This window comes from Myotis daubentonii, chromosome X, assembly GCF_963259705.1.
Source record: "Myotis daubentonii chromosome X, mMyoDau2.1, whole genome shotgun sequence".
NCBI classification, from domain to species: domain Eukaryota; kingdom Metazoa; phylum Chordata; class Mammalia; order Chiroptera; family Vespertilionidae; genus Myotis; species Myotis daubentonii.
This window is the reverse complement of record NC_081861.1, coordinates 26,563,340-26,851,697: the sequence shown is the minus strand read 5'-3', so window position 1 is coordinate 26,851,697 and position 288,358 is coordinate 26,563,340. Positions and strand designations below refer to the sequence as shown.

General features: G+C 40.5%; 3 protein-coding genes and 3 pseudogenes across 17 annotated transcripts; 3 read left to right on the top strand and 3 right to left on the bottom strand.

Annotated features, from left to right (window-relative positions):
• Positions 1-70,323: 70,323 nt before the first annotated feature.
• PABIR2 (PABIR family member 2) lies at positions 70,324-98,579 on the bottom strand. 9 transcript variants are annotated; one of them, XM_059680318.1, is made up of 11 exons: positions 97,519-98,577; positions 95,244-95,334; positions 90,719-90,775; positions 90,382-90,425; positions 90,243-90,297; positions 89,894-89,995; positions 88,330-88,412; positions 86,659-86,723; positions 85,214-85,258; positions 83,257-83,353; positions 70,324-72,042 (listed from the first exon to the last, which is right to left on the bottom strand). In XM_059680318.1, exons 1-11 carry the CDS (start codon positions 97,614-97,616, stop codon positions 71,973-71,975), a joined length of 807 nt encoding a protein of 268 aa, XP_059536301.1. In that variant the 5' UTR covers positions 97,617-98,577; the 3' UTR covers positions 70,324-71,972. The 9 variants fall into 9 exon arrangements, with proteins under 9 accessions (XP_059536301.1, XP_059536302.1, XP_059536303.1 ...); XM_059680319.1 differs by having other exon boundaries at positions 86,659-86,720; XM_059680320.1 differs by having other exon boundaries at positions 95,256-95,334.
• A 4,037-nt stretch (positions 98,580-102,616) lies between these two features.
• On the top strand, positions 102,617-170,708 carry LOC132225175 (P2R1A-PPP2R2A-interacting phosphatase regulator 1-like). Of its 7 annotated transcripts, none has more exons than XR_009450806.1 (7): positions 102,617-103,137; positions 109,129-109,207; positions 136,269-136,312; positions 136,442-136,496; positions 143,515-143,611; positions 158,175-158,293; positions 170,320-170,708. XR_009450806.1 is itself a non-coding variant. In XM_059680461.1 (5 exons), the coding sequence occupies exons 2-5, from the start codon at positions 109,190-109,192 to the stop codon at positions 170,476-170,478; spliced, it is 276 nt and encodes a 91-aa protein (XP_059536444.1). In that variant the 5' UTR covers positions 102,617-103,137; positions 109,129-109,189; the 3' UTR covers positions 170,479-170,708. The 7 variants fall into 7 exon arrangements, 2 of the variants coding, with proteins under 2 accessions (XP_059536444.1, XP_059536445.1); XR_009450808.1 differs by lacking the exons at positions 158,175-158,293; positions 170,320-170,708 and adding exons at positions 156,697-156,805; positions 157,138-158,048; XR_009450811.1 differs by lacking the exon at positions 143,515-143,611.
• Positions 112,263-113,204, bottom strand: LOC132224541 (annexin A2-like; annotated as a pseudogene).
• A 16,046-nt stretch (positions 170,709-186,754) lies between the features above and the next one.
• Positions 186,755-229,418, bottom strand: MOSPD1 (motile sperm domain containing 1). Its single transcript, XM_059680460.1, has 6 exons — positions 229,260-229,418; positions 202,870-203,121; positions 202,685-202,760; positions 200,704-200,921; positions 191,636-191,797; positions 186,755-188,598 (listed from the first exon to the last, which is right to left on the bottom strand). Exons 2-6 carry the CDS (start codon positions 203,021-203,023, stop codon positions 188,567-188,569), a joined length of 642 nt encoding a protein of 213 aa, XP_059536443.1. The 5' UTR covers positions 203,024-203,121; positions 229,260-229,418; the 3' UTR covers positions 186,755-188,566.
• A 1,404-nt stretch (positions 229,419-230,822) lies between these two features.
• On the top strand, positions 230,823-230,923 carry LOC132225366 (U6 spliceosomal RNA; annotated as a pseudogene).
• Positions 230,924-262,310: 31,387 nt separating this feature from the next.
• Positions 262,311-262,392, top strand: LOC132225307 (U4 spliceosomal RNA; annotated as a pseudogene).
• The last annotated feature ends 25,966 nt before the right edge of the window (positions 262,393-288,358 follow it).

Here is a 288,358-nt window from a genome sequence, read left to right as displayed (position 1 = left end):
CAAAACACCAATCAGAAAGAATATATGCACCCCTATGTTCATAGCAGCATTATTTACAAGAGCTAAGATTTGGAAATAGCCAAGTGCCCATCAGTAGATGAGTGAATAAAAAACCTGAGGCACATATGCACAATGGAATACAGTGCAGCTGTAAAAAAGAAGGATCTCTTAGTCTTTGAGACAGCATGGATGGACCTAGAGACTATTATGCTAAGTGAAATAAGCCAATCAGAGAAAGGAAAATATCACATGATCTCACTTATTTGTGGAATCTAATGAACAAAATGAATTAACCAACAAAATAAGGCCTGAAGCATGGAGTCATGGAACAGACTGACATACCTCAGTGTGGGAGTGGGTAGGATGAGAAGAGATAAGCCAAAGAACATATATACTTACATGCATAGCCCATGGACATATCAATAGGGTAGTGAAGGCCTGAGTCAGTAGGGGGGTAAAGAGGGGAGAATGGGGAATATTTGTAATACAATCAACAACAACAAAAGAAATCTACACTAATAAAAGAGAAACATGCAAATTGGTGTCACTCTGCTACACCCACCAGCCAATCAGGATGAATATGCAAACTAACCCAACAAAGATGGGGCTAATTTGCATATGCAGGAGAGGAATGAAGACTGAAGACTGAAGATGACTGAAGACTGAAGAGGCTTGGCTTCTCCTCTGCGGCTGGACCAAAGGCCTGGGTCCCGGGTGCCAGAGGAAAACCGGTGCCAGCAGCCAGGGGAAGGAAGGCCTATTGCGCAAATCTTCATGCAATGGGCCTCTAATATATATATATATTATCATATGATCCAATAATATATATGTATTATATATTATATATTATCATATGATCCAATAATATATATATGTATATATATGTATATATATATACATATATATATATATTAGAGACCTGGTGCACAAAATTCATGCACGGGTAGAGTCCCTAGGCCTGGCCAGTGATCAGGGCCGATTGGGGTCTTCTGGCTGCTGGCTGGGGCCTTCCTTCATTCTGTGCCACCCCCTAGTGGTCAATGCACATCATAGCAAGCGATCAAACTCCCAGTCTCCCAGTTGAACTCCCAAGGGGACACTTTGCATATTAGCCTTTTATATATTTAGATTTTTAAAGTGGATAAAAAATCTGAATAGACATTTTTGTAAAGAAGACATACAATCGCCAATCTATGATAATAAAAAGGTAATGTGCTAATTAGACCAGACGTCCTTCTGGACATCCTTCCTTCCAGACAAAGCCACATCAGGCGGGGACTGAGGCAGAGATGGCAGAGACCCTCAGCTGTGGCGGCAGCAGGCGGGGGCTGGTGCCAAGGCCATTGCACAAATTTCGTGCATCAGGCCTCTAGTAAGTACATAAAAAGAAGCTCAACATCACTCACCATCAAGGAAATGCAAAGAAAAATCAGAAAGATATACCACTTCACACCAACTAGGATGGGTATAATAAAAAAGGCAGATAATAACAAGTGTTGACAAGGATGTGGAGAAATTGGAATTCTCATACACTGCTGTTGGGAATGTCAAATGGTGCAGCCACCTTAGAAAATGGTCTGGTACTTGCTTAAATGGTTAAACACAGAGTTATCATATGATCCAATAATTCCATTCTGATATATATATATATATATATATATATATATATATATATATATATATATATCCAAGAGAAATAAAGACATATGTCCACTCCAAAACTTGAATACAAATGTTCATAACAGCATTACTCACAATAGGCAAAATGTAGAAACATTTTAAGTGTCCGTCACCTGAAGAATGGATAAAGAAAATGTGGTATATCCATACAATGGAATATTATTTAGCCATAAAAAGAATGAACCTTGAAAACATTAAGCAAAGTGAAATAAACTAAACAAGAAAAGGCAATATGTTATGTAATTCCATTTATATGAAATCCCAGAAAAGGGAAAGCCATAGAAAGACGGGAAAGAGATTAGTGGTTGCCAGGGGTTGGGGGGGAAAGGAAAATGGGAAGTGACTGCTAATGTGTAAGAAATTTCTTTTTGTTATGATGAAAATATTCTGGAATTGGATAAGTGGTGATGATTGTACCACTTTTTGAATATACTAAAACCACTGAATTTTATACTTTAAAGGTGCATTTTATGGTATGTGAATTATATTGCAGTAAAAATTGGAAAAGTTGGGTTTTTTTGGAGAATCACTCAGGTTTTTGGTTTATAACTCCAAAGGAACTCATAGAATTATGTCACTGTTATAATAAAATATTTCAACCCTCATTTTCTTATATATATTAACATGATTTTTCAGTCCTTATGCAAATAAAGATAGAAAATTAGAAAGAGAATTGATGCTGAATATTGTCTCTTTCTATCAATCTATAATTAATAAAAGTATGATATGCAAATTAACTGAACAGCCGAACAGTGGAACTACCATTTGGACAACCATCTGGATGACCACGCTATGACACCCGCTGGTGCCAGGCCAGCCAAGGCAGGTGCAATGTGATTGGTCAGGGGCCCGACCATTGCCCCATGATCGCTCTGCAGATAGAGGCCCAGGCCACCAACTGGTGGACTGCGGTGGGTGAGTGGGGCCTCCCTCTGCAGGGGTGACCCATCATGGAGCTCTGGCCGGGTGGGCAGGGCCTACCTTTTTTCTTTTTAAATATATTTTATTGATTTTTTTACAGAGAGGAAGGGAGAGGGATAGAGAGTTAGAAACATTGATCAGCTGCCTCCTGCACACCTCCTGCTGGGGATGTGCCCACAACCAAGGTACATGCCCTTGATTGGAATCAAACCTGGGACCTCCCAGTCTGCAGGCCGATGCTCTATCCACTGAGCCAAACCGGTTAGGGCAGGGCCTACCTCTTTAGAGCGGTTGATCACAGAGCTCCCGGACTGTGAGAGGGCACAGGCAGGCCAGGGTGAGGGACTCCCACCCCAGAGTGCATGAATTTTGTGCACCAGGCCGCTGGTAAGTAATATTTACCCATGGATACCTGAAAAAAAAGTCCCATCCATTTTATTAAGACATGCATTAAAACAAAAATTTAGTTTTTGTAAATAATAATTAGTTTAAAAAAACTTAATATACTTGTTTTGATCATTTGTGTATAATAATTGTAATAAATTCTAATAATTTGTTTTATGGACACAGGAAGTTAACATTAATTTTAATTTATAAGTGTATTTTTTCTACAGAGAAGTCTGATATGGGAGGCATTATAAGACTTTCATGTTTAAAAATGTATTACCACCCTGGATGGTATGGATCAGTTGGTTGGGCATCGTCCCATGTGCTGAAGGGTTGCTGGTTTGATTCCTAGTCAGGGCACATGCCCAGGTTGTGGGCTCCATCCCTAGTGGGGAGCATACAAGAGGCAGCCGATAGATGTTACCCTCTTACATTGATGTTTCTCTCTTCTCCCTTCCTCTCGCTCTACAAATCAATAAAATATTCTTTAAAAAATGTATTACCTTAAGATAAAAGTCTCTGGGGAAAGTGAACTTGATATACAGATTTAAGGAGTAAAATGTTAAATGTTTAAAAAGACCTTGTTTATGTTTTAAAATAAAACAATGGCGGGTAAAAATCACTTTGGTATTTAGATTCCATTTAACATACTTAAAGGAGTGAAGTAACAGTTTTGTTGTAAATGCTGATGTTTACAGTAGAATGGAAATAACATCTTTGCAACTATTTAAACTTATGACTTTAAAACTATGATAAAAATGTGCAAGGGGCACTTAGTTATTAGAAGGTCAGGAAATACTGAGCAAGGCACAATATCATTTATGTGGTATTCTTATAAAAATGTGTTTAAGCTCAATCTAATCATGGAAAAACATTAGACAGCACTATTGAAGGGTCTTCTATAAAATAGCCAGTATCTTAAAAAGCATCAAGGACATGAAAAACAGAAAGATTGAAGAACTGTTATAGATTGGAGGAGATTAAGGAAACATGACAATTCAATGGCGTGAAAGATCCTAAATTGGATCCTGGAACAGAAATAAAACATCAGTGGAAAGTTTGGGGAAATATGAACAAACTCTGTTATTTAGTGCAATGGACTGAAGGTTTATGTACCCCCAAAATTCATATGTTTAAATCCTAATCCTCAATGTGATATTATTAGGAGGTGGGGCCTTAAATAGGTAATTAGGTCAGAGGGTGGATCCAGAGAGCTCTCTCTCCCTCTTTCCATCATGTGAGGATCCAACAAGAAAACAGCATTCTGGCCCTACCAGTGTGACTCAGTGCTTGAGTGTCATTCTATGAACCAGAATGTCACAGTTCAATTCCTGGTCAGAGCACATGCCCAAGTTCTGGGCTTGATCCCCAGTGAGGGGTGTGCAGGAGGCAGCAGATCAATGATTCTCTCTCATCATTGATGTTTCTCTCTCTCCCTCTTCCGTCCTCTCTGAAATCAATAAAAATACTAGTATATTTTTTAAAAAGAAACCAGCATTCTGCAACCCAGAAGAGGGCTCTTATCAGAGCCCAACCATGCTGGCACCCATTTCTCAGACTTCCAGACACCAGAACTGTGAGAAGTAAATGTCTGAATTGACTAAGACATATAGTTAGTATTATTGTACTGGTGTTAATTTTTTGGTTTTGATCACTTTATGTTTAAGTCCATTAATATTAGGGAAAAATGGGTGAAAGGTATATGCGCCCTCTGTATTAATTTTTTCAACTTTTGTGTAAATGTAAAATTACTTCAAAATAAAAAGTTTTTAAAATCTCAGGGGATTCTCAAGGCAAAAATGTTTGAAGATTATTGAGTTATGTGAGTCACGGTGTCCATAAGATAAAAGCACACCAGAGCAGCTCTTCCTGGTTCTGAGACCTGGAAAAAATTCTCCCTGGGGGCCCTCACCACTCACTGATATGATAAGGTCCCCAGTATCTTCCTGCAGGAAGCAGCAACAAGTAGGGCTCATTTTTTCTTTCTGTGGGCATGCAATGTGCACTATAAGTGTGCTTACATCTTCCTCAAGTGCATGTGCTTGATTTATTTTCTTTTAAAATAGCTTTTCCTGATTACAAGAGCAATATAAACTTCTTATAGAAATTTTAGAAAACAACAACTACAAAGAAGAAAACAAAAATGCCTGCAATTGCACACTGCAATGAGTATGTTGGGCAATTTCCTCTTAGTCTTTTCCCACACATATATACACGATTTGTGGGGTTTTTCTTTTAATAAAAATACCAATCATCCCGTTGTAATTGTAAACTACTTTTCTTTATAGTTACAAGACTATCTCTCCACATCATAACATTTTTCTCCAACATCATTTTAAAACAAGAGTTAAAGTTCCTTTGTTTGAATGGACCAAAACTGATATTACTGACGCGCCCCCCCCGCCCCCCCATTACTGGAACATGTGCTTCAAATAGCTCCTGACAGAGTCCTCCAGCTCGAACCCTCTTGGACTCCTCCAAGCATTTCAAATTGGCTTCTGCAGAGGACTGCTGACCTCTGTGCCACATGGCTGATTGTTACATGGCTGGAGTGTTCTCTATTGACTTTAGATTGTTGGAGCCTGTAGGCAAGAGGCAGGCCATTAATCTGTCCAGCACTTAGCATGCTGTTAGCCTTCATTGTTAGAGGCCAATGTGATTTGTAGACCAAACACTGGCCCTGGAGTCAGAAAACCTGGGTTTTAGTCCCTCCTCTGCCCTTTGCTTAGTTGTGTGACCTTGGGCAAACCAATTTATCTCTCTAAAGGAAGCCAGTGTGCCACAGGAGGCAGTGTGACCTGGCAGAAGAGACGCAGGCCCTAGAATCAGCTGGAACTGACTCAAAGTTCAGTGTTGCCACTTGGGTGCTGTGCAATTTGGGGCAAGCTTATCTTCTCTCAGCTTTCATGTTCTTATTTTTAATTGGGAGATAATATTAATGCCCATCTAACAGGCTTGTGAAATTCTCTGAAAGTTACTAGAATATTACTAAAAAATATTTGCTGAATCTGACTCATTTAAAGATAAGCAGAATTACCCAACATCAGAGTCTTCCAAAATCATCTATTCCAACTCCTTCACTTCACAGACAGCATAGTAAGGACAAGACAAGAAGAGGGCTTGTTTAAGTCCACACCCTGAGTTCTGTCTCTTGTATAAAGTCAGCAGATCTGTACCCTCATTAGGGTGCTACTCCTATCTCCAGATGAATTCCCCTTAAGCATCCCTTGGCTTGTAATAGACATTTAATAGATATTTTTCTTCATGTGAAGGAAGGGAAGGGAAGGACATGGAAGGAAAGGGAAGATAAAAAAAAAAGAGTCGTGACACTAAACTAAGGCTCACAGGTCAGATAAAAATGTTTGGCCATCCAGAAAGAATTTGGATGACAATATAATGGATCACACACTATGGTTCAGGAATTATTCTAAGTACTTTTCATAAATTAATGTACTTAATCCTCACAACAACTTTATAATGCTTATTTTACACCTGAGGAAACTGAGGCTTACAAAGGTTTCAAACTTGCCTAAGGTTATACAATGGGAGAGTTAGAATTCCAACTAGGTAGTCTGTCTAGGGTAGTGGTTAGCCAATTTGAGCATGCATTTGAATAATCTGGAGAGCTTGTTAAAACACAGATGACTGCGTCCCACAGTCAGAGTTTCTGATTCAGTAGGTCTGGATGGGGCCCAAGAATTTACATTTTAGTAAGTTCCCAGGTGATGTTGATGCTGCTGGTAGAGGGCTACACTTTGAACATCAATTGTATGTAGCCTGCACTCTTAACCACCTTATTACACTATCCAGGTCAGTCTCTTACAAAATCTTTCATTGACTCCCTCTTGACCTTCAAGAGAAAGCACAGATGCCTCTTTAAAACATGAAGTGCATTTCATGATTGGGCCTTATTTAACACTAGAGGCCTGGTGCATGAAATTCGTGCACTGGGGAGGGGGGCTGTCCCTCAGCCTGGCCTGAACCCTCTCCAATCTGGGAACCTTTGGGGGATGTCTGACTGCCAGTTTAGGCCTGATCCCAACAGTCGGACATCCCTCTCACAATCTGGGACTGCTGACTTCTAACCACTTGCCTGCTTGCCAGCCTGATCACCCCCTAACCACTCCCCTGCTGGCCTGATTGATGCCTAACTGCTCCCCTGCCAGCCCGATGGCCCCCAACTGCCCTCCCCTGCCGGCCCAATGGCCCCCAACTGCCATCCCCTGATGGCCCGATGGCCCCCAACTGCCCTTCCTTGCCAGCCTGGTTGCCTCCAACTGCCCTCCCTTGAAGGCCTGGTCACCCCCAACTGCCCTCCTCTGCCAGCCATCTTGTGGCAGCTATCTTGTGGTGGCCATCTTGTGATGATGTGGGGAAGCCATCTTGTGACGATGTGGGTCAGCCATCTTGTGATGATGTGATGGCATGCGGGTGTGAGGGCCACCCAGGCTTTTATTAGTATAGATTCTCATTTCATCTTCTTCTGGTACCCTCCATACCAGCATTCTCCAAAGTGATTTTTCCATATTCTAGAATGAACCAGAACCTCTCTCTTGCTTCTCTCTGCAATTGCTGTTCCAACACTTGATAAACTTCTTGTGCTTTAATATTAGAAATTTGGCTCAAGCTTTTTCTCCTTCCAGAGGTCTTACAGAATTCTACTTCCTAACTCCACCCCAAGCTGGACCGAGGGGCTTTATTGGGGCTCCCAGTTGTCTAGACTTTCCTCAGTCATAGCACTGCTCTCATATTATTATAATTTTCTTTACATTGGTTTCCCCTATAACCATGAGGAACCTTTTTTATTCATATCATTATTCCCAGTGCCTAATAAACATTTGTTGAATGAATGTATACGGTAATGGTTGAGAAACATCTCACAAACCAAAATAATAATGTTAAAAACTGGTTGTTGAAAATATGGAATCAGAAAAAGCAAACTGCCTCTTGCTCTGAGCCTACCTCAATGATATAGAATTTCTAGACCATTCTCTGTTCCATTGCTTGTCTCCATCCCCTATCTCCATTCAGTGCTAAAGACACTCTGCCCATACCAGTAGTCCTCAGGTTACCTTTCCTGTCCTTCTGCCTCAGTCTCTGATTGCCTCCAGATTGCCATTAAAGATTCTCCCTTGCCCTTAACCGGTTTGGCTCAGTGGATGGAGCATTGGCCTGCGGACTGAAGGGTCCCGGGTTCGATTCCAGTCAGGGGCATGTACCTTGGTTGCGGGCATATCCCCAGTGTGTGTGTGTGGGGGGGGGGGGTGCCAGAGGCAGCTGGTCGGTGTTTCTCTCTCATCAATGTTTCTGGCTCTCTATCCTTCTCCCTTCCTCTCTGTAAAAAAATCAATAAAATATTTTTAAAAAGATTCCCCCTTTGCTGTGGGGAGAGAACCTCACATAGGCATCCTTGTCTGTGGCAATACTGCAAGACTTAGTCAACTCCAGTTTTAAGGGGTGTGCTACCCTCCCCTCAAATGTAAGAATTATTGAAATAAAAAAAAGGACTCAGGGCATCTATCCTTGATGACATGAATTTCAACTCGCTCTCTATATTGTAGCATATTCTTTTTAGGGGAGTCTTTTCAGGCCTCTTAAAAGAGTGGAATAGGATCTTTTCTTTTTCCATATAAATCTTCCTGTTTTTCCTCTTTCTTACATGAAGGCAGATAATAAATGCTTGTTGGCCTTACTTATGATTTATAAATTCCTTGAATAGAGGTTGCTCAGCTCAGATCTAAGAAGCATAGGACAAGTTTAATATTAATAATTTGCTTCTCCCAATGACTGACTTCAAGTTTCATAAAAAAAAGTTTTGGGTCAGCCAAAGCAAACAGCAAGGGGAGTTATACTTTGCAAACTGTAACTAGCAGATAGGCCCAACCAGCTTTAGGAGAAGGTTCAAATAGAGTCACTTAACAAATAACAAAAATTACAAGTAGCACCAACAACAAACCCTGGGGAGGAGGAAGAGCCTGATTTTCAGACTTACCAAATCATAATATTCAAAATGTCCAGTTTTGAACAAGAAATTATGAGACCTGCAAAAAAATAACCCATAGCCAGGAAAAAAAAACAAAAAAAACCAAACAACCAATTGAAACTGTCCCTGCAGAAGCTCAGATGTTGGACTTTTTTAAACAAATATTTAAATCAGCTATTTCCAATATATTCAAAGAGAGCTAAAGAAAAACATGTATAAAGAACTAAAGAAAAGTATGAGAATGATATCTTGATAAATAGAGAACATCAACAAAGAGGTAAAAATTATTTTTTAAAAGAACCAAATAGAAATTCTGGAGTTGAAACGTACAAGTGATATGAAAATTTACTAGAGAAGTTCAGTAGCAGATTTAAACAGGCAGAAGAAAAAAATCAGCAAAGTTGAAAATATTGATATCCAATATGACAAACAGAAAGAAAAAAAAGTGAAGAAAAATGTGCATAGCCTCAGAGACCTATGGACCACTCTTAAGTATACCAACATACACCAAATGGGAGTCTCAGAGGGGAGAGAGAGAGAGAGAGAGAGAGAGAGAGAGAGAGAGAGAGAGAGAGATAATAGCCAAATCTTCCCAAACTTGGCGAAAAACATTAATTTACACATCCTTAAAGCTCAACTGGATTCAAGCAGAACAAACTAAAAGAGATCCACACCTAGATATATCATAAGTAAACTATTGAACGCCAAAGGCAAGGAGAGAATATTGAAAGCTGCAAGAGAGAAATGACTCATCATATGCAAACAGTCCTCAATAAAATTAACAGCTGATTTCTCATCAAACCAGGGAGGCAAGAAAGCAGTTGGATGAGATTAAAAGTTCGGAAAGGCAAAAACTGTCAGCTAAGAATTCTATATCTAGCAAAACTATCCTTAAAAATAAAAAAATATTATTCAGCCACAAAAAATAATGAAGTCTTGCCATTTGTCACAATATGGATGGTCCTTGGCAGCACAAAGCTAAGTGAAATATGTTAGAGAGAGAGAGACAAATACCATATGATCTCACTTAAATGTGGAATCTGAAAAAATAAAAACCAAGCTCATAGATAACAGAGAACAACAGATTGGTGGTTGCCATATTTGGGTCGGGGGTTGGAGGGGAAATGGGTGAAAGTAGTCAAAAGGTATAAATTTCCAGTTAAAAAATAAATAAGTCCTAGGGATGTAATGTACAGCATGGTGACTATAGTTAATACTACTGTATTGCATTTTTGAAAGTTGCTAAGAGCATAAATCTTATAAAGCCTTACCATAAGAAAAAAGTTTTTGTAATTATGTAGAGTGACATGTTAACTAGACTTATTGTGGTGATCATTTCATAATACATGCAAACCTCAGGGCGATATTGAAGATTTGGTTCCAGAACACTGCAATAAAGTAAATATCACAATAAAATGAGTCACACAAATTTTTTTTGTTTCCTAGTACATATAAAAGTCATGTTTACACAATATTATAGTCTAGTAAGTATGCAATAGCATTATGTCTAAAAACACAAATTATATACTTTAAATAGAAATACTTTTTTTATTTCTTTATTGATTAAGGTATTAATTAGAAATACTTTATTGATAAAAAATGCTGACCACCCGAGCCTGTTGGAAAAATGGCACCAATAGACTTGCTTGATGTAGGATAGCCACAAACCTTTGATTTATAAAAAATGCAATATCTATGAAGCACAATAAAATGAGATATGCCTACATATGCAAATATCAAATCATTATGTTGTACACCTGAAATTAATACCATGTTCTATGTCAATTATGCCTTAATTTAAAAAAAAAGAGGAAAAAATAAATAAATGGCAAAGGGAGTCCTTCAGGATTACATGAAAGGACACTAGACCAGCAGTCGCCAACCTTTCGGACCTCACGGACCACCAGTTGGTGACTGCTGCACTAGACAGTAATTCAAATCCACACAAAGAAATAGGGGCTTCCAGTAAATTTAATATTTTTAGGTAAATATTAAAGACTAGAAGCCCAGTGCACAAAATTCGTGCATAGGTAGGGTCCCTAGGCCTGGCCAGTGATCAGGGCGATCTCTGGGGTGACTGGCGGGGCAATTGGGGGTGCCCTGCTGGTACCCGCCTTGGCTGGCCTGGGGCCTGTGGGCTGGGAGTAGCTCCTGCCAATGCGTCTTCACCCTGGTGGTCAGTGCATGCCATAGCAACCGGTCATTCCACCAGTCGTTCCACCGTTCAGTTGATTTGCATATTAGGCTTTTATTATATAGGATATTAATTATTGTTGCTGAGCTGATGTGGCTCAGTGGTTGAGCATTGACCCATGAACCAGAAGTTTACTGGTTCAATTCCTAGTCAGTCACATGCCCGGGTTGTGGGCTCAATCCTCAGTAGGGGGTGTGCAGGAGGCAACCAATCAATGAGTCTCTCTCATCATTAATGTTTCTACCTCTCTCTCCCTCTCTCTTTCTCTGAAATCAATGAAAATATATTTTTAAAAAATATAGTAGCCCTAACCGGTTTGGCTCAGTGGATAGAGCGTCAGCCTGAGGACTCAAGGGTCCCAGGTTCGATTCCAGTCAAGGGCATGTACCTGGGTTGCGGGCACATCCCCAGTAGGGGACGTGCAGGAGGCAGCTGATCGATGTTTCTCTCTCATCGATGTTTCTAACTGTCTATGCCTATCCCTTCCTCTCTGTAAAAAAAAAAACAACAACAATAAAATATATTTAAATATATATATAGTAATTAATTTTAACTCTTTTTTTCCATTTGACTGAAAGACAGTTGTGTAAAGCAATAATTATGAGTCTATGTTGGGCACACATCTATATAAGTATATAATTATGATGTGCATTTTACAGATGAGGAACAGAGGCATGCTCAAACTGAGGAATGAGGAGGTAGTACACTTTGCCACAGTTAAGAGGCAGAGGCAAGAATTGAACATATGCCTGCCTGATTGCAGAGCCCATGAGTTTAATCCCCTTGTTATGGTGTGTAAAGAACCATGGGTCTCTCCATCTTGCTGCCAGATGGGACTCTTTGGAGGAAGCTCAAAACATCCCCCCAAAGAAGGTCCTTGAGAATAGCTCCTCCTTTATAGATTTATATTGTATTCCTCACATTGTCCCCAACTCGGGGCTAGGCATACAGCATCCTATATAATAAAGAGGGAATATGCAAATTGACCGTTAGTCCACCACAAAGATGGCGGCACCCACATCAGAGGCAGGGGGTTTCCATAACACAAGATGGCTGCATCCACAGTGGAGGCCGAGTTCCTGTAACAAGCCTAATGAACAATCAGCAGGGACCTGAGGCTGCGTGCCCCCACACCCCCCTGTGGGGCTTGACAGGGGACCTCAGGCTACTCTCCCTGCCCTGGTGCCAGGCTGGGGGACCTCAGGCTGTACCCCCCACCCAGTAGGGTTTGACGGGAGACCTCAGGCCATGCTCCCTCACCCAGGGCCAGGCCAGGGGACCTCAGACTGCTCCCCCCCACCTGGTGGGGCTTGACGGGGACCTCAGGATGCACCTCCTGCCCTGGCAAGGGCCAGGGGACCTGAGGTCATGCCTCCCACCCAGCAGGGCTTGACAGGGTACTTGAAGGTGTGACCCCCACCAGATAAGGCTTGATGGGGGACCTCAGGATGCACCCCCTGCCCCTGCACTGGACCAGGGGACCTGAGGCTGAACCCCCTGTCCAGTGGGGCTTGACAGGGGATCTCAGACCGTGCCCGTGGCCTGGCGGGACTTGATGGGGGATCTCAGGCCATGTCTCCCACCTGGCAGGGTGTGATGGGGGACCTCAAGGCATGCCCCCTGCCTGGCCCAGGCTGGGGGACCTCAGGCTGTGCCCCCTGCCCCCATGCTGGGACAGGGGGCTTGAGGCTGTGACCCTGCCTGGTGGGGCTTGACAAGGGTGGAACCAGCCAGGTCTGGGTCTATCCCAATGGGGGTGGGACCGGCCAGGTCTGGGTCTCACACAATTTCAAGGCACACATGAGTGGGCGGGGACTTGACTCTGGATCCCATGGTGTGCCTCAGACTCTGGCAGGAGGGATATTTTCATATACATTTCACTAATTTCCTTTTATCTCTGACACTTCTATTATAGTGAAAGGGCAAATAGCAATATTAAAATGTTTCCTCAGGGCCTTCGGGGTCAGGCTAAATGGGCTCACCTAACTAGGCAGCCTCTGCTACCGTTTAAGCAGTTCCAGGAGACTGGCTCATCCTCAGAAGCCTAGCATTTTTAAGGGGAGAGCTGCTGTAACTGGGAGCCAGGCCTCACCCCACCCAGGTTGCCCTCAGATAACACCTGGGACCCTACAGACACCCCTGCTAGGGACCTGCTACCTCGGCTGTGGTCCCATGGTCAACGAGTCTCCAGCCACCCTGGGCATCGGCTCCTGTGAGTTCTGAAGCGTTCTCCCCTCTGACTGGCCCAACGCTTTAGCCCAGGGCACTACAACCACGCAAGCAGCAGATACGTGAGCAGCCCACTCCTGTCCAAGAAGCAGCAGCCCCACAAGCAGCCTGCCCCAGGCCTAAGAGCAGAAGCCTCACGTGGACTGCCCCTGTCCAAGGAGCAGCAGCTGTCAGCTGTGTGAGCAGCCTGCTCCCTTGTCGGAGGAGCAGCAGCCACACGAGCAGCCTGCCCACAGTTGAGGAGTGGCAGCCCCAAGCAGCCCACCCCCATCTGAGGAGCAGCAGCTGTGCAGCCCACACTCTCCTCCTGTCTGAGGAGCAGTAAGTGTGCAAGAAACCTGCCCCCATCCAAGGAGCAGCAGCTGCACGAGCAGCCTTCCCCCATATGAGGAGCAGCAGCAGTGTGAACAGCCCATACCCATACAAGGAACAGCATTGCCATGAGCAGCCCGCTCCCATTCAAGGAGCAGTAGCTGCCTGAGCAGCCTCTCCCAGTCTGAGTAGCAGCAGTCACATGAGCAGACCACCCACATCTGAGGAGCAGCAGCCCTGCACAGTCCACACCGGTCCAATGAGCAGCAGACACACGCAGTCTGCACCTGTCCAACAAGCAGAAGCTAGGTGAGTGGCCTGTCCCCATCCAAGGAGCAGCAGACACACGTGCAGCTCGCTCCTGCCCAAAGAGAAGCAGCCATGCAAGCAGCCCATCCCCCATCCGAGGAGCAGCAGCCACACGAGCAGACAGCCCCCGTACAAGGAGCAGCAGCTGCATGTGCAGCTCACTCTGGCCCAAGGAGCAGTAGCCGCCCGAGCAGCTCTCCCCTATCCAAGGAGTAGCAGCCACACGAACAGACAGACTGACAACATCTGAGGAGCGGCAGCCCTGCGCAGCCCACACTGGTCCAAGGAGCAGCAGCCACACACAGTCTGCACCTGTGCAATGAGCAGCAGCTGGGTGAGCATCCCACCCCCATGTGAGGAGCAGCAGCCACACGTGCAGCTCACTTCCACCCAAGGAGCAGCAGCCATGCAAGCAGCCCGTCCCCCATCTGAGGAGCAGCAGCTGTGTGAGCAGCCCACACCCGTACGAGGAGTAGTAGCCCTGTAAGCAACCTGCCACTGTCCAAAGAATGGCAGCCTCACGAGCAGCCCGCCCCATCTGAGGAGCAGCAGCAGTGTGCAGCCAGCCCCGATACAAGGAGCAGCAGCCACGTGAGCAGTCTGCGCCCATCCAAGGAGCAGAAGTCACGTGAACAGCCCGCTCCTGTCCAAGGAGTAGCAGCCATGCTCAGCCCACCCACACCTGAAGAGCAGCAGCCTCATGATCAGCCCACCCCTGTTCAAGGAACAGTAGTGGTGCAAGCAGCCTCACCTACCAGCCAGAGGAGACACCACTGCTGCGAACAGCACCCACCAGAGGAGTCGCTGCCAACTGAGGAGCAGCCACTACTGTGGCCACTTGAGGAGCAACTACAGCCTGAGGAACCACTACCATCCAAGGAGCAGCCGCTGCACGACTCGACATCTAGATCAGTTGGTGAGACCAAAAATGGGTAGACAAAGAAACCCCCAAAGGAAAGAAAAGAGGAAATCACCAGAAAGATGGCTAACTGAAACAGAGGCATGCAATATGTCAGAAAAAGAATTCAGAATAAGGGTCCTAGAGTGCATAAATCGGTTGGAGGAAAAAATCAACAACCTATGTAAGAATCAAGAAAAAATAAAGAGTGATATAGCTGCAATAAAAAACACCATGGAAAGTTTCAACAGTAGACTAGGAGAAGCGGAGGACCGAATTAGCGAATTAGAAGACAGGGAAGCAAAACACACCAAAACTGAACTTCAATTGGAAAAAAAATTAAAAGAAAGGAGGAGTGCCTAAGGGAGCTATGGGACAACATACAAATAATAGGGGAGCCAGAACAACAGGAAGAGGAACAAGGATTAGAAAACCTATTTGAAGAAATAATGTCAGAAAACTTCCCTGAGGTGGGGAAGAAAAAAGTCACACAAGCACAGAGAGTCCCAAGCAAGATGAACATGAAAAGGAGTTACTTCACTGATACTGCTCCTAAGTCATTGGAAACTAAAGAGAAAATAAATAAATGGGACTACATCTAAATAAAAAGCTTCTGCACAGCAAAAGAAACCATCAACAAAACAACAAGAAATCCCACTGCATGGGAGAACATATTTGCCAATGTTATCACCGATAAGGGTTTAATCTCCAACATTTTTTTAAAATATATTTTATTGATTTTTTACAGAGAGGAAGGGAGAGAGATAGAGAGTTAGAAACATCGATGAGAGAGAAACATCGATCAGCTGCCTCCTGCACATCCCTACTGGGGATGTGCCTGCAACCCAGGTACATGACATTGACCGGAATCGAACCTGGGACCCTTCAGTCCGCAAGCCGACGCTCTATCCACTGAGCCAAACCGGTTTCAGCAATCTCCAACATTTATAGGGAACTCATACAACTTAACAAAAGGAAGAGTAAACAATCCAATAAAAAAAATGGGCAAAGGACCTAAATAGACACTTTTCAAAAGAGGACATTCACAAAGCCAAGAGACATATGAAAACATGCTCAAAGTCACTAATCATCTGAGAGATGCAAATCAAAACAACAATGAGGTATCATCTCACACCTGTCAGAATGGTTATCATCAACAAATCAACAAACGACAAATGCTGGAGAGGATGTGGAGAAAAAGGAACACTCGTGCACTGCTGGTGGGAATGCAGACTGGTGCAGCCACTATGGAAGACAGTATGGAGTTTCCTCAAAAAGATAAAAATGGAACTACCATTTGACCCAGTGATCCCACTTCTAGGAATATATCCCAAGAAAACACAAACACCAATCAGAAAGGATATATGCATCCCTATGTTCATAGCAGCACAATTTACCATAGCAAAGATCTGGAAACAGCCTAAGTGCCCATCAGCAGATGAATGTATTAGAAAACTGTGGTACATCTACACACTGGAATACTATGCTGCTGTAAAAAGAAGGCATTCTTACCATTTGCAACAGCATGGATGGAACTGGAGAGCATTATGCTAAGTGAAATAAGCCAGTCAATGAAAGAAAAATACCACATGATCTCACTCATTTATGGATAATAAAGAACATTATAAACTAATGAACAAAAATAAATACAGAGGAGAGAAGCTAAGATGGCGGCATAGGTAAACACCGGGAAATTGCTGCCTCCCACAACAACTTCAAAAATACAACGAAAAGACAAAATGGACATCATCCAGAACTACAGGAAGGCTGGCTGAGTGTAAATTCTACAACAAGAAGAAAAGAGAAAAGCACACCGAGACTCAGAGGAGCTGAGGAAGTAAAGTGCAAAGGTACGGAGGCTCGAGCGCGTGCGCGGAAAGGGGCTGGTACCTGAGGATGCAGCTGTCTTTTTGAATCAGGAGGGAGTCACAAGCTCCCGACTGCTCTGAACTCCGGTTCCGGGAAGTCTCTGGGGACCCAGGACTCATACGGGGAGAAACTGGACTGTCTGGCAGCAGGCAGAACTCTGAACTTGAGGGCGGCTTTCCCTCAGAGGAGCTTGCAGCAATTATCGGGACACTGAGACGCGCGGCCCCTTAGGGCAGGGCTGAGGACCAGCCATAGCTGCTTGCTCCGCCCTTTGATTCTCTGAGACCCCGCCCCACCCAGGCTGCGGCAGAGGCTTTTGCATATGAATGCCCTGGCCCTTTGCAACCTGAAAATTACCTAACAAATTGCAGCTGGGCCAGACAGACCCAGAACTTCCAAGAGAAGGCGCAAGGCCCCACAGCAGCTTGCATTGCTTCACAGCTGGGCCTCATCAGCGCACCTCCAAACTCCAAAAAAGGAAGGGGAATCTGCAGTTCTCTTAGTAGCTCCTGCTGGGTAACCTCAGGCAGAGGCTAAATTAGCACCTCCTTAGATCCAAGAGCCAGTGTACCCAGTGGTCAGAGGGGGACCATCCAGATTACAACTCCTCAGATCCATAAGGGACACACTCAGGGTGCAGACTCAGTGAGCACCAAAGCCCCACTGAAGCAAGTCTTGCGCCAGAAGGGTGTCTTCAGCACAGAAGTTCTCCCACTGCAGACACAGCTGATTCTCACTGCCAATTGGCCTGGAGGTCAATTCCTCCCTGTGATCCTACAACAATCAAGGCATAACTACAACAAGACTGTGCACAAAGCCCACAAGGGGGTGCACCAAGAGTGTCCACCTCAGGTAACTGGGGAGGCTGAGCCACTGGGCCCTACAGGACACCTAGCACACAAAACCACTCTACCAACACAAGGAAGCATAAAAAATGCGGAGACAAAGAAACAGGTCACAAATGACAGAAATGGAGGAAAGCAAACGACTGGATATAGAGTTCAAAACCACGTTTATAAGGTTTTTCAAGAATTTTATGGAAACCGCCAATAAATTTATTGAGACCCTGGAGGATATGAAAAAGACCAACTAGAAATTAAGCATACACTGACTGAAATAAAGAATAATATACAGACTCCCAACAGCAGACAAGAGGATCCCAAGAATCAAGTCAAAGATTTGAAATACGAAGAAACAAAAAATACCCAACCGAAAAAGAAAAAAGCAAAAAGATTCCAAAAATATGAAGATAGTGTAAGGAGCCTCTGGGACAACTTCAAGCATACCAACATCCGAATTATAGGGGTACCAGAAGAAGAGAGAGGGCAAGATATTGAAAACCTATTTGAAGAAATCATGACAGAAAACTTCCCCTACCTGGTGAAAGAAATAGACTTACAAGTCTAGGAAGTGCAGAGAACCGCAAACAAAAGGAACCCAAAGAGGACCACACCAAGACACATCATAATTAAAATGCCAAGACCAAAAGACAAAGAGAGAATCTTAAAAGCAGCAAGAGAAAGACAGTCAGTTACCTACAAGGGAGTACCCATACGACTGTCAGCTGATTTCTCAACAGAACCATGCAGGCCAGAAGAGAGTGACAAGAAATATTCAAAGTGATGAATAGCAAGAACCTACAACCAAGATTACTTTATCCAGCAAAGCTATCATTCAGAATAGAAGGTCAGATAAACAGCTTCACAGATAAGAAAAAGCTAAAGGAGTTCATCAGCACCAAACCAGCACTATATGAAATGCTGAAAGGTATTCTTTAAGAAGAGGAAGAAGAAAAGGATATATGCACCCCTATGTTCATAGCAGCACAATTCACCATAGCTAAGATTTGGAAACAGCCTAAGTGCCCATCAGCAGATGAGTGGATTAGAAAACTGTGGTACATATACACAATTGAATACTATGCTGTGGTAAAAAAAAAAAAAAGGAACTCTTGCCTTTTGCAACAGCATGGATGGAACTGGAGAGCATTATGCTAAGTGAAATAAGCCAGTCAGAGAAAGATAAATACCACATGATCTCACTCATTTGTGGATTATAGAGAACAACATAGACTGATGAAAAGGTACAGACCCAAAACTGAGAAACAGCAATCAGGCTATCAATCCCCAGAAGGAAAGTAGGGGAGGGCGGGGGGTAAGGGGAAGAGATCAACAGAAGGACTTGTATACATGTATATAAGCCAAACCAATGGACATGGACAACGGGGGAATGGGAGCATGAGTTTGTGTGTGGGGGGGAGGTTGGGGGTTAATGGGGGGGATGAGGACACATTTGTAATGCCTTAACTAATAAAAAAAAATTAAAAAAAAAGAAGAAGAAGAGGAAGAAGAAAAAGGAACTCTTACCATTTGCCACAGCATGGATGGAACTGGAGAGCGGATAAATACCACATGATCTCACTCATTTGTGGAATATAATGAACAACATAAACTGATGAACAAGGACTGATCCAGAGATGGAGAGGCACTGATTGGACTGTCAGGCCTTGGAGGGAAGGTAGGGGAGGGTGGGGGTAAGGGGGAAAGATCAACCAAAGAACTTATATACAAGCATATAGGCCTAACCAATGGACACGGACAATGGTGGGGGGGAGGGCATGAGCGCGGGGGGGGTAGGGGGCAACGTGGGGATAAGGACACATATGTAATATCTTAATCAATAAAAAATATATTTTAAAAAATCAATAAAATATATTTTAAAAAAATAGATACAGAGGAAGAGTAGCATCGAACAGACTGTCAAACTATAGCGGGAAGGCCAGAGAAGATTGGGGAGCCAGAGTGGGGGGTAAGAGATCAACCGAAGGACTTGTACACATGCATATAAGCATAACCAATGGACATGGGACACTGGGGGGTGGGGGAGGTGGGGGAATGTCAAGGGGGAAAAAAGGAGACATATGTAATACTCTTTGTAATACTTTAAGCAATAAAAATAAATAAAAATAAAACAAAATATTAAATAAATAAATAAATAAATAAATAAATAAATAAATAAAATGTTTTCTCTAATTAATCCCCTTTTAATGTGCATGGATGTCGTGCACCGTACCACTAGTATACTTAATAATTTCAGGTGAATTGAGTTCCTCCTGAGTGAGCTTTATAGTTCAGGGACCTAAGGAAAAGGACGCGTTAGGAAAGAAATGGCAAGACATCATTCATTAAGTGCTTCCCATTGTGCCAGGTACCATGCTAAAAGTTTATATATATTCAAGTTAATATATATTCAAATTACCTAGTTTCACCCACATAAGAACCCTATGAAATAGGTTTTATAACTATCTTGTTTTATTTATAGAATGAGAAAATCAAGGCATTAAGCATTTAAGTAACTTATGCCAAGGTCTCACAGCTGGTAAGTGGCAGAGCCAGAATGTGACCTCAGGCAGTCTGGCTCCAAAACCCAATGTCCTTTCCACTCTACCATGTGAGGAGTGTCTGAGATTTTTCCAGCTCTAGATCGTAGTTCCCAAATGAGGAGCTGACATTCAGAGAACGTAGTATGATTTCAGAAGTGCCTGAAAAGTGTCCTCTCTCAATTTTCCTTTATTAACCTTTCAAGTTGCTGGCCTATGCTTGAAATTTCAGTTACAGATTTATTCCTTTGGCTTAAGTGTCCTATGTCCTGAAACCAAGGTCTAGGAAAGAGCATATAAGCTGTTATAATATTTTTTCCAGAGAGATGATCTTATTGTACATATAGACAGCCAACATAAGATGCAATCATATCCAGAAAAGGAAGAGAACATGAGTGCACAAGGGCTTGAGGGCTCCATGGAAGAGAAAGGAACAAGGTAGAGGCCTGCAACAGACAGATGTCACTGTTTTGGAGAAGACTAGCCCTTATCAAATGACAGTCATTACTCTGGAAACATACTCATAGACAGCACTGCGTTTCTGAAAAGGAAAGTCTTTCATGTTAGAGCCTTTGGAGCAAGGTTCTTCAGGAGAAGTGCTACTGAAAACCCCAGAGTTGTTTATCTTGGAATTCCTTTACTTAGCTCTGAAATATTACTCACCACAAATTTCTCTGATTGTCCATACTGTTACTGTGAAACAATTCTTATCTGTAAATCAAGAGGAAGGGAACTGAGGAGCAGGAAGTGGGGAAAAGGGTTGAGTAGCCTGTGCTTTTCCAGCCAGCTGAAGGGACTGCCATAGGGGAAATGTTCTTGTCTTGGCTTAGCTCTGCCCTTGATTTCTGTATGACCTTGAGCAAGTCATTCTGGCTAGTTGCTCCCATCTCCACCAGACTTTATTTGTCTTCTATACGCTGATGGCTTTAGTATACTTTTATACTAAACCTCCCTGTTGAGATAGAGCTATTGTCCTCAGTGGGCTCAGGTCCCTTCCAGAGGAAACAAACAAAAAGAAATATCAAGTAACTTTGCACATCTGTCTATGATACAATGAAAATCCCCTGTCTCCAAAACCTGTGCTTTATGAACACCATGTTTTCAATCAAGTGCCAGCATTTCAGAGCTATGCAACCTGATTAATGTGCCTGAGCCTCAGTTTCCTAGTCTAAAAATTGGGGATATAATCGTACCTGACTTACACATATTAAACACAGTGCCTGGCACATATTAAGTGCTTCATATGTGCTATTAAATGTGATTAAATGCCTGGGCAGTGTGGTTCAGGGGTTGAGTATTGACCCATGTACTGGAGGTCATTCTGGTTAGGGCACACGCCCAGGTTGCAGTCCTGAATCCCAGCAGAAGGCATGAAAGAGGCAGCCAATCAATGTTGAAGAATTGATGTTTCTGTCTCTCCCTCTCTCTTCCTCTCTCTTTAACATCTAAAGGGAAAAAAAAGTGATTAAATGAGAAACGGTTGGATTTAATACCCCAATTTATGTTTTGATGTCAATAAGAAATTGGGTCATTTCTCTATTTTTGAGATATCTAAATAAAATGAAAGCCGATTCAAGCTTTAGAAACCCGGGTAAAGCCTTCAGTCTTCTCATTTAGACTATAAGCTACCCTAGAAGACTGTGCTTAAACTTGCAAAGGCATGTGTGATCTTTCTTCTTTTTATTGTTTAAAGTATTACATATGTCTCCTTTTTCCCTGATTGACCCCTCCCCAGCCACTCCCAGCCCCCAGGACAAGCCCTCACCGCCCCAGTGTCAATGTCCATTGGTTATGCTAATATGCATTCAAACAAATCCTTTGATTGATCTCTCCCCCCTGCCACTCCCCTGCCTTACCTCTGAGGTTGGAAGGTCTGTTGGATGCTTCTCTGTCTCTGTTTCTATTTTTGTTCATCAGTTTATGTTGTTCATTATACTCCACAAATGAGTGAGATCATGTGATATTTATCTTCGACTGGCTTATTTCGCTTAGCATAATGCTCTCCAGGTCCATCCATGCTGTTGCAAATGGTGTTCCTCCTTTTTTACAGCAACATAGTATTCCATCATGTAGATATACCACAGTTTTTAATCCACTCATCTGCTGATGGGCACTAAGGCTGTTTCCAGATCTTCACTATGGTAAATAGTGCTGCTATGAACATAGGGGTGCATATATCCTTTCTGATTGGTGTTTCTGTTTTCTTGGGATATATTCCTAGAAGTGGGATCACTGGGTCAAATGGGAGATTCATTTTTAACTTTTTGAGGAAATTCCATACTGTTTTCCACAGTGGCTCCACCAGTCTGCATTCCCACCAGCAGTGCATGAGGGTTCCTTTTTCTCCACATCCTCACCAGCATTTGTCCTTTGTTAATTTATTGATGACAGCCATTCTGACAGGTGTGAGATGGTACCTAATTGTTGTTTTAATTTGCATCTTTTAGATGATTAGTGATTTTGAACATGTCTTCATATATGTCTCTTGGCCTTCTGTATGTCCTCTTTTAAAAAGTGTCTATTTAAGTCCTTTGCCCATTTTTTTATTAGATTGTTTATTCTTCCTTTTGTTAAGTTGTATGAGTTCCCTGTAAATGTTGGAGATTAAACCCTTATCAGAGATAGCATTGGCAAATATGTTCTCATTGATCCCACTTCTAGGAATATGTTCATGGAGTGGGCTTTCTTGTTGTTTGATTGGTGGTTTCTTTTGCTGTGCAGAAGCTTTTTATTTAGATGCAGACCCTCTTGTTTATTTTCTCCTTTGTTTCCATTGTCCTAGGAGCTATATCAGTAAAGATATTGCTACGACATATGTCTGATATTTTGCTGCCTATGGAGTCTTCTAAGATTTTTTTGGTTTCCCGTCTTACATTTATGTCCTTTGTCCATTTTGAGTTTATTTTGTGTATGGTATAAGTTGGTGATCTAGTTTCATTTTTTTGCATGTATCTGTCCAATTTTCCCAACTCCATTTATTGAAGAAACTGTCTTGACTCCATTGTATGCTCTTGCCTCCTTTATCAAATATTAATTGAGCATAATGGCTTGGGTCAGTTTCTGGGTTCTCTGTTCTGTTTCATTAGTCTATATGTCTGTTTTGTGCCAGTACCAAGAAGTTTTGAGAAAAGTGGCTTTGTAATATATCTTGATATCTGGTATTGTGATCCCTCCAACTTTGTTCTTCTTTCTCAGGATTGCTGCAGCTATTCGGGGTCTTTTTTATTCCATAAGAATTTTTGGAGAGTTTGTTCTAGGTCTGTGAAATATGCCAATGGTATTTTAATGGGAATTGCATTGAATCTATAGATTGCTTTGGGTAGTATGGATATTTTAATGATGTTGATTCTACCAATCCATGAACATAGCATATTCTTCCATTTGTTTATGTCTTCCTCTATATCTTTTTTTCAATATCCTGTAGTTTTCCTGTCCTGTAGAGTACAGATCTTTTACCTCCTTAGTTAAGTTTATTCCTAGGTATCTTAATTTTTTTTGTTGTTATTGCAATGGTAAATGGGATTCTTTTATTAAGTTTCTTTTTCTGTGAGTTCATTATTGGTGTATAAAAAGGGCACAGATTTCTGGGTGTTAATTTTGTATCCTGCTACATTGCTGAATTCATTTACTAAGTCTAGAGAGACAAAATGGCAGCAGAATAGGCAGACATGTCCTAAGCCTTGTCCCAGAGCAGATAGAAGTAGAAACTAAACCAAATAACATCCACCCCAAATTGGCGAAGTAGACACATCTGGTGAGATAATAATTTATTAAGTCTAGTAGTTTTTTGATGGAGTCTTTAGGATTTTCTATGTACAGTATCATGTCATCTGTGAATAATGACAGTTTTACTTCTTCTTTTCCAATTTGGATACCTTTTAATTCTTCTTCTTGTCTGATCACTATGGCTAGCACTTCCAGTACTATGTCCAACATGAGTGGTGAAAGTGAGACTCCCTGTCTTGTTCCTGTTCTTAGGGGAAATGGTTTTAGTTTTTGCCCAATGAGTATGATGTTGGCTGTAGGTTTGTCATATAAGGCTTTTATTATGTTGAGGTATGATCCTTCTATTCCCACTCTGTTGAGAGTTTTACCAAGAAAGGGTGTTGGATTTCGTCAAATGCTTTTTTCTGCATCTATTGATATGATTATGTGATTTTTGTCTCTCAATTTACTTATGTGATATGTCAAATTTATTGATTTGTGAATATTGTACCATCCTGGCATCCCTGGAATAAATCCCACTTGGTCATGGTGTATAATCTTTCTAATGTAATGGTGGATCTGATTTGCTAGAATTTTGTTGAGGATTTTAGCATCTATATTCATCTATATTCATATTGGCCTGTAGTTCTCTTTCTTTGTGGTGTCTTTATCGGGTTTTGGAATTAGTGTAATGCTGGCTTCATAGAAAGAGCTTGGAAGTGTGCCTTCCTCTTGAATTTTTTGGAATAGTCTGAGGAGGGTTGGTTTTAGTTCTTCTTTGAATGTTTGGTAGAACTCCCTTGTAAAGCCATCCGGACCAGGGCTTTTGTTTAATAGAAGATTTTTTATTACTTTTTCAATTTCATCAGTAGTTATTGGCTTATTCAGGTTTTTTTTATTCTTCCTGATTGAGTTTTGGAAGCTTGTCTTTTTTCTAAAAATATGTCCATTTCGTCTAGTTTGTCCAGTTTGTTGGAGTAGAGTTGCTTGCAGTATTTTTTTTTTTACAATCCTTTGTATATCTGTGGGGTTTGTTGTTACTTCACCTCTTTCATTTCTGATTTTGTTTATTTGGTTCCTCTCTCTTTGTTTCTTGTTGAGCCCGACTAGAGGTTCATCAATCTTGCTTATGCTTTCGAAGAACTAGGTCTTGGTTTTATTGATCTTTTGTATTGTGTTTTTTGTTTTTATTTTTTTGTCTCTATGTTGTTTATTTCCACTCTGGTCTTTATTATTTTGTTCCTTCTACTTACTCTGGGATTCTCTCTCTCTCTCTCTCTCTCTCTCTCTCTCTCTCTCTCTCTCTTTTTTAACCATTTTTAACATTTTAATGTACCCTTCCCACATTTTTTAAATTTTCCCTTAAAAATTAATTAAAAAGGAATTTTACTGTTTTATTTCTAGTCTCTATTTTTCTGATTACAAAAGTAATTATATTTATTTTACAATATTCAAACATTATCACAACCTATAATGTAGAAAAACAGTCTCTCTAGGAAAAAAAAAACAAAAACAAAACAAAAAAAGCAGTCTCCTATAATCCCATGCTTCAGAAATAACTATTATGGTAACAGTTTCCTATCCATGTTTCTCGTAGACTTGGATTATTTATATTTTTAGGTATGTTTCATAGTTCCTTCTAACCAGACTTCCTAGCTACTTCTTCTAAATGGTAATGATTTAAAGTTGAGTTTAAGTTCTGTCCTACTCTCATTCCTACCTGCCCTCACTCCTGCTTGTGCCCTAATAGCCAGCAGTCTTGACTAAAAGTTCTTTGAACAGTTTTTATATTCTTGGTCCCAATGACTTTTATAGTTACTTAATTTTATTTTTTTTAATCCTCACCTGAGGATATCTTTTTAAATCTTTATTGTTCAGATGATTAGAGTTGTTCCTCTTTTTTTCCTCCATAGCTCCCCTCCACCCAGTTCCCACTCCACCCGCTGCCCTTACCTGCCCCCCCAATGTCCTCATCCATAGGTGTACGATTTTTGTCCAGTCTCTTCCCACACCCCCACACCACTTTCCCCCTGAGAATTGTCAGTCCACTCCCTTTCTATGCCCCTGATTCTATTATACTCACCAATTTATTCTGTTCATCAGATTTTTTATTTACTTGATTTTTAGATTCACTTGTTGATAGATATGTATTTGTTGTTCATAATTCTTATCTTTACCTTTTTCTTCTTCTTCCTCTTAAAGAATACCTTTCAGCATTTCATATAATACTGGTTTGGTAGTGATGAACTCCTTTAGCTTTTTCTTATCTGTGAAGCTCTTTATCTGACCTTCTATTCTGAATGATAGCTTTGCTGGATAAAGTAATCTTGGTTGTAGGTTCTTGCTATTCATCACTTTGAATATTTCTTGTCACTCTCTTCTGGCCTGCACGGTTTCTGTTGAGAAATCAGCTGACAGTTGTATGGGTACTCCCTTGTAGGTAACTGACTTTCTTTCTCTTGCTGCTTTTAAGATTCTCTCTTTGTCTTTTGCTCTTGGCATTTTAATTATGATGTGTCTTGGTGTGGTCCTCTTTGGATTCCTTTTGTTTGGGGTTCTCCGCACTTCCTGGACTTGTACATATATTTCTTTCACCAGGTAGGGGAAGTTTTCTGTCATTATTTCTTCAAATAGGTTTTTAATATCTTGCTCTCTCTCTTCTGGCACCCCCATAATTCGGATGTTGGTACGCTTGAAGTTGTCCCAGAGGCTCCTTACACTATCTTCATATTTTTGGATTATTTTTGCTTTTCTGGTTGGGTGTTTTTTTACTTCTTCGTACTTCAAATCCTTGACTTGATTCTTGCAATCCTCTTGTCTGCTGTTGGATCTCTGTATAATATTCTTTATTTCAGTCAGTGTATGCTTAATTTCTAGTTGGTCCTTTTTCATATCCTTGAGGGTCTCACTAGACTTATTGAGGATCTTACTAAATTTATCGGCCGTTTCTAGAAAATTCTTGAAAAACCTTATAACCATGGTTTTGCACTCTATATCCAATAGTTTGCTTTCCTCCATTTCTGTCATTTGTGACCTGTTTCTTTGTCTCTGCATTTTGGCTGCCTCCCTGTGTTGATAGGGTGGCTTTGTGTGCTAGGTGTCCTGTAGGGCCCAATGGCTCAGCCTCCCCAATTACCTGAGGTGGACACTCTTGGTGCACCCCTTTGTGGGCTTTGTGCACAGTCTTGCTGTAGTTAAGCCTTAATTGTAGTTGGTATCACTGGGAGGAATTGACCTCCAAGCCAATTGGTTGTGAGAATCAGCTATGTCTATGGTGGGATAACTTCTGTGCTGGAGACACTCTTATGGGGCAAGACTTGCTTCAGTGGGGCTTTGGTGCTCACTGAGTCTGCCCCCTGAGTGTGTCCCTTATGGATCTGAGGAGTTTTAATCTGGATGGTCCCATTCTGACCACTGGGTACAATGGCACTTGGATCTCTAAGGAGGTGCTAATTTAGCCTCTGCCTGTGGCTAACCAGCAGGAGCTTCAGAGAGATCTGTAGATTCCTCTTCTTTGTTTGGAGTTTGGAGGTTCCTAGATGAGGCCCAGCTGTGAAGCAATGCAAGCTGCTATGGGGCCTTGGGCCTTCCTTTTGATGTTCTGGGTCTCTCTGACCCAGCTGCAGTTTGTTAGGTAATTTTAGATCTCAAAGGGCCAGGTCATTCTTATGCAAAAGCCTCTGCACACAGCTTGGGTGGGGCGGGGTCTCAGGGAATCAACAGGGTGGAGCAAACAACTATGGCTGATCCTCAATCCTGCCCTAAGAGGTCCTGGGTCTCAGTGTCCTACAGTAATCGCTGCAAGCACCTCTGAAAGAAAGCCGCCCTTGAGTTCTGCCTGATGCCAGACAGTCCAGTTTGTCCCTGTATGAGTCTGTTTCCCCAGAGACTCACCCAGAACTAGAGTCAGGGCCATTGGGAGCTTGTGTCTCCCTCCAGATTGAAAAAGACAACCGCATTCTCAGTTGCTAGCCCTTTCCACATGCGTCTCCGTACCTTTGCACTTTACTTCCGCACCTCCTCTGAGTCTCAGCGTGCTTTTCTCTTTCCTTCTAGTTATAGAATTTCCACTCAGCCAGTCTTCCTGTGGTTCTGGATGATGTCCGTTTTGTCTTTTATTTGTATTTTTGAAGTGGTTGTGTGAGGCAACAATTTCACGTGTTTACCTATGCCGCCATCTTGGTTTCTCCTACTCTGGGATTTTCTTGTTGCTCTCTTTCTAATTCTTTAGAAAGAGTTAGATAATTTTTTTAGCATTTTTTCTTGTGTGTGTGTGTGTGTGTTTTTTTATGTAGGTCTGTAGAGCTATGAACTTCCCTCTCAGTACTGCTTTCTCTGTGTCCCATAGATTTTGGATTGTTGTGTTTTCATTGTCATTTATTACCAGGATGCTTTTTATTTCTTCTTTGACCTCTTTGGTAACCCAATCATTGTTTAATAACATGCTATTTAGCCTCCAAGTGTTTGATGTTTTTCATTGTTTTTATTGTAGCTGATTTCTACTTTTATGCCATTGTGATCTGAGAAGATGCTTGATATGAATTCTATCTTCTTGAATTTGAAGAGACTTTGCCTGTGTCCCAATATGTGGTCTATCTTTGAAAATGTCCCATGTGCACTTGAGAAGAATGTATATTCTGTAGCTTTGGGGTGAAATGTTCTGAGGATGTCAATTTATTCCATCTGACCTAGTGAGACATTTAGGATTGATGTTTCTTTGCTGATTTTTTTGTTTAGAGGATTTATCCAGTGGTGTCAAATGTGTGATATTTTATAAATGCTCTCTACCATGCTGCCAGGGTGGAGAAGACAGATTGGCGTCATCTGACCAGAGTCCCACTGTGATATATTTGGTGAGATCTGGGGCTTTGGGAAGCAGCCCCCCCCCTCCAACACACACACACACACACACACACACACACACACACACACACACACACATTTTCCTCATTACTTCTTCCTAGTGCCTGAAATGCCCACAGTGTCTTCTGAGAAGACACAGTCCAGAAATATCTACCTTATCAGTTCTCATTCCAGAACTATGGCCTCCAACCATGGAGGCTTTTGGTTTTCTGCATACTCCTGTTAATATGCAAGTATGCCTGTTATGCCCCAGGCTCTTACCAACTAACTCCCAACTCCAGTTAATTCTTTAGCAAGTCCTAAAAGAGTGGGGCACAGAATGATGATATGAGCTAGGGAGCTGACTGTACTGGCAGCTAGAAGGCAAGTGGTGCAGAAGAAAGTGGGGGCCTGGGGGCTTGGGGCCAAAGCTTCTGACCCAACCTCACTGCACTCAGCCTTTGTATCCCTCCCTCGGTCTTTCTAAAACTCCAGATAGAAACTAAATCCAATGTTTGAGGAGCCCAATATTGGACCATCAAGTCATACCAATTTGGGCTAATGGATGCAGAGGAGGATAGTCTACGGACCATTTTTCAAAGGGATACAGTTTTATGACTGCCCAACCAGCACAGTAGCATGGAACTAATAGCTAACCAAGGGCTGCCAAGTTCCAGGCCTGCCAGATCTCTTTAAATGACAAGATAAGAATCATTTATAATTAGCACATTTGGTCTGTAAATGGGATTTACTAAACTCCCAGCCAACAGTTTGTTCCCATGATTGTGATGAGCATGTACCCACAATGCTTATTCCATTTTAACAGGATCTCAAATAAAACCAAAGATTTATGAAGCCCAGCCCCAAGCAGATGCTCTCAATGCTGAGAAAGGGCAATCCAAAGCAGTGACCAAAGTTTGACTGTTGCCAGATTATCAATAAGCAATACCGTGGGGGAGGAGAAACCCTGACTTTGTTAGAATGAAACACCAGCACCCTGAAACAGGAATGGTTCGGACTCCCTTATCTGCTAAGACTATGCAGTCTTCTCGAACATCAACTGAACATGCTGTGTGTGTGTGTGTGTGTGTGTGCGCGCGCGCGCATGCGTGCGTGTAAGCGCATGCATGTGCATGTGTGTGTGCCACACATGCAACAAGTGGGGAGTGGTGTGTAGTAAGAAGCCAGAGATGCAACTTTTAGATTGGTTCAAACCAAGCTGTTAGTAATGACACAGTGATTCACTCTGGGAATTTATCTGAAGAAACCCGAAACACAAATTCAAAAGAATATATGAGCACCTATATTTATTCTGTGTTATTTACAACTAATGATCCGGTGCATGGATTCATGCACATTGAAAGGAAACTAATTAGAAGGTGGCCGGTGGGGCAGGACTGGGTGAGATGGGCCGGACATGCCCTGAAGCCAACCTCCCGCAGTCCCTCCCAGACAGCCGCACCTGGGGTGGTGCTGTGGCTCGAAGGGCATCTGTGGAGTGAGTGGTGTCCCTCTGGCAGACTCTCCAACTCTCCAACATCCCCCGAGGGGTCCTGGAGTGCAAGAGGGCACTCTGCAAAGTTGCTGTGGTACAGGGTGTTGAACGCAAACGCAAGTGTGCAGTAAACCAGATTCGGTGCCGACAGTGCCCCAGCAAATAACCCAAGGCCGAAGGTCGAATTGCGTGGTCCCACAAGGAGTCAGGCTCCCTCCTCTCTGGTTTTGGGTTGCATCACCCAAGAACTGCCACTGTCAATTCACTGCAGCTTGGCAGCTCCTGCGTTGAGTGTCTGCCCCCTGGTGGTCAGTGTGCATCATAGCGACTGGCCAGGTGATTGGACACTTAGCATAGTAGCAATATATATATGTATATATAGATATAGATATAGATAGATAAATAGATATAGATATATATTAGAGGCCCGGTGCACAAAAATTTGTGCACTTGGGAAGGGGTCCCTCAGCCCGGCCTGTGCCCTCTCACAGTCTGGGACCCCTCTGAGTATGACCACCTGCTGGCTTAGGCCTGCTCCCCGGGGGATTGGGCCTAAGCTGGCAATCAGACATCCCTCTGGCAGCCCGGCAGCCCTCAGGGGATTTCCACTTGCCAGCGGGGAGCAGACCTAAGCTGCAGTCGGACATCCTTAGCGCTGCTGAGGAAGCAGGAGAGGCTCCCACAACCACCGCTATACTGGCAGCCATCAGCCTGGCTTGTGGCTGAGCAGAGCTCCCCCATGTGGGAGCACACTGACCACCAGAGGGCAGCTCCTGCATTGAGCGTCTGCCCCCTAGTGGTCAGTGTGTGTCATAGTGACCAGTCATTCCCAGTCCTTCTGCTGTTAGGGTCAGTTTGCATATTACCCTTTTACTATATAGGATAGAGGCCTGGTGCACAGGTGGGGGCTGGCTGGTTTGCCCTGAAGGGTGTGTCAGATCAGGGTGGGGTTCCTGCTTGGGTGCCTGGCCAGCCTGGGTGAGGGGCTGATGGCTGTTTGCAGCTGGCCACACACCCTTCAGGGTGGGGGTCCCCACTGGAGTGCCTGACCAGTCTGGGTGAGGGGCTGAGGGCCGTTTTCAGGCTGGCTGGCAACTGAAGCTCCCAGCCTCTCCTTTTTTTCTTTTTCTTTTTTTATTCTGGGATTTATTTACCTTCTATAATTGAAACTTTGTTGCCATCCTGCTCGCTCCAGCTCTGAGGCTGCGGCTGGCTGAAAGCAGGTATCTTGGGTTTGTTTAGCTTCTACAATTGAAACTTTGTTGCTTTTGGAGCTGTTGCTTTCAGAGCTTAGAGCAGACTGCGGCAGACGGGGAACCTTGGCTTCCTCCATCAGTGGAGCAAGCAAGCCTCCTGCTTGCTTCAGCTGCGTGGCTGCCGGCTGCTATCTTGGTTGGCAGTTAATTTGCACATCTCGCTGATTAGCCAATGGGAAGCATAGCGGAGGTACGGTTAATTACGCTTTTTGTCTTTTATTAGATAGGATATATATATATATTTTTTTTATTTTTTTTTTCAAGATTTGGAAGCAGCCCAAGTGTCCATCAGTAGATGAGTGGATAAAACACTATGGTACATTTACACAATGGAATACTACTTGGCTATAAAAAGGAAGGAAACCTTACCCCTTGTAACAGTATGGATGGACCTAGAGAGCATTATGCTAAAGGAAATAAGCCAGTTGGAGAAAGGCAAATACCATATGATTTCACTCATACATGAAATCTAATGAACAAACGGAACTGGTATGCAAAATAGAAACAGACTCATAGATATAGAGCAGGCTGACAGTTGTCAGGCTGGGGGATTGGGTGGCAGGGTAGAGGGATTGAGCAAAAAGGGGAAAAGTAGAGAAAAAAACTCATGTACATGGTCAACAGTGGGGTGAGTGCTGGGAAGGGGAGTGGAAAGTATAGAGGAGATAAATGGTGATAGAAGGAGACTTGACTTTGGGTGGTGAGTACACAATACCCGTACAGATGATGTGTTGTGGAATTGTAGACCTGAAACCTGTATAATTTTGCTAATCAGTGTCATCCCAATAAATTCAACAAAAAGCGGGGGGGGGGGGGGGCGGGGGGAAGATGTCTCAAGCAAACTGGGAGAAGAGATGGTGAGAGGCTCTTACTGCTGCTCCCTACTGCTGCTGGGAATAGACAAACACTTCTGTTTCCTTCCAAGAAAAGTGAATGAACAACAATAATCTTGTGTGCATTCTCCTGCCATGACACATACTCACATACACACTCCATACACAAGTCCTTTGTTGAACCACAGGGCAGGAAATGGGAAATTCAAAATGAAGAGCCTGAGAAGCCATTTTATTTCCTTTTCAGGGGTCTTCTCACTGTCCTGCAGAGGAGCGAGCCCTGAGTGATACAGACCAGAACACTTCTCATGGAGTCTTATTTCTCACCTTAGATATAAAACAGAGACTTTCCAGGCCTCAGGGCAGGAGAAGCTTCATCTGATGGAGAAAATCACAATAGGCTCTGAATGTAACCCAGGGTTGGCTTTGTGAGTGTTGTGGATTTGTGTTTTGGTGACATGAACACATAAAAAAAGGTGAGCATGTGCAAAAAAAAAAAAAATCACAGGAAAAGCTCCAAAAACCACTTGAGCTGGATCTGAAGGGGAAGCCAAACAGAGAAAGACTTCCCTCTCTCCTTTTAGACTTGCTGGTTGAGTTTTCTTTGTTCTCTGGACTGAAATTTGGAGTCTGTGAGGATATTTGCACAGGCAGTATGTGCCCCAAATCCCTAGTCCAGGCTATACTGGGGGGACTCAGGGTACCTGGGGCTGTTTCCTCAGAGATCTGGCCATGTAAAAAAAAGGAGACTTTGTATCATCAAAGGTGAGAGGATTCCAGATGGAGCAAAATCTTAAAGGCAAACATGAGCATGGTGGAGTGGCAGGGGTGCCAGTGACCTTAATGAGGCCTGGCTTGAACACAGGGCCTAGGTCAGAAGTGTTGAGAGGCGAGGAAGTGAGGGGAAAAAAACCCACACAAAAGAAAACAGATTGTACTTGTCAGATACTACAGGTTTTTGGCATGAGAGTGTTCATGGCCATTCCCTCGGGAAAAAATGTTTGCAGACCGATGTGAGTTTAAGTGAGCTCTCCAGCACAATGTCTGCCTAATGGCCTGGACTTTGGAGAATAAATCTCTTGCCTTCAGAGATCTGTATGGATCCTAGGAAACCTAGGTTCTTTCTTGGGTGAAATACATTAAGCCAGGACAGCTGTGCCTGACATTTTATGAGTAAAGCAAGGAGGGCTGTGCCTGGCTCTGCCTTGCTTGGGAGGGAGAAACATTCCTGAGGGAGCCCCCACTCCAGCCCATGTTTCCACTCTGCTCCCTCAGCCCGAGTTGGGAGCCCTCACAAATGTGTTGGGTTGAAGGTTGAGAATAAATCCTGAATGTGTGTGTGTTTTTTTCCCCCAAAGTCCATCCAGGGCTGCCTTCCCACGCTTAGCCTATTGTCCCCAGCCCATTGGCAATGATCTAGGCCTGACCCCAAGGGCAAAGCCTGGCCGGTTTCTGGAAAAGTGTTGACATTATAGAAGCATGGGAGAAAGGGGTCCCCCCAGATCTCAGGAAGACCAGTACTCTCTCTCCCTACTCATGGGGCCTGCAGGCCTTAAAATGAAGGCTCAGTCCCCTACTCTACACCTGCGGAGGGACAGCAGGCTTGATCTGCCCCCAATGGTTGGCATAGAGGGGCCTTATTCACAATTCACTGTGTTTTGAGGGGAACTGCCTAGCACTGGCTGCTCTGCCATAGGGCCTCCTTCTAACCAGTTGCTGCTGCTCACAGTCACGCCACTCTAATCTTGCAGATAGGCCTAAACCTCCCTTCCTCAGCACATTTTTAGGAAGGGTGTTCTCTCTCTCTCTCTCTCTCTCTCTCTCTCTCTCTCTCTCTCTCTCTCATCATCATCAAAACACCCACATCTCTGTCCACACTATAAATCAGGGTGGGGAGCCTCTGGCCCACAGCCCATATCTGGCCCTCAGCTTGATTCATCTGGCATGTGGGGGATACTGTACTGGCTGCCACAGCTGCAACCCAGAGAATAATGCCTCCCTCCCGGCCTCCCACCCCCTGGACTGCTGGAGCCAGCCCATTCCAAAGGGAGCCTCACAAAATAGCCTGACTCAGATAGGGGGTGGCTCCTACAAACTCCTTCAGTTGTTTTTAAACAGGAAATGGAACTACAGAGCCAAGGAGGTGATTTTCATAATGAGAAAAGTCAATATTTAACGGCCACTTTGCTCATTTCCAGGAATGAACTAACAAAGCACATCTCCTGCATTTTATCATTTAACCTTCTCAACCCTTTAGTGTTGAAAACTCTTGTTTTCATCTGGAGTCTAGGAAGGAGGAGCTCAGACACTTGCCTAGCCCCAGAGCTAGAAAGCAGCCCAGCTGGGAATAAAACCCAACTGGCTTATATCAGTGCCTTTGTAACCATTCTGTACTACTGTCTGCTGTACTGTACTGCGCTTGCTCTCATGATTCTAGAGTCATATCTTTTCTTTGTCTCTGCATTACATGCAATAGAGATGTGGTAGTTCTGGGATGACTACAAATTTGACTCTAGTTCAGGGGTGGGCAAACTTTTTGACTCGAGGGCCACAATGGGTTCGTAAACTGGACCGGAGGGCCAGAACAAAAGCATGGATGGGGTGTTTGTGTGAACTAATATAAATTCAAAGTAAACATCATTACATAAAAGGGTATGGTCTCTTTTTTTTTAGTTTTATTCATTTCAAACAGGCCGGATTTCGGCCCGAGGGCCGTAGTTTGCCAACAGCTGCTCTAGTTGCTTAAGTGTAGACAACCTCTGCTCTAAAGATTTATAAAACAAACAAAACTGAAGGGTAGAGATTGTCTTCAACAGGATACTTAGAATTTTTTAAAGGCAGTAAAACTTTTTTCAAGTCCAGAGTCCAAATAAATAAAATAATGCTTGAGGAGTTCATCACAAAGATTTCCCTTTCCTCTTTCCTATTTGCCTAGACAGATAATGACCAATAGGGAAGAGAGAGGGAGGGAGGGAGGGAGAGAGAGAGAGAGAGAGAGAGAGAGAGAGAGAGCGCCCTCTGTTCTTACTCTCCAAGAGACCTCTCCAAATCCTCCCACGCTTTCTCAATGTCCCAATGCAACACTAGCACAACTCTTCCTCTCCTAAAAGAATCCATTGAAATTGTATCTCTGGGCAGGTAAGCTGGAGCCCAGAATTTATACCCCAATAAAATATAGTATGTCTCTGGGCACCGAAAAAATGTGGTAAATCTAGGAATACCCAGCAGTTGAATGGTTAAAAACTAAAAGGGAATGGGGCTATGTTCAGAGCCCCCAGTGTCAGACCACCTGTCTACCTTTAAAAAAGAAATATAAGCTTTTGCCTGATGTGAAATCTGAAAATACCATTGGACCCACAAATATCCTTTGTGACACTACAAGGCAACAGACAACTGCTTGGGTTTAGGAAAAATCGGGGGAATTCTAGACTGATCCAGGAAAGAGGAGGCAGCTGTTTGGTGTCAGACCCCCAGAGCCCCTGACTCCTGCTTCTTAAGGTCCAAGTGTCAAGAGGTATAAAATAAAATAAAGGTTTGGATGGCCCCCTAACCCCACCAACAGGGTGGTCCCAGAATCCGACAGCTGGTAGAAACGGCCCTGGCAGTGTGATACTCCAAATGAGTACATCTTATCCTCCCAAGATCCTTGGACATGGAAGCTTTGCTATGCTTATTACTGAGAAGGCTCTGGCTCCCTCCAACCCATTTGTATCTCTTTATCCTCTCTCCAAACATTTGTTGTTTGGCAGGCACAGCTGCAGTCTCCTAAGAGCCATGGCCTCAGACCTCTGCGAGACCACACCGAAACAGGTCCAGGTGAGGGATATTAACCTGAAGGGCATCTTGTCTGAGTCCTAGAAGCAAGTGCATCCTGCAGACCTGACCACAGAAAACACATGCCTCTGTTTTCAGAACCTGCTTGCATATTTCCCTGTGTGGCATTCCAGAAGCCAATAACTCGAAGGAGTTTCATTCTACACAGAGAGAAGTGTATAAAACTGCAAGAATCTAAGTAAGTAAATCAAAGTCACAGTGCATCTAGCAGCCTGGTGACCTATTTCCTGAATTGGATGTTGGAATCGCCTTCCCACAGAACAGCCAATTGTGATGTGTTAGTATTTTCATGCCGAGCAGCCCTCTGGCATGGAGGCGCTGCCCCATTCCTTCCCAAGGAAATTCCACTGCAGACAATGTTATGATTAGTGGACTAATAGCACTTGTTGTTGGAACACTCCAGACAAAGCTGCAGTGTAGACTGGCCTCCAAGTCCCTTAATCACCTATTTCATCATCTCGACACTGGAGCCTGGGCAATGGGGTTGGGCTTGTGGATCCCAACAATTAACCAAAGGGACAGCTGCTTGTTTGCACGGGGATCTCCCTTCTCTCCATTCATAATCCTAAACCAATCTGGGGTGTTAACTGGTGTGGTTAGCATGTCCACTACTGGATGGCAACTAGAAAAAGAGATGCTGCAGGCTAATTCTGGAGCAAGCTACCTGCCCGCACACTCCTGACATTCATACACACACATTTTCCTTGAAATTAACTTGCAGGTGTTCTGGGCAGGGGCAGGGGAGAGTCCAGGAAATGGGTGCATGCTAGTATGCATGCCACATGATTGGGAGCATTGCCGATACCCAACACTGTAATGGGGAGCTCCTTTACCATTCGCTCTGACATTGCATGGAACTGTTGGGGGAGGAGATATGGAAGCTCTAATCACACCATGGCTTCTGAAAAAGACAGTTGAGTCTGAGGGAAATGATGGAGGCTGAAGAACAGTCTATTCCTTCATTCTGGTCCCTTTTGATAGGGCTTCTAACCAAATCAGCTAATTAGCTGAAGGCAGAGGCTTACAGTATGTGAATGAACTGATTTAGAATTGAGTATATATAAAAAGATAACATAGACATGAAGGAGACAGTAAGGCTGATAAAATCATAGAGCAAAGAAAAGAATGTCCCAGGACTTACTTAATGATTTCTCAGAACTGCTGGCAATTCTAAGGCCAGGAGACTCAACCTCCTTTCTAACCCTGAGAGGCAGTGGGGCTTCTTGGCTACATCTTTGAGTGAAGAAACAAACTTATAAAGAGAGAATTAAGTTGGGGGAGGTGAGTAGTGAGAGCAAGACAGGGTGAGAAAAAAGAAAAGAAAAAAGGAGGCCAATGATTTTTGGAATGTAGACTACTAACAGCAATGTCTGCAGGTCCTTAGCAGAAGCACCAGAGATCCAGAGTGCCTAGAACTGGCTTCAGGGAGAAGTGCTTTCCCAGTGAACAGTATTTGATTATTTGAAATGCATCAGCAATTCTCTAAATAACAAGACACAAGGTAGACAATCCTTGGCAATTTTCTTCCCACAGATGCTGTGGCTCATTCTCCAAGGTTCTTGATATAACTACACTAATCATGGATGCCCAGGATGAGATGGATGCCTCCAAGCAAACTGGGCATATCCCAGGTGTCCAGCTTCTGTTCTCTCCTTCACCCTCCCTGAGAAGTGCAAACTGTCCGGGTGAACAGACAGCTCTCAAAGCAAAGGCTCAAACATTTTCTGGGAAAGTCCCACCCCAATCCCTTTCCCACTGCTCTTTCCAAAATTAATTTGGCTTTGTTTTGGGCTCCACAAATTATGAGTTAGTTTCCAGGGGAGCTAGAGATGAGGCATTCCCAATGTGGGATTCAGAATTCTGTTAGTTTCCACCAAAGTGCCAGAATATCATTTGGGGGTGGTTTTTCCCTCATATTTGAACAATGACCCAAAACCTGTTGATTTATTTAGACACAATTCTTCCAGGACAGATGGTATTCAACAGAATGAAATAATTAGGATATTTAAAAGAAATAATTATGTGGGAAAATACAGTGTAGTCAAACATGCCTGGTAATCTATATGAAGAATTCATGTTTAAAATGTGCATTTAAGCTGTCATTATAGATTCTGTTGCCTTGTTATTCTGAAGTAAAACAACTATTGACAAGAGATGCTTCCTAGCATGTTGTTAAAGAAAAACATGATTTTTAAAACCTTGTGGGAACAGTGACATGAAATGTTCAGTTATTTTCATCTCTTCCTGGAGAAACTAAAGTTCCTGATGAACAACTTTATGAGGCAATGGCTTAATTACACTACTAGTAAATGGTGTTTTAAAAAATAACACAGCAAGGTGGGAGTTGGGGTTGGGGTAGATATCTTGCTAAATTGCTTTTTGTTTGACTTTTAGTTGCCTTTGGCTTTCCATAGCTCAGGGTCCAAAAGATGGGACTCTTTTCTGAAACATATACTCCTTTCAATGAAAGCTTCATATGTAAAGCTCTTTACTCCTCTGCTTACACCAGTGAGGATGAAATAGCCTGCATGAGATACTTAATTCTGAGCTAGTAGACTCCTGGAGCAAACAGGATACCTAAATGCAGAGAGGAAATCAATTAACTCCAGTTAACACTATTGGCCACATGGTTTGCTTCTTGCCTCCCCCATAACCAGTGCCACCAAATTATCTTTTACTTGTCTGATCTGACAAATGCAACACTGTGTGATTTCAGCCCAGAGCCTTGATGGGATACTAAGTCAGAATGACAGTGTGTAGTAACATCTTCCCAATTTGAAAAGCCTGGGGCCAGGGGAAAGACTGGGCTTTGAAATAAGTGGATTTGGAATTAGTATTTGAGTTTAATTTAAGTGAAGAATCTTCTTTATGTCAAAAATTAATTCTAACTTTAAAATTTTATAATCCTTTGACATTATCTACCAAAGCTGAACATATACACAACATAGATAGAAGTCAGCAATTCTACTCCTATGTATACTCAAGAGAAATATATGTGCATGTGCTCCAAGACACATATACAGAAATATTTATACCAGAATTATTCATAATAGCCAACACAGATAACAACTCAAAGGTCCATCAAGTATAGGATAAATGAATTGTGATAAAGTCATTCAATGGAATACTACAGGGCAATGAGAATGAATGATCTACAGCTGTAAGGAAACATATACATAAATCTCACAAGCGTGATGTTGAACAAAAGAAGCCAGACACAGAAGAGCACATCCTGTGTCATTCCATCTATCCTATATAATAAAAGGCAAATATGCAAATCGACCAAATGGCAGAACAACCAGTCGCTATGACATGCACTGACCACCAGGGGGCAGATGCTCAATGCAGGAGCTGCCCCCTGGTGGTCAGTACACTCCCACAGGGGGAGCGCCACTCAGCCAGAAGCTGGACTCATGGCTGGTGAGCGCAGCGGCGGTGGTGGGAGCCTCTCCCCCCTCCTCAGCAGCGTTAAGGATGTTTAAGCTGTCAATTGGACATCCCCTGAGGGCTCCTGGACTGCAAGACAACACAGGCCAGGCTAAGAGACACCCCCCCAAGTGCACAAATTTTGTGCACCAGTCCTCTAGTGTATATATATAAAGCCTAAGTGACCAAACAACCGAACAACTGGTCAACAGGTTGCTATGAGTGCACTGACCACCAGGGGGCAGATGCTCAATGCAGGAGCTGCCCCCTGGTGGTCAGTGCACTCGCACAGTGGGAGTGCCACTCAGCTGACCAACAGGCACCAGACGCAAGGCTCATGGCTGGCCACTGCAGCCCAGAGACCACAGTGGAGCTGCAGCAAGCCTACTGAGTGGTAGTGGTGGCAGGCTCAGCTGGGCTGGGATGAGCAGGAGTGGCAGGTAGGAGCAGTAGGTGGTGTTGGACTGCCAGTTTTGGCCCCATCCCCACAGTCTACGTCGAGGGACCCCACTGGTGCACAAATTCGTGCACTGGGCCTCTAGTCCTATCGAATAAAGAGTGAATATGCAAATTGACCGTCACACTGTCACAAATATGGCGGCGCCCACAGCCGAGTGGGGTTTCCATAACACAAGATGGCTGTGCCCACAGCAGAGGCCAAGTTCCCATAATGAGCCTTAACGAGCAATCAGCAGGGACCGGAGGCTCTAAAAATTGCTCTAAAAGTTGACCCCATATGAATATCTTTTGGGGGAGGGTGGCTGCCCTCCCTACACGGGGTGTAATGTCCTGGGCTGGATGAGGCATTTAATGCATTGACTTTAGTTACTTATAGGTGGTTCCCAAGACCAGGAGGGAGTCACTGGTTCAAAAGCCATGAGTAGGTGCAGGCACTTCCCTAATTCTGGGCCTGGGCAGGGTACCTGCGGCTGTGCCCACCACCTGGTAGGGCTTGACAGGGGACCTCAGGCCACACACTCCCCACCCTGGCGCCAGGCCAGGGGGCCTCAGGCTGTGAACTCTGCCCGGCAGGGCTTGACGGGGGACCTCAGGCCGCACTTTGACAGGGGACCTCAGGCCATGCCCCCCGTCCAGCAGGGCTTGACAGGGGACCTCACACTGCTCCTCCCGCCCTGGGCTGGGGGACCTGAGGCTGTGCCCCCCCACCCAGTGGGGCTTGATGGGGGATCCCAGGCCATGTCCCCGACCCGGTGGTGCTTGACAGGGGACCTCAAGGTGCTTCCCCCACCCTGATGCCGGGACAGGGGACCTCAGGTTGTGCTGCCTGCCCTGGTGCCGGGCCAAAGGACCTCAGGCTGAACCCCCCACCCTGGTGCTGGGTCGGGGGACCTGAAGGTGCCTGGGGGACCTGAGGCTGCGCCCCCCCACCCTGTGGGGCTTGATGGGGAACCTGATGCTGTGCCACCAGCCTGGCATTGGACCAGGGGACCTGAGGCTGCACCTCCTGGCCAGCCGGGCTTGACAAGGGTGGGGCCGGCTGGGTCTGGGTCTCTCGTGATTTTGAGGCACATGCAGGTGGGCAGGGACTTGACTCTGGATCCCGCAGTGCGCCCCATACTCTGACAGGAGGAAGATTTTCATATACATTTTACTAATTTTCTCTCATCTCTGACACTTCTATTTCAGAGAAAGGTCAAATAGCAATATTAAAAAGATATTTCCTCTAATTCAGTGGTTCTCAACCTGTGGGTCGTGACCCCTTGGGGGGTTGAACGACCCTTTCACAGGGGTCGCCTAAGACCATCAGAAAACACATATATAATTACGTATTGTTTTTGTGATTAATCACTGTGCTTTAATTATGTTCAATTTCTAACAATGAAAATATATCCTGCATATCAGATATTTACATTACGATTCATAACAGTAGCAAAATTGCAGTTATGAAGTAGCAAGGAAAATAATTTTATGGTTGGGGGTCACCACAACATGAGGAACTGTATTAAAGGGTCGCGGCATTAGGAAGGTTGAGAACCACTGCCTAATTAATTAGAATCTAATTAATCCCCTTTTAATGTACATGAATTTCGTGCACTGGGCCACTAGTTGATATATAAAAAAGTTCAAATGCAGGAAAAGCTCATCTATGCTGTTAGAGGTCAGGACAGTGGTTACCTTTGACAAGGAATGGCTGGGAGAAGAGATAAGAGGAGTCCTTATAAAAGACTAAATAGAGGAAGACACAGAAGAGGGAGGAGAAGGGCCCTGTGAAGAAGAAGACAGAGATTTAGCATGATGTGGCCACAAGCTAAGAAAGGCCAGGAGCCACAAGAGCTGGAAGAGGCAAGGAAGGATTCTGCCCTAGAGCACCCAGAAGGAGCATGGCCCAGCTAATGTCTTGATTTCAGACTTCTTACCTCCAGAACTGTGAGAGAATAAATTTATGTTGTTGTAAGCACTAAATTTGTGGTAATGTGTTACAGAAGTCCTAGGAAACTATTACAGGGAAGGTGTTCTGTTTCTTGATCTGGGTACTGATTACATGAGTATGTTCATTTTGTAAAAATTCATCAGGTTATACACTGATAATTTGTATACTTTTTACAAGTATATTGTATTTCATTAATTTTTTATTTTTTTAAAAAATCTTTGCTTCTGCCCTAGCTGGCTTGGCTTAGTGGTTGCCGGGACTGAGGGGTCCCAGATTCGATTCTGGTCAAGAACATGTACCTCAGTTGCAGGCTCGATCTCTGGCCCCAGTCAGGGTACCTGTGAGAGGCAACCAATCGATATGTCTCTCTCGCATTGATGTTTCTCTCTCTCTGTCTCTCCCCCTCCCTTCCACTTTGTCTAAAAATCAATGGAAAAAATATATCCTCAGGTGAAGATTAACCAAAAAAATGTATATTTCTATAATCTAGTTTCAAATTGCCCACCATTTTGAGTAAACAGAGGCTGGTTTTATGAAGTTTTATTGCTTATGTTTAAGCCATGCTTTATAATAGGAAGAAAGGCCTTCCATAAAATAAAATAAAAAATTTCCCTAACAAATGTATAATCACAGTCTTTCCCTCCACTGTAGTATGATGAGGGAACATTGGAAGACAGGAAGTTAGAGGGAACAGACATCCGTTTTTCATATTTTGCTTTTTGTTGAAGTAGGTAGCAGGTTAAGGGATGGCAAATCTTCAAGACAGAAATTGTCTGTTTTGAGTAATGACAAACACCTTGATTTTGCTCAAAGTAGATCAGTTATTAACCTTTTGTGATCAACAGCAACACAAAGAAGCCCAACCCAAACCCCACCTTATCTGAAAATTTTGTAATGAGTGAGAGAAGTACTGCAAATAGTTCCTATGTTATTAAGAATGAAATTCAAAGATGGTTTCCTGTGTCTTAGAAAAAAAGAACACACTTGGCAGTCTGCAAACAATAAACCAGTGGTTTCAGATTTTTTCCAAAAGAAAGAGATGACTCCAAAATGAGCATGTTTTCCATTTTCTATTCCCTCCAACCACAGGCAGATGACTTTGAACGTGCACTCTCCTCACACTGGCTTAGAAGAAGTCAGCATTTGCCAGAACTGTGGACTCAAGATGAAAGCCAAGTGCAGATGGAAGTGGCTGTGGGGAGCAGGCCCAAATTCCCTCAGTAGAGATTACTGAGGAACAAAGCTGGCAGGGTGGAGATTTCATATAGTCACAGGTGCAGGGAGGCGCAGGGCAGGAGATGGAATCCCCTGAGAGGGGCCTTTTCCCACCCTCATATAAATCAGTTTTCAGGCATGATTTGATGGGAGGCCACTGCTGCCTAAGTCCAATGATTGAACTTGGGAGTTTAAGGAGGCTTCTTCAATGAAATTAGGCTGATAGGTCTACTTTTTCTCCTCATGATGGAGCAGAATATCTACCATTAGCCATGCCTCAGCACCAAAAACATGTGAATGTGACCATCTTGTCTGGGGCACTGAGTACACAGTAAAAAAGACAACAGTAGTATTCTTTCAACTGTGAGAGGGGTTTTGAAGTCCACAATAGGAATAAGCAAAATTTTGGCAATGGTTTGGGTGCTGACTTCCTTAAGGGGCCAAATTAGATTAAAATTAATGACTCCTCTAGTTCCTTCCCCCATTGGAATCCACAAATGTGTATGCTGTGCAGCAGTTCACATGCCATGGTCAGGCTTGAGCCTCACAGTCAGCCAGCCTGAGGGTCGATCCTATGCACAAATGGACCAACAGTAATCAAGCCTCAATTACAACAGGAGGCCCACATAACCTGCACAAGAGACATTCCTGAAACACCCAGCTCAGGTGATCAAAGAGACTCTACCACTAGACCCCAAAGGACACCTACTACATAAGGTCACCCATGAAGGCTGGGAGTCATAGAAGAATTATCTAATACATAAAAATGAACACAAAGAGATAGCCAAGATGGAGAGACAAAGAAACAAATCCCAAATGAAAGAATAGGAGAACTCTTCAGAAAAAGAGCTAAATGAAACAGGGGCAAGCAATTTATCAGATACAGAGTCAAGGTAATGGTTGTAAGAATGCTCAACAGAGAAATAAAGAGCTACTCAGACAAGAAAAAGCTAAAGGAGTTTGTTATCACCAAACCAGTATTATAAGAAATGTTAAAGGGCCTGATAGAAGGAAAAGAATAGAAAGGAGAATGCGAATGCGAATGCGAATGAGAATAAGGAGGAGGAGGAGGAGGAGGAGGAGGAGGAGGAGGAGGAGGAGGAGAAGGAGGAGGAAAACAGAGGAACATAGTTAAAAGAATGAAGTAGCAATAACTACATCACTATCAATTATCACTTTAAATGTAAATGCTTACCAGTAAATGCTCTAATCAAAAGACATAGGGTAGCTGAATGGATAAGAAAACAAGACACATATATATGCTTTCTACAAGAGACCTACCTCAGAATGAAAGATATACACAATCTAAAAGTAAAGGGATGGCCCTAGCCAGTTTGACTCAGTGGATAAATGCATCAGCCCACGGATTGAAGGGCCCCAGGTTCTATTCCAGTTAAGGGCATGTACCTCGATGGCAGACTCAATTCCCAGCCCTTGTCAGGACATGTGCAAGAGGCAACCAATCCATGTGTCTCTTTCACATAGATCTTTCTCTCTCTCTGTCTCTCCCCCTCCCTTCCACTCTCTCTAAAAATCAATGCAAAAGTATTCTTAAAAGGGGACATATGTAATACTTTCAACAATAAAAATTAAGAAAAGAAAAATATCCTTGAGTGAGGATTAACAACAACAACAATCCTATGTAATAAATGTCTAATATGCTGTGTCCATTTGACCAATCGCTATGACACACACTGACCACCAGGGATCAGACACTCTGACCGGTAGATTAGTTTGCTACTGGGGTTTGGCCGATCAGGACTCGGTGAGATGGGCCAGACACACCCTGGAGCCCTCTCGCAGTCCCTCCCCTGCCCCATGCACCAGTGGGGCCCCTCAGCCTGGCCTGCACCCTCTTGCAATCTGGGACCCCTTTGGGGATGTCATAGAGCCAGTTTCGGCCTGATCCCCACAGGCCAGGCTGAGGGACCCCACCAGTGCACTTGCACTGGGCCTCTAGTAATAGCCTGGCCAGCATGGCTCAGTTGGTTGGGCATCATCTCATGCAAGGAAACAAAGAAAAAATAAACAAATGGTACTACATCAAACTAAAAAGGTTTTGCACAGCAAAGGAAACCATCAACAAAATTAAAAAACAAGCCACTGAATGAAAGAACATATTCGCCAATGATACATCTGATAAGGGGTTAATGTCCAATATTTATAAAAAGTGTATAAAACTCAACACAAAAAAACCCCAATTCAATTAAAAAATGGGCAAAGGACCCAAATATACACTTCTTCAAAGAGGACATACAGATGGCCAATAGACATATGAAGAGATGCTCAACATCACTAAATATCACAGAAATGCAAATTAAAACCAAAATGAGATATCACCTCACACCTGTCACAATGGCTATCATCAATAAGTCAACAAACAATTGTTGGTGAGGATGTGGAAAAAAAGGGGGCCCTCGTGTACTGTTGGTGGGAATGCAGATTGGTGCAGCCAGTGCGGAAAGCAGAATGGAGTTATCTCAAAAAATTAAAAATAAAACGACCTTATGACTTAGTGATTACACTTCTGGAATTTTATCCAAAAAATCCAGAAACACTAATTCAAAAGAATATATGCACCCTTATGTTCACTGCTGCATTATTTACAATAACCAAGATTTTAAAGCAGCTCATGTGTCCATCATTAGACGAGTAGATAAAAAAGCTTTGGTACATTTATATAATGGAATACTACTTGACTGTAAAAAAGAAAGAAATCTTACCCTTTGTGACAGCGTGGATGGACCTGGAGAGCATTATGGTAAGTGAGATAAGTCGGAAAAACACAAGTACCATATGATTTCACTCATATGTGGAATCTAATGAACAAACTGAACTGATAAGCAAAATAGAGACAGACTCATAGATATAGAGCAGGCTGACAGCTGTTGGGTGGATTTGGGGGCAGAGGGTGTGGAGGGATTGTGCAAAAAAGAAAAAAAGAGAGAGAAAAAACCTCATGGACACTGACAACAGTGTGGTGATTGCTAGGGGAGTGTGGAGTAGGGAGGTGGAGGAGGGTATGGGGAGTCAATGGTGATAGAAGGAGACTTGACTTGGGGTGTTGAACACATAATATGGTGTGCAGATGATGCATTATAGAATTGTGCACCTGAAACCTGTATAATTTTGTTAACCAGTGTCACCCCAATAAATTCAATAAAAAGGAAAAAGCAGTGTGTGCTGTGGTCTCTGTGAATGTTCTGTTTTTCTTCTTTTAGAGTGTTAGCCATAAGGACAGCAAGGGCTGGGCCCTCCATTTGTGTTGTAACCTTTGAGCTGTTGTTATCTACATGCAGCTATGAATGTAAAAAAGAAAAAAAGAAAAGTGAAGACAGATATGAAATGGCACATGTTCCAAATTAGGCCACTATGGATGGCCAAAGCAGTGACTTCTTCAACACAAATAAAGAATTTCACTCAAGGATTTGTTTGAGAAAGAAAACTGTGAAATTAAGGGCAAAGAAAAGAAAATTCCCACCTAGGAAATATGAAAAGTAAGGCAATGTTTGTGAGACCAGATAATAACTGATTTGGAAAAAAGTCAAAATATTAGGTAATGTGAAATTCTGAGCCTTGACTGTAACATACATTGCATGTTTTTTTCCTAATTCAGTTTTGTCTGTACAGAATTCCAGCCAAATGTTCTAACTGAAAGCCCTTGAGGAAAGGCTGAACATGAGACAATAGTTCATAATTCAATTCCATCAGCATTCACTGAATGCTTACTATGTGCTCAACATTGTTTCGTGCTGTGGGGAATGTTCAGGAAGCAGAAAACACAGTCAATGCCTACAAGAAGTTTGCTATTTTGTTGGAAGAGAGAAGACTTCCAAACATAGAACAATTAAAACAATTAAATCAGAAAATAAAGACATAGTAAAGAATAAAAAGAAACATACTTTGGCAAAAAAGATATATGGTTCAGGGAAAAATGGGCAAATTGACACCCTAAAAATGTTGAAGATAGTAAAGAGACTCCTACAGAATGTAAATAAGGTAGACTTGGGCTGTAGGAACAAGGCTAAACAATGTCATGCTCTGACACTGTCATTAACAACTGATGTTAACAAAGACAACTGTAACCATTTGTTCTATTAAGTTTAGGGTACTGTCTCAAAATCAATAGGAGACCAAGAATGGCTTCTAAAATCTCAACTGTATTGTGGTGATCACTTTTTAAGGTATGTAAATGTTGAATTACTCTGTTGTTACACCTGAAACTATTATAATATTATGTCAACTATAATTAAAAACAAATTTTTTAAAAGAAATTAATTTTTAATTAAAATAAAATCTCAATAAATCAATAAAATTTAAAAGGCTAACATACAAAATCAGTTATCTTGATGTGTTTGTCACAAAAAGGGTAACTGAGTGTGAATAATGAATGAGGAGACATGAATCATAAGAAATTGTTAATAAGTATGCAGCACTGTTTACAGAAGTGGACCTAAGTTTTTTTGCCATCAAAAAGGTATACTTTGGATCAGAATACAGGAGACAACCAGATGTTACCCTTCTACCCCTCCCTTGGTTATAATGTCCTAAAAATAGTGGTTCCTTTCCCTATCTGGTTTAACTCAGTGGACAGAGCGTGGGCCTGCGGACTAAAGGGTCCCCTGGTTCAATTCTGGTCAGGGGCGCATGCCCTGTTTCAGGCTCGATCCCAGTAGCGGCGTGCCGGAGGCAGTCAATCAATGATTCTCTCTCATCATTGATGTTTCTATCTCTCTCTCCCTCTCCCTTCCTCTCTAAAATCAATAAAATATTTTTTAAAATAGTGGTTCCTTTAGATTCAAACCAGGTGACCCTGCCATTTATTACTCATGTAGCCTTGAGGACTGACTTCACATTCCAAGGCCTGAGTTTTCTTAAGTACTACTACTTCTACTACTAATAATAATACCCATCCCCACTGTATATGATAAGGATTTGATTAGGTAATACATGTGGAGTACTTAGCACAAGGCCTACAGTACATAAGGAGCTAATTTTATTTTTGAAGTTTGCTATTGTTTTTGTTAATCATGATAACTTCCTGATTGCCACTAAAGGCTATATAAATTGGTAGTTAAGAGTCTGGGCTTTGCAATCCATAGATTCAATGCACTCCATATTAAAATACCAACAGCATATTTCAAAGACCTAGAAAAAACTCTCCAAAAATTCATCTGGAATAAAAAATGACCCCAAATAGCTGCAACAATCCTGAGAAAGAAGAACAAAGTAGGAGGGACCTCAATACCAGATATCAAGCTGTATTACAAAGCCACTGTTCTCAAAACTGCCTGGTACTGGCACAAGAACAGACATATAGATCAATGGAATAGAATAGAGAACCCAGAAATCAAACCAAACCACTATGCTCAGTTAATATTTGACAAAGGAGGCAAGAGCATACAATGGAGTCAAGACAGTCTCTTCCATAAATGGGGTTGAGAAAATTGGACAGATACATGCAAAATAATGAAACTAGACCACCAACTTACATCATACACAAAAATAAGCTCAAAATTGATGAAGGACTTAAATGTAAGATGGGAAATCATAAAAATCTTAGAGGAATCCACAGGCAGCAAAATCTCAGATATATGCCGAAGCAGTATCTTCACTGATACAGCTCCGAGGGCAATGGAAACTAAAGAGAAAATAAACAAATGGGCCTACATCAAAATGAAAAGCTTCTGCACAACAAAAGAAACCATCAACAAAACAACAAGAAAGCCCACTGCATGGAAGAACATAGTTGCCAATGTTATCTCTGATAAGGGTATAATCTCCAAAATTTGCAAGGAACTCATACAATTTAACAAAAGGAAGAGAAACAACCCAATCAAAAAAATGGTCAATGGACCTAAATAGATATTTTTCAAAAGAGGACATACAGAAGGCCAAGAGACATATGAAGACATGCTCAAAGTCACTAATCATCCAAGAGATGCAAATCAAAATGACAATGAGGTATGATCTCACACCTATCAGAATGGCTATCATCAACAAATCAACAAATGACAAGGGCTGGAGAGGATGTGGAGAAAAAGGAACCCTCGTGCACTGCTGGTGGGAATGCAGACTGGTGCAGCCACTGTGGAGAACAGTATGGAATTTCCTCAAAAAACTAAAAATGGAACTCCCATTTGACTCAGTAATCCCACTTGTAGGAATATATCCCAAGAAATCAGAAACACCAATCAGAAAGGACATATGCACCCCTATGTTCACAGCAGCACAATTTACAATAAGATTTGGAAAAAGCCTAAGTGTCCATCAGCATATGAGTGGATTAAAAAACAGTGATACATCTACACAATGGAATACTACGCTGCTGTAAAAGGAAGCAACTCCTACCATTTGCAACAGCATGGAAGGACTTGGAGAGCATTATGTTAAGCGAAATAAGTCAGTTGGAGAAAGATAAATATCACTTGATCTCATATTTGGAATATAATGAACAACATAAACTGATGAACAAAAACAGATCCAGAGACAGAGCAGCATTGATCAGACGATCAAACCTCAGAGGGAAGGTAGGGGAGGGTGGGGTAAGGGGGAGAGATCAACCAAAGGACTTATATGCATGCATATAAGCCTAACCAATGGACACAAACACCAAGGTGGTGAGGGCATGAGCAGGGAGTGGGGGGGGGGCAATGGGGAGATAGGACACATATGTAATACCTTAATCAATAAAGAAAATATTAAAAATGATTTAAAAATAAAAATAAATAAATGTCCTTATTGTGTGTTTGTTTTTTTTTTAAAAGAGTGTGGGCTTTGGACTTGGGTAGATTAAAACCTAAATCCTGTACTCTGCTATTCACTAGCTATGTAACTTTGGGCAAACCAGGCTATTTGTTATTATTATCATTTGCTGTTGTAGCTATTATTACTATCAACTTGGCTTCCCAGGTACCTTGATACTGAGAAAGGAAGTTGGAGGACACAAATAATCCAGGCACTGGAAAGGCATACCTTCCATTGTCAATTAATAAACTGGTCTCCTGAATTATAGTCTCCTCTGAGTCTAGTTCGTGTTTATCAGTCCCCCAGAATCCTTGCAGGGTGATGGGAGTTCCTGTTTCAGTGACCACCCAGCCTCTCTTGAAACCATCTACCTCTCAAAATAAGAAAAGTTTTTGGCTCACAAATCTGTGAGTTGACTTTATCCTCAAGTTTCAGTGAGATGTCTACAGCAATTTCAGACCTTGCATCCATATATAACACCATATTAGAGGGAAAGAGACCTCTTTCTTAAAAATGAGGAAACATTCTCAGAAGCCCACAGCACCCTGGCCAGTTTTCTCAGTGATTAAAGAGTTGGCCTGGGGACGAAGGGTCCCAAGTTCCATTCCAGGTCAAGGGCACATACCTGGGTTGCAAGTTCCCCAGCCCCAGTAGGGGCAAGTGCAGGAGGCAACCAATCTAGGTGTCTCTCTCTCTCATCCCTGCCCCTTCTCTCTCCCTTTCATTCTCTCTGGAAATCAATGGAAAAAAATATCCCAAGTGAGGATTAAAGTATAATTTAAAAAATTTTTTAAACCCACAGTAGGCCTTCCCTCACCTCTCATTAGTAGGTACTGGGTCGCCCAGCCAGTGTCGCTCGGTGGTTGAGCATCAGACCCATGAACCAAGAGGTCACTGATTCAATTCCCGGTCAGGACACATGCCCAGGCTGTAGGCTCAATCCCCAGCAGGAGGAGTGCAGAAGTCAGCTGATCAATGATGTTTCTTTCTCATCAATATTTCTATCTCTCTATCTCTTTCCCCTTCCTCTCTAAAAATCAATAAAAAATATTTTTAAAATATGTATTGGGTCACATGCCCACTTCCAAACTAATCCTTGTATCCAGGTATATCTGAAATATTCAGGAGCATGGCATTACCAAGAATGGGTTACTAGTGGTCAGCAAACTCATTAGTCAGCAGAGCCAAATATCAACAGTACAACGACTGAAATTTCTTTTGAGAGCCAAATTTTTTAAACTTAAATTATATAGGTAGGTACATTGTTATTAACTTAATTAGGGTACTCCTAAGGCTTAGGAAGAGCCACACTCAAGGGGCCAAAGGCCGCGAGCTGCAGTTTGCCGACCACGGGGTTAGACTAATTAGAAACTGGAAGCAATCCCCAAAATTAAACTTGTGCTAAACAATGTGAGAGAGGTAGAACAAATGGTAGGATATCAACCCACAATGGCCACCACCTTAAGCATAGGATATCCGTGCTCCTTAATGCTGGCGATCATAAAAAAATAACCCTACCACGAATAATTGGCCACTCCCTAAAAGCAAGTTAAAGTTAAGGTGTGCCCTAGTGACCTCTTTGGAACTATAGTCATATCCGGAGTAACAGGAATGTCACTGCCTGGAAAAACAGGGCCCTTTGCTAAAATGGGCTTTCCCTTCTGGCCAGACTCCTTGGTCCATAACTACAGTTGATAGGATCTTTGGGAGAGGTTTCCTTGGCCTTTTGTTTAAATGTCGTGCCCCCTTTATGATTCTATACATGAAGAGGAAACCAGCCCTTTCCAGCTATGTCAGGACCTTGATTAATGCCTTAGTAGCAAGCATGACCCAAACCACAGTGAGCCTAGTTCCTTCCTTTCCCAGAAGGAAGCTAACATGGTTCTCCCTTTGTTTGAAGGTGCTGGGTTAAAAAACACTAGCTGCAGCTTGAGAGAGAGTTAAGGAGGTCCTAAAATCCATTCCTCTCCTCATCTCTCTACTGTTTGTGTTGAATATATAATGAATCAGCCTGAGAAACTAAGATTCATCCCAGCTCAGGCTGAGGACTGACACAGGCAAGGCTGGACTACTTGCAAAGCTCAGTGTGGCACCCTGTCCTAGAATGTATACAACCACAGTGTTCAGTTCCCACCATTGGCTTCCTCCTTGACCTGTTTTTAATTTTTCAAACCTCCCACCCCTCTCACAGACGGTTTCAGTTTCTTGCCTGACTTCTCCGTGGTTTCCCTGGGCAGGCTGCCTTGTTCTCCCTCAGCTGGCAAGGCTGGCTGGCTGCCTAATTGTCCCAAGAGACAGGAAGGCACCCTTTGCATCTCTCCGATTTTGGTCCATTTTTACTGCCTCTCTGGAATTAACATCAACGACTTTGAAACGTCTTGGTAAATGCAGATGTAGAAGCTAGATAGGATTGTGGTCACCTTGGCCCTCATTTTTCTTGCTTCTCACAGAGTAGGAAAATTCAGTGCTGTTTTTGGATTTTACCCAATACCTTTTCTGCTCAGAAAGCCAATAACTCACTCTCAAAGTGACTTGTTTGGCTCTGCTGGCTATATCACGTATCATATATTATAGATGATATATCACAGTCATTGGCAAAGCTCAACTAATGCCCAAACTCCACTCCCAGATCCCAGCACCGACTGCCAGAGGTAACCATACATTAACATTAGTAAGATGCAGTGGGCTGTTAAACCAATCTGCATTATTTGAAGTGAAAGGGTAGAAGCAAATAGGCTTCCAAGTTTCTTGGAGTAGTATCAGTATAATTTCTCTTGGACTGTAAATAACTTCGAAAGATCATACAGGTATTTTCTACATTACTTGGAATTTGTTTCTTAAATCAAGTGAATATTGTGTACAGAACATTGTGTTCAATGTTCAAGGGACTACAGGGGTTTTAGTAAGGAATACATGCCATATGCTTTGGAAAAATTAAAAACAATCCAAGGTAGTATATGCTAAGTCAAAAGGAATGGTATAGAGCAGGCTACAAATGCAGCAGAAGCACAGATGACTTTATCCTTAGTTGATGTATAACAGCTTAAACTCATTTCTAAACATTGCCCTTAGGCCTTTCATTCAGGACAATAAGATACTCTGGGAGAGGTCGGGTGGAACACCATTTAAAGTTAAATGAAACCTCTTATTAACCCATGGCCAACCTGCAGCAAGAGCGCCCCATTCAGTTGCTTGCTTCCTTTGGCTAAAGTTGGCCTATCCAGGAGGCCAAAAGAGTGTCTGTCCAGTGGTTTTGTATGGCAGCTTACATTCTGGTAGTAAAGGAAAGATAAATGTGGAAGGACCTCCCTAAAAAAAATACCCTGCTATATTGTAGGTTGCCTGGTCACTCCACTTAATGATTTTATTATTTTTTCAATATTTTTATTGACTTTTTAGAGAGAGAGAGAGAGAGAGAGAGAAGGAGAGAGAGAGAGAGAGAAGGAGAGAGAGGGGAACATTGATGTAAGAATGACACATCGATTGGCTGCCTCCCGCATGCTCCCTACTGGGGATTGAGCCCCCAATCCGGGCATATGCCCAGACATGTGACAACACCCAACCAACTGAGCAACACCAGCCAGGGCTCCACTTAATGATTTTAAAAGACATCATTTTGTTCGGTGGTCTGTAGTGAGTGAAGTTTTCACTCTGCCAGGGGAGAGAAATTTAATGTCTGTGGGGTCTGTGGGGTCTGTGGGAGTGGGGAAAGAATACAGACCTCCTTGGGAAATTCTCTGATGGTCACTGAGTTTATTAATTTTGTTTTTATTAATTTTTTATTGTTTGAGAGAGAGAGAGAGAGAGAGAGAGAGAGAGAGAGAGATTCCCTCCTGCACATGGCTCGATCAGGGATCGAACCCACAACCTGGGTATGTGCCCCGACTGGGAATCGCACCCACCACTTTTTGGTGTACAGGACAACACTCCAATCTACCAAGCCACACAGGACATGGCTGAGATTATTGATATTTAAGAGACATTATGAGATCTGGCAGAGAACCCTGGCGTGGAAGTCAAGAAATGTGCTGTGTGGTGGGCCCATTAGCAGATATAGGGAGAACATCAGCTGCTGGGAATCCACAAGGAACATTTATAATGATGATAGTGACACAGATGTTACATTTCTACCTCTTTACACTTCTCAAAGCATTTTCACATTTACTACCACAAAATCATAGAATCTTAAGAGTAGAAAAGAATTTTAAGAATTATCCAGTATAACCTCCCACTCTAGGCAAGACTCTCACCTACAACATCCCTCTCATTTAACTTTCAAAGAAGTCCTCTGGGGAAGCAAGCTTAGCAGCTCACACCATTTCCATCTTAGAGAAAAAGAACAACTAATGACTTAGGGAGTTTCAGGCCAAGATGATACAGCCAATTAGTGATAAAACTGGCCTTGGACACCCTAGTCCTGGATTCTTTCTATGCTATTGCATGTCTCTTTTATCTTTAAGGAGATAAGTCCTAGTCACCCTGTGGTCCTTACTATGTAATTTAGTGCCTAATTATTCTTGAAGTGCTTTAGAAGCTTCAGCTCTGTTACCCAGAGTAGAGTATAAGATTTTGAGGGCCAGATTCATATCTCATAGTGTATACTACTTTGAATATCTGTCTTCTCCCTAGCTCACCACCAATGTTAGGGGTTCTTGGAAGATATTGAACAGATGTCTTTATAAACAAATTGAAATTTTAAAATTTCTAAGTTATTCCTTATATTTTAGAGACATTCTAGATTTGACTTTCTCCAATTTTATTCTCATCTTTGGAGATTTCATTTGGTTGTAGCTACTGGGTTGAAATACTTTTGTATCAGGGCTTAAATGAAGGGAATATCTTGATATCATAGCAGATTGCTTTTCTTGATGGATAAAACAACTAGCAAGGCTATTACCTAGGCCTGATACTGGCAAGTTGAGGATCCAACATGTATTTTATTTTTCAGTAAAGCCCTGGCTGGAACTTTAGAATGGCAAAGTCATGTTGCCCCTTTCTGGTCATTGGAATATATTAAATGAAATATATTGTGCTCATTTTATATCTTAATGTTATAAGAAGAGTTCTAATCAGGATTATTCATCATGGACTTTTAACACAAACTGGCCTCTTCCAAGGGCATTAGGCTGCAATGAAAACAAGAATCAAAGACTTACATGGGAATACCCATAGGATTCACTGGATAACCAAAGTGTGCACTTAGAAATTTCTGAAGCTAAAATTTTGAACTTGGTGGATAGTTCTAATAAAAACATCAAGATTTTAAACTGTTGTCTATACCTGGACTAAAAAAACTCTCTTTAGTTCATAATTCTTTTGTGTTGTTGACATATAGAAAAACCCTAACTCATCAGTTTCCATTCCTATCTCCTCATTCCCTTAATTTTTCTCCTTTCCCATAAATAGTATCTATATTGCAATAACCATCTCCTGCTACTACCCTCCAAGGATATCTGGGGAGGGTGTTAAATAGCAATGGTTTTGTACAGTACTATAATTTTTATAGCTTTAAGGAAGCCACCTGCCACCGCCATCCCTATACCAGAGATGGGTGAGCTGCCCCAAAACTCTTTCATGAGAATAAGCAATGGAATCCAACAGATTATTCTAACGAAATAGCACCCAGGCAGAAATGCCTAACTTGTCTGGTAAGATTCTTTCAAATACATTTTGTAACAAGGCTTAAATTCATCAGAAAAAGACAATGAAATGAACCAGGAAATGTTTAAGGTAGAGTAATAGAGCTGCTGAGATACACTTAAACATAACTTTCTAAGCTTAAACTGCATAATAATCTTTTCCAGATCCTTTTAGTTCATTTTTCACTCCAAAAAGAACCTTATATGGGATTGTTCACATTTGGCCCAGTACAACTTTGGCCCATATCAAGCCCCTTAGACTTGGCCCAACACAAATTCATGCTGTCAACTACAGCTTGGCTCCCACCATGGCCCAATTGTTCCTTATTCATCTTATACTGTGAATATTCCAATCTTCCTCCCAAATCCCCATTCTTATTAGATGAACTTGCTTACAAAGCTCTTACAAATGTTGCTTGAAGCTATGGGTATAAACTCACTTAGCTATTGGGAATGTTAGAATATCTCTCACATCAGATGTTTTTTTCCCCCCTGAATATTCTCAAAGTTATCTCCTCTTCTGTTGTAGAATTCATCCCTTCCCACTTTTATACTCCCACATTTATCCTCTCCATCTAGACCTGCACTATTCTATATGGTAGCTACTAGCCACATGAAGCTATTTAAATGTAAATTAATTAAAATTAAATTAAAAGTTCAGTTTTTCAATTGCCCTAGTCACATTTCAAGTTCTCAAAAGCCACATGTGGCTACTGTATGGCACAGCAAAGACATAGAAAATTTCCATCATCACAGAAAGTTCTACTGGATAGCAATTTTCAATAGGGTCCTCTGATTTCTTACCTACCCCATGGGCTCTTCAGTCTCACCATCATCAACAATAGCAACAACTACCCTACAAGTGACCCTTCTACCCTTGTAGCTAGCTATAAGTCTCTAAATGCTGCCAAACTTTTAGAATGAGAATTTGCTTTTACCCCTACATTCCTTCCTTAGTCCTTTGCAATCTGACTTCTGTATCTTCTTTGCAGAAATAAAGACACCAAAGACTTTTGGTGCATCCTCCACCATTTTTTCCAGTTATCATCTTCCTAAAATTACTTCTCTCTAACCTGTTTCTCCCACCTTCTGTCCCTGGCACATAATCATTGCTGAATAAGTGTTGGTTCACTGAGACAATTAACTTTCCTCCTTGATTACTTAGTCCTCCAGGACCCATCATGTGACACACTCCTGTCTCAAAATCCCAGTCTTCTGCTTTTTTTTTCTTTTGTCAGCCCTTCTCTGACTAGCTAATCTTCCCTCCTTCACCTTTAACTATCTTCTTTTTGGAAATGGGTCTTGATCTCCTGCTTCAAGATGCTAATTTCTCAGAAACAGACTTGTAGATACAGAGAACAGACTGATGGCTGCCAGAGGGGAGGGTTGGAGAAACTGGGTGAAAAATGTGAAGGGATTGAGAAGTACAGTTGCAAAATAGTCATGGGGATGTAAAGTACAGCATAGGAAATATGGTCAGTAATCCTATATAATAAAGAGGCAATATGCAAATTGACCTTTACTCCATAACACCATCACAAGATGGTGGCATGCACAGTGGGAGCTGGGAAGTGGGGGTGGGGCTGGCGGCCACTCTGCATGGCTTCCGCCGGAGTTCCTGCGGCCCCACAGGGGCATGGGGGTCCCGGCAGCCACTTCACGCGGCTTTTGCCAGGGTTTCCGCGGTCCCGCGCATGCACGCTGTGGGGGCGGGGCCCGGCAGCTGTTGGTGGGGCATCGGGGCGGCACTCCAGGACTCAGGGCCATTCTGCGGCATGCCAGCCACGTAGGGTGGGACTCTGGGACTCAGGGCAGTCCCATGGCATTGGAGGGAGGGGTCCTGGGTCTTGCACAATTTCGTGTGATGGGTCACTAGTCTTATATAATAAAAGGCTAATGTGCAAATCTACCGAATGGTGGAATTACCGGTCACTATGACATGCACTGATCACCAGGGGGCAGACGCTCAACACAGGAGCTGCCCCCTGGTAGTCAGTGTGCTCCCACAGGGGGACTACTGCTCAGCCAGAAGCCAGGATCTCCTGCGGGCTCACAGCTGGCGAGCACAGCAGTGGTGGCAGGAGCCTCTCCCACCTCCGCAGCAGTGCTAAGGACCCCTCAGGGAGCAGGGAGCAGGCCTAAGCCTGCAGGCAGACATTCCCCGAGGAGTCCTGGACTACAGGAGAGTGCAGGCCAGGCTGAGGGGCCTCCTCCACCCTCAGTGCATGAATGTCATGCACCAGGCCTCTAGTATTTTAATAACTATGTATGGTGCTAAATGGGTACTGGAAATATCAGGGGGAACACTTTGTAAAGTATATGGTTGTCTAACCACTATGCTGTACACCTGAAACATGCCAGTTAATTCCCATGTGAACAGTCAAAGATTTAAGGGGGCAGGAACAAAAACTGTAAAATGAAAGTTATGGGAAGGCTCTGGCCAAAGGAACTTTTTTCTGTATAATAATTCTGCTACAGTCTCTCTTATGACTAGTTTCAACGTTGCAGAATAGAATAGTAGTTCTTTTTCCTAATCATTTCTTCTTTCTTTATTTTATTCTTTTTTGTTTGGAGGGAGGAGTGTGTTAGTAACCTCCATACTGCCTCTTCATAGCAAACTACACAACAGTTGTAGATCAAAACAGAAAGCCAGCCACTTGCACAAAGGCAATAGTAATGCAATCAGCCCACAGAAAATTACACCCTGGTGTTTTGTGAAGAAAGTTGACAGGACAACACCTCCTTCCCTTCTTAAAATGAAGGCATAAAGTACACTCTAACCTTTAACAGCATATGATGTCTATAACTAATGTGAAGGAAAGTCAGAACTTTTTTCTCCCTTTGTTTACTTTTCTTCTAGCAGAAATATCGTTCTGCTGATTAGAAAGCTGAAAAAGCGAGTAGGGAGAAATATGCAACTCATTCAACTAAAGGAAAATTAAAGTAATGCAGACAACACTGTGCAAGATGCTTGATTCTGTTACACTTAACTTAAAAACTACCAGGTCTTCCCTGACTGGCATGGCTCAGTGGTTGATCATTGACCTGTGAATTAGGAGTTCACAGTTTAATCCCAAATAAGGGCACATTCCCAGGTTGTGGGCTTGATCCCCCAGTGGGGGACGTGCAGGAGACAGCCAATCAATGATTCTCTCTCATCATTGATGTTTCTATCTCTCCCTCCTTCTCCCTTCCTCTCAGAAAACAATAAAAATATATTTAAAACAAACAAACAAACAAAAACTACCAGATCCTGACCAGTGTCCCTCTGCCCTGCACCACCTTAGGTCTATTGAAATACAGTTGAAAAATAAAATTGCAATATATTTAAAATGCACAACATGATACTTTGATTATATATACACTACAGGCCCGATGCCCGAATTCATGCACGGGTGGGGTCCCTTGGCCTGTGATCGGGGCAAGATCAGGACCTTCTTGCCCAGTCCCGATTGGGGCCAGCCAGCCGGAGACGGACCTTGGGAGGGCTCCAAGGTGTGTCTGGTCCTCTCACCAGTCCTGTTGGCCGGACCCAGCAGCAGCAAGCTAACCTACCTGTTGGAGCATCTGCCCCCTGGTAGTCAGTACGTGTCATAGTGACTGGTCGAGCAGTCAACTGAAAGGTCAGACACTTAGCATATAACGTTTTTATTATATAGGATAAGTGAAATGATTACCACAATCAAGTTAATGAACACATCCATTACTTCACATAGCTACCTTTTTTTTTTTACACAACACTGTTATTAACTGTAGTCACCAAGTTGTATATTAGATTCTCACAATTTATTCATATTCTAACTGGAAGTTTGAACCCTCAAACCAATCTCCCATTTCCTCTACCTACCAGCCCCCTGGCCACCACAAGTTACTCTCTTTATACGAGTCTTACTTTTATTTTTTTAGATTCCACATATAAGTATTTGTCCACAATACAATATTGTCTTTCTGTTTCCCAACCAATATTCTTGAAATGTAAATTCAACACCCAAAACCTGTACGTGACACTAAGAACACTGGAGAAATTTAACTGGACAGATGTGGGCAGTTCCAAAACTCAGTGGTCTTTGAGAGCAAAAAGATCAAGACAGTTTTTCACAATGATTTATAAGAAATTTGCTTATAAAAGAAATACCAGAGAGGGCATTCAGTTATACACAAGGTAATCAAAGTAGCACAAATATCCTCCAAAGTGGGCATTTACTAGGCAATTTGGGTTAAAATAATATAAAAGGCAGATTGTTTCCCCCAGTACATTTGCCTTTCTTGCACTTGAGGAAAATTTGTAGATGAAACTTCTAGAAAGGAAGAAAGAAAGAAGAAAGAAAGAAAGAAAGAAAGAAAGAAAGAAAGAAAGAAAGAAAGAAAGAAAGAAAGAAAAGAAACAAAGAAGGAAGGAAAGAAAAGAATGAAAAGAAAGGAAGGAAGAGAGCCTCCTTTCCCACAGCCTTCTGCCAAACAGATTCTGTTGCTAGGTAAACATAAGCCACCAACAATTTATGTACCAATATATACAGAAAATTATAGCTGAGAGGAAGCTTGCTAGTTTATGAAACAGATGGTAGATTTATGTCATAGCCCAAGAAAAACAGGATTTTGCCACAATGAGCCACTGCAAGTCTCTCTGACAATTTCCTAGCCTAATAAACACTATGGCTTTTTATGTTGTGAAGTAGAAGAAGAGTGGAATCACAGAAAAGAAGAGTCAAAAGGAATGACAAAAATGATGCTCTTTGAGAAGTGGAATTATTGGTTTTAAACTTTGTTTTTAAATATGCAATAGCATATTTAAAATAAATAAATAAATAAGCAAGCGATAGCAGCAGAAAGTAAACCAACACAGCTAGTAATATACCCTCAGACTTGCCATCTGGGTTGAAGTCATATTTAATAAGCCCAGCTATATCAACTCCACCCCTCTAGCACGGTAACATTTAATAAAGGCTGGGAAGAAGAGGGTATACTCTTATGCAAACCTCTGTAACTAGAAAATATATCCATGTTTATTAAAAATTTTTAAAAAGAAGTATCAGCAACGTAAGGCCCTTGCAGCTCATATTTCTCATGCAAACTAAACTGGCATTTGTTTAATAAGCAACTGGTTCACAACTGGACTTCAACTGGCCCATCACATCAAGGAACAAACTGTTGAACCACACTCAGATCCACACTGACATCTGCAGGTAATTGAAACAGGACTTATAGGAATTGATTTCTAGACACAGGACTTTCAAACCAGTCATCACAGTAGTATGAGAACATATAACACAACATATAATACCCTGAATGACAATTTATTTCTTTTTAAAAACACTATCAAAGTGTAAGTACTTTCATAGATTAAAATAGTGCACATAGTATATGAGCTCAATTATGTAGGAAAAAATATAACTATTTCTGCCTGGTGTAATTGTGGTGATTTTATTTTCACTTTAAATTTTTCCTTCTATTTTCTGTTACTTTTTATATATTCTCAAACGAGCATATAGTACTTTTACAATAAGTAATTTAAAGCATGCTACCTAAATTTTAACTTCAAACCCTTAGTTGTCCCAATTCAATTTGTATTAACATTCATCAAAGCCTTTTAACAGCACCCTGAAAAATGCTGTTTTACTGCAATAAACTGATGCTATGCAGCATGTTTATTTACATAGATTATCAAAACTTCTAAATACACACAAAAATAAGGATAAACCGATTTGTAGCAGACTTAAGCTGCTTTAGTCTAAGACGTGTGATTTTTCTCTAGTGCCTTTCAATTGAGAAAAAATGTTAAGTAACATTTATTGGGTCAATCTATAATTACAGTATTAGATAAAATAGGATCTACTACCATGAGGCTCCTTTTACAATGACTATGGGGGAAAATTTGTCTTTCCGGGCTTGCAAAATCAAGAGACTCATTCAAGTTCTGAGGTAAAAAATCAATATTTGAAGAAAGCTTTATTCTACATGATGAAAATTAGGTATAATAGAAAAATCCGCCAGGCTTTCTACTGGTAGAAAAAAAAGTACAATTACTTAAGGGTGCCTTAAGAAATTCAATCAATGGTCACTCATAAACATGCAGTCTCCCCAACTTACAAGTGTGTTACATTTCAAACGCTTATTGATTTGGGGGTGGGGGTGCCCGGAAACAAAGAAACAAAGTATGGTAGTAGGGTCCCAAATTAATTCACAAAAGTAAAGCTAAAATCTAAAATACTCTACGTTTGCAATGAAACTGTAGAATGAAGTTTTAGCAATAAAGTCAAACAAATGTTGGAATGCTTTTAACAACAAATTATTTTTTAGTTTTCATGTTTTGGTGCATGAGAAAATAACTATAGAAAGATAAGAAAGTGGAACATTTTCAAGCACTTTAGATAGTAACAACTAATTGCTCTTTAAATCTTGCAGCTTATCTTATTTTTGTTTTATGCTCATGGGTCATGCTTAAGGTTTTACTTTACTTAATAAATGGACATGAAATGGCAATTAGGAAGAAAAATTAGGAGAAAAATTTTATTATGGAAACTGGCTAAGAATTGATACAGAAAGGGGGAGAGAGAACTAAAGAAAACATGGATGTAGATGATACTTCTTGTTTCCACTTCATTCATTCATTCAATTATGAAATAGCAGGCCCCATTGGTGAGTATAAGAACCCAATAGTTCATTCATTTGTTCATTCTTTCAAGCATTCACTCTCCTCCCCAAGCAATTCGAATAGTCAAGTTGTCTGCATATTTTAAAAAATATATTTGCATCTTTCTATGTGTGAAGTTGAGTATCTTTTTATACGTTTAAGCCATTTCTATATTTTCTTCTGTGAACTGTCTATTCAATGTTTTTGCCCATTTCCTCTTTGGATTTTTAGCCCCCCCCCCTCTGGAATTTAAGGGTTCTTTATATATTGGGGATATTAACTGTTTTTGTTGTTGTTGCTAATCCTCACTTGAGGATATTTTTTCCATTTTTTTTTAAGAGAGAGTGGAGGGAGGGAGGGGGTAGAGAGAGAGATGGAGGGAAAGAGAAACATCAGTGTGAGAAAAACACATTAATCGGTTGCCTCCTGCATGCACCCCATCCCAGAAATCAAACCTGTAAGACGGGTACATGCCCACTGACTGGGGCGGCTGGGGGTGCCCCGACTTAGCACTAACTGCCTAGGGGGCTGCAGATCAGGCCTGGAGAGAGGCCTGCAGAAAGAGAAGCAGGGTCTGATCCATAGCCTCTGTGGCAGCCGTTGATCAGAACTTGCCTCTCTTTCTCTCCCTGCCTGGCTAACAGCCAAGCCTCCATTTCTCTCCAGGCCTCCACTGGGGCTGCTGATCAGCCCTGCCTTTCTGATCAGGCCCCGTTGATAGGCCCAGAGACGCTGACTGGCATAGAAACTGACCAATCAGAACCAAAACTGGGTTAATTGTGAGGAGCCAATGGCTGCCTAGGAGGCAGAGCTTTTGATGCTGACTGGCATAGAAACTGACCAATCGAACCAAATTGGCTGGCAGAGGAGGGCAGTTAGGGGTGAGATCAGGCCTGCCGGGGAGGGCAGTTGGGGGTGATCAGGTAGGCAGAGGCAGTTAGGGGCGATCAGGCCAGCAGGGAAGGGCAGTTGAGGATGAGATCAGACCGGCAGGGAAGGGCAGTTAGGGGCAATCAGGCAGGCAGAGGCAGTTAGGGGCAATCATGCAGGCATGCAGAGAGGTTAGGGGTGATCAGGCAGGCAGGCAGAGGGGTTAGGGGCAATCAGACAGGCAGGCAGTTGAGTGGTTAGGAGCCAGCAGTCCTAGATTGTGAGAGGGGTGTCTGACTGCCAGTTTAGGCCTGATCCCTGTGGATCCAGAGACAGAGAAGCATCCATCAGACCATCAAACCTCAGAGGGAAGGTAGGGGAGGGTGGGGGTAAGGGGGAGAGATCAACCAAAGGACTTATATGCATGCATATAGGCCTAACCAATGGACACAGACACCAGGGGGGTGAGGGCATGAGTGGGGGGTTGGGGGGCAATGGGGAGATAAAGACACATATGTAATACCTTAATCAACAAAATAAAATGAGGGAGAAAAATATGCATATATATCTATTATAAATATGAAGGCCGTACAGGTAATATTTTATTTGCATAGAAATATTTGCATATTTCTATAAGGTTTGAACTTTTATGAGTTTTCCTTTATAATTTACTAGAGGCCTGGTGCATGAAATTCATACACTGGGGGCGGGGGGGTCCCTCAGCCCAGCCTGTGCCCTCTAGCAGTCCAGGACCCCTTGTGGTATGTCCGACTGCCAGACCAGGGGGATAGGGCCTAAGTTGGAAGTCAGACATCCCTCTTACAATCTGGGATCCCTCGCTCCTTACTGCCTGCCTGCTCGCTCCTTACCGCTTGGCTTGCTGCTCCTTAGTGCTGCTGCGGAGGTGGGAGAGGCTGCTCCCACCGCTGCTGCACTTGCCAACTGTGAGCCTGGCTTTTGGCTGAGTGGCTGCTCCCCCCATGGGAGCGCAATGACCACCAGGAGGCAGCTCCTGCATTCATTGAGTGTCTGCCCCTGGTGGTCAGTGTGCATCATAGTGACCAGTCGTTCAGGTCATTCTCCATAACGGTCGCTTAGGCTTTTATTATATAGATAATTATAAAATGAATAACAAATAATGAAGAAAACAATAAAAGAGAAAATAATTTTAAGCACTGCTATGAGATGTTAGTTTTGTCTTTGAGGAGGAAATATGCATGGTCAGGATTACAAATCCTAGATTTCTTGACCCACCACCTACAGCAGCCACAGTTCCCCTCCCCTAACCCCATCCTGAAGGGAGCTAAATGCTTGAAGGACAGATTCAGACAAAGAACTACTGTACTAGCTTGGGCTTTCACCTCAGACTTCAGTGCAGTCACCAGATGGGTTAGACTAAAAATTTATTTTGCCCAAAGTAGGCAGGCCTTGCTCTGGCTGATGTGACTCAATTGGTGGGGCATCATCTTGTGGCATCTAAAGGTTGCTGGCTCCTTTCCTGGTCAGGGCACATGCTTGGGTTTTGGACTCAGTCTCCAGTGGGGGGTGTGCAGGAGGCAGCCAATCAACGTTCAGCTCTCACATCTCACATCAATGTTTCTCTCTCTCTCTCTCTCTCTCTCTCTCTCTCTCTCTCTAAAAATCAGTAAAAATATTAAAATAAAAGAATTTCTTTTAAAAAAGACAACAATAAAGTAGGCAGGTCTCAGTAACTTCTTTCTCTGAGGGCTACATTCTGATCTTAGCTTTGGAGCTCTATCCACTCCTTTAGTCAGAAAAGATAGGTAATAAAACACAAACTAAAGGAAAACCATACCTAAGGAGGCAAGAAACCTTTTAGGGTGACTGATTGGTCCAAGTTTGTCTGGGGCTTTCCTTGTTTTAGCATTAAAAGTCCCCATGAGAACCCTCAGTTCTAAACCAACCAGGACCTCACAAACCAAGGCTCAAGTGCTCCTTAAAACCTGTTTTCCCTAACCCCCAGACAGGTTCTCCCCTTGATCGTCAAAGTAGAGTGTCTTCTCAGAAGCTAAAGAGAGGTACCAGACTTCTCTTATCACACTTCACAGAAGAAAGAGAGAATACAAAGAGACACACACCCCCACCCCGCAAAAAAAAAACCATTCCACACAGATTCAACAGACAGTTCTACACACCACTGTGACCCAATACTTTCCTGGATCTGAGTTCTGATTTATAGTTTACTTTGATGATTTTGGCCATAGCTAGATATCTATCATTCATACTATTGTTTACTTAAGGTTTTTCTTTAACTGAACTCACTTTTCAAAGAAAAGAAGAAAGACTCGTGGACATGGACAACAGTATGATGATTGCCTGAGGGAAGGGGAGAGTGGAGGGAGGTAGAATAAGGTAAAGGTGGGATAAATGGTGATGCAAGGAGACTTGACTTGAGGTGGTAAACACACAATACAATACACAGATGATGTGTTGCAGAATTGTGTACCTGAAACCTATATAATTTTATTAACAATGCCATCCAAATAAGTTCAATAAAATATAAAAATTCAATAAAAATAAATGAACTCACTTTTTCTTATGTTTAAGATATATGTATTTTTAAAATATTATTTGCTAAATTTGTTATAACAGAATACTTCATATAACTCTCATAAATGGAAAATCTGCATCATGTGCCACAAACAGAAGATACATATTAGGTATATATTAAAAATATTAGCTAAAAGTGGAGAGACTCCTCATGTAAGTTTCCTCAGTAATGTGTGGAAGACAAGAAGCTTGATGCTCCTCCTAGAGGGCAGAATGTGTGTGGCTTTCTTCCAGTTCCTTCTATAGGTTAACACTCCCTAGTGATATTCCTTCAGCTCCCTCTGTTGGTTAGAGTGAATAACTCCACAATTATTCAACAAAACTTTATTGAGCGACTATTATGTTTCAGATACAGTGCTGGCTGTTGAGGATACAGAGGAGAAATGAGAAACTTTTTGTATGTAATGAACAAGAATTGGGAAAGAAGGAAAAGAGGAAGCTAGAAAATGTGGGCATAGATTCTTTTTGTCCAAAGTAGGCAGGTCTCAGTGACCCAAACTAAAAACTTGTCTATGAGGTCTATATTCTGACCTTACTTAGCTTTGGAGCTCTAATCACTCCTTTAGTCAGAAGAGATAGTAACCCCTCATTTACTTAAGCCTCTGCAATCTCACTTTTACCCTTTTCACTTCACCAAAAGTACACATACGAAAGGCTCTAGGGACCGTCTAATTATCAGAACCAATAGGAGTTTTCAGTCCTCACCTTAAGTGACCCTGGCAATGACTCCCTCCTTAGCTTCACTGATATAGATAGCTGCTTTCCCCAGTTTTCTCCTGCTACCCAATCTCTATTTCAGCTTCCTTTTAAATGTTGGTGTTTGTCAGGATTTTGTCCTTAACCCACTTCTTTATACAATCTTCCTGCTTATGTCTATACACATAGGCATAAAGATTTCTACCTACATAAGCTAAAATGATCAAATTCTAAAAGACCACAGCCTGTTTCTCTCTCCAGCTTCATTTTTTTAATTCATTGAGGTAACATTGGTTAATCCAGCCTCATTTTCCATAATTGTCAAATTACTGTATTTCTGTGATAGTGATTTAATCTCTTCTTACCTGTATCCGATTTCCCTCTACCTGACTCCCACCTCCACCCAAGATTGCTCTTCAAGATTCAGCTTCAGTGCTACTTCTGGGAAACATTCCAGAAGCACAGCACACCCTATGTTGGGTGCTCTTCCTTTGTATTCACCCAGCACACTCAAATTGCTTCTAATAGTCTGTGTATTTCTGTTTCTTTTACTAGACTTGTCTTCTTGAAGGCACGAACTTAATCTGCACTTATAGTTCCCAGCACAGGGCTCAATAAATATCTGTTAAATTGATAAACAGTCTAAGAAATCCCTTGTAAAGTATGGCATAGGGAATATAGTCAATAATATTGTAATAACTCTGTATGGTGCCAGGTGAATACTGACAATATTGGAAGAAACGCTTTGTGAAGTTTATGATTGTCTAACCACTGTATACCTGAAACTAATATAAAATAATATTGAATGTAAACTGTAATGAAAAATGTCTTTAAAAAGAGAAAAATATCCCTGAACTGTGAATAGTTGAACACAAACGAAAAGGAGGTTGTTGGTGGTGTAAGCCAGGGATATTTAAAACTTGAGTATTTAGATCTTTTTCCCTTTCCCTTCATAGAGGCAGCCAGAGCTGGTAGGGCTAGAGGGGCATGAGGGTCAGAGCCAAAGAAATGGTTGGGCTAGCAAGGCAGCCAGGATGTCAGAGCTGGAAATTGGTTACATACAGGAGAAATTACCAATTGTTTTGAGGATAAAGGGAACCAGGTCTGTCACTACCTGAGAATGGAATTATAGGGTAGATGCCAGGATGTACCCTGTGTTGTTGAACTGAAACAGGAGGTATGAATTTGAATTCATGATTTTTAATAGATGAACAGATATAAATATGTGTGGATCTATGCTGAGAAGGCCTTTAAACCATGCTGACCCCCCCCCCCCCCAGTGGCAATGATTATACCAGTGTCTAGCCTACACCTTGACTTTGAAATACCATTCTCCATTAAAAGAAATCAGGGCTCCTTAGAGAAATGGCTGATCCTAGGGCTGGGGCAAGAAAAGTATGAATCTGGGACATCTTATGCCAGAAAGTAAAGCACTGCTCAAAAAATCATAGGGATTTGTCAACAGTACTCAGGAGCTGGCATGGAGGGGCACTCACCATCCAAATCTGAGAGATGAATATCAATATAATCATGGTAATGGGTTAAATCCCATTGACTAAAATAGGAGTCCATGAATCTACATTGATGTAAATAAATAGTAGAGAAGGGAATTTTCTTTACAGTAGAATGACAATTAATAAATGTAGTAGAAATTATAGAATTAGAGAGTCACCATCAGATAGCCATCATAATACCATCAGAGAAGAAAGATTAGTGGATACTAATAGTAGTAAGTGAAAGTTTCATGAGGAAACAAGATATGTAATACTCTCAAAGGATCTCTATACAAATATTTTATTATTTTCAAAGGGAAAACACTAACTGTTCAATGGAATAACATGGTAGACACCAATTTAACCAAAGGATCAAGGTTACCATCACCAGTATGACAGTGACAGCATGTGCCTCCTGCTATGATATATTGAGAACACAGCATTGCTTATGTAGAAAATTTTCACTGACGCATTTAAGGATAATAGGGCATATCATGCCTGTAACTGTTGGTTCAGAAAAAAAATGTGTGTTCATACACACATAAGATAGATAGATACATACATACATACATACATACATACATACATACATACAAGAATTGAGAGATAGAGAGAATGATAAAGCAAATGTGGTTAAATATCAACAACTGAGAAACCAGGGTGAAGGATATACTGGAGTTCTTTGTGCTATTTATACAACTTTTCTGTAAATGTGAAATAAAACAGTTCATATATTTTTAAAATACTGAAAAGAAAACTGAGTGCTTGTAACCTGAGTCATATAAAAAGGCTTTTATTTTTTGCCTGTCTACCTCTCCATCTAGTTCTAAAAACAATTTAGCCTTATGAATATGTAAAAAACAAACAAAATAAAATAAATTGAAAACAAGTATGAAATCCATGTGATCTTGGCAAGAACCTTCTAAACTGTCAAATTCTACAAAATGTTCTTGAAAATTTGACAGGTTATGGGGGGAGATTTCTCTTTGTTTTGGGAAACAGTCCAAACTTCAATATAGTTATTAGTTCCTTTGTGTTCCTGATACCCTTTTATTCAAAACTTGATTGCAATTAGCCCAAAAGAATGTAATACTGCACTATGGAGGCAGAAAATCATCCTATCTAATAAAGCCGTGATATGCAAATTGACCCTCACTCCAACACACAAGATGGCCGCCCCCATGTGGTCACAAGATGGTCGCCACAAGATGGCCGGCAGGGGAGAGCAGTTGGGGGGACCAGGCCTGCAGGGGAGGGCAGTTGGGGGGACCAGGCCTGCAGGGGAGGGCAGTTGGGAGAGACCAGGCCTGCAGGGGAGGGCAGTTGGGGGGACCAGGCCTGCAGGGGAGGGCAGTTGGGGGGACCAGGCCTGCAGGGGAGGGCAGTTGGGGGGACCAGGCCTGCAGGGGAGGGCAGTTGGGGGGACCAGCCCTGCAGAGGAGGGCAGTTGGGGGAAACCAGGCCTACAGGGGAGGGCAGTTGGGAGGGACCAGGCCTGTAGGGGAGGGCAGTTGGGGGAAACCAGGCCTACAGGGGAGGAAGGGCAGTTGGGGGGGACCAGGCCTGCAGAGGAGGGCAGTTGGGGGGACCAGGCCTGCAGGGGAGGGCAGTTGGGGGGACCAGGCCTGCAGGGGAGGGCAGTTGGGGGGGACCAGGCCTGCAGGGGAGGGCAGTTGGGGGGACCAGGCCTGCAGAGGAGGGCAGTTGGGGGGGACCAGGCCTGCAGGAGAGGGCAGTTGGGGGGGACCAGGCCAGCAGGGGAGGGCAGTTGGGGGGACCAGGCCTGCAGGGGAGGGCAGTTGGGGGGACCAGGCCTGCAGGGGAGGGCAGTTGGGAGAGACCAGGCCTGCAGGGGAGGGCAGTTGCGGGGACCAGGTCTGCAGAGGAGGGCAGTTGGGGGAGACCAGGCCTGCAGGGGAGGGCAGTTGGGGGGACCAGGCCTGCAGGGGAGGGCAGTCGGGAGGGACCAGGCCTGCAGGGGAGGACAGTTGGGGGGACCAGGCCTGCAGAGGAGGGCAGTTGGGGGGACCAGGCCTGCAGGGGAGGGCAGTTGGTGGGATCAGGCTGGCAGGGGAGGGCAGTGGTGGGGACCAGGCCTGCAGAGGAGGACAGTTGGGGGAGACCAGGCCTGCAGGGGAGGGCAGTTAGAGGGGGACCAGGCCTGCAGGAGAGGGCAGCTGGGGGGGGACCAAACCAGCACAGGAGGGCAGTTAGGGGTGACCAGGCTGGCAGGGGAGGGCAGTTAGGAGCAATTGGACCAGCAGGGGAGCAGTCAGGCATCAATCAGGCTGGCAGGGGAGTGGTTAGGGAGTGATCAGGCTGGCAGGCAGAAGTGGTTAGGGGCAATCAGGCAGGCAAGCAGTTGGGAGCCAGCAGTCCTGGATTGTGAGAGGGATCCCAGATTGGAGAGGGTGTAGGCTGGGCTGAGGGACCCCCCCCCCCCCGCATGAATTTCATGCACCGGGCCTCTAGTTATTAATAAGAATAAAATAAATACACTTTAAAAATTTTACAGAATTTTATGCATGTGTACACACTTTATTAAATTTGCATTTTAAGATATACACAAGGTCAGCATTTCACAAAATTTCCCATTATTCCAAAAGCAGTTATCATGAAATACAATGATTACATAAGTCAGTCAAGGAAAAAGAGCATCATCTATAGGATTTTCTTACCATATCATCTCTTGTATTTATCTTCAAATAGAAGCCTGAAATATGATATAATATAGAATAGGAAGAGATAATTTTAATTTATAACAATGATCACTTTTCAAATATTAAATTTTATATAAAAATAAAGGGGTTCTCTTAACCAAGCTAATCTGAAGATTAGCATCTCTACCTTTTATTTATCTCAAAACAATCCCTGCAGAAATTTAACTTCCTAGTCCTTTTAAACAATAAAGTTAACCATCTTGCTTCCTAGTTCTCATACCATTGGAACAATTTCATTTTCCTGCCCTAATTCTACCCCACCACTGAATTTGAAAAATAAATATCACATTCCAAAGGTTATTTCTTAAGAGTTCTAAATTAGAGCCACTAAATAGCCAAAAGTGTCCCTTTAAGGCAAAAAGACAGTAGAGTGAATGTGGATAAGTATCCTGTAAGATAAAACCATCGCTCAATATTATATAGGAAGAAACATCTTAACATGGTTCTTTTACAAACAGAATAAATACACTGAATACCACAGAAATAATGTTTCTTTAAAATGGCATACTAGAGAACAATCTTCATAATATACACATTTATGTTAGGTTTGAAGGATTATGGCCTTTGCACAGGTGAAAGCAATATGAGAAATAAAGCCATTAATGGTGGTTATTACTATTTAAAATAAACAACGCATCTGATGCTGTAACAGAACTACTTATTGCTAGCTAAGTGATGCTCTCTTATAATTCAAAGAGAATATGTTTCCCTTCAAGCTATTCAGTATTACTAGTCAGCGAGTACCTGCAAAGTGCAACATCTTCCTTCAAGATTCAAGGATCTTTGCCTTCAAAACACACAAGTGCAGTAGTTTTCGTTTCTTACATACATTCAAAAATGGAATACTATGATCCTAGCAGGCAAATTTGCATATTAAATACAGACTATCCACCCACAATATATGAACATTAAAAGAAATCTATCATGACAGACATTTTTACACAATTTTAAATAATAAATAACACAACAATAGACTACATTCAGGTTTTTAAAATAGCTCCATTCAGGATTTACCTTTTAAAAATTAACTTCTGGTATCTCAGACTATCATGTACAATGTTCACAGCTCAAACAGCTTCTTAAAAGCAGAGTTCACAATAACATTGATTTTTTTTTCAGTTCCTACTCCACATAGATATTAAATTGCCTTGCTATAAGGCAGCATGAAAAAGAACTGGATTCTGATTCTGGTGGCAACACAATGACCAAAACACAGTCAGCAGCACCACTCATCACACGACAAAACAAAAGAATTTAATGTCACAAAAGTAATCAGAAAAAAGCAGCAATCAAAACAGTATGTGGCAGTCACATAAAGCCCCCTTTTCTAGGTACCTTATGATATACATCTTTACCCCAAGGCATCTCAGGCCTCATAATACCACCCAGGGCAAGCTGTCAAGCTTCATGTATGCTTTCTAGACAGTAGTTAGTGGGTAAATAACATTATTCATTCATTTGTAGGTGCTCCACACATCTGGTCAAGGCAGGAATTTCTTCTCCTTGATAACACCACCTAGAAATATTAATAATATTGTATATATTCCTTAGGGTAACAGATTTGGGGAGAAAAATATCAACTGTGGTAGCTAAGTCACAGGAACTTGTGTGGTGACTACTCCAGGCATCATGTAAGTTCATTTACACTCTCAGCACTAAAATCAATCCTCACGTCATACACTCCAACAACAAAGAAGCAATATGGGTAGTAATGAAAGCAACTATGTGTTTTTTCCGCTCTGTGAGAAATGGCAAGTGAGCAGCTCAAACAGGAAAAGGAAACCAAACAATGTGCTTTAAACTGATGCAGAAAAATAAAAAAATATATATAAAATGAAAAGCAACTCATCTATTGTGAAGTAGATTTGAAACTATGTAGCCAACAGAGGACAAATAATTTGTCAAGCAAGAGAATTTCTGATCTACTCTAGGTGTCATATAACTGCTGGGGAAAGGAACCATTATCAAAAATACATATCAGTAAAAAAATACATATCAGTAAAAAAAAATACATATCAGTGCTTTCCTTAAATGTATTTGAGATTTAGTCCCTAGATCCAAAATGTGATCAGCAAAAAGAGAGAGAGACACACACACACACACACACAAGTAAGGTCACTATCCTCATAAAATTGAACTGTAGAGGAGAGATGCCAAAAAAAGAATGGTGTCAAAATGGTTTAAATATGTAATACTTTAATCCTCATTGTGGATCAAAGTTCTCTGTGTTCCTCTCACAGAATGATTTATGTAGGAAACAGCAGCTAAAACACTGAATCAGAAATGGGTAAATCACTTGGGTGAGAGATCATCCATCAAGATGAATGGAGGGCATGAATTGGAGCATGCTACTGGAGACTCTGCAATCGTGCTGCCTTTAGCCAGTGAGTCTGAGCATAAGACACTGCTGCTACTGCTACTACTACTGCCATCCAAAATATCTGAACTGAAGACAAAGCAAAAAGAATTATAAGCAGATGTATCTATCAGGGTAAAAGTAAACATAACATGCAAAAACATAGTTTTAAGAACTCACAAATCAGAACTGCATTTGTAAATAATGAAAAGCAAAAAAGCAATAGCAATGAACTATGTTAACATGTACTATATTCAAATACCTGTGAAAGTAAGACACTCGAGGTTCCCTATCATTTTAGTGCTCTCCAGGAGGCACCAGAATGTCAATAAGCCTTCCTCTTGACAAGTCACAGTTTTAGTGAGGTTGTTCCCTTATCTTCAGCTAAAGAGATTTCTACCTTATATTTATCTTCTTACCTTCCCATCAGTCTCACAGTAGAAGGAAATGGTTACTAATTGAAGTACCTACCCTGAACTGTGTGAAGTATTCTATTAAACAGTGCTTCATGGTCCTTCTACTACAGAACCAAATCTTTCAACTGCACTAGATTTTACCACTTCTCCACTCCCAAAAGGACTTTGATTCAAACACATTTTTTTTCTAATTTCCTCCATTATTTGCATTTCATATTCTTCTCATTTTATGAATTTCTTACACTGTTTCCTTTCTTCTTGCTTTCAAAACCCAAAGGTCTCCCTACCACCTCTAAAAGATTCCTTTCTTTGATCCCTTCTATTACTATCCAGTTAAGCTTCTAAAAGGAATGCTCTCTATAGCCCAGCTGGCATGGCTCAGTGATTGAGCACTGACCTTTGAACCAGGAGGTCACGGTTCAATTCCAGCTGGGGCATATACCCCGGTTGTGGGCTCGATCCCCAGTGTGGGGCGTGCACGAGGCAGCCGATCCAATGATTCTCTCGTTGTTGATGCTTCTCTCTCTCTCTCCCTTTCCCTTCCTCTCTGAGATCAATAAAAATATATTTTTTAAAAAATAAAAGGAATGCTCTATATCAGTGATGGCGAGCCTATGACATGCGTGTCAGAGGTGACACGCGAACTCATTTTTTTAGTTGATTTTTCTTTGTTAAATGGCATTTAAATATATAAAATAAATATCAAAATATAAATCTTTGTTTTACTATGGTTGCAAAGGTAAAAAAAATTTCTATATGTGACACGGCACCAGAGTTAAGTTAGGGTTTTTCAAAATGCTGACACGCCAAGCTCAAAAGGTTTGCCATCACTGCTCTATATCCACAGACCTAATACTCTCAAAGTCCTTTCACCTCTTTAATCCTGACAACTGGCTTCTGCTCCTACCCTTCCACTAAAAGGGCATCAAGAGCCTCTACAACCCAGCACAGGGATACCTTATCCATCCAGCCCAAGCCCTCGTGGCTCCCAACAATCAGTCTGCCCTTCCTCATAAATCTGCCTTCATATTGCAACATTCACAATTAAAAGCCTTCACCATTTGCCACCAGGCTGCCTTTCCAGCTTTGATTCCCATCAACCCAACATATAAGCTCTATGCTCTATTTGGCCCAAATTCACTCATTCATTTATTCTATTACTGAGTACCTGCCAAGTGCAAGAATTATGCTAGATATTAGAAAACAATGGTGTATAAGACAGACATGGCTCCTGCCCTCATCAAAATTACAGAACAGTTCAGAATACAGACACTGAAATAATTATACTAATAACCATATTATAATCTATGATCAAAGCAATAAAGGAAAGATACAAGAGGCTCTGAGAGTATATAACATGGGAAACCTGATCTAATTTGAAGGAACAGGGAGGAAGGAGGAACAAGTCTCCCTAAAAGTGAAATTTGAGCTGTCATCTGAAAGATGAGTAGGCATGAATGAGGTAAGGTTTGGGGGGAAGCAAGGATAGTTCTAGAAGCCAAAAACAGGCTAGTGTGGCTGTAGTATAGACAGTAAGAAGAACATGATGAGAAACAAAGCTGGAGAGGTAGTCATGAAGTTTTAGGATTTACACAGAAATATTTTTTATTTTTGAAAAAGAAACAAAGCAAAGAATTGGAGAAGGAATTGTGAATCAGAATATATGGGTTCTAATTTAAATCTGGTCACTAGCTCCTTTGCAAAAGCCCATCCTGATCTAATGTGTTCTAAGGTTAAATATTATGAGCCTTTAATATTATCATTTGTATGAATTTCTAAGTTAACATATTTCCAGTATAAAGTAATCTGTGACATTTGGAAGTTTCTGGGCCCTATACCACCCTCAATGAAATATAACTTCCCACCCACCCTGCTTCTCTATTCTACTATTTTTTCTTCAAAATGTCATTTCTTTCTATTAGCACTGGATTTTTTTAGGTGGAGACAGAATATAAACAGGCTTCAGAATAGTAAAAATTAAAATGAAAACGGTATATTCCACAGTACTCCTACTCTATGCTCACTGCCGTCAAATGCATCATTAATAATACCACTTTTAAGAAAGACGTTTGGATAATTTAACTGGCTCAGATATTTTTTCAACCAAAAGGCAAACAGGTCTAAAATATGAATTATTCAAACTACTGAAAGAAAGTTGCACAGATAATCTAAGACATTGGAAAATCAAAACACCTTTATATTTGCTTTGGAATATATGTGATATTTTCCTCCTGCAAGATTTGGCCTAGACTAATATTAAAATAAATTTATTTTCCTAAAGCACATATTGGCTGGGCAGCCGAAGGACATGCTCTGTGCTACCTGGAAGGAATAAATGGGCTTGGATTAAAATTTGGACACCAAGCAGATAATCTGAATGTAAATAAAGACTTTCTTATTCTAACCACCAGACTCATGGTGAGCGCTGGGTTAAAAGATTCCATTTCTAACAAGACCTGCTTGCGGAAAACCAAGATGGCAGCATAGGTAAACACCGGAAATTGCTGCCTTGCACAACCACTTCAAAAATACAACTAGGACAAAACGGACATCATCCAGAACCACAGGAAGGCTGGCCAAGTGGAAATTCTACAACTAGAAGGAAAGAGAAAAGCACACTGAGACTCAGAGGAGGTGCGGTGTGGAAGTAAAGTGCAGAGGTACGGAGGCGCACACGGAAAGGGCTGGCAACTGAGGATGCGGCTGTCTTTTTCAATTGGGAAGGAATCTCAAGCTCCCGACTGCTCTGAACTCCAGTTCTGGGCGAGTCTCTGGGGACCCAGACTCATACAGGGAGAAACTGGACTGTCTGACATCAGGCAGAACTTGAGGGCAGCTTTCTCTCAGAGGCACCTGCAGTGATTACCGCGGAACAGTGAGACCCAGGTCCTCTTAGGGCAGGGCTGAGGATCAGCCATAGTTGTTTGCTCCACGCTGTTGATTCCCTGAGACCCCGCTCCACCCAAGCTGTGAGCAGAAGCTTTTGCATATGAATACCCTGGCCCTCTGCAATCTAAAATTCCCTAACAAACTGCAGCTGGGTCAGAGAGACCCAGAACATCCAAAAGAAGGCCCAAGGCCCCACAGCAGCTTGCATTGCTTCACAGCTGGGCCTCATCTGGGCACCTCCAAACCCCAAACAAAGAAGAGGAATCTGAAGATCTCTCCATAGCTCCTGCTGGATGGCCTCAGGCAGAGGCTAAATTAGCACCTCCTTAGAGATCCAAGAGCCAGTGTACCCAGTGGTCAGAGTGGGACCATCCAGATTACAACTCCTCAGATCCATAAGGGACACACTCAGGGGGCAGACTCAGTGAGCACCGAAGCCCCACTGAAGCAAGTCTTGCCCCATAAGAGTGTCTCCAGCACAGAAGTTATCCCACCATAGACACAACTGATTCTCACAGCCCATTGGCCTGGAGGTCAATTCCTCCCAGTGATACCTACAACAATTAAGGCTTAACTACAACAAGACTGTGCACACAGCCCACAAAGGCGTGTACCAAGAGTGTCCACCTCAGGTAATTGGAGAGGCCGAGCCACTGGGCCCTATAGGACACCTAGCACACAAAGCCACTCTACCAACAAAGGGAAGCAGCCAAAATGTGGAGACAAAGAAACAGGTCACAAGTGACAGAAATGGAGGAAAGCAAACTACTGGATATAGAGTTCAAAACCACGGTTATAAGGTTTTTCAAGAATTTTCTAGAAACCGCTGATAAATTTAGTGAGACCCTTGAGAATATGAAAAAGGACCAACTAGAAATTAAGTATACACTGACTGAAATAAAGAATAATATACAGAGACCCAACAGCAGACAAGAGGATCCCAAGAATCAAGTCAAAGATTTGAAATACAAAGAAGCAAAAAATGCCCAGCCGGAAAAAAAAAGAAAAAAGAATCCAAAAATATGAAGATAGTGTAAGGAGCCTCTGGGACAACTTCAAGCATAACAACATCCAAATTATAGTGGTGCCAGAAGAAGAGAGAGAGCAAGATATTGAAAACCTATTTGAAGAAATAATGACAGAAAACTTCCCCTACCTGGTCAAAGAAATAGACTTACAAGTCCAGGAAGCACAGAGAACCCCAAACAAAAGGAATCCAAAGAGGACCACACCAAGACACATCATAATTAAAATGCCAAGAGCAAAAGACAAAGAGAGAATCTTAAAAGCGGCAAGAGAAAAACAGTCAGTTACCTACAAGGGAGTACCCATACGACTGTCAGCTGATTTCTCAATAGAAAGTATGCAGGCCAGAAGGGAGTGGCAAGAAATATTCAAAATGATGAATACCAAGAACCTACAACCAAGATTACTTTATCCAGCAAAGCTATCATTCAGAAGTGAAGGCCAGATAAAGAGCTTCACAGATAAGAAAAAGCTAAAGGAGTTCATCACCACCAAACCAGTATTATATGAAATGCTGAAAGGTACCCTTTAAGAAGATAAATAATTTATGAACAGAATAAACTGGTGAATATAATAGAATCAGGGACATAGAAAGGGAGTGGACTGACAATTCTCAGGGGGCAAGGGGTGTGGGGGGTGCGGGAATAGACTGGACAAAAATCATACACCTCTGGATGAGGACAATGGCAGGGGTAAGGGCAGAAGGTGGGGTGGGAACTAGGTGGAGGGGAACTATGGGTGGGGAAAGAGGAACAACTGTAATAATCTGAACAATAAATATTTAATTTAATAAAATCCTATCTAATAAAAGACAAAAAGGGTAATTGACTGTACCTTCAAAAAAAATAAATAAAAATAAATAAATAAATAAAAAGACCTGCTTGCTTAGGTGAATCTTGTATTCATTCAAAAACATGGAAGATGTGGGTGATAAACACACAGTACAATATACAAATGATGAGTTACAGAACTGTACACTTGAAACCTATAAAATTATATTCACCAATGTCACTCCAACAAATTTAATTTAAAAAACACAAAACATGCAGAGAAATCTGTCACCTAACACTACTGATTACCTTAAGAGAAATAAACTAATGGGAAATTTACCAAGAAAAAGGGGAAATCTGAACATTTCATATCTTTTCAAGAATTTCTTCTCTATTATTAAATATAAACATATGTAAAATTTTTATTATTAACAGAAAAACAGCATACTTTAATAGTTGCCAAAGCAATTCAGATTCAGAATTTAATAAACCATTATCCATATATTTTCACCAAGCTAAAATCTACTTTCTGTTCTAATTAATCTGGCACTACTACACATGGCCAGGAAGCACAGACTACAAGTCACAAATTACTCATTGTCAGTATATCTGCATAAAGCAAGATTTATATTATATTTTAAACCATATATTAGTAAATAAAAGTGATTTTCACAGTATCTGCTATTAAACTTCTACCAGGGCTTCTAAAAGCAACAAAGTATGGTCCAATTTGAGTTTCTCTCTTCTTTCTTTCCTATCTTAAAGTCTGATGGAGCCAGACAATAGCAGGAAAGCAAAGGACCTACATAATTCAAACTGAACATAGGAGTACATGAATCAAAAGAGAACTAATTCATCCCTAGCCGGTTTGGCTCAGTGGACAGAGCGTGGGCCTGCAGACTGAACGGTCCTGGGTTCAACTCCAGTCAAGGGCATACACCTCGGTTGCAGGCTCCCCCCTGGCTTGGGCCCTTGTCGGTGCTCATGAAGGAGGCAACCAATCGATGTGTTTCTCTCATACTGATATTTCTCTCTGTCTTTCCCTCTCTCTTCCACTCTCTCTAAAAATCAATGAAAAAAATATCCTTGAATGAGGATGAGAGAGAGAGAGAGAGAGAACTAATTCATTCGAACCACTGAACATAATGCTGAGGCACTATCTGAACCACACAACCAAATATACTTATGACTGTTAAAGTAATTCCTTCCGTCTAAAAAAACTAAGGGTGAAATTGTAAGAGAGTCATTAAAACATTCAAACAACAAAACTAGGATGTCTGTTGTGACACATACTCTCACCCCATCTGGTTGAGTCACTTTGCCTTATCCGGTCAATAAACTGGGTTCAATCAGACTGATGAATAGACAGGTAAGTGCACTAAAAATTAGCCACAGCCCTATGAAGCTCAGCAGATGTTGAAATAAGGTAAGATAATAGGGCATCCTTACTCCTTGATGTGGGTTAAACTGGTCCATAGGGCATTTTCTCTAGTCTCTACTATTTTACCTTAGTAAGGCCCAAGATTATCTTCCCACATAAGCTCTAAATTCTTAAGATCATACATTTAAATATGATAATTTTCACAGTCACTTTGGGAACAAGAGTTTAAAAGTATTGGCACAGTATCTATACAGTATCTCACATAAACATGTTCAAAGTATATGTACATATTTCTATTAATAAATAAATCATAATTAAACTTTATTCTTGGGTCCTAACTGATTTGGCTCAGTGGATAAAGCGTCAGCCCATGGACTGAAGGGTCCTGGGTTTGATTCTAGTCAAGGGCACGTATCTTGGTTGCAGGCTCCATCCTGACCCTTGTGGGGGCATGTGCAGCAGGCAACCAATCAATGCTTCTCTCACATCGATGTTTCTCTCTCTCTCTCTCTCTCTCTCTCTCTCTCTCTCTCTCTCTCTCTCTCTCCCTCTCTCCCCCTCCCTTCCACCCTCTTTAAAAAATCAATGGAGCCCTAGCTGGTTTGGCTTAGTGGATAGAGCATCGGCCTGTAGACTGAATGGTTTCAGGTTTGATTCCAGTCAAGGGCACATGCTCAGATTTTGGGTTTGATCCCCAGTAAGGGGCATGCAAGAAGCAGCCAATCAATGATTCTCTCTCATCAGTGATGTATCTATCTCGCTCCCTCTCCATTCCTCTCTGAAATCAATAAAAATATATTTTACAAAAATCAATGGAAAAAATGCCCTCAGGTGAGGATTAACAAAAAATAAAAATAAAGTATATAAAATAAATAAATAAACCTTACTCTTGGTATGTCACACATTCACTATAAAATTTTCTTGTCATGATACATGTAACATTAAAATAATGCTAAAATAATTAAGATTAATCTAAAGAAATTAAAATCATAAGGGTTAAATTAGCAGTCACATTAAAATTGAAACTTCATTGAAGACTTTTTCCTTTTCTGTAGGAGAAATAGACTACCACTTAATCTTGACTAGAAGCCTTGAAAATTCCTTTATTTTCTTTTTTTAATATATATTTGTATTGATTTCAGAGAGGAAGGAAGAGAGAGACAGAAATATCAATGATGAGAGAGAATCATTGATCAGCTGCCACCTGCATGCCCCACACTGGGGAATCAAGCCTGCAACGTGGGCATGTGCCCTGATCTGAAATCAAACTGACCTCCTGGTTCATTGGTCGACACTCAACCACTGAGCCATGCCAGCCAGGCAAATTCCTTAATTTTCATGCTACGGACTTATTCTCCCAAAAATGAGGAGCAGAACATGAGTTCCCACCATGCAAAAAAAAAAAAAAAAAAATCAAAGCACCATGCAAAGAAAGGTGTACTTAAAACTCTTGATGTTCATAAAGACTAAATGCAGAATGGCATAATTCCTGTCTTGCGGTGACAATGTTCCCCAGATTTTATTATCAGAAATTTCAAAATTTTCAGTTAGTAAAAAATGGGCACATACTCAAACTTTACATTTAATTTCTATTTCAAAGATGTCATATTTTAAAGGTTATTATCTAGTATATAAACTTTAATTTAAAGTGTTAAAGCCCACCTTTTATTTGTAGGGTAGGTCAAGGAATTAACTATAACAATTTAAATGATCATTTACTGATGATCTGATAATTTTTTATTCCCTAAATGGTATAAAAATTGTTTCATTGGTTTCATTATCAAGTAGATTGCTATCTATGGCAATAAAAACCAGAACACAACTACTTCCGGTCTTTCTCCCCATTTCTAGAAGTATGTATATCTGATCAATGAAAATACATTAAAGAGAGAAAAAAGTTTCTGCAAAGGCAGGATCCAATTTTTACATATCAGGAATAACTCATATTCAAAATATCTTAGCTATAGACATAAATGTCAACAATATTATTATATAAGGTGTCCCAAAAAACTTAGTGAAATATTAAGTTTTAATATCCTTGGAAGTCCAAATGCTATAAACTTACTAAAAATGTCATTTAAATTTATAATTTGCTTAAACATATTTGAAACTTAGTTTTGTGAATTTTGAGTAATAAATTTCTTTTTAACATATCATTTGAGCCATATGTTGGCTTCAGAGAATTCTATGAGTGGCCGTGAATAAAGCAAATCTCTCCAGTGTGAAGGAACACTTTTTGTGTTTATGGATCAAAAGTGCCCTTTATCATCAATGTTCCCAGGACTTTCATTGCCAGTCACAGGTCCTCAGAGAATGGAAGTAGGGGCAACAGAAATAGAAACCTCACAACAGCCACCATCATCTAAAGCTTAGGTTGCTGCTTGGAGGTATAAATGGCTGAACAAGGGAAGAGAACTTTTGGTATATACCACACCTTCTCTTTCCTTTCTTATTTATTTGTATGAACCTGTTTTATAGCATCTTGCACAATCAGTCTATGACAATATTTTTTATAAATCACCTCACCCTGTCTGTATGTTTTTAGCTTGGCAAAAACCTTTCCTATCTTTTACCAAACTTGGTTACTTGGTTAGTAACTGAGTAAGCAAATCTATTTATAATGCCATGTGCCTATATTAAAACATACTTTACCATAAGTGATATGTAGTTTCTACTAATTATAGAGTTTCATCGACTAGTTATCTTGACAAGCTTTAGAGGTTTTCTCTTTTTGATCGTCTACATACCTGGAAAGGCACTCTGTACCAAAATTAGCACACTGAACTACCAAGGACAGACAGAGATGAGAGAGAAGAAAAGCTGTGGGGCTGAAAATAGCTGGAACAATCTAAAAGGCATTTGTTCCAAGGTTAGAACAGTGCTGATCAACGAGTCTAATAAACTAGAAAAATCTAACTTCCTGGTCAACTAGAAATACAAGTTATCTTCCACAAAACATGGAATAAGTGATCTGGAAAGAAGGAATCATTAATACTTATACCTTATAAGTGGCTTACACAATTCTTCCATTTAGAGGATACAAGCCTTTTAAAGTGAATGCCCTTGTGGACTCTTAAAAAAAGATCCTGCCCTAGCCAGTTTTGCTCAGTGGATAGAGCGTCGGCCTGCGGACTGAGGGGTCCCAGGTTCGATTCCAGCCAAGGGCATATGCCCAGGTTGCGGGCTCGATTCCCAGTAGGGGATGTCCAGGAGGCAGCCAATAAATGATTCTCTCTCATCATTGATGTTTCTATCTCTCTCCCTTCCTCTCTGAAATCAATAAAGATATATTTTTTAAAAAGGATATAATACAAAATGCAGGCAGACCAGCTACAATCAGTTTACTGTTATCAAGCAATCCAGAAACTCTCACACCAACCAGCTATTGACACTCTCCCACACCATTAGCATCTACTGAGAGGCTAACTTAACAGGAGCTAGGAATGAAGGGGGAGGTGCCAAAAGATACACACTTCCAAAAAGGTACTCATGACTTTCAAATGATCTGTTTTTCCACATTATCTACACCTCTGAGAGATTTCCCCTCTATGGAGCATGGATAAAAAGCTGAATTATGCCCTAGATGGTTTGGCTCAGTGGACAGAGTGTCGGCCTGAGGACTGAAGGGTCCCAAGTTCTATTCCAGTCAAGGGCACATGCCTGGGTTGCAGGCTCGATCTCTGGTAGGTAGGGGATGTGCAGGAGGCAGCCGATCAATGATTCTTATCATTGATGTTTCTATCTCTCTCTCCCTCTCCCTTCTTCTCGAAAATCAATACAAATATATTTTTTTAAAAGCTGAATATATTTTAAATGATCCCAATATATTTTTGATGTGGCTCTTTAAATATACCATACCCTAATATCCTTTTGATTTTATTTCATTTTTTACCATGAACTGAGATCAGACAAGTGTGCATTTTCCGGAGGCAGCATATTGGTAGTGCCTTGGAAGAGCCTCTTAGGCTGGCTTTCGGACTCCATTTCACCTAAAACAACAAAAGAGAATAGTACTGTAAAGCAATTTTACAGGCTTAGTGCTAAAATAGGATGATCTCTGAGTAACCAAAGCTGAGCATACTTCTTGAAGATGTTACTTGAAAGATATTTTCCATGTGTTTAACTTAGATGAAATATACTTCCACATAACCTCAACCAAAAAGGCCACAGCCCTAAAGAAAACCTTCCCATTTATTATATGTATCATGCTACTAATATAGTCATGTTCTTTAATAGAAGAGTGGAACACTGATTGCATCAGGCAAAATGAATCAAGGCTAACCACAGCAGAAATAAAGTATCTCCAAATAGCTGAAACTCACAGCAAATAATATTTATGCTAGATGATTAGTAAGGATTTGATATGTTTTAATATCAGAACATTTCCTGATTTGAATTCAAATGGGTTAAAAAGTATTCAGTCTGCCCCTGGCCAGTGTGGCTCACTTGGTTGGAGCATTATCCAGTGCACCAAAAGGTGGCAGGTTTGATTCCTGGTCAGAGCACATGCCTGGATTGTGGGTTTAGTCCCTGGTCAGGATTCCTGAGAGGTGGCCAATTGATGTTTCTCTCTCACATCGATATTTGTCTCTCTCCCTTCATCTCTCTGAAATATCAATTTTAAAAAGTATTAATCTGATAAAGAGTGTATAAATCAAAGGTTGCTTTAGCCTACTTAGTGAAAATGAAGGTAAAAATACAGTCACAGGCTGCATAATGTTTTGGTCAATGATGGCCTGCATATAAGATGGTGGTCCCATAAGATTGTAATGGAGCTGAAATATTTCTATCACCTTGTGATAGCCATCATAAGGTCATAGCACAAAACATTCCTCACGTGCTTGTGGTGATGTTGGTATAAACAAACCTACTGCACTGCCAGTCATAAAAGTACAGCACATAAAATTGTGTACCGTACATAATACTTGATAATGATAATTAAATAACTATGTTACTGGTTTATGTGTTTACTATACAATACTTGTTATTATTTTAGAGTGTATTCTTTGTATTTATTAAAAAAAAGTTTGCTGGCACACTCTCCCTCCCAAAACCACGCCCATGCCTTTCCCTTTCCTCTCTTTTTCCCCTTTGGCATGCATCTCCTAGACTCTAAGGAACCCCACAAGACTTGCAACCAGGCGAGCAATGGACAGCAGCAGCTTGTCCCAGGCTAACCCCCAGAACCTATCTCCAAGGCCCCCTTTTCTGACTTTCTAGAGAGCCAAATCAGCCCTGCCTAGGCTCTCCTGTTACTTCTTCAATCCTAAGCCCTTCCTTGTATCAGTGTTCCAGCTTTAATAAACATACTCTCAATAATTTTTTTAAAGTTTGCTATAAAACAGTATGTCATGTCACGCTGGTAAACATCTCACGTTTGCCCTGTGTCTTGATTGCATAATTTTCTCTTGTGCTTGATTTGATCTCATGCTGTTTTGTAGAGTAGCATGCAGTATAGACTTGTACAGTGGGAGAGATAGGCTGTACCATATGGCCTAGATGTGTAGTAGGTTATACCATATAGGTTTATGTAAGTGCACTCTATGATGTTCATACAATGATTAAATCAACTGACAAATTCTCAAAATATATCTCCACTGTTAAAGGATGCAGGACTGTATAAGTTTGAAAGCACATCTGTAAATGAAAGCAATTATTAACCAATTCTCAAAATTGGTATTATACTGGCTATCTCAATCCTACAGATTTTCTCAGAACTGGTAGTAAAAAAACTTTGCATCAAAGGAACAGTGCTTAACATTTTGCCACCAGGAGTACAAACACTAAACCCTAAATTAGACAGAAAAAGCCCTTTTCCAAGTAAGTTATGAAATAAAACATGCAAATACCTTGGTTTTGAAGTTCTTTATCTGGAAATGGAAGCTCCATTTGAGCTTTAAATGGAATATTAAAGAAACTTTAAGTCATGGGCCTATCTATACTCCAGTAGGAAAATTAATAACTGAACTTAAACCTTTACAAGATTCTTATGAGGAAAAAAAGATCAAGCAAAAACAAATACAACATTCAATTTTTTCCCATTTATCACTTAATTTATATTATTTTTCCTCTGGAGCTATTCTGACTATTACTAAAATTGAAGAAAGGTTGTATTTTTATTTATTTTTCCACCCTTTAATATGCAGTTTTTAAAAGCTGCCTTCTGGCTTTCAACACCTCATTAGCAAAACACTTTTTAGCAAAGAATTCCTCCATCTGCTGGTATATGTTGGAATAGCTTTGAAATTAACCAATTCCACCAATTTCCTGCAACAAATTTAAAATTAATGACAACAACAACAACAATAATAGCTTTACTTTCTGTGTGTTAATTTCATAAAATAGCTCTTGAGAAGTTTCTTAGGATTATAAATAATTCCTTAAAGAATTAAGAAAAAAACTATTGGTTTACAAAACAAAATTTATTCACTAATACAAATATTGTCAGTGTATCAGGATCTATTTTCCAGCACATACCATCTTTAATTTTAAGTTGTCTGAGATACAGAACTTTTTGAATCTGTGTATGATGCTATCACTGGAAATTTTTCACCAAAACCGGCAAGTATCCGTTTACCTACCATGAAGAGAGTTGATTTGTTTACTGGCCCTGAAGCTGATCTGCACAAAGAAACCACTTACTGAATTGCTTTTTAAAATTATTGCTAAAACTCTTGTTTAAAATGACATCCAACACTTGCAATCATGTGGTCATATCCCCAGGAATAATGACTAAAACTGTGTTAAATTTCTTAGCCTTTTTTTTTAATAGACTCCATCAGGTGCCCATAAGCATCTAAAACTAGCATTGAGTAAGATCATTTTAGTTTAGTGCTTTGTGATTCAAAATAAGGTAATTAAGAGAGCACCCCAATTATAGCAAAAATCCTATAGACTTGAATATGAGGCAATTCTCTCTGCCAAGGTGTAATTTAGTGGTGGCTTATATTTGAGAATACAGCTTGTTTATAGACCTATTTACTATGACATAAGCATATATTTCTGCAACATATCAATTTGCATCTCTTTTCTATTCAGATCACCAAGAGGCAAAATTTTGGAATATATATTGATAATATGAATATATTAATAAGACTCAGTTATGAAGTATAAAAAAGATGGGCAGTATCAAATAACTAATTTACAAAATTTAGAATTAGTAAAGCATACATGTGGAAGAATAATGCATATTTCTTTAGGAAAAAGGAGTCCTGTCTTGAAACTAATTTTAGGCAGAAATTCTAATCTGTAGTTCAAGTTCAACTAGGTTTAATATCAGAAATGTGATGCTTACCTTTTCTTTTAAGAGGACCAAGAGCACTGGGTCGAATGCATTTGACTGGGCTCTGACTCCTTCTGCTTAAAAGAACAAACACGATGATGTGAAGTACTTCTAAGATGCAAGAACAATTACAACCCACTAAATAAGTCAATAAAACTAGCATTCATATAGGAAGAAGTATAAAATGCCTGTGTTCTAGGTTGAGTAAATGAAATGCTAATATATGATCTGACCTGGCATATGACAATCTGGAATAACATGGTGTTTTAAGCTATATTTTAATCGTTCTATAACACCAAATACCCACAGCAGTTTCTTTAAAAATATAATAAACCTTATTTAAAAAGTTATTTGTGTCCAGCCAGCATGGCTCAGGAGGTCAGTTTGATTCCCGGTCAGGGCATATGCTCGGGATGTGGGCTCGACCCCAGTGTGGGATATGCAGGAAGCAGCTAACCAATGATTCTCATCATTGATGTTTCTCTCTCCCTCTTCCTTCCTCTCTGAAATAAATCAAAATATACATTTAAAAAAAGTTATTTGGGCCCTGGTCAGGTGGCTCAGTTAGTTGGAGGGTCAGTTTGATTCCAGGTCAGGGCATATGCCTGGGATGCGGGCTCGATCCCATGTGGGGCATGCAGAAGGCAGCTAATCAATGATTCTCATCACTGATGTTTTTCTCTCTCCCTCTCCCTTCCTCTCTCTGAAATCAATAAAAATATTTTTGAAAATATATCTGCTGGTGAGGATTTTTTTAAAAGTTGCCTCATTGGTGTGCTCAATGGTTAGAGCATAGGCTCATGCCCCAAAGGGTTGCAGGTTCGATTCCAGGTCAAGGGCACATACCTGGGTTGCAGGTCAGACCCCACACTCCAGTTGGGTATATGTGGGAGGCAACCAATTGATGTGTCTTTTTCTTTTTAAAAATATATGTTTATTGATTTCAGAGAAGAAGGGAGAGGGAGAGAGACAGAAACATCAATGATAAGAGAGAATCATTGATAGGCTGCCTGCTGTATGCCCCCTACTGGGGATTGAGGCCACAACCTGGGCATGTGCCCTGACTGGGGATTGAATCAAGACCTCCTGGTTCATAGGTAAACCAACCACTTAGCCACACCAACCAGGCTGATATGTCTTTTTCAAATCTCTCTCTCTCTCTCTCTCTCTCTCTCTCTCTCTCTCTCTCTCTCCCTCCCCCATCCCTACCTCTATCTCTATCTCTATCTCTATCTCTATCTCTATCTCTATTTCTATCTCTCTATCTCCCCCACAACCTTGCCTCTCCCTTCCATTCTCTCTAAGAATCAATAGAAAAAATATCTTTGGGTGAGGATTAACACACACACACACACACACACACACACACACACACACACACAAAATGTTATTTGGATTTGACTGGTCTATAATCTTAAAATTTTTCCTTATAAAAGACGTGTCATGAAGGGCACACATGTATGTCATCTGAATATAAATTGGCATTGTCTCAAAATTGCATGTGGTAAAATGTTAATGGTAGAATATAGGTAATAGGTACATGGATGTTCACTGTGCAATTCTTTCAATTTTGCTTTCTGTTTGAAAATTTCCATAATAAAATGTCAGGAGGGAGGAAATTCTTCAGAGAAACAATTTCAATAAGTAGAATTTCACTCACATATAAAAAGCAGGTTTACCTACCTGGATAAGTGTCTCGGACTAGGAGTGGGACTTGGTGGTAGCCCACTGCTGCTCGACATTTGTAAGGAAGGTGAAAAACATTGCTAGAAAAACATATTTAATATTAAAATAGTTAGTTCTAATGCTCCAGTTTTCAAAAGATTCTTCTCAAAATGACAGAAACAATATCCTTAGAATTATTTAGTTATCTATGTATCTCTCTCATATATGAATGAGAATATATATAAATATATAATAATTTTTTTCCCAAATTATTATCACAGATTTTGATTTTTCTTCCAGCCATTGGATTCTCTAAAAGTGAAGCAATTTATTTAAAAATATATTTTTATTGATTTCAGAGAGGAAGGGAGAGGGAGAGAGAGATAGAAACATCAATAATGAGAGAGAATTATTGATCAGCTGCCTCCTGCATGCTCCCTACTGGGGCTTGAGCCCAAAACCCAGGGATGTACCCTTGACCAGAATTGAACCTGGGACCCTTCAGTCCGCAGGCCAATGCTCTATCCACTAAGCCAAACCGGGGAGGGCTAAAAGTGAAGCAATTTGATATCTCTCTATCTCTGTCACATGTCTGTGCCTCCCTCTGTTTCTGTTTCCTCCCCCTTATATCTTTGTTCCTCTTGTCTCTATCTTCCTGTCTTTATATATGCCTCTCTCCCCCAGGGCTCTATCTTGCCCTCTGTGTCCCTGTCTCCCCTTTTCTCTCTCATTATCTCTTCTGCTGTGTTTCCATCCCATCTCTGTCTCTCTCCAAGTCTCCATCTCCCTCTCTGTGTCTCTAGCTCTTGGCCCTCATGTCTCCTCACTGGTCTCCCTGCACACCTGCCCCTACCAGACTGCTCAGGCTCCAGGGCCTAGATGGAAAGACTTGACACCACAGTGCCTGCAAGCACAGGATCATGGCTGCTTCTGAGACTTCTCATCACTCCTGGACCCTGGGCCTGCCTGCCCGGCAGCCGTCAGTTATCTGCCCAGCCTGCTGGGGATTCCCACTGGGGCTCTAAGCAACCAGGCATTAGAACAAACTCCTCTCTGGTGCAGACACTGTGTTACCACTGAGTGAGGATCTCCTGCCACTGAAGGCTTGGTGGGGCCATCCCCTGCTTTCCTAAGGAACTTGGGCAAGGAGAAACTGAGGCACCTCTGTCTGGTCGCTTCTACTTTCTCCCCAAGGGGGTGTCATTCTTGACATCTGACTGAAAGCCCTCTTGCTGTAGCTTCATCTGCCCTGCGTCTCTGTCACTCAGCTTCTTCCTAGAGCAAAGACTCCAGTTGGACAGAAATTGTTGGGCACACTGCTCCCCAGGGAAGGCACTAAGGAAGTGACCCCTGGGGGATGGTAACTGACCACAGCCATATCCGGGGTGAGGGAGAGGAGGTTGAGGTTCAGGGGAGCCAGGAGAGGTTAGGGGCTGCCACCACCTGGGTCCTGGCAGCAGAAAGAAATAAAAAGTGTGGTGATGTGTGTGTGTGTGTGTGTGTGTGTGTGTGTGTTTTAGAGAGTAAACAGCTCAGTGTGTGAAAGTGTGAAAGAGAGTTAATATCTTGTCCATGAGCCTACCTTTCCAAGTCCTCTGGTGGGTGATGGTGCTGGAGAAACTGGAGTGAAGTCAATCCTTTTAGGAGAATATAATTTCTCTGGCTTGTCAAAATCACTATCACTCTGTAAATATAAAGTGTTATTTCCTTATAATACACAATTCAGCACATCACAGCTCTTCTTTACTACTTAAACATGCCTATATTTTTAGAGTGCAAATATACAGGCTCTAAAAAGTTACAATATAACATTCTGGTAGAAAAGCAGAGATCAAAAATGAATATGAGTATATGAAAAAATTAATAAAGCCAATGAACAATACAAAGGTTTCTATAAATTAAAAACACACAAGCAAATGTGAAAACTTTACCAGGCTCAAGCTCTCATCCCATGACTGGCTTATCTGCATTGCCGCTTGCACTTCCCTAAAACAAACAAAAATGAAAGGCCATCAGTGCTCAAAAACAAGACGTGCACAAGGCTGTGTCCTATTCTTGTGAAGCACTAACCTTTCATGGGCAGTTTCTCTGTTCATGATATCCGTGCCTTCCTCCTGCAAAGTCAAACATGTGCTGAAAACATAATATTTACCCACACAGTTCTTTATTTCAAAGAAAAGAAAAAAGACTTTTCTATCTTATTTGACAGTACAGCAGAAATAACATTCTAAGACTGTCACTCAAACCACATCTGTATTTTATCTGAACCCGCAGGAGATTTTTAATCTGTCTACAACAAAACAGTCGCAGCCTACTGCATTTTTGATATCTAAATCTTCAAAATGAAAATAAAATCAAACTGTACAATTCATAAAATTGTTGATCTGCACTAGAAAGTAAAATTTACCTTTTTGATTTGATGCAGTCTGCTACTAGAAATCCCATCAGATGAGGATGACAGCAACTGGAAAGAAAAGTAAACATTTACTATTTCCTGAATCACAAAGCAGCAATCTGCTGTCAGTACCAGTGTATGACCTCTTCCTAGATAATTTTTCATATTCTTCTTAGAAATCTAGCTCTTTAAATTACTGAACATTAATGCACTAGAGGCAGTACATTCAGTCTTTAGAAAGTACACCAGGTGTCCAACCTCAAGGCACCATCTGTCGCTAGACAGGCACTGACTTCAACGCTTTTCCCAAATGAATGCAGAGCTGTGTACATTTATATATACAAAAAAGACTCCAGGCCTTGGACATATCCATTACCCTACTAATCTAAAATAAAGAACTATATAAGAAGGGAAAGAAAAAACTGATTTTATTCATTTTTATTAACACTTTGCCAATGGACAAAGACAGACTAAGAAGCCTAGTATAATATTGTGACTATGATTTAAGTTTATCAAAAACACTTTAAAACTGCAAGATTTTGTTTTCATGACCTAAATGAATTCTAAAATTTGATCACTAATGCTATTACCACAAACCTTAGTAGATAAGAAAAATCAATGTGGAAGGCAAAGTATATTTTTAAAATAACTGCTGCTTTCCCTTGGATCACCATTTTTTAATAACACAAAAATAAAATTATTTGTGGGGGGGGGTAAATTATGTTCCTTCAAAATAATCACAATCTGATTACAAAATGTAAGATAAAATTTATATAAACAAACCTTAGGGTTCTAGTAGCCATAATATAAATAACTACTATTTATCCCCTAGTGAAATGAAAATGAAATTATAATACTATAAAAGTAAATAAGACAATTATCCTGTTACAAGGAGCCCTATCCTATTAAAACTTCTTTTGAATATTAATGTAGTGAGGATTATAAAATGATGATAAACTGCTTTAAGCAAAAGGTAATTCAGGTAAATTTTTGTATGCCCAGCCAGCATGCTCAGTGGTTGAGCATCAACCTATGAACCAGGAGGTCACGGTTTGATTCCCAGTCAGGGCACATGCCTGGGTTCTGGGCTCAATCCCCAGTGTGGGGCATGCTGGAGGGAGCCAATCAATAATTCTCTTTCATCACTGATGTTTATCTCTCTCTCTCCCTCTCCCTTCCTCTCTGAAGTCAATTAAAACAAACAAACAAATAAACAAATAAATAAATAAATAAAGTTATCCACTAAAATATGATTTTACCTCAAAATATATCTCATTACCCACCCTTTTCTTTAACTTTTTCCTCTTCTAGGCTTTGTACACAAAAAAACTACCAGTAAAATTATTTTAAAAAGTACTTTTGCCATTATGAAAGCAATAAATGTTTACTGGTGAACTCTTAATAAGGTCATTTGAAAAACACTAAGCTACTAGGCAAGTAAATAAGACAAGAAAGACTCTAACAGGAGAGCATGAATATGTCCATCAGACAACAAAAGAAACCCTAAAGGCAGTGAAATAATCAGGACAGCCAAAATGAGGGTTGCCAAACCTGATTGTGGAGAAAGTCAGAAATTTAGATGCTGAATTTATATGATGTACAACTTGTAAATTTAACACAGAACTGAGAAGTAGACCTGAAAGAGGGGCAGAGGAGCAAAGCCATGTCTAGTCCCAGAAATAAGAGTGAAGTATAAAATGAGAAAAAAGCCAAGAACTTCAAGGAGGTACTGGTTAATGATGTTAAGTCAAGCAAAGAGCTCAAGTGGGATAAGAGGCCCCTGACTTTGGCAATCAAGTGGGCGTTGGTGACTTTTGCAAGAACAGATATTTCATGGAGTTGTGGTAGGAATGATGAGATTACAAACTGGCCCAATAGTTAACAAGAAATTAGGAGACAAGGCATTAGAGGCAGTGAAGTGTAGATTAAGCTTTGAAAAAGCTCCCAGAGGAGAAGAAAACAAAAGGGGAAGGAGAAAATAGATAACAGTTTGTTTTTCAGATATTAGAGGCGTGAGTCAGGAGAAGAAGGTGGAACAAAAGGGCCAGTGATGAAGAGACTAAAGACACAAGACGGAGAGAAGATGACAGACCAAGCAAAGCGACAGGAGAGTCATAAAATATACGAACCATTAGGAGAAAACACTGCATGTGAAGGTAAAGACGTTTTAAGGAGAAGGCTGACATGAATACAAGATAGGTGTCTGCCTTCTCTGCGAAGTGAAAAACATCATCTGCTTAAAGTGAAAAGTGGTGAGATAGGAAGCTTGTAGTTCTTAAAAAAAAAGATTTAGAATATTGCTTTGGAAAAAGAGCACCTTGAACCCAACATGCCCAGAAAGAATTTATCTTCTGTCCCTTCAAACCACCAATTCCGCTCATTTTCCCTACTTGTAATAAAGGCAACACTTTCCTCTTGGTCATCGAGAAATAAAACTGCAGTTACTTTTGAGTCCTCCTTCTCCCTACCTTTATATCTAATCAGTTGTCAGATCATGAATATCCATCCCGGCTGGTGTGGCTCCATGGGTGAGCATCGACCCATGAACCAGGGAGGCCACTGTTCGATTCCCAGTCAGGGCACATGCCCAGGTTTTGGGCTCTATCTCCAGTGTAGGGTGTGTAGGAGGCAGCCAGTCAGTGATTCTCTCTCATCACTGATGTTTCTATCTCTCTCTCCTCTCCCTTCCTCTCTCTGAAATCAATGACATATAAAAATTTTTAAATTATGAAGATTCTACTTCTGCCTGTCTCCTTCATCAGTCCCCTTCTTACCATTTCATTCATCAACACCTTACTTTTTGCAGTTACATAGATAAGTGTATTAAGATTTATAGAGTACACTGTGATATAATGTATATGGTGTGATTAATATTATGATAGAAGTACCCAAAGGATGCTGTGGAAGACTTCCCACACCAGATAGCTAGAAGGGAGAAGGGGATGGGATGAAGGGTAGTGTAAGGATCAACAAAGAGCAGTGAAACAACAAAACCCCTTCAGCAAACTAGGTATTTTAGTGCAGCCAGAGCCTAGGGTGGGTATTTGTCAGAGAACAGTGAGAACTGAGCCTAGATAGAGCTGATAAGAATCTTCATATCTTAGAAAAGAGAAAAGTGAAGTGTAGAGAGGCAAATTCATTTTCCCTTCTTTGCTATGCTATTGATGCAGGAACATTTTTCATATATACAGCAAAAATACGTACTTATATTTTCCAGTATCCTCGGGGAAGGTGGTGAGGAGAATCAAACCTCCAGATAGCTAACATTTTCCCCTTTAAGTATTTTTAGTCACTTCAGCTGGAAATCTTTCCTAAAAGTGTGATATTTTCCCCCTTGTTAAACAGATTATACCATGCAGAATGGCACAGGAAGATCTCTATTCTAATCCCAGCTCTGCCACTTATTAATTGTGTGATTCTGAGCAAGTCACTTATATCGGCTGAGTCTTAGCTGCTGCCTCTTTTAATTGGGAAAAACATTTTCTACCCTGCCTACTTCACTGGGGTTGCTATGAGATTAAATGTGTGAAAGTTCTTTGTAACATGTAAAATGTCATACAAAAGTAGGTATTACTATAATTTAAGAAAAGGTGGAAGACCCAGGTATCCTTAAGAACATATTATTTTACGGTTCTATGCCATTAACACTTCAGGATCCATTACCAGGTTCTTAGCTCTTATACTCAGCCATATACTTTTTTTTTTTTTAAAGAAAACCTCTGTCTGCTTTTTAGTTTTCCCCTCTCTTCCTTTGCTAGCAGCTGTCAGTATACCTTTAACACAAATGTACCTCTTCTGATTTGCTGCTTCTCACACACTACTGGGTTGGAAGCTTATTATAATTGTGCATAAATTTTAGATGATTCAGAGGTCAGAGAGGCTCTCCTATAAATAAACTGATGAACATTTGTGCACAGACTATGGAAATCTAGTTCAGCCGTTTAGAGGTCTGTTTGCTTACATCTCAGATGTCTTCCAGAGCACTGCAGCTACAGCATAAGTGGGCTCCACATGTGAAGTGCTGCTATATAAAAACCTCATCATAATTTTTCCCAACACAACCAACTAATAAGGTGATCCCCAACAGCTCTGCCAATATAGAACAGTCACGATCAGCAACTCTACTGAGAATACAAATACACGCATTTTAAAGGAGTCTTTCTTTGGATAAACAGCATTCACCAACAAAAATAAACACTCTGCCACCATTTTTGTGATTTTTGCATCTTACGACAAATTAAGACCACAGCTCTCAGTTATAATTAGAAGTTAATCCTGACTTACCTCACAATCATGATGCAAGTAGTGGCACAAAACAAAGAGCAATGCTTAAAAATACAAAGTTCCACAGCCAAGAAATATTTCTAACCAGGTCTTCTCTTGTGCACTGAAAGCTGAAATTGGCCATAGCATTAAGCAGCAAACAAGATGGGTAAGAAAATTTTTCTTTTGTAAATAATTGTGCATAGCACATAATTTAAAGAAAGAACTACATTTGAAAGTGTTTCCCGCAACCAAAACCACTAAGGATACTTACTTCTATACTCACCAGCCTGTGACTGCTCATAATCGTTGTACTATTCCACCGAGTTCTAAATGCGTAAGGCTGAAAACCCTGTGAAAGGTCACTAAAAAATAAAAATAAAATTATTAATGTCTTCTTATTTAAGATAGCCTTCAACTATATCTGATGCCAATTCTGTAATTAACAATGAAATCTTCAGTGGCTCCTCATATCACACAATGAATAAACTCCTCACCGTCCTCTTCAGAGCTTCCTGAGTGGTGTGCTGGTGATTACAGGTTGGAGGAGATACTGATCTCCTAGGGGCATTGGGGGGGCAGCTAGGAGAGGTATGGGGCGGAGCTCCAGACTGGTTGCCTCCAGCTGCTTCTGCTCAGAACTCACCCCCCCCCTCAAACCGGTTACCACCAGATTCAAACTAGCAGCCTCATCTGTTTATCATAGAGTACATACAATCAGTACTGCTTTCTGTGTGTGCCATGACATGACAAGAACTGGGGAGCTGTGTTCTACTATGTGAGCCCAATCAGCAACTCCCGTTATTGCCCTAAACACATGTTCTACTTTTGAACCACACTGTCCAACTAAATAATCACACCTGGAGTTTTGCTCATGTTGCCCCTTCTGAGTCAAATGCCCTCCTTCCCACTACCATCTCTCAAAATCCTTCCTTTCCTTCAACACCCATTTCAAACGCCATGCTCTCCATGAAGCCTATTTATTCCACAAATCTAATGCAATCTTTCCCTCCTTTGAACCCAAAGAGCACAATGGAAAAGTAGATGCTTCCTCAGACACCAACTTTACCTTTTATAAATGAAAACTATGCACGTGTTTTAAATCCTTGGTGGAGGTGTTTTGGTCATCTTTGTACACTATCCTGCAGTGCCCAGCAGAGTGCCATGCCATTGTTAAGAGGTCAAGAAGGATTTTCAGGACTGGGGCTATAGATATCACCCAATCCAGCTCTCCTATGTTTTAAGTGAGAAAACAGAGATTCAAAAAGGCTAAGTGACTCATTCATAATCATAGCCAGTCAGGGAGAAAATTGGGACTAGGCCTGGTCTCCTCACTCACTCTTCTGTCATTACGCTACCTTTCAAGTAATTACTTAAATCGTGATTCAAAAAACAGTATGTTATTTCTACAGTAGACTAAATTCAGGTCAACAGGATTACTCTGGTCCCTAGCAATTGCTTGCCTACTAGATTTTAAAAGACAACCAAAAAAGACCACTTTATTCCTATAGTAGCAAAAATAAATGTAAAACCGAGGACAGCATTAGAAAAGGGTCACTCTATCATCTGCAGTTTCAAAATTTAGTAAAAGAAAAAAGTAAACCCATTCCCCACCCCCAAAATGAGGATATTATGATCAGTTTGATAAACATTAATCTTTGCCTTCCCTGCGCTTGATTAATGTTTTTGGTTAACTCTACTCCTATCCCCTTTTCTGGACTAATTCCATTTCTACAGGGTCTCAAAAATTGGCTCTCTACCTAAAATGAACTGTCTACTTATAAAAGTGAAATGTAATAGGTTCAGGAGGTCTGCCAACCTAACCTTCACTATCACAATATTCTACCTTAAAATAGACCCACTGATGACTTATTCACATGAAAACACAAGACCCTACCACTAAAATTCAAGGGTGGACACTTTCCATTGTTTTCTATAACCCGTGTTTTCTCTAACCTAGGCTACATGCTATCCCTCCTTTTTATTCACTGGAATGCATTTCAGGCAGTTTTAGAATCTGAAAACATTATGACAAATCTGAATCACTTAATGTGACATGAACACATGATTTAATTTCAAGTTATTAGATAAACTGTGATTTATTAAAGTAAACTACTGTTAATACCAGGGTTCCTAAACTAAGCTTAGAAATAGCAGCTCTTAGAGACAGGTGTCAAATTGCAAGTCTGGTTCCAGGGGCTTCAGTCTGACATTCAGTGGTGTAAATTAGGCAGGGCAGGCAACCTGTTAGAAGAGCCAGAAGCTTCTTGTCGTTACTTTTACGGCGAGCTAACAGAGCCTCAGGTAGAGAGTGCCCCGTTGTTCCCACACTGCCCAGAGTTTGGAGTCCCGTTGTTCCCACATTGCCCAGAGTTTGGGGTTAGACTTTCGCTCCACCACGGGACCCCACTGTCAAGCAAACAAATCATGACCCCCTCAGTTTGGAGTGTCCCAAGGAGCTCTAACTCTCACTTCAGGGAAGGAAAACTGCTTGCAGGGGCTCCAGGAGCCCCTGAACCCTGTAGTCCATCCTCCCTAACCCTGCTCACCTGAGCCCCTGAATCAGGGGAGCGCTGCTGGATCTCCTCAGGGTGCCCCCATTAGATGTGCCACGCTCAAAGTCCAGCTCCATTTTCTCCTGGGCCATGTCGGAGACTTGCAGCCAGGCACAGCGAACAGTGCTCAGCTCCTGGTGCTTAGCTATGGACTCACGGCAGGACTGAGCTGCTGGGGACTGGCAGCTAGGGGCGGGGGCTAAGGGGCGGAGGCTTAGGGGCGGGGGCTAAGGGGCGGAGAAAAGCAGGAGGGAAGGAGGATGAGGATGAGGATGAGGATGAGGAGGGATGATATCGAAGGAGGGAAGGAGAGTGGAAAGGTAATGGAGGGTGACAGAATAAAGGAAGAAAGAAGAAAAGGGGGTGAAAGGAGGTTGGAGAAGAGCAAACGGGAGGGGAAAGGACAGATTGAAAACAGTGTAAAAGGCGGAGGAAAGAAGGAATTGAAAGATAGGGGGGAGAAGGAGGGAAGGGTCGGAGGGAGGGAAGAGGAGCAGGCGGGGGCGGGGAGGAAAAGAAGGACAATGTATGGGGGAGAAGGAAGGAGAGGAAAGAGGGCAGGGGAGAAGAGTAGGAGGGAGAGGAAACTAGGCAGCAGCGGAACTCATGCTATCTTTTAGCCAAGGACCTCAAGCGGGGGCCGGGCTATAGACCCTGCAGCTGCCCGGGCGGCGCTATCACTGAGGAGCTGACAGTTGGGCAGGACCCAGTTGGGCGGCCTTGGCGGCTCCAGCTCCCCATGCTTAGGGACGGGGTCCAGCCCCCCATGCTCTGGGACCCTGTCCCAGAGGCTCCTCAGCCCTGTTTTCGGTACTTCTCCTCTCCCTACCCCCCTCCCACCTGGAGAACAGGTGGGGGGTTCAGCCCCTCAGCCACCACCACGGTGCCTGATCTTCCTCTCTTTGTTTCTAATGGCCCGGGGAACCCCTTGGTGCCAAGACCAAAATCTACAACCTGCCTTCTTTTGCTCCTCCCACGCTTCGGAAGCGGGAACCTCCGCGGAGCCAGGTCTTCCGCATTCGGGCACCCATCGGGTCCTGCGCACGCGCCCGGCAGCCGCGCCCATAGTCCCGCGGGCACAGAGCATGCGTGGGAGCCCCGCCCCCGCAAACCTCCCCCAAAGGGGAGGAGCGTTTCCTGGGGGCCCCGGCGCTTTCCTAGTTGGTATTGGCCAGGGGAACCTAGCGCCCGATTTTGAATAGAACCAATAACTTAGAGACACTGGAGCATTGTCTTTCTGGAAGAGTTTGAGCCAATATTCAAGGGAAACAGAAACATGAGGACTCTGCGTTATGTCATTCCCAATTTGTGTGCTCTGATTTCTGCGATCCCCGCTCATTTTTTTTTTTTTAACCCTTCGATTTTGTTGGTCTTCGTCAGGAGTGGCCGATTTCGTTTTCAGATGATCTATTTGGTGACTAGACTAAAGGGAAGTGAAAAAACAAAAGCAATGGTGTAAAAACAAAGAATCTTACGAGCGTTTATAGTGAGAAGCACTCATCTCCATTTTACAAGCACTGTTAACTTCAAAAATATCAGGAAAAGCCCTGAAGAACAAGTAGCAGAAGCATTTTACTTTATAGGATTTATGGAGACCCTGGAAATCATTATTTGGCATGTGTGAGACCTGAAATTATTTATTTTATTTTACAAACATCTACACAGCAGTTACTGTGTGCTTGGCATTATTCTAAGAACGTTAGAAATATTAAATCATTTCATCCTCACCAATTGAATGACCCTGAAAGATGATCATTGTATTGTGTTGATCATACATATCTAGAAAGTACAAGAAATTTAATCATTATGAAGTTGGTTCCAAAATTTAGCAAAACTAATTTTACCTGGCCCTTAATTCAGTTGATTCATATTAAACTTGCCAAGCCCAGTTGTGATTTTATTCCTCGATGTTTGTTTTCTACTTGTAATATGAGAGTTTTTAAAAGCACTTTTGAAAAGTTTCCTTTAAATTGCCTATATTTTCCTGCCAGCTGGATTAGAAATGCAAACTCTGTATTTGACCAATGTATGTATCTCTTTATCTCATGGTCTTAGCAAACCTCCCACTCCATCCGCTCAAAAAATTATAGTGCCTTCTGTTGTTCACAATAACAACTATACAATCATTTGTTGAACACATGCACAGTCCCTAACTCTGAGAAGTCAAACAATTTCGTGGAATCCCTAATTTTCAGGAGCTTAACAATTAGGAGAAACTCAAGGATATATAAGAAGATGGATGCTACCTTGGCCATCATTTCCAGGTTTTATTCACATCACTCTTGCCTACCTAGCTTCTTTTACTCTTCATGTAAATTTATGGGAGGCTTGGGATGTTTGTAATTTATGGGCTTGGGGTCAACTTGCTCTTGTGATTTAACATGTTGCTTAAAAGTTGCCATGACAACTGGTGAAATAAAGAGCTAATTATGACATGCTTGTGGGACACCTTTTATAAGGGGCAAATGGCAGCAGACAGGGTCATAGAAACAGGAGTAGCATAAGTGTCAAGGTATGTCTAAACAAACCAGCAATCTGAGATCATGGCATATTACTATGGAACAGCAAGAGTTGATCATGAAACACAGCTAAGTTGGTATAATACTGTGGGTAGAAATGAGAAGTAGTAAAAATAAGTTCTTTAAATGTTGTAATTATGTGTTTGCCACTATAGTATACAGAATTCTTTGTTTTTGTAATACTCCTTCCTTTTGACATTCCAACTTGTGTATGTATTATGAGTCCCGGCTATATCTTTACAGGTTTTGGGTTCTTGACATGTAGCTGCACTTTAGTTAAAGAGAAAGTCTTCCGTTTGGTAACAGATGGAAACTTATCTCTATCTCATGTACTTAGTCATTTCATATCACTTTTAAAAAGCAGTCTCTTAGTTGCTCTTTCCTTGTTTTATTACGCCCATTATCTTCATGTTATGGTATTTAGAATTTTTTAAATTAAATATCTATTATGCTTAGGCATGATGAAATATTGTCTATTCATTCAAACTATATTCATTAAAAATTCTTACCTGCCAAGAATATTAGCAAACTCTTTAAAAAGTATAATGAGCAGTAGAGTGGAGGTAAGATCTTGTTCTCTGGTGTACTCCATATTTTCCTGCTATTTAGATAGTTTGTTTTTGAACCTTTTCTATATTTAACTACTGCCTCCTGCATACACCCTGACTTTACTCACATTTAGCTGCCATTTTTTATAAACTTTACAAGTGTCCTGGGAACTTTAACATTGGCTTTCAGGGAATCTTGGCACTAGCTGAGATTCTATTGCTACCTAATTATGTGACATGAATCTCTCTGGAATTGTATCAACTGTAAAATAGAAATGATATACCTACTTTACAAGATAGCTGTGAAAGACAGATCATTTAAACCTGCATTTATTCATGAAATAATTTAATAAGTAGTCATCAAGTGCTTATGAGTACAAAAACAGTGGCCGGAGAAATATCCAGAGGCACGTTTTCACTTTAAGGGTTGGGGAACCTTTTTTCTGCCAAGGGCCTTTTGGATATTTATAACATCATTCGCGGGCCATACAAAATTATCAACTTAAAAATTAGCCTGCTATATTTGGTCAAACATTTAATTAACTCACCCCTAATGCCTTGGCAGGGCCAGACCAAATGATTTCTTGGTCCTCATACAGCCCATGGGCCGGCTGGACAATCCCCACCCTTAACTTAAATAGGACAGAAGAATCTGGACTTTGCCACTTATTAGTTGTAATTTTAGTAACCCCTCTGGTCTTGTGTTTTCCTCCTTTGAAAAAATGGCTATTGTGATGGTACCTACCTCAGAGTTATTGTAAGCCTTAAAAGCAATCACATACTTAAAGTACTTAGGACAGATAGTACCTGGGACAGAGTAAGTGCTCAAAAAATGGTAGCTATTGTTAACATGTCTTACATCAGGAATGGTGACTCCAAATCATCCTCATGTCTGGGATTTAGGTAACTTAATCTTGCCTAATATAATTAAGCTTTTCTTTTTCTATTCTCAGAATGAATGAAGAATGACTATGATCTTTCATGTTATAACTTGTCTTGAACTGTTTCAAGATAATCCCATTATTTTAAGTTCACCACTGATTGATTAGTTGAGCAGGGTTAATAATTGAACCAATTAAGACAAGTTTGTGAAATCTTTTTTAAAACAGTAAAGTGCTATGTTATTACTATTTTAAGAACTCCCATGCCACTAGTTGCACTTGTCTTCTCTGCAAGTTCTCTATGATTCCTAAAATGTGTGGTTCTACAAAATTATTAGCATGAAGTTTCAGCACTCAAAATTTAAAAAGAGCAGTTTTTAAAATGTTTTGAGCCATGACAGCATTGTTAAGTGGAAACACTGATTTGGATGGATACTAAATTCTGCGATATTTAAGAAAATAAGCCTCTCCACTTCACCTCTAATGTTTTTCTTAGATAGATAGCTTTAAAGAGCTAGATTTTATTCAGTGTAAAAAATATACATTATTTGATTATGTTAAAAAAAATAATGAAACTACATGGAAAACAATGATTCGTCTGCGCAATTGATTCATTTGGGTTAGCGCTTTACCAGGACCCTTTGGGAGTATGTGGCTTCTAAGAACAGAGGAGTGGTTTTGGTTTCTCTCCCACTCCCCCCGCCCCCCAGACTTCAGCTTTTTAAAAATTGCAAAGTTGTAGTGTGTCTCCTATAACAAGATGGAAAAATCTGTCATGGGAGGTTACAAGCTTTTGGCCTCAGTCATACAGCGTTAATGGCTTAACTAAAACTGAGGAAATTGAGTATTAGATATAAGGCGGAAAGGATGGCTCTCCCATACACCGTACTCCTCCCCACCCATTATTTCCTAAATAGTGGTTAAGGAAACCATTCCAGAGTTTAACATAGGAGCAGAGGATTGACCTCTGTGAATCTGCACTAGAAAGAGAAGGGAGGACCGAGCTTGGCCAAACAAACAAACAAAAACAAAAACACGGCAGCTCCCTGACTGCGCCTGCGTACGTGGCCAGTCTAACAGAGGCGACAGCAATAATGCTCATTGCTTGCGCAGTAAGCACACGCCAACCCGCCAGGCACTGGGCGCAAGCGCAGAAGGGCGACGCCCAACTTAAACACCAAGATAGCTGGTGTAGTCTTTGCTTACCTGATTTTTGCCTTGGCTCAGCAAAATAAAAGAGAAGGATTTGCGGACGTAAACTAAGACAAATTCATTTTCAATATAGGTTTGGAGGCGGAAGATCTCAGCGTTAGTGACCCCGAGCTTGAAGGCGGGGGAGGGGGGTATTGTCGGTTCGGAGCCAGCACTGCCCCACTTTGTGCCTGCTATTATTAGGGCTGGTAAGGTAGCAACGGTGAGCACTTCTAATAGCTTCCTCCTCTCTTCTCTTCTCCCCACTTTCTCCCTACATCATCTCCTCACCAAGTTGACCTGTCCGTATGCCAGAAAACCTTGAGATCATAGAACTAGGCAGTAGCTTCTGCCTCAACACGGACATGGCACAGGAGAAAATGGAACTAGGCGTGGAGCTGCTGCCAAGTTCAACCATCACAGCCGGCACATCCTGAGAAGATCCAACAGCGCCCCTTTGATCATTGAGCTTGGGTGAGCAGGATTGAGATACTGGAAAAGGCAGAGGGCGGGGGGCGTGGCAAGAGCTGGAAAAAGTGACTTCTAAAAATATTCCCATCCCTTTATTCATCAAGGTTCTGCAGGTATCTCTGTTGGTCTTGGCGTCCAACAATCGCACCCTCAGCCTAGAAGGGAGTGGAAGGGGCTGGCCAGAGGGAAAGCTCCCACCCACCAGGAGGTTGATTTGAACTTGAATCTCCTCTTCTAAAAGAACCCAATAGCAGCAACCAATTGATGTGGAGATTGACTTTTTCTAACTTCACCTCATCTCTTATCCATTCCTCTGAAGAAACTGAACACTCCCCTCCATATTTTCTATGATGACTAATTTTTGTCATTCTCTCAGCTGCTTTGTCACCTCTGACCTTCACCTCCAGCAAATGGAAATGATTGGCAAGCAAATAAGCTTGGGCCTTTTATATATATAGTTTTTATTGGCACCAAAAATTTAAGTACCACAGAAAGTTTATCTAAATTTTGCATTTTGTATTCTCAGTGGCTAATATTGCCCCCAACTTGCTTCTTGGGTGTGTGTGTGGGGAAAAAAACACAAAACTCCTTTTACATGTAAAGCAAATTATATATATATATATATATGGAAATTTCATGGGGATTTTCAAGGGAGTGCAGTTGGAGAACTTTATATAGCAGGGGTCCTCAAACTTTTTATACAGGGGGCCAGTTTACTGTCCCTCAGGCCGTTGGAGGGCCGGACTATAGTTTAAAAAAAAAAAACTATGAACAAATTCCTATGCACACTGCACATATCTTATTTTGAAGTAAAATAACAAAATGAGAACAAATACAATATTTGTATTTGCATGTGGCCCGCGGGCCGTAGTTTGAGGACCCCTGATATAAAGGCTTCTTAGAGGGCTGATACTGAAACAAATATGATTTAGAAACACTGCTCTAACTGATAGTTAACTGTATTTTCTGCACATATCCAAAGGTCTAGCATGAGTCACGCTTATTTTTTCTTAAAATAGAATTTTAAAGTGAAATCTCGCATTTCACATCCCAATATCATAAAGTTTTCTCAATATTGTAAAAATGTCAAAAATGTGTTTACTGCATACTTTCCTCCTCACCTTTTGCTGGCATTAAACTAATCCGTAGTTGTAAATAGAAACTATTAGAAGTAAACTCAAAGACCAGATCTACCTTCCTTGTTTAACCTATAAGGAAACTGAAGCCCATAAATCTCCAAAATGACAACGCAGTAGAGCCAGTACTAAGAACCTGTGTCTCCTGACTCCTAAGTTACTGCTTTGTCCACTACTAATCAACATCTAAGCTGATTAACTCTAAACAAATGCAGCTTTCTGGTCATTTGAGGAAAGGGAGAATATAGTGTTCTAAAATGAAAAGCAAACTAAGACTAAACAGAAAATAACACATTACCATTTTAATAGGCAGATAGAAAAGTAAAGGATGCGGGGAGCAATTCTGCATGTTGTGTTGTGTGGATAAATTAGTATGAACCCACTCTGCTAATAGAAGAAAGCACTTAGGGAGAACGTTGGTTTTCCTGGAAGCCTTATGAAATGAAAAAAAAAAACAAGTTGCATATTGATGATAGAGGATATATACTTGAAGGAACCATGTGGATCCTGTTTAATATATTAAGTGCTGGAGCAGGGCAAGGTGGCAGGACCCTTCCCCAACCCCCAAAGCCCTGGAAACAAAGAGAGTGATTTTAGTTATCCCTTCATACTTTGCTTTGTTCTGAAAGGGATTTGAATTTTTATTTTATTTTATCATGAGAGTATAGTTACAGTGTCAAATTCTATAGCTTAAGATCCTGATGCATGAAGAGAAATTTGTATAGAAGGGTTGTATAGAAGTGTTGTGCATCTTTATCTAGAAGGAGTTAAAGAAACCTCAAAGTGGACTAAGCCCAAAGCCTCTTGTTTATGAAAAAGAAGTAACAGGAATGGAATATGACATGCCTGAGGTCAGGAGACTTGTCCAAATGATCTATGGGCATGTTTTGTGCTGTTTGGGCAAGTTTAGGGTGTGATCAGAGAGGTTACACTGAAGGAAGAGAAAGTTAGAGTAGAATTACTTTAAACCTTAGTTGAATTCATTTTCACCTCAGTTCTTTTCAGTTGCACAGGTACACTGCTCACTTTTCTCACATTCTCTTAGTTGGGACTCTAATACTTATTGCCTTGCCTCTTTCACAGGTTGCTAAATATTGTTGAACTTCTTTCAAGTAATTTTCCACTTTTGCTTGATACTTCCTGTACATAAAGACTCAGTCTCTCTTGCACCAGCATTTGCAGAATTTGTTCCTTAAATGTTAATTCTTTAATGCATGTGTTATTGTGTTTAAGAAGTCCCTGCACTCTTTTGAGTACATCTTGTATTAATATAAATACCAATGTCTACAATTTTGAATCTCTTGGTTCTTTATACTCTTTAGCCCTCTAGTTGGCTTAGTTCACTACTGGTGTCAATAACTGTATTTAAAAGGAGTTTTTTTTTCTTCTACTTCTCTAGCTTTTATTAGAATTAGAAATTAAGTTCTTGGATTTCTGACAGTGCCTTAACACTTTAATTACCTTTAGCCAAACCTCTGAATTTAAATTGTCACTGCATCAATTCTATCTGAAAGTCAAACTATTGCCCTTGGGCCAAATCCAGCCTGCCACTTGGTTTTGTAAATTAGAACATATTCATGCCAATATGTTTACTAGTTCGTGGCCACTTTCCCACTGCAATAGCAGAGTTGAGTAGTTGCAACAGAGATTGTATAGTTCACAAAGCCCAAAGTTTTTACTATCTTGCTCTTTGTAGGAAAAGTTTGCCAACCATCTGGTTTAGTAAATCTTACAAACCTGAAAGAAGAATAGTGGCCATGAGGAATGACTGGGGACTATAACTGACATATATTGTAGTTTAGACAGAGCTGCTTACTGATGGTTTGATGTGGAGCATTAAACATCTATCTAGTTATATTACCTTCACTTTTCCCAAATTGTAAGTAGTGTAGCACTTAACTCAGTTGTAAATATCACCTAGGATTTTACAAATTTCATGTTGAGTGACTTGTACCAATTGAGTAAATGCTGCCTTGATTTATTTCAGTTATAGTTTTATAAAATAAAATTAGCAGACAGAAATTTAGGGGAGAATATAATTGCCAGCCATAAGAATTACCTCCACACTGACACAAAAGATAGTTGAAATATGTAACCCTTAGTGTCCCCCAACATCCTTATAAGTGACTGCTGGAATATATTCCTGTTTTTATAGGGAACATGATTAGGAAAAGAAGAAAAAATTAAACATATATATCCTCATAAGATATTAGCTTACTGCCTGTTATATGCAAGTTACTATGTTGAAAAAATATATCTCAAGGCTCAATAGGCTTTTAATTTAATAGGAAAAATAAATACACAAAGGACTTAAATGTATTAGAGTTAGACCTGTGCTTAGGGAGGGAAAGAAAGTGCCAGAGAAATTTAAAGAAGAGAATGAGAAATTGGTGGAATTGGTGAGGGAAAAGGAAAAGGGTCTTGGAGAAGTAGCATTTTAGATTAATCCTAATGGATTGATAAGATGCAGACTGGAAGAGAGGGGGCTGGACAACTGTGTCAACATTCCTATATGGGAACAGGCTTTGTGGCAGAAAAGTGTAGTTGTATTCCAGATCACTGGCCAACTCTGCCTGCATCACTGTCTCGCAAATGTTCATCTGCTGATTATTGCTGATCCTAGGTGATGTTTTCACCAATTCATGTTTTTTTTTAAATAATAAGTATAGCATAATTAAATATGTTGTTATGCAGTTTCCAATTGTCCTCTCCTGGGGCAGGATTATATTTTACTCAGAGATTGCTAGTGCTAGCGTGTTTTGTTTTGTTTTTAACTACCAAGTGTCCTTTTATAAATGAAACAATGATGCTGGTAGCTGGTGAGGTTGTTTTGTTGTTTGTTTGTTTTTTAATAACCTTACTTGGCAGAAGAAAATGATAGCTACTGTGTGATTTTGTTATGAAATTGTACTAGTCCACGAAATCCCAAAGTCTCAAGCTAAATTATGGAGGCTTTGACTGTTATAGTAAAAAAGTAACTGAATTTGGCAGGTGATGCAGAGAAACTCTGAAAGTTGTGAGCAGGAGAGCAAGCTGTTCTTTAGGAAGGTGATCTGGTAGTCTGTTATAGCGATGGCAGTGGGGAAAGAGCAGAGGTGAGGTGACCAACTATATTATTGCAGAGTCTGTAGAAAAGTAAAATGGCTTTAAATTGGTTTGAGGCAGGATACTGAAAAGAGTAAGATGTATATAAGTGAGGTCATAGACATGAAACCTAAAAGACCTGGCACATGATTGGCTTTAAAGGACCAAAAAGAAAAAGAAAAAAGAAAAGAAAGGACCAAAAAGAAAATTAAAAAAGATGATTTCTTTTTTGTTATAGATGATTTCTTATGATCATTAGGGTGAATGAGAGGTACACACAAACCTTCTGTACTCTTTTTGCAACTTCTTGTGAGTTTTAAAGTGTTTGAAAATTAAAAGTTATAACAAAAAGAAGACAGAAAAAGGAAAAGATGACGTTTTCAGTGTCCAAAATATGCAGCAGGGTGGGCCTGTCAAAGCTGAGGACACAAGCACCATCTTCAGTGGGCTTCAGTCCATTGTTGCAATGTGAGAATGTGGCCCATGAGCAATACATTCAAGGGGCAGACTCAGTGAGCATCAAAGCCCCACTGAAGCGTTTCCTGCTCTGTAGGATGGACTGCACAGCAGCTCCCCTACTGTAGTCATAGCCAGTCCTTGCAGCTGATCAGCCTGGGGATAAGTCCCTCCCAGTGATGCCAACAGTAGTCAAGACTCAACTATAACAGGACAATGCACACAGCTCACTCAGTGGCACATATGGAGCACACAGCTCGGGTAACTGGGGAGGCTGTATCACTGGACCCCACAGGACAAGGCCACTCTACCAAGTCCAGGAGATGTAGCATAAAAACAAACATAGGGAAGCAGCCAAAACGGGGAAGTAAAGAAACAGATTCAAAGACACAGAGGACATTTTTACACTTGCCAGAGGGGAGGGAGGTTGGGGGGGGGGGTCCTGGGTGAAAAAGGAAGGGATTTAGACATACAAATTGGTAGTTACAGAATAGTCATGGATGCGCATATAAAGTACAGCATGGGGAAGATAGTCAATCATACTCTAATAACTATGTATAGTGTCAGATGGGTATGAAATTTATTGGGATGATCACTTATTGAGTTGTATAATGTCTAATCACTGGGTGTACACCTGAAATTAATATAATAACGTATGTCAACTGTAATTGAAAAATAAAAAACAATTAAAATTTTAAAGAAAATATCTTGCTCTTTCCTGTCCTCTGTTTTTCCACCTCCTGCCTTGAACAGAGCTGTGTACATCTTCACTAATGTAGTAGAGTTTATTGACTTGCACATACAAGATAGGAATTGCTTTCAAATCCATAAGGATTAGGTTGAAAGAAAGAGAAAAAAAGAAAGAATTCTCAGTTCTATGGACCCCTGCTATTGGTTATATCTCCTATTCCTGTGACAGTTTGGGAGCTGAGAGGTACTTGATACTGGCTGGCACATTGTAGCTCCAATTATAAATTTAAATCATGTTGAAACAGAAAATTATGTATTTCCAAGGCCACAATAAATTATATTTATTCTTGGTAGCATGACTAAAGGTAAAGTGGAGTGCTTGAGAATTCCTTACCTTACATGGACACTTGTTTAGGCTCAGCCAACTAAGGCTTTGTGTATGTGTGTGTGCATGTTCATGTGTGTTTTAATTTCTACATCTGCACAGCATCTCCAAAAAGAATCCATTTAGATTAATGGCATTGCTGTTTGAGTATTGAAATCTTATTTTTTTTCTTTTGAAATCTTATTTCTTTAAAAAAAATTTATAACAGATTTTAAATGACAAATGATCTCTTTTTCTTCTTAGTGATAATTCACTGGCGTTCCAACCTGACAGAATAAGAACTAGAAGAAACAGTACAACATTTATGACACAACACTGTCTGGTAAGAAAATGCTTATAGCATCCTCACTGGCCAAGATTGTGCTCTTGGCCTTAACTAGTGGTTCTCAAACTTGAGTGTGCACCTGGAAAGCTTGTTAAAACAGACTACTGAAGATAAATTTAACTGATACTCAGAGTCTATTACTCTATAAGAATTCCTCAATCCAATAGAAATGTAAAACAAACAAACAAACAAAAATACAGACTCCTGGCACTCAAACCCAGGGTTTCAGATACAGAAAGTCTGGAGTGCGGTCTGAGAATTTGCATTTCTGACAAGTTCCCACTTTGAGAAACACTGTATCTCAAAACCAGAAACATTACAGAAGGGCACATAAACATGTTGACTACAATCACACTTGTTTTGCTGAAACTGCAGCAGAATTAAGGGTTGTCTTTTTAAAAATAAGTTTTATTGATTTTTTTCAAAGAGAGAGGAAGGGAGAGAGAGATAGAAACATCAATGATGAGAGAGAATCATTGATCAGCTGCTTCCTGCATGCCCCCTACTGGGGATCGAGCCCACAACCCTGGCTTGTGCCCTTGACCGGAATCAAACCTGGGACCCTTCAATCCACAGGCCAATGCCCTATCCACTGAGCCAACCCTCTAGGGTGACAATAAATTGTTCATAGACTTCTCATATGATTTTTAACATGATGGAATCTATAGAGCGTATTTCAGTGAAATGTTATAGCTTGGAACTCATTTTTAAATATTACCTCCTAATCTTAGAACTGGACGTTTTCCTCTATGTCGAATGATATTCAATATTACTCCACTGTCAACATAAGAAACATCCAAATCTGTAGAGAATTTTATGAGTTTATTTGAGCCAAACTGATAACATGCTGGGAAGCAAGATCTCAATGCTCGGGCAAATGACAGTTTTCTGGTTCTTTTTATATATTTAGAATTAAAGGAGGGAAATAAAGAAGATTAAGCAAGATTTTGTGCTCCCTCGAGAGTGGTTATACCTCTGAGGGGTCTGGAAAAGAGGATTATGTGTACTTCTGGCATTTCATAGGAATTTTAACCCAGGTGCACAAGAACAGTGGAGAGGTCTTGCTTACCGCAAAGATAAACCTTTTATAGGCCTGGAGTATGATTACTCACCCCTGACCTTCCCAGTTAGGAATTTATGATTACATACATTAAGCTGTGAGATTACCTTCAGTTACTGATTTTGTCAGATTTATTAGAGTCCCTTTTTTGTTTGAACTGCAAATGCACTAATGTTATATTGGGTGGTAAGGGGGAATAGAATTGTTCATTAAACAAATCCCCTTCTATCCACTCATTTACTCATGTTATTGTAATATAGCTAAAGGACCATAATGTCTGTATATAGAGTATATGTATATATTTAAGATCAGGTTAGTATGTCTTTTTAATTAAATTATAAACCTTAGTGTTTCAATTCTATATTGTGAATTTTCTGGGCATTTGGATGATGATGATATGAGCATCAGTAGCGTGAGTTAAATGTATTAAAATTCTGTTTATTCAAAGGTATGTGTGCATTTGAGGTTTTTTTTTTAATTTTTATTTATTTGTTGTTGTTAACCCTCACCCGAGGATATTTCCCACTGATTTCTAGGGAGAGTGGGAGAGAGAGGGAAAGACAGAAAGAAACATCGATGTGAGAGAAACACATCGATTGGTTGCCTCCTGCAGGAGCCCTGATGAGGGCCCAGGCCGGGAAAAAGCCTGCAACCAAGGCATGTGCCTTTGGCTGGAATCTAACCCAGGACCCTTTGGTTCGCAGGCTGATGCTCTATCCACTGAGCCAAATCAGGTAGGGAACATTTGAAGGGTTGTTTTTTGTTTTTCAGTTTTTTGTTGTTTTTTTTGTTTGTTTGTTTGTTTTGTTTTGTTTTTAAAGGAAAACCTAAGTTTTTTAGATTTGGTGCATGTACAACTTCTCAGTGATCAGTGCTAATAAAGGAGAGCACTGGGGGAGAATATCCCAAACTGGATAAATCAAAATAGTTTCTACTTGCTTTGGAAAGTAGATTATCTTTACAGTATGCTTTAAGAATGGGAATACAAATATTTTTAAATTAGCAATAATATCTAATATTGGAGAGATACAAGGAAATCCATATTCTCACACACTGCTGCAAAGTAAATTTGAATAAGCTTTCTGGAGGACAGTTTGGCAATGTGTATCAACAGCCTTGTGAGCCAGAAACTTCAACTCTATAAATTGATCCTGAAGAACTCATTAAGGGTGTATGCAAAGATTCAGCTATAAGGTTGTCATAGCATTATTTATAAGAGCAAGCAAAAAAATGTAGCAACAGTATTAATGTCCAACAGCAGGGAATATGTTAAATGACTAGCCTTCATTATCTGAAGCTGAATCCCAATTGTAGCAATTACTAGCTATACAACCTTGGACAAGTTGCTTAATTTCTCTGGCCCTCAATTTTCTAATCTTTAAAATGGAAACAATGTCTACGTTGTGAGGTTGTTCTGAGAAATGAGTGAGATAAGATATGGCTGGTACATAATGAGTGCTTCTTCTTATTACAGAACATCCATAAAGTATAATATTCAGCCTTTAAAAACGCTGGAGTCATTGAATTTTAACCTGGAAAGATATTTGTAATGTATTAAGTTATTTTTGTTTCCTTTCTAAAGTAAAAATCCAGTTTATTCACCTGCTTACCACATAGCACACAAGAGACAATGTGTTTCACATCATAGATTTCACTTCCAACTTCTTTGTTCATTTTTTTTTCTGGCTAAAAAGAGAGAGTAGCCAAGAAAGCCAGGCAATGCCTACCTAACTAAAATAAGTTTGGGGGAGTGATGCTAATATCATCCTCACAGGAATGGGCACATGGGGGCCATTAGTTGCAAGCTGATTTTCTAGAACTGTTAGTTGAGAGCATAGGAACACCACTTCTGGATGCTCATGCTATCTCAGGTTTCAGTCAGCCCCACCACACAGGTACAGCAGAGCTCTCTGGTAATTGCCTTTATTGTCTTCCTGGACGGAGTCAGCAAAACACACTTGTTCTGAATACACTGGGCCAGGTCTCCTTTGACTAAGAGCTGTAGCTCTTGTACCTTTCAAGTAATATCTGGAGGCAACATGCCCTCTGTTCGGTCATGATGCTGATCCACTTGGAGAATCAGCTCCTTTCCTCTTTGCTTCAGCATCATAGAGATCCCAGGCATCTTGGGTCAATCAGTTCATAATCAATGATAGAGCCACCCTCTCTGCTCTTCTACCCTTTGCAAGGGCAACCATCAGCTTGCAGAAGTCACCAGATGTGTCAAAAACAATATCCTTCTTTTTTTTTTAACAATATCCTTCTTCAGATAATTCTTCAGATCTATTCCTTGTAGACTTAATTTCTAACAGCTCCTGGTTGGTCCTTGAGCAGATTATCTCAATGGAGAGTCCTCGTCAGTCACCAGACCCTTCATGGAGGAAGAAGGCTTTCAGCTCGGAAGCCTCATACTGAGCAGATATTTTCAGTAGGCCCCTGAATCATCATCTGTATCTGAATCCCAGTTGGCCAGACAAGGCTGACTACATTACTGATCCTTCTTTGGTAGACAAAGGCAATATCCTGTTTCTGTTCATTGTTACAGCTGGTCATGTGTTGACGATGGTGACCTCATTCACCTTTAGTCGTGATGGCTGCTTCAATGTTCAAAGTATTCTGCTCAGTATAAAAGTTGGTGTATGCTTTGACTGACTTGTATGCACTTAGGGGTGTAGAGTGGTCATTCTCCAAGCTGAGCTTGCACAAAATTTCATGAATAGTGGATATTTTTATAGAAGCTGGCCCAAGAGCTGAGAGCTGCAAACATCCCCAGATGCAGAGCCAAAATGTATTATTATTTAAAAAAATTGAAAAATAGTATGTGCAGTAGGACCCAGGTCTGGGAAAATAAACACTGAGATATTTACTATAGTCATCCCTGGATGGTGGGTGATGCTGTTTTTCCCCCCATGAATTATGTTTTATACTGAGCATGTATTGCTTTATAATGAGAAAAAAAGTGAACAGATTTCTGTTGCAAAATAAAAGAGTGGGGTAAATAGGTGAAGCACAGTGGATTTTTAGGACAGTGAAACAACCTGATATAATACTGTGTGATGGATATATGTTATTTTGAGTTTGTCCGAACCCATAGAGTGTACAACAAGAGTGAACCCTAATGTAAACTATGGATTTTGGGTGATAATGATGTACCAGTTTTAATGTAGGTTTATCTATTACAACAATTTACCACAATTGTTTGGTTTTTGATAGTAGGGGAGTCTATGCCTATGTAAGTGTAAGGGAAATCTCTGTTCCTTCCACTCAGTTTTGTAGTGAACCTACAACTGCTCTAAAAATTAAGTTTATTAAAAACTAATTAGAATAAAATATCAGATGGGAAAAAGAATGAAGAATGCTGGGTAATAGGGAATAGATAACCCTAGTTTTATAAGTATCACATATAATCCAAGTTGTTGTTTATAGATCATTAAACATTCAATTCTATAAGTGTTTCATGATGGTGGTAGTGGTAGTGATAATTAGCATTTATTGAGTACATACTATGTGCCAGGTATTGTATTAAGCATACTATGTGTATTATTGTCATCACATTTAATATAAACAGAGGCTTGAAAGAACTCTTATAGTTTTAATAACACTACTTCATATAGCAACAAATTATATAGAAAACATATCCCTTTTTAGTACTCTTTTAAATTTTTTTATTAAAGTATAGTTGACATACAATATCATGTTATAGTTTAAGTACGCAACATAGTGATTTGACATTTATATACCTTACCGGTATAATGTGATCACCACAATAAGTCTAGTAACTATCTGTCACCGTGCAATGTTATTGTAATACTAGAGGCCCGGTGCATGAAATTCATGCATGTGTGTGGGGGGGGTCCCCTCAGCCCAGCCTGCACCCTCTCCAATCCTGGACCCCTCAGGGAATGTCCCACTGCCAGTTTAGGCCTAAACTGGCAGTCAGACATCCCTCTCATAATCCGGGACCACTGGCTCCTAACTGCTCACCTGCCTGCCTGCTTGATTTCCCCTAACTGCCCTGACTGCCAGCCTGGTTGCTCCCGACTGCCCTTCCCCCCTCCATCAGCCTAGTCGCTCCTCACTGCCCCCCTCTGCCAGCCTGGTCACTCCTCAGTGCCCCCCCACCGGCCTGATCACCCCCAACTGCCCCCCCCCCCCCCGCCAGCCTGGTTGCCCCACACAGCCTGCTGCTCAGTCATTTGGTCACCCCTCACTAACCCCCCTGCTGGCCTGGTTGCCCCATGCAGCCTGTTTGGTCGTCCATTTGGTTGTTTCGGTTGCGATGGTCATTTAGGCATTTATATAGATAGATTATTGACTGCATTTCCTGTGCTGTACACTACACCCTGGTAGCTTATTTATTTTATAACTAGAAGTGTGTGCCTCTTATTCCCCTTTACAATTTTCACCCTTTTGTGTCAGTTTTATCAAGAAAAACTTCCTGACTTTTGTGAGAGGGTTCACCTAGTTGCATTATTGACTTGCATTAGGAATTTTCTTGAAATACCAACTTTGGAACACAATTAATACAGGCCAGCCTGAGTTTCTAGCCAGTAAGCGGTCCATAGCTTCTTCTTTATACTCATTTCTGGATAGAAACTGAACCAGGCTCAGAGATGATGAATATCTGAGTATGACTACTCCAAAGTTAGATAGATGGTGCTGTTAGGTATAATCTGCTCTTCTGTAGATACCAAAGTAGATAATTTTTCTACTCAAAAAGTTCAAACTTTTTGAGAAGGGAATTCAAGGCTTTCCATCATCTTCACCCTCTTGGCCTCAGAGTCTTCTATCTTTCCACAAATGCTGGCATGCCAATCAAACAAGACTAGCAACCTTTCCTAAAATATTTCAAGCACTCATATTGCTTATGCTGTCCTACAAGGTTCAATTCAAATTTCACCTTATGCCTTTCTTATCTGTCTCCCACCTCCCACCCCCTACACCTATACACTTAATTTTGTTTTTTATACCTACCACACTTTGCCTCCATCTCACACTCATTTACTTGTCTCTTACATAGTATTTGCTATGATGTCTGGATTGTTAGGTCTCTAAGAGTAATGACTATGGCTTAGTTGATTTTTTTAAAAAATCTTTCCTTTCCCTCTGAGCAGAAAAACAGGTCCTTACATATAAAAAAGGCTCAAAAATATTGAATACTTAAGAGTTAGATCCTAGCTGGTTTGGCTTAGTGGATAGAGTGTCAGCCTGCAGACTGAAGAGTCCTGGGTTCGATTTTGATCAAGGGCACATGCCCCGGTTGCAGGCTCGATCCCCAGTAGGGGGTGTACAGGAGGCAGCCGATCAATTACTTTTTTTAAAAAATTGTTAAAAATTATATTTATTAATGTTTCAGTAACATGAGTTGGTATGATAAAATAGCAAATGAAAAAAAAAATAGCAAACGAAATAAGTAGACTACAAAGCGATCAAAACCACGTAAAAAATGCAGGCAGGAAAAGCCTAGAAGGAAATACATGACAATTCACTATGGGTGGGTGAATACTAGTGATTTTTCCATTCTTTCTACTTTTCTGTATTATCTATATTTTTATAATGTACCTGTATTTTAAAAAATTCTTTATTGTTTAAAGTATTACATGAGTCTCTTTTTCCCCCCATTGACCTCTCCCCTACCACCCCCTCCTCCAAGCACAAGCCCTCACCACCCCTTACTGTCTGTGTCCATTGGTTTTGTTCATATGCATGCATACATTTCCTTCAGTTGATCTCTTACCCCCTCACCCCCCCTCACCTTCCTCAATTACTTTCATCATTGGTGTTTCTATCTCTCTCTCCCTCTCCCTTCCTCTTTGAAATCAATAAAAATATATTTTTTTAAAATGGTGAAAATGGCAAATTAAAAAAAAAGTTAACCCTATTTTTTCTGGTAGTGAATTATTATAATGAAGTAATTCTCTAATTGTGAAATATAATTTGTATGTAGTGAATTTTTAGTTATCCACATATCAATTTTCTATTGTTACTATTACATCCTTGGCTGTTTCCTCTACCTTCTATCAAATTATTAGAAAAAACAGACTGATTCTTTTTTAAGTTTTATTGGAAGCTTACATTTCTTTCTTTTTTCTTTTTTTTAAAATCTTTATTATTTAAATTAACATGTCTCCTTTTTCCCCCATTGACCTCTCCCCAGCCATCCCCAGCCCCCAACACTTGCTCTCACCTCCCCCCCCCCCCAGTGTCTGTGTCCATTGGTTATGCTTATATGCATGCATACAAGTCCTTTGGTTGATCGCTTAACCCTCCCCTCCGCCCTCCCCTCTGAAGTTTGATGGTCTGTTCAATGCTTCTCTGTTTCTGGATCTATTTTTGTTCATCAGTTTATGTAGTTCATTATATTCCACAAATGAATGAGATCATGTGATATTTATCTTTCTCTGACTGGCTTATTTCACTTAGCATAATGCTCTCCAAGTTCATCCATGCTATTGCAAATGGTAAGAGTTCCTTCTTTTTACAGCAGCACAGTATTCCCTTGTGTAGATGTACCACTGTTTTTTAATCCATTCATCTGCTGATGGGTGTGGGGGGCTGTTTCTCTCTTCTCCATGTCCCGCATGGAAAAGGAAACAGTCCATTTGCTGAGTGGAGGAGCTGGGGATTAAGGAATTAAAGAAAGACCAAGACGCAGAAATAGATTTTAAGCTGGGGCCAGGTGGGCGCCATCCTCTCTGATGGAGAGGCGGCAAAAAGGCGGGCTGAGCCACACAGCAGGTTTATTTTAAAGGCCTAGATTTACATATCTAGTTCCGCCCCTGCCTGATTAACATGTCCAGCCTTATTGGGGAAGCTTGTTCCCAGGGCGTGGCTCTGCCTATGCTCTGAGTTTAGCTGACAATAATTATAAGAAAATGCCTAGGTGCCTCCCAGGCAGCCCTCTACATCTCCCCCATTTTTGTTTTTAAGCTACTATAATAAAAGTAAAATTTTAAACATTAATAGTAGGGCTCTAGAATTAAAACAATTGCAAACAATGCAAATGCAAAAACTATACTACATACATGTTATCATTTTCAAAATTTGAACATTAAGAACAAAACTGGCTATTAAATAATAACAAAACAATGCCAATGCAAAACAACAATATGAGAAATCAGAACTATAGACATATTAACATTTTTGCTACTAAATGAAAAAAAAGTCTCTTTTGCTGCTGGTGTATATTTACTCAGAGTCCTTGGACTTGGCTTTGCAAGACTTTGCAGAAGACTGGCAGTTAACAGATGCTAGCATGAGCAGGAACATGGTTGAAGAAGTAGCTTCAACTTCTTGCTTTTCCACAATCTGTTGTGCTTCAGTCGTTAACTTCTTCAGATGACTCCATATTGGCACAACAGTCCCTTGCGTCTTTCAGTTTTCTTCTTCTTCCCTTTTGCTGTCATTTGGGCAGTACTTAGTCCTTTTGAGTGAATGTCTGAGTCCATTGTGGTGACGGATGTAATGCTCTGGCACCCGAATTGGCTGCATTGCTCCTTCTTCCTTGCTCTTGGTCCTGGGCAACCTGCAGCAATGCACAGGTGCTGACTGCTATCATGACAAGGTGTCTTCACCATCTCTATCTTTGAACTGTCTTTCCTGTCTTTGTGGCTGGAGCAATCTGGTCAGTTGGGATCTGTTGTTGCCAGAATCTACATGGTCTCGGAGCTGTTCTTCTGAAAATATACAAATGTATTCTCGACCAAAGGTTAATAAAGAAAACCTTACTTGGGATTTTTTCTTTGAAATGATCTTCTCCTGGCTTTCCCTGACATAATGTGTGTTTTTTTTTCTGGGTGTCTCGCTAACGAAAAAATTTTAATTTAGTTACAGGATTTATTTTCTTACATGGCATTTTTCCACTATATTTTTCCACTGCCCCCCCCCTTTTTTTATTTAATTATTAGGAGGCTTTTCAGAAAACTTACAATGCAGTCTAGATAACTTTAAATTCCAACTTTTTGCATAAAATATGTCTGCTTTAGGTTTATAGCATGTTAAGCAATTTTACCATGAAATGAAAATTTTGGTTAATACTTTTTGAATAATTATTTATTTCAAGTTAGCCAAATTTAATTAATTTGAAAACTTAACTATTTTACTGTCAAATTTAATATTTTAACAATAATCTTAAATTTACACTGTAAATATTAATTGAAAGGATCACTTTACATCCTTGAGGAGGCTTAAGCATTTCTGTTAGGCTAGATTTAAATTTAGGGTCTGTTAAACTAAGCCTTCGTTTTTCTGGGTACCATTGTCAGCTGGACCAAGTCTTTTGTTATTTGGTTCCTGATCTGGGCTGGGCATGGGAAGCAAGAAGCAGCCATGGGGACAGGAGACCTTCCTCAGAAAGGGCGAGTGTTCAAGCCCCTGCACCATTGGGGGGGTGAGGATCTGTGCCCCACCTCTGTTGAACCCCAAGTTTTCTCCTATTGGCCCCCGACTGTGCCTGTCTTAGGTCGCCCCACCCTGTGAGGTCTTACCCGTCTTTGACTACCAGCCATCTCTGGGCCAAGTAGGGTGATGTGAGGTTCAGTTTTGTCTCCTTGGTAGCCTATGTCCCTCTGGCCTCCATGCCCAGAAACTACCTTTGGATCCCCTCGCCTGCTGGCGGGGTCCCGGCATTGATCATAGGGAACCCGGGTTTCTTCTCCAGAGAGGGCCCAACTTATGCCATTGGGCCAGAGACAGATCCATGGTACCAGCTTTTCATGATCTCAGCTTGAACGGAGAGCTCAGATAACAGCTATAGACAATTGGATTGTGAGAAGAGGAAATCCTCTTGGCAAAAAGGTCAAGAGAGGTCAATACAGAATGCTTAAGTGCCTTGCCAGGGGGCCTTCCACACAGGAAGGGAATAAATCCTTTTATGTCCTTAAATATTAAATTGTTGCCAAACATTTGAAGAATTTGTAAGTTTGTTTGGGATAAATGCACAATATATTGTTTTAAAGCATCAAAATTATGAGTAAAACTTGTAGAATAATACCATGTAAGAATATTCTTTGCTCTAGGTCATGACAATTCAATTTTAAATTGGCTGTCTCAAGTTTGGAATGAGGAACATCGTTTGCAAAAAAAGGCTATTTACAGAAACAGAGACAGCATGCCATCCAAACTACAGTTTTGGGTAAACACATTATCTAGAGTCCTTGGGTAACCCAGGTTAAACTTAGGCATGTTATCAAAATTACAGTTTTGGGTCTCGAATCTTTGGGTGACCTGGGTTAAACTTAGGCACTTTATGTAGATTACAATTTTGGGTCTCCAGAACACTGAGTTGACACGTTAACTGGAGCCCTTTGACCTTGGGATAGTTGTGCTGTCCTTCCCAGGTAAAGGAAAAAATGTGCCTTCTAAGACCTATATGAAACTTACAGTTTTTACCTGAGTTAATTTTACCATACTTCACTTTACCGTGTCCCAGGTGGTCTCTGGGCTGTTGGTTGTCTGGTTTGTCTTCTTCCTGCTGGATTACACTTGGAGAACTTCAACTTAAAAAAGAAAAATCTTTCTCTTTTACACCAAGTAACCTATAGGATTACTTCTTGGATGTTGACTGATAGTGCCACAAGGCCATGTATTTCAAGTCAAAGTCATTAAACATTTATGGTGACTGTACTTATTTTCAGATTTGGTATTTTAACAGCAAATCATTAGATTATCCTATAAATATTAGTGGAAGATATTTCAAAATATTAAAATTTCTCCTTTTTATTAAATTTAAAATAATATTTTTAAACAGCGTTCCCTTTTGGCTTATTTGCATATACAGAGGGATCATGGGAAGCCTTCAGTAACTTTTTAGAAGATTTTTACTTTACTAGGATTCAATTGCTTACAAAGATTAGTAAATTTAAGTAAGTATTTTTTTAAAAAAGCAAAGCAAGTAAATTTAGTAAACTTCTGATTCACAAGGGGCAAACGCTGCACCACTTCCAGCCTAATTTAAAATGCAGCAGCAAGTAGCTTTTGTTATTTCAAATTACATCTTAAAATTCCACTGCTGTATTCTAAGAAATATTAAACAAAATAACTTGTTTTGCCCTTTTTCAGAGGCAAAAACTTAAAATATATTTATTAATTTTTATTTGATAAAGCTTTCCATGTGATTTCAAGTATATTAAATTTGGCTAAATTAAAATATCCTTTATGTGTCTGCAACAAGCAGAATCCGAAGTAACCGCTTGAGCTAAAGCTGACCCTAAAATATCCTTTAAAAAGAGAGAATAAACCTTTGAAAACATTTCAGGGCCCGTGAAATTTCTCAAAGTCATTCCTTGGTTATAGTTTTGAAATCCAACTTGAAAAGACCATCAAATTATATATATATGTATATATGATTTAAAAATTATATACTTCTTATAATTATTAAGAGATATCAATTAAATTTAAACTGGTTTTAAAATTTCGGCTGGGATCACAGAAATTGGATCACTGCTATCAGTCCCTTTTAAATACTTTGACATAAGCTACTTAACTTTTGTTTAGGGAGGGAACATATAACCTTTAATTGTCCTTAGTTTAAGGAAAGCCGGATTTTCTAGATTTAAGAGACTAGAAAAATGACTTAGCCTTTTTAAGGAATACGAGCTCTATTGTTGGCCTTTATAAAGCCAACTGCTCAAAACATTGGTCTATCATACCACTGAAATTATATTAAGACCGTGATTGCTAATTTATTAAGTATTAAAAATATTTTCTTAAAAATAGTATTAAATAAATTCGAGAGGCAAGCACACTTTCTGCCCCATCCGCATTTCTGTAGTAAAACTCCGCCTTAAAGCTCCACCCCTGAAATTCCATCCTGCCTCAGTGAGAAGACACTCCTTTGGTGATTGACTAAATCAGAGGGAGGGGCCTTCGCTGTTTCAAGATGGCAGCCCCCAGGGGAGCGGCAGGCCATGCGGCCAACATGGCGGCTGCCAAGTTAGGCAGCTCAAAGTGGCGGCTGTCTACACTGTTCTTTGACAGAGCAAACCAAAACCCCTGAAAGATAGATGACCAACATTATATTCACACAAGCAGAAATCCCATTAGCTGTTTATACCTTTTATAATTATCTTAAAGCATATCAATCAAATTTAAACTGGTTTTTGTATTAAAAATTTTTCAGTTGAGATCATAAAATTAATCCTTTTTTTTTAAAACAGACCAATGAGTAACATTTTTTGAATTCCTAATCGTTTAAGAGAAAACAGGAGAACCAAGATGGCGGCATAGGTTAACGCCGGAGTTTGCTGCTTTGAACAACTACTTCAAAAGTGAAACCAAAAAACGGAAGGGACATCACCCAGAACCACAGGAACGCTGGCTGAGTGGAAGTCCTACAACTAGGAGGAAAGAGAAACGCATACGGACACTCAGAGGAGGCGCAGTGCTGAAGTCAAATTCTGAGGTGCGGAGTGCGCGGAGCGGGCTGGCGGTGGAGGGCGCGGTTGTTGTTTTCAATCAGGAGGGAGTTGCAGACTCTGAGCTCCAGATCCAGGCGAGTCTTTGGGGACCCAGACTCAAACGGGAGAAGCGGGACTGTCTGGCTTCGGTCAGAGCGAGGGCAGCTTTCTCTCCGAGCTTTGCAGCGGGTGCTGGGACTCAGAGAGGCAGAGCCCCTGGGGACAGGACTGAGAGCCGCCATAACTGCTCTCTCCGGCCCACCCTGTTGATCCTGTGCGACCCGCCCCGCCCAAGCCCTGCACAGAGGCATTTGCCAGATAGCCTCAGGCAAAGGCTAGATTAGCACCTCCCTAGTGGACAGAAGTTCTCTCACTGCTGACACAGCTGATTCTCATAGCCACTTGGCCTGGAGGTCAAACCCTCCCTGGAATTAGCTACAACAATCAAGATTTATCTATAAGACTTCGAACAAAGACCACTAGGGGGTGCACCAAGGAAGCATAACAAAATGCGGAGACAAAGAAACAGGACAAAATTGTCAATGGAAGAAATAGAGTTCAGAACCACACTTTTAAGGTCTCTCAAGAACTGTTTAGAAGCTGCCGATAAACTTAATGAGATCTATACGAAAACTAATAAGACCCTCGATCTTATATTGGGGAACCAACTAGAAAGTAAGCACACACGGACTGAAATAACGAATATTATACAGACGCCCGACAGCAGACCAGAGGAGCGCAAGAATCAAGTCAATGATTTGAATTGTGAGGAAGCAAAAAACATCCAACCGGAAAAGCAAAATGAAAAAAGAATCCAAAAATGCGAGGATAGTGTAAGGAGCCTCTGGGACAGCTTCAAGCGTACCAACATCAGAATTATAGGGGTGCCAGAAGATGAGAGAGAGCAAGATATTGAAAACCTATTTGAAGAAATAATGACAGAAAACTTCCCCCACCTGGTGAAAGAAATGGACTTACAGGTCCAAGAAGCGCGGAGAACCCCAAACAAAAGGAATCCAAAGAGGACCACACCAAGACACATCATAATTAAAATGCCAAGAGCAAAAGATAAAGAGAGAATCTTAAAAACAGCAAGAGAAAGTAACTCAGTTACCTACAAGGGAGTACCCATACGACTGTCAGCTGATTTCTCAACAGAAACTTTGCAGGCCAGAAGGGAGTGGCAAGAAATATTCAAAGTGATGAATACCAAGAACCTACAACCAAGATTACTTTATCCAGCAAAGCTATCATTCAGAATTGAAGGTCAGATAAAGAGCTTCACAGATAAGGAAAAGCTAAAGGAGTTCATCACCACCAGACCAGGATTATATGAAATGCTGAAAGGTATCCTTTAAGAAGAGGAAGAGGAAGAAAAAGGTAAAGATACAAATTATGAACAACAAATATGCATCTATCAACAAGTGAATCTAAGAATCAAGTGAATAAATAATCTGGTGATCATTATAGAATCAGGGACATAAAAAGGGAATGGACTGACTATTCTTGGGGGGGAAAGGGGTGTGGGAGATTCGGGAAGAGACTGGACAAAAATCGTGCACCTATGGATGAGGACAGTGGGTGGGGAGTGAGGGCGGAGGGTGGGGCGGGAACTGGGAGGAGGGGAGTTACGGGGGGGGGGAAAAAAGAGGAACAAATGTAATAATCTGAACAATAAAGATTTAATTTAAAAAAAAAAAAAAAAAATAAGAGAAAACACATTTTATTTTTATAAAAACAAGTTATACATTAGATATTTAATTTCTCCTGATTCAAATTTGCACTTTAAACTTTCAGAGCTTACAAGTCAAATATTAGCAGTTCTTTGATTAACTACACTTTTATATTTTTAAGAATAAATTTTAAAATCTAATAATTAACTTTAAACCATGTTTTTTCTGCACAGAGAAACTGAGAAGAAAACTTGTATTAAAAAATGACTACTGGCGGAAAGCTGATTTCAAAGGAGCCACCTTTTGGCTGCTTGACCTTTTCTTGGAAGGTCTCTAGCAAAAGGTGTAGCCATTGAAATGCAAATTAACATTCCTAAAGATGGCTGCTGGCGGGAATTGGATTACCTACACACTAGGGGAAGGGCGTGTCTACCCCTCCTTCCATTAAAAAAAGTATGTAGCTTTAAACTTTTTCAATGGCAAGAAAAGAGACTTTTACATTTAAGGATACATTTCAAATAAAATATAAAGCATTTTCAATTAATAGATTAACTTCTATCATCTAGACTTCATACTAGGCATACACAGATCAACATTTCAGTATTATAAATCTCAATACTTTTATATGATTTGAACTTAAAAGTTTTAAGTTTCCAGCCAATAAGCCTGGCATAACTGCTAAATTTCAAAATGGTCACAATTTTCCTGCTGGGGAAGTCAAGAAATTTCAAAAGAGCTACTTTAGATCGCCTTGGGAAACCAGCCTGTATTTCTTTCTTAGGTTCATCTCCGCCATTTTTAAGGCCAAATCAGTCTCGGGTTTTTATTCTGTACACAGCAAAAGATCAAGTTCAGCTCAAAACTATGCGCACTCGTTTTTAAACTGGCCTTTTCCCTTTACATGTGCACAGAAATCCCAGATGCATTTATGAATTTGTAAAAGCTTTAAGTCATTAGCTGGAAAAAAAGGATAAAGATGGCGAAGATGAGGTAAAGAAGTGGCTTTCTTGGGGAGTGACGTCCATATTGGATGACCACGTGAGCTTCCCCCACCTCCTTGTTTCTTCGGGGAAGATTCAGAAATGGTCTGGCATTTACTCTTTCTATTTTATTTATTTTTCAATTTTTTATTTATTTTTATTTATTTTTTTTTTTTAAGGAAAGAAAAGATTTTTTAAGCTAAAGAATCATAGGCAGTTGCTGAGAAATTCCTTTAATCCTTTTCTACTTGGTTACAAGTAGTTTACACGTGGAGGCAGAGGAGGTGCAGATGGTATTCTTAGAGACTCGCACCCTTCCACTCCAGGCTGTAAGGCCGTGGCTGCACCCCACTTAGACATTCTTAAACTCTCCTGTGCTGAATCAAGGCCATCACCGATTAAAATAGGAATTTTCTCTGGACATTTTGCTGAGTATTGGTCACACAACTGCTTTCTAACCTTTTCCCAGGTTTCATCAACAAAGCTTAAGAAAGAAATCGAGAATTTGACTACAATTAACAGAGCATAGTTTAAAGCATTTTTTTGAGGATTACCCACGTTTTACACCTAGCTATTTCATATCAATTCACAACAATACACTCCCCTTACCTTATTCCTTTAAATCTGTGTGCACACGCTTCTGGGAGTGACCCCCTCGCTTTCTTCTCTTGCCTCCGTACTCAGCCCCTGTTCGGGGGCGCCAAATGTGGGGGGCTGTTTCTCTCTTCTCCATGTCCCGCATGGAAAAGGAAACAGTCCATTTGCTGAGTGGAGGAGCTGGGGATTAAGGAATTAAAGAAAGACCAAGACGCAGAAATAGATTTTAAGCTGGGGCCAGGTGGGCGCCATCCTCTCTGATGGAGAGGCGGCAAAAAGGCGGGCTGAGCCACACAGCAGGTTTATTTTAAAGGCCTAGATTTACATATCTAGTTCCGCCCCTGCCTGATTAACATGTCCAGCCTTATTGGGGAAGCTTGTTCCCAGGGCGTGGCTCTGCCTATGCTCTGAGTTTAGCTGACAATAATTATAAGAAAATGCCTAGGTGCCTCCCAGGCAGCCCTCTACAGATGGGCACTTAGGCTGTTTCCAAATCTTAGCTATGGTAAGTTGTGCTGCTATGAACATAGGGGTGCATATGTCCTTTCTGATTGGTGTTTCTGTTTTCTTGGGATATAGTCCTAGAAGTGGGATTACTGGGTCAAATGGCAGTTCCATTTTGAATTTTTTGAGGAAACTCATACTGTTTTCCACAGTGGCTGCACCAGTCTGCATTCCCACCACCAGGGCAAGAGGGTTCTTTTTTCTCCACATCCTTGCCAGCATTTGTCATTTGTAGATTTGCTGATGATAGCCATTCTGACAGGTGTGAGATGGTACCTCATTGTCATTTTGATTTGCATCTCTCAGATGATTAGTGACTTTGAGCATGTTTTCATATGTCTCTTGGCCTTCTGTATGTGCTCTTTTGAAAAGTGTCTATTTAGGTCCTTGGCCCATTTTTTGATTGGATTGTTTAATCTTCCTTTTGTTAAGTTGTATGAGTTCCCTGCAAATTTTGGAGATTAAAACCTTATTGGAGATAGCATTGGCAAATATGTTCTACACAATGGAATACTATGCTGCTGTAAAAAAGAAGGAATTCTTACCATTTGCAACAGCATGGATGGAACTGGAGAGTATTATGCTAAGTGAAATAAGCCAGTCAATGAAAGAAAAGTACCACATGATATTACTCATTTATGAATAATTAAGACCATTATAAACTGATGAACAAAAATAGATACAGAGGCAGAGCAACATCAAACAGATTGTCAAACTACAGTGGGAAGGCCGGGAAGGGTTGCAGGGGGCGGGTAAGAGATCAGCCAAAGGACTTGTATGTATGCATATAAGCATAACCAATGGACACAAGGCACTGGGGGGTAGGGGAGGCCAGGGGAAGGTCAAGGGGAGAAAAAAAAGGAAACATATGTAATTAAGCAATAAAACAAAATTTAAAAAAATATGTTCTCCCATGCAGAGGGCTTTCTTGTTGTTTTGTTGATGGTTTCTTTTGCTGTGCAGAAGCTTTTTATTTTGAAGTAGTCTTTTTTGTTTATTTTCTCCTTAGTTTCCATTGCCTTAGGAGCTGTATCAGTAAAGATATTGCTATGACATATGTCTGATATTTTGCTGCCTATGGATACTTCTAAGATTTTTATGGTTTCCCATCTTACATTTAAGTCCTTTATCCATTTTGAGTTTATTTTTGTGTATGGTGTAAGTTGGTAATCTAGTTTCATTTTTTAGCATGCATCTGTCCAATTTTCTCAACACCGTTTATGGAAGAGACTGTCTTGACTCCATTGTATGTTCTTGCCTCCTTTGTCAAATATTAATTGAGCATAATGGTTTGAGTCAATTTCTGGTTTTCTGTTCTGATCCATTGGTGTATAAGTCTGTTCTTGTGCCAGTACCAGGCAGTTTTGAGAATAGTGGCTTTGTAATATAGCTTGATATCTGGTATTGTGATCCCTCCAACTTTGTTCTTTTTTTTTTTCAGGATTGCTGCAGCTATTCGGGGTTTTATTTCATTCCAGATGAATTTTTGGAGAGTTTGTTCTAAGTCTGTGAAATATAATGATGGTATTTTAATGGGATTGCATTGAATCTATAGATTGCTTTGGGTAGTATGGACATTTTAATGATGTTGATTCTACCAATCCATGAACATGGTATATTCTTCCATTTGTTTATATCTTTCTCTATCTCTTTTTTCAACATCCTGTAGTTTTCCAAGTACTGATCTTTTACCTCCTTAGTTAAGTTTATTCCTAGATGTCTTATTTTTTTGGTGTAATGGTAAATGGGATTGTTTTCTCAGTTTCTCTTTCTGTGAGTTCATTATTGGTGTATAAAAAAGCCATAGATTTCTGGGTGTTTATTTTGTATCCTGCTACATTGCCGAATTCATTTATTAAGTCTAGTAGTTTTTTGATGGAGTCTTTGGGATTGTCTATGTACAGTATCATGTCATCTGCAAATATGACAGTTTTACTTCTTCTTTTCCAATTTGGGTAGCCTTTTATATCTTCTTCTTTCTAATCACTATGGCTAGCACTTCCAGTACTATGTTGAACAGGAGTGGTGAAAGTGGGTATTCCTGTCTTGTTCCTGTTCTTAGGGAAAATGGTTTTAGTTTTTGCCTATTGAGTATGATGTTGGCTGTAGGTTTGTCATAAATGGCCTTTATCATGTTGTGATATGCTCCCTCTATTCCCACTTCGCTGAGAGTTTTTATCAAAAATGGATGTTGGATTTTGTCGAATGTATTTTCTGCATCTGTTGATATGATCATGTGATTTCGTCTTTCAATTTGTTTATGTGATGTATCAAGCTTATTGATTTGCAAATATTGTACCAGCCTTTCATTCCTGGAATAAATCCAACTTGATTATGGTGTATGATCTTTTTAATATATTGCTGGATGTGATTTGCTAATATTTTGTTGAGGATTTTAGTATCTATATTCATGTGGGATATTGGCCTGTAATTCTCTTTGTAGTGTCTTTATCTGGTTTTAGATTTAGGAGAATGATGGCCTCATAAAAAGAGTTTGGAAGTGTTCCTTCCTCTTGGATTTCCTGAAATAGCTTGAGGAGTATAGGTGTTAGTTCTTTGAATGTTTGGTAAAACTTCCCTGTGAAGCCACCTAGACCTGGGGTTTCATTTGGTGGGAGTTTTTTGATTACTGCTTCTATTTCATTAGTTCTTATTGGCCTATTCGGGTTTTTTTTATTCTTCCTGATTCAGTTTTGGGAGATTGTATTTTTCTAGTAATTGGTCTATTTCATCCACATTGTCCAGTTTATTGGCATATAGTTGTTCATAGTATTTTTTTTATAAGCCGTTGTATTTCTGTGGTGTCAGTGGTTACTTCTCCACTTTCATTTCTGATTTTATTTATTTGGGTCTTTTCTCTTTATTTTTTGATGAGTCTTGCTAATGGTTTATCAATTTTGTTTATCCTTTCAAAGAACCAGCTCTAGGTTTCATTGATTTTGTAATTTTTTTTTTAGTCTCTGTTATTTAATTCTGCTCTAATCTTTATTATTTCATTCCTTGTACTTACTCTGGGCTTTTCTTTTTGTTCTTGTTCTAGTTCTTTAAGTTGTAGGATTAAATAGTTTATTGCTGATTTTTCTTGTTTTTTTGGTGTGTGTGTGTGTGTGTGTGTGTGTGTGTTGAGGCATGCCTGTAATGCTATGAACTTCCCTCTCAGGACTGCTTTTGCTGTGTCCCAGAAATTTTGGGTTGTTGTGTGTTCATTTTCATTTGTCTCCAGGAAGTTTTTTTTATTTCTTTCTTGATCTCGTTGGTAACCCATTCATTGTTTAATAACATGCTATTTAACCTCCATGTGTTTGAATGTTTTGGGGTGTTTTTACTGTATTTGATTTCTAATTTCATTCCACTCTGATCTGAGAAGATGCTTGATATGGTTTCAGTCTTCTTGAACTTGTAGAGACTTGTTTTGTGTCCTAACATGTAGTCCATCTTTGTGAATGATCCATGTGCACTTGAGAAGAATGTATATTCTGCTGTGTTGGGGTGAAATGTTCTATATATGTCAATTAAATCCATCTGATCCAGTGTGTCCTTTAGAGTCTCTGTTTCCTTGTTAAGTTTTTGTCTGGAAGATCTATCCAGTGAAGTCAGAGGTGTGTTAAAATCCCCTACTATGACTGTGTTGTTGATCTCTCCATTAAAGTCCTCTAGGAGATTATATATATATATATATATATATATATATATATATATATATATATATTTAGGTGCTCCTATATTGGGTGCATACATGTTTACCGGGATTATATCCTCTTGTTGGATCAATCCCTTTAGTATTAAGTAGTGACCTTTGTTGTCTTTTGTGATGGCCTTCATTTTAAAGTCTATTTTTCAGATATGAGTATTCTTACCCCCAATTTTTTTTCTTTTCTATTTTCATGGAAAAAAATTTCTTTCCATCTCTTCATTCTCATCCTGTGTGTGTCTTTTGTTTGAGGTGGGTCTCTTGTAGATAGCATATAGCTGGGTCATGTTTTTGTATCCATTCAGCTAACCTACACCTTTTGATTGGAGCATTTATTCCATTTACATTTAAGGTTAACATTGATAGGTACTTATTTATAGCCATTTTAATTCTGTATGGCTAGGTTTCTCTCTCTGTTTCTTCTCATTACAGCAATCCCTTTAGCATTTCTTGTAATGCTGGCTTGGTGGTGATGAACTCCTTTAGTCTTTTTGTCTGGGAAGCTCTTTATTTGATGGTGTATTTTGAAGGATAGCCTTGCTGGATATAGTAATCTTGGTCTCAGATCCTTGCTTTCCATTACCGTGAATACTTCATGCCATTCCCTTCTGGCCTGTAGAGTTTCTGATTAGAAATCAGGTGTCAGCCTTATGGGAACTCCTTTGTAGGTAACAGTTTCTTTTCTCTCTTTTTTAAAATATATTTTATTGATTTTTTATAGAGAGGAAGGGAGAGGGATAGAGTTAGAAACATCGATGAGAGAGAAACATCGATCAGCTGCCTCCTGCACACTCCCTACTAGGTATGTGCCCACAACCAAGGTACATGCCCTCAGCCAGAATCGAACCTGGGACCCTTGAGTCCGCAGGCCAATGCTCTATCCACTGAGCCAAACCAGTTAGGGCAGTTTTCTTTTCTCTTACTGCCATTAAGATTCTCTCTTTATCTTTAATTTTTGGCATTTTAATTATGATGTGTCTGGGTGTGGGCCTGTTTGGATTCTTCTTGTTTGGGGTTCTCTATGCCTCTTGAACTTGTGTGACTTTTTCCTTTACCAGGTTAGGGAAGTTTTCTGCCATTATTTCTTCAAACACCTTCTCTATTCCTTTCTCCCTTTCTGGCTCTTCTGGCATACCTGCTATTCTAATATTGTTACATTTCACATTGTCCCACAGCTCCCTTAAGCTGTCCTCCTGTTTTTTAATTGTTTTTTCTTTTAGGTTCTCTGATTAAGTGATATTTTTCACTCTGTCTTCTAATTCACTGATTTGATCCTCAGCTTCCCCTAATCTGCTGTATATGCCTTCCAATGTGTTCTTTATTTCTGTTATGTCATTCTTTATCTCAGACTTCTTTTTTCATAGTTACTATATCTTTTTTCATGCTGTTGAGCATTTTTACCATCATTACTCTGAGTTCTGATTCACATAAATTTCTTATCTCTGCTTCAATTATCTCTTCTTCTGGAGAATTCACTAGTTCTTTCATTTGGGGGTTGTTTCTTTGTTTCCTCATTTTGATCGTCTGTTGTGTTTGTGACTATGTATTAGGTCAGTGGTTCTCAACCTTCCTAATGCTCAACCCTTTAATATAGTTCCTCATGTTGTGGTGACCCCCAACCATAAAATTATTTTCATTGCTACTTCATAACTGTAATTTTGCTACTGTTATGAATCATAATGTAAATATCTGATATGCAGGATGTATTTAGGCAACCCCTATGAAAGGGTCGTTCGACCCCCAAAGGGGTCGTGACCCACAGGTTGAGAACCGCTGTATTAGGTAGATACTCTACACCTCTCAATCTCTAGTGTAGGACAGTGTTAAAGGCTGTTTCTGACTAATTAGATCAGGCATAGACTTAAAGCCTCCAGAGACCACCTCTGCCTACAGACTGATAGGATTCCAACTTGAATTACCCCCCAGGTGGTCATCCTCAGGTGTGGCGAGAGTTGATTTCAACAGCGTGGGGCAGTTGCTTCTGCCTAGCTCAGCCGTGGGCAAACTACGGCCCGCCGCCGGATCTGGCCTGTTTGAAATGAATAAAACTAAAAAAAAAAAAAGGACCGTACCCTTTAATGTAATGATGTTTACTTTGAATTTATATTAGTTCACACAAACACTCCATCCATGCTTTTGTTCCGGCCCTCCGGTCCAGTTTAAGAACCCATTGTGGCCCTCGAGTCAAAAAGTTTGCCCACCCCTGGCCTAGCTACTAATTGTTTTTAATCTCTTAAGTGGCCTTAGGACATGGTATTTTCCAATAGGGTGTGTCAACTGTCTTCCCCCTAGGCAAGGCAAATGTCTATGTGGGAAAGATGTCCAGGAAACTTGGGATGTCTGCTTTCTGAGCTCTATCCCCTGAGTCTCCAGTCCTAGCTTCTGCTCTCACAGCTCCTGTCTACTTCACCCTCCCTCTGCCAGAGCAAAAGGTGGGTGGTTCCACAGGGAATTTTGTGTGTTGGCTCTTTAAGGAGGTGCCTGAATTTTCAGCTGTTACTCCCTGGCAGACAGCACCCCACTGCTTTTCATAGCCAGATGTTATGTGGGTACCCTGCTCAGTTTTGGTGCTCTCTGCTGGGGGGCTCAGCTTGGATATTAGATCCCAGAGTTCTCAATGGCAACCCCCCACAGCTGAGATATCTCTCCGGGACTTCAGCTGCTGACTGTGGGTGCCCGGCCAGCCCTTTTGCACCTCTGCCTCTCCTACTAGTCTCTATGTTGTCTCCACTTTTAGTTCTCAGGTATCAGGGTTCTCTCTTGTGAGTTTTCCGTTGATTGTTCAGGATGTTTTTCTGTATTTTAGTCGTAATATCAATTTGTTCTTGGGAGCATGTTCATGCAGCATCCACTTACTCTGTGGCCATTTTTAATCCCTTCTCATTTTCTATAATGACATCAAAATAGTCACAGTCAGCCCTACCTGGTTTGGCTCAGTGGATAGAATTTTGGTCTATGGACTGAAGAGTCCTGGGTTTGATTCTGGTCAAGGGCACATGCCTTGGTTGCTGTCTTGATCCCCAGTGGGGGGCATGCAGGAGGTCGCCAATCAATGATTCTCTTTCATCATTGATGTTTCTATCTCTCTCTCCCTCCCTTCCTCTCTGAAATTAATAAAAATGTATTTTTAAAAAATAGTCACACAGTTTTAAGATTCGAAGCTCATCTTCACTTCTTCCTTATTTTTCGTCTGTATCTAATTATGCAGCTAATCCTATTAATTCTTCCTTGACAGCATCTCTGTTCCCACTGCTACTTCCTTCTGTCCCTTGGGCCCAGATTACTCTAATAATATTCTAACATATTTCCCATCTCTGCCAGTTTAATCTGACTTCTATAACCAACACCAAGATAACTTTTCTAAAACATAACTTTTAACTTCTTTCTCTCTCTCCTGTGCAAAATTTTACAATGGCTTCCTATTACCTATTGAATAAGAATAAGAACACCTAGGTTATATTGAGCACTTACTTACATAGGTTGCCAGGCACTAAATAAGAAGTCTACAACCACCTCCTTGTCCTCTATTACCATAATATTCATATGGATGAGGAAACTGAGGCTCAAGATAAGTTGCTTGCCTAAGGTTGCACAGGTAATAAGTTACAGAACTGCGGATTTGACTCAGTTCTGTTTTGCTCCAAAGCCTATGTTTCTAACAACTGTGCTATCCATATGTCCACCTAACTTGACTCAGGTGAACTGCAATTAGTTGTAATTAGCTAAAGGTTTTATATATATATATATATATATATATATATATATATATATATATATATATGTAAAAAGTGAATTTCTATTTTCTCAGGGGATCACCTTCTACTCCTCCCGGGCTCTGATCATGCTTACTTTGGAGAGCTCCAACCTAATATAAGTAAAGCTTGCCTCTCACATATGTTTATAGGTGTCCTTAAGGAAGGCTTATCTGCTTATTTTATGTTCTCCATAATATTTAGCGTCATATTTTCCAGCACTATTCTAGATACTTTATTAGGTGTGAAATACGTTTTTAAGAATGCCAGGATGAATTTGAACTGTGGGTTTTTTATTAACCATTTTAACCATGAGTACAATTTAGTGGCATTAAGTGCATTCACAATGTTAATCATCATCATGCCAAACAGAAACTCTGTACCCATTCAGCAATAATGCCCCATTTTACCCCCATCTCCTATACCTCTATTCTACTTTCTGTCTCTATGAATTTGATTATGCTAGGTACCCCATGTAAATGGGATCATACAATATTTTTTCTTTTGTGTTTGGCTTATTTCAGTTAGCATAGTGTTTTCTAGTTTTCCTTATTTGAGATGGTTTTCTTGTTATTTATTATTATACAACTAGGGGCCCGGTGCACGAAATTCATGCACTGGGTGTGTGTGTGGGGGGTGGGGGGGAGTGTCCCTCAGCCCAGCCTGCCCCCTCTCACATACTGGGAGCCTTCAGGCGTTGACCCCCATCACCCTCCAATCGCAGGATCGGCCCCTTGCCCAGGCCTGACGCCTCTGACAGAGGTGTCAGGCTTGGACAGGGGACCCCCATCTCCCCCTGATCACTGGCTCTGGCCCCCGCCCAGGCCTGAGGCCTCGGCCAGAGGCATAGACCCCCATCACCCTCCGATCGCCTGATCGGCCCCTTGCCCAGGCCTGACGCCTCTGCCAGAGGTGTCAGGCTTGGACAGGGGACCCCCATCTCCCCCTGATCACTGGCTCTGGCCCCCGCCCAGGCCTGAGGCCTCTGGCCCAGGAATCATGCCTGGGCAGGGGACCCCCATCTCCCTCTGATCGCTTGCTCCACCGCCCGCCCAAGCCTGACGCCTCTGACCCAGGCTTCAGGCCTGGGCAAGGGGACCATCATATCCCCCCAGTCCCTGGCTCCGCCCCCCACCCAGGCCTGATGCCTCGGCCAGAGGAGTTGACCCTCATCACCCTCCGATCACCAATCACCGGATCGGCCCCTTGACCAGGCCTGAGGCCTCTGGCAGAGGTGTCAGGCCTGGGCAGGGGACCCCCAGCTCCCCGTGGTTGCAGGCTCCCCCCCTGCCCAGGCCTAATGCCTCTGGCCTAGGCGTCCGGCCCGGGCAGCGGGGACCCGCAGCTGCAGCGGCCCCGCGATCGTGGGCTTCGCTTTAGGCCCAGGCAAGGGACCCCTAGCTCCCGGGACTGCCAGCTTCGACCGTGCCCAGCTCCCATCGCTGGCTCCACCCCTACTTCCTGCTATCACTGGCCAGGGCGGCAAAGGCATCTGATTCTCCGATCATGGCTGGGGGGCAGGGCAAAGGCGGCCCCAGGGTCGCCTTTGCCCTGCCCCCCAGCTCTTAGCTCCCCCCTGGGTTTCCGATCACTGTCAGTGGCAGGGGGCTTCTTCCTGCTTTCCCTTTCGCCTCCCTGCATTGTGCCTACATATGCAAATTAACCACCATCTTGTTGGCAGTTAACTGCCAATCTTAGTTGGCAGTTAACTGCCAATCTTAGTTGGCAGTTAATTTGCATATAGCCCTGATTAGCCAATGAAAAGGGTATCGTCGTACGCCAATTACCATTTTTCTCTTTTATTAGACAGGATTCTGCCTCTACTGCTCTTCCTGTCTTACTCTTTTTACTTAATTTTTTTCTTTCATATATTTTGAGTTAATTTTTGTATATGGTGTAGGGAGAACATTCAACTGTATTGTTTTGTATGTGCGTGTTCAGTTTTCCAAGTACCATTTGTAGAAAAGATCATCCTTTCCCCCATTAAATGGTTTGCCATTCTTTTCCAAATTCAATAGACCATATATGTGAGGGTTTATTTCTGTTCCATAAAGTCTGTTCTTATGCCGGTCCCACACTGTTTTTGGTTACTATAGCTATGTAGTAAGTCTTGAAATTGGGAACTGGGAGCCTTCTAAGTTTATTCTTCATTTTTACAATTGTTTTGACTATTTGGGTCCCCTTGAGATTCCATGTGAATTTTAGGATGGGTGTTTCTGCAGAAGAAGGCCATTCATTTTGATAGAGGGTTGCCTTGCATCTGTAGATCATTTTGAGTAGCATTGCCTTCTTAACAGTATTATGTCTTCACATCCACAAACACAGAATATCTTTCCATATGTGGATTATTTTTTTTAAATAACTGTGAAAATGATACTTGCATATTATACAAAGAAAATATGGTAACGTACAAAGAAAGGAAGAAATACCCCAAACCTCACTACTCATTGATAAATATTGTTAAATTTTTGGTGAACATCCTTCTGAACAGCTCTTGTTTAAAATTTTACATAAATAGCATCTATTTTTTCTTAACATATAATACATATTTTTCAATGTGAATGACTAGATTTAAATCATGTTTGTATGATTGTTTACTTAAGTGCACCCTTACTGACAGAAATTTAGTATGTTTTGGGCCTTGAGTAGTATTAATATCATAGTATTAATATTAGGAAAATAGGCCATAACCGGTTTGGCTCAGTGGATAGAGCGTTGGCCTGTGGACTGAAAGGTCCCAGGTTCGATTCCGGTCAAGGGCATGTACCTTGGTTGCAGGCACATCTCCAGTAGGGAGTGTGCAGGAGGCAGCTAATTGATGTTTCTCTCTCATCGATGTTTCTAACTCTCTATCTCTCTCCCTTCAATTCTCTAAAAAGTCAATAAAAATATTTTTTAAATAAAAAAATATTAGGAAAATAGTATAATATTAATGTTTTATATTTTCTCTTTTGAATGAAGAAAGGCACAAAGTTTTTCTCATAATCAATCCTTGCTTACCTGATGTACTGTAATGCATAAGTAATAGATCTTTAGTGTGTTAGGTGCAACAATGAAAAGTAGAGAACCAGATATTTGTTTAGAACAGTGGTTCTCAACCTTGGCTGCACATTAGAATCACCTAGGAATCTTTTTAAAATCCTGATTTCTGGGCCTCATCCTCCGGAAATTCTGTTTCTTTATTATGGGGTGAGGTCACATTAGTAACAAAGAAACAGAATTTCTGGAGGATGAGGCCTAGAAATCAGGATTTTAAAAAGATTCCCAGGTGATTCTAATGTGCAGCCAAGGTTGAGAACCACTGGTTTAGAGGTTCATTTGACCATTCAATAGCACAGTGAATGAAATCACTTTGTGAAACCACAGGAACTATATTCAATTTATTCTCATGTTCCTGTCTTTCAGGAAGAAGGCATGGATTTAATAACTAAAGAAGCAATGAATGAATGGTGAGTACTGTACTTTGAGTTACTATTCTGATCATTTTTATATTCAGTTACATCTTTTCTTTTAGATAGGCAAACTGCAGTACTGATGTTTTGTTTGTGTTTGTGTTGTGTGTTTTTTTTCTTTTGTAGGGAGATACAAACTACAATACAGATACATCAGTCTTGGGAAGAAAAAGTGAACTTGGTATGGTAGTAATACTTCAATTTCGTAGAAAATGTTTGCTTATTTCAATGTTGGTGCTGCCTAGTTTTGCTGTAATTTCTAGAAATTGAAGCTCTCATTGAAAACTAAAATTATATATGCTGTATAAATTTTTGTTGTTGTTAATCCTCACATGAGGAAATTAGGATATTTTTCCATTGATTTTTAGAGAGAGTGGAAGGGAGGGAAGCAGGGGAAAGAGAGAGAGAGAGAGAGAGAGAGAGAGAGAGAGAGAGAGAGAGAAACATTGACATGAAAGAGACACATCGATTGGTTGCCTCCCGCATGCTCCCAGACCTGGGCCATAATCAAATCTGCAACCCAGGTACATGCCCTTGAAGGGGAATCAAACCCACGACCCTCCGTTGGTGGGCTTATGCTCTAACCACTAAGCACACCAGCCAGGGCTGTATAAATAATTTTTATTGCTTTTAAGAAACAGTTTATGATTTACCCATATAAATAACTAACATTGTTTGAAAGTGGGGTTCAAAGTAAATAGTTGTGATACAAAACCATAATTTTTGTGGACCAGCTTCTTCTAAAAAAAGTTCAGTTATGCTAATTAAATTGCTCAAATGACAAAACAATAAATTATTTTACTCCCTTTGATATAAGTTATTAACTGTATATTAGAGTTTTAATCCATAAACTTGGATTTACTGGGCAAATAGCTACATTTTTATGCCTATAACATATATACTAGTATTCCCACTAATATTTTAACATTCAACTTTACCTTAAATGTATTTGGAATTTAGTTACCACTGACTTGTTTCTGAGAAAAGTGACAGGGCTTTTCTTGTCTTTTAATTTTATTGAATTTATTGGGGTGACATCAGTTAATAAAATTATATAGGATTCGATGTACAACTCTACAATATATCATTTATATATTGTATTGTGTGTTCACTACTCCAAGTCAAGTCTCCTTCCATCACCATTTATGCCCCCTTTACCTTCTTTAATCTCCCCCTACCTCCTTTCTCTCTGGTAATCACCATACTTTGTGAGTTTTGGAGTTTTTTTGTGTTTTGGGTGTATGTGGGGTTTTTTTTTATTAATTCCTTCACCTTTTTACCCAGTCCCCCAACCCCCATCCCTTCTGACAGCTGTCAGTCTGTTCTTTGTATCTATGAATCTGTTCTTGTTTTTGAGTGTTTTTTTTTATATTCTCTTTTATTTTTGGCAGTTTTATAATTTTATATGAGTCTGTTTTGTTTGTTAGTTTATTTTGTTCATTAGATTCCACATATAAGTGAAATCATTGAAATAAGCCAGTCAGAGAAAGAAAAGTGGCATCTTTAAAACCTTTTTCCAATTTGGTTTCAACAGTGCTTTTCTACATATTATTAACTTGTGGGAATTGCACCAGTTTGCTTGTAATTCCTATTCCCAGTCCTATGCAACAATTTACAATGTAAGTTTATATGAAAATACCAAATTGCTTATAAAATAAGAATTTTTAGAAATGTAAAAGAAATTATAGCTCCAGGTTATATGACAAAAAAAATATTTTTAGCTCCACTAAAATGTAATTGTTTGGTGTTTATAATTTTGTATATTGAAAAGAATCAAGTAACTGAGAACATGTGAGAATATGTTAACATATGAAGAATCAGTAATTCATTAATCCTGTTTGAAAATAGTCTTCCTATGAAGCTTGTTGATAAGAATCAGAGCTAAACTCGAACTTTAAACAACTGTATCTGCTAATTCACCCATGATTCTCACTTGATTCAAGGAAAGTCAATGCCAGGATTGCAGATCATTCCAGTTCTTTCCCCCACAACTCAGGGAAATCCTGAATCCCTATAAATTACAAGAGAATGTTTTGTCCTGTGGCTTTTCTATTTTTAATCCAGATTTAGAGAAAGCAGTAAAATGATGTGATGTAGCCCTAACCAGCTTGGCTCAGTGGATAGAGTGTCAGCGTGCAGACTGAAGGGTCCCAGGTTCGATTCCAGTCAAGGGCATGTACCTTGGTGGTGGACACATCCCCAGTAGGGAGTGTGCAGGAGGCAGCTGATCGATGTTTCTAACTCTCTATCCTTCTCCCTTCCTCTCCGTAAAAAATCAATAAAATATATTGTTTAAAAAATGATGTGATGTAAGGTACTATACAGTCTCCTTTTAAAGTCTGTGTTCTGAGATCTGTGACAATGAAATAGTCATAGATAGCTGACTTTGCTCAAAAATTTTCTTGTAATGATTGTGATAATTTTATTTTGGAAGAAGTCAAAATTCTACCAACACTATTAGACCAAATATCCCTGGATCATTAAAAAGAAAAAGTATTTTTTTTTACATTTTATATATTTTTTATTGATTACATTATTACATATGTGTCCTTATCCCCACATTACCCCCTACCCCCCCCCCATGCCCTCACGCCCCTGTTATCTGTGTCCATTGGTTAGGCCTATATGCATGCATATAAGTCCTTTGGTTGATCTCTCCCCCTTACCCCCACCCTCCCCTACCTTCCCTCTGAGGTTTGACGGTCTGATCGATGCTTCTCTGTCTCTGGATCTGTTTTTGTTCATCGGTTTATGTTGTTCATTATATTCCACAAATGAGTGAGATCATGTGATATTTATCTTTCTCTGACTGGCTTATTTCACTTAGCATAATGCTCTCCAGGCCTATCCATGCTGTTGCAAATGGTAAGAACTCCTTTTTTACTGCAGCATAGTATTCCCTTGTGTAGATGCACCACAGTTTTTTAATCCACTCATCTTCTCATGGGCACTTAGGCTGTTTCCAAATCTTAGCTATGGTGAATTGTGCTGCTATGAACATAGGGGTGCATATGTCCTTTCTAATTGGCGTTTCTAGTTTCTTGGGATATATTCCTAGAAGTGGGATCACTGGGTCAAATGGGAGTTCCATTTTTATCTTTTTGAGGAAACTCCATACTGTTCTCCACAGTGGCAGCACCAGTCTGCATTCCCACCAGCAGTGCAAGAAGGTTCCTTTTTCTCCACATCCTCACCAGCACCTGTCATTTGTTGATTTGTTGATGATAGCCATTCTGACAGGTGTGAGATGGTACTGTATTGTTGCTTTGATTTGCTTCTCTTGGATGATTAGTCTTGCAATGATTGTGATAATTTTATTTTAGAAGAAGTCAAAATTCCACCAACACTATTAGACCAAATATCCCTGGTTCATTAAAAAGAAAAGGTTCTTTTATCTACCAGCAGAAATAAATATAGCTTTGAATTATTTTTATAAAATCCTATATAATAAAAGAGAAACATGTAAATTGACCATCCTTCCGCTACACTCACCAGCCAATCAGGAGTGAGTATGCAAATTAACCAGACAAAGATGGGTTAATTTGCATACACAGGCACCAGGTGGAGAGCAGAGCAGGAGAGCCAGTGGCTTGGGGGGACGTGGTTCCCTCGGTCACTACCCTCAAGCTGTCGGGTGGAGAGCAGAGGGGGAGAGCAGGCGGAGAGTGGAGCAGCTTGGGGAACTTGGCTCCCCACGCCACCAGACGGAGAGCAGAGAGGAAGAGCTGGTGGCTTGGAGGACTTGGCAGAGTAGGAGGCCATGGGATGGAGACAGAGCAGGAAGGGAAAACCAAGAGCATGGGGAGCACCAGGAATTCTGGGAATAGTCGTTCTGGTGGCAGCCCCAGGACCAGAAGTGGAAGCCCAGAATACAGGGAGCACCAGGAATGCTGGGAATCATAGTTCTGGTGGCAGACGAATCTCCTAGACCAGTGGTTCTCAACCTGTGGGTCGCGACTACTTTGGGGGTTGAACAACCCTTTCACAGGGGTCGCCTAAGACCATCGGAAAACACATATATAATTACAGATTGTTTTTGTGATTAATCACTATGCTTTAATTATGTTCAATTTGTAACAATGACATTGGGGGTCACCACAACATGAGGAACTGTATTAAAGGGTTGTGGCATTAGGAAGGTTGAGAACCACTGCCCTAGACACTAGAGCAAAGTGAGCCTGGAGCAAGTTACTGTTGTGGTGAGGGATGGAGGGAAAGCAAAGGTGAGAGACATAAGTAAAATCAGAGTGTCTAGGAAAAATTAAAGGGAAGATATCCTAAAACTTCCAGGAAATCTCCACCAATGAAGCAAAGGAAAAAAATGCCTCTATTATGCTGTGAGCAACAAACCAAACTAAGTTGGGTTCTCATACAATTTGCTCATATGATTGCAAAGACAGACAGAAACTCCCGGATTGGAGAGGGCTCCCCTGAGGGCTCCCAGTTTGGAGAGGTTGCAGGTTGGGCTGAGGGACGCCCACACCCCCCAGTGCATGAATGTCATGCACCGGGCTTCTAGTATTTTATAAAATCAAATGTTATACAAAAATTTGTCTTAAAGGATTTATTTATTTATAATATATTTGATAAGTTACTAGATACCTTTTATTTTACTCAAACAAAACTATATGTAAAGACATTTTGAAAGCTATAAAATACCATATAAATGTGAATTGAGAAAATTAATTCCCATTTAGTCAACGGTTATGATTTTTACTATGTGAGTATAATTCACCAAGCTAGTTACCTTAAATGCTTTCTGAAAAAAGGTAGGGAATGAACAAATAAGTAGAGTAAATCAGGCATCAAGTATTCTGCTGAATGTCAGCCCCTACCTTACCTCGCCACCACACATACATGTTGATATCATATGAATAAGTTGATAGAAATTAGATACACTTACAACACCAAAATATATGCTAAGGTTCAATGTTTTACTTCTTTATGAGAGCCATTTTTGTTTAAATATATGGAAAATGACCCACCTACTCAGTAATAAAATGGCAATAAAAAACTGAATTTTTTTTAACTCCCATAATCCTGGATTCCCATTCTAAACTCTGCCTCACTAAGCTATGTTCTTCTTCCTATTTTGTTAACGCCACTACCGGATTATAGGCTTAGTATCAACTTTAACTATGATATGAAGGGAAAATGATAAAGGAGATACAACTTTTAAAATGTGTATTTGCAAAAAAAAATTCATTAAGATGGGAAAGAAGAAGGAGGAGGAGGGGAAAGAAAAGAAGAGCAAAACTATAGGGGAAGAAATTGAAATGTACTTCAATGTTCATTGTATTTTGGATTAATTCATGGCAGTCTTCCTAGTAATATACCTAACTCAGCATGTATTTATTATATTCTAAGACTAAAACTAGATCAATTCTGGAAAATACTCTTATCCAAACTAAATGCACTGTGTTATGAAGATGAATCAATGACCTAGCTTAGGGGTCTTTTGCCCGTGCTGTGAAGTTTGGGCTAGTGTTGAAAAAAACATTCTAGTATATTAACAGTTAAATAGCTTTTAGGGAGTTAGGGTTATTTGAGAATTTTTTAAAAACACTCAAATAAAAAACAGTTTTACTAAATTAAAATAATTTTCCTTTAAGACATTTACTCATACAATGTTTTATAACATTGAAAGTGCCTAGCATTTACTTAGAATTTATGATTTAAAAATTGTTTTTATATTGCAATTTTGGCATAATAGACCTGATTTTGGCTCAGTGCATCGGTGGACATGGCATGTCACATGCAAGCTTCTGTTCCTGGTTTTCAGCTGCTCTGAAGGATGACTGACTCATTTATTCAAGTTGTCCCTAAGAATTCCAAAGCAAGTTCTATATATACCTCATGGCCTATATTTTAAGTCAGACCCTCCTAAATATAACTTATACAAATATGTTAAAAATCCATCTTATCTTTCAGATGCAATAACAAATTAAGCAGATAAAGGTTAGAATTTCCAAGCATATGAAGGCATATTCTGTGAAAATAAGCAGCAATTTCTTCCATTAGGAATTAGCAGGAGCAAATAAGGCTTCAAGTGGGAGTTCTGAGAAATCTGCAGAAATTGGACAGCTATAATATTGTTGTATAAGCAATAATGGTTTTAGCAAAGAAAATTTTAATTTTCTTCTCTGATGAATTTGTTCTAATTTGTCTTGTCTTTAATTTAAACCAAAAATAAGAGATGAGTCATTTTTCCATAATGGTGTCAGTGTAATCTTTCATAGGACAGGATACCTTTTTGAGCTTTATGAACCATGATAATACTCCTAAGGAAGGTCTGCGGAAACTGTTTCTATGGGTATTTTTTAATGAGTAGATGGCTTTAGTGTTTTAGCATTTAAATATATTCCACCCTAGAAGTTAGGGACTTGGATATCAGTTTTTCTCATAGCCAGATATGGTTATCACATGAATGTGCAACAATGTACCGATTTTAACATTTACTTCAAGATGAAGGTTATGGCAGTGCAGTTTTGGGAGATTAGATGTTTCTCCTTAATCTTTAAAAATATATTTATTTTGTTCATTGTATGCTACAAAGAATGATCTATTTATATTTAGTTCAATGTTCATTTTTAGCAAAATAAAGATAGCAATTGACCTAATGGTTTAAAATAAGGAATGAGATTAAATTATGGTACAGCCTTACTATATAGCTATAAAAGTCATGCTTTAGAATGTAGTGAATACTATGATAAAATTATAATCATTAAAAATAAAAAGTAGATTACATATTGGTATTATATATAGTACAAATCCAATTTAGTTTGAAAAAATTGTATGTACATACACATATTCAGGAATTACTGGAAAGTGGTGATCTCTGAAATGTTTTTTCTTTGTGCGTTCCTGTATTTTATAAACTAACTGCAATGAACAAGTTTTACTTATTTTAAAAATATATATCTTTATTGATCTCAGAGAGGAAGGGAGAGGGAGAGAGAAACATCAATGATAGAGAGTCATTGATTGGCTGCCTCCTGCACCCCACTACTGGGGATTGAGTCTGCAACCCAGGCATGTGCCCTTGACCAGAATCCAACCCGGAACCCTTCAGTCCACATGCCGACACTCTATCCACTGAGCCAAACCGGCTAGGGCAAGTTTTACTTTTGCAATGAAAAACATAATAAACATGTTATATGAAACATATCTCTACCTTGATCTGCTTTTTTTTGTAATAGGTGAAATTATATTTGAAGATCAGCCAAAGAGATTTTTCCAAGGCAAACCCAATGTGTTTTCTTCTGATACTACCCAGCTGTCTGATATAAATATGTGGTGAGTCTTTGTTTTAAAAATATTTTTATTGATTTTAGAGAGCATGGAAGAGGAAGAGAGAGAAACATCAATGATGAGAGAGAATCATTCATCAGCTGCCTCCTGCACACCCCACACTGGGGATTGAGCCCACAACTTGGGCATTGCCTGACCAGGAATCGACCTCCTGTTTCATAGGTCGATGCTCAACCACTGAGCCATGCTGGCCGGGCTGTGGTGAGTCTTAACATGAGGTTTTAAATATTCAGTGGCCATTTTCACTTAATTTTAAGTCTACTTAGCTATTGTATATATTCACAACTATGGTATATTATTAAATAGTAAATATTTTTAGAAGTTATAAAACTAATATCCCCAAAAAACCCATTAATATCCCAAATGGATAATATTGAGTTCTCTTCCCTAGCACTTATATGTGACATTAATCACTGGTATTAAATTAAGAGGTATTAGAGAAAGACATAAAAATGCAAGATTGGAAAAAAGTAATCTTCTGCCCATCATTTCTACCTTGGATTTTTGTGTGTCTTGTTAGATGGAGGATATTATTGAAAAATGTGCTGAAAAAGCATGTTTTAGTCATCAAAATGAGAAATTCAATGAATGGATATTTATTTATTGTTACTATTGGTTTGTTTTGCTACTCTTGTGAAATTGCTCTTATAAATAGTGCCATTTCTTTGCTTCATATATTTTGCATTCATTTGTAGACAAGGCAGAGTACACAGAGGGCTTTTGAATTCTTTTGTTGTTGTTGTTGTTGTTGTTCTTAATCCTCACCCAAGAATATTTTTCCATTGATTTTTAGAGAGAGTGGAAGGGATGGAAGGAGGGAGAAAGAGAGAAACATTGATGTGAGAAAGACACATCAATTGGTTGCCTCCCGCACGAGCCCCAACCAGGGTCAAGGATCAAACCTGCAACCCAGGTACATGACAGGGAACCGAACCCACGATGCTTCAGTCCAAGGGCTGATGTTCCAATCATTTTGCAAAACTGGCAAGGGCTTGAATTCTTTTATCAATAAGTGTCATTTTCTTCTTCTAGTCTATCACTTGTTCAGACACTCTTGATGGAAACAACAGCAGTATAAGATCTTGTAATTCACTGGCTAAAATCAGCCCTGTCACAAACTTCTCCTGTGTTGCCTGCTGATTCTAGTTCTCCATATATTATAGTTGATGAACTTTCAACTAAGTGATTCACCCATCCCAAGACTTTCTCACCATTGGAGAAACACATGTAGGCATTCTCTTGCTGGTGTACTCCATCTCTCTCTCTCTCTCTCTCTCTCTCTCTCTCTCTCTCTCTCTCTCTCTCGTTGTAGCAATAACATAAGTGTATAGTATAATTTATATTATTTCCTATTAATTTTCCCCTAAAATTCTGTTTATTCATAGAACTTGAATGTCTATGTCCTGTGTATGCCCTTAAAAGTAATGTAGTAATATTTTCAAAGATATTTTTCAAATAAGAACTATGTTGAAGATACAGTTATACGTTTTCAAGTTGCTAATATATAGAAGCATGCTGAACAATTGTTAAAAACAATTGAGAGCTCTATTTATTTATGTGAATACATAAATAAAATTGTGTCTTGATGGAATATTAATGTTAAAATGATTTTTTTAAGATTATATACTGAATGTCCATGTTACTTTTTAATATTTTCAGTAATTGCTAGTTTCCACTTGGTTTGGAAAAATCAGCTATTACAAGATGTTTTTAAAACTAAGCTAGTTGTAGCATACTAATCCAAGGATTGCCTATTTTACACATGGATGCTTGGATACTTAATTTCTTGGGAAGCAATAATGGAAGCAAGATAAATAAAAGCTAGTTGACATTTGACCTGGTAATCCCACTTCTAGGAATATATCCCAAGAAATCAGAAACATCAATCAGAAATAATATATGCACCCCTATGTTTATAGCAGCACAATTTACAATAGCTAAGATTTGGAAACAGCCTAATTGCCCATCAGCAGATGAGTGGATTAAAAAACAGTGATACATCTATACAATGGAATACTATGCTTCTATAAAAAAGAAAGAACTCCTTCCATTTGCAACAGCATTGATGAACCCAGAGAGCATTATGCTAAGTGAAATAAGGCAGTCCAAGAAAGATAAGTATCACATGATCTCACTCATTTTGGAATATAATGAACAACATAAACTGATGAACAAAAATAGATACAGACACATAGAAGCATAGAACAGACCATCAAACCTCAGAGGGGAGGGTGGGAGGGGCGTAAGAGATCAACCAAAGGACTTGTATGCATGCATATCAGCATAACCAATGGACACAAGACAGTAGGTGGGTGAGGGCCTGTGCTGGGGGGATGGGTGGGGAGAGGTCAATGGGGGGAAAAGGAGACATATGTAATACTTTCAACAATAAAGAATTTAAATTTAAACAGCTAATTGATAGGAAGAAATTAATATGTAATTGAGGCTTCATTCAATTTGTACTTTACCTGATTATCCCTGACCAATTTTATATTCTAATTAAGTGTGGAAAAAAGACAATGTCGATAAATTGTGGTCTTTCACATTTCTATAAATAGTATTTTATTCATAATCATGACTACTGATTTGATTAAATAGAGACTTAATATGTTAGGGCTTTTCTGCAAGAATTATGTTCTTTTCGTTGTTCCCTAAGGGCTATAAATATTTGTTTAAGCCCTAGTTTTCTAATCAAAAGTCTAAAGGTGTTTTTTAAATAAGAAAAATCATGTGTTTTGCTCAATGGATAGAGCGTCGGCCTGCGGACTGAAGGGTCCCGGGTTCGATTCCGGTCAAGGGCACTGCCCGGAATGTGGGCTTGATCCCCAGTAGGGGGTGTGCAGGACGCAGCTGATCCATGTGTCTCTCTCATCGATGTTTCTAACTATCCCTCTCCCTTCCTCTCTGTAAAAAATCAATAATATATATATGAGTATTAAAAATTTTAAATCTAAAGTGTTTTAAGTAATTGAGGGTAGTTTAAAAAATAGAAATGTATCTTCATGAAATGAAGTTTAAATTTCCTCACTAATGAAATAGGAATGATTATTTAAAATTTTTATAAAAGTTTTTCTTTGTCATTGGACACAATCATCAGGATGGAAATTTGATGTAAGTATGCCCCATGCTGGAAAAAGACTGTGGCACCAACAAATTTTTTGACAATGGCCCTGATGGAATTGATTAGAATAGATATATATGTAGGGGAAAATTCTACTCACCTGTGAATAAGTGAGTATTTATGAAATGACTGGGATCATGATGGTCTTCAATCCTGAAACTGGGACAGGATTCTACTTGGCTAAGGACAAGTGAACTATCACTACTGCCTTTTTTTACCCAGCTTCTTTACTTGCCAGACCTTTAGTGGTTCAATTGTGAATATACAAGGGGACCCTAATGGAATAAGGTGTGATTGCTGTCATGTTCCTTGCTGAAATTGTTGATCATTGACAGACAAAAAGGTCCTCATTATTGGCACTTTAGCAAAAAAAAATAAAAGTTTTGTAGTATGTTCAGGTACAAAGACTATGGATGGAGAAAGTGAACAATGGGGGTGAGACAACTAATCAGTTGTATAAGGAACTTTAATCAATAAATCTTGGTAAACCTATCTCAATTTCCTTTTCTCAACTCCAACAATTTCACTTTATTCAGTTAGTCTTAGTTGTATCCTAGGATGCCGCACTCACTATAATATGCTCAGAATCAAGAATTTTCCATTCTGTTGTCTTTTGAACTTATGTGTTAGAAGGATCCATTTCTTAAATGATTTTCCATTTATTGATTTTCAGATCAAAGCAAATCTAACTTTTTCATGATATTTCGTGGTTGATTTTTCAAAATTATGGTAAGACTTATTTTGTCATCCTAAACAAACCAAGGAACTGTCATATCAGTTTTCCATAGTGAAGGATATATGTTAGTTTCCTGTGGCTTCTATAACAAAATACCACAAATAGATAGCCTAAAACAAGCATGTCAAACTCAAAGGCTAACACGGGCCAAATAAACAAAGTTTAGGTTTATGTGGGCTGCAAAAAAAAAAAAAAAAAAAACCCAAAATTTCAATTTTCATAGAAACGTAGGTTTATTTTTTATTTATTTATTTATTTATTAAATATATTTTATTGATTTTTTACAGAGTGGAAGGGAGAGGGATAGAGAGTTAGAAACATTGATGAAAGAGACACATCGATCAGTTGCCTCCTGCACACCCCCTACTGGGGATGTGCCCGCAACCAAGGTACATGCCCTTGACCGGAATCGAACCTGGGACCCTTCAGTCCTCAGGCCGACGCTCTATCCACTGTGCCAAACTGGTTAGGGTGAAACATAGGTTTATTTTGATAGAGACATGCTGAATACAAAGGGCTGAAATAAATGAGTAATCATTAACATAAATTAATAGAACATTTTAATAAAAATTTTTCTTAAACATTAACTTACCAGACACTGAATAACTGCACAAATTAATAAGCATTATGTAAATAAACCATTTTTCTTGTTCTCCGAAAATGAAATATTTCCCATTGTGCACACCAAACAAGTCAGTCCAAGACTAATGACGTGGCAATTGGCTGCTAAAATATTCACTGCTAGTATTAGTGGAGAGAAGTGGTGAGCCTGCCCATAAGGCATGTAAGGGAAATGAATACAACACAATTATGGTAATCAGTCATTAGCAAACATTGTAGTTCGTTATTAATAATCCTATATAATAAAAGCCTAATATGTAAATTGTCCCCTCAACCAGGAGTTCAACTGGGATTTCGACTGCTCACTATAATGTGTGCTGACCACCGGGGGCAGCACAGAGCATGGCGGGCATAGGCAACGAGGCACTGATAGCAGGCGGCAGTGGAGGCGCTGCCAGCTCCAATGGGCCCTGACAAGAGCAGGGCCATGGCGGGATGGTGGAGCAGGTGAGCAGGCGGCACCAGGCCATGGTGGGTGTGAGCAGGGCTCAATTGCCCCACCGATTGCCCCGCAGATATTGACCGGTGGCAGGGGATGGGGCCACCACCCGGCTCCCATGCACTGAGGGAGCCGGGTGGGGGCCCGATGACTCAGGTGGAGGGGGGTGCATGGGTGCCCAGGGGCCCAGAGGTCAGCTAGGACCTGCTCTTCCATGCCAGATGGTCACCGCTTTAATTGCCAGCCAGGCCTAAGGACCACACCCATGCAGGAATTTCATGCACCCGGTCTCTAGTTATGTATAACAGGATATTGTAAAAATTAAGTTACGAAATTTTTATTAAAACGTTTCTTACATACTGTTATATTGGCTGGGCCACAAAAATATTCATTGTGGGCTGCAAGTTTAACATGCTTGGCCTAAAACAATAGACATGGGTTATCTCACAGTTCTTGGAATTCTAAAATTCTGAGATCAAAGTTTCAGCAGAATTGGTTCCTTCTGGAGGCTCTGAGAGAGAACCTGTTAATGTCTCTCTCCTAGCTTCTGGTAGTTGCTGGAAATCCTTGCCTTACAGACATATCACTCCAATCTCTATCTTCATCATGGGATTCTCCCTGTGTCCCTGTGTTATCACATGGTGTTATTTTTTTAGAAAAAATATAATAACTGACATTCAGTATTATATTAGTTTCAGCTATATAGCACAATGCTTAGACATTCATATAATGTACAAAGTGATCCCCCCAATAAGCCTAGTATCTACCTGGCACCATACATAGTTATTACTATATTATTATCTATGTTCCCTATGTTGTACTTTACATCCCCATGATTATCTTGTAATGGCCAATTTGTGCTTACTTCTTAATCCCTTCACCTTTATCACCTAGCCTCGCCCCCCTCAATCTGACAACCATCAGTTTTTTCTCTGTATCCATGAGTCTATTTCTGTCTTGTTTGTGTCATAGAAGTAGGAAAGACAATATAGGAATCACCACAGAATCTTTGAACATAAAGGATTTTAGAAGTCTTTAACATGTTTGTATTGATTTCAGAGAGAGAGGAAGGGAGAGGGATAAAGAGAGAGAAAAACATTGATCAGTTGCCTCCCTTATGCACCCTGACCAAGGATCGAACACACAACCTGGGTATGTGCCCTGACCAGGAATTGAACTGGCAAACTTTCTGTGCATGGAACGATGAAGCTCCAGCAACTAAGCCACACTGGCCAGGGTGGATTTTAATCTACCTCTCAATACAAGAATCCTTTTAAGAATTCCAGACAGATTATCTTTTAGCCTTCGTTTGAAATCTTGTAGTAATAAACCAACTCGCTCACATGACAGTTCATTCTATTGTTGGACAACACCTTTTCACTCATATGTGGAATCTAATGAATAAAATGAACTAATAAGCAAAATAGAGATAGACCCATAGATAGAGAGCAGACTGACAGCTTTGGGGGGGGGGATGTTAGGAGGCTGGGGGTGGTGGCGGAGGAATTGAGCAAATAAAAAGAGAAAAAACTCATGGACAGGGACAACAGTGTGATGATTGTGGGGGTTGAGCTGGGGAAAGGTGGAGGAGGGTATAGGGGGGATAAATGGTGATGGAAGGAGACTTGACTTGGGGTGGTGAATACAATCCTACAATTAGAATTGTGCACCTGAAATTTGTATAATTTTGTTAACCAGTGTCACCTCACGAAATTCAATAGAAGGGGGGAAAAGGAAGCTCTTACATTAAAAAGGGGGGGTGGGGTTAGAATTTATATCTAGGTGGCCTGTTTTATTGGCTCTTCAGAATTAAAACAAATCAAATGAGCTATTAAAAGCCCATGAGTTAAGATTCTACTTCTTCATTAATCTTCATCCCTGCTCTTTGAATTATTAGTACTCCCACTACAGGATATATTTAATCTCATCTCCTAAATGAATTTTTAAAATTCACCTAGAAGCAACTATATATAAATATCCATGATGAAAATGCATGTATAGTACTTTGGATATCTATGGAGAAAACTAATTATAATTTGCCTGAAGTGTTTTTAAATATTTTAGAACATAAAAGTTGAGCTTAAAAAAAGCTATCATATAGGTAGACTTCACTGTCAAATAGTTGAAATTGTGCATTTAGAAAAGGCCAGAGAACAGTAAGTACTCTGAAAAAAAGATTGTTTTGTTTTCCTTAAAGTCCATATCTCACAGATTTCCTAAAATGTGGTTCTTAATGCAAGAGTAAATAAGATTGATTTTTACAAATGCCTATGATGTATAGGTGGAGAGAATCATACATCATATAGGACTCTTGGAAACTTGCTCAACTTTCTTAACAGTGGGAGACTTAATGACCATGGTCTCTCAAAAGAAATGCATCAAATTAATACAGTTATTAACTAAATCCTATAAATTGAACAATAAGCTAGATGTATGAAATTGGAGAACTCTGTGAATTACTGATGGCAAAGTAAACTGATAACATAATTGTTCATGTCAAACTTTTAGGGAAGTGGCCAGACTAGGTACATTATTAGTGAGTATAGGAGTCAGGAGACCTGACTTGTAACTCCAGCTCTGTCATTTGCTCTGTATGACTTTGTGAAGTCACTTCACCTCTGTGGGCTTCAGATTTCCAATCTGTAAAGTGTAGTTGGACTATATATTTATAAGGTCCCTTCTGTCTCTTAAAATTTTATTGATTGTGTAAAAACATCTGCCTTCATCTTGCTAGCATGACAGTGAAAGTCATGATGGCATTCAACTTCAAAAAGACTTTAAGAAAATATTTAGGAAATTAGAGAGCTTTATTACCTAATGTTTTTATTCTTTCTGGCAACAAGGAACTCATTTTGTTCAGCCTCATCAATAGTTTCCTCTCTTCTATGAATTATGCATGCTTTATGAAGAAATGTGGAAAGCTAATTTTCCCCTGGTTTCTTGTTTTGTGTGGATAAATGATCCTCTCAGGATTTCCATGTTAATAACAACTTCCCATTGACAAACCACTCATCATAAAATTTTTCTTCTACTGTAACTACAGCTTGAGACAAAACAACATAAAGAAACACTTGGTATGCTTGCTTCAGAGAAGTGAAGGAGACAGGGCCAAAAGCTACATCAACTATAAAAACTCTGTACCAATACACATTTGGAAGTACTCGACTAGTACTAAAAAGCAGACTACCAGCAAAATAGCTTTTGCTTTTGCTTCAATAATTATCATATGGCTATAAGAAAATACTCTACCTTCATTTCACGTGATTTCTTGGCATGGCTCTTATGCTTGGTAATTCTCCATTGAACACAAGGGAAAAAGGACACATTTGAAAGTCGCAGACAGCTGGTTTGTGATTTTGTGCTGAGGAAGAAAATACTTTGAAATTACATTATACAGCAAAGAAACCTAATTACACTTTCCATTTCTAGTCTTTCTCTTCTGAGAGGAAAGGTTTAGATTGCTTCCTTAACTAGACTTATATTAAATTCTGTAGTGGTTTATATCGAGTACTATTCCTGGATAATCTTTTCGTAAGTGTGAGGTCTTTGGAAAGGAAGGTACTGAAGCTAGGACTTTGGGGCTGTTGAGAGAAGTTCACTAAAACTCCCTTAAGCTTGATTTGGAATACATTCCCATATCACATGGATGAGCACAGATTAAAAATATTTTTTGAAATATGCAAGGCTGTTGATAGTGTGGAGAAAGTGGTATTTGAATTCACTATAATAGATTCCTAATGTCATTTCTGGAAGAAGTTTGATGGTATATGTAAAAAAAGCCTTCAAAATGTGCACATTTTTGATATATTAATGCTCCTAGGAATTTTTCTTAGAGAAAAATATGGTACAGGTTGAAAATGATGTTTACTATAATGTTATTTGCAATTGTGGAAAACCTAATGTTTTCAACAAATGTCAGGACAACTGAATATCCACATGCAAATCATGAAGTTGGACTCAAACTCACTCCATATACACAAATTAACTCAAAATGGGTCAATGGCATAAATATTAAGAGCTGAAACCATTAAATTCTTAGCGGAAAAATCTTTATGATCTTTGACTTAGCAATGAATTCTTAGATATAGCACCAAAAGCATGAGCAACAAAAGAAAAATGATAAATTGGACTTTACTTTTGTGCATCAAAGGACATTTACAAGACAGTGAAAGGACAAACTATAAAATGAGAAAAATATTTGTAAATCATATCTGATAAGGGTTTAATCCAGAATATATAAAGAACTCCTATAACTCAGCAAAAAAGATAAGCAATTCAATTAAAACTAGGGGCCCGGTGCACGAAATTTGTGCACTGGGTGTGTGTTGGGGGGGGGAGTGTCCCTCAGCCCAGCCTGCCCCCTCTCACATACTGGGAGCCCTCAGGCGTTGACCCCCATCACCCTCCAATTGCAGGATCGGCCCCTTGCCCAGGCCTGACACCTCTGGCCTAGGCATCCGGCCCGGGCAGCGGGGACCTGCAATGGCAGCAGGAGGTGCCACGATCGCGCGGGCTCCGCCCCTGCCCCTGCAGGACGCCTCTGGCTGAGGCGTCTGGCCCGGGCAGCGGGGACCCACAGCTGCAGTGGCCCCACGATCGTGGGCTTCGCTTTAGGCCCAGGCAAGGGACCCCTAGCTCCTGGGACTGCCAGCTTCGACCGTGCCCAGCTCCCATCGCTGGCTCCACCCCTACTTCCTGCTATCACTGGCCAGGGCGGAAAAGGCACCTGATTCTCCGATCATGGCTGGGGGGCAGGGCAAAGGCGGCCCCAGGGCCGCCTTTGCCCTGCCCCCCAGCTCTTAGCTCCCCCCTGGGTTTCCGATCACTGTCAGTGGCAGGGGGCTTCTTCCTGCTTTCCCTTTTGCCTCCCTGCATTGTGCCTACATATGCAAATTAACCGCCATCTTGTTGGCAGTTAACTGCCAATCTTAGTTGGCAGTTAACTGCCAATCTTAGTTGGCAGTTAACTGCCAATCTTAGTTGGCAGTTAATTTGCATATAGCCCTGATTAGCCAATGAAAAGGGTAGCTCGTATGCCAATTACCATTTTTCTCTTTTATTAGTGTTGATATGGGCAAAGAAAAAAATAAAATAAAATATGGCAAAGAACTTTATGAATAGATATTTCTCCAAAGAAGATATACAACTGTCCATGAAAAGATGTTCCACAATATTAGTCATTAGAGCAATGCAAATTAAAACTAGAAAGATAACACTTTATACCCACTAGGATGGCTACAAAATAAAAGATAGATAATAACAAGTTTTGGTGAGGATATGGAGAAATAAGACCCATGTACATTGCTGGTTAGAATGTAAAATGATGCAGTGACAGTGGAAAACAGTTTGGCAGTTCCTCAAAGTATTAAACAGAATTACCATGTGATTAAACATTCCACTCCTTGAAAACAAGAACTCAAACAGTTAATAGTATGTCAATGTTCCTTGCTGCATCAACTTCTATCACCAGATGAAAGGATAAAAATGTGGTATATCCATACAATGGAATATAATCCTATCTAATAATAGACAAACATGGTAATTGACCATACCTTCGCTACGCCTCCCATTGGCTAATCAGCATGATATGCAAATTAACCGCCAACAAAGATGCTGGCTAATTTGCATACTGCAGGCAGGGTGGGACAGCACCATCCGCCTGCCCCGCCACCATCTGGGCCTGCTATCTGCGACCTGGGGTGGCGGGCATCCGTGTGTGACCTGACCCGGAGCGGCTGGGCGGGGCAGCAGCAATCAGCTGGCCTGCCCAGGCATCCCGTGTGCGACCTGACATGGGGCGGCGCCCCAACCCCTGGATTGGCCCTGCCGTGTGCGCGACCTGGGGAGGCGGGGCAGGCACCGAGGGATCGGGCCTTCCATCTGCCACCCGGGGAGCGGGCCTAAGCCAGCAGGTGGTTTTCTCCCGAGGGGCCCAAGACTGTGAGAGGGCACAAGTGGGGCTGAGGGACACCCTCCCCCGCCCTCCCCCCCCCCCAGTGCACTGGGCCTCTAGTTTAGCTATAAAAGGGAATAAAGTTCTGTTACATGATGCAACATGGATGAGCCTTGAAAACATATGCTAAGTGAAATAAGTCAGACACAAAAGGACAAACATCACAACTCCACTTAAATGAGATATCAGGAATAGACAAAGTCAGCCCTAGCCAGTTTGACTCAGTGGATAGAGCATTGGCCTACAGACCAAAGGGTCTCAGGTTTGATTCTGGTCAAGGGTACTTACCTCAATTGCAGGCTCCTCCCCGGCCCAGGCCCTGGTAGGGGTACATGCAGGAGGCAACCAATCGATGTGTTCCTCTCACATCAATATTTCTCTCTGTCTTTCCCTCTCTCTTCCACTCTCTCTAAAAATCAATGGAAAAATATCCTCCGGTGAGGATTAAAAAAAAAAAGGAAGAATAGACAAAGTCATAGAGACAGAAAGTAGGTTACAAGTTACCAGGGGCTGGTGGGAGGGAAAGTTACAGAGTTTTTGTTTGGGATGATGTAAAGGTTTTGGAAATAGATAGTGGGGATGGTTGAATAATATTGTGAATATAATTATTGCATACTTAAAAGTGGCTAAAATGTGAGCTTTATGCTAAAAAAAAGAAAAAGAAAACCCACTCTCTAACACTAAAGTATAAGGTAAGGCATAATTTCTCAGAGTGATTTAGAAAATGTAAATAAGTGTCCTGAAGAATTAAAGGAGGAGGAGGAGGCCACAGGCAATCTATGGTCAAGTAAGTTTGGGAAACTCAGTTAAACTTGTTTCTTTAACATTGTGAAAACCCAAAATGGGAATATGGTATGGGACATTTTAAAACTGTTTAACCAAAGTTCTCTTTTTTGAGGGTCATCTTACAGGATTGCTGTAATGTAGAATACCCTTTGGGAAACATTGAGTTAAACAAATTACAGTACATTCATTCCATAGAAATCTCTGCACCCATTAAGAATGATGACACAGTCATATATCACTTGACATGGAAGGATGTTTACACTATATTGTAAAGTTAAAAAACAGTGTGATTAATGGGATCTCATTTTTGTTTTTAAAAATTATATATATATATATAATTGATAAATAGCAGACAGTCTGTAAAGCTATATGCCAAAATATTCAAGTCTTTGGGAGGTGGGAAGATGGATGATTTTATTTTCATTTGCTTTTCTCTTTGTATTTTCAGATTTTTCAACATGGAATATCTGTTACTTGTATAATCAAGAAATAATAGAATTTAAAATAAATATGTTATAGGAAGTAGTTATTATGTAAGGGAAGGGATGAGAAGATCAGAACTCCCTTATCACTGTTGGACTCTTTACTTACTTCTGTTTGAATTTTCAATGAGGGAAAGTCAAAGAGCCTTTCAACTATTAGAGAGTTCTACTCATTCAAAAATTCTTTCTGATACTGAACGAAAATCTACCTTTTATCCATTGGTCCTAATTTGTCATTGGGAATGCCATAAAATAAGCAAAATCCATTTCCTCTCCCATAGATATAGACTTTTGAATATTTGGCAACAGCTACAATGTCTCCACAAATCTTTTCTCTTCTAGGTTTCCATTCTAGTCTTTTTTTCTATGAGATGGTTTCCAGACATTATTAGCATCATGGCCATTGGCCTCCAATCATTTTCCAGTTTTTCAATATCCTTCAAGCATGGAACCCAGAAATGACCACAGCACTCCACACTCTTTTTTTACATCTCATCAGTTCCTAAAAATTGTGATTTAATCAGATTCCTCTGATTAGAAGAGTAATTTCAGAAAATTTCCCACTTCACTGTGCCTATACTCTGAATTCTAGCCTAAGATTATATATGAGATAGACTCAATTATATATTTCCCTCATCTTTTAATTTCTAAAGCTATATAGATGAATAAAATATTCCACATCAATTCCTTATCTCCTGCGTTTATTAAAACCTTAGTAGAGCCCTAGCCAGTTTGGCTCAGTGGGTAGAGAATTGGCCTGTGGACCAAAGAGTCCCAGGTTCAATTCCAGTCAAGGGCACGTACCTCGGTTGCAGGCTCCTCCCTGGCCTGGGCCCTGGTTGGGACTCACGCAGGAGGCAACCAATCAATGTGTTGCTTTCACATCAATGTTTCTCTCTGTCTTCCCCTTTCTCTTCCACCCTCTCTAAAAGATCATTGGAAAAATATCCTCGGGTGAAGATTAACAAAAAAACACAACAAAAAACAAAACAGAAACCCTTAGCATAATGCTCTCCAGTTCCATCCATGCTGTTGCAAATGGTAAGAATTCCTTCTTTTTTACCACAGCATAGTATTCCATTGTGTAGATGTACCACAGTGTTTAAACCACTCATCTGCATATGAGCCTAACCAATGGACACAGATAACAGGGGGGTGAGGGCATGAGTTGGGGGGTTGGTGGCAATGGGGAGATAAGGACATATATGTAATACCTTAACCAATCAATAAAATAAAACTTTAGTAGAACTTTTTACCAAACACGTAAAAGAGAATGAGAGAGCTTCCATTCTGATAGGGATGGCAAGGGAGTCCCTGCAGTCTGACCAAGGAATCTGAAGTTGTCCTTTAAGATTTTCTACTTTTTGTTCCAGTTATTGGTACCATGTTTTAGACAGTCGAGCTGCCTCCAGATTGATTGGCCTCTCTATTGCAAGGCACTTCGCAAGATGACAGTGACAGCAGATGTAGAATACATTTCTTGTCCTTGATCTGATCACAGTTCTGATCAACCTAGCATATACATTGGTCTTCTTTCCAGCCTAATGAATCATTTGCCTTTAATTCCTTTTGTTATTCCTCAAACATGGTAGGCACTATTTAAAAGAGCCTGGTGCCCAACTGGTGTGGCTCAGTGGTTGAGCATCGATCTATGAACCAAGGAGGTCACGGTTCGATTCCTGGTCAGGGCACATACCCGGGTTGCAGTCTCCATCCCCAGTAGAGGGCATGCTGGAGGCAGACAATCAATGATTCTCATAAGTGAGGTTTCTATCTCTCTCCCTCTCTGAAATCAATAAAATATTTTAAAAATAAAAATAAAAGAGCCTGGTAAACTGTATATTCCAGCTCCATATAGCATCAAACCCAATGCCTTCCACCAGGCATATATGCCTGTCTGCTTAGTTTTTTTCAAGAGAGTAGTTTTCTGATTGGAGGGACTGCATCTTGGTACACAGTTTACATAGAATGCTTCATATACTTGCTAAGCAAAAATAACTTTAAATCTTCAATTTAAAAAAAAATATTTTTTTATTGATTTCAGAGAGGAAGGGAGAGGGAGAGAGAGATAGAAACATCAATAATGAGAGAGTCATTGATGGGCTGCCTCCTGCACACCCCACACTGGGGATCGAGCCCACAACTTGGGCATGTGCCCTTGACAGGAATTGAACCCAGGACCCTTCAGTCCACAGGCTGACACATTATCCACTGAGCCAAACCAGCTAGGGCTGAATCTTCAACTTTTGAAGAGTTTTACATTTATGCTATTTTAAAGATTAACTTTATTAAGATATAATATAGATATAGATATAGATATAGATATAGATATAGATATAGATATAGATATAGATGTAGATATTTTTTTGGTTAATCCTTACCTGAGGATATTTTTCCATTGATCTTTTAGAGAGACTGGGACAGAGCAGGAAAGACCGAGAAAAATCGATGTGAGAGAAACACATCAATTGGTTGCCTCTAGCATGCACCCCTACCAGGACCCAGGCCGGGGAGAAGCCTGCGACCAAGGTAAGTGCCCTTGACCAGAATCGAACCCAGGCCCCTTTGGTCCACAGGGTAATGCTCTATTCACTAAGCCAGTGGTCGGCAAACTCATTAGTCAACAGAGCCAAATATCAACAGTACAATGATTGAAATTTCTTTTGAGAGCCAAATTTTTTAAACTTAAACTATATAGGTAGGTACATTGTTATTAACTTAATTAGGGTACTCCTAAGGCTTAGGAAGAACCACACTCAAGGGGCCAAAGAGCCGCATGTGGCTCGCGAGCCACAGTTTGCCGACCACTGCACTAAGCCAAACCAGCTAGGGCAGATGAGGATATTTAAAAAATGATATAGACCACTTCCATTACCACAGAAAATGTCCACTGCCCCTTTGTAGTTAATGTTGTTCATCCCCACTGCTGGCTCCAGGTTACACTGATTTCCTTTTCCTTATCACTATACAGAGGTGGGCAAAAGTAGTTTACAGTTGTTTGTATGGAAAAAAGACATGCAGGTTATGATTATAATGATGTAAGAATAAACTCTGTGTTTTATGTACTCACAACTGTAAACCTACTTTTGACCATTTCTGTAGACTAGCTTTCTCTTTTATAGAAATTCTAGAGGCCCAGTGCATGAAATTTGTGCACTGATGCGGGGGCGGTCCCTCAGCCCAGCCTGTGCCCTCTTATAGTCTGGGACCCCTCGGGGGATGTCCGCCTCCCCAGGGATTGGGCCTAAGCCAGCAGTCAGACATCCCTCTCACAGTCTGGGGTTCTTGCAGTTTGGGACCCCTAGCTCCTTACTGCTCGCCTGCAGTGGAGGCAGGAGAGGCTCCTGCCACTGCTGCTGCACTCATCAGCTGTGAGCTCAGCTTCTGGCTGAGCGGCGCTCCCCCTGTGGGAGCACACTGACCACCAAAGGGCAGCTCCTGCATTGAGCGTCTGCCCCCTGGCAGTTAGTGCACATCATAGCGACCAGTTGTTCGTCGATCATTCTGCTGTTTGGTTGATTTGCATATTAGGGTTTTATTATACAGGATATATATATGTAATCATACAATATATACTCTTTTGTGTCTTGTTGTTTTTTATTAGAATGTCCTTGAGATCAATCCATGTTGCCTCCTATATCTGTAGTTCATCAGTTTTTATTGCTGAATTGTATTTTATTATAATATATTGCACAATTTGTTTATTCTTTTGCATTTTGATGGACATTTGGGTTTCCAACTAGGGACTATTATAAATAAAGTTGTTATGAATATTTGTGTTTAAGTTTTTGTGGGGATGTGTGTTGTCATTTCTCTTGAGTAAATAGCTAGTAAAATTACTATATTATATGGTGAATGCATGTTTAACTTTATAAGAAATTGCCAGCCTGTTTTCCAAAGTGATTTACCATTTTATATTCCCACCAGCAATGCATGTTCATTTATGTAGTTCACATACACTAGTTTATTTAAACAATGTTTTGAATTTGAGATCCTATATTTCAAAAAGATTTGTTGTGTTAAATGTTGCTTGAGATAAGAAAGCAATGAATGAGGAAATATATTTAAACATGTTTATTTTATAAAAAAATATTTATCAGATTATATTTGTTTTTGAAGAATTGACTTTATGTGTCCTGGGTTTGGGTATTTGGTCAAATGTAATTATTTATTACTGTTTAAAATGGTCAGCCAAAGTGCATACTTCCTTCGAAAGATAATTCTATTTGATTTAGAAAATAAACTGACCTGACTTTCTCCAGAGGCTCCTAAAATTCTTAGGAATAGCTTCATATGACTTCTCACTTCTTTTAGTTAATTTTAAGATAAACTCATAGATAAATCATACTCAGTTAAGGAGAAGCTATGTGCATGTAACCTCCCAAAGTACCTCACTTCCTGGCAGGAAAAGAGTCTGATTTCATACATATTTGCCAGTGTCCTGATGTTAGAGACTGTGGGTACCTGGAAAGCTGTGACGTATGGTATCAGCCTTTGGATACTGATGACAAGAAAGAAATTTTAAAAAATACAAAAGGAAACAAAACAGTGGGTGTACTTTGTCTGTATCGCCATACCCAAGATCCAAGGTTTTGTAGAACACGTTACCAAGCAACAAGTTTTGCTAATATCACTTTACCAAATAGTAACTCCAGCATAAGTGCCAGCATGGCTGAGTCTAAGACTCCTCAAATGTTGTGCAAAAGAAGGAAGTGCTTTGTGTACTAGAAAATGTGGTGGTGCCTTCACCAGGTTATCAACTAAAGGATGTCTCCTTTCCTAAACTGTGTAAACCAGGGGTAGTATGCTTGCCTTTGAGGATTTCTATCCCATCATAGATGGTCTGCACCAAACAGATCCAATACTGTTTTCCTCTATGACATAGTACCCACATAACACATTACATTTATGGGTTATGTGGGGTCATTGGGCAATGCCTGCTCTGCACCAGAGATGCTAACTCCTTCTGCTTCTAGATTTTTTTTGTTTCCATGAGAAGTTTCCTTTAGCCTCCAATTTTCTCTAAGCTATTTAAAATATTATTTACTCTATACAAGGGCTCATCTTCCCTTTATAAATCAAATATTGAAGGACAGCACTGGTGTTCACAATCCAGGATTACTATATTAAATTGAACTTTTCTTGTTTGTAAACCTTTCAGGGAACCTGGATTCATCTGTGTGACTTTGTGGAATTCTTATTATTCAGTGTTAACTGAAACCAGGGAAAGACATATTTCTAGTTCAAATGTCTTCAGTTGAGTGGTTCAAAGTCCCATGTTATTTTCTATTAATGAAAATGACTTTTTAAAATATATCTATTTATTTCAGAAAGGAACGGACAGGGAGAAGGAGATAGAAACATCAATGATGAGAGACAGTCATTGATCGGCTGCCTCCTGATTGAATCCACAACCCAGGCATGTGCCCTGACCAGGAATCGAACCATGACCTTCTGGTTCATAGGTCGATGCTCAACCACTGTGCCATGATGGCCAGGCAAAATGACTTGTTTTTGTTTTTTGGTGTTGTTTTTTTTTAAAGAAACAAAGCACATTTCTCAGGAAGTTGAATAGCAGTAGTATGCTTTGAGAGACTAAGCACAGTAACAGAGCCTAGGCACTATCTCTCTAGCGATGTATTATTTGCTGTACTTTATTTTGCTTCTTTCCCCCAAGGGACTTGAATTAGAGATAACTGAAGTTGATACAGTTTGTCTTTCATTTCTTCCTACCTTGCTTTCTGCTGCCTCTTTCCCTCTAGCTGCCCAAGTGCCAACCTTCCCCTCCCCACTGTAATCTACCCATGTCTGCCCTCTTCCAAAAGAAGCCAGAACCGATGCTCCAAAGGTGCATTTTTAAACTTCTATCCTATCAAGTCGGAAATAAATTTGAACATTCTGATTAAATTTCACAGGAAAATTAAAGTGACCAATAAATTTAACTCTGGGGGTGGGGGGTTATTTTAAAGCAGTACTGTAGTTCTAATCTTAATCATTGGAATTTGGGAGGCAGTGGTCAGACGATGAAGTAGCTGGGAGCTTCTGTCCCCTTCTTGTCCTCCAAGAATGACATGGAGTGGGCAGAAGCCATGGACCCTACTCTCCTATACTAGTATCCCCATTATTGTCCTCATTTATTTGGGAGGATACTGGAGCTGTGGAGGGTTAATCACTTGCTCAAGTTCCTCCTAAACAAATGGGGACAATTAATGGTAACTACCTCATAGAGTTTTTAAAATAAAATTTCAGCTACATGTAAAACATTAAGCTACCTGAGAAATAATAAGCACATAACTTGAAAAGGGCTTGCTGTTATTTTTCTTATTTACAAGCTGGTTTCTGAAAGAAAGAGGCCAGTCCTAGGTACCCTCTAGTCTTCCTTTCTGGACCTTCATTGCATACAATACTGAATTTACATTTATGTTGGTGTTATAAAGCTTCCTTTAAAATAATTTAGTGGTGAGCATTGACCTATGAACCAGGAGGTCATAGTTTGATTCCCGGTCAGGACAGATGCCCAGGGCACATGCTCCAGTGGGGAGCATGCAGGAAGCTAATCGATGATTCTCTCATCATTCTTATTTCTATCCCTTTCTCCCTCTCCCATCCTCTCTGAAATTAACAAAAATATATTTAAAAAATGAAATAAATTTAATCTAACATAGGGCATGGTAAGTTTATTTATAGAAAATCATTAGATATCAGGTGTCAGGATGTATGTGGATATGGCAAAGATGGTGATGATGTAAGTGAATGCTTACTCCAGTGATTCCTCATTGCTAGAATAAGTTCAAACTCCAAAATGGAGCAGCCACTCTACTTAATATTGTACTGTACAATATTAATATTAATTATTATTAACATCTCCCACTCCCAGCCTTCCTAGTTCCTTTTAACCTGCTCTACTTTTTCTTTATTCTATAGGACTTAATCACTTTCTAACATTTTTTATAGTTTAGTTATTTTTATTGTCTCTCTGCTAGAATGTAAGCTTCTCCAGGGCAGAAACCTTTTACTGTTTTTTGTTCACTAAGTGAACAAGGTGTCTAAACTAGTGTCTGGTCTGTTGTAGGTGGTCTCTAAGTATGTGGTGACTGAATTAATGAATAATGGAGGCATTCACAGTCCTTCAGAATTTCGTCCCATTGTCTTTTTCAGCCTCACTCTTGTCATTCTCCTCTCTATGTGTCACTGATACGAGTGGTTTCCCATGCACATCATTTGCTCCCCCATCTCAACACTTACTCATACTCTCTCCTCTGCCCTGATAATCATGGACCTATGCAAAGATTTAGTTGTAAGAATGTTTTTCATAGTTTGGGTTTGTATCAGTGAAAAATTTAAAGCAGCCTTAAAGAATAAGTTAGAGAAATCATGGTAACTCCCACTTGATGGGGGGTATATGGCAGTATCTATCAAAATTACAAATGCACATAGCCTTTGGAGTGGCAGTTCTGCTTTTAGGAGTTTATCCCACAGAGAAACTTGTTCGTGTGCCAAAGTAATATGTGTTGGTGAGTCACTGCAGTGCTTTTAGTCATGCCTATTAGATACAGCAGTGACAGAACTCATTAAATTATTATGTAGAGCTATATTTATTGACGTGGGAAGATCATAATAGCTAACATTAATTCAACTTGCTATGTGTCAGGAACTGTGATGTGTTTTTATGTATTTTTATCTCATTCAATCCTCATAACAGCCCTGTGAGGTAGTTACTTAAAATAGTCCTCATTTTACACAGGAGGAAATGGACTCGAAGAACTTAATTTACATAGCCAGGGTTAGACAACTCATATAGCAAAGTTGAAATGTCTAAAATATATTATGACAAAACAGGATGTATACTATGATCCACTTTTGTAAGAAAAAAATATATATAGATATACAAATGTTTATATGTGCATATAAAAAGACTGGAAAGGAATACATCAAAATATTAACAGTTGGATGTGGGGTTGTGGGTGGTTTTATTTTCTTCTTTTGGCTTATTATTTCCTGACTTTTCTGTTAAATTTTGGGGCTGACTGGGAAAGAGTAAGTGAAGTCAGCAGGTATGAATTACTTGTGTAATTTTAAAGATGACTAAATTTTAAAAGTTTGATGGTAATATGGAACAATGGCACAGGGGAAAATGTTTTTCCATTGAGAGGAAAAACTAATGGGTGGGGAAAGCTTGCCCAGAGGGAAAGAGGATAGTCCCTGGAGTAAGTGCAGAAGACAAGAAAGCCTACTGTCAAGGTCACGAGTGGAAGAGACAACCCTGGTTCCCATGAGGCTGAGGGGTGGGAGATGAGCAGGCATAAGCAAAAATGCAGAGAAACAGGGAAGGACAAGATAAAGAAGGGAGAATTGAGGGAGCTCCTGTTAGGTGACCTGTGTTCTGGCATTGATATCCATAACTAGACCCTTCACTGAGGGGTTGGGGTGAGGGTGGGGCAAGGGATCTGAGGAGAGGGGGAGGATTTGCAACAGTCCCTGAGAGTGTATGAAAGTATTGCCTCCCAGCCCTTGGGGCCTTGATAAGGCTAGCTGTCCTGGCTTTGTGTGTAGCCAGTTTCATGATCTTCTCCAGCAAAAGTTAGCAGCCTGGGAGCAGGGGGAGGGGGAAGGATGGATGGTGGAGTTTTCACAGGGCCAAGGATTGGCAGAGCAGGTGCTACAGAATGTCATGGGAGAGTAAGTCCAGGGGTCAACACTAGCACAGTAAAACGGCTGGTCATGAGGCTAACTTGGAAGGAAGAAAGAAAACCAGCATGCTACACATGACCTCTGGGAAAAGAGAGGGGAGGAAAAACAGGCTGGTGGCTGTCGGGGCCAGAGAGTAGTAGAAGGATACCCTTAGGAAGCTGACGTCAGAGGGATGAGTGCTTCTGAGTTTGTATATTGCAGTGGTCCCCTGGGGGCCCTTGAAGTAAGTGGAAAAGAGTAGCAAGGAAACTGTGGGTGATAAAAGGGCAAAGACAGCATTAAAATAACTCCTACCTTGATGGAGGGCAATTTTGCAATATCTATTAAAATTACAAATGCACATTCCCTTTCAAATAGCGATTCCTCTTTGAGGAGTTTCTGTTACAAATACACTTGCTTGTTTTTGTGCAAGATGAATGTGTAAGGTAAGTTATTGCAGCACTGTCTGTAATGGCAACAGATTGGAAACAGCCTAAAAGTTCATCAACAGTGATTTTATTAAAGTATGACTCAAAAAATGAAATGCTAGGTAACCTGAAAAAAGGAGGAAGCTCTTTATGTTTTGATATAGAATGATTTCCAAAATATTTTGCTAAGTGAAAGAAGCAAGGTGTAGATCACTGTGAGTAGTTTGCAATCTCTTTGCTAACATATGCATAAAACATCTTTGAAAGGATACATAAAAAAACTTAATACTAGTTGCCTCCAATGAGGGAGAGCTGTTGGCTAGGTGACAGGGTTTGGAAGGGGACTTTTCACTTGTCCTTTTGTTTTGTACCTTTTTTCAACTTTATGGAAGTGTAAGTTGACAAAAGTTATACATAGTAAAGGTGCACAATGTGATGTGCCTTTTGAATTTTCAGTCATTCGAATACTTTACTGAGAAAATAAAGTAACTAAAACTCCCATCATGATTTACTTCAAATAACTCAGGTTTTCCAGAATAATGGGTGGGTTTTGGGATTAAATGAAATGGACCATGTGTCAATAATTGCTGAAGCAGAGTGATGGGATATGGGCTTCATATTCATTTGAAATATGAAATTGCCATTTTTAACTAAAAAATTGTCACATTTTGGCAATTTCACACAGTTTAAGCTAGTGCTGTTCTCATTATTTTTGTAAATTTTCCACAATATGAAAGTTTTCAAATAAAAGATAAAATGTTACCTCCCACCAGGCCTTTGCTAGAACATGAATGTACTTTCTTATCCTGGCTCTTGTATCTCATAATTGAGTGGAAATTCCCATTCCACAATCAACTTCTCAAACAGCAGCACTGCCTCACTGATTTCCCTTTATTATGGGACCTGGTACTGTTCTCAGGATTTTTCCTATTAACAACAATCTCTCCCCATCCTGTTGTGTTAATTGGATACTACCTTATCCTTATTGCTGGTAAAGCTCATCCTGTTCTTGAAAAATCACTTCGTTAGTTTCTTATGATCACTTCACATTCTCTTCCTACCTCACAGTCTATTATTGGCAATCCTAACTAATATGGAGGTCATGCCCTTGTCCAAGTTACTTATATTTACCAATCCGGGTGCTGATGTCTCTTTATTTGTCCAGTGCACCCCAGGTTGTGAACTCCTGTATTAAGGACCGAGACCCTGTCTTCTATGAATATCTCATGCTTACATGGCATTGGGCACATAGTTAAATGCTCAAAATATTTAATTTTTAAAAATTTCAAATACTTTCAACTTTCAGAAAATTGTATATAAAAATGGCAAAAAGAACTTTCACATACCCTTCACAAAGATTCATGTTGCTAGCATCTTATTACCTCTCTCTCTCTCTCTCTCTCTCTCTCTCTCTCTCTCTCTCTCTCCTCCCTCCCTCCCTCTACACACACACACTTTTTTCTGAAACAGTTGAGAGTAAGTTGCAGACTTTATTTCCCTTTGCCCTTCAATGTGTTTCCAAGAACAAGGACATTCTGTTATATATACATAGTAAAGTTAACAAATTCAAGAAATATAACATTGATACTGTACACTATTATATAATATACAGATCATATTCAAATTTTGTTAATTGTCCCAAGAATGTCCTTCATTGCTATTTTATTTTTCTGATCCATGATCCATTCTAGGATCACACATTGAATTTAGTTGTCATGTCTCTTAATTCTCTGAAGTCTCCTTAAATCTGGTACAGTCTTCAACCTTTCTTTGCCTTTCATTACATCAATACTTTAGAAGAGTACATGCCAGCTATTTTGTAGAACATCCCTTAATTTGGGTTTGCCTGATATGCCCTCATAATGAGAAGTTATGCATTTATGACAGGAGTAAAACATAAAAAGGTACATGATTGTGGGTGGTGTTAACTTTGATTACTTGGTTAAGATGATATCTGCCAGGTCTTTCCACTATAAAGATACTTTTTTTCACTTTGTACTTAATAACTAATATATGAGAAGATACTTTGAGAGTACATAAATATTATGTTCCCCATCAAACTTTCACTCATTTTAGGATCCATTTATGACACTTGCCTGAATCAATTACTATGGTGGTTGCCAAATAGTAAAATTTCAAAATAATACATATGCATTGATTAATATGATTCATTCATTTGTCCTACAGAAGGGACATCTCCTTCACTAGGACAGCAGCCTCTGGTTGGCTGCAAGAGTGGAGTCTAGGAGACAAGCTAGTAGCTTGGCTCTAAAACACAATGATACTTTGCAGTGTTTGAACACCTTGGATGAGGTTGGTTCTCCTGCAAGCCCCGCTGGCCTTTATCATGGCACAAAATGGACTACATGACTTTCCCAAAATAACTGTTTGCTCAGTAGATCCCATGACTGCCTTCTCTTACTATTTTCCATCAAACTTGAGACAGAGGTGGTAAATGGGTGGGAGGGTACTCTTGCCTTCCATTTTGACTTATTTGAACAACATAAAATGGAATTCAGTATTCCACACAAGCTTTATTGGCCATTCTGGAGACCCACATTTTTAAGCACCAGGATGAAGGCATCATTTTTTATGTGGATTCACATACAGAAAATGAGGGCACCGTGACTACATGGAGGGCAGAAAGAAGTATGTTGTGAAGCTATTTCTTTTGGGGACTATATAACTTTCCTAGGGCTGCTGTAACAAATGACCACCAACTGGGTGGCTGAAATTTATTCTCTCACAGTTCCAAAAGCTATTAATTTGAAATCAAGGTGTGGCAAGGCCATGCTCCCTCAGAAGCCTCCAGGAAAGGATCCTTCCTTGCCTCTTCCAACTTCTGGTAGCCCCTGGCATTCTTAGCTTGTGGTTGCATAACTTCAAACTTGGCCTTCATCTTCACATGGTCTTCTTCCCTCTGTGTCTTTGTGTGTTCTCTCTATATATGTGTCTATATCCAAATTTCCCTTATAAGGACATCAGCCATATTGGTTTAGGGCCCACCTTAAAGACCTCATCTTAACCCATTTCCAAATAAGGTCACATTCACAGGTGCCCAGGGCTAGAACTTGAATGGGAGCCAATTTAACAGGAACCATGTCTGAAATCCAATCCATTTGAGAACACAAAGTGGAGTGCCATTTTGATATAGTACATAAGCCCAATATAATAGGGCCTTCTGTCCCTTCTGCTCACTCTGGTCTTGGTTGGCACTGCCAACATGTAAGGAAGGAAACTGAGCAGACAGAACATGCTCAGCCCCCTTGAAATAGACTTTGGACATAATTTTCAAATGATCACAAGTTATTCAAGTAACCATTACATAGAAGACAATAATAGAGAACAATCCACAGTCTGTAAGGCTCTGGCCCCTGCATTCTTCATAGAATTCTCATAATTATTATATAAATAGATTTGTCACCATTTGATAGACGGGGAACATGAGACCCAGTGAGATGAAGTGACTTCCCATAGATCACAGCTACTGATAGGAAATTCCATGCAGAGCTGAGCCATGTCTGTGAAGCATAGAGCCTGGCCCCATGGTAGGCGCTCAGTAAATATTTGTTGGCTGAATGAGTGAATGGATGACTAAATCTGGGACCATAGCTCTGTTCTTCATTTCCGAATCCATTACTCTTTCCACTGGATCACACAAATGACTGTAGACTGAAGTATGGTCTCAAGACAATGACTGGAGTATAGATGTGACTTGGTCAATTTCAGATTATTTTTCTATATTTAACTAGAGGACTGGTGCATGAATTCATGCACAGGTGGGGTCCCTCCGCCTGGCTGGCGTTCGGGGATGATCAGGGCCATCTCACCCAGTACCTATCGGGGCCAGCTGGCTGTGGGGAGGGACCACGGAAGGTTGGCCGGCCAAGGGAGGTTGGCTGTGGGAATGCATTGACCACCAAGGGGCAGCTCCTGAGTTGAGTGTCTGCCCCCTGGTGGTCAGTGTGCGTCATAGCTACTGGCCGGTCATCCGGTCATAAGGGTCACTTAGGCTTTTATATATATAGATAACCTTCTGAATTCTGTGCTTATAAGCACATCAGTCTATAATTGATTTTTTTACTACTCCACATGTGCTAAACTGATCAAGAAGCCAATTTGTCAAGGTTCTTAAGCCACTAATTTTACTTGGACTACATATTTGTCACAAATTACATTTGTACAAAAAAAATCCTTATCACATGGACAGTTTTATAATAACAATGTATCAAGGAAGTAAAGAATTCAACATGTTAACTCCATATCTTTGAAATGGACTGTTGATGTTCCCTTATACTTATTTCTGGATCTTCATTAACATCACTGAAGTAGCCAGGAAAGCTCTATTTAGCCTCGCCAACAAGGACTCATTAACCACATGCTGTGTGCCCAACCCTATGCTAGTTACTGTGGTGGTGGCGGGCGGGGGTTAGAGATCAGAAAGAACCTCTCTCAAGGAACTTCCAATCTAGTGAGTAATGTGGCCTTCACCTGAGAAACAATGAAGAGAAGGGTTACATTTGCTAAGCACCTGCTGGGGGCCAGAAACTTTACAAACCCTGTAAAGCAGGTATTACTCCCACTTAATAGATGAGCAAACTGTGGGGCAGAGAGGTTAGGACAACTTGCCCAAAATCACATAGCTAGTAGGTGGTAGGACTAGGATTTGAACCTAGGCCTCTGTGACTCAAAATAATATGAGACAGTTTATAGTCAAGTGCTTGGTTTCATGGGCCAGATAAGATGTACTGAAGAAGTTTCAGCCAGAAACTTAGAATCTGAAAACCAAGATGGGGCCTCTAGGACAGGGGTCCTCAAACTTTTTAAACAGGGGTCCAGTTCACTGTCCCTCAGACTGTTGGAGGGCCGGACTATAGTTTAAAAAAAAAAAAAACTATGAACAAATTCCTATGCACACTGCACATATCTTATTTTGAAGTAAAAAAAACAAAACGGGAACAAATACAATATTTGTATTTGCATGTGGCCCGCGGGCCATAGTTTGAGGACCCCTGGTCTAGGAGATAGTGGCAGGAAGCTGACAGTCTTCAGTAGTGCTCTCTTCCAATTCCCTTTATAACCTGCCCTTACAACCACCTATTCACACTGAAGAGCTCAGGCTCTCTCAATTCCTCTTCTGGTGTACTTGGGGAGGTGGGAAGGAGAAGATGGTTCACATTTCTACATTCCACTCAAACTGGCCCCTCTCTGAAGCTAGCTGAATTGTTATTCTTCCAAGTCCCTGACCTCCTGGGTCAATTTCTCCATGGTTCTGAACTCCAGAAGCACAGCTCCCTCTGAGCTGAAAGGAACCTCTTTGCTTTGTGTGATGACTGGGTGCCTCTTATTTCAGAACCACAAGACAACTCTCCCTCCTTCCTATCCTTATGCTTCTATTTATATCAAAGGCATAAAAGGAATTTAACATGTTTCTGTTTTGTTTTGTTTTCATGACAGGGAGAAGAGCTGGCTCAGTCAGATGTAGAATCTTCCCAGTCTGCTCAAGGCATTATCAACCAAATAGTTGCATCCGAAACATCAGATCTGTTAATTAAAAGAAAAGAAGGGAACATGCATTCTGACTTTTTTTTCCCCAATGAAGAAATTAAGCCCTAACCAGTTTGGCTCAGTGGATAGAGCATCGGCCTGCAGACTGAAAGGTCCCAGGTTCGATTCCAGTCAAGGGCATGTACCTTGGTGACGGGCACATCCCCAGTAGGGAGTGTGCAAGGAGCAGCTGATTGATGTTTCTCTCTCATTGATGTTTCTAACTCTCTATCCCTCTCCCTTCCTCTCTGTAAAAAAATCAATAAAATACATTAAAAAATAAGTGGAACAACAATAAATCTCTCTTTAAAAAAAAGAAAAAAGAAATTAAGATGGAAAAGAAAAATGTTTCCTAAGTCCGTAGTTCTAACTCTCAAGAATCAAGGTGTTATAGTGTGTATGTGTGTGGGGAGGGGAGTGGGGTAGGGTTTTCTCAAAATAAAAATTAGATAAAGGAAGGCTTTTATAGAGCACTTAAAAGAAATGCAGGATTGTGCTTGAGATGTTTTTAACTTTTTATTTTGAAATAATAAAATAAAAGATCTTCTTATAGATTTATAGGAAGTTGCCCAGTCTTCCCCAATGATTACATCGTATGTAAATAAAGTACCATATAAAGACCAGAAAATTGACATAGGTACAATGTGTGTGAATAGCTATTTTATTACATGTATAGATTTGTGGAACCATCACCACAATCAAGATACGAAACTATTCCATCATCACAAAAATCACCCTGGTGTACCTCTTTATAATCACACCCACCCCAACCATCCATGAACTCTGGTAACCATTAATTTGTTCTCCATCTCTATAATTTTGTACTTTAAAGAGTACAATTTGCTTAAGAAAGGATTGGCACCTCTAGTTTTCATAGAATCTCAGGCTTGAATTAGTGAATTCTCCAGCCCAATCTCCTGTCCCATGCCCAGATTCCCTCTACAATATCTCTTCCAAGTGTCCATACAGCCCCCACCACAAACCAGAACCTTGATTTTTGGGGAGTGTTAAGGTATTTTATACAAAAACTTTAGAGCAAGAACATTGTTTGCTTCCATACACTTATTCAATAATTAGCAAAACTCTTCCGAAATTCTTTAACTGTAGATTAAATAGTCTTGCCTTCAACAACAGGGACCTTTCAAATGTAAGTGGTTCATGTATGGAATTTATTTCCTGGGCTGATTGTGTGTGTGTTATCTACATATCTACAATGATCATTCCTTGAGGTAATCTGAACTGGAGCCCAAATCCCCTGGAGTCCAACTCCTAGGACTCCCTTGTGGGAAAGAGCTCTACAGGGCCCTGTAGAGCCCATAACATCATAAAATATTGACTGAAAGTCATGGTAAGGCCAGGTAGGGCTAGCAGAAGTGAAGCCACGGGGGCTCCATGGCTCAGATTAAGTTGGAATTCCTATCCTCTTCTTCTCTGGACTGTTCTGTAATCTTTCTTCTTTGCACAAACTTAACTTGCTGTTCATGTCACAAAGAACACTGTACTCTCAACTGGATAGCAGCACATACACAAATCCACTCAGACCTTTTAGGATGTGCCCTTTAGAAGAAATGAATTCAAACAAATGGTTCCCTTTAAGAGCTAGCCCCAGAGGTAGAGCTAAGGCGGATATCTGACTTTGGGCCAGCAGACACTACAGTTTAGTGAATGTTCTCTTCCTTCTTGAAGTCAGAGCAATGGTGCTCCAGCTCCCTACTTTCTGAGTAGGGGCCCCTGCCTTCCAGAACATTTATCGCTTTCCCCTGCAACAGCCATGCTGTTGGTCCACAGCTGAGGAGAGGATGAGGAGCAGTGTGGGAGGGAAAGAGAAAGCATCTACCTAGGTGCCCTACATCAAATGCCACTGCTCTGGGTCCACATCACAGCTTACAACCCAAAGGCCTTCAATATGCATGAAGAACGCAGCTACTCATGTCTCAACATCTTTTATCTCGCCAAATAACCCAAGTAGAATTTGTAATTTCCAAAGTGAAGATATTTCCAACTGATTTAATAATCCTGAGATGTTATCAGCTGCCATGGATTTTTAAGGGGATAATTATGTGACTACTTGTGTGCTGTCTTTTCCTTTCACCTGTGGTAAACGAAAGGAAGACAGCACAGGTTATGGTCTGGGTGCCAATTTTGGCCCTGCCCTTCTTTGCTGAGCAGCCTTCTTGTGGATGCAAAGTAACTTCAACTCTCAGAGCCTCAGTTTCTTCATTTGCAAAAGAGGTATAAATAATAACTGCTCTCTTAACCTTACAAAGATTAGAGAAATATATCTTAGAAACGTCATTGTAAAAGTTTCAGAGGAAAATATAGTGATAAAACATTCAAGTACAGTACTAAACCTGGTTAAAATTTTTTTCAATGTTTAGAAAAACATTCTTAAAATAACTCAAAATGTTGTCTATTTTGCCATATATGGCTTTTTTGGCATATTTTGAGTCCATTTTTATTTATTTATTGAGTCAATTTTTAGTATTAATTATATTTTTTATTTTTTTATTTTTTAAATATATTTTATTGATTTTTTACAGAGAGGAAGGGAGAGGGATAGTTAGAAACATCGCTGAGAGAGAAGCATCGATCATCTGCCTCCTGCACACCCCCTACTGGGGATGTGCCCACAACCAAGGTACATGCCCTTGACAGGAATCGAACCTGGGACCCTTCAATCCCCAGGCCAACGCTCTATCCAGTGAGCCAAACCAGCCAGGGCATTAATTGTATTTTTTAGCATGATGGCAAAGTTAGCCATAAACTGTTATGAAATCTGTGTTAAACAAAAATAAAATTCCACGACTAAAGTCTGTTTTAAAAGAAAAGGTTAATATTGAGTCATATGCTAACCAGAAGGTTCTGGGGTATGAAGTCTAAACCAGCAGCAGCATGGCCAAATAGAAAAGACAGCATGCCCTTTGACCTGGAGTTGCAGGCTCTTTCATATCTTGTTTTGGAAAGGAACGATGTAAGTTGTTTTGAAAGAATTTACATTGGCTACAGATAAGGTGGGCAGAAAAGGTGAAGCAGAGGCAGCTTTACGGTGAGTGCACAGTTTGTAAGGGAGAAATATTTACTGTTGACTGGCTACAGGCCACAGTCCTGAAAGTTCATGCATATGCAGGATGCTATGGCACCTAGTGGTCAGTTAATAGATGCCAGAAGATTGATTCAAAGCTCCCACATATATTCAGGAATGTGAGCAATTCTTGTTAGTTGCCCCACAGCTACTAACTGCTTAACTATTCTTGTTCCTTTCTTACTCTCCAGCTGCTGTAATTTCGAACATCTCAGAATTTTTCTTTGGTCATTCCGTTTATAATGTGGGATTTTAAAAAATGTGGAATAAAGTGATCCAAATACCTATTTATAAGGCAGAGATGATACACTAGGAGTTTGATTTCACACATAAAGGCAATTAGCTTTGTTTAGCCAGTAGGTTTACTACTTTTCGGGATTACTGTTTCACAACAGCAAGTTGTATCCGGGTCATCTGGTTGTAAGTAGAAAGTGAATCATAACCCCTGTGACAGTCGATCACAGGACAGTTTGTGTGCCTTTTCACCTGGCCTGTTTGTGTGTCTATGTGTTAGGGCAGATTGCCCTGAACAGGATCCCCAGGGCTTTGAGTTGAGAACTTCATCAGGTTCCTGCTAGAGTCTAATTAATCATCAAATCAGCTCATTGCCATGCTGATCCAGTAATGCAGGTCCTTAAAGTCATTAGAGCAGCAGAGAGAAGGAAATGGCCTAATCTCCCAGGATTAGAGGGGAGAAGTTCCTAAAATCTAATGAGTTCCTGCTAAAGTGGGGCATGCTCCAGGAATTATGATTTTTCTCTTTCCCTGTAATACCCCTTTCAAAAAGCTACCCAGAAAACAAAAGGGCCTATTGCATTGCCCAGCAGTACTCAGGCATTTAAGGGTTCCTTCTCAGTGTAAGCAATTCACGCTTGCACAGAGCTATATATGTAGACTTAGACCCCCCCGGCTGGTTGGAAAGTGAAACAGCAGCCAACTACCTGCCCTTCCTGCCTATCTACTATGAAACTGGGTGGTTGTTTTTTTGTTGTTGTTTTTTGTTTTTTTTAAATGCATTTACCAGTTATTTTGGTTTACAGCAAAATCTTTTGTTCTGGGAGAGCTGTGGTTTGCAGTTTGGTTCATATTTGGATCAACAGTCACTGTCAAGGGGAGTGAGTTTGATAATTGCTCCAGTTTGTTTGTTTTCCTGACTGCTCTGAAATATTTAGCTATCTACATGATACCATAATAACTTCTTGAAAGTGAAAAGATCTTTCAGTGGAGCAAGTGATTGCTTGCATCACAGCAGCTTGGTTTTCTGTTATTGTTGTTACTAGAGGCCCGATACACGAAATTCACGTAAGAGTAGGCCTTCCTACCCCCGGCTGCTGGCACCAGGCTTCCCTCTGTCACCCGGGACTCAGGCTTCCCTCCAGCTGCCAGCAGGCACCGGAGATCCTGGCTTCCCTCGCAGCCCTGGCTTCGTCAGGAAGGTTGTCCGGTCTAATTAGCATATTATGCTTTTATTATAGATCATCAAGATGACTGGTTGTTTTTGAGTAAACACATGCTACATATCCTTTTCTGAGTTGCCCCACAAATGAACTCCCTAGCTGGGAGACAGCATGCTATAAGTGGTTAAATAATAAACTCGGAAGCCAGACAAATCTAACTTTATTAAAAGCAGTGAAATCTTAGAATGGCCAATAATATCTCTGAGCTTTGGTTTTCTCATCTATAAATTGGGCATGATAATATCTGCCTTGAGGTGTTGTTGAAGGATTGTTAGATTATTTTAAGTGTTTACTCTGGGCCAGTCAGTCAGTGCTTAAGAACATTTAATGCACATACAGATCTTGTTAAAATGTTGACATGATTCAGTAGGTCTGGGGTGAAGCCAGAGAGTCTTCACTGTCAATAAGCTTCCATGCTGCTGGTCCACAGGTCACCACTCTGAGTTGCAAGGGTCTAGGTATCAAGTGCAAAGTGCCTAGCACAGTTAGTACTTAATACATGTCACCCAAAAATAATTTACTCACTTAAAAATTACTGAAAAGATGCTCTAGCCAGTTTGGCCCTGTGGATAGAGTGTTGGCCTGTGGACTGAAGGGTCCAGTGTTTGATTGTGGTCAAGGGCATGTACCTTGATCCATGGCCCCAGTCAGGGTTCGTTCAGGAGGCAACCAATTGATGTATCACTCTCACATTGATGTTTCTCTCTCTCTCTGTCTCTCCTCCTCCCTTTCCCTCTCTCTAAAAATCAATGGAAAAACACCCTCGGGTGAGGATTAACCAACACACAAAAATTACTGAGAAGAAACCTTTTTTTCCCACATAAGTAATACCTGTCTGCCTATAGCTATATTCTTACAGTCTTTACAAAATGTCTCTTTGAAACTGGCCATGGTTAGTAATTTCTGAAGGCAGGTAATAGGTAAATGAGAGAGGTTCATTACACTATCCTGTCTGCTTTTGTACATGTTTAACAATTTCCATAATAAATTAATTTTAAAAAGAAAACCCCAATAAGATTTTTAGGGCAGCGAAACTATTCTGTATACTAGTATGGTGGATACATGTCATACATTTGTCCAAACCCATAGAATAATGATAGCGAACCTATGACACGCGTGTCAGAGGTGACATGCGAACTCATTTTTTTGGTTGATTTTTCTTTGTTAAATGGCATTTATATAAAATAAATATAAAAAATATAAATCTTTGTTTTACTATGGTTGCAAATATCAAAAAATTTCTACATGTGACACGGCACCAGAGTTAAGTTAGGGTTTTTCAAAATGCTGACACGCTGAGCTCAAAAGGTTTGCCATCACTGCCATAGAATATACAACACCAAGAGTGAACCTGACATATATGATGGACTTTAATAATGATGTATCAATGTGGGTTCATCCATTGTAACAAACGCATCACTTCGGGATGTGATAGTCGAGGAGGTTATGAATGTATTTGAGAGGGCAGGGATATATGGGAACTCTCTAGTTTCTGCTCAACTTTGCTGTGAGCCCAAAACTGTTCTAAGTAATAAAATCTATTAAGAAAAAATTCCACCAACAAACAGAAAACACCTGTTTCCTAGCAGCCTGAAAACAGTTTAGGCCAGTGGTCAGCAAACTGGCCCCTTGAGTGTGGCTCTTCCACAGAATACCATGAGCGGGCGCACAAATACACAGCGATTGAAACTTCGTGGCCCATGGCAACTGAGGACACAGTTGTCTTTTTCAATCGGGAAGGAGTCTCAAGCTCCCAACTGCTCTGAACTCCAGTTCCAGGCGAGTCTCTGGAGACCCAGACTCATATGGGGAGAAACTGGACTGTCTGGCATTGGTCGGAACTTGAGGGCAGCTTTCTCTGAGGTGCTTGCAACGATTACCGGGACACTGAGACACTGGGCCTCTTAGGTAGGACTGAGGGGCAGCCACAGCTGCTTGCTCTGCCCTGTTGATCCCCTGAGACCCCGCCCTGCCGGGAGCCGGTCCATCCTTGCTGTTTCAAGGGACCTGGCATATATGGCATACTGTTCTTAATATGTTTGCTCACCTTCTTGGCGCTGTGTTTTAACCAAGGTCACCTCTTCGAGAAAGGTTGAATCCCCAGGTAGGGATTTTCCCCTGAAGTTAGGGAGGGAATAAAACCCCTCAACTAAGTGCCAGGCGGGTAATTAATCACTTTAACTATGAACAATCATGCTTAAACTACATAATCTTTTCTCCCTGGAATGGAGATAAGAAACGCCCTAACCTTTGTAATAGAGATTGATAGGATTGAATCAACTGGTATAAATACAGTTGTACCAAGACAGAAACACACAGAACTCAGAACACAGAACTAAGAACACAGGACTCAGAAGACAGGACCAAGAGAGACAGAACCTACAGGGAACCAGGAGATGGAGGAGCTTCGCTGGAGAGAACATGGCAAGGGATCCTGGACTGAACCTGACTGCAGAGGTTGGCAAGAGAGCCTGACTAGAACCTGGTGACTGAACCTGGCTGGAGATCCTAAGCAGAACCTCTCTGGAGATCGAGACCAGAACTTGGTTAGAGATCCTGGCTACAGAACCTGGCTGGAGACCCTGACAAGCGAACCCGGCTATGATGATCAACTGAACGCTGCCTCTGTGACATTCCTTCTTCGCCGACTCCGTCCACACCTTTGGGGACCCCTGGACCTGCTGGGGCTGGACCCCGGCATCTGGCGCCCGAACAGGGACCCTTAGGTAAGCCCCCCCACACTCGGGACGGATAGGACTCCACCGTAGGAAGAGGGTGGATAGTCTTCGCCGACTCCGTCCACACCTTTGGGAACCCCTGGAACAGGATTCCCATAGGTAAGCCCACCCCCCCCCATTGAGAACCCCCACACTTGGGACGGATAGGACTCCACCAGGGTGCTACAGACCCCCCTATAGAGGATAAATAGGGTAAGAAGGTGGATAGTACAGAACTTAGATTGAGAAGATGTGCCATACTGAGTCCAAAGAAAGAAGACTCTGTATTGATCTTTAGATTAAGAAGATGTGCCATGCTGAGTCCAAAGAAAGAAGACTCTGTATTGAACTTTAGATTAAGAAGATGTGCCATACTGAGTCTAAAGAAAAAAGACTCTGTATTGATCTTTAGATTAAGAAGATGTGCCATACTGAGTCTAAAGAAAAAAGACTCTGTATTGATCTTTTAACATATATGGTTGCTAGCAGAGGAATTAAGGTTACTCCCAGTCAGACAGAACGTTTTATACAAGAAGTATGTCCATGCTTTTCTGAGGAAGGAAAGGTAAATGTAATGGCATGGGAGAAGGTAGGCCCAAGGAGCCTTATCCTTAACCCCACTGCAGCCTTTCTACCCTGGGAAAGTGCAGGATTGGCAAGCTCTCCCTGGGATGATAGATCAGGACTCAGGTAATAGCGGAAAGTGCCAATCCTACTCTTAAAATGGATATAAGAGAGCATTTGAGGTTTTTCTTTTTAATGCCTGCTTTTAAAAAATAAAAAAGGGGGAATTTGCCGGGAGCCGGTCCATGCTTGCTGTTTCAAGGGACCTGGCATATATGGCATACTGTTCTTAATATGTTTGCTCACCTTCTTGGCGCTGTGTTTTAACCAAGGTCACCTCTTCGAGAAAGGTTGAATCCCCAGGTAGGGATTTTCCCCTGAAGTTAGGGAGGGAATAAAACCCCTCAACTAAGTGCCAGGCGGGTAATTAATCACTTTAACTATGAACAATCATGCTTAAACTACATAATCTTTTCTCCCTGGAATGGAGATAAGAAACGCCCTAACCTTTGTAATAGAGATTGATAGGATTGAATCAACTGGTATAAATACAGTTGTACCAAGACAGAAACACACAGAACTCAGAACACAGAACTAAGGACACAGGGCTTGGAAGACAGGACCAAGAGAGACAGAGCCTAGGCACAGAACCTACACAGAACGTTCTCTAGAGACAGAAGAACTTCGCTGGCGAGAGCATGCTGGAGGATCCTGGACAGGGACTGGCCTCGGAGCCTGGAGGCGGAGCCTGGCGAGAAAGCATGGCAGGGATCCTGGACTGAACCTGACTGCGGAGATTGGCAGGAGAGCCTGACTATGACCTGGTGACTGAACCTGACTGGAGAACCTGAGCAGAACCTCTCTGGAGATCGAGACCAGAACTTGGCTGGAGATCCTGGCTAGGCTGCTGATCAACTGAACACTGTCTCCGTGTCATTCCTTCTTCGCCGACTCCGTCCATACCTTTGGGGACCCCTGGACCCGCTGGGGTTGGACCCTGGCATCTGGCGCCCGAACAGGGACCCCTTAGGTAAGCCCCCCCACACTCGGAATGGATAGGACTCCACCATAGGAAGAGGGTGGATAGTCTTCGCCAACTCCGTCCACACCTTTGGGAACCCCTGGAACAGGATTCCCTTAGGTAAGCCCCCCCCCCATTGAGAACCCCCACACTCGGGACGGATAGGACTCCACCAGGGTACTGCAGACCTCCCTATAGAGGATAAGTAGGGTAAGAAGGTGGATAGTACAGAACTTAGATTGGGAAGATGTGCCATGCTGAGTCCAAAGAAAGAAGACTCTGTATTGATTCTTAGATTGAGAAGATGTGCCATACTGAGTCCAAAGAAAGAAGACTCTGTATTGATCTTTAGATTAAGAAGATGTGCCATACTGAGTCTAAAGAAATAAGACTCTGTATTGATCTTTTAACACATATGGTTGCTAGCAGAGGAATTAAGGTTACTCCCAGTCAGACAGAACGTTTTATACAAGTATGTCCAGGCTTTTCTGAGGAAGGAAAGGTAAATGTAATGGCATGGGAGAAGGTAGGCCCAAGGAGCCTTATCCTTAACCCCACTGCAGCCTTTCTACCCTGGGAAAGTGCAGGATTGGCAAGCTCTCCCTGGGGTGATAGATCAGGACTCAGGTAATAGCGGAAAGCGCCAATCCTACTCTTAAAATGGATATAAGAGAGCATTTCAGGTTTTTCTTTTTAATGCCTGCTTTTAAAAAATAAAAAAGGGGGAATATGCCAGGAGCCGGTCCATGCTTGCTGTTTCAAGGGACCTGGCATATATGGCATACTGTTCTTAATATGTTTGCTCACCTTCTTGGCGCTGTGTTTTAACCAAGGTCACCTCTTCGAGAAAGGTTGAATCCCCAGGTAGGGATTTTCCCCTGAAGTTAGGGAGGGAATAAAACCCCTCAACTAAGTGCCAGGCGGGTAATTAATCACTTTAACTATGAACAATCATGCTTAAACTACATAATCTTTTCTCCCTGGAATGGAGATAAGAAACGCCCTAACCTTTGTAATAGAGATTGATAGGATTGAATCAACTGGTATAAATACAGTTGTACCAAGACAGAAACACACAGAACTCAGAACACAGAACTAAGAACACAGGACTCAGAAGACAGGACCAAGAGAGACAGAACCTACAGGGAACCAGGAGATGGAGGAGCTTCGCTGGAGAGAACATGGCAAGGGATCCTGGACTGAACCTGACTGCAGAGGTTGGCAAGAGAGCCTGACTAGAACCTGGTGACTGAACCTGGCTGGAGATCCTAAGCAGAACCTCTCTGGAGATCGAGACCAGAACTTGGTTAGAGATCCTGGCTACAGAACCTGGCTGGAGACCCTGACAAGCGAACCCGGCTATGATGATCAACTGAACGCTGCCTCTGTGACATTCCTTCTTCGCCGACTCCGTCCACACCTTTGGGGACCCCTGGACCTGCTGGGGCTGGACCCCGGCACCGCCCCACCCAAGCTGTGTGCAGAGGCTTTTGCATATGAAAGGCCTGGCCCTTTGCAATCTGAAAATTCCCTAACAAACTGCAGCAGGGTCAGAGAGACCCAGAACATCCAAAAGAAGGCCCAAGGCCCCACAGCAGCTTGCATTGCTTCACAGCTGGGCCTCATCTGGGCACCTCCAAACCCCAAACAAAGAAGAGGAATCTGAAGATCTCTCCATAGCTCCTGCTGGATGGCCTCAGGCAGAGGCTAAATTAGCACCTCCTTAGAGATCCAAGAGCCAGTGTACCCAGTGGTCAGAGTGGGACCATCCAGATTACAACTCCTCAGATCCATAAGGGACACACTCAGGGGGCAGACTCAGTGAGCACCAAAGCCCCACTGAAGCAAGTCTTGCCCCATAAGAGTGTCTCCAGCACAGAAGTTATCCCACCATAGACACAACTGATTCTCACAGCCAATTGGCCGGGAGGTCAATTCCTCCCAGTAATACCAACTACAATCAAGGCTTAACTACAACAAGACTGTGCACAAAGGGGTGCACCAAGAGTGTCCACCTCAGGTAATTGGGGAGGCTGAGCCACTGGGCCCTATAGGACACCTAGCACAGAAAGCCACTCTATCAACACAGGGAAGCATAAAAAATGCGGAGACAAAGAAACAGGTCACAAATGACAGAAATGGAGGAAAGCAAACTACTGGATATAGAGTTCAAAACCACACTTTTAAGGTTTTTCAAGAATTTTCTAGAAACCACCAATAAATTTAGTAAGACCCTTAATAAGTCTAGTGAGGCCACTGATAAATTTAGTGAGACCCTCAAGAAATCTAGTGAGACCCTCGAGGTTATGAAAAAGGACCAACTAGAAATTAAGCATACACTGACTGAAATAAAGAATATTATACAGAGTTCTAACAGCAGACTAGAAGATCGCAAGAATCAAGTCAAAGATTTGAAATACGAAGAAGTAAAAAACACCCAACCAGAAAAGCAAAAAGAAAAAAGATTCCAAAAATATGAAGATAGTGTAAGGAGCCTCTGGGACAACTTCAAGCGTACCAACATCCGAATTATGGGGGTGCCAGAAGAAGAGAGAGAGCAAGATATTGAAAACCTATTTGTAGAAATAATGACAGAAAACTTCCCCTACCTGGTGAAAGAAATAGACTTACAAGTCCAGGAAGCCAGGAACCCCAAACAAAAGGAATCCAAAGAGGACCACACCAAGACACATCATAATTAAAATGCCAAGAGCAAAAGACAAAAAGAGAATCTTAAAAGCAGCAAGAGAAAGACAGTCAGTTACCTACAAGGGAGTACCCATACAACTGTCAGCTGATTTCTCAACAGAAACCATGCAGGCCAGAAGAGAGTGGCAAGAAATATTCAAAGTGATGAATAGCAAGAACCTGCAACCAAGATTACTTTATCCAGCAAAGCTATCATTCAGAATTGAAGGTCAGATAAAGAGCTTCACAGATAAGGAAAAGCTAAAGGAGTTCATCACCACCAAACCAGTAGTAAATGAAATGCTGAAAGGTATCCTTTAAGAAGAGGAAGAAGGAGAAAAAGGTAAAGATACAAATTATGAACAACAAATACACATCTATCAACAAGTGAATCTAAAAATCAAGTGAATAAATAATCTGATGAACAAAATAAACTGGTGAATATAATAGAATCAGGGGCATAGACAGGGAGTGTACTGACTATTCTCGGGAGGGAAAGGGGTGTGGGGGTGCGGGAAGAGACTGGACAAAAATTGTACACCATGGATGCGGACATTGCGGGGGGGGGGGGTAAGGGCAGAGGGTTGGGTGGGAACCGGGAGGAGGGGAGCTTTTGGGGGGAAAAAGAAGAACAACTGTAATAATCTGAACAGTAAAGATTTAATTAAAAAAATAAAAAATAAAATGAATAAGCCGCACAAAGGATAGGAGAAAACTAAAAAAAAAAAGAAAAGAAAAGAAAAAGAAAGAAACTTCGTGGCTCATGCCACGGGGCCAAAGAGCTGCATGTGGCTCTGCAGCCGCAGTTTGCCGACCACTGGTTTAGGCTAAAGATACAGTTTACCTAGTATACAGTGATTAGCTCCAAAAAACTGTTCATTAGGAGAAAGGTTTCATTTCAATTCCTTAAATAAATCCATTCCTAACCTTGCCTCTTATGACATGATTGTGTAAAAGTAATTTATCCTTCCCAGGGTTTAGCACATTTTTTCCCTTACCATTAGCACAGCTCACACTTCAGTTTGTCAAGATGGATTTTGCATTGTTTTTCTCTACCTTGGTGGACTAAAATCTGTCTACATGCTCATGAAATCATTTTATTTATTGAATCAGAGCTTTTCCCCACCTACCTGGATCACATCCTAATCTTCCCAGCGTGTGGTTTCATTAAGTCTGTGATTCACAAAGCAATCACCCAGCTAATTGGAAAATGCATTCAGTGGACTGAACATTCCCTTCATCATCTTCCTACTGGATTCCATTTTTACTAGGTACTGAGCTGACATCGTCCAGTGTAGGTGTCACTTTAAATTTTGGACAGCTTTTGATTAACCAAGTGACAGGGGCAAATCAGAGAGAAACTAAATGAACAAAATAAAGGAAACAGCCAGATTTGAGTTTGATCTATTTACATATTTTTTCTCTTGGTTATATAAAGTGTCTCCAAACCAGTGTCCCAATTGATTCCTTTTTTTTCTGCCAACAGCTTACTTAAAGGGTCTTTGATGTGGTAACTGGATAAGGCTTCATCTCAAAGTCTGGGTCAACTCTTTTTCATTTTGTTTGGTACTTAATCCTGGAGCGTAATGTTCTGCTCTGGTATGTTGTTTATCACTTCCAGACTATAGGTGTAGCAAATATTTTCCTGATGAAATAATCACTAACTTGACATTCTGCTACTGGGATAATACATCTAGGCTCTGTAGAGAATCTTCTAGTGTAGCTGCATGGTCCCAGTATCACCATCCTTCTAATCATTATAAATTGTTCCCTTTACGCATGTTCTCTCAAAATAACAGGGCTTTAGATGCTACTTGAAATCTTCAATCTCTTTCATAATAGCAAAGTTTTGAAACCTCAGCATTCTATTTCCGTTTTCATGTAGAAACCCTGGAGGTGTCTTCTGGGCAGCTGCTATATAGTTTTTCCACTCACTTGTTTGGTGAATGAAAATATCTAGGAGACACTCATTTCCAGAATCCCATCTAGAAACCTGAAACTTTACATGCTGACTTTGTATAACTCCTTTTGAAGTGGACTCGGGTGGCAAAATTGTGGAGGCCTAACAATTTTGAGGTGACAGAAACACCTGCAGTTACAGATAATTATAGCTATTGCCATGGCTCTTGCTGTACATTGCCTGTTTGCTAGATCCTTTTTTAGGATGAATCATAATTGTTTTCATAATGAAAACTACCTTTTCACTTTATCCTTGATTAACCTTTGTAATACTTGTGGCCCCTTAGTAAGCTCGGTTCTTTCCTCACTACCCTGTGTTCAGCCCTTTTAATCATGGCAGGAAAGTTTTCTTTCTGGTAGACAGGTAATAATGGCACACACATTGCAGTCTCAAATATCTCCCTAGGAACTATTTCAAAACAACTCTATGTCATGGCACATGCATCCTTGCCTTTTCTTATGAACCCAACTCTTTTCCATATATAAGTCAAACCTACCCTTTAAAAGCCAGCTCAGGTACCCCAACCCCTACAACATTTGTAGGGTATGCCACGCACTTCAGCATGGAATTGGATCAAAGGCTGTCTAAATTCCATTTCCTTTTCTGCCCTTCCCCAACACCACCACACACTCAACTGTGAACTGCAATCTAGACAGTGCAGATACACAGTGTATGATCACTTGCCAGGCACCCAGTTCTTATTGATTACAGCCTATCAAAATGCAGCATTGTTTTGAATTAAAGGGCAAGACTTAGTGAATGGAATTAAGTAATCTCTAATAGGAAGATTCAAGTTTTATGATTCTAGGAATCTACTTTGGCAATTAATTTTTGTGGAGGCCCTTTTATAAAACTGGAACTTACATTCAGGAGAGAAGAAAAACAACTTCCAAAGGGAAACACTGATTGCAAATTTAGTAGTTGATATGAAATACTGCTACTGAGTCATCAAGAATTAACCTCTTACAAGATTATATGAGAATTAATAATGCCACATTTTTGGCTAGCACCTTTATTGTTTTGTTTTTTACACTTATGTATTTGCATCTGTTTCTGTACTTCTGATTCTTTTCCACTGGTCTATTCATGGGCAAATACCACACTGTTGGAATTTTGGGGTTATATATTTTAATATTGGGAAAATTTCCTCCTTTACTCTTCTTTTGAAGAGTTTTCATAGCCATGCCTATTTCTCCACATGAATTCTAGAATCAATTTACCTAGGTAAAAAAAAAATACCAAAACCACTTGGTATTCTTATTGGAATCATGTTAAATTTATATAACTTAGAAATAAGGGAAATTTTTATGATGTCAAGAATATACATATCTAAGAATATGCCAGATGTCTTCCATTTGTTCAAGTCTAGTTTTGTGTTTACAGGAGTATCTTATAGTTTAAAGGTTTTGGGACTTTTTAAAGATTAAACCTAAGGCTTTTTAGTTTAATTTTTTGCTATTATATTATTAAATCTCCTAACTGGTGTTTGTGTGTATACATACATGTATCCATGTAACCTTGGGGTGGGGTAGAGTTTTCTATTATTCAAAACACAGAAGTCATAAAAGATTAATAAATCCAACTACCCCAGAATAAATTTTGCATGCTAAAGACACCATAAGCCAAGTCAAGAGAAAATTATAAACTGAAAGGAAATATTTGCAACTCATATCAAAAATAGCTCCTACAAGTCAATAAGAAAAAAACTCACCCACCCACCAGAAAGCAGGGGTTGGGGGACAAAGGATGTGAATAAATTAGTCTATGAAAAGATATACTCAACCTCACTTATAAGTTAATAAAAATTAAAACTACACTGAAATACCATTCCTCATGTATCAGATTGGAAAACACATGGCTAATGAGACTATGAAAGAACAGGTACTCATGCATTGCTGATAGAACTGATAAAGGAGGAACTGGTAAAACGCATTATGCTACATGCCTTATAAGAAAATACTACGCAGCTGTAATAAAAAGAATGAAGACATTCTTCAATTAATCATATAGAAAGTTCAATTACTGATATAGTGTTAAGTAAAAAAAATGCTAGGTGCAGTATGTAAAACATGCTACCATTTTTATATAAAAGCATATAAAAATAAGAATAAGGTTTCCCCCACTATCAGAAACTATTCTCATTTTTATGCTTTTAAGAAATTGCATCCCTATGAAACCTTTCAAAAGCTGAAATGGTGTAAAGCAAAGAAGCAATTACCTTAAGACACATCTTGCTAATGGGTGCAAGATAATAAATCACACATGCTCAGAGGTCAAAGCTATGGCGGCTTGATGCTGACATGCTGAGTATAATTCCCAGGTAAGGAGCTTGGTGGGGTCCACTCTTGCTGCTCCGGGTACATACTGCAAAACAAATATTGAACACTATTTTTGCTTTTTGCCTTTTTCATAAAAGCAAAAATCCTTTTTAGATCTTTTGGTTAAGGGAAACAAGTATTAAGTAATTCTTTTGTAAAAGAAGTGGCATAAAGCAAACTTTCCAAAAGCAGGGAATACCAGTATATATGTATTTGGATAAAGAAACAATACCATGTTTAAACTAATAAAAGTGGTCACTTGTGATGAGTGGACAGGGAATGGGGTAGACAAGAATGAAGAGGAGTAACTTTTCACTATACACCTTTTTATTTTTGAAGCACGTGACTGTTACTTTTTCAATAATTAAAAATAGTAGCTGCTTTGGTAAATTAAGATAAAAATTTAAGATATTTAAGCTCACATGTTTTGCTCATTTTTTTCTATTTGACCCACAGGAATAGGAGATAGTTTAGGAATTAGGAGAGCTAAAACTTTTGAGTTCCTCAGAGTAACCCAAATAAAATGTGTAAATCAATGTGAAACTTGTGTCTCCATTTTCTTTTATTTTTAAGTAATTTATTTTTATTACAATGTGTTATCATACACACACATGCGTGCACATGCATGTGCACACATACCCATACACACGCGCACACACACACACAGGACTTAAGATGGACAGAGAAACAAGGATAGCCTCCAAACAGGTTTTTTTTACAAAGTTCAAAATAGATTACATTGACGTTTATGTGCTTTCCATTCATTACACAATGTACAGACATGATCCGTTTAATGATTTATGCTCCCCAAATGGTTAAACCAATCAGGATTTCCTATGAAAGAGTATATGTAAAAGCTTTTACGTTAGACGCAAAGAACTGTTTCCTGCTAAAACCAACCTCAGGCGTACATTTTGTGTTTACATATACTCCTTGAGAATACTACAGTAGCAGTGCATAAGTTCATTCTGTAAAAAGATCTGAAAAAAGAATTGAGACTCGTAATGCATTGTGCTCTCAGATAAAAATCCTAAGTATGACAGTAACAGTTAAAACTGCATATATGTGTTAGAGATCAGAAGATGCTATAAAGAAATGTAAATAGTTGTGCTTCGGGGACTTTTTCATAAAGTTGTTTTAATAATAAATATAAACTTAAAAATGTCTCAGTGACTGATATAAAATAGACACAGATTTCAAGGATTTTCTATACTTGGCTTAGAGTTTAAAGGTGAAAAATCATCTCCACATAAACCATCCGGTATCTGGTAATCCCAAACTGGCCTAGTCTCCTACAGTCAGGCAAGAGGCTGGGGAGAAAAAGATTTTTCCTCCTATTAACATAAAGCATTATCCAAAGCAGGGGTCCTCAAACTTTTTAAACAGGGGGCCAGTTCACTGGCCCTCAGACCGTTGGAGGGCCGGACTATAGTTTTAAAAAAAAACTATGAACAAATTCCTATGCACACTGCACATATCTTATTTTGAAGTAAAAAAAACAAAACGGAAACAAATACAGTATTTGTATTTGCATGTGGCCCGCGGGCCGTAGTTTGAGGACCCGTGATCCAATGGTAAAGCCAAGGTGAACCACTAGCTAAACACATGCCTACCTTCCTTTAGATTTCTTAGACCAAATAAGAGAGGTCAGCCTACTTTTATGAGGTTTAAAATAACCCCACATGTTTGGTGTCTGGACCACAACCTATTCTGTAATTCAGAAGATGAATTAAATATGTCCTGTCTTCTGTGAGCCCTAGAATAAGCATGATTCCTCAATACTTTGTGCTTTATAAAAAACCCTCAACACATTAACTGTAAAACTCTTATTTCAGAAACACCATGGCAACTGTTTATAATAGAAGCCAAGGTATAATTTACATAGTAATGTTGATGTTCGTAGCAAGGAAATAAATGTAATTTTATTTTTAGGCTAGTCAGTTTGCTGTTTTAGGACTTTAAATAACTTTGAAGGACACATGAGCCTAACAATTAAAGTAAATTTAAAATGAATTAGAAAAAAGATGAGAAAATAACAAATGTTTTAATTAAAGTCTTTTGCACAACAGGTTTAGATATAAAAAGAATTTCTTCAAAGAATTTCCTCGGTGTCACTCAGAAGCATCCTGGTATGTTGTTGGTTTTTGTTTTTTTGTTTTTTAATAACATAATGTGCTGGAGTCCTTTGAATAAAATTATAAAGTAATTTAAAATATATATTATATATTTATAATCACTGTAAATCATTCAATAGTTTATAGCATATTAATGGAGTGAAATAGAGATAAAAGGCAGTCCACATTCATATTTTCAAGATAAATTTACTTCAGAAGTCAATTGAATTCCTTGCTCATGTTCTAAATATAGCCATTGTGATAAGACCTGAAAGAAAAGAAAATGAAGAACAGTTAAAGACATGCATTTTACAAAATTTTCCATTCAATAAGCAATTGTTTAGCCCTCAATGAGCAAATAAAATACAGCACATAGGCAGGTACTCTACCCAGAGCTTGAAGTCAATTTGAATTTAGTTGATATCATACAGAAGAAATCCAATTTATAGCAAAGGGCAGTCACTGGATATATTTAATGTCTGAGCACAGCTAACGTTTTAACCATCAAATATACCTCCCACTTTATCCAATCACTTCAGCTATATAATAATAGCAAATGTGCCATTAAAGTGTCAGTAAAGCCAGTTGACTTCATCCAAAAAAAGAAAATAACTTTGTGGGCCACAAAGAGACAGAAGCATGGTACTCCTCAAGAGATATCATACATAAAACCATAAAAATTTAATAAAATGTTCAGTCCTAAATGAGTGGTTCAAAACCACAAATGTGAAATGAAGTACAGAGAAGGAGAATAATCACGTGGGATTGGGGCAGTCAGAAAACATACCCCAAAATATAAAGCTGAAATAAACCTAAAAGATGATCAGAAAAGATGCAGAACAATGAGATGGGCAGACATTCAGGTGAGGGAAGGATAAGGGCAAGGGCATGGAGATAAGACTGGGACTCTCGATGAGCTTTTTGGGGATCAATAAATAACCTAACAACTCTAATTAAGGATTTATGAGTAGCTCAGAGAGATCTCAGACAGTATATGGAACGTCTTAAATGCCAAACTATAGATTTATACTTCATTTTATAGACTATGGCAGGGGTGGGGAATATCCAGCCAGTGGACCATATAAGGCCCTTGAAATCATTTGGTCTGGCCCTGCCAAGGCATTAGGGTTACTTAATTAAATGTCTGACCAAATACAACAGGCTAATTTATATATATTATTGATTTTTTACAGAGAGGAAGGGAGAGAGATAGAGAGCCAGAAACATCAATGAGAGAGAAACATCGATCAGCTGCCTCCTGCACATCTCCTACTGGGGATATGCCCGCAACCAAGGTACATGCACTTGACCGGAATCGAACCTGGGACCTTTCAGTCCACAGGCGGACGCTCTATCCACTGAGCCAAACCGGTTTTGGCAACAGGCTAATTTTTAAGTTGATACTTTTGTATGGCCCAAGAATCTATAATAATAAAAGTGTAATATGCTAATTAGACTGGACATCCTTCCAGACGACCTTCAGGGCTGTGAGGGAAGCCCGGGTCCCGGGTGCCAGAGGGAAGCTGGTGTCGGCAGCCAGGGGAAGGAAGGCCTATTCTTGCATAAATTTCTTGCATCGGGCCTCTAGTCCTATATAATAAAAGCCTAATATGCTAAATGTCCAGTTGTCCGGTAGGCATTCAACCAATCAAAGTGTAATATGCTAATGATATGCTAAGGCCATTCAACTGCTCCCTATGATGTGCACTGACCACCAGGGGGCAGACGCTCTGCCCAGTAGGTTATCTTGCTGCTAGGGTCCAGCCAATTGGGACTGAGTGAGATGGGCTGGACACACCCTGTAGCCCTCCCATGGCCCCTCCCAGGCTGGTCAACCTCCCATGTCCCTCCCTGGCCCCGACTGTGCTCCTGTGGGGTCCCTCGACCTGGCCTGTGCCCTCTTGCAATCTGGGCTGAGGGATCCCCTGAGTGCACAAATTTCATGCACCGGGCCTCTAGTGATGTTATAAATATACAAATGAGCACTGGTCCGAATGTAGTGAGTTATCACAAATGACTGCATACAAATGTCCTTTGGCAGTAAAAAGGTTCCCTACTCCTGGACTATGGGGAAACATTGAAGGTTTTTGAGCAGGGAGTGGTGGTAGTGAAACCAAAACAGAATGGAAAGCAATGTGACAGCAATATAATAGATGTGGGTGTTTTTTTTTGGAGGGGGGGGTGAATAATGGGAAAAGACAGAAATAGGAAGGGGCACAGTCAGAAGATAGGGAGATAATTTAGAAAACAATTTTTAAATTAGAAAGAGAAGGCACCAGCCCAGCTAGTGTGGCTCAGTGATTGAGTGTCAACTCAGGAACCAAGAAGTCACCAGTTCAATTCCCAGTCAGGGGACATGCCCAGGTTGTAGGCTTGATCCCCAGTGGGGGTCGAGCAGGAGGCAACAAATCAATGACTTCCTCTCTCATTGATGTGTCTCTCTATCCCTCTTCCTTCCTCTTTCTCTAAAATGCAATAAAAATATTTTTTTTAAATGAGAGTGTACCAAGGAATACTGAAAAGGGTTGGTATCTCAGAAGAGATGAGAGACAGAATCTTAATCCTTCACACATTAGACAGGTACTGAATAAATGTTCCGTTGAACTAATTACAAATTTTCAAATCAGGATGACTGAAAGAATGACTTAACAGGAAAAAGGGGAACTGTTTTAAAGAGAAAGGTTCATTGCCCAGCCTGCAGGGCTCAGTGGTTGAGCATCAATCTATGAACCAGGAGGTCACAGTTGGATTTCTGGTCAGGGCACATGCCTAGGTTGTGGGCTCAATTCCCATTGGGGGGCATACAGGAAGCAGCCAATCAATGATTCTCTCTCATCATTGATGTTTCTATCTCTCTCTCCCTCTCCCTTCCTCTCTGAAATCAATAAAAATAAAGAGAAAGGTTCACAATATTAAACAAGGTTGCATTGTTCATCTCTATCATTGTGTATACTTTGTCTAAGTGTTCCGTAGGATCAATTCCTAGAAGTAGAAAAGCTGTATCATGGAATATATGCATTTTACACATGTTTTATACCATTGTAACTCAGTAAAAATAAAATAATCAAATGAATACAGTATCAGGTACTAAATAAATAAGCTAAAAAAAACTAAATGTGAGCCAAAAAATTAAATCTTAAAATGTACTTGGCCTCAACATGTTTTCAAAGCAATCTTTTATGTTTTGCTAAAAAAAAAATCAAACCAACACCAACACCATCATCCAATATACATAAGACCATCACTACCACCTCCAAGCCATACATAGTGCCTACACATATGCCCCAAATCTTTAAAACACTTACCTAAGATGTAAGCAGCCACTAATTTTTGATTCACACTTAAGTGGAGGTAGAGAGGCACCAGCGATTCCACATCCCCCAGTGTAGGAAGCATCAGAGCTGCAATGCACACCACTGCCAGGAAGACAGTTAGTAAACTAGGTCCTGAGGAGACAGTTCTGTTTTCTGTATAAAAGACAAAAATCCTTGAGCTTGCTTCTATAAACAACTTAGACAAAACTTTGTTCACATATACTGTCCACCATTCATCAGGATTCTGGTTTTGTCTAAATTCTCTGACTCTTTCCCCATCACTCCCATTCCATAGGGACCTATCTGCTGAACTTATGTGGAAGTCCATACTTCTCTGAGTCATAGGGTGGAATGTTGTAACAGCATTGTGAGGTAGTGAGTTCCTATTGAAAGGCTACCATCCTTCCGCACACTCTCCTCACTGTAATCAGTAGAACGTGTTCAAGCATGTATCAGCTGTGTATGTTTATAAATTATATGCACAAATACTGTCCTATTATACTTAACATAAACCATACAAATAAAATTTTTAAATAATGAGCTAAAAATAGACATTGAAATTCTGATGTTTTCTTCCTGTACCCTAATGGATTGCTTATGTGAACTTCTTCTAGAACTACCGTAGGTAGGTCTCCAGACATTTGGTCCTAATAACCCAGCATCCTGCAACTAATTTGGAAAATGTTAAGGCAGCAAAAAGGCACTATTTGAGTGTTTTAAAGCTACTTATGAAAACTCTTGCCCTCTGCTCTACTCCCATTTACAGCAAAGAAGCAGCAGAAACAATATTTGGCAAATATTATGCTAAGTGAAACAAACCAGTCACAGGACAAATACTGCAAAATTCCACTTATACATAAAAAATTCCACTTAGATGAAGTGTCTAAAATAGTCAGTCATAGAAGCAGAGAGTAGAATGGTGGTCGCTAGGGGTTGGGGGTGTTTGAGATGGGAGTTACTAATCAGAGGACATAAAGTGTCAATTATGTAAGATGAGTATGGTCTAGAGATCTGCTGTACAACATTGTACCTATAGCCAACAATAGTGTTTTGTAGACTCAAATATTTGTGAACAGGGTAGATCTCATGTTAAGTATTCTTACCACAACAAAATAAAATTTATAAAGCACTTATTATCGGCCTTACTATTCTACAGTTCTGGTGTATGTGTACAATATCCATACCTATATTTTTAAGAAACCCATTAAGAGAATTTTCTGTTATTTGGCTTTTCCCACTACCCTTCCTTTCATTAAAAGGAATAGTCAACAACAACATAATCTTTGTCTTTCATTAATGAAATAATCCTGCTCATTTTATTATTAAATGCAGCTTTTCTAAATTATTAATACTTTAGCTTTTGTGCAAAGTTTCATGGAGCATCGCCAAAACCAGGTAAATGAAAACAAATTCAAATTTTATAGTGATTATTGTTTGAGGTGAAACAATAGCATTAATACCTAAAAACTTGCCCATGAACATAGACATAAGGGTAGTGAAGGCCTAGAGCCTGGAGCGGGACAGGAATTGAATGATGGGGGAGTAGGGGGATAAAGAGGGGGATATTTGATGGGGTAAATACCTCAAAACAAGTCTTGTTTTCGTTAATAAATGAAGTACCTTTACATTTATATTTGTTGCAAAGATATAGACATACCGAGAGAGAGAGAGAGAGAGAGAGAGAGAGAGAGAGAGAGAGAGAGAGAGAGATCAGTTGCCTTCCCTAAGTGCCCCATTGGGGATGGAACCCGCAACCCAGGTATGTGCCCCGACCGGGAATCAAACTGGCAACCTTTTGGTGCACAGGATGATGCTTAATCAACTGAGCCACTCCACCTGAGCAGGAAATCGCTCTTTTTATGATTGTTGTAAAAATTTTATAGAGATACAGAAATTATAAAATTCCTATGTAATCTCATCTTCCTGGAAATAACACTATGTAAAGCTTGCTACAGATCCTTTTGGATTTTATTAATGCCCATATAAACATGTAAAATAATTTTTTACATAAATGAGACTATAACACACTGTTATAATATTATAATATACTGTTCTATACCTGTTTTTTCTCACTTCAGAATATATTTGAACCCTTAGGAATATATTTGAACCTCTTTCCATGTTAATATACAACCATCTATCATTCTATTAGAACCTTATATATACCTGCCTGGCATCCCATCTCACAAACATTTATAATTTAATCAATCCCCAACTGATAGACATTTATATCCTTTTCTTTTTTATTGATTTCAGAGAGAAAGGGAGAGGGGGAGAGAGATAGAAACATCAATGATGAGAGAGAATCATCGAGTGGCTGCCTCCTGTATGTCCCCCGCTGGGGATCAAGCCCGCAACCCGGGCATGTGCCCTTGACCGGAATCGAACCCAGGACCCTTCAGTCTGCAGGCTGACGCTCCATCCATTGAGCCAAACGAGCCAGGGCTATATCCTTTTCAACCATTTATAATTATAAATAATAATAAGGACCCTAATTTTCTTAAGCCAGAGGGCACTGACTCAAACATTGCAAAGACATAGTTCATTAGTAATGTAATTAAGACAAGCCCACTATGATTCAGCTTCATCTTTTTAATAACCTGGGCTGTAGTATTATGTAAAAGTATGCTTTGTGGGTTCCCCTTAGTTAAATTTCTACTAAATGAATATATACAAGATTATATTTATGTGCATACACAAGTCCTAGAAAGTAACATGGAACATTTATATCAGCATATTTGTTAAGTGTATGGTATTATAAGGGTTACTTCCTTTTTAAAATTTAGTGCCATATGTTTTTATACAATAAACTTTAGAAACAAATCTCATTTTTACTGCTTTACAATACATTTAAAAATCCAAATCTTTCATGAGCATAGCCTTTGACCATTTTCCAGCTAGCTCAGAGCCTCACAACATTGTTGTATTGATAACATGTCTAATAAACACTTTCCAAGCTAAAGACATGAAAAAATAATACCACTTCAAAACCTCTCCAGAAACAATCTCAATTTGTTTCAAAATTTTAGTTCAGTCCTCGCCAGTTTGGCTCAGTGGATAGAGCATTGACTTGCAGACTGAAGGGTCCCAGGTTTGATTCCCGTCAAGGGCACATGCTGGGCTGTGGGCTCAATCTCCAGTTTGGGGCGTGCAGGAGGCAGTCGATCAATGATTCTCTCTCATCACTGATGTTTCTATCTCTCTCTCCCTCACCCTTCCTCTCTGAAATCAATAAAATATATAAAAAAATTTTAGTTCAGAGAAACTTAATGATAAACCTGAGAATCTTATATACTGGAAACTACACATAATTCACTATAGTTGTGTGCCATATCTGATGTTTTGGTCAACTACAGACTGCATATACAACTGTAGTTCTATACGATTATAATGGAACTGAAAAATTCTTATCACCTAGTGATGTTGTAGCCATCACAGTGTCATAGCATAACACATTACTCGCATGTTTTTGGTGCTACTGGTATAAACAAACCTATTGAGCTACCATTTGTATAAAAGTACAGCACATATAATTATGTACAGCACATAATTATTGATAATGATAATAAAAGATGATGTTACTGGCTTCTGTATTTACTATATTACATATACTTTTTTATCATTATTTTATAGTATACTCTTTCTACTTCTAGAGTTTGCCGTAAAACAGTATGCCATGTTATGCAGGCAACAGCAGCCTCACAGGTCTTATGTTTTCCATGTCTCTTGATTGTATCATTCTCTCTTGTGCTTGATTTAATCATGTGTTGTTTTGTGCATTAACATGCTACACAGGTTTGTAGCCTAGAAGCAATAGGTTATAACTTATAGCCTAGGTGTGTAGTAGACTATACTATGTAGGTTTGTGTAAGTGCACTCTATGATGTTTGAATAACAAAACTGTCTAATGAGCCCTGACTGGTTTGGCTCAGTGGATAGAGCGTCAGCCTGCGGACTGAAGGGTCCCGGGTTCGATTCTGGTCAAGGGCATGTACCTTGGTTGCGGGCACATCCCCAGTGGGGGGTGTGCAGGAGGCAGCTTATCGATGTTTCTCTCTCACCGATATTTCTAACTCTCTATCCCTCTCCCTTCCTCTCTGTAAAATATCAATAAAATATATTTTAAAAAAACTGTCTAATGACACATTTCTCAGAATGTATCCCAGTGATTGACACATGACTGTAATAAAAAAATAAACAGAAGTTTAAAATATCACGTTGTCAATACAGACTAAATCAATCACCATTGCACTCTATTAAAGAAGAAAACTTTATTCAATTCCATATTAGAAACATTAGAAACCTATCGCCCTTGGTCTAGAGTGTCCATAGCAGTGGAAACCTTATAAGACAAAGAAAGCCAACCCGACAGACCCTACCAAATAAGAAGTTCAGTGAAGCTATAGTCAGCCACAGACTCAACAAACCATTGATTTTCAGTTGGAAGATACGGAACCCATGGATACAAAGGGCCGAATAAGACTTGAGCAACTGCTGATTTTAGTATTGGGGGGGGGGGCGGTTCTGGAGCCAGTCATCCTCGGATACCAAAGGACAATTGTACTCTGTGCCGAGAACATAATGGTACACCAGACAAGAGGCCTGCTTTCACTGAGCTTTCTGACATGGATTTTTTTTTTTTTCAAAACAGAGATCACATGTTATTCCAGTATCACCTAATTTTATGTATTTACCTACTCCAATTTTACAATTAGAAGAATACTATATTTCAGATACCAAAGATTCATTATAAAAATAAAGTAAGAATAAAATGCTCAGCCAAAACCGGTTTGGCTCAGTGGATAGAGCATCGGCTTGTGGACTGAAAGGTCCCGGGTTCGATTCCAGTCAAGGGCATGTACCTGGGTTGCGGGCACATCCCCAGTAGGAGATGTGCAGGAGGCAGCTGATCGATGTTTCTCTCTCATCGATGTTTCTAACTCTCTATCTCTCTCCCTTCCTCTCTGTAAAAAATCAATAAAATATATTTTTTTAAAAAAAGAATAAAATGCTCAATTAATACACATTGTAATTATTTAGCCTTTAAGGATAATTTTTCACCTAAATTTTCATACACTTAAAAATAAAAGAGGATAGAGAAACCAAGATGGCGGCATAGGTAAACAACTGAAATTGCTGCCTCACACACACACTTCCAAAATACAACTAAAAGATAAAACGGACATCATCCAGAACCACAGGAAGGCTGGCTGAGTGGAAATTCTACAACTAGAAGGAAAGAGAAAAGCACACTGAGACTCAGAGGAGGTGCGGAAGTAACGTGCAGAGCTGGGCCTCATCCGGACACCTCCAAATCCCAAACAAAGAAGAGGAATCTGAAGATCTCTCCCTAGTTCCTGCTGGGTAGCCTCAGGCAGAGGCTAAATTAGCACCTCCTTAGAGATCCAAGAGCCAGTGTACCCAGTGGTCAGAGTGGGACCATCCAGATTACAACTCCTCAGATCCATAAGGGACACACTCAAGGGGCAGACTCAGTGAGCACCAAAGCCCCACTGAAGCAAGTCTTGCCCCATAAGGGTATCTCCAGCACAGAAGTTCTCCCACCATGGACACAGCTGATTCTCACAGCCAATTGGCCTGGAGGTCAATTCTTCCCAGTGATACCAACTACAATCAAGGCTTAACTACAACAAGACTGTGCACACAGCCTACAAAGGGGTGCACCAAGAGTGTCCACCTCAGGTAATTGGAGAGGCTGTGCCACTGGGCCCAATAGTACACCTAGCACAGAAAGCCACCCTATCAACACAGGGAAGCAACCAAAATGCAGAGACAAAGAAACAGGTCACAAATGACAGAAATGGAGGAAAGCAAACTACTGGATATAGAGTTCAAAACCACACTTTTAAGGTTTTTGAAGAATTTTCTAGAAACTGCAGATAAATTTAGCGAGACCCTCCATAAATCTAATGAGAGCCTTGAGGATATGAAAAGGACCAACTGGAAATTAAGCATACACTGACTGAAATAAAGAATATTATACATAGATCCAACAGCAGACAAGAGGATCCCAAGAATCAAGTCAAAGATTTGAAATACGAAGAAGTAAAAAACACCCAACCAGAAAAGCAAAAAGAAAAAAGAATCCAAAAATATGAAGATAGTGTAAGGAGCCTCTGGGACAACTTCAAGCAAACCAACATCTGAATTATAGGGGTGCCAGAAGAAGAGAGAGAGCAAGACATTGAAAACCTATTTGTAGAAATAATGACAGAAAACTTCCCCTACCTGGTGAAAGAAATAGACTTACAAGTCCAGGAAGCCAGAGAACCCCAAACAAAAGGAATCCAAAGAGGACCACACCAAGACACATCATAATTAAAATGCCAAGAGCAAAAGACAAAGAGAGAATCTTAAAAGCAGCAAGAGAAAAACAGTCAGTTACCCATACGACTGTCAGCTGATTTCTCAACACAAACTATGCAGGCCAGAAGGGAATGGCAAGAAATATTCAAAGTGATGAATACCAAGAACCTACAACCAAGATTACTTTACCCAGCAAAGCTATCATTCAGAATTGAAGGTCAGATAAAGAGATTCACAGATAAGAAAAAGCTAAAGGAGTTCATCACCACCAAACCAGTATTATATGAAATGCTGAAAGGTATTCTTTAAGAAGAGGAAGAAGAAGAAAAAGGTAAAGATACAAATTATGAACAACAAATACACATCTATCAACAAGTGAATCTAAAAATCACGTGAATATGCCGAAACCAGTTTGGCTCAGTGGATAGAGCGTCGGCCTGCGGACTGAAGGGTCCCGGGTTCGATTCCGGTCAGGGGCATGTGCCTGGGTTGCAGGCGCATCCCCAGTGGGAGATGTGCAGGAGGCAGCTAATCGATGTTTCTCTCTCATCGATGTTTCTGGCTCTCTGTGTCTCTCCCTTCCTCTCTGTAAAGAATCAATAAAATATATTAAAATAAAAAAATAAATATATAAATAAAAAAATAAAAAAAATAAAAATCACGTGAATAAAAAATCTGATGAACAGAATAAACTAGTGAATATAATAGAATCAGGGGCATAGAAAGGGAATGGACTGACAATTCTTGGGGGGAAAGAGGTGTGGGGGGAGTGGGAAGAGACTGGACAAAAATCGTACACCTATGGATGAGGACAGTGGGAGGGGGTAAGGGCAGAGGGTGGGGTGGGAACTGGGTGGAGGGGAGTTATGGGGGGGAAAAAGAGGAACAACTGTAATAATCTGAACAATAAAGATTTAATTTTAAAAATAAATAAATAAATAAAAGAGGATAGCCCTAGCTGGTTTGGCTCAGTTGATAGAGCATCAGCCTGCGAATTGAAGGGTCCCGGGTTTGATTCCGGTCAAGGGCACATACCCAGGTTGTGGGCTCAATCCCCAGTAGGGGGCATGCAGGAGGCAGCTGATCAAGGATTCTCTCTCATTATTGATGTTTCTATCTCTCTCTTCCCTCTCCCTTCCTCTCTGAAATCAATAATTTAAAAATAAAAATAAAAGAGGATAAAATATAACTAATCTTTTAACTCTTTTTTTAAAAAAATATATTTTATTGATTTTTTACAGAGAGGAAGGGAGAGAGATAGAGAGTTAGAAACATCGATGAGAGAGAAACATCGATCAGCTGCCTCCTGCACATCTCCCACTGGGGATATGTCCATAACCCAGGTACATGCCCTTGACCAGAACCGAACCTGGGACCTTTCAGTCCGCAGGCCGACGCTCTATCCACTGAGCCAAACCAGTTTCAGCTAAACTTTTAACTCTTATTCTTGGCTATTAAACTGGTCTATTAATTACAAATGGCTCCAATGATCACTTTTTTAACCATTTGTATGCCATAAGCATCTATAGACACAAGCAGCAGATATTTTAAAATTAAATTCAAAATATCGTGGCAGTTGATTTAAATTATGAGTTTAACATAAAAAACAAATATTCATTTTATGGCCTTTCTTGTTCTAGAGAAGGCATTGTGAAAGGGGAATCTTAAATATCATAAATATTTATAAGTTGACTTAATATTAATATTAATCTGAGGTCAAAGTGGCATTTGACAAAGGGTCTCTGTCAGCTTCAAAATAAGAAAAGCTGGTCCTGTCAGTCAATAACAGTTGCTGAGAAGAAATCAATCTACTAGCTACTACCCAGTCCCTAGTTTTGCTATCACCAGAAAATCTGGGCACTCCCTCCACGGACAGAAGCCTTGCCTCAGTAAATCAAAGAGGCATTACTCCCTGTGTTATCAAAATAAACATGCTAAGATGAACAGACTGATAGGGAATCTATGAATTAATATAATGACAAGTAGACTTTACGTGACAATTTCAAGGGCAGCTGCTATCACATTTATATATCACTATCAAAAAGTTCCCATGCTTTTCTATGGAAAATTTATCTACCTCCTCTTTTAATAGGGTTGGAGAGAGATAATGAGAAATTAAGAAGGAGAGGGACAGATGTCCAAAGAGTTGAAGATGAGGATACTGTAAATGTTGAAATAATACATCATAACATGTCTATATATTTAAGCTGGAAGGAAATGAGGAATAGAGAGGGATTGAATCAATAGCTCACAGGGGATATTATAATCTACTTAGTTTAATTAACTTCAACTTTAATGACTTTTTTTTTTTTTCAAAAATAATGTGAACAGTGCACCAAGCTTGGACTATTGCCAAACACAATCTCTCTCTCCTTCTTTGAACTAATCAAATGAGAAAGGATATAGAACAGTCACAGAAACAAAAGTATATAATTGCCAAATTGTGATAGCATTATAAAGTACAGTGCCTGCATTTTCAGGTTTTATAGATTTAAAGGTTATGGCAACATTTGCCTTCTCCTTACAGCATCCTTTAGTCCTCTCCTCTCAAAGTCCAGCTCTAGGCCTCAGCTCGATTTTAGGTACCTGATTTTTAGGTTCTGTTTCAAAAGTAGTTGATTAATTTTAAAGAAACAGATTATTTTTCTAGTAATTATTTTTAGCTCCCTAATTATTTTAAAGTTAGAAATGTGTAAGACCACAAAAGAGCTTTAAAAACCACCCAAAATTACCTGGTTGAAAAGACTGCTCAAAAAATAAGCTATCACTTAATGGTTCCTTTATTCTTTTTTCCTCTTCTTCCTTTTGTTGCTCTTTTGCAGAAGGGAGAAGAGTGGCCACAACCTCCTTCCTTCCTAAAGCCTTCCTCTGGCTTTGTTCAGAAACTTGGAGACGGAATTTGTCCATTACTCCATAGTGACAGGATCGAACATCTTTATGACGAATCACACTGAAAACATTTAAAAATAACAAATGCTGTTTAGGTTTTGAGGGGGGTGGCTGTCAAACAGAATTCAGCAAGAGATTTCATACATTAAAATAATATTAACTGATTATAACCAAATATTCAAATACAGAGATTTGCTAATGATGCTTTAAAAAAAAATCACAGTATAACCCAAAAGGAAATGGGTGCTGCTGAAATATTTGATGAAAGCACATACTCTAAAACAGAGAATAAAAGTAAAATATGATGGGCAGCTCTAGCCGGTTTGGCTCAGTGGATAGAACATTGGCCTGCAAACTGAAAGGTACCGGGTTCAATTCAGGTCGAGGGCACATGCCCGGGTTGTAGGCTTTAAAAAAAAAATGATGGGCAAAGAAAACTCCTTTTGGCAATGACTTTTTTCTGGATATCTATATATATTAATATTTACTAAATAAGATATATGAAATTGTTTCTTCCTCCACAAAAGTGTCATAAATTTTCTATTGCCACTTATTGTTCAAAAATATTAACACATTTTACAAACCTCACCCTAGACTTAAAATCTGAAATCCATGAATGCAGATAAAAATAAGCATTTGCATGAGTAATTCAGTCTGACCAATCCAACAGAAGGCTAACAATACACTTCTGTATCTCTCTGAAAAGAGTATAAAGCACTTCAATTTTTATGAGTTATCTGAAGTTCCATATATTTTACTTTGTTCTTTTTTCTTTGTTCTTAATAGAGAACACAGAACAATTAGGTAAAGATAGCACATTTATTTGGCTAGAAACTACATTTCTTTGGAATAGTCCTTGCTTATTTTGTATTGAATGAAAATCAAAAGAAGTGTGCAAAAACACATTCTTAAAGATACATAATTTTAATGCTGTAAGTCTATTAAAAAGAAAAGACTTCTGCTTCTCATTCTCCCAGAAAATTTAAACAAATACAGCTTACTGGGTGGCTTAAATTAACGGCTGGTCAATGGATCCATCTGGTCATCACCAGTTCTAAAGTGAAAATTAAGTATGAACAGCCTGAACAACCAGTCATTTATCTGGCACTTTAAGAAGAAATTATCTAGAAGAGCTCAGATAACCTTTTATAGATGAGTAGTTATGCACTTGCTTCCTGTTTGTATAGATTAATTTTAAAGCTTATTAGCTGAATCATTTTGGATGAACTTATATTACCATTGTTCTGAGAGTGTAGCATTATTAGTTTCCCAAATTTCACTATAATAGCAAGATGTTCCAAAGAAAGTTAAATTTCTTATTATAGCTAGAGAAATTTAAAGGAATAAGTTAGAACTTTACCTTCATAAATGTCCATTATAACTAAAAGCACAACAATGAGGAAATGTTCACAGAAATATTAACACACATCAGTTATAACATAATTAAATATTATTAAGTATTTGTTTGACCTATTTAGAATCTATTAGCAACTTAACAAGAATTTTTTCTTTCTAATTCAACTTATTGGTGTGACACTGGTTAATAAAATTATATAGGTTTCAAGTATATAATTCTATAATACTTCAATTGTATATTGCATTGTGTGAGCATCACCCAAAGTCAAATTTTCTTCCATTACCATATATTTGACTCCCTTTACCCTTTACTACCTCTCCAAGAATTTTGATAGACTAAAACTTTCAGCAAAAATTCAAAGTATAATAAATGCTATGTGGGAATAGCTTCAAGAAAAACCTTTTCAATTTAAACATATAAATATTAACACATTTAAAACATGTTACCAGGAAGTGATTGGGACTTACATATCCACACAACACTGAGGCTTTACTGCACCTGCAGCATCAACGACAACATACTTATTTGGAGTAGTACACAAAACTGAAAGAAAAAGTCACAATGACCATTAGTGTTTTTAAAAAATTAGTTTCTACAAGTAAAAAATTAGTAGGGACTAGTTTAATCCATCAAATAGACCTAGGAGACTCACCTTTGAACTTTAAGGCAAACTCATAGGGGTTATATAAAGTCAACACTTGCTTATGTGTTGACTGGTCATCTGCATAAAATATTAGCTCCGTGGGAAACACAAAAACAGGAAGATTTCCTTCCACTAAATCTTGCTGTTTTTTTTGTTGATGCATTGGCACTGAATCCCCCTTGCTGCAGCTTTTTTCACAGTCTCAAATCTATTTTGGACTTTCCTTAAAGTCAGTTAAAAATTCCAAAGCATTTTGGCAATCTAGAAAGAGAAGAGAGAAAGAAAACTGAATGATACCTGTTTTCATTTGTTGTCCCACCATGAAAAAGCATGTTTAGCATGCATTAAAATAGACCCCCAAATCATTTAAACAAGCCTTTTGACTTTTCCTCTAGGCTTACTTATACAGCTTTTAGCTAACTAAGCAAAGAAATTTATACATATTCCTTTCACATTCAAGGTTTCAACCTACAATAAATAACATTAATACCTGAATGAGGGAATAAAGGCTTTGTACCTCAATTTAATCACCCCCTTTCAAAGAGATATAAAAAAGACATCACTCTTTTAAACCTCAGATTTTTAAATAAAGTAGAATAAAGTAAGTATTCCCTCCACCAATTTTATGTGAGCCAATCAAAATTCTTAAAGACTAAAAAAAATATAGAACAAAAAAATATAGGACAAAGTAAGTTTCCATGGTTTATGGAAGAAAAACATGAGAATCACTTTCACACTCATCTCAACAATACTATAGTGCCTTCAGGAAGCATGGATGGCAGAGTTATTTTCATCTTTTTTTCTACCGAAACCCAAGATAAGCAAAAATGTCTGGAAGGGAAGTCGAATATCCAAACTGTCCATGGAGTTTTCTATGAAATTTCAAAGTCAGTAAGTAGGTCTTGGTATGTGAGTGGCACTATGCCTCCCCCGCCCCTCCACATCAAGTGCACAAACTTCATAAGAGCTATTTTCTTCTTCCAACTTTAAAGACCTTTCTGGATTCCTTCGGGGGTTGTTGAATATGTTCCAGACAGTTGTAACTGGCAGAAGTCTGACTGATAAGTGCAATGTTTATGATTTGTTACCTAATCTAATTTTAAGCAACATTACTTAGCTAGTACCCTGTGTGACTTTTTCAAATAAAATGCAAAAGCTAAAACATACAATCACAGAAAATACCTGATTTTCACCCTGTAGATGACTCATTTAAAATAAGTCATAAGCATTTAATAGTTTGCTTTCAAGTTCTCATATATTCAAAGTAAATATAACAAATGATTAATTTTTTGTTGTCTTACCGGATATTAGAGTACACGTGCTGTGATTCTGATTTAAACCTTTCCCACTTTTATCAAATAGGATACTGTATAGTCATGCATGCAAATTTTTATCCTTTTCTTTCATCTAAATGCCTATTATATATAGGCCTGGCACTATGTCAGGAGCTGCACAAAGATAAAAAGATAAATAATGCACAGGCCTTGTCCTCAAGAAACTCAAGTCTCACTGGTAAAACAAAATAAATATTAAAGCCGCCTCTATTATAATGCATAGTATTGTATATGAAGTACTAGGGGATTAGAAGACTACATGAATAATTCTACCTGGAAGAGAGGCCAGGAGATAGCACTTGAGGTAGTCCTTAAAGAAAAGGATACACACTTCTATGCTAGGGGTAGGGGGTGGGGATATGTACGGAGGGTATTCTGACCGAGGGAACAACATAAGCAAAGACACAGAAACATGAAGAAAGAAGGTTTAAAAGGTCCTAATCAAGGCCCTGGCCAGGTAGCTCAGTCCCCATACACCAAGGTTGCGGTTCCATCCTTGGTCAGGCTACATACAAGAGTCAACCAATGAATGCATAAATAAGTGGAACAACAAATTGATGTTTCTCTCTCCTTACCGAAAAAAAATATCAATAAATAAAAAATACTGTCAGGAGAACCAAGATGGCATAGTAGGTAAACGCCTGTACTCACTTCCTCCCACAGCCACATCAAAATTACAACTAAAATACAGAACAACCATCATTCAGAACCGCCTGAATAAAAGATTAAAAAACAAAAAAAGAACTGCCTGAAAACTAACTGAATGGAAGTCACACAACTAGAAAGGTAAAGAAAGCACACTGAGATTAGTAGGAGGGTAGGAGGGGTGGAGGTGTGGAACAGGCTGGTCCAACACCCAAGTGTGCTGTTTTTATAATTGGGAGGGAAATTGTTTGTATGGAGGCTGCCCTTGAGGATAAGGGGTCCCAGCCCACCCCAAACCCCCAGCCCAGGGTTCCAGACCTAGGAAGAGAAGTTCCTGTAACTTTGGGCAGTAAAAACCAGCAGAGATTGTGGTTGAGTGACAAGGAGGCTGCTGAAGTCCCAGGTGCTCCTCTTAAAGGGCCATCACACAAACTTACATGGTCCATTGTTTGGCATCGGGACAGAAACTCAGAGGTGGCTTTCTCCCAGACAGGGGTGCTAGCAAGGGTCATTGTTCCTGGGATGGAACGTCCCCTGTCACAGGGATGACTGGAATCCATAGCTGAGTCTCAATCAGCCTGAAGCACACAGTTTGCTCTACCCTGGGGATTCCCTGAGATCACACCTAACCCAATTTACAGCCCCACCCAAGCTGTTCACAACAGCTTTTCCATATGAATGGTCTGTCCTGGCTCAGGCTTCAGATTTTGCTAAAATCTGTCAAACAAGCTGCAGCTGGTGACAGCATACCCTAAACCTATCAATAAAAGGCCCAAGACCGGTGGGGGGGGGAGAAAATGGCAATGGTATAAACGGATGTGTCCCATGCCGTGTCCCGGAGCAGATAGGGTGAGCAGCTGAACCAAGTAACATCTAGCCTGAATAGGCAGAGGAAATTCAGCTGAGGGACAGTTTGCAGCTGGGAAAGGCAGAGGACTCCCGTAGAAAGGGGACTGTTGGAGGCTGTGGCTGAAAACTCTCCTGGAATGGCTGGCTCAGCCGGGTAGTCTGCGCCATCTTGAGTGGCTGTTTTCGGAAGCGTATACATCCAAAGACCCGGCAACCACGGCATCCAGGAATCGGCTACTGACCCAGAAACACTGGATCTAAAGCAGCGCGAATACGTGGACTCAGAGGAGCCCTGCTCCTCCTCACAGAAGGTCAGATTTCGTCTTGATAAGGGTGCGGTTTGCAATTCAGGTTGGAGAGAGGAAAGCGCATGGGGGATAGTCTGTGCCCCACAAGGTCCGTGGCCTTGGGGCCAGCGTGATCCGCGAGTGCAGAAGGGGTCTCACAGGGCTGCCACCAGAAGGGAAGACTAAAAATAAGCCCATAGATGGACTGGGTGCAAAAAGGCAGCCTCGGATTTTGCCAGTGTACCAGCTGCTTAGTGCCAGGGGAAAGAGGACTTGCAGAAGACTGCGCACAGAGCTGGACAGTGGAGGGTTGCGAGAGCTCACGCACCTCCTCAGGCCTTTTTTTCTCTCTCCCCCTTAAATCTTTGAGTTTGATTATTAAACCCAATACATAGGATCGCCCAATTGGGGTCACTCGCAGAGACTGCAGGGGAAAGTTGTTTTTGTGGAACCTGGGAATCAGAGCTGGGAGTAACAATCAAAGAAACAGCTCTGTGGCAGAAACAGCTCTCCCAAACTACTGGCTAGAGAGGACTTATAGCCTCGGAGGTCAATCCAGAAACACTGCCACCCAGAGGCTGAACCACAAACTTACTCTTCTGTAAACACAAATAAAGGCAGTCTGGGAAACAAATACAGCCTGCTTTAAAATCAGGACAGTGGTTTACAACATAGAGGAACAGTGTATCACAGGGAACTTCAACACTCTCCTGAATACCTGACAGGACTAAGGTGTGTCAAACAGAAGAGTAGAAGAACTGAAGGACCTTCACTACTGCACATTTTATTTTATTTTTTTCACCTTTTACTTAAGAAACTAATTTTTTTTTCATCACCTGATTTTACCTTTTTAATTACTACATTTCTATTTTTAACCAGTATTATTACTACTACCATTTTACCTTTTTTTAAAGTGTCATTATATTTTCTCTTTATCTTATTTTGGGATTAGTGTTCTAAATTCTATTTTCATCTTTCCTTTAGCATCATTTTACTCTACCTCAACTTTACCTTTACACCAAAACTCTCCTCCTCACTTTTCTCCTTTTGTTGTTCTGTTTCTCTTACCCTATTCCTGCTTTAGATTTTCCCTATTCCTTCTTTTTACCCCGTTAAAATTTCACCCTACTCATATATCTAATTTCCAATCCCCTGCTCTAAATCCATATACACCTCTCTCTTCTCTTTCTTCACTATCCAAATTTTTTTTCTCTCTGTCATTCGGTTGTTGTTTACTTGATTGTTCAGTATATTGTGGGGGGTTTTTATGCTTGTTAGTGAGATTGTTTTGCTTTTTCTTTCTATTTTCCTGTTTGTTTGTTTTTCTTTTTCTTTTCCAGTTATTTATTTATTTTTTTTGCTCCTGTTTTCCCTCGCATCTCTTGATATCAATTGTTGTTTGTAGTTTGCATTCTGTTGCTGGAATTTGCTGGGATTAGTGGCTGTTCTATTGGAGTTTTCTCCACATATAAATAGTTTCATCCCCTCTTCTATTTCATTCTCTTTCTTTTCTCTCTTACTTTTTTTTTTCCTTTTCCCAATTTCATTTTTGCACTCCTCTTTTTCTTTTTTTTCTCCTTTTTCTTTGCCTCTTCTTTCTTCCTTATCCCCTAATTCTCTTTGATCTGGTGGTCACCTTTATTTGGGGTTACTAGTATCATGAATACATTTGTGTTCAGTGCCTTGTGCTTTGTGCCTTGTTGTGTTGTATTTTGTGCCGTTAAATCAGTGCAGCAGAGAGAGAACTACATAAACAAACACCTGGAAAAGAGAGATCATGGGGAAAAGAAGAAACATCCCACATATGAAAGAAAATCAGGCATCACCAGAAAAGGAAGTCAACGAAATGGAGGCAATGGAGGCAATGGAGGCAAGCAACCTGTCAGAGAAAGAATTCAGAGAAATGGTCATAAGGTGGATGAAAAGAATGGAAGACAAATTCAACAATATGTGTAAGAACCAAGAGGAAATGAAGAAGAACCAAGAAGAAATAAAAAATGACATCACTGCTATAAAGAACTCAATAGAAAGCATCGACAGTAGACTAGAAGAAGCAGAGGGCTGCATCAGTGAGCTATAAGACAAGGTAGGAAAAAAATACTCAAGCAGAGCAGCTTCTAGGAAAAAAATTTAAAAAGCAGGAGAGCCTAAGAGAACTTTGGGACAACACAAAACGAAATAACATCTGCATAATAGGGGTGCCAGAAGGAGAGGAAACTGAGCAAGGAATAGAAAACCTGTTTGAAAAAATAATGACAGAAAACTTCCCTGATATAGGGAAGAAAAAGCTCACACAAATCCAAGAAGCTCACAGAGTCCCAAACAAAATGAACCCCAAAAGACCGATGCCAAGGCACATTATAATTAAATTGGCAAACACTAACGACAAAGCAAGAATCTTAAAAGTGGCCAGAGACAAAAAGTTACCTACAAAGGATCCCCCATCAGGCTAGCGACTGATTTCTCAACAGAAATGCATCAGGAAAGAAGGGAATGGAATGAAATATACAAAGTCATGCAAAGGAAGGGTCCGAATCCAAGAATACTGTACCCAGCAAGGCTATCAATCAAAATTGAGGGTGAAATCAAGAGCGTCACAAACAAAAAAGGACTACGGGAATTTATCACCACCAAACCAGCAATGCAAGAAATGCTAAAGGGTCTGCTGTAAAAAGAAAAAAAACAGGAAACGAAGAAGGAACACAGGGGTAAAGAATAAAAATAGCAACAAACAAGTATCTATCAATAATCACTTTAAATGTAAATGGATTAAATGCCCAAATCAAAAGACATAGGGTAACTGAGTGGATAAGAAAACATGACCCATATATCTGCTGTCTACAAGAAACCCACCTCAGAAAAAAAGACGCACAAAGGCTGATGGTGAAGGGATGGAAAAAGGTTTTTCAGGTGAATGGAAATGAAAAAAAAGCTGGGGTAGCAATACTTATATCTGACAAATTAGATCTCAAAGTGAAGGACATAAGAAGAGATAAAGAAGGCCACTTCATAATACTAAAGAGAGCAATCCAACAAGAAGAAATAACTCTGGTAAACATATACACACCCAATATAGGAGCACCCAAATACATAAGAAAACTTCTGGAGGGGATCTAGGGAGAGATTGACAGCAATACAATCATAGTAGGGGACTTCAACACCCCACTATCACCATTGGACAAATACTCTAAACAAAAAATCAGCAAAGAAACATCAATCCTAAATGACTCACTAGATCAGATGGAATTAATTGACATCTTCAGAACATTTCATCCCAAAGCCACAGAATATACATTCTTCTCAAGTGCACACCGGTCATTTTCAAAGATAGACCATAGATTGGATCACAGGCAAATTCTCTACAAATTCAAGAAGATAGAAATCACATCAAGCATCTTCTCAGATAACAATGGCATAAAAGTGGAAATCAACTACAATAAAAGCAATTCAAAAAAATCAAACACATAGAGACTAAATAGCATGCTATTAGACAATGAATGGTTTACCAGAGAGATCAAAGAAAAAATAAAAACATCATGGCAACAAACGACAATGAAAACACAACAATCCAAAACCTATGGGATACAGTGAAAGCAGTCTTGAGAGGGAAGTTCATAGCTCTATAAGCCTACTGCAAAAAATAAGAAACAATGATAATAAATTCCCTAACCCTACAACTCAAAGAGTTAGAAAGAGAGCAACAAGAAAATCCCAGTGTATGCAGAAGGAAAGAAATAATAAAGATCAGAGCGGAGATAAACGAAATAGAGACCAAAAAAAACAATACAAAAGATCAACAAAACCAAGAGCTGGTTCTTTGAAAGGATACACATGATTGATGAACCTCTAGCCAGGCTCACCAAGAAACAAAGAGAGAGGACCCAAATAAACAAAATCAGAAATGAAAGAGGAGAAATAACAACAGACCCCACAGAAATACAAAGGATTGTTAAAAAATACTATGAACAACTCTACTCCAACAAACTAGACAACCTGGAGGAAATGGACATATTCCTAGAAAAATACAACCTTCCAAAACTTAATTAGGAAGAATCTAAAAATCTCAATAGGCCAATAACTATGGAAGAAATTAAAGCAGTAATCAAAAAGCTTCTAGCAAACAAAAGCCCGGGGCCAGATGGCTTCACAGGGGAGATTTACCAAACATTCAAGGAAGAACTAAAACCTATCCTACTCAGACTATTCCAAAAAATTCAAGAGGAAGGAACACTTCCAAGCTCATTCTATGAAGCCAGCATCACCTTCATACCAAAACCAGACAAAGACAACACAATGAAAGAGAATTACAGGCCAATATCTCTCATGAACATAGATGCCAAAATCCTCAACAAAATCCCTGCAAATCGGATCCAGCAGTACATCAGAAAGATCATACACCATGAACAAGTAGGGTTTATCCCAGGGATGCAAAGATGGTACAATATCCGCAAATCAATAAACGTGATGCATCACATAAACAAATTGAGAGATAAAAAAACACATAGTCATATCATTCGGTGCAGAAAAAGCATTTGACAAAATCCAACACCCTTTCTTGATAAAAACTCTCAGCAAGGTAGGAATAGAAGGATCATACCTCAACATAATAAAAGCCATATATGACAAACCTGCAACCAACATCATAATCAATGGGCAAAAACTAAAACCATTTCCCCTAATAACAGGAACAAGACAGGGATGCCCCCTCTCACCACTCCTGTTCAACATAGCACTGGAAGTGCTAGCCATTGCAATAAGACAAGAAGAAATAAAAGACATCCAAATTGGAAAAGAAGTAAAACGGTCCTTATTTGCAGATGACATGATACTGTACATAGAAAACCCTAAAGACTCCATCAAATAAGTATTAGACTTAATAAATGAATTCGGCAATGTAGCAGGATACAAAATTAATGCCAAGAAATCAATGGCATTTCTTTACACCAATAGTGAACTTACAGAAAGGGAGACTAAAAAAGCAATCCCATTTACCATCACACCAAAAAAATTAAGATACCTAGGAATAAATTTAACTAAGGAGGTAAAAGACTTATATGCAAAAAAACTACAGGACACTGAAAAAAGAGATAGAGGAAGACATAAACAGATGGAAGACATACCGTGTTCATGGATTGGTAGAATCAACATCATCAAAATGTCCATATTACCCAAAGCAATCTATAGATTCAATGCAATCCCCATTAAATTACCAATGGCATATTTCACAGATCTAGAACGAATGCTCCAAAAATTCATCTGGAATAAAAAAAAGACCTCGAATAGCTGCAGCAATCCTGAGAAAGAAGAACAAAGTAGGTGGGATCTCAATACCAGATATCAAGCTGTATTACAAAGCCACTGTTCTTAAAACAGCATGGTACTGGCACAAGAACAGACATATAGATCAATGGAATAGAATAGAGAACCCAGAAATAGATCCAAACCACTATGCCCAATTAATATTCGACAAAGGAGGCAAGAACATACAATGGAGTCAAGACAGTCTCTTCAATAAATGGTGTTGGGAAAATTGGACGGATGCATGCAAAAAGATGAAACTAGACCACCAACTCACACCTTACACAAAAATAAAGTCAAAATGGATAAAAGACTTAAACATAAGACGGGAAACCATAAAAATACTAGAGGAATCCACAGGCAGCGAAATCACAAACATATGCCGAAGGAATTTCTTCTCTGATACTGCTCCTAGGGCAATGGAAACTAAAGAGAAAATAAACAAATGGGCCTACATCAAAATAAAAAGCTTTTGCACAGCAAAGGAAACCATCAACAAAACAACAAGAAGGTCCACTGTATGGGAGAACATATTTGCCAACGATATCACCCATAAGGGTTTAATCTCCAACATTTACAGGGAACTCATGCAACTTAACAATAGGAAGATAAACAATCCAATCAAAACATGGGCAACGGACCTAGATAGACACTTTTTGAAAGAGGACATACAGAAGGCCGAAAGACATATGAAAACATGCTCAAAGTCACTAATTATATGAGAGATGCAAATCAAAACGACAATGCGGTATCATCACACACCTGCCAGAATGGCTATCATCAACAAATCAACAAACAACAAGTGTTGGAGAGGATGTGGAAAAAAAGGACCCCTTCTGCACTGCTGGTGGGAATGCAGACTCGTGCAGCCACTGTGGAAAACAGTATGGAGTTTCCTCAAAAAACTAAAAGTGGAACTCCCATTTGACCCAGTGATCCCACTTCTAGGAATATATACCAAGAAACCAGAAACACCAATCAGAAAGGATATATGCACCCCTATGTTCATAGCAGCACAATTCACCATAGCTAAGATTTGGAAACAGCCTAAGTGCCCATCAGCAGATGAGTGAATTAAAAAAACTGTGGTACATCTACACAATGGAATACTACACTGCGGTAAAATAGAAGGAACTCTTGCCATTTGCAACAGCATGGATGGAACTGGAGAGCATTATGCTAAGTGAAATTAGCCAGTCACAGAAAGATAAATACCACATGATCTCACTCATTCGTGGAATATAGAGAACTACATAGACTGATGAACAGGGACAGATCCAAAGACAGAGAAACAGCGATCAGACTATCAATCCCCAGAGGGAAAGTAGAGGAGGGTGGGGGTAAGGGGAAGAGACCAACCAAAGGACTTGTATGCATGCATATAAGCCAAACCAATGGACATGGACAACAGGGGAATGAGAACATGAGTGGGGGGGGGAGGTTGGGGGTTAATGGGGGGATGAGAACACATTTGTAATACCTTAACCAATAAAGAAATTTTTTAAAAAAGGCCCAAGACCCAGCACTAGCACCAGCCTGCCTTGCTTCACAGCTGGGCCTTGCCTCCTGCATAGTAGCTCTTCCACTGTAGTTGAAGCTCGTCCTCAAAGCCAATTGACCTGAAGGTCAACTGCTCCCAGAGAGGCCAACAGCAATCAAGGCTCAACTACAAGACTGTGTGCACCCAGCCCACACAAGGGCACACCTAGAGTGCCCAGCTCAGGTGACTGGGGAGGCTGAGCCACTGAGATCTATAGGATACCTACTACACAAGGCCATTCTACCAATTCCAGGAAACATAAGAGCTCTACCTAATACATAGAAACAAACACAGGTTAGCAGCCAAAATGCAGAGACAAAGAAACATGACACAAATGAAAGAAATGGAAGCAAGAAAACTACTGGATACAGAGTTCAAAACAATGGTTATAAGATTACTCAATGATCTTAATGAGAGATTCAAGGAACTTAATGAGAGCTTTAAGGAACTGAGATTTTCAAGGATATTAGTAAGAATGTCAAAGACATAAAAAAGACCAGTCAGAAATTAAGCATACACTAACTGACATAAAAAATAATTTACAGGGACTCAACAGTAGAGTAGAGGATTCAGAGAATCAAATCAATGATTTGGGATATGAGGAAGCAAAAAACAACCAATCAGAAGAGCGAAAATAAAAAGAATCCAAAAATATGAAGCTAGTGTAAGGAGCATCTGGGGCAACTTCAACAATACCAACATACACATTATGGAAATGCCAGAAGGAGAAGAGAGAGAGCAAGCTATTGAAAAACTATTTGAAGAAATAATGACAGAAAACTTCCCCTTCTTGGTGAAAGAAACAGACTTACAAGTCTAGGAAGTCCAAATAAGAGGAACCCAAAGAGGCCCACACCAAGAAACAACATAATTAAAATGACAAGGGTTAAAGACAAAGAATCTTAAAAGCAGCAAGAGAAAAGCAGTTAGTTACCTACAAGGGAGTGCCTGTGACTATCAGTTGATTTCTCAACAGAAACTTTCAAGCCATCATTTAGAATTGAGGGTTAGATAAATAACTACACAGACAAGAAAAAGCTAAAGGAGTTCATCACCACCAAACCAGTAATACATGAAATGTTAAGGGTATTCTTTAAGAAGAGGAAGAGGAAGAGGGAGAGGGAGAGGGAGAGGGAGAGGGAGAGGGAGAGGGAGAGGGAGAGGGAGAGGGAGAGGGAGAGGGAGAGGGAGAGGGAGAGGGAGAAGAAGAAGAAGAAGGAGGAGGAGGAGGAGGAGGAGGAGGAGGAGGAGAAGGGAAGAAGAAATATAAATAATAAAGTAGGAATAAATACATATCTATCAACAATCAAATCTAAAAATTAAAATAAAAAATAAATTTTAAAAAGCCTGGCCGGTGTGGCTCAGTGGCTGAACATTGACTTATGAACCAGGAGGTTGGGGTTTGATTATTCCGGGTCAGGGCACATGCCCAGGTTGCGGGCTCCATCCCCAGTGTGGGGCATGCAGGAGGCAGCCAATCCATGATTCTCTCTCATCACTGATGTTTCTCTCTCCCTCTCCCTTCCTCTCTGAAATCAATAAAAATATATTTTTTAAAAATTAAAAAAAATGAACAAGAAATCTAATGAACAAAATAATCTGGTGAATAAAACAGAATCAGAGGCATGGAAGCATGGAATAGACTGACGAATCTCGGAGGGAAGTGGGGAGGGAGTGGGAAGAGATTAACCAAAGATTTCACCTATGGACACAGACAGCAGGGTGGTGAAGGCCTGGAATGGGGCAGGAACTGGTTGGAGGGGAGTAATGGGGGGGAAAGAGGGACATCTGCAACACTCTCAACAATAAAGATTTTTTTTAAAAAAAGCCAAAAAATACTGTCAGTTTAAAAAAGTCATAATTCATACACTCTCCTAGATCATACTTGACAGAACTGAATGGCAGACCCTGAGCAATGGAAACAGCCCTATTTGCCTGCCTCCTTGGGCTTTTATTTTAATAACAGCTTGAACTAAAATTAACTATTAGATACTATCAGTAGGGTAAGCATCCTTGAGAAGACACATGCGTCTGTAGTGTCCTTTTAACAAGGACGTTTTGAAGTCTTGCCGGGAGCCGGTCCATCCTTGCTGTTTCAAGGGACCTGGCATATATGGCATACGGTTCTTAATATGTTTGCTCACCTTCTTGGCGCTGTGTTTTAACCAAGGTCACCTCTCCGAGAAAGGTTGTTTCCCCACATAGGAATTTTTCCCTGAAGTCAGGGAGGGGATGCCTCTCCTAGAAAGGTTGTTTCCCCAGGTAGGAATTTTTCCCTGAAGTCAGGGAGGGGATGAAACTCCTTAACTAAGTGCCAGGCGGGTAGTTAATCACTACAAACAATCATGCTTAAGCTACATAATCTTTACTCCCTGGAATGGAGATAAGAAACGCCCTAACCTTTGTAATAGAGATTGATAGGATTGAATCAACTGGTATAAATACAGATGTAACCAGACAGACAGACAGAACTTCAGACACAGAACTCAGGAGACAGAATTCAGAAGACAGAACCTACACGGAGCCTGGAGACAGAAGAACTTCGCTGGAGAGAACATGGCAATAGATCCTGGACTGAACCTGACTATAGAACATGGCAAGAGAACCTGACTAGAACCTGGTGACTGAACCTGGCTGGAGATCTGAAGCAGAACCTCTCTGGAGATCCAGACCAGAACTTGGCTGGAGATCCGGGCTAGAGATCCTGGCTAGGCTGCTGATCAACTGAACGCTGTCTCCATGTCATTCCTTCTTCGCCGACTCTGTCTACGCCTTTGGGAACCCCTGGACCTGCTGGGGTTGGACCCCGGCAAAGTCTAAATATAAAGATTCAAGCAAAACACCGGAGGGCTCAGACTTGTTTGGAAAAGTCAAGGCAGGGTCTGCGGCCTTCGGCAAGGTCCCCCTAGAGGCCTCTGACCTTTCAGAGAATCCTCCTTACAGACTTTCCAACCAAGTACCATGCTTCCCCACAGATCATCATGCTACTTTATGTCCATATTTCATAGCATGCATGTAGCTCATAACAGGGTTGTTTTTTACCAAGCTTAAAGGACCTTTAAACATTTTTTTTTCATTTTTTCATTATCTTTGTTATTGAAAGTATTACAGATGTCCCCCATTTTTGCCTATCGGTTTTTATTTGTAACATTTAACATTTGTATGATTCATAAGAAATTTCAAACTTTTTTCATTAATCACTTATATTGAATGAATAGGGTGGTGAAGGCCTGGGGTAGGGGCAGGCTAGAATAGGTCAATGGGGGGGAAGGGGGTAGTATGTAATACTTGCAACAATAAAGATTTAAAATAATTATAAATATATGTAAAACTTGTAGTACTTACTCTAGGCCAGGCAATGTTCTGTTTGTTGTTTTATTAAATTAGGAAGAGACCAGATTAAGACAAAAATGTCAGCAGGCCACTTGCTTCTTAGTCCAGTATTCTTTCTGCTATACCAAAGTAATGATCCATTTGAATAAAATTAAACTAAGATTATTACGAAAAGCATTTGATTACATAATTCTAATTTACTCTCAGAAGTTTGGTATCTTATTTTTATTTTTTTAATATATTTTTATTGATTTCAGACAGGAAGGGAGAGATAGAAACATCAATGATGAGAAGGAATCACTGACTGGCTGCCTCCTGCACACCCCCTACTGGGGACCGAGACCACAACCAGAGCATGTGCCCTTGACTGGAATTGAACCCGAGACCCTTGAGTTCACAGGCCGATGCTCTATACACTGAGCCAAACCAGCTAGGGTGGTATCTTGTTTTTTTAATAGAAAATAATAAGCTAAAAAAAGAATAAGCTCTATAATTACTTTCTTTTTTGTTTCCCTATTTATTTTCTTTTTTAAAATTTATCTTTCTTGTTAAAGGTATTACAGATGTCCCCCTTTTTTCCCTATTGACCCCTTTTAGCCCACACCCACCCCCTACCCCAGGCCTTTACCACACTATTGTCTGTGTCCATGGGTTATGTTCTTTGGTTAATCTCGTCCCACCCACCCCCAGCTTCTCTTTAAAATTCAACAGTCTGTTCCATGCTTCTGTGTTTCTGGATCTATTTTGTTTATCAGTTTATTTTGTTCTTTAGATTCCACATATGAGTGAGATTATGTGATACTTGTCTTTTTCTGACTGGCTTACTTCACTTAGCATACTCTCTAGGTCCATCCATGCTGTCTCAAAGGGTAAGATATCCTTTTTTACTGGTGCATAGTAGTCCATGGTATAAATGTACCATAGCTTTTTTATCCACTCATCTACTAATGGGCACTTGGGCTATTTCCAGGTCTTAGCTATTGTAAATTGCACTGCTATGAACATAGGGGTGCATACATTCTTTCTGATTGGTGTTTCGGATTTCTAAGGATATACACCTAGAAGTGGGATCACTGGATAAATGGCAGTCCCATAATTTTTTCAAGAATCTCCATACTGTTTTCCATAGTGGCTGCACCAGTCTGCATTCCCACCAGTAGTGTACTAGGGTTCCCTTTTCTCCACAACTGGCCATCACTTGTCATTTGTTGATTTGTTGATGGTAGCCATTCTGACAGGTGTGAGGTGATACCACATTGTTGTTTTAATTTGCTTCTCACTGATGATTAGTGACTTATAATTACTTTCTTTGTAAGTTTGACTATTAGAAATAGAACATCCAAATTTGGCATTACTAAATAAAATTCAACAACTCATTCTAAAACTGTTAGGATGAGAATTTAGTTTATGATAAAAGGTGGAATATCTGATTTGTAGAAGATAGTTGAATTTGTACCTTACTCCTTATAAAATTTTAAAATTATGGCAAATTCCAAATGGATCAAAGTTTAAATGTAAAGAAATAAAACCATAGCCCAGTTGGTGTGGCTCAGTGGTTGAGCATCAACCTATGAACCAGGAGGGTCAGGGCACATGCCCAGCTGTGGGTTCAATCCCCAGTGGGAGGTGTGCAGCAGTCATTCGATTATTCTCTCATCATTGATGTTTCTATATCTCTCTTCCTCTGAAATCAATAAAAACGTATTTTTTAAAAAAGAGAAAGAAAACCATAAAACATTAGAAATCTTGGGAAATAGTTTCTTTTTTATAATTTAGGATTTCTAACAACTAGAAACCAAAAAAATTTGGCAAATTCAACTATATTAAAGCTTTTAAAATTCTGAATGGCAAAATACTTACTAAGCAAAGAAAAAAGAACATTTTCAATTCATAGCATAGGCAATGTCTAATTTTCCTACTATATATAAGGAACCTACAAATCGTTACCAAAAGACAACTCAATATAAAAACGAGCAAACACTACAATAATTTATAGAAAAAGATATACAGATTGTTCTTAAACTTACGAAAGGTTGTATAACCTCACCCACAAGAGAAATACCAACTAAAGCTATACTGATAAAAGTTTTTACCTATCTGATTGGCAAAAATCAACAAGTTTGATAGCACATGATGGGAGCAATCAGGTATGTTCTTAACATTGATGGCATGGAGATAAATTGGCACATCCACTGTACCTGCCAAAATTAAATGTGCATACCCTCAAATCTATGTTCTAGTTCTAGGAATTTATCTGGTAGAAATGTCCCTCCTGTGTGAAATAGTGTATGTGAAAGGTTTTTTGGTTTTTGTTTTTTCTTCAGCACTAAGGATTAAATAAAGTTTGTGAAGCACTCAGTAAGAGCTAGCAAAAGATTGGAAATAGCCCAACTATCCATTAATAGTAGATTCATTAAATAACACATGATATAGCCATGTGTTGAGATACCAGATATCTGTCAAGAAGAAAGAGGAAGCTCTTTGTATAATATGCATTTGGACTGATCTTCAAGTGTAGCATTAAGTGAGAAAGCAAGGTGCAACACAGAGTGTAAAGCATGCTGCCGTTTGTGTGGAAAAGGAAGATAAAAGAATATGTAAACCTATTTTCTTGGAAATGGGTAAAATATCTCTGGAAGGATAGCCAGGGTTGCCCCTGGAGAGGCAAACTGAGTGGCTAGGAACAAAGGTGGGAGAGTTTTCTCCAGATGCCCTTTTTCATTTTTTAAATTCTGAACACTATGAATACCTATTCAAATTGTTACTGTTGTTACTCCTCACCCGAGGATCTTTTCCCATGATTTATAGAGAGCGTGGAAAGGAGGGTAAGTGGCAGAGAGAAATATCGATGTGAGGGACACATTGATTGGTTGCCTCCTGCTCCTGCCCCAACCAGGGCGGTGATCGAGCCTGCAACTGAGGTAAATGCCCTTGACCAAAATTGAACCCAGAATCCTTTAGTCCACAGGCCGACACTCTATCCACTGAGCCAAACAGGCTGGGGCTCAAATTTTTTTTTAAGTTCGAGTTACACAACAACTCTCCTAGGGCCTAATTTGAAAAAGGTGCCAATTTTGAAACACAAGAAGAAATTTAGAAACAATTTGTGAAAACCCCCTTTTAATTGTATTTCCAATTTATGATCCTTTAATAACACGGAAAACCTTAAAACTGTGTGTAAAATAAAATCACTTTAATTAATTAAAATAATTTTGTGTACCACAAACTCATTGCAATGAGAAAAAACAAAGGTTTATTTAAGATAACTTGCAAACCTTGAAAAATGTAAAACTTTTTCTTATAAAGCATATAAGATGGTTTATAAAGCTAACCATAAAATTAAAACTATCCACACAGACCAAGTGCTACACTCTGGGTTCTAACCTTGAGAAGTTAATCGTCACAGGTCAGAGTAGAAATTTTATTAGCTTTATATATATTTTGGCTTAGTAGAAATTCTTATTGCTTTAATTTTTAAGCTTTCTCTTTACCACTTGAATATGTATGCATTTCCCCACAAATCATGAATAGGCTGTCTATTCCCTGGTCACTATAAGTATTTTTTGAGCAGTTTATTTCTTTTCAGATCCCTGATTCCGTTTCTCACATATCTTGGAAAAGATGTGTTACCTCCTAAAGTCCAACCAGTGGAAATTAGGGAGGAATTAACACCAGGTCACCAGGGCAAATTCAGAGACTCTTCCAGCAAACCTAATGAAATTAACACCTGCCTTTAATTGATGGCTTTCTGGAAATTAACACTTTCTCTTCACTCCAGTTCACATTGCAAAACAATAAGGTACAGAAATTCTGGGGAGTGATAATACCAGCATACAGAGCCAATAAAATCTTAATGCAAATCCTATGTAATAAAAGCCTAATATGCTAAGTGTCCGAATGTTCGTTTGACCGTTCACTATGACACGCACTGACCACCAGGGGGCAGACACTCTGACCTGTAGGTTAGCTTGCTGCTGGGGTCCAGCCGATTGGGACTGGGAGAGATGGGCTGGATGTGCCCTGGAGCCTTCCTGTGGTCCCTTCCCAGCCCCAATTGTACACTGGTGGGGTCTCTTGGTCTGGCCTACACCCTCTTGCAATCTGGGACCCTTCAGGGGATGTCAGAGAGCCGGTTTCAGCCCAATCCCCACAGGCCAGGCCGAGGGGCCCCACCAGTACATGAATCCGTGCACCAGACCTCTAGTTTATTTATGATTGTTTTTATAAAAGCATGCACAATGTCAAAGAATGTTAGCTCCTGAGCCTTCTCATTTTACTGCTGAGGATAGCAGGTCCAGGGTAAGTGAGGGACTTACCAGTGTATTGATGGAAGGAATCTGGTCACTACTCACACTTTCCTATGCCTCTTTGGTAAAGTGAGGATGAGAATTGCCTCGAGGGACTGTTGTGAGGAATATGAAGAAATGCTGGGAAATACCTGGCACAGCCTTCAACAGCACCCCACGTCCCAGAAGACCCCCAAGGCTCGGGGGGCCGCCTTCCTGCTGTTGGCGACGCGGGCTGCATGGTCCCACTGCAGGCCCTTTGCACTTGCCGTCCCCGCTCTGGTCATCATCTCTTTTGTGTCTCAATTCAAAAATCCTGCCTCCCTAATGCTAGCATCCACACATGCCCTCATCTCTAAAACAATGTCCCTCCTTTTCCAGAGTTCTCAAAGGATGATCCAAAATTCAATTCTTTTTTTTTTAAAGGTTTTGGTTACTAATATATGAACAAACTATTTTTTTATATATTTTATTGATTTTTACAGAGAGGAAGGGAGAGGGATAGAGAGTTAGAAATATCGATGAGAGAGAAACATAGATCAGCTGCCTCCTGCACACCCTCTACTGGGGATGTGCCTGCAACCAAGGTACATGCCCTTGACCGGAATCGAACCTGGGACCCTTCAGTCCGCAGGCCGATGCTCTATCCACTGAGCCAAACCGGTTAGGGCCAAAATTCAATTCTTGATATATATGTTTCCTTTTCAGTTTTATAAAGAAAATATCGAGACAATTCCACTTACTAAGATGTGCACACTTTCTTTTCCTGACTATAAAATAGCTATGGTTGTCAGTAAATGTTCATTAAGTCATTAATAACCAAGGTTTATCTTATTTGTTCTCTCTGGACACCATTATTTTCCTCATTCTTCAAAGCCTAGTTCAAATCCCCTCTCTCTGAAGCCTTCTTCTTCTACCATCCTGATCTACATGGATCTCACTGATTTTATTATGTTTTTTAAAAAATATATTTAATTGATTTTTTACAGAGAGGAAGGGGGAGGGATAGAGAGTTAGAAACATCGATAAGAGTGAAACATTGGTCAGCTGCCTCCTGCACATCCCCTCCTGGGGATGTGCCCACAACCAAAGTACATGCCCTTGACCGGAATCGAACCTGGGACCCTTGAGTCTATAGGCCGATGCTCCATCCCCTGAGCCAAACCGGTTAGGGCTATTATGTTTTTTTAAATATGTTTTTATTGATTTCAGAGAGGAAGGGAGAAGGAGAGAGAGAAACATCAATGATGAGAGAGAATCACTGATTGGCTGCCTCCTGCATGCAACCCAGTGGGGGTCAAGCCCACAACCCAGGCATATGTCCTGACCAGGAATCGAACTGTGACCCCCTGGTTCATAGGTCAACGCTCAATTGCTGAGCCATGCCAGCCAGGCCATTATGTTATTTTTAATTTCTTACCATATAGATTGGCTATTTTGAATTTTGTTTTGTGTGGATTAATTTTGACTCCCCAGACTTCAGGCATAGTGCCATATTGTTTTCCTGTGGGGTTTTAATTTCATCCTACATATACCCAAGCTCACTGTTAGGCTCTTAGCAGATACTGAGCTTATCAGTTAACCTACAGGTGTCTACTAAGAATTGTCTCCTTCATCAAGTAGCACCTCTTCCCCGTAAGAGAACACACTTCATCCAAAGACAGGCAAAGGATCCCAATTAGAGGAACAGTAAATCTATAGTGCAGTGATGGTGAACCTATGATACGCGTGTCACCTCTGAACTCATTTTTTTGGTTGATTTTTCTTTGTTAAATGGCATTTAAATATATAAAATAAATATCAAAAATATAAATCTTTGTTTTACTATGGTTGCAAATATCAAAAAATTTCTATATGTGACACGGCACCAGAGTTAAGTTAGGGTTTTTCAAAATGCTGACACGCCGAGCTCAAAAGGTTCGCCATCACTGCTATAATGGCTACCTTGCCATAGGTTGGGGTAAAAGGAGAACAGACGATCAGCACTTCCAGCTGTCTTTACCCATTCCTCCCCTCTCTTCCTTCTATCTCCCTCCTCTTCCATCAACTCCTCTGGCTCTTCAGTGCCCAACTGGGCCAACAGTGTTTAGAAATACCAGGCTCAAAAAAAGAGAGAGAAAGAAATACGAGGCTCCAACATACCCCCATACCCTCGACCTTACAGGGAAACTGTGAAGCTGGGAGCTGGTGCTACAGGAAACTACCTTGTTCTTCCACCTCCCCTCCGCCTCCACCCACCTTGCACTAAAGGCACAGAAATGCAATCCTAAATGAAATTTGAAAGAAAACCCTATGTATACCACCTTGTGATCCGTTTGCAAACTACTCCCACACCCCCCAATAAAGGCCTAAATACACTGAAATCCTCACACACACTTTCTACCATCAGTCCAGGGAGACCAGTACCCCCCAAATTTTATTATTTTCTGTTCCCCTCACTTTGGCTTGAGCAGAAAAAGATGAGACTGAGATAAACAGGGGAGTTTCGATATCTTTTACCACCATAGATTCAAAACTGTTAAGACCACAGAAATCATCTTGTCATTTGTCCCTCCTTTTTTGAGAAGATGAGGCTGTGATAAAAATCAAATGAAAAAAGTGAAACCTAGGTATTTTTATAATAAAGTGGTTCAAAGCTTGAAACAGACAGGGATGATTCAAAGTACAGACTTCCCCAGAAACTACTGACCCATTTCCTTGGCTTCAGAACACCAGCTACTATCTGTCCCTGGCTCTTGTGTTTACTCTGATTAGGGTTACTAGCTCCACCTCCAGGCCTGCTCCCTTTTATCTGGGCACAGGGGCTATCTTCTTCCTCCATGCTTGGTGCAGTCCTTGCCAATGCCAAGTAAGTAAGAAATAGTTAAGAGCGACAAGTTCTTTTGCTTTACTCTCAATGGCATTAAAACCTCTATTTCCTTCCCGTTTCATAAACTCAGTTATCTTCCTCTTTGAGTTTCACTATCTATTAGTATTTTCCTAAAGCTAACTCTTATACAAGTGATGTTATAATATTCTCTTTATATTTTTTAATAGTTCAATGCTCAATATTAAATACTTTTGCTTTTATAAATTTGCTAGGTTTTTTGTATAATTTGATCTTGCTAATGGGATTGACTGCTATAAATGATATGTAGTGATAAGTCATTACATATTCAAGATGTAAAGTTGAGCTCAGTGCATAGAGCCTCAGCCTGCCCACCGAAGGGTCCTGGGTTTGATTCTGGTCAAGGGCATGTACCTCAGTTGCAGGGTCCTCCCCAGCCCCAGTCCTGGTTGGGGCTCCTGCAGGAGGCAACCAATCGATATTTCTCTCACATTGATATTTCTCTCTGTCTTTCCCTCTCCCTTCCATTCTCTCTAAAAATCAATGGAGCCTTAGCTGGTTTGGCCCAGTGGATAGTCCGTCGGCCTGTGGACTGAAGGATCCCAGGTTCAATTCCCATAAAGAGCACATGCCCAGGTTTCGGGCTCGATCCCCAGTAGGGGGCGTGCAGGAGGCACCCTATCAATGATTCTCTTTCATCATTGATTTTTGTATCCCCCTCTCCCTCTCCCTTCCTCTCTGTAATCAGTAAAAACATATTTTAAGAAAAATCAATGGAAAATATCCTCGGGTGAGGATTAACAACAAAAAAAAAAGTAACAAAACAAACACAAAAAAACCCACAAAAAAAGATGTAAAGTTGAGTAGTGCATGCTTTAAGCCAGCGGTTCTCAACCTATGGGTCGCGACCCCTTTGGGGGTCGAACGACCCTTTCACAGGGGTCACCTAAATACATCCTGCATATCAGATATTTACATTACAATTCATAACAGTAGCAAAATTACAGTTATGAAGTAGCAACGAAAATAATTTTATGGTTGGGGTCACCACAACATGAACTGTATTAAAGGGTCGTGGCATTAGGAAGGTTGAGTACCACTGCTTTAAGCATTTAAAAAATAAGGATGTCCTCCAGTAATGTCATTTTTTAAGATATTTCTTTTAAGCTAGTTATTTCCAACATTTGTTTTACAATATCTCAATGTCTTTGTTATTTCAAGATGTGCAATTCTCAAAGCAATATCCATATTAATTCATTATATGAAGTATGTATGTTGCTACAAATAGTACTCTAAGAAGTTTTAGAACCACAAATTCATTCAACAAACATGACAGAGCACTTATATACCAAGCACTGTGCTATGGAATGTGGGGAAAAGATGGAAACATGCTCTCACCCTTCAAAACTCGTCCAGCAGGAAAAACAGATACACATAGTAGTTAGAATATGATGTATTAAGTGTTAAAAGGCTGATAGATATAAAATGCTCTGGTAGCATAAAGAAAGTAACAGTCTTCCTTAAACGGGAGTTTTCAGAGGTAGTGGAGAGGGATAAACTCCAGGAAGAATATGTATAGATAGATGAAAGGGACTCTTAAAATTAGTTTTGGCATTGCCTATAGTTAAAAAATAGTATGAAAGAGATAAGCCAGGAAAGGTAAGCTGGAGGTGGATGGAGATAAATCTTATAAGCCAGTGGTTCTCAACCTTGGCTGCACATTAGAATCACCTGGGAATCTTTTTAAAATCCTGATTTCTGGGCCACATCCTCTGGAAATTCTGTTTCTTTGTTATGGGGTGGGGCCACAACATTAATAACAAAGAAACAGAATTTTCGGAGGATGAGGCCCAGAAATCAGGATTTTAAAAAGATTCCCAGGTAATTCTAATGTGCAGCCAAGGTTGAGAACCACTGTTATAAGCCAAGTTTGAGAGCTTTACACATGATTCTGGATGCCAGTGTTTCTCAACATGTGGTGCTGGAACAGCAGCAGCAGTTTCACCTGGTAACTTGTTAGAAATGCTAATTTTCAGGTCCCACCCTAGAGCTACTGAATCAGAAATTCTGGGGTTTGCCCAGCCCATGTGGCTCAGTGGTTGAGCATTGACCTCTGAACCAGGAGGTCACGGTTCAATTCCTGGTGGGCCGGTGCATGCTCGGGTTGTGGGCTCCAGCCCCAGTAGGGGGCATGTAGGAGGCAGCCGATCAATGATTCTCTCTCATCATTGATGTTTCTCTCCCTCTCATTTCCTCTCTGAAATCAATAAAAATATATATTTTAAAAAATTAAAAAAAAAATCTGAGGTTGGGGCCCTCCAGATGATTCTGATGCATACTACACTTGGAACCACTGCTTCAGGCAATGGGAAACCTCCATAGGATTTTAAGCAGGGAACTGACTGGATAAGATCTTAAGTAGGAAGCTGATTGCCATTGACCAGTCAAGCACAGCACCTGACTCTAGAGTAGTCATAGTGAGAAGAAAAAAGCTGTTGAATCACTATGGCCTAGAGAGATGATGAGGGCCTAGATCAGAGGTTCTCAACCTTGGCTGCACATTAGAATCACCTGGGAATCTTTTTAAAATCCTGGTTTCTGGGCCTCATCCGCCGTAAATTCTGTTTCCCACTCCATAACAAAGAAACAGAATTTCCGGAGAATGAGGCCCAGAAATCAGGATTTTAAAAAGATTCCCAGGTGATTCTAATGTGCAGCCAAGGTTGAGAACCACTGGCCTAGATTAAGACAGTAGGAATTGAGAGGAAACAGATTTTAGAGATGCTTTGCAGGTGGCCCAAGTTCTATCAAGAGACTAGGAGAGATCCATACAAAGGTGTTACTGAAATGGCTTTTACATAAAAACATGTTGTACTCTTGTTGAATGTATTGACCACTAGATGTTTTAAGAAATGATCCAGAATAAAGGAAGGTCAAGAGCAACGTCTATGTTTTCCCATGGTGTCAAGAACAAAGGGTGCCCTAGCTTGCACATGTGTCTCCTGGTCTGCTTGGCAGTTCTACTTCTCACTGTAAGTTAGTAAACTGGCATTCATATATTAACAAAGAAATCATTTGAGTTTGGTTAGTGTGAGTCAATCCCTGAGATTGATGAATAATTTCTGGATGTGCTGGAAAAATTAAATTTCAAACCCTGAAAAGTTAAAAAAAATGTTCTGGTGATCTAACCAAGATACTACCAAGGTGAGGCCCTGCTAGAACCACCTTGTTTTTATTCTAGCTTCATCACTGATCACATAGCCCACTTACTTCAGGAAAAAGTTGTAATGAGTGAAAGAATCAGACTTTGTACTATGCCATGAAGGTCAAGAAAGTCAAGTGGAACTGTTATTTCTGATTTTGGAAGTAGGATTTAGCTGAGGCAATCTTTAATTTTCTGATAGAGAGGAGAATGAGAAGGAGAGGTACAGGTCAACCTATTCAGTAATTTCTATTTCTATTAGGACTCTGGATACCTCTTGTTACTTATTGAATGTTCTTTTAGTTGATATCAATATCTTGGCTTATTTGACAATCTTATTTTGGCCAAGAATAATTCCCAATAAAAAAACTGCACTATTTTATGGAATTGGAGAACTATAAAAGACCCTGGAGATTAAGATAAAACTTTCATATTGCAGATGAGGAAATGGAAGCCCTCAAAGAGCAAATCACTTAATCTGTTTATTGTAGGGCAAGATTCTCCAGAATGCTACACGGTGGCAAAACCAGATGAAGAGCAATACTGATAATCTCCTTTAAATTTTAGATAAGATTTTAAATTCCTCTATTTTTGCCCAGGCGGTATGGCTCAGTGGTTGAGCATCAATCTATGAACCAAGAGGTCATGGGTTTGATTCTGGTCAGGGCACATGCCCAGGTTGCAGGCTTGATCCCCAGTAGGGGGTGTGCAGGAGGGAGCCAATCAATGACTTTCTCATCATTGATGTTTCTATCACTCTCTCCCTCTTACTTCCTCTCTAAAATCAATGAAAAAAATATATTTTTTAAAATTAAAATAAAAAATAAATTCCTCTATTTTCCATTTTAAACTTTTTAAAAAACAGAAAAATAATAGCAAATTACTTACTTTATTTATCTAGTAGAGAATGGGAAAGCTTTTCTTGGAGTTTCTTGTTTTACATTTTCAGGAATTGGAGTTAAATGTAACAAGCTCCATTAAAAAATATTTGGGGAGAAAATGTGCATGAGCAAGTTAAGGGAAGAAACATGCATTATTTTATAAGCTATTTGTTCTATGTCCTATATTTGCCTATAAAAGAGTACCATTACACTGAATATTGTGCATTATATTTAATTATATATTACACGTAATGGGAATCTACATAACTACCTCATTTGCACAATTCCACATTTTCAAATATACTGATATTTGAGCAAACCTCTTATTTTGAGAGTTCAAGTACTTCAGAAACTCCCATCCTGTTTGGGTATGTAGACATTAACAACTTGAAAGGCACGTTTGGCCCCATTTTCCAAACTTCCAACTGCTTTATACCAAATATACCATGATCTAAAAGTTGGTGTCCACTCCGGCCTATACAATATCCTGTATATCGCATCTTATAGTCAGATTTCCAGCACTTAGGAAACGTCGACAAGATTTTCAGCATTAAGAATATATTGCCCTGACCAGTTTGGCTCAATGGATAGAGCGTCGGCCTGTGGACTGAAGGATCCCAGGTTCGATTCCAGTCAAGGGCATGTACCTTGGTTATGGGCACATCCCCAGTAGGGGGTGTGCAGGAGGCAGCTGATTGATGTTTCTCTCTCATCGATGTTTCTAACTCTCTATCCCTCTCCCTTCCTCTCTGTAAAAAATCAATAAAATATATTTTAAAAAAATAAAAGAATATATTAAACCCTATGTGAGCCCTGCCTGAAAAAGTAGACTTTTCCCTGTCTGGAATTCACATTAAGAATGCAATGCATTCCTAAAGAACAGGACTGCTTTTTAGGCAAGATCCAAAAGATCCAATTTTTCAGGTTTGCGTCAATCTCATTTCCTTTCAAATGTAAAAAATCTGGGACTGTTTTCATCTAATATTTGCTCCCTCACCCCCCTATATGAGAGGTCTCTGAGTCTACTGGTGCAGAAATGCTACTACAGTCCGTAGAGGACAGATGTCAGTTACTTTACCCCGAAAGGGAAACCGCAGAGCACTGATTAAGGGCGGGAGGGCAGGGGAGAGAGTATCAAACGGTCTGTCCTAGGACTTCAGCTCCACCTGATTGGCCGGGCCCAGCCTTTCCAGCCCCCATCCCCACACAGGCCGGCTCCAAGCGAAACAGGTCATGTGAGCCTGTTTACAGCCGAGCAGCTGGTGCAACCATCAGGATCCATGCAGAGGTCCTGGAAGGGGGAAGCATACAGGCCACATAGCCCCTACACCCCACCCCCACCATTCTAAGAAGGCGTTCGTTCTCCCTACCAGCCTCTCCACCCCACCTTCATCTCCCTCCAGCCACCCCAGAACGTCTCGCTCCAACCCCGCCGATTTCCTTCCAGTTGCTCAATGAGTGCACCAGTAGAGCTGGAGGAAAGAAAGGCAAGGACGGTGTCACCCCGAACAGGGAGTCAACTTCCCTCCCCCAGCTCTCCTCAAAACATCCGTCAAAGAGTTCTCCCCAGAGTCGCATCCCCGGGGTAACCGAACTCTGTTTGGCAAGCACAGCAAGGTTCCCGAGCCTGCTGCCTCTGCCCGTGCAGGAGAAACACACACAGGAGCCGGCCAGACTAGGGGCTGGGATCCGCGTACTGCAGGGCAATTGAGAGAGATAGAGCAGAAAGAACCCCATTAGATTCCTTCTCTGCACCTCCCACCCGCATCCAGGCGCCACGGAGCCCTGCTGTCAGTCACTGAGCCAGGCTCTGGGTTTGGGGACTGCTCGTTCTTTCCACAGGGTCTCTCGGCAACGTAACTTCCACGTTTTCCCAAAGTCGGAGGAGTGTGTGACAGGACGGTGGGGGACTCTCACCTCGGCAAACCCGGCTCCAAGGCTGCGACTGCTCCTTCAGTCCTTTGTCAGCGTCTCTAGGCTGCACTGCCTGCTGGGATACCGGAGGACTCAAATGCCACCTCTCTTCGCCCTCTAGGACGAGAGCTGCTGTTATGAGGTGGGTGGGAAAAAGGAAGAAGAGGTGGAGCCGGGGGCGGGGCCTGCGCTGAGGGAGGGGCTTCCTTACTGACACCTGGCCTGTAGGGTTTCTTCCTTCTCAGTGCTCCAAACTTCTTCCTTCTGTCTCTAACCAGTCCCTCCCCCTCCCTCCCCTTCCTCCTTTCCTCTTCCTCCCTTTCCCTCCCCTCCCTTCTCCTCCCCTCCCCTCCCCTCCTCTCCCTTCCCCTCCCCTCCCCTCCCCTCCCTTCTCCTCCCCTCCCCTCCTCTCCCCTCTCCTCTCTACGCTCCTTGAGACTAGAGACTTACAGAAGTGCCATCTGCCTTTGCACTTGTTATGCAGCCACCCTTGACTCTTCCCGCTTCTTACTCCCCTACACACACTCACAGATCCAGTGAGTACCAAATGCTAGTTGATTCTACCTCTAAGATGTGTCCTATTGACCAAATTTCTCCGCTCCATCTTCAGTGCTGTTTAGGTCCCATGACCTTTTTCTCAGTCAGCCTCCTGTTTGGACTCTCTACTTCTATTCTTGCCTTTGTCCATCTCCCAGACAGCAATCAGAGGGATTTATCTAAGATGTATAGGTGACTGAAAACTTCCCAATGTCTCAGCATTACCTACACCCCTTTACATGGGATATAAGGTCCTCTGTAATCCTTCTCTGATGCACCCAATACTCTAATCCAAACAACTACCATCCGTGAAAGACAGGAGGGCCTGGGAAAACCCAACCAGTGTTTGCTACCTCCAATCATCCCCCTTGAAAGGTGGTCAGTCAGTAACAACCATAGGCCACTTGAAGTATCATTAAAAATAGATTTATCAAGCCCTAACCGGTTTTTCTCAGTGATAGAGCATTGGCCTGCGGAATGAAGGGTACCAGGTTTGATTCTGATCAAGGGCACATGCCTGGGTTGTGGGCTCAATCCCCAGTAGGGGGTGTGCAAGAGGCAACCGATAAATGATTCTCTCTCACCATTGATGTTCTATCTCTCTCCCTCTCCCTTCCTCTCTGAAATCAAAAAGACTATATTTTAAAAATGCTATGACTGTCCCATAAAACAAATAGAATTGTCAAAATTAAATTTTAATTTCTGAAAGGAAGAGCAAGGTACAGCTGCCACAGGACCCTCCCCACAAGCATAAGGCCCAAAGAATTCTCCCCAATTGGCCATGTAAGCAATGGGCTGCCAGGTAATATCCCTTGGGCTCAGGCTTCTGATCCCTTTTCTCACAGATTTTCTCTACTTAATAGTGTCCTTCTCTGTCTTTGCAATACTACCTATCTTTCAAGGCCCAGGGGAAATGCCATGTCCTCAAATAAACTTCCAGAATCTCCCTTGAGAGCTATTTCTTTAATTATTAAATTTAAATATAGTTGGTGTGCAATATTATATTAGTTATATTAATTTCAGGTGTACGTGCTCACTTCGGCAGCACATATACCAAAATTGGAATAACACAGAGAAGATTAGCATGTCCCCTGCGGAAATTCGTGAAGCTTTCCATTAAAATAATTTTTCAGGTGTACAATATAGTGATTCAACATTTTTATATATTGCAATGTGATCACCACTGTAATTCTAGTAATCATCTGTCACAGTGCAAACCTATCACAATAGTATTAATTATATTACCCTTCACCTTTTTCACCCATCTTCCCACGCCCTCTCATCTGGCAACCATACCTTTGGTCTCTGTTTCTGAGTCTATTTTTGTTCATTTATTTTGTGGTGTGTGTTTTTAAGATTCCACATATAAGTGAAACTATATGGTATTTGTCTTTCTCTGTTTTACTTATTTCACTTCTTAGCAGCATAATACCCTCTAGGTCAGGGGTGGGCAAACTTTTTTGACTCAAGGGCCACAATGGGTTCTTAAACCGGACCAGAGGGCCGGAACAAAAGCATGGATGGAGTGTTTGTGTGAACTAATATAAATTCAAAGTAAACATCATTACATAAAAGGGTACGGTCTTTTTTTTTTTTTTTTTTTTTTTTAGTTTTATTCATTTCAAACGGGACGAATCCGGCCCGCGGGCCGTAGTTTGCCCACAGCTGCTCTAGGTTCATCCATGTTATTGTAAATGGCAGGGATTCATTCTTTTTACAGCTGCATACTATTCAATTATTTATCCATTCATTTATCAATGGACACCTAGGTTGCTTCCATATGTTGGCTTTTAAAGAAATGCTGCAATAAACACAGGGGTGCATATATCTTCTCAAATTAGTGTTTTTGTTTTCTTCAGATAAGTACCAGAAGTGGAATTGCTGGGTACTATGGTAGATCTATTCTTAGTTTTTTGAGGACTCTACATACTATTTTACACAGTGGCTGCACCAATTTGCAGTCCCACCAATAGTGCACAAGGATTCCCTTTTCTCCATATCATAGGCAACACTTGTTGTTTGTTGGTTTTTTGTTGTTGTTTGTTGATTTATTAATGATAGCTATCTGACATGTGTAAGGTGGAAATATCTCATGGTGCTTTTGATTTGCATTTCCCTGATGATTAGTGATGTTGAGCATCTTTTCACATCTGTTGGCCATCTATATGTCTTCTGTGGAGAAATGGCTCTTCATGTCCTCTGCCAATTTTTGGATTGTATTGTTTATTTATTTTTAATTATTGAATTTCATGTGTTCCTTATATATTTTGGAAATTGACTTATTGGATATATCATTTGAGAAAATATTTTCCCATTCAGTAGCTTGTGGTATCATGAAACTGGACAGATATATGCAAGAAATTAAACTGGATCACTCTTCTTACACCATATACAAAAATAAACTCAAAATGGATTAAAGACTTTAATGTAAAGCCTGAATCCATAAAACCCCTAGGAAAAAAACATAGGTAGTAAATCATTTGACATCAGTGTGAGTAATATCTTTCTTTTATATGTCCCCTTGAGGAAGAGAAGCAAAAGCAAAAATAAACAAATGGGACTTCCATGACTCCTGCTCCATCACCATAGAATGTTGCTTATTCTGCTTTGCAATGCTTCCTGACTTACATCATCACTAGCCACACATGTCTTCCTTTCCCTCCTACCTAGACAATGAATTCCTCAGCTGCCAGCACTCATACCTGATCCAGAAAAAAACATCAATACAACTGGATGAAATGAAATCCTTCAACTCCACAGCATCTGAGGCCCTAAGTAGGCCCATAAAGCCTCCTAGTCATGCCTCATACAACAACCACCCTCCCTTTACTAGGTCATCTCCATCTTGACCCAGCCACATGTCATTTTGCAAACACAAACTGGTTAGGCAGCAGAGCATTGCAAAAGGACCAAAGCTTGTACTTCCCTTGCAGGTCAGACTGGTTTTTGGTACAGTATATAGTTGTAGAAAATGTAACTGGTACAGTTCACATGAGAATCCAGTATAGAAAAATTCCTGGTACCATAAGAAATAACTAAGTTTCCAAACTCAGACATATCTCCTACTGTTGGGAGGTTTTGGACTCCTACTTGCCTAGGCAACCTTTGGGCTCCATATTCCTCAGGCCTTGTATTCTGTGTCATAAGGTATTCTTTTACAAAGTAGGCGTATTGCCTTGTTTTGTTCTTGCATCATTTAATGCGTATTTATTTTCTCTACTATTATATTATAAGCTACACCCTGGCAGTGTTTCCTCATCCCTAAAATGGGTACAAGACTCATTGGCCTACCCTTTTAATAGTTTACTAGGCTGTTAAAAGATTCTAATGTGGTAATATTTATAGCATATGTGATAAGGTAAGTATAGGATGCTCTTCAAATATAAGGTCTATTTTATTATTACAATTTTAAAAGCCTATACACTGTACTATTTAGGTATGTGTGTTTGAGACTCCACATTTGGGATCAAAGCCTTTATTGTGAATTCCTGGGCACATGCTTTTAATCATGGTTTCCCAAATTTGCCAGAAGATAAGAATCACTAGCTCTTGTTAAAACATATTCCCAGAGTCTACCCTAGACCTACTGAATAAAAATTTCCAGGTAAGATTCAGCTCCAACAATTCTAAAGTGTAGATTTGCCCATATCACCAGCTGGATGTCCTACAATTCAACTAGATTTTTTTTAAATATATTTTATTGATTTTTTTACAGAGAGGAAGGGAGAGGGATAGAGAGTTAGAAACATTAATCAGCTGCCTCCTGCACACCTCCTACTGGGGATTTTCCCGCAACCAAGGTACATACCCTTGACTGGAATCGAACCTGGGACCTTTCAGTCTGCAGGCCGATGCTCTATCCACTGAGCAAAAGCGGTCAGGGCATCAACTAGATTTTTAAATGACAGTTTACATTCAATATTAATTTTATGTCTGTAGTAAAGTGTTACCCCCAATATTTTCAGTACCCACCTGACACCATACATAGTTATTACAATATTATTGACTATATTCCCTATACCAGTGATGGCGAACCTATGACACGCGTGTCAGAGGTGACATGTGAACTCATTTTTTTTGGTTGATTTTTCTTTGTTAAACGGCATTTAAATACATAAAATAAATATCAAAAATATAAATCTTTGTTTTACTATGGTTGCAAAGATAAAAAAATTTCTGTATGTGACACAGCACCAGAGTTAAGTTAGGGTTTTTCAAAATGCTGACACGCCAAGCTCAAAAGGTTCCCCATCACTGCCCTATACTGTATTTTACATCCCTGTGACTATTTTGTAAGTACCAATTTTTATATCGTAATCTTTCACATTTTTCACCAAGCCTCCCAACCATCCTCTCCTCTGACAACCATCAATCTGTTCTCTGCATCTACTAGTTTGTTTATGTTTTGTTTGTTCATTTATTTTGCCGTTTAGATTTCACATTTAAGTGAAAACATATGGTACTTGTCTTTCTCTGGCTTACTTCATTGAGCATAACACCCTCTAGGTCCATCCATGTCTGTAGCAAATGGTAAGGTTTCATTCTTTTTTATGTCTGAGTAATATTCCATTGTATATACATACCACAACTTTACCCATTCATCTATTGCTGGGCACTTGGGTTGCTTCCATAGTTTGGCTACTGTAACCAACACTACTTGAACACAGCACTACATGTATTCTATCAAATTAGTGTTTGGGGTTTCTTCAGATATATATCCAGAAGTGGAATCACTGGGTCCAATTCACCCAGAGGTAAAAGACTCACTCCCACAGGACTGCTCTCCAGATGACAATTGCAAGTCCAGGTTGTTACCTGTACTGTACTTCTGAATTATTGGCTATAAATCAGAGATTCACACAACCTCCTCCTTGGGTTTGATTAATTTGCTTGAGTGGCTCACAGGATTCAGGACACCAGCTTACTCACTAAATTACTGGTTTATTATGAAGGATATTAAAGTATATGAATCAACAACCAGAAGAAGAGACACATAGGTGAGATCCCAAACAAAGAAGCTTTTGTCTCCATAGATTTTGAGGCCCAGCATGGCAGTACGTGGAAAAATTCTGGTTCACCAAACTGGAAGCTCTTTAAACCTTGTTGCTGTTTTATTTGTTTTTTTAAATATATTTTTATTGATTTCAGAGAGGAAGGGAGAGGGAGAGGGAGATAGAAACATCAATGATGAGAGAGAATCATTGATCAGCTGCTTTCGGCATGCCTCCTACTGCAGATTGAGCCCACAATCAAGGCATGTGCCCTTGATGGGAATCGAACCCAGAACCTTTCAGTCCGAAGGCCAATACTCTATCCACTGAGCCAAACCAGCTAGGGCTAAACCTTGTTTTTGAGTTTTTATGAAGGCTTCATTACATAGACATGATTGATGAAATCATTGACCACAGTGATTGATTACCTCTAACCCTTTACCCCTCCCCAGAGGTAAGGGGTGGGGTGGGACTAAAAGTTCCAACATTTAAATTATATGGTTGGTTCAACCAGGGGATTGGCAACCAGCTACCCCATCCTTAGGTGGGGTACAAAAGTCATTTCATTAACATAAACTCAGGTGTGGTTGAAAAAGGGTTATGAATATCCAGACACCTTTGTCTGCTCTTATCACTTAGGAAGTTCCAAGGGTTTCAGGAGCTCTGTGCCAGAAACAGGGGAAAGAGCAAATATATACTTATTATAAATCACAGTATCACACCAGAAGAAAAAAAAGATCAAACATATAATTAAGAATGACACCAGGTGTCATTCATATTCTCAGGCAAGTCTGGGACACTGCTGTTTCCAATTATTCACATATCGGGAAAAATTAATTTAGCATTCTTTCTGAGAAAGGCCTTTTAGGTAAAGAGAAAAATTTTTAAATGAAACAGAACTTGGGAGGAGGCTCCAGAGGGGCAACAAACTTCAGTCTGCGTCACAATTGTGCCTGCAACTAGTACTAATATACGCAAAACCTTCCCCTTGAATTACCTTGTCCCTCCTTCCTCTGAACTCTCAGAAACTCGCTTGAGGTTATATGGCTTGCAGCTAATCTGATTTACTAGCCAAAGTGTTTAACAGGGGCCTTTACTGCCTCAATCCAATTGGTGATTTCCCAGGTTTTGAGACCAACACTCCCTTTAGATCCCTCTCTTCAGAGTTTCCTCAGCTCTCTAGGCAGACTTCTTTCACAGCAGTTAAACCCTGTATAGACATGGTCATCCTGTTTGTCTATGAGGTGGTAAGGGCTGGACTTGAGCTCATCTACTCTTGCATTCCCAAGAAAGGGCATTGTGCCTGATGTATTGTAGGTGCTGATGTTGAGCTGCCCTGTGAAATTGGTTGTTGTCTGCCTCACCTACTTGACTGGGAGCTCATTGAGGCCAACTACAGTTCAACTTTGTATCCCTATGTCTTAGCCCAGGGGTCCTCAAACTACGGCCCGCGGGCCACATGCAAATACAAATATTGTATTTGTTCCCGTTTTGTTTTTTTACTTCAAAATAAGATATGTGCAGTGTGCATAGGAATTTGTTCATAGTTTTTTTTTTTAAACTATAGTCCGGCCCTCCAACAGTCTGAGGGACAGTGAACTGGCCCCCTGTTTAAAAAGTTTGAGGACCCCTGTCTTAGCCTCATGCCATGCACAGAATCATCAGTCAGCAAATGTTTGTTGAAGAGCTAATGGTCTTCCTTTTGGTAGAGCCCACATTTCCTACTTCTGGAGAGATGCAGTCTGCTAGGCATTGGCACTGGCCATCTTGGGATTAAAGACTCAAGGAGAATTTAGGGCTTATAGCCTTTTTAAAAAATATTTTTTATCAAAGTTCTTAATTTTTTTATCCTTCTAGGTTCTTTCTTTTATTTCTTTTTTAAATCTATTTTTATTGATTCCAAAGAGGGAGAAAAGATCATTTATCGGCTGCCTCCTGCACACCCCGTACTGGGGATTGAGCCTGCAACCCGGGCATGTGCTCTGACTGGGAATTGAACCATGACCTCCTGGTTCATAGGTCAACTCTCAACCACTGAAACACACTGGCTGGGCAGCTTATAGCCTTTATACAGGCATGCTACTTTGGACCCGAGCTTAGTTTGGAAGGGCCTTTGGAGAACAGTGGGGAATATTGCCTAGTTCTCCCATTACCTCTAGTCAAAGGCTGGGACTGGAAGATGTGGCTAAAACAGGCCTGAACATCAACAAGGCTTCAGCTGTATTCTTATCTGCTGACAGTGCAGACACATGGAAAATTTAGGCATACAAAGGCCAAACCTTTAATTCTAGACTGTCCAGACATATTGCATTGCCATTCTATTTTGGAAGCCTTTGCCCAGAGATTCTCTCTGCTTCATTCTTACCATTTTGGAAAGAAATAAGTAACTGAAATCAAAATTGCAGGCATTTGATGGCAGTTATAATTGCCTAGAGTACTTTTTCAAAGGTAGAAACTGATTTCCATTTTCCCACTAATTAGCTATGTGACCTTTCTTCATCAAGGCCTCAAAATTCACCCACCTGTACAATGAGATGACTGGACTACAATGAGTCTATTGCAAGCCTGGCCAGAAATTTCCATTCGATATCTTGGAAATAGACTTTCTCTTGCCCTGAATTCCCCACTAAAACTTATTGAATGAATTGCAGAAAAATTATTCTGTACTCACCCCCCATACCTCACTACACATTTTATAACTAAAAGTTACTAAATTAATAGTCAAAACCATTTTTAATTGCCTGATAGATGTCAGTACTATGTATGAATTATTTTGTTTTATTCTTTAAATAGTGGGATCATTTTCCATGTTCCAGGAGCTTGAGGTGGCCTCAATGACACCAAGAGGAGCATATGACTTAGTGACCCTGTGAGCAGAGCTAAGAATGGTTTTTACCTTCTGTTGTGGCAACTAGGGCAACTGTACTCTTTGCACCTGTCAGGTTACAACACTGTTACACAAGGCTCTCTAGTCACTACGCTACAGAAAAGTGACTAAGACAAGGAGATGGTCTTATGCATAGTATTATGCATAGTATTAAGGGAAAAGAATCAAAAGTCAGGAATTCCTTTTGAATACAGAGGACAACTGTGGGAAAAAGGATGTGAGGTAATATGGTTTACTTGAAGAAGCATGGAGTCATGAGCTAAGGAAACTGGGATAAGTTGCTTAACTTCTCTGAGCTTAGATTCTTCATCTGTAAAACCTTCCTTCAGATAATGGTCTGTATATAATGATGTTCGTAAAGAGATTGAAACACAGAAGGCAATCTGTACATGTTAGTTATTATTACAAAGAATCTGAGACCTGATGGAGAAAGAAAGGTCATGGGCCACTGAGACTAGGCAACTTCCTTGTAACAATTCAAGGGGAGTCCACACTATCTAATGATGGTTTATCCCAGATATTGGCTTGAGTCACCCCAAACTCCAGGTCATATCTCAGCACTCTCCAGAGGATTTCCATGCTTTTACAGCCTCATACGTCAGTGTCTCCATGCTCTCAGACACATATGCATGCTATTTTGGTTCTGTCCTGCATTAAACTCAGATGAGTTTTGCCATTTCTCACAAGAAATCCAGACACACAGGATTTTCTTAAATTGGTAACTTCACTAAAAATGTTAAGGTCCCACATTGTGCTCTGGGTAACATTCTGCTATCTTGCTGTCTTCAGCCTTTAACTCTGTTCCTTTCCAAAGCTTATACTCCCTGTGACTCAACCCTTCATGAGTAACTCTTCAGTTTCTCTCATAAATAACAGAAAAAATCTAGGATTTTGTATCTAGTAATCCAGTAGGTGCTCAATAAAATATACTAATTTGTAAAGCTTAAAACTACATTGAGACAACCTGTTGAGGGAACATGCCAAAGGGTGGCACTAAAATTTCATTAAGCATCCAAGATGTACTCGGCACACTCACCTACTAATCTACTCACTATATAGGCACATTTGGAAGGCAGACTGGAAAATAATCTTTTTAAGGTAAGCATGTGCATGCCATAGCACATCTGGGAATGTTTCATCACAGATGATATCACTGATTGGAATGAGGAAGCCAAGGCAGGGAGACGATGCAATGACACATACTTTATATATAATTATAAGTCACTTCAACCCATGTAATTTTATACTTCGAAAGTAATGAGCCCTATAATCCAGTTTTAAGAATTTTTCCAAATGGCCACTGCAAAAGGCAGTATACTATATTTCAGTGCTGTGGTTTAAGAGCATGGAGAAGAAACATTCAGATCTGGGTGAAAACCTCATCTTTGTGATTCCACAGGACCAAGGAGGTTGGAGTCCAATGCTACTCTTCTGTGGCCTAATGCAAGCCTAAGAAAATGGTCAAAAAACCACATCACTACTACAGCAATTTACCAACTACAGCAATCAGCAACACAAACTGCTTCCTTTGCCTTTAGTCATCTACTAGTGCTGTGCCATTTTATCAATTCTCATGTGAGGATATTTTTCCATTGATTTTTAGGGAGAGTGGAAGAGAGAGGGAAAGACAGAAAGAAACACTGCTGTGAGAGAAACACATCAGTTGGCTGCCTCCTGCGTGAGCCCCAACCAGGCCCAAGCCAGGGAGGAGCCTGCAACCAAGGTACTTGCCCTTGACTGGAATCAAATCCAGGACCCTTTGGTCCACAGGCTGATGCTCTATCCGCTGAGCCAAACTGGCTAGGGCTAGTGCTGTGCCATTTTAGGTGAAATTGACCACAATGAAGTGATTAGTTATAGTCATATTACCTTAAAAACCTCATGATAAATCAAGAGACTTTAGAATTTTAGTCAGATTAAAACTGTAGAGATTATTTAGATATAAGTATTTTATTTAGTTGGAGCAGCATCTTTAAATATTAAAGCAAGCCCTAACCAATTTGACTCAGTAGATGGAGCATCGGCCTGCGGATCAAAGGGTCTTGGGTTCAATTCTGGTCAAGAACATGTACCTTGGTTGTAGGCTCCTCTCTGGCCCAGGTCCTGGTCAGGACTCATGCAGGAGGCAACCAGTCAATGTGTTAGGGATAAAAATAGAATATTGGGTACTAGCTATGGTTATGGGAAATATTAATCATGCTCTGATAACCATGATTGCCTTGTGTTAGTTAAAGGACATTTTGACCTGACTGGGAGTTGTACACCTCCAGGACCTGGGAGTCAACCTTGGACCTGGGAATCAATCTTGGAAACATTATCATTCAAGAACTTCCTATTATCATAGAAAGATTAACAACCTTGTTGCCCAAACAATAGAGTCCCACCCCAGCTTCCTACTTCCCCATGTAATCTTTGTCCTACCCTATATAAGCAGCTGGTTAATGGGGGGCTGCAGAGAAGATTTTTGTGGATGATCTGCTGGTCTCCAATACTGCCAGCAGTATTGGAATAAATGTTCATATATTATTTGACCCTGTCTCTGCTTAATTGGCTCAATTAGTGACAGGCAGCACTGACCCATTGATTGGCCGGTTACAGATGTATTTCTCTCACATTGATGTTTCTCTCTATCTTTCCCAACTAAATTTTGTACTGTTTATAACACTTAATAATGATTTGTTATAACTGAATAGGTGCTCTGGTAAAAAGCCCCTACAATTTTAAGTAATTCCAAAGGTTAGAACTTGGATAAGTTCATTTGAAAGCTGCAATCATTTCCCTCTTAAGAGGTATGGATTTTCACACTTCTTTCGTGCAGACATTCCTTTGTTCTGAAAAACAAACAAAAAAAAAATGACTGAGGTGTCCTTTAGTCTAACAAAATATAAGACCAACAGTTCCTATCCACTTCACACCATCCCATCCCCCACATCCTCAGGATATGATTATCTCATGGCTGTTTTTTTTTTTTTTTTTCAAACCTTAGTTGAATTTCGAAGGTCTGAGTCTGATCCCAGAGGCCAGCAGGATTACATCTAGTATAGTTTACAGGCTTATTTTCAGAGGTGTTTTCCCAACTCTAAGCCCCTCAAGTCATATATCCTCCCAGCTCTATTTGCCAAGTATACTTCTCACCATAATGCTCTGTTGCTTCTCTTGTTACCCAAAGTTCCACTCTTTTCTCAGCAAACAAAAAATTCCATCATGTGTTTTCTGGAATGGCTGCAGTATAGCTATCACATCCCTTTATATCCTCAAGACATTTTCTGAGCATATTTCCACTTCCTTACCTTAACGGAAATCTGATTTTCCTCTGACAACACCATTTCCTTTGCAGCCCTCTTGAATGGTGCCTACTTTTTCTCTCAACATCCCACATTCCATAGGCTGGAAGGTGGGGTTGCTATTCAAGTCATGACTCCCTCCTTTGAGGTTCATACTGTTTAGCTCTGTTAACACTTTCTTATATTGGTCCCTTTATTTACTGAACTTCTGGTCATTGTTCTTATCCACTGGAGGCCTTAACAACTGGATCTTAGTCTTTTTTTTACCACAAGCCCTGCTGCCATCGTCCTGCGAGTCTTCAGTGTCCACATGGCCAATCCACCCATTGCCCTGGCCATTGTATCCTTGACCTCTGACTCTCCCCTCCCCTCAGTCACCCATCCCAACAGTTACACCCTAGAGATTACCCTTATAATCAACAGAAATGTATCTTAATTCAAAATTATACTTTCTGATCAAACCTACCATTATGCAATTTTCCCCTTAATTATTCCAACTACACCTGTGTTTTTTTCAATGAAGACACTTGATTCACTGTCAACACTGATTCTGTTCCTCTTCTATGCTAAAAGAAACCTACTTTTTTCAACTATCCACCTCTTAGGGAATGTGACTTTATTCACTAGCTTAAGGGTAAATCCTGATTAATCTAAAAGGATAATTTTCAAATTGTGATTCCTACAGATGCTTTTTCAAGGACCACAAAATCAAAACTATCCTATATAATAAAGAGTTAATATGCAAATGGTCATCACACCATCATGCCATAACTGCTCAGACACTCAACACTAGGGACAGTGGAATGGGGACCAGCCAGGCTGCAACCTGGGAGAGGGACAAGCCACATGCCCCATGGTCCCCATGGTCCTGGGTGCCAGGGTCTGTGCCTGCGGCCTGGGAGAGGGACAAGCTACCTGCCCCATGGTCCCAGGTGCCTTCAGCCTGGACAAAGCCCCCTGCCCACGGTCCTCTGCAGCTACAGCTGGCCCAGGTGAAGCCGGCCTGGGTTCTGGGTGCCTACGGCTGGCCAGAGGGAGGGAAGCCCGGGTCCCAGGTGCCTGTGACCAGCTGGAGGAGGGAATCCTGGGTCCTGGGTGTGGGGTGAGGCAGAGGTGGTTAGGGGTGATCAGGCAGGCAGACAGAGAGGTTAGGGGTGATCAGGCAAGCAGGCAGGCAGGTGAGCAATTAGGCACCAGCAGTCCCAGATTGTGAGAGGCAGTTGGACATTGCCCGAGGGGTTCTGGATTGGAGAAGGTGCAGGCCGGGCTAAGGGACCACGCCCTGCACTCTTCTCCCCACCCCCGGGGCACGAATTTCATGCACTAAGCCTCTAATTTGTATATAATAGTCATTATTTGCCTTTTTGTTTAACTGTATGGTACAAATGTTATGGTGGGTAAAACTGCTGGTGCAATGGGACAAGTCAAGGCAGTGGTATCAGACTGCACTAAGAGTTATTGTACTTTTCATCACCACATACTTGAAGAAAGAAAAATAAAATCCAATTTTACCTCAGGGGGCAGTAAGAAGTGTTAATTTCATTAAATCTCAACCCTTGAGGAAAATCTTAATATTCTGTGTGACAAAATAGGAATTATACATAAAGCACTTCCACATTAAAAAAGTATGATGGTCGTTTCAAAAAAATATTTAACTTACTCAGCTGAGTTACAATCTAGACTAACTGCTTTTTTCATGGAATTCCATTTTTTAAAAACATTATTATTTTTCCCACAAAATTGGTGCTTTTATAATTAACTGTCCATGAAAAAGCTCATTTTTTTCTATAGTCTATAAAATTTTATGTTACAAAAAAATAACCTGAAGGAAATTATTATCTTCCTCCTTTTCTATTAACTAATTCTGCTAAAAACATTATTTTTTCATATTTTATTGATTTCAGAGAGGAAGGGAGAGGGAGAGAATCATTGATTGGCTGCCTCCTGCATGTCCCTTACGGGGACCGAGCCTGCAACCCAGGCATGTGCCCTTGACCGGAATCAAACCCAGGACCCTTCAGTCCACAGGTCGATGCTCTATCCACTGAGAAAAACTGGCTAGGGCTGGAACTCCATTTTTATTTAAAAGAATGATTGACAGACCTGGCCGAGTAGCTCAGTTGGTTAGAGCATAGACCCCATATGCCAAGGTCGGGGGTTCAATTCCCGGTCAGGGCACATACAAGAATCAACTTTCAACAATAAAGATTTAAATAAAAATAATTTTAAAAAAGAATCAACCACTTAATTATGATTGTCTTTTTGATTGCTTAAAGCAATATCAAAAATGCAAAAATAAGAATCAACCAATGAATGCATAAATAAGTGGAACAACAAATTGATATTTCTCTCTGTGTGTTCCCCTCTCTCTCTCACAATCAACAAATAAATAAAAAATATTTTTTAAGAAAGAGTATTTGGCATTTTTTTTCATAAATAGATGAAGTGAGCCTGGCCCTTTAACAGAGCAATCTTTGTTCTCAACTGCTGTCATCTGTTAAAAATGCTCCTGAGAGCATTTTTAACAAGGAGAATCAAAAAGTGCCCATTAGATGTAGGAACATGAAGGTCCTGCCAACATTCTTGAAAGATTTCAGTAAATGGTGGGGGTGGAATACAGATGAATGTAAATCAAGAAATGAGTGGGAAGTGAAAAAAAATGGAGGCAGTGAGAATTGACAACTCTTGGGAGAAGTTTCACAATGAAGCAGGAAAAGATAGAATGATAGCTAGAGGGAGAAGTGGGGTCAAAAAAAAACCTGTTCTCAAGATGTGAAAGTCTTGAGCATGTCTAAATAATGATGGGATAGAGAAAGTACAGGGAGTAACTGAAGGTATAGAAAAGGGAATAGTGGACAAGATTCAGGAGATGAGGTTGGGATATGGATCTCAGTTTATGATGGAGGTAGTGGTGGTGGTTGTGTATGTTGGTTTGTTGGCTGAGTAGAGGTGGTAGAAGTTTTAAAGAAGATGGAGAAAGTATGAAATATCATTGCAGAAAGTGGGAAAGCAAATAGACCAGAGAAACAAAGTAGTCTTGCCAGTCATTGTTGATCTCATCTACTCCCATTGCATCTACCATTTCATGTTTCTGGTTCCCAGATCTATACCTTTAGTCCATGCATTACATCTTACATCCAGGCTCACATATCTAATTGACCATTGGATATATTCACTTGTGTATCATACAGGCATTTCACTCACCATATCCAAAATCAAATTCAAGATCTCTCCCAAACCAGGTCCATTTTTAGTGTTCCTTATCCCAGTGAATGACACTGTCCTCCATCTTGTTATGCAAGACAGAATCCTAGGAGTCATACTTGCTTTGTCCATTTTCCTTACCTTCTCCATTCAATTAATCACCAAATTTTACTGGTTCAATTTACTTAACATATCTTAAATCTATGTAGATCATCCCATTCCTCTACTACCACCTTAGTTCAGACCAGTATGACCTTGCATCTTCCTATTTGCCTCCCCTACTATTTTATTCATTTTCCATAAGCATAATGATCTTTTTTCAAAAGCAAATATGCCACATCTCTGTTTAAAAGCCATCAAAAGCTTTTCATTACCCCAGGATAAAAAATAAAACTGTAACTCTCCCTTTTCACTTCTGTGCCCACTTCCACGTTTTGTCACAGAGCTCATATGTACAATCCCTTCATCCTGCCATACTTTTATTCTCATAACACTTATCTCCTTCTAAGAGTCTATGTGGGAAACTGATATAGGGTTGAGCCTCGGACTGACCTGCTGGCAAAGTCACAAACAAGTCCCAGCTTAGAGGGCTCAGTCCTCTTAGCATAATTAGGCTTGACCTTATAATACTCCCCAGATCTTACCTGGGAAGCTAATTGGCTGAGGGAAGTGCAGGAAGTGTAAACATGATCAAAACAGGTGAAACTCACAAGAACTGTAACTATGGTAACCACTGCATTGTTTACCTCAGACTATAAAAGGTCGGTGCGGACTGAGCACGGGTGGAAGTCCTTCCTCTTGAGGTGGACTTACCCGCCTGGTCCCCCAATATTTCCAAATTATCTCTTGTCTTTTCTATTTCATTTGTGTGCGGCTCCTCTTCCAGACATTGAACCCTGAACCACGCAGGACGTGGAGGGAAACTTTTACGGCAAGTCTATATACTTTACTGTGACTGTTGTTTATTCTCTTTCTTCCCCCTCCAGAATGAGACCCTCCTAGAAAATAAGATAAAAATAATGTATCTTTATTTTACATATAGCTATATGTGTTCTCCCCAAAATTCATATGTTGAAGTCCTAATCCCCAGTACCACAGAATGTGACTATTTGGAAGGAGGGTTTTTAAAGAGGCAATTAAATTAAAATGAGTTCCAATCCAATATGGTTGCCCTTGTAAGAAGAGGAAATTGGGACACAGACATGCACAGAGAGAAGACAATGTAAAGACACTGGGAGAAGATGCCATCTACAAGGCAAGGAGAGAAGTCTCAGAAAGAACCAACACTGTAGACACTTTGACTTCCAACTTCTAGCTGCTAGAAATGTGAGAAATTAAATTTATGTTGTTTAAGGCCCCCAGTATGTGGTACTTTGTTATGGTAGCCCTAGCAAAGGAATAAAATCCCAAACACCTGAAACAGCACCTGGCACATACTAAGCATTCAATAAATATTTACTAAAAGAGTAGGTGAGTCCTAGCTGTTTTGACCCAATGGATAGAGCATTGGCCTGAGGACCAAAAGGTCCCGGGTTCAATTCTGGTCAAGGGCTTATGCCCGGGTTGCGGGATTGATCCCCAGTAGGGGGCGTGCAGAAGGCAGCTGATCAATGATTCTCTCTCCTCATTGATGTTTCTATCTCTCTCTCCCTCTCCCTTCCTTTCTGAAATCAATAAAAATATATTTTAAAAAAAGAATAGGTGAATGTGAGGCCCTGCATGATCTGGCCTCTGCTGCCCTTCCTTATCTCATCCCCTGCTATGTTTCCCTTTGATTTCTCAACTCATTCAAATAGGATTTTTCTGAATTCCTCAAACATGTCATACCCTCCCCACCCCCAGAAACTTTGCATATTGTTCTTTCTACCTGGAGTGCTCTCAGTCTCCAGCCCATCACATCTCCTCCATCAGCACCACAATTTCCCACTGTTCATTCTTCCGGTCTCAAATTCAATTAAAAATATTTTTCAAGCAGATTGAGGTTTCAAGCATCTACAACAAACTATACATATTTAAAGTGTACAATGTGGTAAGTTTCAACATAAGTATACACCCATGAAACCATCAACACAATCAAGATAATGAACATATAAATCACCCTCCAAAATTTCCTCATGACCCTGTTTAATCCCTGTTCCCCCTCCTTACCCTAGTGACTAATCAATCCATGATCTGATTTTTGTCAATAAAGATTAGTTTGCATTTTAAAAATCACTTTGTTGAGGTATGATTGACATGTAAACAGCTGTATATATTTAATATATATAGTTTGCATTTTTAGAGTTTTATGTAAATGGAATAATATAGTGTCTTTTTTATTTTGGTCTTGCTTCTTTGACTAAGAATAATTATCTTACCTCTGGTATTGCACTAGTATGTATCTATAGTTCATTCCTTTTCTTTTTTAAAATACGGCCCTAGTCGGTTTGGCTCACTGGATAGAGCGTCGGCCTGGGGACTGAAGGGTCCCAGGTTCGATTCCGGTCAAGGGCATGTACCTTGGTTGCAGGCACATCCCCAGTAAGGGGTGTGCAGGAGGCAGCTGATTGATGTTTTTCTCTCATCGATGTTTCTAACACTCTATCCCTCTCCCTTCCTCACTGTAAAAAATCAATAAAATATATATTTTAAAAAATATGTGTTTTTAAGAATAATTATCTTGAAATTCATCTCTGATGTTGTATGTATCTATAGTTCATGCCTTTTCTTTTTTAAAAAATATATGTATTTTTATTCACTCATTCATTCATTCCTCACCCAAGGATATTTTTTTCCATTGATTTTTAGGGAGAGTAGAAGAGAGAGGAAAAGACAGACAGAAACATTGATGTGAGAGAAACACATTGATTGGTTGCCTCCTGCATGAGCCCCGACAGGGGCCTGGGCCAGAAAGGAGCCTGCAACCAAGATACGTGCCCTTGACTGAATAGAGCCCAGCAGGCCCACACTATATCCACTGAGCCAAACCGGTTAGGGCAAAATATATTTTTATTGATTTCAAAGAGGAAGGGAGAGGGAGAGATAGGAACATCAATGATGAGAGAGAATCATTGATTGGCTGCCTCCTGCATGCCCTACACTGGGGATGAAGCCTTCAATCCAGGCATGTGCACTGACCAGAATAGAATGGTGACCTAGAACCGTGACCTCCTGGTTCATAGGTCAATGCTTAACCACTCACCAAGCAAGCCAGGCTATAGTTCATTCCTCTTCATTTAAGTGGCATTCCATTGTATGGATGGACCAAAGTTTGCCTATCCATCATTCATTACTTGATAGAGACTTGGGCTGTTCATACTTTACAGTTATTACATAAAGCTGCTATGAGCATTTGTGTGCGATCAGCTTCAATCCTATTATTTTTCTCTCAGAAATGTTTTCTGTCTCCCAGATTAAGTTAGCTCTCCCTGTTCTGCTCTCTCCAATATTCATTTCTCTCTCTCTCTCTCTCTGTAAGTGTGTATTCCCTTAAGGCAAATCTTGTGTTAGTTTGGAAGAATGACTTCTATAAATCACTCAGGAGAGAGAGACCCACAGTGAGAAAAGAAAAATGAATCTTTCTCTTTAGTAGGATGGAGATAAGAGTAAGGAGAGAACAAAACCTTTGGATCTGTCTGTTATAACTTGACAAATACATAATATTTGAACATTTTCTAGCATATTTGGCTTTTTTTGAGAGATCAGTAAGAGATAATAAGATCAGTTTTAATTACACTTCCTTCTTTTTTTACTTCCTTCTTTTTTTAATTTTATGTATTGATTTTATTTATTTATTTATTTATTAAATATATTTTTGTTGATCCCAGAGAGAAAGGGAGAGGGAGAGAGAGAGAGACATCAATGATGAGAGAGAATCATTGCTCAGCCACCTCCTGCATGCCCCTTACTGGGGATCGAACCCACAACCCCGGGCATGTGCCCTTGACTGGAATTGAACCCGGGACCTTTCATTCTGAAGGCCAACTCTCTATCTACTGAGCCAAACCAGCTAGGGCTATACTTTCTTCTTTAAAAATGAAAGGGTCTAATGGTGTGATTTCTGCTTATTATGGGGACCTATTTTTTATATAATCTTCCTATATCGGTTATGTAAATATCCACTAGCTAAGACCTTCTACTCAAACCATTCTCCCCCCTGAAACAAACTAAACCCACATCTTATTATTCCAATCTGCTCCTCTCAGAGTATCTTTCCTCTTCCATGACTGGCTGCTAGATTTGACCCAGCAGCTCAGGAGTTCCCAACCTAATGGAAGTGAGAGACTCCCCCCAGTAGACTGGCTCAAGTTCCAGGCATACAGAGGCCTGTTTCCAATCCTGCCTGTTCTAAAAATATAACAACCATTGGCAGGTGCTTAGGCTATTTTCAACTTTGGGGGCCTCCGGAATCAAGGGATTCATGCCAGGCCAGGAAGCAAAACAGCAAGCCCTTCTTGGTGGGCTTCAAATAAAACCGACTATCTTGTGGCATGGGATTAACTGATTCTCAATTGTGTATTTACTGGCATTGCCAGTTGTTTCTTTTTTTTAGGCTCAATCATATTTTCCATTTCCACTTTAAAACATGAACCTGGAATAGCCTGTGCAGATATTGGGAAGGGAAGGTGGGAGTCCATAGAAATATTTTTTCAACTTGCCCAACTCCATGTAGTTCTCGAGTTACAGAGGAGCTCTGAAATAAGTTACAGAGTTCTGAAGTTACTCTACAGTTTCGGGCTTAAGCATCATGCGTGTCTAGAAAGTGGGTCATGGTGCCTGTCTCTGCTGGCAAAATTAAAGTACTATTATTATCACCCCCATTTTATACAGGAGGAAACCTGAGGAACAGAGAGGTTAAATAGCTGTCCAACGAGAAAGTAGTAACTAGAAAGTGACAAAGCCAGAGCCAGGATACAAACTCATCTGTAGGACTCCAAAGTTCATGCTCTTAATCATTAGTGCTTCCAAAATTGCAGTCCCACATACTTCATGCAATTTCAACATCAGAATTGTGTTTCTATTTACAAGCATAACAGTGTTATAGCATAATAAAAGCTAGGAAAATTCCAGGACAAGTGGAACAGGGAAACTCAGACAAATAGTTAGCACCCAGTAAATCCTATCTTCCCTAAACTAAGGACACTTAAGAGTAAATAGCTTGCACTTCTCCTCCTAACAAGAGGGTAAATAGCTTAAGTCACCCTACTTGGAAAGATGGATAACAGAAATCCAATTAAGTGCCATTTGCCAACCACATCCAAGGACAGACAAATTAAGAGAATAAATCTCATTTCGGTACATCAGCATAAAGCTGATAAATATTATACTGATCTGCCCTAAGACCTCCCCTAAACACCCAGCCTTTAAAACCCCTACAGGGAACCTGGCTGGTATGGCTCAGTGGTTGAGCATCAACTTATGAACCAGGAGGTTATGGTTTGTTTCCTGGTCAGGGCACATGCCTGGATTTTGAGCTCGATCCCCAGAAGGGGGTGTGCAGGAGGCAGTCAATCAATTATTCTCTCTCATCATTGATGTTTCTATCTTCTCCCTTCCTCCCTTAAATCATAAAAATATATATTTTTAAAACCTCCAGGGAGCACACCCATGCCATTCCCTACCCCATTTCTTTTCCCCACAGGCATGTATACCCTAACCTCTAAGAGATCCCATGAGGGGAGCAAATGGGCAGTACCAGCTAGTCCCAGGGCACTCTCCCTGAAGAGAGCATGCCCAGGCTATTCCCTTAATCTTTCCTCCCTCCCCACCCCCAAGGAACATATCCCCTAACCTCTAAGGGACTCCATGAGACTTGCAATGAGGGGGGCAAAGGCCCCCTATCCTCTGACTTCCCATTGAACTAAGGCAGCCCAGCCTAGCCTCTCCTGTTGCTTCTTCTATGCCCTTCCTTGTTTCACTCTCTTAAGTATATTTTTGCTGCAGTCAGTAAATTCTTGCTTGCTTTTCTACACTTTATCTCTTGACTGAAATCTTTCCCTCAAGAAGAACTGAGGTTTCCTCATTTCCTCGCCATCTCCCCGGTAACAACAGTACAAAGAGCACTGCTTTAATTGTTTTGCATCCAAAAGAACAGAACAGAGGTAGACCTAATGCAGAAATGATGTATTTGCTCCAAATGAAGGTAGGTAGCATCACAGTTAATTTAGAGGAAGTATTTTAATAATGCACATACCAATATTGGGGAAAATTGTTTAGTTTCAGAAAAAGAGCAACATCCATTATATTAAATTAATGTTAGTGATTTGAGTTTTATTGATTTTGTAGTTTTGTTTGCATTTAATAGGCAAAATCAGTTTGTTTTTATAGTTGCTTAACTACTATAAACAAGGAGTTTATGTGTCATTTTATGTTAGCATATATTTAAGTAATATTATAATAAAAGATCAACACTGAGGATCTGAAGGACTTTTTTTTTTCAATAGAAAGTTCCAAACATTGCTCATATTTGAGAAACTGCAGTACAGGGATTACAAATAATATCATATTATCTTTGAAGATAATATCACTGTAAAGAGCTGCATGACTGTCCAGGGATTCTTGTTATTGAAATTTTGTTTTTGTTGCTGTTATTACCTTGGAGATATCTCAAGAGTTCAAGGTGACCCTGGCCTCCCTTCAATCACTTGTGTATGTATGCAATAAAGCTGTGGGTTTTTGGCATTCATTATTCAGTCTAGCTACTATATATTAGTAATTTGTGTTTTATATTATTGCTAATAGTTGTTTGTATTATTTTCTCACTTGTTTCTCCAAACAAAAACGATGCAGTAGCAGGGCTTGGAACAAGAAGAAAGTGAAGGAAGAGTACTTATTTTTTCACTTCCTCTAAATTGCATGCTACTTCCTTTATCTCTACTTCTATCTCCTTTCAAGCCTGGAATTAGTTATGAAATTGAGCTGAAGGTGGTGTAGAATGATTTTCCACTCCCTACTCCCCTGGAATTAAATCGATGATCCTTAAGAAGGACTGGAAGTTCCCATTCCATCTCCAGAGTAAAGAGAAATGTCTGAGGCAAGGCAGACTGGAACTATATAATTCTAGCTTTGCAATTTATAAGCTATACAATCTTGAGCTAGTAATAACCTTGCTGAGCCTCAGATTCCTTATATGTAAAATGAAGGTAAGATAATATTTCCAACCTCATAGAGTTATAGTGAAGATTAAAGTAAATGAGATCATCAGGGGTGGGGAATCTTTTTACTGCCAAGGGCCATTTCGATATTTATAACATTATTCACAGGCCATACAAAATTATCAACTTAAAAATTAGCCTGTTATCTCACTCATATGTGAAATCTAATGAACAAAATAAACTGATGAACAGAGAGGATCCAGAGACATGGAAGCACGGAACAGAGTGCAGAATCTCAGAGGGAAGGCAGGGAGGGTGGGTGGGTGGGTGGGACGTAATCAACCAAAGACCTTGTATGTATATATGCATAACCCCATGGACTGGGACAATTAGATGGTGAAAGCCTGGGGTGAGGGGAGGGGGCAGGGGAGGGCTAGAGGGAGTTAATGGGGGAGAAAAGGGGACATATGTGATAACTTTCAACAATAAAGATTTTTGAAAAAATGATTAGAGAAAAAATAAAAAAATAGCCTGCTATATTTGTATTTGGTCAAACATTTAATTAACTTACCCCTAATGCCTTGGCTGGGCCAGACCAAATGATTTTGCAGGCCTCACAGGGCCTGTGGGCCAGATGTTCCCTACTCTTGATCTAGATAGATAGATTGAGTCCCTCCTATGACAAAGGAGGTTCTCAAGAAACAGTCATTATTATATTCTAATCTCTTCCCCAGCAGCACTGCAAAAATGCTTTATTAACTTACTAATTCCCTCTGATCACAGAGCCTATTTTATCCTCTCTGTCCTCATTCTTTTAGGGCAGACACATGGGAAAATGCCTAAAATATAATGCTAAACCACAAAAAATAAAAGGTGGTGGTGGGGGATGAAAGTGCATATATAAAGGGCTTGCAACCGAGACTGGGATGTTACTGCTGCACATTCCGTCCCTGGATAGTATGTGCCTGGTACATGGTATCAACACTAATAAAAGAGAAAAATGGTAATTGGCGTACGAGCTACCCTTTTCATTGGCTAATCAGGGCTATATGCAAATTAACTGCCAACTAAGATTGGCAGTTAACTGACAACTAAGATTGGCAGTTAACTGCCAACTAAGATTGACAGTTAACTGACAACTAAGATTGGCAGTTAACTGCCAACAAGATGGCGGTTAATTTGCATATGTAGGCACAATGCAGGGAGGCGAAAGGGAAAGCAGGAAGAAGCCCCCTGCCACTGACAGTGATCGGAAACCCAGGGGGGAGCTAAGAGCTGGGGGGCAGGGCAAAGGCGGCCCTGGGGCCGCCTTTGCCCTGCCCCCCAGCCATGATCGGAGAATCAGGGGCCTTTGCCGCCCTGGCCAGTGATAGCAGGAAGTAGGGGTGGCGCCAGCGATGGGAGCTGGGCAGGGTCGAAGCTGGCAGTCCCGGGAGCTAGGGGTCCCTTGCCTGGGCCTAAAGCGAAGCCCACGATCGTGGGGCCGCTGCAGCTGAGGGTCCCCGCTGCCCGGGCCGGACGCCTCAGCCAGAGGCGTCAGGCCTGGGCAAGGGGCCGATCCTGCGATTGGAGGGTGATGGGGGTCAACGCCTGAGGGCTCCCAGTATGTGAGAGGGGGCAGGCTGGGCTGAGGGACACTCCCACACACACACACACACACACACACACACACACACACACACACAGTGCACGAATTTCGTGCACCAGGCCCCTAGTGGCCTAATAAATACCTGTGGAATGAATGAATGAATGAACTGTGAGCATACTGAAAGGCAAAGGAGTTAAGTGGCTCATCTAGCTTGTCAGTAGCCCAGTCTGATAGTCTACAATCTAGTGAGTGCACTGGCCAACACCTTCAAGATCCTTTCAAACTGTAAGTTCTGTGGTTTCTATAGAAAGGGGTCTTGCCCTGGCCGGTTTGGCTAAGTGGTTAGTGTGTCGGCCTGCAAATCAAAGGGTCTTAGATTCAATTCCAGGTCAACAACAGTTGCAGGTTCAATCCCCGAGCCCAGTTGGGTCATGTTTAGGAGGCAACCAATGGATGTGTCTCTCTCACATCTCTCTCTCTCTCTCTCTCTCTCTCTCTCTCTCTCTCTCTCTCTCTCCCCCTTCTCCCTTTCTCCCTCTCCCTTCCACTCTCTGTAAAAAATCAATGGAAAAATATCTTCAGATGAGGATTAAAAACAAAAAAAGGGGGGTCTCATGGTCAGGCTTCTAAAGACTCAATCTTTTTTTGTCTCAGAGAACAGGAAAGTAGCCAAGTGTAGAGCTAACTTTAGATGATCCTGAAGGGAGCAATTTTCAAATATTAATAAACCAGTGGTGTCCCATATACTGCATTTACTTTATGCAAATTCAACTGTGTGTACCTGCTGCTCCTCCCTCACCACCAAATAAAGGAAAATAAAAAATATATATAAAGAGCAATTCCACTTGCCATTTCATACAACAACCAGGCTTCCTTTCTGTACTGGGGAATGAAGCCAGCTCAGGTCATCACCCCAACAGCCCCATTGCCAATGTAAGGAGGACTTTATTCTTAAATGTATTTTACTTCTGGGTGCTGCTTTTTATTCCCTCTGGGTCTGCTGTGGAGTTCAAAAGTAAATCCCAGGGTTGTTCTACTCTCTCTTATACTCATTCTTAGGGCTCACACAAGGTAAATTTTCTACTTTAAGAAAGCTGTTACTAGGATGGGTGCTGGTTACAAATGCTGCTGCTTATACCTAGAAAGAGGAAGGGACATTTTGTCCCAGTTGTTCCTCCCCAATTTCCATCCCTCAACCCACCCAGTTCTCTGTACCTGTAAATGTCAAGACCTATGAGCTAGTCCTATGAGTTCTTTTAGGGTAGGGGCCAAATTTCATCCACTATTGTGGCTTCAGTTTAGAAAGAGTATCTGGCACACAGTAGGTGCTCATGAAGTAATTATTTCATAATTGAATTTTGAATGACAAGTGGACAGAGATCAGATTATGATGACCCTTGTTACCAAGTTATCTTATCCTGAAGAAAACAAGGAGTCAGTAAATTTTGCTTTGTGCCCTAGCTGGTTTGGCTCAATGGATAGAGCATCAGCCTATGAACTGAAGGGTCCCAGGTTCGATTCTGGCCAAGGGCACATGCTTGGGTTGTGAGCTCGATCCCCCATAAGGGGCGTGCAGGAGGCAGCCGATCAATGATTCTCTCTCATCATTGATGTTTCTATCTCTCTCTCCCTTTCCCTTCCTCTCTAAAATCAATAAAATATATTTTAAAAATAAAATAAATAAATTTTGTTTTGTTTTGTTTTTGAGCAATGGAATGTCATGATTGAATCTATGGTTTTGAAAGATAATTTTTACTGCAGAATGGGCAATGGGGAAGCCTAGAGACCAGTTAGGAGACGGTTTCAATTATCCAAATGAAAGGTGATGATGAATACTCAAACTAAATTTGTCAAACTAGAGATAGAGAGAAGGGAATTCATTCAAACAAATATTTATTAAGCACCTAGTAGGTGACAGATTTAGTTCTAGATGCCAGCACTATAGCAGTGAAGAAAACAAAGTTCTACTCTCATGGAGCTCACATTCTAGTGTGGGAAGGAAGATGGGCTGAAAAGGTGAAAGGAAATCCTATATAATAAAAACCTAATATGCTAAGTGTCTGGTCGACCAGTTGGCTGTTCAACCAATCAAAGTGTAATATGCTAATGATATGCTAAGGCCACTTAACCACTCACTATGACATGCACTGACCATCAGGGGGCAGACACTTCGACCGGTAGGTTAGCTTGTTGCTGGGGTCCAGCCGATCGGGACTGAGCAAGACGAGCAAGACAGGCCGAACATGCCCTGGAGCCCTCCCGCAGTCCCTCCCTGTGTCCCTCCCCAGCCCCGATTGTGCACTGATGGGGTCCCTAGGCCTGGCCTGCACCCTCTCACAATCCAGGACCACTCAGGGGATGTCAGAGAGCCGGTTTTGGCCCAATCCTGCAGGCCAGGCTGAGGGACCCCACTGGTGCACGAATTCATGCACCAGGCCTCTAGTATAGTCAATAATATTGCAATAAGTTGGCACAGTGACAGGTGATTAATAGACGTATTCTGGTGATCCCACTGTAAGGTGTGTTGATGTCAAATCATTATGTTGTACTCCTGAAATTAGTATAATATTGAATACCAACTATACTTAAAATTTTTAAAAATTAAATTTTTACAAATTAATAAAAATAAAGCAAGTTCATATATGATCTATGTGATATCATAATAAATGCTAAAAAGAAAAATAAATCAAAATAAAGGGATGGAAGTAGAAGGAGTGGGGGCAGATACCTGAAGGAAGTGAGGTAGCCATAAGGAAATCTGGGGCAAGAGCATTCAAAAACAGACGGAACAGTAAATGCAAAGGCCCTGAAGTATATAGGAACTATTTAGAATTTTAATTCAATGTGCCATTCAATAAGAAGAAGCTGACCTTAGGTTGGTTGCTTTTGGTTCTGTAATCTCAACCCACAAAAAGAAATGTCCATTTTCCAGGCAGGACAATCAATATAAGAATAAATTCTAAGAAGATAATGCTGGATAAGTAGGGTAAGGCTCTATTGTAGAGGGGCTTGGATGCCAGAAAGTAGAAAGTGTTCAGCCATGGGACAGGGAGCCAATGTTCCTCTGGAAACAGTTCAGTAGTGTGAAGACAGAGGTTCTTTCAGATTTCTCTGACAGTAGTATTGAAGTAGGCAGAATAATAAACTACCAAAGATGTCCATTTTTTAAACCCCAGCATCTGTGAATATGCTATTCCCTAAGGAGGAATTAAGGTTGTAGATAGAATTAAGGCTGTGAATCAGCTGACTTCAAGGTGGGGAGGTGATCCTGGTCAGTCCAAAGTAATCAAAAGTATACTTATAAGTGAAAGAGGGAGTCAGAAAAGTCTGTGTTGGAGTGATTTTTTTAAATTAAATCATTATTGTTCAGATTATTACATTAGTTACTCTTTTTTCCCACCATAACTCCCCTACACCCAGTTCCCACCTCACCCTCCGCCCTCACTCCCCACCCACTGTCCTCATCCATAGGTGCACGATTATTGTCCAATCTCTTCCCTCACCCCCACACCCCTTCCCCCCCCCCAAGAATAGTCAGTCCATTCCCTTTCTATGTCCCTGATTCTATTACAATCACCAGTTCATACTGTTCATCAGATTATTTATTCACTTGATTTTTAGATTCACTTGAGATAGATGTGTATTTGTTGTTCATAATTTGTATCTTTACCTTTTTCTTCCTCTTCCTCTTCTTAAAGGATACCTTTCAGCATTTCATATAATACTGGTTTGGTGGTGATGAACTCCTTTAGCTTTTTCTTATCTGTGAAGCTCTTTATCTGGCCTTCACTTCTGAATGATAGCTTTGCTGGATAAAGTAGTCTTGGTTGTAGGTTCTTGGTATTCATCACTTTGAATATTTCTTGCCACTCCCTTCTGGCCTGCAAAGTTTCTGTTGAGAAATCAGCTGACAGTCGTATGGGTATTCCCTTGTAGGTAACTGACTTTCTTTCTCTTGCTGCTGTTAGGATTCTCTCTGTCTTTTGCTCTTGGCATTTTAATTATGATGTGTCTTGGTGTGGTCCTTTTTGGATTCCTTTTGTTTGGGGTTCTGTGTGCTTCCTGGACTTGTAAGTCTATTTCTTTGACCAGGTAGGGGAAGTTTTCTGTCATTATTTCTTTAAATAGGTTTTCAATATCTTGCTCTCTCTCATCCTCTGGCACCCCTATAATTCTGATGTTGGTACGCTTGAAGCTGTCCCAGAGGTTCCTTACACTATCTTCGTATTTTTGGATTCTTTTTTCATTTTGCTTTTCTGGTTGGGTGTTTTTTGCTTCTTCGTATTCCAAATCTTTGACTCGATTCTTGCGACCCTTGGGTCTGCTGTTGGGAGTCTGTATAATATTCTTTATTTCAGTCAGTGTATGCTTAATTTCTAGTTGGTTCTTTATCACAACATCGAGGGTCTCATTAGATTTCTTGAGGATCTCACTACATTTATCGGCGGTCTCACCAGTCTTTTCGAGGGCCTTATTAAATTTATCGGCGGCTTCTAGACAGTTCTTTAAAGACCTTAAAAGTGTGGTTTTGAACTCTATATCCAACAGTTTGCTTTCCTCCAATTCTGTTGTTTGTGTCCTGTTTCTTTGTCTCAGCATTTTTTATGCTTCGCTGTGTCAATAGAGTGCCTTTCTGTGCTAAGTGTCCCAATTACCTGAGGTAGACACTCTTGGTGCACCCCCTTGTGGTCTTTGTGCACAGTCTTGTTGTAGTTAAGCCTTGATTGTTGTAGTTATCACTGTGAAGAATTGACCTCCAGGCCAATTGGCTGTGAGAATCAGCTGTGTCTGCAGTGGGAGAACTTCTGTGCTGGAGACACCCCTCTGGGGCTAGACTTGCTTCGATGGGGCTTTGGTGCTCACTGAGTCTGCCCCCTGAGTGTGTCTTTTATGGTTCCATGGAGCTGCAAACTGGATGGTCCCACTCTGACCTCTGGGCTTCCTGGCTCCTGGATCTCTAGGGAGGTGCTACTCTAGCCTTTGCCTGAGGCTATCCAGCAAAAGTCTCCCTGCAGGGCTTGGGCGGGGCGGGTCCCACGGAATCAACAGGGCGGGGCTAGCAATTATGGCTGCTCTCAGTCTTGCCCTCAGAGGCTCTGCTTCTCAGTGTCCCAGTAATCGCTGCAAGCCCCACGGAGAGAAAGCTGCCCTAGGGTTCTGAGCAGTGCCAGACAGTCCCGCTTCTCCCATATGAGTCTGGGTCCCTAGAGACTCTCCCGGAACTGGAGCTCAGAGCCTGAGACTTCCTTCCGATTGAAAACGACAACCGCGCCCTCAGCCGCCAGCCTGCTCCGCATGCACTCCGCACCGGAGTATTTTACTTCAGCACTGCGCCTCCTCTGAGTCTCGGTGTGTTTTTCTCTTTCCTCCTAGTTGTAGAACTTCCACTCAGCCAGCCTTCCTGTGGTTCTGGATGATGTCCATTCCGTCTTTTAGTTGTATTTTTGAAGTGGTTGTTTGAGGCAGCAAACTCCGGTGTTTACCTATGCTGCCATCTTGGTTTCTCCTGTGTTGGAGTAATTTGATGTGAAAAAGACTCAAACTATCATTGCTGCCTTTGAAGATGTAGGAAGAGGGTCGCAAACTAAAAAATGTGATAGCCTCTAGAAATTGAAAAAAGCAAGGAAACAGATTGTACCCTGAAGGCTCTACAAGGGAATGAAGACCTGTACTTAAATGGGATCAGCAAAAGTAAATCCACTAAGGAAGATCAGAAGATCAAGGGCCTTCCTCTTTCTGACTGCAAGTTTATCATCAGTAAAATGGAGCCAGTGTCCCTCTGGAAACAGTTCTGTAATATAAACAGAGAGGTTTGGTGTGGCTCAGTTGGTTGGGTGTAATCCTGTGCATCCAAGGCTTGCTGGTTCAATTCCCAGTCAGGGCACATGCCCAGGTTGCAATCCCCCGTAGGTGCCATGCAGGAGGCAGCTGATGAATGTTTTGTGCTCTCTCTCTCTCTCCCCCCCTCTCCCTCTCTCTTTCTCCTTCCCTCTCCCTGTCCTCCTCCTCCTCCCTTCTAATAGCTCTAAAAAAATCAATAAAAATATTTTTTAAAATGGTGGATGTTTAGTACGTCAATGATATTCAGACATTTTTTTAGTCACTGTGATGGTTAACTTTATGTATCAACTTGACTGGGACACAGGGTGCCCAGATATTTAATCAAACATTATTTTGGGTGTTTCTGTGAAAATGTTTTTGGATGGATTAATCTCAATTAGTAGACTGAGTAAAGCTGATTGCCCTTCTTATAAGTACCTCGAGCTAACTGACTGCACCACTGGAGCTTTGGCCTGATTGCCCTTCTTAATATGGGCGGGCCTAACCCAATCAGCTGAAGGCCTGAATTAAAAAAAAAAAAAAAAAAAGGATGACCTTTCCCAAATAAAAAAGAATTCTTCCTACATGATGGCCTTCAAACTGGAGTATTGGATTTTTCCTATCTTTAGACTGAAACTAAATTATCCATCCTTCCTGTGTCTGGCCTTTGGACTAGAACTATATCATTGACCCTCCTGGTTCTCAGACCTTTGTACTCTGACAAGAATGAAACCATCAGCAAACCTGGATCTCCAGCTTGCCAACCCACCCTGCAGATCTTAGGACTTACCAACCTCTATTAACACATGAAGCACCCTGTCAGGCGCCGGTGACTGACACTATACTTTCTGTCCAGAAGACAAAACAGGCTGGACACTTAACGTGTTAAATATCTGTTTGGTCTTTGTCCCCTGTCCCTGACACAGGTCTCCTAAAACGCTTATATATTCCTGTGATAAGAACAACAGGACTATCTTTTTTTAAATGAGGCAAACCTGGGTGGGCTCTGAGATAGACTCTAGGTGGAAGCTGCTGACCACAAAGATGAAGACATGATTAGATTGGAATTTTCAGCCCCTCCCTCCACTCTCCAGAGAGGGGAGAGGGGCTGGAAATGGAGTTAGTAATGGACAATGCCTATATGATTTAGCCTCCATAAAATCCCAACAGTATGGGTTCAAGGAGCTTCCGGGTGGGTGAACATGTCCACGTTCCAGAACGGTGACACACACAACTCCATGGAGACAGAAGCTTCTTCGATAGGGACCTTCCCAGAAATTGTCTAATACATCCCTTCATCTGGCTGTTCATCTATATCCCTTATCATATCCTTTAATGAACTGATAACTTAAGTGTTTCCTTGAGTTTTGTGAGCCACTCTAGTAAATCACTCTAACCCAAGAAGGGGTTCATGAACCTACAATTTATTTATTTTTTCATTTTGAACCTCCAATTTATAGCTGATCAGCCAGAAGCATAGGTAACAACCTCAACTTTCGATTTTGGGTGGGGCGCAGTCTTGAGACTGAGACCTTAACCTGTGATTTCAACACCCAATTGGTGTCACAGAGTATTGCTTGGTGGGGGAACCCCCATACCTGGTATCAGAGTGTTATGAGTGTTCTGTGTGATAGTAAAGAAAACACAGGAGGGGAACTGTAGATCTCTCTCTCTCTCTCCCTCCCTCCCTCCCTGACTAATACAGCCACCAAAACCCAATATGAATAACAGATAAAACTAAAAATGCTAAAATGCTTCCACACTAACAAGGTTGAGTGCATCAAGAGCCCCATTCACTCAGAACCCCTCTCTCCTTCTGGGCTCCAGAGTTTTTGTGAAAAACATTTATCTAGAGTCAACCACTTAGCTTTCAAATTTGATTAATTTGTTTCTTTTTCTCTTTAAAGAATGATATAAATTGAAAAGTAAAAATATTCTAGTGTATCCTCATCATTTCTTCTTATTACTGAGTAGTATTCTATGATATGGATGTACCATTTAAAAGTTGTAGGAAATTTTGGTTGCTTCCAAATTTTGGCTATTATGAATAAACCTACTACTTCATTTCACTACTGAAAAAAAACCAAACACTTGTGACTTATCTTTGCCTACATTAGGGATTTTTATTCTAGTGTTCATGAACTCCAAAGGAGTCAATTAACTTCCTGAAATTATATTTAAAATGTGCCATTTTATAACAGTTTTATTTCTATTGGTTCCAATTCTGGGAAGGATTAATATGTTTAAGGTCACTGCAAATAAATGACCTGACCTCTTGCTCCATTTCTCTGTACAAATGGCATACATATTCTTTCTGCTTCCTACTTATATGACCAGGTCAAGATTTCTCCTGCTTGTAACTAAATGGCTAATTTTGTCTTATTTAGGAGGGAGAAGTAAGACGTCCATTTTGGCCTTGGGGTCATACTATGTTCTCCAACACAACTTTATTATTAACAAAATTCATACGTTGTTTCTGATTCATGTGCATACTTCTCTATTGGTTCAGAGCCCGTGGTGGTGGTGGTGGTGGGGAATGTGGTTAATTCATATCCTTGACCTTTTTCCCCACCATATATATAGCTTTACATTAAGTGCCCAAAGGATTCAATCCTCTCTCTCTCTCTCTCTCTCTCTCTCTCTCTCTCTCTCTATCTCTCTCTCTCTCTCTCTCACACACACACACACACACACAGAAACCTTAAGAACCTACAGGATAAAATCTATATCCCTTCATCTGAGATTCAAGTTCTTCCTAATCCTGCCTCTCCACACTTATCCAGTGCTTTCCATAACAAAGCACCTGTTCCAGTCTTTATTCCAGCCACTGGATCTTTACTTAGATATTTATTCTTTTTGCTATTCTCTCCCCAATCCTCTCTGCCAGTCCAAATCCTACCCATATATTTTTTATTGAATAAAAAACATCGTAATTTATTTGAGTGACATTGGTTAATAAAATTATATAAGTTTCAAGTGTACAATTCACTTTTATTTGTTTTCAAGTGTACAATCCTATAATGCATCATCTGTATATTGTGTTGTATGTAATTTCACTTATATGTGGAATCTAATGAACAATATAAACAAACAAATCCGTCTCTGTGAAAACTCTACTGGCTAGTCCAGCACAGAGTCTGAATTTATTTATTGTCTGTAGTATAAGTTACGGTGAACTTTTTCTTTGTCTACACATCTATTCTCCCCACAATGAGATTTGTGAATGCCTGGAGAGCTTAGTTCACATCATCTCTTTGTCTCCTCAAAGCTTACTATGAGTTAGAATCACAATACTAGTATTTGTGGCTAGAATTTATCTTCTCTTATTCCTGCATTCAGAGCACTGCTTTCCTGAGCCAGTGGGTTTTGTTTTATTTATTTATTTATTTATTTATTTATTTATTTATTTATTTATTTATTTATTGAGAGAGAGAGAGAGAGAGAGAGAGAGAAATGTTAATTTGTGTACCAGTTATTTATGCATTCATTGTTTGCTTCCTGTTTATGCCCTGACCAGAGATCAAACCTGCAACCTTGGCATATGGGGATGATGCTCTAACTAACTGAGCTACCCAACCAGGGCCCAGACTTGTAGTTTTAAGGGCATTACATTGCCCATAATCCACCATAAATAATAGCAATAGACTGTCCTGTACAAAATATATCTGGAAACTTTGTGCAGTGGCAGTATTGTAGCCAATGAGGCTTACCCGAGGTGCAATTATTGCTAATTAAAGAATATATTTATGCCCTACCTGGTTTGACTCAGTGGATAGTGCCGGGAGCCGGTCCATGCTTGCTGTTTCAAGGGACCTGGCATATATGGCATACGGTTCTTAATATGTTTTGCTCACCTTCTTGGCGCTGTGTTTTAACCAAGGTCACCTCTCCGAGAAAGGTTGTTTCCCCAGGTAGGGATTTTCCCCTGAAGTTAGGGAGGGAATAAAACCCCTCAACTAAGTGCCAGGCGGGTAATTAATCACTTTAACTATGAACAATCATGCTTAAGCTACATAATCTTTACTCCCTGGAATGGAGATAAGAAACGCCCTAACCTTTGTAATAGAGATTGATAGGATTGAATCAACTGGTATAAATACAGATGTAACAAGACAGCAAGACACAGAACTCAGAACACAGAATTTAGAAGAGAGCCAAGAAGACAGAACTTAGAACACAGAATTTAGAAGTCAGAACTCAGAATACAGGACCAAGAGAGACAGAACCTACAGGGAACCAGGAGATGGAGGAGCTTCGCTGGAGAGAACATGGCAAGGGATCCTGGACTGAACTTGACTACAGAAATTGGCAAGAGAGCCTGACTAGAACCTGGTGACCGAACCTGGCTGGAGATCTCAGACTGAACCTGGCTGGAGAACCTAGCATGAGAATATGGACACAGAACCTGGCTGGAGATCCTAAGAAGAACCTCTCTGGAGATCCAGACCAGAACTTGGCTGGAGATCCTGGCTAGGCTGCTGATCAACTGAACGCTGTCTCCGTGTCATTCCTTCTTCACCGACTCCATCTACGCCTTTGGGAACCCCTGGACCTGCTGGGGTTGGACCCCGGCAGGATAGAGCGTTGGCTCACACACTGAAGAGTCCTGGGTTCGATTCCAGCCAAGGCCATGTACCTTGGTTGCGGCCCGATCCTCAGTGGGAAGTGTGCAGGAGGCAGCTATTTGGTGTTTCTCTCATTGATGTTTCTGACTCTCTATACCTCTCCCATCCTCTCTGTAAAGTCAATAAAAATATTTTTTTAAAAAATATATTTACATCTTCCATTTATTAGATGTTTACACTCTGCCAGGCACAATGCTTTATTGGGATTAACTCATAGACTCCTCATGCAAATCCTTTTAGAGATTAAGAAATTGAGATTCAGAAAGCTTAGGTAATTTATTCAAGGTCCATCATCAGCCAGTGGACTGAGTCAGGACAAAACCCAGGCTTGTCTGAACTTCAAAATCACTGCTTCTCAAATTTGGCTGCATGACACAAACATCTGGGGAGCTATAAAAAATAGTGATGCCTAAAATAATTAATTAATTAATTAATTAATTAAACAAAATTAAAAAGTACTGATGACTTAGTTGCATCCTTGTCATTAGAAGTTTTAAAATCTCCCTAGTCAATGCAAATGTGCAGCCAGGGCTGGGCTTTTTATTTTGATACTCCACTGTTTTCAGTGTAGGGAACAATGTCATTGAGGGTGAGATGGTGAGAACATCTGTTTGCTGAGCTAATTCAGCTCAAGCAAAACCTCAGAGCCAGAGATGTGCGATTAGGAGAAAATCAGGTTCTCCTCAGAATGCCAAACACATGCTAGGGCTCCTATGGATGTGGGACAGGGGGTTAAGCCAATTATATGGGAACCTCAAATGACAAGGTGACCCCAGTTGACATCTGACTTTTACAGACTCCTTGCCAGATGGTCACTCATTTACTCTATAACTGCTATTCAAGGCCTCCTTTTCAAAGTGTCAAGTCTCAAGAGTTTGAAAATATTTGTTATCATTATTTTCTGATATATTTTTATTGATTTCAGAGAGGAAGGGAGAGGGAGAGAAAGAAACATCAATGATCAGAATCATTGATCGGCTGTCTCCTGCACGCCCCCTACTGGGGATCTAGCCCACAATCCAGGCATGTGCCCTGACCTCCTGGTTCATAGGTCGATGCTCAACCACTGAGCAACACTGGCCAGACGAGAGTTTGAAATATTTAAACAAAAATATATGAAAGTTTCTTTTTAAAAAAATATGTAAAAGTTTCTGATTAGGATATCATAAAAATTCTAGAAGAATCCAAAGGCAAGAAAATTTCAGACATATGCCGAAGCAATTTCTTCACTGATACAGCTCCTAGGGCACTTGAAACTAAAGAAAAAAATGAACAAATGGGACTACATCAAAATAAAAAGCTTCTGCACAGCAAAAGAAACCATCAACAAAACAATGAGAAAACCCACTGTGTGGGAAAACATATTTGCCAATGACATATCTGATAAGGGCCTAATCTCCAAAATTTATAGGGAACTCATACAACTTAACAAAAGGAAGATAAACAATCCAATCAAAAAATGGGCAAAGGACCTAAATAGACACCTTTCAAAAGAGGACATTCAGAAAGCCAAGAGACATATGAAAACATGCTCAAAGTCACTAATCATCCGAGAGATGCAAATCAAAACAGCAATGAGGTACCATCTCACACCTGTCAGACTGGCTATCATCAACAAATCAACAAACGACAAGTGCTGGAGAGGTTGTGGAGAAAAAGGAACACTTGTGCACTGCTGGTGGGAATGCAGACTGGTGCAGCCACTATGGAAGACAGTATGGAGTTTCCTTAAAAAACTGAAAATGGAACTCCCATTTGACCCTGTGATCCCACTTCTAGGAATATATCCCAAGAAACCAGAAACACCAATCAGAAAGGATATATGCACCCCTATGTTCATAGCAGCACAATTCACCATACCGAAGATCTGGAAACAGCCTAAGTGCCCATCAGTAGATGAATGGATTAGAAAACTGTGGTACATCTACATGATGGAATACTATGCTGCTGTAAAAAGGAAGGAACTCTTACCATTTGCAACGTCATGGATGGAACTGGAGAGCATTATGCTAAGTGAAATAAGCCAGTCAATAAAGGAAAAATACCACATGATCTCACTCATTCATGGACAATAGAGACCATTATAAACTTTTGAACAATAATAGATACAGAGGCAGAGCTGCCTCAAACAGATTGTCAAACTGCAGCGGGAAGGCCGGGGAGGGTTGGGGGGCAGGAGGTAGTGGGGTAAGAGATCAACTAAAGGACTTGTATGCATGCATATAAGCATAACCAATGGACATAAGACACTGGGTGATAGGGGAGGCTAGGGGACTGTCTAGGGCGGGGGGATAAAATGGATACATATGTAATACCCTTTGTAATACTTTAAGCAATAAAAAAAAAATCTCAATAAAGTTGTTTTTAAAATTCAAAAAAAAAAAGTTTCTGATTAAAATGAGGAGGCATGTACCTTAAGGCCTTATCAGCTGCTATCCTGAGTCAGCAGTCAACAAAAAACAAGCCTGTATATCCTACTTTATCTCACTATATCTTCTGTGCCAAGTATAAGGTTTCTGGGACTGAGGATAAGTGAGTTGGCCTCAGGGTGAGGTCATGCTTCTCTGCAGGGACATCAGGAAAGGCAATGTTGAGAACATAGCTCAAAGTACCAACCTAGCCAATGTCCGTGGAGGTCCTGGACAGATTTTCTCAGTGGTCAGTAACTCAGTCCTCTCTGGAAGGATTCTCCCCGTCCACCATGGCTCTAATGTTTCAGGGATCCAGAGCAGGAATGCTGAAGCAGACTCTCCCTTTGCCCAAGGCCCACCAGAATAGGAACCTCATCAGTGAGGGCATTAATGATTCTATATTAGCAACCATGGATAACAGGACAGCCCAAGGAAGGTATCAATGAGGTGACTAGATGCATAATTTTGTAACTATGACAGTGCTGGCAGAGCACCAGCAGAGCTAGTTCACAACAGAACCAACAGCTACCATTTATTGACTACTGTGTACCAGGCACTAAACAGTTTACCTTGTGATAAGAAACTTAGGTGCCCAAAGAGATTTTTCCTTTTTCTTGATTTTCCCCTTTTATTAAAGTACTAGAGGCCCGGTGCACGAATTCATTTACCAGTGGGGTCCCTTGGCCTGGCCTGCAAGATCAGGCTGAAACTGGCTCTCTCACATCCCCTGAGGGGTCCCAGATTGCGAGAGGGCACAGGCCAGGCCGAGGGACCCCCACCAGTGCACAGTTGGGGCTGGGGAGGGACGAGGGAGGTTGATCGGCTAGGGAGGGACCATGGGAGGGCTCCAGGGCGTTTCTGACCTGTCTCGCTCAGTCCCAATCAGCCAGACCCCAGCAGCAAGGTGACCTACTGGTCAGAGTGTCTGCCCCCTGGTGGTCAGTGCATGTCATAGTGACTGGTTGAGTGGCCTTAGCATATCATTAGCATATTACACTTTGATTGGTTGAATGGCCAACTGGACAATCGGACACTTAGCATATTAGGTTTTTATTATATAGGATAATTTAGATTCAGTAAAATGATTCCTTTTAGGTGTGCAGTTCAAGCAGTTTTATCACACAATCACCACCAGATTAAGATGTGGAACATTTCCATCACGTCCAAAAGTTTCTCTATGTTCCTCCATAGTCAGCCCCCCAACCCTTAATCTGAGCTCCTGGCAACCACTAATCTGGTTTCTGTCTCTATAGCTAAGCAAAAGATTCTCAGTATCTTATATTCTAAGTTCAGAGGGTCAGCAACTCTTAGGGCCAGACACCAGCCAACAGATCTTGCTGTGGAAAAGCCAGCTTCCCAGTTCATATAAGAGGTCTAGTCTGGGGTGCGCAATGTTTCCCTTCCCCAAGTCAAGAGAGGGGAAACTCTAAGAGAATCACTCATAAAAATAGAGGTTGCTAAATGTGACCCACTGTCTTACTAAAATGAGAACTGGTGCCTATCTTTTCTCTGAAAGTTGCAAAGCTACCATACTGGCACTGTGCCTGATGCTGTTGGGGCATAGAGGAAAGTGCTATGGGAGAGATGGAGGTCTGGGGATCCTCCAAGCCGAGAAAGGGCAAGGGCAGGCTCCTCAATTTCCTGATTCTTGAGGAGTAGATAAGATATATATGGCATGTGTCTGCATACCTGGGGAAAATTGTCCCAAAATGATAGATAAGATTGAGGTCCATGGTCTTGACAAAAACTATCATAATATGGGGGCAAAAAAATTCGTACCTCAGCAGAATGTGGTATTATGCCTTCATCAGTGCTACAGCACAGTTGAGCAATAAAATGAAACCATTTTATGTATGTATCCCAATGAATTGAGGCAACTCAATAAACTGTTACATTTGCACTGCATCCATTAATCCTAAAAACATCCTATAGGTAGGTACTCTTATCATTCCTATTTTATAGATGAGGGAATTGAAGATCAGAGAGTGCAAGTAATGTGTTCCAGGTCACAAAGCAGGTAAATAAATTATAGAACTGTGACTTGCCAAAAGGTCTGCTTGACCCTAAAACCTATGTTCCTTTCTTCTACACTGGACTTCCTTATACGTGTGTGTCAGGGAGGAGGAGGAATCATCTTGTAGTAGCAATGAGATTCTAGTGGAGATTCCAGGGTGTCCACCATAATTGCTAGGTCCCTGTGTTTTTCCCACTTGCTGACCTTCCTCCCTCTTTAACTAAGAGGGTCTTGGTTCCTCAGAATAATCCTGTGAATGTTCTAGTTCATTCCCTACTCTAAGTTTCAGCCAACATGCTTCTTGTCTCTTCAGAGTACGTTGGAAGCCCTCATCCTACTCTGACCACACACCCCATCCTAAAGCTGCCTCCTTATCTGGTACTTCAAAGCTACATCTGTCCCTTTGTGCTGTCCTTGCTCCTCACAAGAAGACTCCAGCTCACTTCGCAGATCCTCACAGTCTATGTGGGCCCACTGAAGTAAACCACACCTTGCCCTGAAATCTGACATAAATGCTTCCCAAGCTTTCACCTCAGTATGAGGGCATAACTCAATACTGAGTTGGTAAGTTAAAAAATCATGTGCTGCATGATCTCACTCATATGTGGAATCTAATTAACAAAATAAAATGGATCCATGCCAGGGTCTTATCCGCAGCTGCAAGGGTTCAGGAATCTGGAGAAGGGCTGTGATGTAAATTAAATAAACTAGAGATGAAATATAAATTTGGGAAGCATTTGGGGGGAGCCAGGAGAGGCTTAGCTCTAGTGACTAAGCTCCCCAAATCTCTGGACCCAGGGCTTTTTATTCACACATTTTGCCTTTTAGCAAAGCAGATATACATATCAAAGTTAAGGTTTGGTAAACAGTAAAGGATTATCAGGTTGGGGGAACTGCTCTCAGCTGTCTGGAAGCAGGCAATAACACGCAGTTCTTCAGCCCTGCTGAAAGTGTCCATCAGTCTTCTGACGAACTTCTAGAATTTTATTATGCCCTGCTGGAATTAGCCTCCAGCAGATCCAGAGACATGGAGGCATGGAACAGAGTGTAAAATCTGGGAAGGGAGGTGGGGGAGGGAGGGAGGTAATCAACCAAAGAACTTGTATGCATATATGCATAAGCCATGGACACAGACAATAGGATGGTGAAGGCCTGGGGTGGGGGACAGAGGTGGGGTGGGGGGAGTCAATTGGGGGGGGGGCTGGGAAAGGGGACAAATGTAATACTTTCAACAATAAAGATTTTTACAAATAAAATTTGAAAAAATCATGTGCTGCCTGGCCGGCATGGCTCAGTGGTTAAGCATCGACCCATGAACCAAAAGGTCTCTGGTTCAAAAAAAAAAGAGGTCACTGGTTGGAATCTCAGTCAGGGCACATACCCAGGTTGCAGGTTCATTCCCCAGGAGAGAGGTGCATGCAGGAGGCAGCTGATCAATATTGATCTCTCATCGATGTTTCTCTCTCTCTATCCCTTTCCCTTCCTCTCTCTCTCTCTAAAAATCAATAAAACCATATTTTTTTTTAAATCATGTGCTACCCAATCCTGGCTAGTATGGCTCCGTGATTAGAGCATCAGTCCACACACCAAAGGGTAACTGCGTTGCAGGTTCCATCCCGATCTGGTCCCATTCGGGAGGCAGTAGTTCAATGTGTCTCTCTCACATTAATGTCTCTCTCTCTCTCTCTCTCTCTCTCTCTCTCTCTCTCTCTCTCCCTCCCTCCCTCCTTCCCTCCCTCCCTCCCTCATTCATTCTCTCTAAAATTCAACTGAAAAAATATCCTCTAGTGAGGATTTTTTTAAAATCATGTGCTACCCAGTTTATGTACAGAACAAAACTGTTCCATGATAGAAAACAATAACCTTGAACAGATGGTGACTGTAGCCCTAGAAGAGAAAGAAATTTCTTCCCTAAGCTTCTTGCTACATGGGTTTTAATTTACTAAAGTACTTACAAGAATTTCATTAATGTCAGTACTAAAATTCCTTTCTTAAGAGCATTCTCATAATGAATAGCAAACACTCAGCATTCATTTGTGAAGATTTTAAACCAGGATCAACACCATCCTTTAAACTCATCCAGTTTCACAGGTGCTGCCAAAGCAATGCAAAAATTGTCTCCTCAGGATTCATTAGGCCTGATTTTCTGTGTTGAAAGATGATTGCCAAGAAATGCAATTAAACCTTGTTAGGTTCATATAAATTTTCAAAATGGTATAGTCACTATTTATAATCTCTTTTACTTTGATATATTGACCAATCCAAGTCCTCTTAATGCTAGAGGTCTGTTTTCTTCAGCTTCTTGCATTTTTAAATAACAAGGTGATTTTATTCAATGATGATACTTTCTAGCTAGTTGGGTGACTTTAGAATATGGCATCATTTCAAAAAATGTAAGAACAGAAGGAATGCAAATGGAGGTCAACACTCAAGTTTGTATAGTTCAGGATTCTGCTGCTGATGCAGGGGTAGAAAAAGATAAGTGCCTTCCTTTAGTATCAGCCCCCAAAAAGTCAAGGATGTCCTCAGACACCTTTAGATTTCTTTACTACTCTACCAAGCTCCCAAGAATTTATGCAAATAATTTTAAGTTATCACCTATTGAGCTAAAACAGTTGGGTGGCAAAATTGACCAGAATTATGTCCACTCCCATTCTCCTGGCTATTAACTGGCTTTGACACATTGCATCACTGTGATGTTGGGTTTCTGGATACTCATTGCTGATGGATTTTCTTACTTTGACATTTGTCTTTGCCAGTTCAGGCTGCTATAACAAATACCTGGGTGACTTAAACAACAAACATTTACTTCTCAAAGTTCTGGAGTCTGGAAGTCCAGGATCAGTATGACTGGGTTCTTGATGAGAGCTCTCTCTCTCTGATTATGTGCTCACATGGTCTTTTCTTGTAGAGGAGAGAAGAGGAGAGGGGAGGGGAGGGGAGAGGAGAGGAGAGAGAGGGGAGGGGAGGGGAGAGAAGGAGGGGTCTCATGTTTCTTCCTCTTTTTATAAGGGCATTAATCTCATAGTGGCCCCATCCTCGTAAGTTAATTTAACCCCAATTACCTCCCAAAGGCCCCGCCTCCAGATACCATCATATTGACGATTTGGGGACCTTAAACATATGAATTTGGGTGGGACACAAACATTCAGTCCATAGAAACATATTGCTGTCCTGTCTCCATCTTCAGCTTCTCTGTCTTCCATTACCTATGAGTACTGGCTTTGGTGAATGTCCAGCTTTTTTCAACCTCCTTCTCTTTCTTTCTTTTTAAAAAATCTATTTTTATTGATTTCAGAGAGGAAGGGAGAGGGAGAGAGAAATAGAAACATCAAAGATGAGAGAGAATCATTGATCAGCTGCCTCCTGCATTCCCCACACTGGAGATCGAGCCCACAACCCATGCATATGCCCTGACCAGGAATCAAACCCTGACCTCCTGGTTCATAGATTGACACTCAACCACTGAGCACACCGGCTGGGCTCAACTTCCTTTTAAATATAACTGAAAGTAAATGGACATTGGCACTTTGGGGAAACACTGGGGGAATGTTTATTACACATACTTGCAGTGGCATTATGGAATTCTCCAATAGCATCAAGCCTTCCTTTGAATTGCTGGACTCTAGATCTGTGCATAAATTTAGATTAGAAACTGGATGAAGGATGATAATTTTCCATTGTAGTGGATGACATTAGCTCTTTACTCCCCAGCTATAAATTTCCAGGGAGTACACAAATCAACTGTCACCCTAGTTGGCTGCCCATCTCTCTTGTCCCTAAGAATACAATGCCTATTAACCATTGCTAGAGATTTCTGCAGGTGAAGGCATTCTGGCTGCTACTCCAGCCTTGTGTCCTGTATTAGTCTGCTCAGGCTTCCATGACAAAGAACCTCAGACTAGGGGGCTTAAACAACAAAAATTTATTTTCTCACAATTCTGGAGGCTAGAAGTCCCTTACCAGGACATTAAACTCTGAGTGCACCTATGTCAATGAGTTCTCCCCTTTCCACTCTTTTTTTTAATACATTTTATTGATTTTTTACAGAGAGGAAGGGAGGGGGATAGAGAGTTAGAAACATCAATGAGAGAGAAACATCGACCAGCCGCCTCCTGCACACCCCCTACTGGGGATGTGCCCGCAACCAAAGGTAAATGCCCTTGACTGGAATCGAACCTGGGACCCTTCAGTCCGCAGGCCGATGCTCTATCCACTGAGCCAAACTGGTCAGGGCACGCTTTCCACTCTTAAATTCGCCCCTTGGCCAAACCTGACTATCCAAGCATCCTAAGGTACAGTTACTTCCAATCTTAGACCCAGGCCCAAGCCCAAAGCTGCTCATTCCCTGTTATACTCAGTGAATAATGAAAAGTCAGCTGGGAAACCACTATTTATGGGAAATTCAAGGGCTTCTCAGGGATTCTCAAGAGGAAACTATGGACCCCTAAGTACGGGGGTGGGGGGGTGGGGAGGGCGGTGCTTGATATCATGATGAAGTAGGACATGTCTATGGGAAGGCTTTGGTTGCCTGGCTTGCTTCAGTAGTTGCTGACCCATAGCTGAATTGCTTATCTTCCCTCTACTCTGTTAATCTTGGCCCTCTTGCTGGTTGTACTACCTCCTCCCACTCATCTTAAGTCCTCTTCATGCTCACCCTCTTATTGATCCCCCAAAGAGAGTAAATAAATCCATTCTGCCCCCTGGACTCTCACTTCAATGGGTCCCCTCTTTTCCAACTGGAGGACCCTGCCCCCAATTCCAATAACCTGCCCTCTTTAGCCCTCTGATTGCAGAGGCTCTGCCATAAATGCCCAACCAACCCTGGAACCTATTTTCCTCTTCCTGCTATTGGTGTTGCTCTTACAGCAGCTGAGAGCATATTGTCACATGATAAGAACTGGCACATTTAGAATTTCAGAACCTTTGTTGTACTCAGAGATATGGTGAACCTTATATTGGGCCCTAGAATTAAGATTGCACTAATATCTGCTCTGCAGCCTGAGTGGAGGGCATCATTATTTACTCACCCCAACACAGACAATTATTGAATGAGCCACCAGGGGGCAACAGCTGCTCTATTTTAGTAAATTCTAAATATAAAAAAGAAATAATAATAATAATAAATAAATATTATAATTCATTTTTCCTTCCTACATGTTTTACACAAGCATGATTATGCAATTGTTTGTGGGAAATAAAAAAGCCATGTGACTCTGAAGTGATGATTGGGTCTTTGATCCTTGCTCAGCGGCCCTTCCCACTCCATTCTTCTTTTTTAATGGTGACACTAACCTCCAGGGATCATCAAGGCATTCCTCTCCCTGGCCTGTCTGGGCCTTATCACATGCGGCATCTACTGCTTCTGTGCTCCCTGCTGTATTTGGTAGAAAACTTGGTATCTACATATTATGGGCCAAATTGTGTCCTTCCCCCCAAATTCATATATTGAAGTCCTAACCCCTAGTACCTTATAATATGACTCAGAGATAGGGCCTTTAAAAAGTGCTTAAGGTTAAATGGGAGCATTAAGATGGGCCCTAATCCAGTCTGACTGATATCCTTAGAAGAATTCTGGACACACAGAGAGACATCAGGGATGCACAAAGGGAAGATTGTGTGAGGACACAATGAAGAGGCCATGTGCAAGCCAAGGAGAGAGGCCTCAAAATAAACCAACCCTACTGACACCTTGGTCTCCAACTTCTAACTTCCATAACTGTGAGGAAATAAATTTCTGTTGCTTAAGCCACCCAGTCTATGGTATTTTGTTATGGTGGTCCAAAAAGACTAATATACTATGTGATGTTAACATTTTCTGTTCTCTCTCTATATATAAATCTATGTGTGGGTATATGTACATTACACACATATATATAATAAACAATATTTATATAATTATGTGATATAATGTGCATACATATAATATACATATACTATATACATTATATACTATAATATGTATACATATAATATAATACATATAATTCATGTATACTATAATATAATACATATACCCATACATATATTACATAGTTATAATTTGATATGGTTTTGTATCCTGCTCTTTTCAACAATTTTGTATCATATTAACCCTATATTGCTAAAAATTTCTGACAAAACATGTTTTTTTATATATTTTTTAAATTGATTTCAGAGAGGGAGAGACAGAAACATCAATGATGAGAGAGAATCATTGATTGGCTGCCTCCTGCACGTCCCACACTGGGGATCAAGCCCACAACCCAGGCATGTGCCTCGACTGGGAATCAAACCGTGGTCTCCTGGTCCATAGATAGATGCTCAACCACTGAGCCACGCTGACTGGGCCAAAATGTAATTTTTAATGTTTGCATATCTAAGTGTGGATCTACCATAATATATCAAATATTCCTAAGTTGGAAATATTAATTTGTTTCTAACTATTTTGCTATTTTAAGGAACATTGTACTATACCTTTCCCTACATATGTTGATCTGCTTTTGTGCTCATACTTTAAGTTAGATTTCTAGAAACTGAATTGTATCAAAGGCATGAACATTGTCAGATTGTTTTCCAGAATGACTATATCAATTTCCACTCCTGCTAATAATAGAGTGTAAGACAATTCATATCATTACATCCCCACTAAAAGTAATCATTCAATAATCGCTGTATCTGGTAAGCAAAAAAGCATATCTACTAATTAATTTCATTTCCATTTCTTTGCCAATAAGGTGTAGGCTTTTTCATATTTTCCTTATTATTTCTCTTTCATCTTTCTTCATAATCTGTAAATTAACTTTGCATAGTTTTTCCTAGTAAAAATATATTTATATGAGGTCTTTATTGATTTTTAATTTCTCTGTACTTTCTTTTTTAAAATATATTTCATTGATTTTTTTACAGAGAGGAAAGGAGAGGGATAGAGAGTTAGAAACATCGATGAGAGAGAAACATCGATCAGCTGCCTCCTGCACACCCCCCACTGGGGATTTGCCCGCAACCAAGGTACATGCCCTTGGCCAGAATTGAACTTGGGACCCTTCAGTCCGCAGGCCGACGCTCTATCCACTGAGCCAAACCGGCGTTAGGGCCTATATAAGGTCTTTATTAATTGAACACAGTAAACATTTGTAATGTTCTGGAAAATATTTTCTCAATTTTTTTTCAATACATTTCTTTTGACATGTACAAACTTCAAAATGTTAACTCATCAAAACTATTAGTGTTTATTTTTTTAGTTATGTTGTCATTATACTTGAAAAAATTTTCCCAGAGACCATATACAAATTCACCTTATTCTCTTACACTTTCTTTAGGTTAAACATTTTAATTGCTTCATGACAGACATACAGAAATGAACACAAGTCTTAAGGGTATAGTACATGAATTTTCAAGCCTGTCTGTATAATAAGTAGATCCCAAATTGAGAAATAGCATATTACCAGCACCTCAGAAGTCCCACTCGGGCCTCTTTCCAGTCACTACCCACTGAGAGTAACCCCTATTCTAACTTCTAACACAACAATTTGCATGTTTTTTTTTACGATTATAGAAATAGAATTAGATCATATGTATTCTTATATATTTGTCATCTTTTGCTCAATATTATTTTTGTGGGAGTGATTCATATCCTGTCCATTTATCCTAATGCTGTTTAATATTCCATTATGTGATTATATATAATTTATCTATTCATTTTACTTTTCATGGGCAACTGAATAAGTTTCCTGTTTTGGGGTATTACAAAGTGTGCTCCTATGAATATTCTTGAACATGTCTGCTGGTAAACATATGCACGTATTTCTGGTAGGTATAGACCTTGGAGTAGAATTGCTGGATTACAGGGAATTCATTTGTTCAGATTTTTCAAGTGGTTTTCAAAAGTGCTTGCACAAATTTATACTCCCACCATCATAATATGAGAATTCTGGCTGTTCCACATTCTCATAAGCACCTAGTGTTTTTTCTTGTGTTTAATCTAGCCATTCTGATATCTCATTGTGGTTTTAACTCCCTTGATGAGTAATGAAGTTAAGTATTTTTTCACGTTTACTGCCTATTTAAAATACCTGTTCACATCTTTTGTTCATGTTTCTATTCTTTTCCAGTGTTTTGTTATCTATAATTCCTTTTAAAGAATGCTTTATATAACCTGGACAAAAATCCTTTGTTAGATATATGTATTGCAAATATGTTCTTATTATGTGAATTGCCTTTAACTCTATTAATGCTGCCTAACTGCTCCTGGAACATATTAACATGTTTTCCTCTTCTGTTGGTGTTTCTGTGGGTCTCATGTCAGCTGAGAGCATATTATGTCATACAGTCAAAGGTAACAATTACAGTTCCACAAGACCACTCCTCTATGATGCAACAATTTGTCCTACCAAAGAATTTGTGAATCTTGAAAGTATTGCTTTCTGGTTAAAGCCTACAAAAAAAGGGGGGGGGATTAAAGCCTACAGTGGCATATGCTCTTCAATCTGAGCAAATGACAACATTCCTCCTTCAGACTAAAGGCAGACAATTACTGAATGAGCCACCAGGGGGCAAAGCTGCTCTAGTTTAGTATATTCTAATCCCATTTCTTATTAAAAGTGTTAACATTTGGAAAATAAAGATAAACCAGGAAACATGTCCTACTTCATCATGATGAAGCACCCCCCCCCCCCCCGTACTTAGGGGTCCATAGTTTCCTCTTGAGAATCCCTGAGAAGCCCTTGAATTTCCCATAAATAGTGGTTTCCCAGCTGACTTTTCATTATTCACTGAGTATAACAGGGAATGAGCAGCTTTGGGCTTGGGCCTGGGGCTAAGATTGGAAGTGACTGTAGGATGCTTGGATAGTCAGGTTTGGCCAGGGGGCGAATTTAAGAGTGGAAAGGGGAGAACTCATTGACATAGGTGCACTCAGAGTTTAATGTCCTGGTAAGGGACTTCTAGCCTCCAGAATTGTGAGAAAATAAATTGTTGTTGTTTAAGCCCCCTAGTCTGAGGTTCTTTGTCATGGAAGCCTGAGCAGACTAATACAGGACACAAGGCTGGAGTAGCAGCCAGAATGCCTTCACCTGCAGAAATCTCTAGGATGACCACAGAAGATAGAGACCTTCACCCTGATTAAGAATAATTATTAACAAATAGAAAGAGGAGGGAAATTTTAGGACTATAGAGCAATAAAATCCTTAAGAGCCATTTGTAAGCTTTCCATCACAGGAGAACAAAAGACCAGTAAAAATTTGCTGGATACCAGGAGTCAGACCATGTAAGGAATTGAAACTGTCCTGAAGACACCAGACTGCACACCTGAATTCCATCAGCATTCCAAGCCCACCAGTTCAGCCCCCAGATGCACTAACACAAGAGCTTCCCACCAGTGACTGCATATAAGGATGAAACTCTGGCACCTGGGTGCTGCCATCATAGATCCAATGTCCCCTTGGCTTGGTGCTGTGCAGCTCTTCCCTTTGGATATCCCATCCCTCATCCCCTTTCATTAAATTAATTCATTTTTTAAAACCACCATCTGAGATGGCTATTTAGCCTGCCCACCTGCAACAATGCTAACCTTCCATGTTAACCTTTCAGTACCTCGACATTCTCTTATAAAACAGTCCATTGTGTGTGCAGACACCCATGATGGGCCCTTTGTATCACCCCCCTGGGACTTGGATGCATGGGGACTGGCATAAGCATTATACAAACACTCTGGCTACTACTTTTATAGTGAACTAGAGGCCCAGCGCACAAAATTCGTGCATGGGGGTGTCCCCTCAATCTGGCCTGCGCCCTCTCCAACCCAGGACCCCTCGGGGGATGTCCGACTGCCTGTTTAGACCCTCTCACAATCCTGGACCACTGGCTCCTAATCGCTCACCTGCCTGCCTGCCTGGTCGCCCCTAACTGCCCCCCCCCCGCCAGCCTGATCACCCCTCACTGCCCCCCTCTGCCAGCCTGGTCACCTCTAACTGCCCCCCCCACCAGCCTAGTCGTTCCTTACTGCCCCCCTGCCAGCCTAATCACCCCCAACTGCCCCCCTCTGCTGGCCTGGTTGCCCCTAACTGCCCCCCCTGCCAGCCTGGTCACCCCCAACTGTCCCCCCTGCTGGCCTGGTCACCCCATGCAGCCTGCTTGTTCAGTCCTTTGGTCATCCCTCACTAACCCCTGCCGGCCTGGTTGTAGGTAGCCATCTTGTGAGGGTGTGAGGGTTAATTTGCATATTACCTCTTTATTATATAGGATAATAAAGTGCCTTGTCTCTGATTTTGTAGCCTTATGTCTTCTGCCAGTATCCATGACACAATAATAAGCTAACTTGATAGTTTGTAAGTAGAATAAAATCTCAATAAAACTGTCAGCATAGTGCTTGACAGTTTTGGAGATATGGATGGGAGGCTGACCGAGAGGGATTTCTGGAAGAGAAAGGATGAGGGCCCACACAAGCCAGGTTAGGGAATGTGAGAAGACTTTCTGGGATCCAGTAGGGAATGCTCCTGCACAAATGGTGGGCAAGTGAGAAGGTGTAAAGAATCTGCCACTACAATAATAATAATAATAACAAACAAATAAATAAAAGAATCTCCTACTGTCCTACCTATTAGTGAATGTTAGAGGCTAATTGGTGAGACATAGGATTGAAACAACCCACCTGATTGATACCTCAGTTCTTTCTTCTCTCTCTCTCTCTCTCTCTCTCTCTCTCTCTCTCTCTCTCTATCTCTCTCTCTCTCTCTAATTCTTTATTGTTTAAAGTATTACATATATCTCCTTTTTCCCCCATTGATCTCTCCCCAGCCGTTTCCACTCCTTAGCATATGCCCTCACCCCACTACTGTCTGTGTCCCTGGATTATGCTTATACTCCTCTCTCTCTTTACCAGTAGCTACCATCTCAAGGGAAATGTAGCCACATACGTAGGCTATTTAGCTTCTAGGCAATAGTTCTCCTCAACCACCTACTTTTCTTGTGACTTAGTATCCATTTCAGAAGTCACCATTCTCTAGGGCAGTGGTCGGCAAACTGCGGCTCGCGTGCCACATGAGGCTCTTTGGCCCCTTGAGTGTGGCTCTTCCACAAAATACCACGTGCAGGCGCACATGTACAGTGTGATTGAAACTTTGTGGCCCATGCGCAGAAGTCGATATTTTGTGGAAGAGCCTCACTCAAGGGGCCAAAGAGCCGCATGTGGCTCAGGAGCCGCAGTTTGCCGACCACTGCTCTAGGGCATTTTCAATTATCACACAAAAATTCATCCAGGATTTGTTATAATATTCCTCCACTGGGTATCTTAGTTCTTCCCCCTTTTGTTGAAATATAATTGACATACATTACTGTATGAGTTTCAGGTATACAGCATAAAAGTTTGACTTACATATATTGTGAAATGATTACCATAATAAATTTGGTTAACATCCATCATCTCACGTGGATACAATAAAAAGAAATGGGGAAAATTTTCCTCCTTGTAATGAGAACTCTTAAGATTTACTTAACAATCTTTCTATTTATCATACAACAGTGGTTAACTATAGACATCATGCTGTACATTACACCCCTAATACTCATTTATCTTGTAACTGGAAGTTTGTACCTTTTGACCACCTTCCTCAATTCCTCCCTCCTTCATCACAAATCTGATCTTTTTCTGAGTTTTTTACCTTACTTCTAGATCCCTCTCCTCTGCTTGAGTAAAGGACAAAATGTTATCATAACAATGGCATTATCATGACAATGAACAGCCATCCCTAGGGACCTAGTTAAAAGGAAATATGACTATGGTTGGTGAGTCAAGGGAGTCACCAAAGCTGAAATAAATGGTGTCAGAAATGAGGATGTATAGCTTTAGGTAATGAAAAATATTAGTTCACTTGTTGAGCCCAAGTGTGCAGCCATTCCAAATTGAAAATGAAAAGTCTTGTTTACTGATGCAGAGATGCTCTCTCCCTCCAAACCCCTCTCAATGCCTTCCTTCCTCTACCAGGATTTCAACTGCTTTAAAGAACAAGAAAGAAAAATACCATAAGAACTCACTCATTTATGGATAATAAAGAACATTATAACATGATGAACAAAAAGATAGATACAGAGGCAGAGAAGCATCGTACAGACTGTCAAAGTACAGCGGGAAGACTGGGGAGTGTTGGGGAGAGGGGGGTAAGAAATCAACCAAAGGACTTGTATGCATGCATATAAGCATAACCAATGGACACAAGACACTGGGGGTAGGGGGGCATGTGCCAGGGGGTAGGGGAGGCCGGGGAAAGGTCAATGGGGGGAAAAAGGAGACATATGTACTATTATTTGTAATACTTTAAACAATAAAATAAAATCTTTAAAAAGAACAAGAAAGAGCATGCAGGGAAACTTGCATTGGGAGGCACTTAAACTTTTATGACTGCTAGAAACAGGCATTCAAGTCACCATCCTGCCTGGTAATATGGCAGAAGAGGGCACTGAGCACAGCAGAGGTGGCCAATGGCTTTGAGGTCTCCAGGGTAGAGCTGTGGCCTATGAGGAGGCAGAAAGGAAGACTCCCTGAGCCCTGGCACTCTGGGGGGTACAAGGGGAAGGAAGCAGATGGGCAAGTACCTCCTGGGGCTAAGAGACAAAGAATAAAAAGCTTCAAGCCTTTCCCTTAGGCTGGTCCCCTGCAGACTTCTCCCCTCCCCGTGTTCTCTCTTCCCCTGCCTGGAACTACCCAGAGCTGCTGTTAACTTCTGATGTGCAGGTTAAATTGCATTTACCTGGACTCAACTGACAGGGTTTGAATAAAATTCTCAAGCAAAGGAAAATAGTTAAGTGACATTGTGGATGGGGCCCTCTGTGCCAATTCAACCTACTGTTGTGAAAATGTATAAGGAAATGGGTATGTTAAACGCTTGTACTATAAATGCTCATAAAGTGTCAGAGAGTTCTCCCACTCAGGGCACTAACACAAGTACAGAAGTTCTAGCTGGACCAACTTCCCTGATAATTGTTACTAGTGTGTGTTTGTGTGTGTGTGGCAGCATTTAGTGTAAGTGCCTTTATCCTCTGATGTACAAATCTTCCACTGTATAGGTGATGTCCTGGTGGTTGACTGTCATAACTCCAGATTAACAACCCTAGCTATAGTGTTATCACTCTTCGCTCAATGGGTAGAACTTAAGGCTCTTCTCATAAGTGTGGCCAATCCTCCATTTAATGAAACTTGTTATATTTTTACTGACCTTGGGGCTGTTGCCAATGGCTTTGCCATTTGATCTGCCACTTGAAATACCACAGACTGAAGATTAAAGACACCTCTTTTGGGGATCATAAACTGGAAATAAAGTGTGGATGCTGATGGTACTATCTGGTTCACTCACAGAGATGTCCACAGTAAAGGTCTGTTCTCTAATGAGACCATCTAAAATCAAACTACTGATCAAGCCTGCACTGCCCAGATTGCCATCACACATGGCAACACATTTGCTATCAGGGACTGGACACAAAGTAAAGAACTCTGATTCTGGTGCAGAAGCCATTACTACATTCCAGACTTGTAACTCTTGCCTAACGTTGGCCTGTTTGTCTTACAGCAAAGGCCACATTACAGAGTATTGACCATCCTTGCTCCTGACCGATTGATTACATTAGACCTTTGACTGTCCCCTTCAGTGCTATTGATGGTGTCATCACTTTTGATATTTTTTGAGGTTAAGTATTGCTGTTCCAGTCTGATCAGCTGACTCCCACCACACCATTGTGGCTTCTGTGAGTCTTATCAGTATCATGTTTTCATCTCTCCAACCCGTTTGCAGCCAGAGAAGCTGTTCTCAAGATCTGGAAAAAATGATTTATTACCCGTACCTCTGACCAATCAGCTCCCAGCACACTCTGAACCTCTAATCCACAGTGTCTTGTGATCTTGCCCTACATAATATATAACCTACACACCATTCTCAAGGAGTGCTGGCTTTATGTTATCCTGGATAGTACCATTCATCAAAATATTTCTCCATTTCACTTCTCAGTGTTTAGTTCTGCTAGTACTGGGTGGATGAACTCTTTCTGCTCTATGTAACATGATCCTAAAAATGTTACTTTAATCATAATATATATTTATAATATTTTACAATCAGTAAAACAATATTGAAAAATTAAAAAATTTAGCCCTAGCCGGCTTGGTTCAGTGGGTAGAGTGTTGGTCTGCAGACTGAAGAGTCCTGGGTTTGATTCTGGTCAAGGACACATGTCTGGGTTGTGGGCTTGATCCCCAATGAGGGGCATGCAGGAGGCAGCCAATTAATGATTCTCTCTCATCACTGATGTTTCTATCTCTCTCTCCCTCTCCCTTCCTCCCTGAAATCAATAAAAATATATTAAAAGAAAAATTAAGAAATTTAGAAAAGTTGCTCAGCTTCACTGATAATTTTTTTAAAAATATATTTTATTGATTTTTTACAGAGAGGAAGGGAGAGAGATAGAGAGTCAGAAACATCGATGAGAGAGAAACATCGACCAGCCGCCTCCTGCACATCCCCCACCAGGTACATGCCCTTGACCGGAATCGAACCTGGGACCCTTCAGTCCGCAGGCCGACGCTCTATCCACTGAGCCAAACCGGTTTCGGCTTCACTGATAATTTTAAAAATGCAAATAAGAATAATTAAACATAATTATTAATATCATATTGGGGGGATTGAGAAACTAAGATGGCGGCATAGGGAAACACCGAAATTGCTGCCTCCTACAACAACTTCAAAACACAATAAAAAGACAAAACGGACATCACCCAGAACTTACAGGAAGGCTGGCGGAGTGGAAATTCTACAACTAGAAGGAAAGAGAAAAGCACATTGAGGGTCAGGAGCTGTGGAAGTAAAGTGCAAAGGTACGGAGGCTCGAGAGTGCGCGGAAAGGGGTTGGTACCTTAGGACGAGGCTGTCTTTTTGAATCAGGAGGGAGTCACAAGCTCCCGACTGCTCTGAACTCCAGCTCCGGGAAGTCTCTGGGGACCCAGGACTCATATGGGGAGAAACTGGACTATCTGGCAGAGGGCAGAACTCGGAACTCGAGGGCGGCTTTCCCTCAGAGGTGTTTGCAGCAATTAGATTATCAGGACACTGAGATGGGCGCGGCCCCTTAGGGCAGGGCTGAGAATCCGCCATAGTTCCTTGCTCCGCCCTTTGATTCCCTGAGACCCCACCTCAACCAGGATGTGGCAGAGGCTTTTGCATATGAATGCCCTGGCCCTTTGCAACCTGAAAATTACCTAACAAACTGCAGCTGGGCCACAGACCCAGAACTTCCAAGAGAAGGCCCAAGGCCCCACAGCAGCTTGCATTGCTTCACAGCTGGGCCTCATCAGGGCACCTCCAAACTCCAAAAAAGGAAGGGGAATCTGCAGTTCTCTTCATAGCTCCTGCTGGGTAACCTCCAAGAGCCAGTGTACCCAGTGGTCAGAGGGGGACCATCCGGATTACAACTCCTCAGATCCATAAGGGACACACCCAGGGGGCAGACTCAGTGAGCACCAAAGCCCCACTGAAGCAAGTCTTGCCCCAGAAGGGTGTCTTCAGCACAGAAGTTCTCCCACTGCAGACACAGCCGATTCTCACTGCCAATTGGCCTGGAGGTCAATTCCTCCCAGTGATACCTACAACAATCAAGGCTTAACTACAACAAGACTGTGCACAAAGCCCACAAGGGGGTGCACCAAGAGTGTCCACCTCAGGTAACGGGGGAGGCTGAGCCACTGGGCCCTACAGGACACCTAGCACATAAAACCACTCTACCAACACAAGAAAGCATAAAAAATGCGGAGACAAAGAAACAGGTCACAAATGACAGAAATGGAGGAAAGCAAACGACTGGATATAGAGTTCAAAACCACTTTTATAAGGTTTTTCAAGAATTTTATGGAAACCGCCGATAAATTTATTGAGACCCTCAAGAAATCTAGTGAGACCCTTGAGGATATGAAAAAGGACCAACTAGAAATTAAGCATACACTGACTGAAATAAAGAATAATATACAGAGATCCAACAGCAGACAAGAGGATCCCAAGAATCAAGTCAAAGATTTGAAATATAAAGAAACAAAAAATACCCAACCAAAAAAGAAAAAAGAAAAAAGATTCCAAAAATATGAAGATAGTGTAAGGAGCCTCTGGGACAACTTCAAGCGTACCAACATCAGAATTATAGGGATACCAGAAAAAGAGAGAGGGCAAGATATTGAAAACCTATTTGAAGAAATAATGACAGAAAACTTCCCCTACCTGGTGAAGGAAATAGACTTACAAGTCCAGGAAGCACAGAGAACCCCAAACAAAAGGAACCCAAAGAGAACCACACCAAGACACATCATAAAATGCCAAGAGCAAAAGACAAAGAGAGAATCTTAAAAGCAGCAAGAGAAAGAAAGTCAGTTACCTACAAGGGAGTACCCATACGACTGTCAGCTGATTTCTCAACAGAAACCATGCAGGCCAGAAGAGAGTGGCAAGAAATATTCAAAGTGATGAATAGCAAGAACCTACAACCAAGATTACTTTATCCAGCAAAGCTATCATTCAGAATAGAAGGTCAGATAAAGAGCTTCACAGATAAGAAAAAGCTAAAGGAGTTCATCACCAGCAAACCAGCATTATATGAAATGCTGAAAGGTATTCTTTAAGAAGAGGAAGAAGAAAAAGGAACTCTTACCATTTGCCACAGCATGGATGGAACTGGAGAGTGGATAAATACCACATGATCTCACTCATTTGTGGAATATAATGAACAACATAAACTGATGAACAAGGACTGATCCAGAGACGGAGAGGCATTGATTGGACTGTCGGGCCTTGGAGGGAAGGTAGGGGAGGGTGGGGATAAGGGGGAAAAATCAACCAAAGGACTTATATGCAAGCATATAGGCCTAACCAATGGACACGGACAACGAGGGGGTGAGGGCATGAGTGGGGGGGGGGGATGGGGGGTAATGTGGGGATAAGGACACATATGTAATATCTTAATCAATAAAAAATATATTAAAAAAGAATTTAATTCACTTAATAGTGTTATTACCAACTGACAATAAACATAATCTTTGAGGAGCAAGCAACAGAAAAAATTGAACATTTGGTAATATACAGATTGTGGAATTTGCTCTTAATTTGCAAGGATGCCCCTAGGATTCTATGGGCAATGGGCATGTAATAAAAGTATCTGCATTCCACACTTAGATATTGTTCAAGGTCTAGGGCTCTGCCTGAAAAGTCAGGATTAGTGAGGCTAGGTGGTGTCCCACTTCCTGAAATCTGCATTCCTGCCAGCACCAGTGACACAGAGAAAGTAGAATCCAAATACCCGCAATGAGTCTTTCACATTTCTAAATGTAATCAAGGTGGCTTTAGAGATAATCAATGTTTCACAAATATGTCATTAAATCATTTCTACATGAGATAGTATACACAATTTACATCAATACCAAGAATCAACCAGCCAAAAGGCAACCATCACCATTACCAAGAGGAAGTAACTATTTTATTTAACATGGAATATCAGGTTACTCTCAGTGATTAGGGTTCTCGGGGCTTTGAGTAAAACAGCAGTTTTCCTTTCTTTTAATTCTCCCCTTGAATACACATTAGGTGTCACAAGATGGAAGCATGCGTATAGGCAAGCACTGCCTAGTTCTTAAGCCAATGTGCTAGCCCTGGAGGCATTAATGCACAGTCAGCACTCATGGCCAGAGGCAGGGGCAGCATCCTCTGTAATGGGAGGTGGGGGCAGGAAGTAGCATGTCTCTGATGGCCCATACCCCAAACAAGGAGAACAGGAGTTGTCCTGGGCCAGACTGGCCAGGAAGTAAACGGGCATATCCTCCCTTTTTGTAAATAAAAACTGCACATTTCATTTTTTTTCCCTATGGGAGAACACCTGGGAAGGAGAACCTAGGCCAACATTTAAAGAAATAATAATGCATTAAATGCACACTTATGATTCTAAAATAGCATTCAAATGTATGTGTGAAGACCTGCAAGGGCCATTCACTTCTAGAAAACTGAGAGCACACGTTCTCCCGGTGAATTTACTTCCATGTAAATTAAAAATGCTTCGCGATTTTCAAGGGAACTAAATGACAAGACTAAGGGCAGAACTGAACTGAACAACATGATACTCAACATGCAATTATGGGAAGAAATGAAATTCCAAAAGAACCCAAACGAAGTCCAGTGGCGGCCAGAATTCACTGAATTCACTGTCCTAAAATAACAGACATTCCTCCGGATGGTGAATGTGTGCACTTTTTACATTTAAAACAAACCTTTCTTCATTTTTAGCAGATTCATGAAATAAAACACACAAAAATGAACTTTCTGACAAATAAAAAAAATTAATGATAAAATACAGTGAAAGGTTAGGTTAGTTTAGCTGGCCGCTGCAAGCTAGGAACTGTCTGCCGTAAAGCAAGAACCACAAAGACAATTAGAATAGTATTTTCGTCATTTGTAAATTGAAGTTAAGGTGAAAATATCCCACAGGAAGCTTAAGAAAAGGGCCAGGACCCACATTTAATAGAATAAAATGATATCAAATACATTTTCCCCCCTGTAAAACAAAATCCCAGACTGTTAAGAGCATCCTTGGTTGTAGAATGCCAACGAATCAGCCAACTGATTGTTCTGCACTATAAATCGAGAGTACCTCCAAACATGTATTTTTAAGGACATTTATGAACAAGGAACAACAGAATTTTACAAAATAAGTTATGTCAAACACGCAATTATAGTGTAAAGATAAAGGCACTCAATCAGATGTAATTTCCTCTGTAAATAAAAAATTCCACCAAACCTGTTAAAGGACATTTATGAGAAGCACCGGAACCAAAATTTAATTGAATCCATGAGAATGAACATGTAAAATTAAATCCCGAGCAAGGTCCAGTCTTGTCTGACAAGAGCAGCTCGGGCGGGCCTTCAGAGTGTCTGAATTTTCGAGAGCCCGGCCGGACAATTCACTTCCGAAAGTGTACACTGAAGATATTTTCATGTTAGGAATATTTATGAAACATGGCCAACATAAAAATTAAACAAATTCAAATGGCTGCACTGTAATGACAAAGAAAAACCCCAACACCATTATATTATAAAATGTAACAAGAAATAGGATCCCCGGGAGCGGAGGCATGTTTCCCTCCAGGGATTTAAAGGGACAAGCTCTTGCCAACCAATGTTCTTAATGGAAATTTGCAGATAACAAAACATGTTTTGTGGAAAATGCAGGAGACTTGTCCGGACCACACTTTTTTAAATACAATGATATGATATACACAAGTAAGTACATTACATACAAATGCAAGCCAGCGTCCAATGGTGGTCTCCAGTGTTCAGTGAAGGAACCCTGAGCCAGCCAGGCCTGTTTACTCATTTTTACGTTGGAATTATCAGGATTTTTTGTCCCTACTAAGGCAACATAAGAAACAAGCCGATTCTGAAATTTAACCAAATATTAAACATACAGTCATGCTGTTAAGTGACACATCAATAACAACAACAACCTGCGCTCAAGGGCTGTTATGGCCATGAGCTGTCAAAAGCACTCTCACACTCCTTAAGGCCTTACTTTCTCTATCCAGGTTGAACATGAAAGAAATCCTGTTACTGATAAGAAATCCCACAAAAATAGCCAAAACCAAGATTTAAACAAATACCCGGTAACAATGTCCACCCAACAACATTATACAATAAGAAGCAACACCAGCTTCCTGGCAGCCAACTGTCACTGGACCCACACCATCTCAGCCATGAGCACTAGCCATTTCCTCATTTTAAGCAGCAAACACCACAAATCATTTAAGACCATGAATATTGGGGTTCAAGACCCACATTTAAATAAACAAAATGGTCCAAAAACCCATCATGCTGTTACATAAAGCTCAACACTGAGCCGGCAGCAGAGAAGGGACCTTCCCTGTCATCAATCCAGGAGCACATGGGACACGTCTGCCAAATTATATCAGGATACACCATCTATCCGAGTCTCTCAAAATCACACTACCGACAGATTACGAAATAAACTAAATTAAACTTACACTTTGAGATCGCCAGACAGGGAGCCGCCATGTTCCCTCAGCACTGAGTGAAACCGCCCACGGAAGCCGCATTGTACAATCCGGATTTTAATAAGCTTGCTCACGTGGTAGAGCTTCTCCCACAGCCTCCTTGTGGCCCGCCTTCACACACCGTCATTGGAGGGCCTGCAATGATTGACAAGGAGGCTGTCCACTCTCTCCAGGTCTGTGAGTGGAAACTTGGCCCATATCACAAGGCCCAACCAAAAAACTCATCTTTGCCCATAGTTATCACTTTTATATCTATGCTCCTTCTTCAATGTCCACCTCTACTACTCAGGCCTTTGCATATACCATAGCCTCGACATTATCTCTGATTTTGGAAATTGTGCTGACCAAGTTGACCCAGGCCTAGTGCAATTGCACCCTCCTTCTCCACAGAGCCTTCCTTGCTGTGCTTCTCCTACCCCTAAGGGTAAATGTGAGTTCTTCTTTGCTATTAGGTAGGGACATGGGGAGACATCAGAGCTGGGATACAAGGGAATCACGTAGGCTCTGGAATCAGATAGCGCTGGCCCGGACACAATGTGAAGGACCCAAAGTTTGTACTCAGAATGTTGACAAGCCAGTTGAGGGGGCAAAAAATGGGTAAAAGGCAAGGAA

Bases quoted from the DNA above. Each gene is read 5' to 3' on its own strand.
- PABIR2 (XM_059680325.1), bottom strand. From the start codon at position 97,616: ATGGCCCAGGAGAAAATGGAGCTGGACTTTGAGCGTGGCACATCTAAT. The intron at 90,776-95,243 runs GTAAGTATCCTT...TTTTCTTTCCAG, and splicing joins ACAGGCTGGTGAGTATAGAA to TTGCTGTCATCCTCATCTGA. The intron at 72,973-83,256 runs GTAAAAAATGAA...CTTTGTCTTCAG, and splicing joins TTGTCTGATCTCAGTTCATG to TTCAGATATTTTGGATGGCA.
- LOC132225175 (XM_059680461.1), top strand. The intron at 136,313-136,441 runs GTGAGTACTGTA...TTTCTTTTGTAG, and splicing joins AAAGAAGCAATGAATGAATG to GGAGATACAAACTACAATAC. The intron at 136,497-170,319 runs GTATGGTAGTAA...TTTTCATGACAG, and splicing joins GGGAAGAAAAAGTGAACTTG to GGAGAAGAGCTGGCTCAGTC.
- MOSPD1 (XM_059680460.1), bottom strand. From the start codon at position 203,023: ATGCATCAACAAAAAAAACAGCAAGATTTAGTGGAAGGAAATCTTCCT. The intron at 200,922-202,684 runs GTAAGTCCCAAT...AAATGTTTTCAG, and splicing joins CCTCAGTGTTGTGTGGATAT to TGTGATTCGTCATAAAGATG. The intron at 188,599-191,635 runs GTAAGTGTTTTA...CTTTTCTTTCAG, and splicing joins AGTGGCTGCTTACATCTTAG to GTCTTATCACAATGGCTATA.